Source organism: Anas platyrhynchos, chromosome 4 (genome assembly GCF_047663525.1).
Source record: "Anas platyrhynchos isolate ZD024472 breed Pekin duck chromosome 4, IASCAAS_PekinDuck_T2T, whole genome shotgun sequence".
Taxonomy (NCBI): domain Eukaryota; kingdom Metazoa; phylum Chordata; class Aves; order Anseriformes; family Anatidae; genus Anas; species Anas platyrhynchos.
This window is the reverse complement of record NC_092590.1, coordinates 34,759,337-34,970,609: the sequence shown is the minus strand read 5'-3', so window position 1 is coordinate 34,970,609 and position 211,273 is coordinate 34,759,337. Positions and strand designations below refer to the sequence as shown.

Genomic DNA, 211,273 nt, shown 5'->3' with positions numbered 1-211,273 from the left:
CATTTTGGAACGCAGATATTTTAGAGCTGTAGTTGAGCTAAATCTTGTTCTTACGAGCGATGCCGACTTTTATTAGTTTGTCTGCAAAACAGCTGCTTCTGTTTTCCACAAACATGTAACGTTAGTTTAAAGTCTGTCTCTTTCTGCAGACGGAGCCTCGTTGCTCTGCTCTCGAGGCCAAAGCCCACAATATCACAGGGGAATGCCGCTACGTGCGCGATGACTCTTAACTCCAGCCATCTCACTGAAATACGGCCTTTCAGGACATGGGCTTCTGTTTGCCTGGTTTGTACATTGTGTGCGCGCTTGTTTGTTTATAAGGAGGCTAACCTTGTAGTTGGCTTGACTGAAATGCACATCTTTGGCAGTAGTTACATATACAGAGCATGGTTATGAAATCCCTGGACCTGCTGCTGGTGGTACCCTTCCTCTGCATTACCCCTTCTAAGGATGCTCAGGATACTTCAATGCTGCTGGTGCCAGCCAACCCTGCCTGTGCCCTGTGGTTAAGCTTTCCCTTGTATCCATCTTCTCTACCCATCTTTTCTGCAAGGCTTACTCCAGTTCCCAGATCATGCCTTTTTGCCCTTCAGTAAACAGTCACAAGATGGGAAAGACTTTGGTGCTCTGAAGTTGCTCTCTTTCATGCCAAGAGTTGCAGGGAAAAGCCAGGATTGGAGGAGAAGGAAATCCCCAGGGATTTGGAAATCCCCGTGGGGTGGCTGGGCATCCCAGCGCTGCTGCAGGTCTCCGAGGAGGCCCTGCTCTGCTCCGCTCCAGATGGTGTGTGCTGGCCTGGGTAAGGCTGGTTCCTGGAAGGACAAAGAAAGATCTATTACTAGTTTTGATTCCTTTTTTTTTTTTCTCCTTAAAAAAAAATAAATTATTTCCTGGTTTTGGTGTTTCGCGATGTTTACCAAAGACGTTTAGCCAAAGCAAACCACCCGAATGAAAAATTGTGAGCAGAGAGGTCAGCCGCCCAGAAAGCTGGCACCTTGCCCTCAGGCGCTTTAGTCACGTCAGATTAGGTGCTCGCTTGCCTCTTTCCTACAGATAGGCTCTGACTCAAGCCTGCCTCTGTGTGCAGCCACCAGAAGAAAGCTCAGGCAGGTCTGGAAAGGCTCTCTAGCAAGAGGCGGGATTGCCATGCCTGCTTGTTAATTTTGGCAGCGCTCATGTTCATTCTTGTGCCAGCAGCGTCACGGAAAGCAAACGGAGAGGGATTATTTTATGATCAGTTGCCTTTCTGGGGGATGGGGGTTTCTTCTGGGGACTTCCTGTGGGAAAGAGAAGGCAGAGCAGGGCACAAAGCGTTTTCTTCTCCACCGGGAGGCTTTTTCTGCAGGAGGAGGTGCACAGAGCCAGGACGGGTGAAAGCGCTCCCTCCTCCCTTAATCCTTGCAGCAGTTGCAGACCTGACCTACCCACAGTGAGTCACTGGTATCAAAGTTGTCCTGTTACTTGATGAGACGTTACGAGCTCACAGCTTTTTGCCTAGTCGGCCAGCTCTCCAGCTCCTTGCAGAGTTCCCCGTGAAAGAGAAGGGGCTGCCTGGCCCAGGGACAGGATTTCCAAAGCCTCAGCCTGCAGAAAGTGAACAAAAGTCATTCAAAGGCTGTGCTTTGTGCTGGTAAGTGTAAGGAAAACTGATTTTACAGGAAAGTTGAGAACTGTGAACAGTAGGGGAGAAGAGCCCAGCCAGCCTTTGCACTATCCATCCCATCTTCCACTGTTTTTTTTTTTGTTGTTAGTGACTGTTAGAAGACAGCATTCAGCTGGCAGGCCGTGCAGACAGCAGAGAAGGCACTATCACAGATGGAGACGTGGAGGCACCAGAGAGAGGACCGAGAGGGAATCCTCTCAGCAGAGGGTCACGCACCTCAATACACTTTGCTTGGCCTTTTTGTCCTAGAAGTGAGCCAGGAACAAAGAGCTCAAGAAACCAACCCCAGAGAAATAAGGTGCTCTGAAGGACTGATTCCAGAGGCAATTTGCTGAGACTATTAATCACGGAACAGACAGGAAATTAATTTAAAATGATGTCATAATAACAGCACATGAAAGAAACACAAATGTAGCATAACCTCTGTAAATAGAAAAAGAATCTGTACGCTGACACTTGGGTAAGTGCTAAGCTGAAAGCCAACCAGGTGGCCGGCCTGCTGGGTGAGAGTTGTTAAGTGCTGGATGCTGGGACCCAGAGAAACAAAGCCCTTCTTGTGCCTGCAGGTGCAAACCTCATCACGGGTTCAGGGTCGGAGGAGTATCCCCTGCGTTGAGACAAGGTGAGAGAGATGCTCTTTCCCACAGCTGAGTGGATTTAAGATTTTGTTATCCTATGGTTACCTGTGAACCAACTTAGCCTTGCCCCATAATTCTAGCTGTTGTCATGAAGGTTGATATTTTTACCGCGTCTTTGCCTATAGTTCCTGCGATCCCTCTTCCTTTGATATCTCTTCCATCCAAAAGCTGCAAATTAGGGATAAGATTGCCCAAAAGAATGTGCTACCATGTGTCCTACATGTCCTTATTAAAGACCTGCAAAAGTCTTCAGCATCACTACAGCCCCTGTTGCCTACTTGATTTTAGGTTAAGAGCAGGGTTGTTGGTTTTGTTTTCTTTTACTCTGTGCTTGTAACCATCTACCACACCAGGGCTTTGGTCTCTGCCAGAGGTCTGACATCCTGCTAAAAGGCCTGAAGGGCAGCAGTGCTTCTGGGGAAATGGGACATCGCTGAGATAGGACCACTCCTTCACAAGCCCATGCCGCCGCTGCCCAGCCTATGGAAGTGGTCCGGGTAACTGGCTGTTAGAGCTGAATTCGACAAAATTTGTTCAGGTGGGTAATTCACAGTATTAGACAGCACTTTATTTTGGGATTTCTCTTCTAGCACAGGGCATTTTTTGCTTTGTGGAAACTGGGATAAAGGCAAAGAGGCGCAATGGGTACAGGAACTACAGCTACAGGGTGAGTTGTGACTGCAGTATTACCAGGCTGGTATTGCTACGCTCACACTTAGGGTACTGCAAGAAATGCAATCTGAGGATAATTTAGGAGGAATGATTAAAATAGCTGAGTGCGTACTTGAAAATCAGCTTGGGATGTCTGTTTTCAATCATATTCAAGTCTGGAAAGTCAGGGAATAGTCAGATAGTGGAAATATCTAATTATTTGAAGATGTTCTGGTGGCTCTATCAGATTCGACACACACTTTTCAAGTAATTATTAACATCATCTTATGATCGAGCTTTTCAGTTTAAGTAAAGTTATTTTTTTGTGGCTGATTAAAACTTTGCTCTATTTAAGCTCCTAAAAAAGTTGGTTAAAAAATATAGAAATGCAAAAGAACACAATAGAATTAATCCTTGCAAGAGGAAAGATGTCATTTTTTCCAGTACACACAAACTTGGGAAGAGCTATTTAGATTTTGCCTAATTTTTAAAAATATGGTGTTTTGACTGCAGATAAGGCAAGAAAAGTGCCTGCACCAAAGGTAGAACTTCTGAGGTTTTAAAAGCTGAAAACAAGGATTTGGGATGGGCTGGCTTTCTCTTTCTGAAACGCACTGTCACATCTGAAATACTTCATAGCATCGGAGACAGAGGGAGGCAGCAACTGAATGCAAAGCCTGAGCTACCTGTGCAAAATATATCCAGGCATTGTCTCTTTTGGAAAAAAATACAAAAATCTCGATATTTTTATGGTATATGATAATGACCTGATTCATTTCCTGCTCAGGTTGTTGCCCGACTGTTAAGCAGAATTTTATTTTATTTTATTTTTGTGTAACAAGCAGTTAAAAATGTATCTCTGCATCCCAGCACCGCGTTTTCCATCTCCATGCAGGAAACAAACTCTGGCTGCTTATGTGGCGACTTGGTCCCATTCCCAAGTATGTTTCTCTTCCACGTAAAATAAATAAATAAATAAATAAATAAATAAATAAATAAGGGAGGGGGGGAAGGGGGCACTTTTCTTCTGTGTATCAGGGCAGGGCCAGGCGGAAAACACGTGTCCATGCCCCCATCTCCTCTCAGCAAGGCAGGTCACAGTTTGTTGGACATTTCCCAAAGTGACATTTCCCGGCATACGTGTCCCTTTGCCCAGCATGTTTGCAAAAGCTTTTCCTCGGAGTGGAGGGAAGCCTTTTTTCCCCTTCACGGGAAATTCCAACGCTGGGATGTTAAACCCTCGCTTCCTAACGACAGCCTGCTGGTGATGGCTCGCACCCGGCGGACTGTGAGAGCGTATTTTCCCTCCTGGTGAGCTGAAACGAAGCAGAAGCTGCCCAACAGCAAGCGTAAGAGATGCGATTCCTCTCCCTTCGTGTCCCCCGTGTTACAGCTTGTTGCTTGCAGGGTACCTAAGGGGGAGCCCAGCCCTCAGGCTGTGTTCCCACAGGCTGTTTAGGCTCCCTGTGGAGCACATGTGGGGATCTTGGGTTATGGATATGGGAAATATAAGTAAGGGTTGATGCAGCCAAGCTAGCCTGTAGGAAAAGCTGTCGTCTTGGCTCTCGGGCACCTGCCTGTGCATGCAGTCCCTATCCCTGCATCTTCCCTGGGCACCAGGCCCCTTTCTCAGGGGTGTAGGGTGTCCCAGGCAGTGCTCAGAGGCAGTGGTATGTAACCTGATGTACCTGCACACACACCGAGGGAGCCTCCTGGCTGGTGGCACCTGCTTTATACCTTGCCTGGCTCCCTGCAGCATGCCAGGTGAGCTGTCTCGTTTTGGGGTAACAAATTTGTGTGACACTGGTAACAGGGTTTTATGCATTTGTCAAGGTGTTCTGCAAGGGAAGGGCGTCTAAATTTGCTGTGGTATTTACTGCTTTAAAGCTGTGTATCAACTGCAAATCCTAACATCCGTGTCAGAAAAAAAAATATGTTTTCATCCTACATATTAAAATGCAAAGCAAGAAAGGAGCTGAGTCGTTTAGTGGTGCCTCACATGCAGCTGCTTTGTGTTGGTGCATGTTCCTTGGGAGTCAAAAAATCAACAGGACTATTTTCAGAGAAATTCAGATGTTTCCCCTGTTGAGTCACACTGTTGCAGCTATTCCGTAAAGGCAGAACTTTCTGTGTTATTAGCGTAAACCTTTGTGTCACAGCCTGCAATCCTCCCTGGTAGCTGCTCCTCTTCTAGGCAGCAAATCAGCTTCGTTTCTGACTGAGAGCTTTCAGAAAGGATATGAGCAAGAGGAGGAGAAAGGAAAACAAAACAAAACAAAACAAAAAAAAACAACACAAACTTGCTTCCTTGGCAAAGACAGTCCAAAAGGCTGGCTGTTGTATGTGCAGTCAGTTCCACAACACTGGCTCACACTCTGCCACAACAAGAAGATGAATGAGGATGTTGCAGAAGAAAAGTAAGGGGAATCTATTCTTCTACATTTAAGCTGCATCTGCAGATCTAACCAGGGGATTCTGCTGCTGTCAATGTAAGCCTGATAGGGAACATGGTGGAGTTAAAATTGCTTTTTCATAATTTTTCATTATAATGCTTTTTTTTATTATTATTTTTTAGTTTGAAGATGAATACCTGAAGTGCTGCAAGTCAGATTAAAGCATAGGCACCAGCAGTGCATGCCAAGGCTCTGTTTGCAGAACCGTGAAGCAATGCCAAGCCTCCTGCTTCCAATTACACAAGCCTCATACCTCCTGCTCCAGAGACTGCAGGCACAGATTTGACCACCTTTCCTCACCAGCCATTTCCGAGGGGGGGTCAGGAGAAGAGCGCTGCGGGTTCAGCCCAGCTTGTGCTGCTGCAGACAAGCTGGCGTGTCCTGGTCACCGGGGTGAGTATCAGGCAGGAGCTCTGCACTGCTTGTAAAAATTCGCTAGGCACTTCTGCTAATATTGCTGCTGGCCAGTGGATTCATGAACTCCCTCCCTGCACTGCTATTTCTGTGTTTTCTTTGAGGCAGAGGCTTGGGGAAGGAGTCGCCTGCCCTTGGTGAGGCCCCCCCGTGATACTCGCTGGTCATTTCTCAATCTCCCAAGCGGAAGAGCAAAACGAGAGCCATTGGGATCGTGGATGCAGGAGGACAGAGAGGAAGGGAGGGGACCAGCCACAGGATCCTCTCCCGTGGGACTGTGAAGAGGAAATGACTTAAAAAGAGAGAGATGTGCTTGTGGGGGGTGGCACCAGGGCTGGCAGGAGGAGAGGGCTGCAGGGCTCTGGCAGCCGGAGCCTGGTCCCGAGGCCAAGCTCCCCCGCCATCTGGCGTTGCTTGGTTCATGGTGTTTGACCAGCACACCTACTTCCGTAGGGTTCTGTTCAACAAAAATCATAAACATTTTCTTGTCTGTTTTGGTCCACACCCATCTAATACGTCCTCTCCTCCGTGTGTGGCTGCCCTGCCCAGCAGCAGCGATTTAATCCTGGAGGTGGGACAAGGCAGGAGCCTGTCCCTGCGGCAGGAGCAGCGATGCAGAGCCCAGGGCTGGGGCTGGGTGCCAGGGCATAGCCACCTGAGGGAAATGGGTGCTGCATCAGATACAGATCAGGTATCTGCTGCCGTCAGATACACAGTGACATTTAAAGCTTGAGAAAGGATCTGCACAGCTCTCCCTCAGCCCTACATACATTCTGGCAAGGGCCAGTGTGGGGTTCTGCTTGGAGCAGCCACAGCTACAAGAGCACAGGCTTCTTGTAGCTCTGCGCCGTTCTGCTGGGAAAATGTAGTGTGCTGGTCGGTGGAGGCACACACCCTTGTGAAGCACTGCAAAAGAGGAAGGAGAATCACAGCTTCAAGTTGGACACGGAGGAAGAGAGAAAGCACTCACCAGACACAGCTTTGTTCAATGCAGAACATGTGATTGCTCTGGAGAAAAAGCAGATGAGATGAATTTTATTCTTGCCTTAAAAAGCGGGACTTTTTTCCTACTTTGACTTTGAAAGAAGGTATTCTGAGCCCAGTCTCTAGTATTTCTGGCCACACTGTGAACTGTCAGACCTTCCTGACTCCAGGTAACCTGAGAAATCCCGAAAAATTGACCTGGAATGAGAGTGAGAGAAGTTGTGTAGATTATTTTTTTTCCCCCTACAGATGGAAACAAGCAGAACACCCATCCTGACTTCTCAGTTTTTTAAGCAGTTTGCTGATCCAAGCTGTTTTGGGAAAGGTCCCCAAGGCAGAGGGGCAGAGTCTCTCCAGTCTTCTCTTTCTGGAAGAAACCAGAAACCACATCCCTATGCATCATTTAAACTCTTGTGTGCAAGCTCAGGGTCTGTATTATCATCCTATGCTTTCTGAACAAGTGAAACACCCCCAAGATCTAGTTTAGAAGTGTGATAAGAGCAGGCTGAGCCTGAATGTTGGGAGACAAGGTGGTGCTTCAGAAAAAAAAGAAAAAAAAAAAGCTGACACCTACCTAAAATCTAAAGTCTCCATAAATGCATGATAGTGATTCCATAAGACATAAGGAAGAGTGCTTGTTAGGCAGTAAATGAAGCACATAGCCTCTTGTGTATCTTGAAAGCTCTTCGCAAATGTAACTTCTTTAACTTTCTTGAAGAGTTGCAATTTCGATGATGAAAACCCAGGAATGAGTCATGCCAAACTCAGAATTAACATTTTCAAAAGTTTTGAAAACCAAAAGTTTCCCTTGCTTAAAAACAAGAGCTATTCCAGCTGAGAGGCGCAAGAGGGAAGAGACAGCTTTAGGGAACTTTCGGCAATTTTTTAACCTTATGTGCAATGCTCATTTTAAGGTAGCAGGACTGAAGCATGCTCTCAGATGCACTTGAGCTTCTGCCTGGGCTTCGTCAGCCTTGAGCAGTCAGATGCTGCTGGGCCCCTGACGTGTGGCTGCGCAGGTGGCCGCAGTCACTGTGTCTGTCTGCTTTCAGGCAGGTACCTCTCGCAGCAAGTGGGCAGCAGACTGTGGCAATTTCTGTGCTCAGAAAAAAAAAAAAAAAAAGAAAAAAAAAAAAGAAAAAAAAAGATAGAAATTGTTGTCAGAAGGTTTGGAGTTCGAATTTAATGGATTTCCCTCTCAGTGCTGGTAAGAAGGCTTCCTACCCCTTCATGGGTGCAGCCTGCTTGGCCATTTGACCAGATGTGAGTTTCCATTCAGTCAGGCGAAAATAAATGTTATCAAGCCTTCCCTTTCAAAGTTGTCTTGAATTTTTACAGCAGGATACTTTCTTTCAAGCTGTCTTCTTTCTGAGACCAAGTATTGTTCCAATTTTATGCGTTTTGTAGTTGTTGATAACTTATGATCGCCGCATCCTAGGAAAGGAAATTATGCTGAGTGTTTCTCCATTCTTCTTTTTGACTAAACAGCTTGACTCCAAATTATTTATAAATATATATATATATTTAAACAATTTATGGAACCCACACAACAAAACATCTTGGCTGTGCTGAGATCTTCCATTGCTCAGGCCGGTTAACAGCCCCCAACACATACCAAGCAATACATACCAAAAGTAGAGAGGTAGGGAGCAGAATGTTGTTCTGCCTTGAAACTATTTCTGCACTTTTTTCCTCAGGAAGTGATTGGGAAAGAGTGACTTGCGCTAAATGGTTGCATCACCTTCTGAGCAATGGGAGCTGCCCGTCAGAAGGAGAGGGATCTGATGCTGAATTTCAGCTTGCGGAGTGGAGGGTACAAAAATGTATTATGCTGCTAGACTGTGAGTCTGAAGGTCATTGTCACGCGTGGTGGACCATCCTGAATTCTTCAGAAGCCGTGATTTCCTTCGGAGAGCAGCCACTAAAGAATAGCCATGCACAGCAATATGCTTCATTGGCTGAGTAGTTAGTGGAGATTAGGAAGATGTCAATAAGGTTTTGTCTGAGGAGCACAGGCTGAAATATTTTCTAGCTCCAGACCTGCCACAGGGTTTCAAGCTTTTGTTGCAATTACAGGTATGAGGTGACTACTTGGACTGTACAATATTGGCACACGAAGAGAGAAGTGTGATGTGCAGTACCCAAGGTAAGTATTGACTCTCTGTGTATTCAGCATTGGGCGATGCTGTTTGTCAGTACTGAAACCATTTAGAGCAGCTTGTGAGCTTTAATAAGTGACTTATTTGCTGGTGTAGCTAATGGTGAAATGTTCTTTGGCACCGATGGCAGGAAACACAGCCCTTCTGTAAATTAAAATCAGTATTGTTCTAATTACATTCACTGTTTATAGGGTGACGGTAATGTCTAATTCTCATCTATTCCCAGCACTGATTTACAGAAAAGGGTGATAGTTTTGTTGGGTTGGATATCAGCTTGTTCAGCCTTTCTGATAAAGAATGTAAATTGCTTGCAGAGTGTTTAAAAGGGCGTGCCAGAAGTGTACTCGGCTTTGCTTTTTAGAAGCCCTGAGGCTCCGCTGTGGGAGACCTCAGGGTCTCTTCTGCAGAGGTTTGCAGTGTAGGAAGACACAGCCTGTTCTTTGGGCCAAGAGGGCCAGTGTGTACCGCTCAGATGGTCATAAGCCTTTTCTGATTTTTGGCTTCTGACTTCCTGGTAGCTGTACTTGATGGACGGTTTAATGCTGCGAAGGGTGTGTTTCTAACAGCCTTCCCCTTCTTAGGTTGAAACATCCAGTCGTAGCTTCATCCCAAAGAGGAGGAATAATGCTGAAGACGTAGGAGACAGGAGCTGAAGCAGGTGGGTGTTTGAGAAGGCAGGATTTTAAGAGTCATCCTTTATGGCCGTTGAGACACTATATGGCTGTATCTCAGAGATAAGTATGCCGTGTTTCAAGGTTTCAGCAGCTCAAATAGGACTGATGTTGCATGATATCTCATATAAGATAAAATTTGAATATGGACTTGCTAATAAAACTGCACAGGATTCTAATTGTTGCCAGTTGCTGTCCAAACCCCAAATCAATACTGTCTTATCTCCTTTCTGTTTCCTACAGCAAAATGTTCAACCAACCAAAACAGAAATCAACAGCTACACATACCTGGCAAGTGTGGGCCATGTACGTGGTCTTGGCTGTCAGTCTCTCTGAGGAACAAGCCCTGAAGCAGGTCTGTCCTTCATGCGATGCCACTCAGTCTTGCAACTGCTCTTCCATGGGCTTGGACTTCATTCCCTCGGGGCTCACGGACAAAATCACGCTGTTAGACTTGGCCCGCAACAGGATAAAGCACATCCGAGCGCATGATCTGCAGCAGGCTGTGAACCTGAGGACCCTGCTGCTGCAGTCCAACAAAATCAGCTCCATAGACGAGGACTCGTTTGTCTCCCTGGGGAAGCTGGAGCTCTTGGACTTGTCAAATAACCGCCTGGCTCACTTGTCCCCAAGGTGGTTTGATCACCTTGTTTCGCTCCAGCACCTCCACATTCACGGCAATTGCTATAGCGACCTGGGGGAAAGTTCTCCCTTTTCTAGCCTGAGAAACTTGAGCTCTCTCCACCTGGGCAACCCGCGGTTCTCCACAATAAGGCAAGGAAACTTTGAGGGCATTACGCTTCTCGACCAGTTGTGGATCGAGGGCAGCAATCTCAGTGTGTATGAGCCTGGAAGTCTGAAGTCAATTAAGAAGATAAATCACATGATCATAAGCATAAGAAGGGTAGATCTGTTCTCAGCAATTGTTCGTGATCTTCTGCACTCTGCCATTTGGTTAGAAATTAGAGAAATTAAATTGGACATTGAAAATGAAAAACTGGTGCAGAACTCTACACTTCCTTTAACAATACAAAAAATGACTTTTACCAGAGCTTCATTCTCAGATAAATATGCTAGCCAAATAATGGTGTTATTGAAAGAAATTACATCTTTGCGAGAGTTAGAGTCAATAGATAGTGTGCTTGAGGGGAATGGAAATTGGAATACTGAATTAATTAAAGTAAGTGGACAAAGTTCTGTTGAAACAGTATCAGTAACTAATATGACTATTCTGCATTTTTATTTGTTTTTAGACTTGAAAGGTTTGGAGTCACAAATAAGTAAACTGAAAAGACTCAGCATTGCAAGCTCTAAAGTTTTCATGGTACCATGCAGTCTTGCAAGAAATTTTTTATCGCTTGTGTATCTTGACTTTCATGATAATTTGCTTGTAAATAATCGCTTAAGTGAGACAATCTGTAAAGATGCTTGGCCTTCATTGCAAACTTTAAATCTAAGTAAAAACTCTTTAAAATCTCTAAACCAGACTGCAAAATATGTAACTAATCTACCCAAACTGAATAATCTTGACATTAGCCAAAACAATTTTGGTGAGATTCCAGATGTGTGTGAGTGGCCAGCAAAGCTGAAATATTTGAATCTCTCCAGGACTCGTATTTCCAAATTAACAGCTTGCATTCCCTCAACTCTCGAAGTGTTGGACATCAGTGCAAACAACCTGAAGGAGTTTAATCTGCATCTGCCGTTTCTCAAAGAGCTGTACCTTGCAAAAAACCAGCTGAAGGCCTTGCCTGATGCGGCAAGCATTCCTAACTTGGTGGCCATGTCAATCGGAAGAAACAAGCTCAGCAGCTTCTCCAAGGAAGAGTTGGAGTCCTTCAAGAAAATGGAGCTGCTGGATGTCAGCGCCAATAACTTTATCTGTTCCTGTGAATTCCTCTCCTTCATTCAGCACCAGGCAGGGATAGGCCAGATGCTCGTGGGGTGGCCGGAAGGCTACATCTGCGACTCTCCCCTGGCAGTGAGAGGGGCACAGGTTGGAGCCATTCATCTCTCACTGATGGAGTGTCACCAGTCCCTGGTGGTGTCCTTGATCTGTGCTGTGTTTTTCCTGGTCATCCTCGTCCTGGTGGCCATCGGGTACAAGTACCACGCAGTCTGGTACATGAGAATGACGTGGGCATGGCTCCGAGCCAAGCGGAAGCCCAAGAGAGCCCCCCCCAAGGACATCTGCTACGATGCTTTTGTCTCCTACAGTGAGAACGACTCCAACTGGGTGGAAAACGTCATGGTGCAGGAGCTGGAGCAGGCGTGTCCCCCCTTTCGGCTGTGCCTCCATAAGCGGGACTTTGTGCCCGGGAAGTGGATTGTGGATAACATCATCGACTCCATTGAGAAGAGCCACAAAACGCTCTTCGTGCTGTCGGAGCACTTTGTGCAGAGCGAGTGGTGCAAGTACGAGCTGGACTTCTCGCACTTCCGCCTGTTTGACGAGAACAACGATGCGGCCATTCTCATCCTCCTGGAGCCCATCCAGAGCCAAGCTATTCCCAAGAGGTTCTGCAAACTGCGGAAGATAATGAACACAAAGACCTACCTGGAGTGGCCTCGTGAGGAAGAGCAGCAGGAGATGTTTTGGGAAAACTTGAAAGCAGCTTTGAAATCATAGGAGAAGTTAGTAGCTCTTGTTTCAGTGTATTTACTCAAAGGATATAGGTCAGTGTTTCTTCCTGCCAAGACATTGATTTGTCTTTATTTTCTGCCTAACAAAAACTGTCTTTCCTGTGGATGGTCATGTTAATAAATGAAAAAGAGCCACAAAAGGCTTTTCAGTGGTTTGATATTCTGATCTTCCCTGCTAGTAGTCGTGATATTTGGAAGTCTTGCGTGATTTTAGATATTTTCTAAATACATTTTAGCTGAATTTAGTGTTTTTCTGTACTCTTTCCTCCTATCACCATATCACTGATTAGTTCCTGACAATCCTTTTGTGGTTTACAATTAGAAATAAATAGAAGTGCTTCAATGCTCCTGTGTCAGTTGTTCTTTCTTTTTTTTTTTTCATCATCATCATTCATAGAATGCTCTTAAAATTTAATTCTGAGGAAAAAAAAAAAAAAAAAAGAGAATTTACATCAAAATATGCTTTCTGAAGCCCTACCATTGCCATGGAATGTGAAACAGACAGTACTGAATTTGAACGTCTCTGTTCATAAGACTGGTTTTCTTGCTACTCATGCCGGAATCCGTAACACCATGCACAGGTTGGGTTTTGCTCAATAGTAGTCAAGGACATATTCTGGCACCTTGTACAATAACTTGAAATTCAGAGGCATTAAATCAACATATGTTTGTTTTTAAATTTTCTTAGTCTTCTTTCTCCCTGGGGATTCATGTTTCCTCCTTTGTGGTTACCACGTGTCCTTACCTACCCATAGAAATAGTTGCTTTCTTTTTGTGGTGTGCAAGCTTGTGCTTCTAATGAGTGGGGTGGATGGTACTGCAGACTGGTTTCTGTTCTTCTATTTTGCACAGCACATTTAATTAAGCATTGGGCCAAGCACCCCTACATGCTTACCTCTGTAACCAGTGCAGAAAGCCTGCACTGGTAGGAGGGAATTCATCTTTTGTACTTCATTGTGAGATATGTCCTGGTTATACTGCATTGCTCTTCACCAGTTGTAAAGGGAATAGTGACAAGCAGGTAGATAGAGATGTTTATGTTTTGATAGCTAGTCTAACCCTGAGTACCTGCAGCTGGATTTATTGTGGGTTTCTTGTGTTTAGAGCTGCTTGTGGAAAGCTGAATTGTCTCTGGAGGGATAAATTTATATGTGGTTTGGATAACTCAGCATTTCCATGCTCCACTTTTCTTGTGTTGCTGGAGTGTAAGCACAGAAGAGCATAGATGAATCTTGATTAAACTTCATACATGCAATTATTTTGTGGTGAAATGCAAGTCTTGATGTATGGACTGAGAGTCCAAGTAAGTGGTTGAAAAATGAGGAAATTTGCTTATACGTGTGTCTCTGCAGGCATATGCATACACACACACACATATATATATATATCTGTGTATGTGTATGTTAATATGTATATACTTCTGTGTGCGTGTGTATGCATAGATACACAAGATTGCAGCTTTTGGGGGTTTGCATGCAAACTCCACTTTCGGTTCTACTTTCCTGTTACAATGACATCTCTAGTTAGTCCAAAGTCTACAATGGAACTTTTCTGGTCACCCTCTTGGATCAGAATAGCTCAAGGGCTAATCAAATCTGGGTTCCAGGTGAGTGATGGGTGAATCATCTGACAGCAAACACTGAGCACAGATAAGATTGATTAGGAGGCTGCATGCCTAGAGGTAAGGAGGGAAATGTTTCAGAGAAGGTCAGGCAGAGGTAAGAAAAGCCTTGACTTTTATGTGGTATGTTCTCACCATAGACACAGAATTTTATGGGCTCAGACATTTAAAGAAGACCGACGGCGTTACTGATCTTATGCCAATCAGATCGTCTAGGTGGGAATTCCCCTGCTTGCATAGCCCAAGCTGAGAAGTGAAGTGGGAAGGAGACAGCAGCACGAGAGGTAGCTGAGTGAAGAGTGATCACCAAGAGAGAGATGAAACGTGAAATAAGTTAACTGGCACGCAGGCACCAGAGCTGGAGCACCAGGAAATGTTTTCTACATGGAGGTAAGTCTGCAGGCAGGTGGAGGCTGGAGACGCAGGGAGAGAGTGAGGCTGCAATGCCGTAGGGAGAAGTGGGGATGGAGCACTCGGTCTATCTAATCTCTGCCACCATGTCGTCCTCCTCTGCATGGGAAATTTGGGATGCTTGGGGCTGCTGGGTATGGGCTGGCTCCTGTGGGAGAGCAGGATGGGGGGAGGATTTCTGATTCCTGTCAGGAGCAATCACAGGCATCTGGTGGGGCTGCATGGCAGGCAGTGAGAGGGAAGGCTCCCTGGGAGAGCTGGGACATGCTGATGGGAGTATCGTCCTTCAGGAAACGGCGACAGAAGAAAGCAGCACATGAAAAAAAGACAAGTTGGGTCAGGCTGTGTCATTTCATCTCAGTTTCCTCTTGGGAGGGTGCCTGTGTGTGTTTTGTCCTATTCATTGTTTTGCACCATTTGTACGTCACTACCACCTGCTCAGGGAAGGCTAGGTGTGAATATGGGCTGCTTTTGTTTTAGGAATACAACCAGGAAGGAACTCAGTAAGCACTGGTCTTGGGGCTGTGTGATCAGCTAGCTACTTATGTCACTCCACCCTGCTGCACCGCCATGTGTGAGTACATGTATGTATACGTGTATATACGCATATATACTTTTAAGGAAATGCTGATGGGCAGTACCCAGGACGTAAGCAATCCACACACAACCAAGTGGGAAGTAAAAACTTCCCCAGTCTACTTGTAGATTGATCCTTTCACAAACCAGTGACCCCTCAGACTACAGCTCTACTAGATGTTAGTAGCTCTCTTTTAGCTTGGTACTCTTTCCCAAATCAGAAACAATTTGTATGCTGCTGGCATGCAGTTAAATTCACCTTTATCAGTGTTTATAGAATCTTGCTCTGTTGATACTTGTTTTCTTTAAGAATGTGTACATATACTTCTACTGGCCTGCACCAGGAAAGATAACCCTGAGCACATCTGATGGCTTGGATGCTTTGTCCATAAACCAGAAACACTTTGAAAATTTAGTTCATCACTGTGCCTTACAGTACAACCATATCTGTGCAAGTTTCCGCATATTAGCTGTGTTTCAGTTTCTATGTGGCATTTTTTTTTTTCTTTTTTCTGTCCAGTGCAATGGGGAACAAGTGATTCTTTGATAGGGTGTGGAGAGGCCTGAAAGGACCCTGGAAGTCAGGAAACTGCATTATTAGACAGGAATGGGAAGGGGAAAAGAATGTCTGAAAATGAATGAGAGTAGGAATGGAATTTCCCCAGGGATCTGCCCCATGTGACAGACGAGCAAAACAACCTTAAACAGATGCTCAGGGAAGTGACAATAAAGAAAAATCTCTTCCTGTACCACCAAACTGGGGTCATTACTTCAGTTCCTGCTGGTAAGGGGGAGAGTTGTTGGGCTCAGCTGGTGTTTCCAATGTAGTTAGTACCTGCCCAGTTACTTTCTGCTCTACCAGTTTTCCATCTGTAAGTAACCTACCTATAGATAGATTTTGATGGACTGTGTTGCCTGGTGGTTTCTGTTTGTTTGCTTGTTTTTCTAACAGTGGGAGGTTTGATGGCAACTTGGGCTTGCTATTCATTTTAGAAATTCCACTTCAGTGTGTTGCTTGTGAAACCAATCTTAACCACGGCTTTTCTCCTATGGCTTACAGCACTGTGTTATCCAGGCAGCCTTGTGTGACCAAAGAAGCCCTGTAAAAGAACCTCAGCTGGATAGCAGGTGACTGTGACTACAGATCGTAATTCTTTGGGTGGGATTCACCTGCTTAAATATCTAGATACCTAAACCATTTTAAGATGATGGTGTAATTTCTCTTGGAGGCATCAGATCTTAATGTGGGTGTCTAAGAGACATGACGTGAATTGCCCCTAAAAGTTGTTATTTATCTTGATTGACTTCAGAGGACAGAGTGAATGACCACCTCAGCTGTGGGCATCTGAAGTCCGGGGAGATGAATGTGTCCTTCAGGACCCAAAGCTCCACATCAGAGAAAGAGAGAGATTAAAGGAAATAGCAGAAGAGGTCAAAATGCTTGTAGTCTTTTAGGTGGGAAAAGATGGAAGGACTGAAAAAAAATATCCAGATCCTTTTCTCCTCTCCCCATTTGCTCAAATTCTGCCCCTTTTGAAAGATTTTAAGCAACTCTGGCTAAAAATAATGCAACTAGAAATGGTAGGACTTGTCTGCCTAAATCTTCCTATTGTGGGTCAGCTACTCTAAAACAAACTAGGGTATGAATTCAAACTGAAGTAGATCTTCTGCACAGAGTTGCAGTGGGATGACTGAAGGAGAAAGTTCTCCTCAGTGAGTACATCTAACCCAGTTAACCTGATGTAGACCCCACGATGACCTTTGGGAACATGTTCTCTGGTCATTTTTGGAGTTAGTTCATTTTTTTCACCCTTGGTAAAATACCTACATCCCAGGGGTTTGGGACACACTGAGGAATGTTGTCTCATGCTTTGAAAGTGCTCTTTGATCCTTGCCAAGAAAGCATAAACAAAAAAGATTTATAACTCAATATGTAATAAGTGTTTTGAAAGGAAAACAGCCCTCCCAGGCTTTAAGAATCGTTTTTCCAACTCCTCAAAGGGAGAGAAGATCTAACGTCTCTGTTGGAAGGGAGGCCAGGCTAGATTTTATGGCAAGCTCTGTAACACAAAAAGTCATTTCAAATCAGTATTATAAAAGGCGTGAATGTGAGGGAAAAGAGAAGTGAGACAGTATTTACAACAATGTGGATTTTTTTTTTGAATCATTTTGGTCTAGAAGATGAGGAACAGGCTATGAGGATGGAGAAAAAAAATGATCTAGCCCAGCCAAGTGATCTGGCTGCAGGAAGCTCCAAGAGCCGCTGGATCTTCCTTCCATCTAGGCCTGACCAGCCAGATCTGCCACACAGACCTAAAGCAGAAAAAGCCTCTAGCAGAGGAGGAAGATGTAGCAGTAAAAAGGAAGAACTAAGAGTCAGTTGTTTACTGTGGTCAGTTTTCCCAGCTTAAGTTTCAGTGTCAAGTGTCAGACTGATCACAGCATGGTAATGATGGCCTACAGAGACATCTAGGCAAATATGTAGCTCCCAACTCCTAGCACAGGTACACCCAGAATAGCCTAAGGTAGAAGAAAGAGACAGAAACATACTCAATCAGCTTCTCCTTATTACCAGAAGTCAGATTAGACACATGCTGGTATGAATATTAAATGTGAAAGTTACTATTTCTGACAAGACACTGACTCTTATTGATGTGACCAGGATTTGAATCACATACTGGAAGCAGGACTTCAAATGAAGTTTGCAGATGATAGTAAGTTCATAGGAGCCATGGACTCTCTCAAGGGTAGAGAGGCCTTGCAGAGAGATCTTGACAGACTAGAGGGCTGGGCAATCACAAACCACATGAAGTGTAACAAGAGCAAGTGCTGGATTCTGCACTTGGGACAGGGCAACCTGGGCTCATGGCCCAGGTCATGGCCTGCTGGAGTTCAAAGCATTTGGACAATGCTCTCAGACACAGGGTCTGATTTTTGGGTGGTCCTGTGTGGAGCCAGGAGCTGGACTTGGTGATCCCTCTGGGTCCCTTCCAACTCAGGATACTCTGATTCTATTTCCCACAAGACACGGGCTCTTCTTAATGTGACCAGGATTTGAATCACATATGCAAGACTCTTCATAGTAAAAAATGAATATACAAAGTAATATTCACAGCTCCAGGGGAAAGCTACTTAAGACAGGATTTGGGGTGGGAGTGGGATGGGATATATGGGGACTATTTTCTAAACAGGCAAAGGATCATATTAGTAAGAATGTTGTGATTATTCAGATATTTAACTAAATCTTTCAAAAATATGTACAACTATTAATTAACTTGATAGTCCTAATTCCAAAACTAGAACCCTTAGGAGAAGAAAAAAAAAGAATTCAATATACTTAGCATTTAGCAAATGATTGTGGGATATGTATGTAGAGTCCCATTTTTGACTAAGCTATGTAATCTCTGAAATACATTAAAAACTGATATAGTCATAGTGTCTTTAAAAGGAACAGTAAGGGTTATGTTATAACTATTATCCAAAACGTAGCTACTTCAGAACTAAGTAATCATCTTGTAATTCTCTATTTCATATTTTAGGCAAAAAAATGTCGACACATACCTGGCAAGTGTGGGCCATGTACGTGGTCTTGGCTGTCAGTCTCTCTGAGGAACAAGCCCTGAAGCAGGTCTGTCCTTCATGCGATGCCACTCAGTCTTGCAACTGCTCTTCCATGGGCTTGGACTTCATTCCCTCGGGGCTCACGGACAAAATCACGCTGTTAGACTTGGCCCGCAACAGGATAAAGCACATCCGAGCGCATGATCTGCAGCAGGCTGTGAACCTGAGGACCCTGCTGCTGCAGTCCAACAAAATCAGCTCCATAGACGAGGACTCGTTTGTCTCCCTGGGGAAGCTGGAGCTCTTGGACTTGTCAAATAACCGCCTGGCTCACTTGTCCCCAAGGTGGTTTGATCACCTTGTTTCGCTCCAGCACCTCCACATTCACGGCAATTGCTATAGCGACCTGGGGGAAAGTTCTCCCTTTTCTAGCCTGAGAAACTTGAGCTCTCTCCACCTGGGCAACCCGCGGTTCTCCACAATAAGGCAAGGAAACTTTGAGGGCATTACGCTTCTCGACCAGTTGTGGATCGAGGGCAGCAATCTCAGTGTATATGAGCCTGGAAGTCTGAAGTCAATTAAGAAGATAAATCACATGATCATAAGCATAAGAAGGGTAGATCTGTTCTCAGCAATTGTTCGTGATCTTCTGCACTCTGCCATTTGGTTAGAAATTAGAGAAATAGCATTCAATATAGCTGAAGAAATGCAACTTTTGAGCGTTTTATCTTTGTCTTTTGCAAAGAAAATTTCTTTTAAACAGGTCTTACTCACAGATGCTACTGTGCCTGGGATTGTCACTATTTTAGAAAAGGTGCCAAGATTAGTTGAGGTGGAGATGAAAGACTGTAGACTCTTGGGCACTGGACGATGGGATTTAGAAATTCAAGCAAACCAATCACAGTCTCTGAGAGTTCTGACAATTGAGAAATTATCTATAGAGGAATTTTATTTGTTTACGGATCTTCAGGCTGTACTAGATCTAGTATCTCTCTTTACCAAAATCACAGTTGAAAATACCAAGGTCTTTTTGGTACCATGCAGGCTTTCAAAACAACTTCTGTCATTAGAATATCTTGACCTTAGTGCAAATTTGCTTGGAGATCAGAGTTTGGAACATTCAGCCTGTCCGGGTGGTTGGCCTTTACTAAAAACTTTAAATTTAAGTCAGAATTCACTGAGTGACTTTAAAATGACAGCTAAAAGCTTGTCTCATCTAAGAAACTTAATTCTTTTAGACATTAGCCAAAACAATTTTGGTGAGATTCCAGATGTGTGTGAGTGGCCAGCAAATTTGAAATATTTGAATCTCTCTAGGACTCAAATTCCCAAATTAACGGCTTGCATTCCCTCAACTCTCGAAGTGTTGGACATCAGTGCAAACAACCTGAAGGAGTTTAATCTGCATCTGCCGTTTCTCAAAGAGCTGTACCTTGCAAAAAACCAGCTGAAGGCCTTGCCTGATGCGGCAAGCATTCCTAACTTGGTGGCCCTGTCAATCAGAGGAAACAAGCTCAACAGCTTCTCCAAGGAAGAGTTGGAGTCCTTCAAGAAAATGGAGCTGCTGGATGCCAGTGCCAATAACTTTATCTGTTCCTGTGAATTCCTCTCCTTCATTCAGCACCAGGCAGGGATAGGCCAGATGCTCGTGGGGTGGCCAGAAGGCTACATCTGCGACTCTCCCCTGGCAGTGAGAGGGGCACAGGTTGGAGCCGTTCATCTCTCACTGATGGAGTGTCACCAGTCCCTGGTGGTGTCCTTGATCTGCGCTGTGTTTTTCGTAGTCATCCTCGTCCTGGTGGCCATCGGGTACAAGTACCACGCAGTCTGGTACATGAGAATGACGTGGGCATGGCTTCGAGCCAAGCGGAAGCCCAAGCGAGCCCCCCCCAAGGACATCTGCTACGATGCTTTTGTCTCCTACAGTGAGAACGACTCCAACTGGGTGGAAAACGTCATGGTGCAGGAGCTGGAGCAGGCGTGTCCCCCCTTTCGGCTGTGCCTCCATAAGCGGGACTTTGTGCCCGGGAAGTGGATTGTGGATAACATCATCGACTCCATTGAGAAGAGCCACAAAACGCTCTTCGTGCTGTCGGAGCACTTTGTGCAGAGCGAGTGGTGCAAGTACGAGCTGGACTTCTCGCACTTCCGCCTATTTGACGAGAACAACGATGCGGCCATTCTCATCCTCCTGGAGCCCATCCAGAGCCAAGCTATTCCCAAGAGGTTCTGCAAACTGCGGAAGATAATGAACACAAAGACCTACCTGGAGTGGCCTCGTGAGGAAGAGCAGCAGGAGATGTTTTGGGAAAACTTGAAAGTAGCTCTAAAATCCTAGTCAGAGACATGTAAGGCTGAGTATGTAGCAAATATCTGCTGGATTCATTTCCCTTGCCTCTTTGTCCATCATCTACCCGTGTCTGTATAACAAAGTTTTGAGCTACTGGAATTTCTTTTACTTGCTGTGAAATTGTTTTATTTTTGTCATTGTAGTCATGATTTTTCTACGTGTTTTAACCAGCATTATTAAAAAAAGCAGTTTCATTTAAATATTTAATGATGAAAAGTTATTTAGATACATGGCTATGTAGTTTATATACTTTAATCTTTGAATAGCTGTATGAAAGAGCCTGCCTAGACAAGGGTGTTTCCGTATTTTTTTGTATAAACTACTTCCAATCAAGTGCAATAAAGGTTCGTTTATGGAGTAGTTTATTACTGCATTTATTGCATGTAATTTTCATCCTAGCTCCCCTAGTTAAGACGACATATTCTCAATAGTATTTCACAATCACTGTACGTTAAATGTCCAAATCTTCTAAGAATCGTGGCTGTAAACTTTAACCTAAAAATGCGCCATCACACTGCAGTGCTGGCTGCTGTAATGTACATGTTCTATGGCAGACAATTTTCATGGCGATAGGCACTTGTGGATGTTTTCAGTTTCTTTGTACCATGCATGGGAACAGGTGCATCAGGGTAGGGTCCAAACACCCTTCTCAGTTGCTTAAATGTAGCTCTCTGAGTGCTCACTTAGAGTGTGGGAAACACTGATATATATATATAGTCTTTGAATTCAAGACCATACTCTTCTCTCTAATAAACAGCCTTGGCATCAGCATGAAAAGGGCATTTCCCACATTTCTGTTCTCTCTGTAAAGTAGCCTCACTAGCCTCATAGTAAAGAATTCTTTCCTAATGTCTAATCTAAATCTACCCTTTTTTAGTTTTAAGCCATCCACTATCACTATAAGCCCTGGTAAAGAGTCTCTTCCATCTTTCTTTTAGGCTCCCTTTAAGCATCGGAAGACCTTATAGATCATGTCCATGTTATGTTATTGTTGTGTTTTAGTCTCTGGCATCCTAAGTGTACAAAATCTCTGTTCAGCCACCTGAGTATTTGCATCTGACTTTAAACTCCAAAACTCTCATCTCATAGCTAGTTACCTTTTGTGTTACTTATAGGAGGTTCTCTGTGCAGACAGTATTTCAGTGAGAGCAGAAGTCCTCTTGTCCTTTTCTAGCCAGAAGACTGAGGACAAACATTCCTCCAATTCATCCACAACTAGGCAACTGTTATCAGTGTAACACAAAAAGAAATATTTATTTACATCCATTTTTGTATATATGAACACAGGCTTAAAGCATTACAAAAATTACTAACCTTGCTAGTTCATCTAAGCAAAAAGCCATCTGCCTTCTATATACTTAATATTTGCTCTCACTTTCATTTACCTAAGGTGTGTTTTTTTTCAGTTGTATCATTTCCTATTTTTAGCATCTAAACCTTACCTTCACTTAGATGGCTTCGTACAATCTCTGCTTTATTCTCACATATATCAAGATGTAAGTAAAGATAACCTGCATTTGTCACTTCTAATGACACTGTGAAGATTCTTAAAATACTGACCATATTTAATCTGAGTTCAAAAGCTACGTTAGCAAGGCTGGGGAAATTAGCTCCTAAGACTACCTTCTCAGACCCCTAAGCAGAACTGGCTATTGTTGCATAAACAAACTGTGTTTCAATTCCTTATGGTGTGATCAGGGTATATTAGAAGTCAAACATTCAGCTGCTAAAGCAGGAAGACTTATGCATCCACTCCGCTCTGTTTATTTATTTATTTATTTATTTATTTATTTATTTATTTATTTATTTTTAAAGGGCAAAAACAACAGAACTAATAGGTGATTAGAGATTATAACTCCCTCCTCCTGTGTTTGAGAATCTGGTTCTTGGAAGTTGGGCCTTTTGGGCATGATGACAGTAAGTCAAACAGGATTTAATCCCTTCCAAGTAAAACAGCTCCTCTCTGTTGGAGAGTAAGTAGGAGGAAGTTACTTGTGATGTATTATCTGCGGCAGTTCAGAAATCGAGCGAGGAAAACACTTTGTCAGTAAGGTCAATAAATGGCACCTGTGCTATGTCTGAACACACATTAATTTAAAAAGATGTGTGTGGGGCGGCTCAATTTTCAGAAGTTAAGCCAGTTTGTAACTGACTAACTGAAAACTTGAACAATTGTGGGCATAAAAAAGCAAAAGAGAAAAATCATCTGCATTCTTTGCTACCTTCACAGCACGAGCAATTGGAGCATCTCCCCTGCCACCACGTATCCCCAGCTAACTCTGCAGCACAAAATATTTGCCAAAATCTCAGATGTTAGGAAGGTCAATCTGGCTACCATGCACACCGTAAACATTGCTGCTGTTCGAGCTTTCTACAGATGGCCACTGGAAGATGTAGGAATTATGATACAGCAGTTCTTGAAAGAGGTTGGGGAAAAAATATGAAAAAAACGAATGGTAATCTTATATTACCTTACATTAACTGAGTGATGAAACTGTTTGGGTGCCGTGTTTCAGAATCTGCTGTATACAAAGCCAATATCAGACCTAAAATTCTCCTTGTCTGCTACACTACTTTCTGTAGTCAGAATTTCAACTAGAAGCCATTACCAATATATTTAATAATGAAACAAGCTTTAAATATTGACACTGTTTTCCTTTTTTTTTTTTTTTTAAGGGATATACATAAGTAATTTTTTTTTCTAGCATAATCTTCTCACTTCTTTTAATTCTATGAGGAAATAAACAATGCTTTAATAGCATGCTGTGTAATGTAAAAAGAGGCACTATTTTGTAGAAGTGTGCATAGCACATCAGAGTTCAACCAACTACTCTCTCTAGTCTTTTAAAACTAAGAACATACTATGCATATTTCTGTACACAGGTAAATATTCAATAGTGTGTGTTCTTACTAATAATCTTAGTCCTGTTCTAGACCCAGAGAGCAATTAATGTCTTGATTTTACCTACAGCTACTGGTTACCAAGCCATCAGGTAGCAGAGCCAGTCCAAAAGTGTCCCATACAATAGGTGCATTCCCATCTAACTTGTTAAGAAAACTGGAAATTAAATTTATCAATAGATAAATCTTGGTGCTTTTCTAGGCCAGAATCAAAGCAAAAGTATTATTTTTTTTTCGAGTTTACATTAACTCTTCTAGTTTACTTCATATATTTTTTAAACTTTATTTGTATATGTATTTTTTAGGGGTAAGGCTAAATTTGAATTTCCTCCTCACACGTATTTAAAATAGGCTTCGAAGAAGTAAGCCAAACTTTGCTTCAACTCAGGCAGGTTTCTACTGATGCAGCAGCAGATCTCCAACTGTTATTTCATTTGCTAGAGAAAAAAGGAAGTTTGCTAACTACTAAGAGGAGGGAAAACAAAAAGATCACTTGTTCTGAAAGTGGATTATATCAATCTTGTTACTACTTTAAAGAGCAAATACCACTGCATGGTCTTTCTAAAACTATGATTTACATTCTTTAAAATGTTCCTCTCATTATATAAATGATTTCCGAATGTCTTAAAACCAAGGAGGAAAATATATATGCACTTTTCTTTTTTTAACTTGCTTGGAGTCTCAGATAAGATAAAGCCAAACAGAACTATCATCTTCCCTAAATATAATTGCTCCTTAATAATAATTGTTTTTCCATTTATTTAATGTGGGCATCTCATCCCTCCACTGCAGATCAAAACAAGAATTAGCAAGTAATCAGGGTACAGTTTAGAAAATCCAAATCAAAAGCACACTTGTGAGGGAAAGGATATGGGTTACTTAACATCCTCTTCAAATCAACTTTCTCACTGCGGTATGGGGAAGCCTCTTTCTTGCCAGCAGTACACCAACCACGGATGCAGGATTCATGAAACCTGGTATCAGGTGTATTGTTAACAAATCTTTCGGATGTAAACAAGACTCAGTATATTCATCTGCAAACCCAGTCAAACCATCCACAGATAATTTTAATGACTGATTATGGATACTGCCTTGTTTTATAACCCAGCAGTTTCAAATGACTTAAAATATTTAGAATACTTAGAAATATTTTAAAGTTGAAGCCAATGGCCTGAACATCCAGACCAGTATTCATATTTTCCAGCACAGAAGAAGCCAAGATGCTTATGAACTGCAGAAGGGGGTGATTAGTAACAGCGTTCCAGCACGTATGCGGTACCTTCCTTTTTAGTTTCTGGAATACGAATTGCTGAGCTGTTTGGTACCCCTGAGTATCAGACACGGTCTCTTCAGCCAGGCTGTCGCCTATGGATGTGCCATCTTTGGAGAAGGGCTCCACAGCTGCTTTACAGGAACTCTTCAAACACAGCCCAGGCACAGCCAGAGGAAGTCGGCTGCAGTATACGGGATCCTGAGTTCGCAGACCTGGCTGATGGGCCAGCACGTCTGGGGTGGTCAAATGTACTGCCAGGTACAACCAAACAGCCTGTGCACAAAGTACCTGGAAGGCAGATTTTGGCATAAAACTGTAGGGTTATGGCAATTCTTGCATGGGTTTGTCTATCAGAAAGCTGCAGGAACTCAATTTGTGTTACAGAACCAAAATATATTTCAAAGAACCTATTTTTACTCCTGTGCTGTTTCTGAACGTGCTTTTTCCTTTTTTTTTTTTTTCTTTTTTTTCTTTACCTTGTTTTTTATTACTGTTATTGCTAATTTTAATGCAGCAGAAAAGAGGAGAAAACAATAGTTCCAAAATTACACGGAAAGGATATAGTAGGTATTTTCAGTGATTCTTTCTTCATTTATAGCTGCAAATATTTTCTGCCTGCAGACCCCACAGATGTTGTTGGACACATTTCTGGTTGGTATGCCACTAATCTTGGAAAAATGCCAAGATCAGGTTTACAGAGAGAAAAAAAAAGCTAAACAACAACAAAATCTGCTTGATTTCAAGAAATTGAGACATAAGAGCATAAGAGTACTGTGTTAAGATAGTCTCCTTATTTAGAAAGGGAAAATAGACTGTAAGAACTATATGAGAAAAACTATACAAGAAGAAACTATAAAAAGGAAAGAACGTGTCTTTCACAGACTTTGGGGAAGAAGCTTGTCTTTCCATGGCCATTAAGGAAATTTTGTAGTCTCTTGTACATAGGGACCAGCCTGTTCAAAATCCCAGATCAGATACTGGCATATTTCACTGGCTACTACTTCATGAAGTCTAATCTTCTAACGATAAGATCAACAAGGGAGTTCAACAGTTTGTCTGTAGCACAAAAGCTGCTCCCCTTACAGGAAAGTGAGATTAGTTTATTGCAAGAGTATTTGGTAGACCTTTTTCTCATGAGCCCAGGTGCATAAGAGATTCCTCCTCCTTTCCTCAAACTGCAGGTTTGTTTATTTTATTTTATTTTATTTTATTTTATTTTATTTTATTTTATTTTATTTTATTTTATTTTATTTTATTTTATTTTATTTTATTTTATTTTATTTTATTTTATTTCAGCAACAAACACCCTCATACTTGAAGCATCAGTATGCTTGAATGCTTGATAAGCAATGTTGAAAGTAGGTGAAGGTAAAGACCACTTTTAAAGCCACAAATACTAGATGTTGCTACAGGAAGGTCAAGCCAAAACATTTTCTTAGTAAGCAAGTTTGCTGAGAGTCTTATCATACACATCAATTAAGTATATTTAATTGTTTTGCAGAAGCAACAAGACCAGCCAAATCTCAACATAGTGTAGGATGCCATTCAAAGAAATGCCAAGTTTCTTCAGCTGAAAACGACAATGACCTCCTGAATAAAATCTTTGCTAAATTGAGAAGGATATTTTTAACGACCCTCCTCCCCACCCACCCCACTCCCCTCAAATAATAGTCACAGTCTGCAAAAATGCTCTCATCTATTCCCATTTATCTGAGATTTTATGTGTCATTGCAGTCTAAAACAGGGCTACTCATAAAAGCAGATCTTCTCAATGAACATTAAAAAGGACTTGTCTTTCCTGCTGTAGTAGGACACAAGGTAAGAACCTTTAAAACAGACCTGGCAAATGTTGCAGTTGCATTTTTCAAATATGTGGGGGAATTTAAAATAGGTGGGGGAAGCTAGGTGGTTACACAAATTACCTCAGTGGAACAAAGCCTGCAGCATTGGTAACACGAGGCTGTTACCTCTCTGCTGGGAAAATGTTCCAACAGAACTATGTGCTTTTGGGTGAATCAACTGTACAACGTATGGGCAATAAATCTGGCACTTAAAAGAACAGGTGATTTATGTATGTGCAGAAAGTATCTCCAATACTTCCAAGAAGTGTGGGTCTTCGAGCAGATGCATTGTGTAGTCCATCTCCATGCTCTTGAGGAATGCCTGGAATTTCTGGTCAGGCAGCACCTCAAACAGAGCCCCGCACGGTAGCTCTGACAGGGCTGCTGCAAGGCAGGCAGAAAGGCTTGACAAACACACACACACAAATATCAAATTCTACCCAGACAAAAAATTTTGCTGGATCAAGAGGTTGGATCTAGAACCATCTGCACATATAGTATTGTCTTGGAAAATAGTCAAAATAAAAAGAGGAGATGCCCCGGCAACATTATTGCCTGGTAGAATGGGAAAGCACAATTATCAGGAAGAACTATAATGTGTTTCTGATATGAGTGTGCTGAACTATTTTTATCCTGTATGTTTTCTTTTTATGTCTCATCTTTTCCAGGTATGTAAATGAAGGACTGAGGATTTACTCAGCAGTTAAATTAAGGTGTTCAGTCAGTGAACGCAGTGGCTGTGTGAACTTTCAGGTTTTTCCCCTCCTCTCTTCACACCACAGACACAAATTGTAAACTGACTAAATATCAAACCTCAGACCAATTAAGTGACAATAAAATTCAAGGAGTAAGACAACCTGCATACAATGTAAAAAAGGATTTAATATATTCAGATAGGTGGTGAGAAGACCAGTTTAGAGCCATCGCAATAAAAATAAAATAATAATAAAAATCTATCCAAGAGGAATTCATAACAGATGCCAATCCCAATTTTACCTGAAGATGCTTACCCAAAGAATAAATTAAATCCAAACATGGTAAGCATCATGGCTGAATAGCCCACAACTCCGATTGCATAACTCAGTTTATAGATTAGGATGAACCCTGTGTAGAGCAACCTATGGATAAGAGAAAGGAAATACAGTTTACTAAGACCTTGTGTGTGTAGCAGAGTGGCACAAAACGCCAAGTGTTATATTGAATACGTGACTCATACTGAAGTGTTTGTGTAAATCCACTGCAGTTTTAAACTTCTATATTTCTCTCTTAGCTAAATGTGAATAAAAATGTATAATAGAGAAAAAAAGTTTTGGGGAAAGAAAAAATGAACTAAAAAGCAAACAAACAAAAACCAGAAACTATTTGTTTTGCTTCAGTTTTCACAAGAAATGGTAACGGTGAACAGATTGATAATGTAATTAAAACTAACAGCCAGGAGCTGTGAAGGAGGGAGACATAAGCCAGAACAGGTGAAAAATAGTAGAGTTAAGCTAGATACAACTCCAGAAGACTGAAGAAAGAAGAATAGACCTTTCTTTAGGGAGTCAGATGAAGTTTTAAGAAATAAATTCAGACTATTTGATGTGCATTCCTCTCCAGGCTCAATAAGACCTGAGATGACTGCTGTTGGTAAAAGACTGCAGAATGAAAAAAACATGATGGGATGGAATTAATTTGAACTCTTCTTTAATATATATTCATTTGCATGGCCTGTTTGATAAGCACTAGGTTAGGAGAACTTATTCATGCTCCAGTTGTAAGAAGCCTTCAAATTCAACTGCTAATGGCCCCATTTGTTATCTGTGAAGACTTGGTGCAGGGGAATTCTAATTTGATCTTCTCCATCTACTGGTTTTCTTCAACTAACAAAACTGAGATAAAATTATATAAATAAATAAATACAAATACCTCTCCCCCCCCCCCAAAAAAAAAAAAAAAAGATAAATAGAGCACAAAAACCTACACAAAGACAAACCACCAAAAAGGAACAGGCCGTAGAGTTTTTCCTGACAGAGGCCTGTGGTTTGCTCTGAAAATGATGTAACTGGTAAGAACTGAGAACTCCCCACGTGGGCAGAAATCTCCACCAGCAAAACCCGAGGAACAACCCCCATCTGCAGCGGTGTGACAAGCTGTGGGCAAAACTGAGACAGTTGTTTCAAAGTAATGACATCCTACAGCTCTGTTTTGCATGATTAGGTTTGACTAAAAGATTGCCAAATGGCAAAACTTACACGAAAATGTGATTCGCACAGCATCTGACACAATAGGGCCTTTGGCTCTAGAACAACAATGTTAGTCTGTCTTGCACCCCATAAATAATTAGTAATCCCAGTCTAGCAAACGATTATAACACTGAGATACAACTTGCCAGACCCACACATTCTGCCCTCAAAAGCCAAAGTGTCTTTTGGACACAACCAATGCTACTGAAACAACCATCAAAGTTTATTTTCTAACTCAAGTTACATATGGTGGTAACTGCAGGGCTAAAGCTTTGGGAGCAACTTCTAAAAGCAGTGCAGACAGTTTGGCCTCTGAGCCTGGGAGATGCTCTTATGTGCTGTCAGAGAAAGGCATGCTCAGCTGCATTAATTTGGGATGCAGCTCAACTACGTGACCACACTACTGATTTTTTATTTTTTTTTTTAATCTAGGTGATATCAAACTTAATAAAGCATATTTGCTCAAATTGCCTGCCATGAGGAAATATTCTAATTATTTTTCATAAGCAGGATTTGAAACCTCCTAAATAGTTAAAAGCCCCATAAATGTCAGTTTTCCCCATGACTTTTGCCCAAGCTTGATGATGAGAAAGATAAAACAAGAATGTGTTTGTAGCATTAGCTCCTGCATTTTAGCATTTTAAATAAAAATAAAATATCTGAGGGGTGATAGTTTTAAATGTCGTTTGGTGTGGGGCAGTGGGATTTTTTTTTTTTAAAGCAAACAAAAAGCATGATCTATCTAGATCATGATTTCTATGTTATTTCTGTGGAAGATAAATCTCATTTCTTAACCTGAAAAGTAGCATGCTGAAGGAATGTGTGTTTCTCCTTGTGAAACCTAAAAGAATTTTGCCAGATTCTTTTTTTTTTTTTTTTTTTTTTAATCCTATGGAAAATAAGTAACTCCCCCCAACAAGATCCTCCCCCAAGCCATAAAGCTTGCAACTATTGAGCAGACTGGTATTCCGCAATGTAAGCTTAAATAAATGAACAGAAACACCTGCAGAAGATGACTGCATAGCATCACTGGCCCCCACTTCTTGACCCTGCAGCACTGGTGTTACAGGACCATATTCCGCTGCTTGTGTCCAGAAAAATGTCTGAACTCTTTATGTGTCACGCAGCCCTCCTGGCCTGCCACTGGCCACCAGTCCCTACAGCTGACCTGAGCTCTCCTGGCCTGCACCAAGGCCACCAAAGGCTCCCTGTTGCCCACCTGCCTTGCCACTGTCCAGCACAATCCATCTCTGGTGTGCTTTCATACTGTGGTTTGGGTTCTTTTCCCTGCGGGCTGGCAGTGGAGCCTGAATTTCAGTGGCAGAGCCAAAACAGAATGGACATGCATCTTCTGTAAATCTGCTACTTTCTAATACAAATCTATAACAGAGCATTATTACAGCGTCACCTCCAAAAAGGAGCCCTCGTTACTGTAAAGATGGTGTCACAACCTCAGGTGACGCTAGAAGCAGATCACTTGGTATGTATTATTTGCAATTCGTAACTGTTTCAAAATTTCTTATTGAATTTTATCTTCGTCATGTTGTTAATTTTAATACTGTTATCCTTCACTTGAAATGCAGCAATATTTTGTCATGTAGATGAGGACAAAGATGTGGATCTAGTCCTACAGATGAAAACCCCAAGTATTGATTTATTGTTAATACTTGAAGGTCACCATCTGGACAATTCCATAAAATAATACATATGCATTGCTGCTAAATGGAAGCTTTAACATCTGGATCATATTATTCCAAATTTTCCTCATCCACCCATCATAGCAAGAGGAATTTCCTGACAAATCAGATTGCTGCCCAAAGGTAAAATGTTTTTCTCATTACCGTACTTTAAATGAGCTCAAAAAGACCTAGAAGTGAAGTCAGCATCAGCGTCATAGACAACTTTCCCATTTTCTAATTATGCAGATTAAACAGGTCACACAAGCACCAACTGCAAAATGTCCATCTGTACTCTGCCTCCCTCGCAACATACCCCCACCCTGAGCAAGGAAGGACGCGTATCACAAGCAAACTCAGCAGAAGAGCACTACCCTACTGTCCTTCCCATCCTATAGCACATGGGGAAAACTGCATGCATAAAGAAAATAACTGTGTAATAATTAGATTTATTGTGACAGACTGACCTCACCAGAACTCGTTAACTTGGCAACACAAGCTAACTGGCTTTCTAAAAATCTAGTTTCTTTTGATGTAGACATATTCAAATACTCAAAAACATATGCATGAGAGAAGTAATAAATCAGATGCTTGGGTTTTCCTTAGGTTTAAATTAATATGCTTATACTTGATAGCACACTCGAAATTGCCAGAGACTTCCATATCAAGCAAATCACACAACCTTGTTTTCAAGTTTAGCCTCGTTGCTTAGGCATAGAAATCAATGCTGTCAGAAGTACGCTGCTTCTTTTTGGATCTGTGTTCCAAGTAAGCTCTCACGACATGATCGCCACACGATAGAAGATGTATAATCAGTAAAATGGGCAATCACCTACAGGACCAGAAGTATGTCTTTTTTTGTGTTTGAAACTGTTCTGAGACCATGACAAATCTGCCTTTCTACCTCAGATATTTTAAGATTTCTGTTATGCCAGGGGAGAACAATTTTGTTCGCATATATCACATTTATTTAATTTTAATCAATGGACAGCTTCCAGCAGCATGCAAATTGCATTATAAGAATCAGCTGAGTACCTGATAGTCAAAATTTTCCTTTGGGAAAAGACGGAGTCAGAACACTAATAAGCCTTTTCCTTCCTTCCCCATTTGATATGTTAGACTCCTGCCCTTATGCTGAGCAAAATGGATAGGAGAAGCTAGGATAGGGTAGGAACGGTTTTCCAAGGATTGTAATTCTCTGAGTAGCATTTGTGGTTGCCACCCCATGTCCCAGAGCACATAATACAGCTGCAAGCACATAATTGCCTCCACCTCAGCGTATTATAGGAACGCAAAATTTGTGAGCGAAATGGGGAAATTGGGGAAATGAAAGTGTTATCTCAGCACAGATGCAAATTATTGAAAATCGTGTTTTTACAATGTGAATTAGCAGACTGCAGGCTCCATAGTTATTTTCAAAAATCTCAAACAACAATGATGAAATTCTGAAAAATAATAGAGGAATGATGATTTAACTTGTTTCCCCATCTTAGGGAAGTTAACCCCAAAATGTCACCTATCCTTTAGAAGGAAAAAAAAAGGGGGGGGGGGCACAGTTGTCAGAGTGGTCCACAAACATTTTATTCCAGGCCAAGTCTTACTAGCAAAAGCTCTTGCTTATTTCCCTCCCCCTGCTTTGTGCTAGGATTACACCCATGTTACTTTATACCTAGCCATCTGGTGAGGGGCAATCTCTTCCCTCTTGCCAAAATTATCCACAGCTGAGCCTTGGTTGCTTTGCTGCAACTTTTTGCTCTTGCCTCTTTGAAATAGGAGCCTTCCCCAGCATGCCTTTTTTCATCAGGAGACATTTTACATTCTCGATAAGCCTGGATAAGGCTCTTTTGGAAGCTACAGGCTGTTGCTGTTTCTCTTGCATCTAGTAAGTAGTTGCTGCTTTTTATTTTTTTTGTTCTTTTTGAGCAAGCTAATGAATGCCCTTTCCTTTTAGGGCTGTTTTTATGCTCCCCTTGGCCTTCATTTCCTTTTTCCTTTAAAAAGAAACCAAACTTTTATTTTTTTCATGTTTTCAAAGCACTTTGAAGGGGAGGGAGGGAGTCAATCACTGCAATCCCTTGCTTTATTTCTACTACTACCAAGACTGTGCAATTCTGTCTGAGCTCTATGTCTGTGAACAGCATGGGTATCTGGAGCAGGGACCAAGCACCCATCCGTAACTCAAAGAATTTGTCAGAAAGGTTTGCTAGCTGTTGTTGCCTTTCAAGCCTTGATGTGGAATGGAAGGCTGGCTGCTCGTTTTGTTGATGTCCTTGGGCAGCAAATCAAAATGAAAGCACTTTTTTTGCTCAGAGAAAAGGAGTCTTATTTTACCACCAACAACACTCCCAATCAAAAATAACATGTTTTATGTCTTTTTGTCCAATTTCCCTTCTTTTTTGCTCCTAAAGATGCAAGCATGTTGTTACAAACACAGGAAAATGTTTGGTTATGCTGTGCATAACCCGTGTGTGAACTATATAAGCATAAACTGAGTGGCCAAAAGCTGGATGGCAAGTAAGAGAAGCTCATAAGCAAGCAAAAGTCGAGGGCTGTTTTCTCTTTAGCAAGCATGTGGTTGTTTTTCAAATTTTAACTAATTTAAATGTTTCCCACCAAATCAAACAAAAATGATATGCACATGAACGTAAGCATAATAACTGCCACCTGGAGGAACTGTGCTGCAGAAATCTAGACCTGCCTGTACTTAGCGAGGCAGTAGATTTTTGTTATTGTTGTTTATTTTAATGTCAAATGGACAATTTCCTGTCTGCATTAACCAAGTTGTTTAAATACTAAATGTGACCACCTTTCCAGCTTCCCCTCCTAAGTCAGATGGTTTCATTATCAGTAACTATATTTTCATGTAACAGTGCGTACTATTTCTTTTTGCACCTACCTTGACTTTGTATCTTAATGTTTGTTCTATTCTTCAAAATACAGTAGATAAGACTTTAACAGTAACAGCACTGGTAAAAATCCATAATTTTAACACTGCTGACTAACATGCTTTTAGAGAAAGCAAACTAATGTAATGAGATCGATGGTGTGTTCAAAAATGACACACAAATATCCAGATATAAAACATGAGGGCAGCTATAACTGAACACATTAGCCTGCAAGTTGCTTAGGTGAAAAACACTCTTTGGGTAACTTAAGTGGTGTAAATTCAATGAACTGTCTACTGGCAGAGACATGATCAGCAGCATTCTCTTACAAAATAAATTCATAGATAGATGGGTAAGGTAGTAGACGTGAGAATATATTAGTTTCACAACATAGCGTGAAGCAGAACTGCCAAAATTCAGTCCAAAATTAACTTCAGCTTCTGGTGCCACTATTTTTTACTGCAAGAGGCTCTGCTTCACTTCCTCTTTTACTGAAGGAGGCCTCACTGCTGTCACACTTAAATCTCAAGTCCCAATGTGTTTCTGTTGCAGATGTTCAGCTTTGTTTATTTTAAAACTCACTGCAAAAACACAAAAACCATCACAAGTCTTACTGAAGCTTTGCAACACTTGTGGTTGTTCTGGAGCATTCCTAAATTAGATTAACTGCACTTAAAAGTATAGTTTTTTATTTTTATTTTCTCCTGTAAGAGTTATGTCACTTTTTAGTTCTGACTGCTCCTGTGAGGTAGTGGTTGGGAATGAAGCTTCAGTTGCTGAAGAGTAAGTTAGGCAAGTAATAGGACAGGCAAGCACAGGCTGCTGATGTTTTTGTAGGATGCTGGTGTATCCTGCTTAGACTCCCACTGGCAGCCAGAGACCTTCCTGGCTGCTCATCACTGCATGCACATCTAGACTGCAGTCGTGTTGTGGCACTGACGTGGTGCCAGTCTCATGGAAGACCATGACATGGACTGTCTGCGTGACTGCAGTCACTTTGGTATTCTGCTCCTTATTCTAGATGCCTGCTAAAATCAATAAGGCAAAAGGAAGGAAAGAAGCAGATGAGAAGCTCTAAACTCATTTGTCTGAGATGCTAGCATGAACATAAAATGGTTGAATGACACAGCAAAGCTGGTCTAGAAGAGAAACTAAAGAGCACATCAAAGTGAAGTCATATTGCACGTGCTTGTACTGTATGTGCTCAGGGTTAGGAGTGTGTGTGCCCCTGTAAAGGCAGAGTTAGTGACATGAACCTAAAATGAGTAACATTTCACCCCTGTTCCTAACTTTGTGAAGTGCAGCTGAAGAGTCTGTTTCACAACTTCTCTGCTAGAATTTTATGCCACTGTGAAACTCCACTAACCGTAAAACTGTCATATACCAGGCTGTTTTTATATCCCTTCCTCAAGCTGTTTCTGTAAATTGTATCAAGGCTTCATTCTTCTGTGTTTAACAGACCTGTCAGAAGTATGTGGGTTTGAACCTCCCAATCTTAAAAATCCTGCAGCGTCTGAGAAGCAATTGCCAGGGCATCAAGAACTGATTGAGACAGTTATCGATGTCACTGCAACTGAAGCTCTTAACAGGAAAAAAGAAATATCAACCTACAGATGGCTTAGGGTGCTCATCAGTTTATGAAGGGGGAAATGCTGAGAAACTGCTTGCGTGCTTAAAATTCTGCCTGTCTCAAATATCTGTGCATTCCCCATTTATGCAGTAGTTTTATTCTTTTAATGCTTACTTAAAACCCACATTGCTTTCCAAGGATTGGCCCTTTCTGAGGTGTCTAACTTGTTCCAGCTATTGATTAGGGAGCTCGGGGTGGAAATCATGTCACTCTGGCTTTCTCAGGTTTGCATAGAAATTGTGGCAGGGAAAGGAAGTGAGCTGAAGCATCATAAGCCCCAGTTTTAGCACCTCAACCACGAGACTAACTTTCTAATTTATGTTATGTGTATGAATAACTTGGTGACTAGGGGCCTCAGATTCTCACGGTAAAACTTCTGTGGCATTACTATCAGCTAGATAAGGGTAGTGACTTTGTTTTTCTACCTGGTCCATTATTAGACAGCTGTTTGAAAACTGAAAGCTTTTTCTTTAAAAGCTGTAACCTCCTGAAGACTGACCATAGCATCAGTATGCACATACAGACAGTAAAATACAAGTTGTTTTTGACAACTGTATAGAAGCTATTCTCCACCTGACTGGGAATCATGGCTTACTGCTTCCCATAGAGGCTCAGTTGTTTTGCTAGATGCAGACCCTTAAGAGTAAGTCATGCCTCCAAACTGAGGAAAAAATAGATGCCATAAAGCAATGCAGCTGCAAAACAGCTGTCTTTCTGACAAGCTAATTGCATTGTACAATTGACAGTGTCTTTGCTTCCACTGAACAAGTAAAATCTGGGCCACAACCAAGGTTGCAACGAGAACAAGAACTATCTCCCTATGCATTGATTTGTGGCCATGGTACTTTGCATGCATCTTCTGATGTTGCAAACGGAAAAGAAAATATGCATGCTACTATTTAAAAAGTAATCATAATTTTAAAAAGTTTAAATTGTTTTGAAAGGCTTTGTATGAGGGATAGTGTAGGAAATGTGTTCTTATGCATGAAGAGGTAAGGTAACAAGCTAGATGAGAACAGTTGGTCTCTGTAACTGAAGCAGTTATGCTGAAAAGGAAATATAGATTGATTTTATGTCCACCCATTAATTTAATGGGCAAGAGCTGTCTCTTGTCTTTTTTTTTTTTCCTGTTAACTCAGAATATGAATATAGCCAGAAAACAAAACAAAACAAAAAAAAACAACAACCAACCAACCAAAAAAAACAAACAACAAAACAACAACATAGTTCCTATGAAGTTTAAGATGACATTTTATAATTTCAGATCTGAAATGTTCCAGCCCAAGCTAAATGCAAACTCAGAAGAGGGCTTAAACCCCTGTGTTTCAGCTTCCTTCCCTGTAAAGTGAGAATTGTAACTGGTATTTATCTTCCTTCTAGGGTTAATGAGAGTTTCCCTGAAGCCATAAAGAAGGAGGGGACTGCCTTAGAGCTACAAATCAACCTCTTTCATAACTAAAGCTGAGTGAGGCTGCATCCCTGAGCCTTGCATCCCTATAGCGAGGATACTGATCTCCATCTGAGCTTGACTCAAATCCACCTGGACGTTAGTTTTCCTCTGACCTGGGGCTTTCTAGGCCTCCTTTCCAGGACTCAACAGCACCTCCTGGCTTCTAGATCTATGCGTACACAGCGCTTGTGTGTGGTGGCTCTTACTCATTTATTTCTTTATTTTTAAGCCACACGCGCACAGCACGTCTCTGTAGCTCACAAAACAGAAGCACCACATCTTTGCCCAAGGGCTGCTCACGTTAAGCATCCCGAAGCAGCTCGTCCGTGCCCTGCACCCGGTCCTCCCTCCCTCCTTCTCTGCATCCCTCCCTCGGCCGCTCTTGGGGTGCCCCCTGACGGGCACGGCGCCGGGCACAGCCCTGCGAGCTCCGCACCGCTCCCGAGCCGGAGGGACGTGTGTCCTAAAGGGAAGGAATCAGGGGAAGGGGATATAATGTGCTCCCCCTGCTCCTTCACCCCCCCGAGCAGGCATTAAGACGGTGGTTAAGGCAGCGTTTCTTGATATGGGACCTGCAAGGGGATGAAGCGGTACGTTTGTTGTACCTACAGGGAAACGTTGCGCTGCGACGGCTATAAAGCTGTTCTGTATCATTCTGCTGAGGAACTGGTTAAACTGACAGAATGAGTAGTTCCCGTAAATTCTTTTCCAAAATAAAATTCTTTATTAACTATAATTCTGTGAACACAAAGGCTTCTGGTGTTGCTATAAATGTGCAATTCATCTAATAGAGCATTTGCAAGTGGTAACTAAATCACGTTATTTCCATTGTTCTTCTGTTGATAATAAATCATTTTCCTGAAAGACATTCAAAACAAATATTATAACTTCACGGTGAACAACAGCCAGATGGGTTTCCTCATTTTAACCCTCACCACCCCTTCTGTCCTGGCAGCTGCTGCGCTTGGATGCACAGGCCAGGGGTCTTCAAGTTCCCCCATCCCTCTCCCTGAAGCTGCTCTGAAACCTGCTGCTGTGCAGAGGGTGATGGTTACACTATTTCAGTTGCTGTAATGTAAGATGGGTACTGCTAGTTAATCTCTTCAGGGTGACAGACCGACGGGGATGAGGATGTGCTGCGTGGACCTACGTTTATTCCATAACTTCAGTCAAAAGGGACCTGGACAGTTACCTGGTCTGACCTCCAGTGCCAAATGCAGGGAGTGACACCAGGTTGCTCAGGGCCACGTACGGCTCAGTTAGGATTATCCCCATGGATGGAGACTTGACCGCCACCTCCAGGCCTACTGTGGCTGTTAATTCTCTTTCTTACCACATGGCCAAAATCACTGCAACAGAATTAGCAGGGGATATAAAATTTTTCCATTTATAAAAATGTTTGCTTTTCCTGGACAAATTGTCTGTTGTTGTTAATATAACTTCAAATATTGAGATGCCACTCTATGCCTTTTTTTTTTTTTTTTCTTTTTTTTTTCCTCCATGTACATCTTACCACTATGGGAAATGTGTATTTGCATGATGCTCTGAGTACTGTGGGATATGCTAAATATTTGCAGTCTGCCTTATATAAGTAAATGGCACTTTCCACTAGTCAGAGGAAGAGCCTGGGAATCCAACTCACCATTCACATGGAGATGAGAAAAGTAAAATTTCAGAACTACTTAAGTGCCAAAGGATGTAGCTGAACCTAGAAGAAACTTCAAGCATATCTAGATGCCTTGCTACTACTCTGCTTCCTCAGATCCTGCTCTTTCTGTAAGTTTTCTTACAGAAGAGGCAAGTGACTCCTCTCTCTTACCTTTGAAGGGCATGAGGATCACATTGAGGGAATAAAGCAGATTGGAGGGGAGCAAAAAAAGTCTTTGTTATACTTTTTGTAGAGTCAAGTAAAGGCTCTGACATTCTAGTCTTAATCAGCAGATACTGTGAAACTGGGACTTGTTGGTGGAGTTCATATGTATGCTAATGCACCTTTATAAATGTTGTGGACCATGTATCTGCAAACTCTGATCTCATTATAGGTGAATTAAACTTCAACGGTTACATCACATAGCTCAGACTAGAAATGAATTGCAATTTACACTGCATTATTTATTTGTTTACCAGTTAACAAGTAGCTGAGAGTCTGAAAAAGTATTCATATCTTGATAATCAAATCTGATTTCTGCTGTCACTCTGTAATAAAACTGGAGATATACTTAGGATGCTTCATATCTCACTTTTCCCAACATTGCTCACAGTAACACTTAGTAGTGAGCTGTGGTGCACTTAAGAGGAAGGATAGTGGGACTTAAAATTAGTTTTATTTATTTATTTCAAAGATGGCAGACCATTTGCCAGTATTTCATCATACTGTATTAGCATACTTCTTTCCAACTTCTTGAAGTGGAAGAACATCCACAAAATACCAGCACCCACACCATGGCCATGGCGGCGGCTGTGCCCTCAGCTATGGCTGTGATGGTTGCTGTGGCCCCTCAGCAGCCGTGCTGGTGAGTGGCCACTTTCTGGTGGCACAGCAGGGGCTGTGCAGAGCCCCAAGGTGGAGGCGCTGGGGGTTGGTCTTGGATGGCTGGCAAAGCTGCTGGTCAGCAGAGGCTGCTTCCCTGGCCAAGGTCTGGGCAGGACAAGGATTTGCCTCCTTCCTGCCCTCTCACCCAGGGAGTTGATGGCCCTGGAGACAAGGGGGCACCTTGCTCTGTCCACCCTCACCCTCGGCTGTGTGTGTGCAGCCTAGGCCACTGCTGTGGGTCATCTCCCATGAGATGACCTTTAAATATAAGGACATGTGTCTTTTATTGTCCTTCCTATCAGACCTCCCCAAGTGGCAAGCTGCATGAAGCCTTCCTGTGGCAGACTGAGCAGGGAATGGGAGCTGCTTAGGATAAATGCAGTGGGAGAGGGATAGATGCAATAAAGTATGTGTAGACATCTATTTTTCTCCCCTACACTTGCCCCACCAAAAGTCCAAGAACCAGAATTTTGGCAAGGTTTTTTAATAGCACCTAGGTTGGTACCTCCTCAGTGGCAGCTACCAGACCTTGGTGGTGGTCACAGCCATGGCTGGTGTGTGTTTGGCAGTGAGGACTGAAAAAGACTTCTCTCTCTCATCTAAACCTTGTTGTACCAGGTGTATTTTTAAAACACATTTTTTAAAGTTTATAATAAAGTCTTTGAGCTGTTGATGTAATTGTATAGCTGTTTGGTGGTACTAGATTATTTTCTGCGACAAGAGACTCCAAAATGGAGGTCATCTGTGGTCTCCTGGCCCTTCCTGAGTCTGGTATCAAGGATCCTATAGAGATGGATCCGTGCAAGTGCCGAAATGGCTGTGAAGTGTTGTTGTGTATCTCTGTGATTCTGTGTGATTCTTAGCCAGAAAATTACAGGGGGCTTGCACGTGGTCCTTCCATGTTTGTGTGATGGGGGAGGAGGCTTTTTAGGATGGCTATGTTGTATGGGGAGAGAAATATGAGTAGCTATTTTGTACGTGCAGTTGACATCAGCTTTGATTTGAAGGGAAGCAGCAGGCTGAGTCTGGTCATGGGACATCCCCTGAAGACACCCAACATTGGCCCAATTATGTATTTGTACAAAGCAGTTTTTGGGTTTGAGCTTTCAGCTGAGCATTGTTCTGGCATGGCAGCTTAGCAGATTGGTCCCTGATAGCTGGCTGCCACCCCAGCTGGAGGGTAGAGCATAACGAAAAAATTGTGTGTTTGTCTCCTTGTGTTGTGATATTGGATGGGCTAAGTGTCAATATACTGGTGACTCTGACCTTATGTAGTCACTTTACTCTGTTTAAAACTCATGTTTCAAGTGTGCCCTCATTGTTTTCACTTCATTCCTTCTTTAGGTTTTTGACCCCAGGGGCAAGTGCTGATTGATACCCAAACTAAATCCTGCTAGTAAGACTTGTGCAATATTTGCCACAAACTTCTCAGTACATTGCAGAGCTGTGCACCCCCTAGTATATAAAAGCTACAATAATAAAAGTAATATCAGCTGCTGGTGGGAGGGAAAAGCCTTATCTGGGAAAGGTGGTGGTATCTGATTTCCGTATAAGTATATATGTGTATATATATAATTTTTATATATGTAAATACAGTGAGTTATATATCGCAATAGTATGTAATTTCCTTGTATAGTTTCCATGCTGGCCATTTAACCCAGAATATGCATTGAAACCCTCACGGTCAACCTAAGTCACTAAAAATTGTTCCCTTATAATAGTAGTAGCTTTGCATTTCTAAGTGCTCTTTAAAATGCAACAGTGGCATCTCTTTTTGCAAAAGTTGGAAGCCTAGTCAGCATTTATCTCTGACAAAGCAGAAATATTCAAATGAAAATGTGTATATATTTTCATCCTACTTTTTCCCTTTCTTTGTTTTAACAAGTGGGGCTAAGCAGCCAGAAATAAGAGTAGGTAACAGAAGAATGTTTCTGCAGGAACTAATAGTGCCCGTGTTCGATATTCACATACTATTCCTTTATAACATTTATCAGCAAAGAGGCTCAGAGTGCTTGACAGGAATCTAATGAAAGCCAAGCAGCTGTGTAAGATAACATAAACTGAATCATAGCAATTTACGTGACATGTCCAATTAACATTTGGGGCCCTGACTTTCAATCTCAGTCTCCTGATGACCGGACAGCACTGTTGGTTGTTAGTTTTATCATACCATTCAACAGAACACAACGAACTCTTTAAATTTTATTCTTTGAGTTCCCCCCTAAAGACTGCTTTACTGGATTCGGCTGTGTTTTCATAAACTTGATATGCTTAAAAGACTTGCTTTGGCCTTAGAAAGAAACAACTCTTTCTGGCTGACTAGGCTGGATTCTGGGACTCCCGGGAACCAAAAAATAATGGATTTTTTTTTTTTTCTTTTAACTTTTGTGGGAATGTCAGAACTGTTGAAGCTCCAGAGCAGGTCTGTCAGATAACTTTGGCAAATTCTCAATGTGATAACTACAATACAATGCTGTACTGGAAAGGAAAAACCATTAGGAAAATAATAGTAACTAGCATACTTTTTTATATCTGATGATGCACGCAATTTACCAAGAAAGTAAAATAACATAAAAATATTGGAAACATTTATGATCAAAGAATAAAGCAAGATGGACATCAGCTGGTTTCACTAGAAGCTTGAATCACTGAAAATTGTTCCCCTATACAGGCAGTAAAATTTTGTATTTCTAAATACCCTGTAAAATGCAATGATGTGAACAATTCTTCAACTTCTTGCAGAAGTTGAAAGGCTATTGCTTTTAATTGTCATTTGCACTGAATGAAATTAAAAGTGCAAATTTCTATGCACTGAAATATGCATGCACATGCTGTGCTCTGTAGAGTGTCTATTTTATGTCCAGCCTCTGGATACTGTCATATAAAAGAGGAAAATTTTTATTTTGTGAAGGAGGTGCTCTTAAAAATCAGCAAAGCACAGCAGACAAGGGAGAAGTAGTAAGTTAATCTGCTGTAAAGCGAGATATGAAAATGTGTTTCTCCTCATATCTGCAAAAGTTAGTGCAGTAAACATCTTTACTTCAAATAATGGAAATTCAAGAGCTGATCCCCTACTTCTCTTAGTGATGTGACTCATTTATGAAAAGGAAATTTCAACAGTAACATTACATTTTTTCTTAGTCTCTTAATTTTTTAGCAATTAGCTTTCTCTTTTTCATTTTTTTTTCTCAAAAAAAAAAAAAGTTTAAAAATATGCATTTTACAAAATGAAAGCAGGGAGACCTTTGTAATCCCAGGACTCCAGAATCTGGGGACCAATAAAAAGTTTTGAAAGACTTGCATTGGAATTGTTGTAAAGGCAACACATGGAACTGTCACAGCAGTGATACACAGCAGTGGTATCTAGCATTGGTTCTACTGTGGAAGTGGGAAATAATTATTACAGAGAAAACAGCATTACTTTTTCCTCTGGTGGTGTTTATCTTGTCTAAGGTATCGCTGCTTCAGAGGATAGAACAGAGTGGGAAGGCTCTAGGAAAGCTGATGGGCACCATGTCTGGTGAGAGCAGAGTGCCATATATTTACAAATTTAAAATCTGGCAACCTAAGTGGCACGGAGGTGCCTTTCGGAGAAGCTCAGAAAGAGGTAGGGTAGCTGAGAGATAGAGATGAAGCTGAAGCTGAGAGACAAGGTGCTGCGCTAAGAAAAGATGATAATGTGGCAGGGGGATAACTGCTGTATTCCAGTAAGAGTGCAGCAAGGTATGAGTGATGTTCATATTTCCTTGGTGGAGTTCCTGTACGGGGTAGGAAGTCTGTCTGTAAATGGAGCAGAGTTCACTGAAGCCAAGCCCTTTATGCCTGCTCAGCTTGCAGTTCTACGTATTGTGCTTTTCACTTTGTCATCTAAAGCCTTGGTCTTGCTAAAGCTCTCTGAAATGCAGAGTGCTGCTTCCACTGAAGTCAGTGGGATGGATCACCAGAGCAAAGTGGTGAGACTGCAAAAGCCCTTGCAGCACCGGCAGGGAGCAGGCGGGCCCATGGCGTATGGAGAGGCAGCTGCTGCCAGCATGGTGCGTATGCAAAGCAGCTTCTGGAGCTAAAACCTGACAACTGAATTCACTGCAGGCCCTGCAGACCGCTGCCATACATCTTACATCCTGGATCACACGCTGACATCCATACCCCAGAGCAGTTGCGCGTGTGCTTGAGCCTTGCTGGCCAAAAGGAATTAAACGAGTCTTCAAAGTTCTTCTTGTGCTCCGGTGTTTTACTGGGCACGGGTGAGCCACTGGGCTGGTGCCGGTGTCTGGGAGGCACACGGTCTTTGTGCTGTCCAGCTGCAGGGAGGTGAATTTCTGTCTCAAAAAATAGCTTTGAGACAGAACCAATTGAGTCAAATGCTCTCAACACTTGCTTTTGCATTTCAGCTATATTCAAAAGAGAGCACATTCCAACTTGGTGCTTGCTCGGTTCTGCACCTCTGAGCAGACTGCCCCAAAGCTCCCAAATTTTCAAAGAGTTACATGGGGATTTATCCAGCCAAATCCCATTATAATCAATGGGAGCCGGGTGAATAATTACACTGTGGTTCTTTGTAAGTGACAGGGAAGGTTGCCGGTTGTTGCTGATTATGGTGCTGGCTTTTTGTAGATATAGATACACGTGTCTCTTGGGAACCGAACTTAGACCACCAGGTTACTTCACGTATCGGTGTAGTTTCCATGTTTACTGTGCGTATCACTTCAAAGAACCGAGGGCGATGACTTCTGGTCTACTGTGTTAGCGGTCCGTCTCCTCTCCATCTCCTGTTGTTTCCTTTCACAATCCGAGTAACAAAAAATGGTGGTGTAAATAGAGCTCCAACAAAGAGGTCTGTTGAGCCTGTAATGCTCCCCTGAAAGGAGGCTGTCTAGGGGATGAATGGGGCAGCCTCAGCCAAGCAGTAGCGGGGAAATAGATGACTTGGCATTGGACAGTAGCAGCCAGCAGGGTGCATATGCCTAGTGTAGGGACAAATAATGGTTAAGCTAGTCAGTTGAAGGACTAAATGAGAGTACATTGTCTAACCCTGTAACCGTAACTAAATTGTAACCTGAAAAGAGTTTATAAACATCTGGCTGCTGGCCCATCTCTAAAGCTTAATAGCTAAATCTGAGGTGCAGATTTTTTTTTTTTTTTTTAAGGCTGCAATTTAAATTATTACTTGGAAGCATTACAGTCTTAAGCAGATTAATTGCGTTTCAGAGTTAGAGTGTATTAAATTGTGGTTTGAGCACCTCTGCTGACTTTTCCTGTTAAATTAGTTTTCCTAAGATCAACATTTATGACTGACACTATTTCCATTTGGAAACAGACACTCATTTGGAAACTCGTTTTGGTTTCACAGCATCTTGCTGCTGATCTGATAGATCTGTTCATTATTTCACACAGAATTCTAGTTCAGTGATATTCCTTAACTTCACTAATTATTATATTCATGTCTTTATTCAGATGCTCACCTGTTTAAGCTCAAATGGACTGACACATCTGTACATTTTGATTTCTCACAAATTTAGCTGTGGAAGCACGCATCTGCCTGCTTGCTCGTATTTTATTTTAATCTTGTAGTTCAGTGACAATGAAAAGGATATATCAGATTAATAAGCATGTGACCTCCTCTGCGGACTAGCTTTTCAATCTTTTTATAGCTCCCATTATTAATAGGACAGCATCTATGTACTCCGCATTTGTTTTGCAAATACTTACAATAGTTGGAATCATTTTCTAATTACTTAAACAATGCACTGTAGCAGCACCAATTGAAATTCCTGTAGGCTACAGGCTTGCTAATTGTTTCCTTTAGTAAACCTAATTTATAGGGCTGTGCAAATAGTTGCGGGGTTTAAAGTATTTTGGCAGCTGAACTGAAAAAAATTGTTATGGACTGAATGGAAACTTCATTTCTTTAGAATTGTCAGCACATCACCGAGGATTGGTTTGGGGTTATAGAAACATTTTTTAACACCTGGCAAACTGTTTCATTTGGTTTTCAGGTACGTTTAATAAAAGCAAAGGATTAGATCATAAACATGAGAGGGAAGTAGTCCCAGCTCTCCTGTTTTATCCACTAGTTGAGTGACTAAGGCAATTTACCTGGGATGTTAATAACTTAAATTTAAGACTCTGAAGCACTTCAAGATTTTAGTTAGTTTCACCTAACACTCACGTGAAGGCCTTACCACTGGAAAGGAAGTGTGCTGGAACAGAGCTCTGTTTCTTTCATAGGATGCCTAGATTAAAAAATATCCCCAACAGATCAACCAAGCAAAATCAGAACACATGGATCAAGTTTCTTATGCTGAATTTCCCCTGATTATGAGTCTGACATGGGGCCGTGGCACATGTCTACAGGGTCGAGAGAGGCTGAGGTGGTCTCTAACCCCCTACTTCACGCTCTCTCACTGCTGGGTGAGTTGAGTAACCTAGTCATTAGGCCATAGGCTTATTCTTTCTCTATCTGATTTCTTCTATAATTTCATACAATTTGGAAAAGCTTCAGTAGCAAAGGTCAAGAATAAAACACCCAGCATACTCCCCATTAAAGTGTGTAGCTGGCAATTCCTCTGGTTATTGGTTGAGCTCTTGATTTAAACTGGGACGCAGAGCACAAAAGGGAGGAGAGGACAGGTCTAAACCCAGTCCTCCCACAGCCTGGACAACTGTCTGCCATCTTATCCCCCGTATCTCTTTGAGCATGTATGAGTATAGGTAATGCCAGCGATTATTGTGCAAATCTGCTACCAAAATGGGAATTTTTAATTTCAGAAATGTCAACCCACAGCCTTGGATGTGGAAAGAAATTCGTGACATGAATTTCTCGAATTTATTTGTGTCATCCAAACCAATAAACGATTTCATGAAAAGAAGTTCAGCAAGCTGTGCTTGGTTAAAGGAACTTTTCATAGTGTGAAGAATGACCAAGACAGACCTTGGGTTTTCAATTTACCTGAAACCCCTATCAATGCTATAACTCTTATAACTTTTTTTTTTTTTCCAAGAGATTCTTGCTCTGGGAAATCTCTGAGCAATATTGTACATTTGGGGAAACTTGTTCAGAAATAGAAAGTAGTCTTTTACAAGTTATTTTATTTTATTTTATTTAGAATTTTTACTGGCTCTGGAGTAAAAGCAGCTGCTAACAAGGTCTCATTTTTAACTTTTTTCTGAAGACTATGCATTTTTTATAGCCCCCAGGTTTTCCTCCTGCATTTTAGTAATCTCAGCCAATAACTTCTAGTTTTCCCCCTCTATTTTTTCCAGGACCAGATAGGACTGATGTAAAGACATATCTGCTGTCTTTGTTGTAGTACTCAGAATGCTTTGAGAGGCAAGTAGGATAAAAGAAGAGGACACTTTGCATACGCTTAGGTCTGCACCTGACAAACTTTTTGGTCATTCAGGTTCTCAAGCTCAAGTCCAGCAAATCTGACTCTTCCCAAAGGTATTTTCTTCTCCCCCATCTGCAACCTCCCTGTTAGCTGTAATGTTTATACTATAACACAGAGAATGAACATGAAACATCAAACTAATGATTCCATTCTGGGGTTAAGGTGGCAGCAGATGACTTAAGGACTGTGCAAGCCCCTGCCTCAAACTGGGGGTTCAGCGTGACCTGTTGTATCCCTATCTCTAAAGATAAACGTGAAGAACCAGCCCTCCTCTGCAGTCCCAGAGATCTGCACTCTTATCTCTAGTCGTTGCTCACCAACACTTTTATCTGTCAAAACCCTCTCCGCTGCCCTAGCAACAAGCATCCAGGCTCTTTTCCAGCTGACATAAGCTTCCTGCCACCTCCTGATGACAAGTGCTTCCAACATTTCCAGCTGTCAGACTTTCAGCATCTGCTCCACATGTCACCAGGCTGACTTTGCCGAACCTCAGGCAGCGCTGCTCTCAGACATTGCCTGATGCTATATGGTGACAGTGACCGCATCCTGACCACAGCCTCTTGTCTACCTCTGTGTGCTGAAGCAGTGACAGTCAGGGTTGCTCTTTTTTCTTCCCCATAGCTTCTTTTGTTTTATTTATGTACAGGTACATGTTTTATTCAGACATAGTCAGCTATTGCATCAACACTGTTTTAGAACAGTGGCTTCAGTAGTGATCTATTCAAAATGTTTCTCTTCTCATTGGATTTTGAGCAGGAGTGCCTCTTGTAATTTGTTAATGTTCTTAATTTGTGTATAACATGACATTTGGAAATTAAATACTGTTCCTCTTGAAGAGTCAGACTCTTCAATAGTCAATACTGGACTCACCCTACTTCTATTAAAACATGTAGGATTTTACCGCTGATTTCCAGCTCTAGGCCATCATTTCACACTTCATAAAGTCTACCTAGAAAGTGTGTTGGTACCAAATTCCCTGGCAAATCTTGTTCTCTTTCTTTTTTTCTTTGTTCTTTAAGCTTTGTTTCTGCACTGTCCTTTCAGTCGTGTGTCAGAAATGGAATACATCAGCCAGCTGAGAATCTCCCATTGAAGTAGATTATGCCATTATGGTATTCACCAACACCTTCTTCTTATCTCTTTTTCGAGTGCTGCTGTATGTAAAGTTTTCCACAAGCTCTCCTAGATCCTTTTTCTCCTTGAGAGGATCAAAGATAGAATGAGTGTGGGAGACAGGCAAGCAGGAGGAGCCCAGTTTGCAAATGCAGCAGGCCTGGGCCTCAGCGCTCAGCCTTATCAAGATTACCATAAAGCCAAAAGGTGTATTCTTCATGTCCAAGATACAAGCATGCTGAGCCCTGCCCACAGATAGTCTGATAGTAAAATGGCATCAGAAGGCCTCCTGTTGAGTCCAGCTGTTAGGATGCTCTTGGTGCGACCTACCCGCATCTCATGGTACAACCATGGGACTGCGTGGTGGCAGCTGCTGGACTGGCCACTCACCATATTTAGTTGCATTTATTCAGGGCTGACTTGGGGTTGGGTAAAAGAGCTGAGCTGATGCACAATCTGCATTGTGTGATCGCTGCATCTGCCCTGAGGAAGGTAGATGGAGCACATTTCTCATGTGTTAGTTTTGGAATTCTGATCTTATGAATATCTGAAGCCTGCTTCCGTGGAGCAGCCAGGGCATCCTATTTCAGCTCTCCCAGGGTGTCATACATTCTAGTGAAATGATGGAGCAGAAGGATTGAGGTAATTTTAACCTTCCACACTTGTGGATCAGATTATGATACTTCTATATGCTCACATCTCCAACAGTCTAGATCCTGTTTCCAAAAACCCTGGTTGACATATACACTAAACTCTTTGGGGACATATGTGATGTAGCCAAGTTTTTAAATATATGTGTATATGTCTAGCAGTGGATAAACATCTGTAAACACCTAATGGCGTTTTACATAACATTTCTTATACTGCTTCCAGCAAAATTGATTTTTGGTCCTTTCATTGTCTAACTTACTTTAAAATCAAACCTAGGAATACTTTGGAAATGGAGCTTATGCTTCAGTTTTGTAAACTCTATTTCAAAAATCCCCATTGTGCTAAAAAGCACAGTGAACACCACTGCGATGATTGCAGTGTCACAGATCACAGAATGTGAGGGTATTGAAAATCTTTCTCTATTGAAGAGTCCAGCACCTGAAGGAAACAAAGAGGCTGTGTGAGGCTATAAGATTCTCTCCAAAATCATTTGCTTCTCTTGTTCAAAGCAAATTAATACCGCTGCCACCCCCTTCTTAAATTACAGTGTGTTTTCTTCTCTTGCTGATTTTTTTGGTTGCTCTAGTTCCTGAAACTCTGCCTCTCAAAAGTCTTTTGCTTTACCTATTACAATTAAGCTATTGTTTTGCTTAGTAAAGTGGCCTAACTTAATTCAGGTTTATGCCTCAGAGTAAACTGAAATGATTAATAGCTCAGTGTGTGCCTAATGATGTGAGCTCTACAGCCACTAAAGCACCTGTCTCAGTGTGTAACCAGCCAGGGTTCACTATTGTGCATGGCTGGAGATTCACATAACAAAAAAAGGCAATTAGACAGCGCTAGGGATTTGAAGCAAGCTAACAATGCAGGGAAACTGTCAGGGACGGATTAGTTATCTCTTGCCTAATAAAAGCAGGTATCAATGGAAAACTCTAAATTGTCCTTCCACAGTGGCTCCATATGGAAAGTTTAATGTCTAATGAAGACTGCCAGGGGTTAACCTCTGGAAACAAAGACCTGGAAAGTTGAAAGCGTTTGTGCTTAAATGAGCATTTCTGCTACCTTTTCAGATCTTTCCCAAGAGTTGTTGCAAGTTTTGGTTGTGACTCTAATGGAACCCTAAAAAATGTGTCCAAACAGAAAATACGCTATGGTTTTAGCATCACCTTTGTGGATTGAAAATTATTCCAAAATGATGATCTGAATCATTTAGGTTTTGAAAGAGCTGCATTGATATCATTGTCCTATCATGGTTTTTTAATAAGCACATGTGCTCTTCCTTGAGTCTGGTCTGCAAGACACAGAGCACGCCTCCTAACCTGTGCTGGTCTTTCTTACGGGACAGCTTTTCTGTGCGTGCGGTAATCGAAGTTTGCTCCATCAGCTGCGTTGCTGTGCAGCTTTCCGTGTAGGTTGGTTATTTTGATCGGCCGTGAGAACGATGGGCTGGCTGGCTGATTGCTGAGGTGTTCCTCCTGGCTGGGTGACAGCCTTGCTGGCTGACCTCCGCCAACCACCTCTTACTCGGGGGGGAGGAGAGCTGCTAATATTTTCCAAGGCATCTAGGTGATTTAGGAGCCCACAGCTCACCCTGAAGGGGGTTGATGCATTTGGAAAATGTTACCCTATTAAACTTACCCCGGAGGGATACAGCGTGGTCTAATTTATGTTTGTGAGGCAGCTTGAGGTCTTGGATTCCTATGATGTGAATGTCTTGCACTCTTCTCTTCATCCGGAGGCAAACAAGATCCATTCCTGTGGTTGTTTCATCAGACAGTCAGGCAGTACTGAATCTACATTTGCTGATAAGAAGGCAACTCGTAGATAAATCATAGAGGCATATCTCTGAAGCCTAGAAATGAGAGCTTCTGGCTCCAAAACCAAAAGCCTGGGCTGCCCAACCTGAAGGAGGCCGCCTACTGCTCTGGTAGCAATCAATCCATCGCTCTTCTCTGGTGTTGCCAGCAGTGGACACGTCGCAGGGATTAACAGGGCTGGTAGTGTGGTGAGGGTGGCAGCAGAAGGAGCAACCAAAGGGCTGCCCTGCCACTTTTAAGGAGGTATCTCCTGATCTAGCAGGCACTGGAGGATGATGTGGTGGGGTCATGGTGGCTCTGCTCTTGGCCGGTGCCTTGTACGACCACAGAGAGGTAGCGAGACATCAGGAAGAGGGCTGGGATAGGTGCATCATGGTCCCGGTGGGACAACAAGAGTTATAACAGCAGGGCTGAGGTGTGGGAGACCTGGCTGTGCAAGGGAAGGTGTACTTTATCTGTATGTTCTTTATGCAGTCTATACTCTTTAAAAACCTGTTGCAGAATAAGGCTAGTGGCTGTGCCTGCGGTGAGTGGTACGTGTCTGTGGCGGTCCTTGTGGCATCTAACCGCCCTCCTGTCCTCGCAGAGAATCATTAATTAAATGTAAATGTCTCTTGCTGGATTTCCCACGTGGGTCTTCTCATGGCTTAAGCTGGTCATTAGGATTTTTGTGGCTTGCGCATAGTTATGCCGCATGAGTCCTTTAATAAAACGTACTGGGGGAGAAAGTGTCTGCATGAGAGGGGGTGAGAGAGAGAGGCTGAGTGGCTTCTCTGTGGGTATCTGAAGTGAACGAGAACTGGGGGAGAAAGGAAAGGATTAAGAAGTAATTAAAGGATAGAGAGGATGATAAATAAGGAAGAAAGGGAAAGACTGCAAGCAACATTGCTCATGGGTTTTAAATTTGGATTTAGGCAGTCATTTTCTTATACACTTGGGGGGAAGGAAGAAGTTGGAGGGAGCCTTGAATACTATTATGACTTCAAATTATGATCTTAGTGCAGCCTTGATTATATACCATTCTGATTGCTGTGGTCTAGTGATTAGAGCGTAAAACTTGGAATCAAAAAATACACTTCTTTTCATGACTGCGAAGGACTTGCTGGGTGGTTTTGAGTGAGTTGCTTCACCTCGGTGTGCCTCATTTTCCTGATCTGCAAAATTGGGATATTAATGCCTATTTTTGTGAAGGCAGTCTGAGAAACTTAAATGGAAACTTCTGTATAAATGTCAAGTATCATTATTATTGTTCTTAAACTAATTCATTGTAGTCAACTGCTTTTATAGTTTTTATGAAAGCAAATACAATGGAGCTACATAATTGGCTGCCTAACAATGTTTTTTTAATTAGAGGAAGACAAAAAGTGTCTGAAAAATGCAACAGTGTGTTGCCTGTTTTCATCAATTGCAAACAAATTTCTGCTGAACCATACTGAACCATAGCATACCAGGTAATGAAGCAACTCCAAAATAAGTGCCAAGCTCTGATCAGAAGTAACAGGTCCAGATAATTTTTTGTTTTGTGTTTTGTTCACTCTTTGCCTGACACAAAGATTTTCAGTTATTGTTGGGTGAATATGAGTAAGGGGAAAAATATGAAAAATGTCTGTTTGTTTCTTTACCAGTAGATGTGAGATGAAGCTTCCTCAGGCTGTGACTTTGAATTTCTGATTTTCGGTTGAATAGTTTGCAGTGTCTGGTTTGTACAACTTTGGAAATGGATTGTATAACACCACCCCTGATACTCCCTCTCCTTGGCAGGGGGAGTGTTACCCGTCTTTTACCACGATGCTGTTAGAACAGCGTAATGCAACTTAACTGGGAAAACGTGACTCCATTACTCCTGACATTTGCCTAAATCCTGCTTATCTGAAAGGTAATCCCACCACTGCCAGTTCACCCTGGGGGCGGATAGTCCCAGTGAGTCAGTCCAGGGCCTCCGTGGAAGGCTTTATCAGCTGGGGTATGCTGCATGGCAGAATGCTCCTAATCCTGGACACTGATTGTGCTTGCGAAATTGAACGTTCGCTGGTCTAGCGTATTCTTGTTCTCCTGAATTTGTCCTGACAGGAACAGGATTTTGCTGGTGTAGCGGTGTTTATTTTGTGGTGTAGGAAAGGGAATGTTTTTCTAAGATGGAGCGATGTTGGTCATAGATAATGTCTTTTCATACATCCAAGCCATTTGGCAAAATTCTGTTATGTAGACTTGGCCTCAGTATGACCCCAGAGTGAGTAACTTGTGACCTGTCTGTCCTCATCAGCGTCAGTACTGCTGCCTTCTAGGACAGCCCAATTAAGATAATTTTATGGTTGCTGCAGGAGGACTTAGTGCAGGGCAGGCTGAGTGGAGCAGTCCTGGTTGTTCGTTTTTGGTCCCCAAAGTGTGCGTTGCAACTGCTGCCTCTTCAAAGTGCTTTCCTCTACCAGGCAGCACAATCTTATTTTCTGCAGGCTCGTCCTCAGACAGCTCCCCTTTCTCTGTGAGCTTGTTCCCTCTGAAATACCCAGGACCCATTCAGTGACAGATATTATGTGCCAAGTGAGGTGGGTAGAGCTATGTGACATCTGGATGACGATGAACATGGTACTGATATTAAAATTGTTACTCCCTAGTGTGAAAAGATTCAAATCTGTTTCCCAAGAGGCCAGGTCCATTCAGAAGAAAAGTTGTAAAGACATTTCAGCAACACATTGGCCTTTAAATAGAGATAGTGTTTCACAAAAGAATGAAGAACCACTTTGGAATGGGGCTTTTTATTATTATTATTGTTGTTACTTTATTTCTGAGGACATTTGTCAGGGCTGATCTTGTCTTGCTTGTTCACAGAGCCCTACCATTGTTTGTGTTGGGTGTAGTGACTGTATGAAGACATTGTAAAAGGGAAAATGAGACTTTTTTTCTAAAACAGATTTAACATGGTGTATCTTTAGATTTTGTCTTCTTGTTCTAAAAAGTGAAAAACAAAACAAAAAAAAACAACAACACACCAAATATATGAAATTAGTATGACATTTTACTTTTAAAAAATCTAGGGTTGGATTTGCATTCAGTCTTTAGTTAGCATAAGACATTGTTCTTGGAAATACCGAGCTTCTCATTCTCTCGGTGAGGGTAAAAGGAATTTTACATGTGTGACAGCACTGGGAAGCAAGACTTTTCCAGGGTAAATACAATAATGTTCTAGCACATAATGCTCTTCCACAGACAACATGCTGAAAGACATTGCTCTGGTTACGCTATTAGGTAGTGCAAATGATGTTTTATTTTCTAAGAATAGTGAGTGTACATACACACAAAACATGCCTTGTTCCTACCATTTAAATTATTGTGAATTGTTAGTAGCAAATGAGATTTTTCACTCTACTCCTGAACTCCTCAATATGACTATTTCAAGTGTAAGGAACAGATAAATGGATTTGATTTGTAAGCAACTGGTCTCATTGTCATTCCTCTTCAGCAAAGAGCAGGGTCTTCTGAGAAGATGGGATGAAACTGCAGGCAGTCAAACAAAGAAACCACAGAAAACTCTTAGTGTTGAAGAGCTCAACAGAAATATATTAAGATGAGGTAACTGAACCTCAAGTCCCATGTCTCAGGGGTTGGTCTTCAGGGAAATGAGGTCCAATTTTATTTATTTATTTATTTATTTTTGATTGCAGCACTAGATGTTTCACCGTGCTTCTCTGTTGGTGATTTGGGGTGGAAGGGCAAATAGTGCTTTGCCATGACAAAGCCCAGTTGGTCAGCTTTCTCCCAAAATATATTGAAGTGAACTCATTCCAAAACAGACCAAGACAATGGGTAAACTATGATGTAAAGTTTATATACAAGAATATAACATTTATCTGGAATATTTACAAGGTTAATTAAAGCAATATTTTACAACTCTTTCAGGTTAACCACTAGGTATATTACAGTTAGGCTACAGATGGTTTAATTTGCAAAATAATAAGAAAAAAAGTTGCATTCAGATGAACCAGCTCCAGAACCTGTTCATTTTTTTTTTTACCTCTGAGAGAAGGGCTCAGACTTGTGGAAAATAAAACATGAGAATGATTAATATACTCTTATTGATGCCTATGTATCACATGCAAGAGTCGTAACATGACCTTTATAGTGTTAATATAGATGGCAAGCCATTTCACCTCAGTGAAAGAGTCATACCCCCTGTGACACGCCAGTTGCACACATGGCTGTCTTCTCTGCGTCTCCTACTTCTGCACAACAGATATGCATGTATACAGAGAAGCAGCAATATAAACGAACCAGCATTACCAAAATGAAGAGGGAAAACCTCAGACCAAAGTCACATTTGCAACCATTAAAAAAAAAAAAAGCGTTAAGTGAGATACTTTAATACTTCCCAAAAATAGTCATGATATTATTATTTTTTTTTTTATTATTACACTTTAACCTATGTACAGAAACAGAGGGCTCCCTCCCCTCTCGGAGAATGGTCGCTGCATCTCCTGCCCAGGGCATCTCGAGGCTCAGAGGAGCCGAAGCAAGAAGGTGCGGGAGGCCCGGAGAGCTCGGGACAGAGGAGGCTGCTGGAGGCGGCCAGAGCCGAAGCCACTAACACTGCAGTTTGCGGATGCTGCGGGAGAACCGCTTAAAAGCCCGCTGCCCTTTCTGCCACCGCTTCAGCGAGGTGATCACCAGTTCCCCAGCTTGCTTTTGCCCCATCACCAAGTAGGGGACGTTGATGTCGTTCATCTCGTCGCAGGTACACTGGAGGCCACCTTTGAGCCAGAGCACGATCTTCCTCAGATCCCTTTCCGTCAGCCCATTCAGCTTGTAGATGGTCTTGCTCTTTGTTTCGGGGGTGATCTTGGTATCCCCATTGATGTAGGCAATCTCCTTCACTTTTATCTTCAAGGCTAATGGAGTGAGGGGAGGGGGGAGTGGGATGAGGGAGAGAGGGAGAGAGATTGAGAGTTTTTTTCCCATTAGTGCACATAAAGAGGACCTGGGGAGGGAGGTGCTCTATTGCTAATTAAACTGTCAGGGCTGACAGAAGAGGCAGCAGGTGGCTCCATTTCTAAAGCCACAAAGGGCATGCAAGTCATTTCAGTTTGAATCAACCTTAGGACTGAGGGGTTTTTGGGCTTCTTTTCTCCTCTTCCCCCTCCCCCTCTTTTTCCTTCCTTTCTAAATTAATATTTTCTCCAGCTTTTCTCCTGTTTGCAAACAGAGAGAGGGCAGCTTTGTTACGTTGAGCAGCACTCTGTTTTTTTTTTTTTTTTTTTTTGCTGGGACGGGACCGTCTTCCTGAAACCCTAGAATATGAAGGGGAGGTGGGGAGGCGAGTACCTAAACCTAATCTGAAACCTGATCTCTGCTGTGGCTGAAAACTTCTAAACTTAATTTATTAGGTTGGAGAGGATTTTAGGCAAACCTGCAAGGAAATGATATTTCACATGCATTGTTTTTTTGAAAGAATAGATCCAGCGGAGGGCAAATTGGTCCAACAGCTGCATTCGATTTGGTGAAATAACTAGGAGGGGGATACAAGGTTCTTTAAGAATCTGTGGGGCATGTTTAGCTTTAGGAGGATTTATCTGAGTGCAATTTGCCAGGTCAAAGCTATTGGTTGTTTTAGCAATTATGTCCCACAAGCAGGGTTCCAGTTTTTTTTTTTTTTTTTTTTAATATTTAAGAAAATCTTTTTTATATTGCAGATATTTATAGTACAAGTCTGTCTCCAGGTATAAACACTGACCTCTTATAAAAGGATTCCCCTCCCTATTCCCCTTTTCTCTTGAAATGCTAATGTGTGGATAATGTGCTGTTCAGTTGTCTGCGTTGATGGGGCTTTCTTGTCCTCTTCTAACCCCAGATCTTCACATTAAGTTTATATCCCCAATTGTCTGTGCATTACCTTCTCTGTCAAATGATATATAGAGCTTCATTCTTAATCTGTGGATAAACTTTCTTTCTCGCTACACGGTGAGATTGGTCATGCAGCTCTTTCTCATGTGTCTAAGGGAAGCTTTGCTGTACCTCTCCCCAGGCAATAGTCTAGATGAAAGATTCCTTTTTTTCATTTCACTTTCTATTCGTCTTGCCTGCAACATCCACATAAAAGAGCACTGCTTCGAAGCAGCGCACAGAAAAGGACTCTGACGGGGCCACTTTTTATTTGGAGACGCAATTTTGCGTTTCATGACCGGAACGGTCGGACGCAACGGGACGGACGGGTCCATCTGCAGACGAGACAAAGCCCTGCCTTTATTCAGGCACTTCTCTCTGATTCAGCCGGGAGTTTTACCTGCTCCTAATCCCTCAACTTTTAACCGAGGGGCTCTGCTTCCACTTACCAAAGTCATTTTTGCAGAGGTTTTCCACGATGTCGTTATCGTCCTCGTTTTTGTTCTTGCAGGCGTCGCAGACCTTGGGTGCTGGAAACGCAAGGGACAGTGCTCGTCAGGCTCGGGGAGAAAGGAACAGCAGGTGGCGTCGGGGACCCTTGGGGGAAACCTTGGCGGTTTTTCCATCCCTCGATGGACGGACAGGCAGACAGGCTGCGCGCCTTCTCCCACCCTGCGCTGCCTTTCCACTTGGCCGCCCCTCACCTCGGCAAGCCGCTGGAGGGGGGCGCACGGGCTGCTTTTGGGGTCACACCTAACCCTAAACTTCTGTTGTTGTTTAAATGGGGAAAGACCCCAGCAGGGCGCTTGAAGCGCCGATCTTTGCGGGAAGAGGACGCCCCCGTTACCGGCTTGGGGAGCTCGAGTGCTGGTTTGGGGCCAGGCTGGGGGCTGCGGAGCGGTGCCAGCCTCAGCCCCACAGCCCCAGCTCGGGGGCTGGGGGCTCGGGCACCGCGGCGGGGCTCGGCGGGGCTCCCCCGGACCCCCGAGCGTGGGGCAGCGCGGGGAGGGCAGCAGGGGGCTCTTACCTTCCCTGGTGACCGGCAGGATGTGGTCGCTGCTGGCCAGCGGGATGCAGAGGTCGTTGTCCTTGGGGAAGCGGCTGCAGTCCAGCATGTCGGGCCAGGGGAAGCCGAAGGCGGACATGACCGGGGCGCAGCTCTCCTTCACCTCCTCGCAGAGCGAGTGGCACGGCTGGATGATCTCGTCCAGGTCGTCGATGCAGACGGGGGCGAAGAGGGAGCAGAGGAACTTCCTGGTGTCGGGGTGGCACTGCTTCTGCACCAGCGGGATCCAGGTGGAGGCCTGCTCCAGCACCTCCTGCACCGTTTCGTGCCCCAGCAGGTTGGGCAGCCGCATGCTCTGGTACTCGATGCCCCGGCACAGCAGCATCGGGGCGGGGATGGGCTTGCAGTTGGAGCGCTTGTAGGAGAAGTCGGGCTCCCCGAAGGGGAAGAGCCCGGCGGCCGAGCCCAGGCAGTGGGAGGCCAGCAGGAGCAGGGCGCAGAGGCGGCGCTGCATCGCGGGGCGCTGCCGGGGCTGCTCGGGGTGCCGGGGTGGCGAGGGGTCGGGGTGCCCGGGTATCGGGGTGCCGAGCGGGCCCCGGCCGGGGCTGCTGCCTGGCAGACGGGGACGGAGGCTCTGAGCGAGATGCGGGGGCAAACGGGAGTTTGCTGGATTTTTTGTATGCAAATGGCAGGGGGAGCGGGGGCTGGGAGGAGCCTGGTGACAGCCATCCAGAAAGGATTGGTCACTACTTTCTTGCTCTGCTTTTGCTCAGGGGGATTGTCTTTTGGCAGGAAATCCTTGCGAGAAACGGTGCCGGGCGCGCACGGGGAAAGGGGGGAGAGAGCCCCGCGAACAAAGAGCCACCAAAGCCCTCGGAGCCCCTCGGCCGGGCAGGGGGGCTGCTTTCGGGTGCCGGGTGCTTGGAGGTGAGCTTTGCAGTTAACCAGCCTGCCCTGCAGCCGCAGGACACTCCTCTGCCCCCCGGCCCGCCGTGCCCACACTTGGTCCCTTCTCCTCCGGCGGTGATGCCGCCGGGGCCGCTTCCCCAAACCTGGGGCCGAGCCAGCAGCTCCCCGAGCCCCAAGGGGTGCTCGCAGGGCGGGCAGAGGCTGCGGGATGCCCGCTCTCTCGGCACCCCCCCGCCGTGGCAGCGCCCCTCTCCGCAAGCTGAACCGAGCCCCGGCTCCCCCCTGCAAGGAGCGGAGGGGTGCTGCTGGCAGAGCCGGGCAATCCCCGGCGAGCTGCAGCCCCTGGGTGGCCTCCACCACAAAAGGAGGTTTCCCCTGAGTGTGTGTCCAAGGGCTTTTGACATCCCATCACCTGGCACGTTCTTCTGGGGCCAAGAGCGTGGGACTGGCCCCGCGCCCGCAGGCACGTCCCTGCCCCTTCGCTCCTGTCTTCACCTAGAAACTCCCTCCAAGAGTTATGTTGGTGTTGATTTGCCTAAAAGGGAGAAACAACAGGCTAGGCGCTGGGATCACAACACAGCTCCAGCGCAGTTTGGGTATTTCTGGGATTTTTAGTAAAATTATTTATGGGATTATTATTGAAGAGAGTAGGCCTGTGTAGTATCATTTTGTGGTAAGCCACATTCATTAATCAGCTACTGAATAGATCTTCTTATAGAGATGTTTTATGGGAAGCCAGCCTTCCTGCTGTGACTTCTGTAAATTGCACAATCCCTGTACATCCAGTGTCCAGCCTGGTTTGGTCACTGCTGGCAGCACAGGAAAGGGATGGGACCCACGGCATCCCCAGGGGAGGCAAGGGGCAGCTGTGCTGAGTGGCCACAGCATTGCCCCAGGCTGGCTGTTGGCACACGCCAAGGCCAGTGCACGCTGTTTCGGGGAATATTTCAGCATGCTTTCCTGCAGGGCGTGCTTACGGGTGTGATCTCCCTGCAGGCCAGCCTCTCTGTTACTTGAAGTTGTTCCAAACCTGGAAAATAAATACCCTGAGTATCTAACATCCCTTGTGGAAGTGCTTCAAAGTAGTCCGTTTCCTACAGCTCCACATATTTTTGCCATTTATTGTCTGCATTCAGTTTGTTCCTTTAAACAACATACCTGTAACTCTCAGCCTCAGTTGGCTTCCATGGCACTGAGCCCTACAGATGACTTAGGGTGCCCAATTTAAGCCCATTTTGCCAAGTCCTGAGTGCTGCCAGAGCTTGTATCTGTTGCCACTTGCAGCAGATGTCACCTCCAGCTTAGGAGATGGTCCCCAAACTCTTCTTCAGTGAAAGGAGACCTACCAGCACATTTACTTTTACCCTGAGTCGGGTCTCTGTAAATGGACTTTTTTTTTTTTTTTTTTCTCCTCTCCTCTCTCACCCTCTCACCTTTTTTTCACTGCTTCTGTCATATTCTGGCATCCTTGACAGCTCATCAACTGGAGCTCAGCATGATCAGAAGACAGCTTCAGCCCTGCACACAGCTTTGCACAGACCCAGCTGGCTGTGCAGTGTGCAAGCAAGAGCCTAAGATCTGAAGAAACTGTTTAGGCTACAATAATAATAACAACTGTTTTCTATGCTGGAGGATGAGACATTTCTGACAGAAATCTGCTCACTTTATTTTCACCAGAAATGTTTGCTTGCTTGTTTGTTTTCCCTCCACAGGAAGTAAAGAGGAAAAAACACATTGCTTTTCCTGGATTAAGCTTTGATTTGAGATAAGGCTTTACGAGACCTTGCTATTTCCATTTTTAATCACCCTTGGCGAACTCATTGGCTATAAATCTGAAACGACCTGAGATCGTGTAAACACCACCAGCCCAAGCCTGCAGACCCAAGCCATCATTATTGCCCTCGCAGGGGAAAGCACGGGAGCAGGAGGCTGGGCTCTCCCCGCCCGAGAAACAGCCACAGCTTGATGCTTAATTGGGAAGGAACACAAGCAGCTGCTCCACCCCAGGTGCCGCACCTCGGGGTGGGATGAGGTTCCCCTGGGACCCCCGCCCAGTGCCTGCTGAGCCCAGTTCTGCCCTGTCCCTGCCAGCAGGAGCAGGTAAGGGCATGGTGTGGTCCTGGCATCCTCCTGGGTGAAGCCCTGCAGCCCCCTGGCTTGACCCAGGAGTGGGGAACAGGGGCCAGCAAAAGAGGCATCGCTCCTGAAGCACAGCGGTATGGTAAAGCTGCCTTTTTATTGTTTTAAGTGTAAGCTTTTAAGCTCCTGCAAGTTCATCAGGTGGCATAGGTGGTTAAGCTGTGTTAAACCCTGAAAGCAGTGTAAGTGTTTAAGCCACCTTAGCTGCTTAAAGGAATGTAAGCCTTTAATCCTGAAGTGTTTAAATCACCTTAAATCTTGGGAGTGAGCTGAGAGAATAAGCTGCCCAGAAAAAGGAGATCAGGGGCCCCTGAAACTAGGTAGGGATGCTGAAGTGAGCCCTAGTGAGCTGGCTGTTGTCTCCTGAGATCCCACAGGACAGGATAGAGGATGGGACTGGTGGAGGCTGCGTGTAATGACTGGGTAGCCTGGGGCCAGCAGAAGGTTTCCCCCAGCCCCCTCAAAAAATCCGTAAAAATTATCTGATGGGCAATGGTGAAAATGAATCAGGTCTTTGGTGCTCGTGAGGTGTCACTGCTGCCTAAGGAGCGTGCATGGTCTGTGCTATCTACATTGAAGCCATGGTGCTGCTTTCTTTTCGTCTGAAGCCTTGGTGTGAGCTCAGATCTGCTACACCTCTTCTGGCCTGTCCTGGAAGCTGAGCAGTTGGCAGGGGGAGATGCATTGGTGCTTGCCTGCGTGGTAAAGAATGGCCAAGAAAGACTTGATTCAACACAGGCAGTAGTAAATACTATCAGTTTGTTAATCTGTCCTTTGCATATTTTTCTGAATCTGCTGCCTTACCTGGCTGCATATGGTATGTGGGGGCCTTTGTATCTCTGGGTGCCCTATAGTTTGGCTTCCCACCAAGATGGGAGAGCAGGGTGGATGTGCATCCACAGAGGGCAGCCAAGCCCTCACTAGCAAGAAGCACCTGTGTTTGCCAAGCACCTGGGTGCTGCCTTCCCCTCCAAGGGGTGTCTGGAGCCACCATGAGCCACTGCAGCTTGCTGCTGGGGTAGCCCATTCAGGCACCTTGGCGAGATCCTGACCTCAGGGGCTCTGCAAGCACAAGGCTGGGGCTAGAGCAATTACTCTTTGGTTAGCAGTGTTGTAGAGGAGTGGAAAAACTGTGGCTTTTTAGCTTGTTCTCATCAACCCATGGAAGGGCAGTGGTGAGGACAAAACTGGCTTTCACTCCATGATGAAAAGAAATCTGATGAAAATGTCTGCTTACCTTTAAAAATGGTCTCTAGTGTCCCGCTATCAGATTATTATTATTACTTGAATCTCACAATTGTGTTGGGGATGGGCAGGGAAATAGGATTGAACAGGTTTTGATGGGAGGCAGGTCGGCAGCAGATCCCTGCTGCCTGTTTAGGTGGCTGATAAGGTGGGATTTAACATTTTCCAGATTCAGGACTGGGCAGCGGCCTTGTTTTCTTGTACTGCAACATTTCAAAGCTCCGTTGTCAAAACCTGCTTGTGTTGTAGATACATCTTCCCCTTCACACCCTGTTCTGAGAGGAACCTTTAAAAAATAAAAATAATAATCTAGCTTGTTTTGCTTCCCGTGTGCAGTGCTCCCTGAAGAGGCAGCAGCCAATGCTTGGTGTAAGTGAGCAGCTTGCCCGCAGGGTGCTGGGCGTGTGCCCAAGGGGCACAGGTTGCTGTGCAGAGGGTTGCAGGGGGAAATAATATTTTGGAATATGAAAGAAGAACCTCGTGGTGGCGCTTGTGCACACCACGTAGTTTTTTCTTTGCCCGGTGACACCAGGCATCGATCTTCAGCACGCCGTGTTTCTGCCCGCCGCTCCTCTCCAGCACCGCCGTGCTCGGGGACTGAAACTCTAGACCGCGTTTAATCAGGGTTTGATGTCACGAAGGGTAAGGATCAGGCTGAGGCTGATTGCTTTCAAATGGAAACAAAACCAAGTCACGGCAAGTTTCCTAGCGTTTCTATCTTTATTTTAGTGGTCATTCCCTCAATAGTTTCCTCGCGTTTATCTTAAAATCTTTGGGCAAGTTTTTCCAATTTGGAATGTTTTCCATAGGAACATTAAAAAAACAAAGGATTTGAATAATATTTGATAATGTTGCATGCTACTTTCTTCATCTTATATTAAATGGTAAATAAAGATACTTGGATGCTGTACTACACACACACGTATATAAATCTAGGTTTATTTGTATGCTAGTGCTGTAGCAAGTTATGATCCTTCAGATTTATCTGACATACATCTATATCTGGCTACAGTTTTTGTCATGGTGAGCATTTTTGCTCATGCAGAAGGTCTGTTTGTGATTACCGTTCCCTTTATTATCTACCTAATCTAAGTGCTGGATGACAATTAAAGATAGCGGAGACCATGCCCTAGAGGACAACAGTTGCGTGGTACCTGGTGTTCCTAGCGTATTACATTTAAAAAGCTATAATGTAATATCTTTCCTTTCATCCTCCCGTTGTTTTTCCACCCCCGTCCTCCTGCAGCCTGGCAGTAGCTAGCACCTTTGGCAGAGAGTGGGGCCCCGCTGCGTGAGCCATACAGAGAGAGAGACAGAGTGTGTGCCAAAGGGCTTGGGCTCCAGGTAGGGGGTGGGTGCTGCAGGGGGGAAGAAGCATCATTGATTCCCCATGGGAAGGGTGTCGCAGGGCAGGAATACTGCCCCTATTGTCCGCAGCAGGGTTTTGCTGTCGTTGCAAGTCAAGAGGGATCTAGCTCCAAATTGTACTCCCCAAATCAGGACTTAGGCAGCCTTCAGTCATCTGCACCCTAGGTCGAGCAGCTCCCCACTAGGCAGGTGTTTCTCTCCATCCCCTGCTCGGGGAGCACCCACGTGTGCTGGTGTGCGGGCATTTTAACACCAGACTCATCTCCAAACTCAGTGGTGTGTGCCAGGTGCAAGTTGACTTTTGCTGATCTCTGCCTGCCCCATGGACACATACCGAGCACTGGCATTAGTCTGTGTGCTGGGGGCTCTCATAGTGCTGCAGGAGCATGGGGGAGAAAGCCATCACTATGCCAGAGAAAGCAGCTACAAATGAGTTTTGGAGTGAGGCAGGCATAGAAACTCATTTTCAGAACCAGTCCCATTTAGGGAAATGGTCAGGTTTGCAGTTAGTTTAATGGCCTCAAGGTTTGGGCATGTATTGGTTGTCCAGAGAAATAATTTTTAAATAATAACTTGCAATAAAACATTCTTAAACGAGTAAAATCAAGAGAGGCTGTTGCCCAAAGGTGTGCTGTTTAAGAATATTATTAAACCCAATTTAAAATAAAGCAATTAGATCAGTTGGACACCATGATGAAAACAACAAATTAGTCTGTGTTGAATTGTAGTTAAATTATGAGGCGATTTAAATCATCAATCCAGTAGGCACATACATTGGTTATTAAAGTATATTTGCAGACTATAAAGTTGGTGTTTCCATATATTAAAAAAAATTAAAAAAAAATCCAAGTGTTCGAGGCCAGTTCTGGAGAAGCTGACACAGGACCTGTTTGGGTGAAATGGCTCAAGATATCAGTAGTTTTCAGGAACTTCAGAAGTGATTGAAAACTCAACAATAGTCACTTGGCAGGTAGTCACCAGCAAGGAATACATTCAGACTTTTGGTCATCATCTCCGATTTCTTCTTTCCTCTACTATTCTCCTTGCAAAGTACAAATCTACTTTCACCTTTCTGAACTTAATAAAGAAAAGTAAACCTGAAGAAGCTTGTAGGAGAAGCCATCTGAAATGCATTTTAAACACACTCTTCCCCTTTTCTTTCTCAGTACATGCAGAGTACAGGTAACTTAGGTAGAAGTAAGTTTTAGAACCACCTGGTACATTCATTTATTATTATTTACATGTATTTATTAAATATATTTTACCTATTATTTTGTTTCTGTTGTGCTTATTTTCAATACTCTCAGCTCTAAGTTACCCATGTGATTGTTCTATATCTCATCTTTCCTCTGCCCAAATGCAGACTTACAGCCAGTAGAGTGCTGAGCCCTGATGACTGCCCAAATAGTTCATAAGCTAAAACACAAACCACAGTGCCTGGGACCATGGCTTGGCTTTTCTGCCTGCAGAAGAGACCGCTGTCCCACCCCAAAGCTTGTCCTGGCCTTGCAGAGATAGAAATCCTGCTCCTGGCCAAAGGGGCACATCTGCATGAGGTAGTGGGGCTGTTCACACGCAGCAATTGTGCAGCAAGGGTGGTATGAGGTAGATGTTGGGGGAAAAAGTAAAACCTTCCAAGCACTGTGCTTCCTTTCACTAAAACTAATGAGAGAATGCCCCAGGAGAGTGTTGTGCCTCTATCAGGGAGATATGGGAGAGGCTGTGTGCCCACCCTTTGCTATTCTGCAAACTGTTCCCAGCTGAGGGTTGCTTACTCATTTGGAGGTGCTGGGCTGCTCAGTGTAAGTTTTCTTTGATGATCTGTGTGTTTCCTAAGTGCTTCTCATAAACAAACATGGTGCAAGTGTTGTGCTTTTCTCTGACCTCATTACCTTAATTTCCTTCTTGAGAAATTGCAGTATGCTAGAACAGCAGCTTTGCTAGACAGAAATCTCACTTGCCAGTTTTTTTTTTTTTTTTCAAACCTTTATTCAGATATTCATGTTTTTATGTGATGTAAAAATGCTGCAGGCTGAAATTTGACAGTGAATTAAAGCTAGCCAGAGGATCTGACCTTGGGATTCAAGTTGATTCTTGGTTTTCCGGTCTGGTTGAAACCGTGCTAGTTTTGAGGGAAACTGTGACTTGCAGCCCATGTGCCCAAAAAGTGTGTAGCTGGTTTGATTGAATGCCCCCAGGGAAAACTAAGTTTTGTGTTTGGGGAAAAAAGTGAGAATGTAATTCTCTGGTTTACTTGTTTAATACATTTTTTCCCCCATAAGGTTTCAGAGCAAACACGGTTTGTGTATTCCCTGTGAGTTGAGTTGCAGCAGAGAGCATATTAGGGTCAGGTTAGAATTAATGTTTACATCTGTGAGCAAATGCTGAAATTGCCTTGTTTAGAGCAATGCTATAAACACTGAAAATACAGGTACCTTGGTTTACACACACATATCCTTAGCTACTTAATAGTTATACTTCTGGAGCTTGAAAATGTCCTCACTGGAAAAAGGTGAATGAAGCTGAAACAAATCTACATTAATTTGGTTTGGCACAAGTTGTGTTTAAAAAGATGCTTCAAATATCGGAATAAAACCATAAGAATGGTAATACTAGGTCAGGTCAGAGCTCCTCTTTACCCTGGATTTCTGCTATCTATATTTTGTTCTTTCTTTCTCTAAGGGCAATATGCCTCTGTGGTTGTGTGGGTTTCACCTGGCACTGTATTGTGTGGCCATCCATGGTATCTGGTTAATAAAAGCAGCTGATTCTGGGGTTGGGTCACTAGCCAAGCTGATTTAGGGTATCCTCTGTGGTGCAGACAGCTGCTGATCCTTCCTCCCAGCCCAGAGCACCAGCGCACACCGAGACCCTCCCTGCCCAGCACCCCCAGAGCATTTTCTGACACAAGTCCCTTTTGCTGTCCGGGATGGCCCCAGACCCGAGGAGAGCTGTCCTTGGGTTATCAGCCTTCTCCACTGCAGGGAAGGGCCGGCAGTGCCCCCAGAGCCTCCCCCCAGGGTGGTGGAGATGTCACACACGGGATGCAGACCCTGTTAGCCACGCTCCAGGCCCACATCCCATCCTAATCATTCCCGGCGGCGGGGTCAGCGGCCTTGCCCTGCTGTTACATCATCCCGCTGCCTGGCTTAATAGGGACGTTTCTCTTCTGCCTCCATCAGAAAGGACCCACTGACAGTTCCCAGGAAACCTTTGTCCCTTCCTCAGCGGCTCTTGCCCGCCGGGGGCCTCAGCTCGGCAATTCCTCCCTCTGCTTTGTGTCACTGGCCAGGCCACGGGCGCTTTACAGCACCATTAACCTCCCCCGGCCCCTGAGCATGGGCAGGAAGGTTCAAGGCAGTTTGCTTTGCTTTTTGCATTATTTTATTTTATTTTATTTTATTTTATTTTATTTTATTTTATTTTATTTTATTTTATTTTATTTTATTTTATTTTTCTTTCCCCCCTTCCCCCTCCTTTTACTATAGAAATATCATCTTCCAGCCTTGGCTACTAAAAACTGGCGTGCTCCAGCCCACATGGAAAAAGTGAGGAAGGGAATCTTAGGATGAGGCGTGGTATCGGGTAATGTTAGCCTTGGCTCGGCTGCTGCACAGCGTGTGCTTCGGCCCCGAAGATTATCTCGTTGTGGTTCGCCTGAGGTGTAATTAACCCGCTAAGTGATCTGGGAGACTCCAGGAATGTGTGAGATGTGCGTATCTGCATCTGGAGCTGCAGTTCCCATGTCTGGACTGCCCAGGTTTGGGGATTGAAACGCACTTCTATGTGGAGATCGGGGAAGAGCCTAATTCAAACAGAAAATTGCTTTTGTTCTTTGGCCACATGCTATGTATGGAGAACATTTGACCGGTATTTGGTTGTGTGTTCCTCAGAATGGCTTTTGCACCGGAGCCGTGACACCCGGTGCACTTGTGCTGGTTATTTTAATATCCTTACTCATGCTCCGGGTGGGACGGGCAAGACCGAAAGGAATCCATTTAGCTCTTCAGACTGCGAAGCCAAAATAGTTGGGCTTTAAAAAGTAATCTCATTGGACGTACTCCTCTGTGCTCTTGAACTGTTTTGACAACAGATTTCCACCCTTTGCTATCTCCCAGGGTTCCAGCCACAACTGAACTCAGTTCGGCTCGCCTGAAACCAGAGCGGGGCTGCGCTACATATTTCACTGGGGGGAAGGCAGGGATTAGGTAAAAAAAAAAAAAAAAAAAAAAAAAAAAACTAGGAGAAATAAATATGCATTTTGGTGTTCAAAGCATTTTTTTTTTATTATTATTTTTTCCCCTTGAAGTATTCCTTAGACCAATTATGTGAGAAATTCATTATATGTGAGGATTTTGTAATAGCAAAGTGAATTAGCTGTTTGCAGACCTGCTCCCCTCTGTAAATGGGAACATGCCATATGACAGTGGGCCAGATTTTACTGTTCTAGGCATCACTGATATAGCTGTTTATTCTCTGGGCCTGGAAGAGATCCAGCAGGATTTAGTTTTATGAGGTTTAATGTAAAGGTGTTGTATTTCATGAGATGAAATCATAACACAGTGGGTTTGCAAGAATTCTGAAAGATTATTTTTTCAGAGTGTTGGCAAGCACGATTCTCCTGTGAATTACGTGTCTAAAAGAGAAATATAGATCTTCTTTCATTGGGTTGAAATGATAACTAATCCTTAATCCTTCCTAGATGGCCTGTGTCATTAATGGCTGTGCACTTAAATGTGTGCAGGTAACAGCTTTAATTCTGTAATGCTGTGCAACGTGCAGCTGTGCCTATAGCCATAGGAGCTATCCACATATTTGAAACGCCTGCTGTTATTTTTGGGATGTGTCTCTGAAATCAGATTTTTGCTAGACCCCTTGAGTTTGTGAAGAAGGGAGAAAAGCATCTGACATCTCTGACCTATTTATAGTTATAGAAGACTTATTAATATTATTAACTGTATCTGCAATATGCCCATGAATACTTACATTGTGATCAATCAGAAGATTTTCCTTTGACGATGTGATTGTGGAGAATGACTATTGAACAGTTAATTGAGGTTTCCCTTCTTATGTTGCCTCATATATTAAGCAGATGAGATCTCACTGATTTAATGGTGGCAAATCCCAGCTACTTTTCTCTGCTTTATAGCAGGGTATGCACATGCTCCCTCTAAAACTTGCTTTGTTCTGGGAAAGTTGAAGGGTGGCTCCATGGGAGACGCATGGCTGGAAAAAATCTGGATTCTGTCTTCAACTCTGCTTAATTCAGTGTGATTTTGAAGAAATCATTGCATCTCTCTGTTTTGTTTTCTGTTAAAGGGGCTTATGAAAATCTGCTTGCCCCAGAGGGGCATTGTTAGAGTCAATTCACTAATACCCATCCTCAAGGCCCTTTGATTCTCCTGCAGTACTGAGCTCTGGAACTTACCTTATTATTTAGCCCAGCATGGGGACACATTCAGCACTGTTATCAGTCTAGGCAAAGCTCTGTTTTGGCTGGACAAATGTTCACAGGTAAAACAAAAACCCTGAGCCGTGGTATTTTAGTACACTGTATATTCTGCCCATGAGGGAAGTTTTCACCCTGCTGCTTACAAATCACTAGTTTTAATCATACTTTAGCTTTTGTATGGAGTACATATTTCATAAGGAAGGAGTGGATGCATCTCTCTACACAGGTCTGATTTTAGGAACTACTTCAGGAACATTAACACCATAACATATGTTTGATTCTGGGTCACTTACTGCAATATCATGCTGTTGGTATCACAGATGGTGAGAAGAGGCAGTGCATCAGTTATTTCCTTGATACTCATCAGTTATGTTGCCCTTTTGTTCAGACTTGACTTGGAGGTGATATAAACATGTAGCTGTGTGTTCCTTTTTGGTTTAGATGTGCATAAATGAAAAAGGAGACAGACTTCTTGTGATAGAATGGCTGGGGCATTAACAAGAAACAGCTTTTTCCCATCTGTGGGCACCAGCTCCGGACTGACTTTGCAAGAGTTATTCTCTTCTGTAGGTTGGTAGTTCATGGTGGGTGATACCGTTATGTCATATATTATGATGATAATATAAAACCTGATGGAGGAATTAGTGAGAGGAGATGCTCCGCTGGGCCTCATTCTTGCAAACATGAAGAGTTTTTTAGCGATGTGAAGGTCAGGGGCAGCTTTGGCTGCAATGACTCAGAGGTGGAGGAATTCAGTATCCTGAGGAGGTAACAAAGCAAATAGCAAGAACATAATCCTGGGCTTCAGGAAAGAAGACTTTGGCCTGTTTAGGGCCTTACTTGGAAGAACCCCGTGGGAGACAGTCCTAGAAAGAAGAGGGGTCCAGGAGAGCTGGTAATTTTTCCCAAGGATCACCTTCTCCAAGTTCAAGAATGGCTCATCCTGTTGAGTGGGATATCAAGCAAATGCTCAGTTCAGAAGCTGTCTGGACGTGGTCCTGGACAACTGGCTCTAGGTGATCCCACTTGATCGGGGGTTGGACCAGGGGTCCCTCCCTCCCCACCTCAGCCATTCTGTGATTCTGTGCGTTTTTAAGGCCACAAGGAGGATGGCTGAACGGGGCAGTTCCAGCCAGCAGTACCTTACGAGAAACTGGTTCTCAGAAATCTAGAGTCACCATTCTTGAGCTTTATAATTGACTGTGGTTTTTGAGGTTTTGGAGCACCATGAATACACAGACTTGTATTCTGAGAGCACATAAAGCATAGCACTGAGCATCCCCTGGTAAAAATAAAACAATCAAACACAAAAAAAGCCTGCCTGTCTCATAACAACAACATGACGAAACATGAAATGTTCTTTTTCCTTGAAATTCCAATTTTCTATGATTTATTTTGCCAGTCTGTAATCAGAAATAGCTGCTCCATCAGAGTAGGGAATGCAAATAGAGATGAGGTCAGAGTTCGACACAGAAGTGATGTATGAGCTGGAGTCAAGGAGGAATTCTGAGCTCCCAGAATAGAAAACATGCTGTAAATATTATATTTGCTTCAAGACAAGAGGAGTTGCAAATACTTCAAATTATGGGTTCTAGGAGAAAGTGAAAAGATGAATTCCAGAAGGTAGCCAGTGTCAGAGCCATCATTTATCCCTCATGGGCATCTAGAATAGCACGTTGAAGTGGTGTCTGATTAGGTTTTTCAATTTTCCTTTTCCAGTACAGGAACAGAATTAGTAATGAAAATAAATTCAAATGAAAGGTGTTTTTTTTTTTTTTTGTTTGTTTTTTTTTCTTCTCCAGTGGGCCTAAGAGGATAATTTGACTCTCAAAATACTGGGAGGACACAAATGTTTTCAGAAATTGGATTCCTCTCAAAAAAAAAATAAAAAAATAAAAAATAAAAAACCATGGAAAAACGCTGCAGTTTCGTCTACTCTGGGGATGAAATACATAGGGTTTCAGAGGAGATGAAGCCCCCTGACTGTGCTGAATCCAGCCCTTCCCCTAACAAATCTTCAGGCCATTTGTTCATACTGCATGCTCCAGCCAAATCCCCCGGCTCCCTGGGGTAATGGCACCCTTTGGACACAGTCTGCCATTGGTTAAGTGCTTTGCTGTGAGGAGCCCTTTTTTATTACACTGAATTGCTCAAGCTTTGCTGGAAAGCCAAGGTTTTGTCTGTGTGCATGTGCATGGATCTACTTGCAATAATTCCTATGTTTAACTGTTCCCCTGTGTGTGTGTGTGAACGTATCGGTGTATGTGTGTGCATATATGTATCCTGATTGTGTGCATGCACACACAGAGGACAGGTTGAATGCAGAAAGTGTTTTCTTCCCATTTTATGCAGCCAGAGAAACAGAGAAAAAGCATCTTGATCACAGTGTATCTCCACAATAGTTTCCCTTTTATTTGTGGGGGGGAGGGGGGGAGAAATATGTTTTTGTGCAAAAGTGCAGAGACATCTGCCTGTAAGCAGTGTAACCAACTTTCCTACCAAGCACTCTCTGTCTCCTGCAGCAATCCCAGGCCCTGGAATTGCTTGGTGAGGCAGGAAAGTGTGCTGGTGTAGAACGAAGCTCTACAGCTTGCATGAAATACAGAGAACAGAGCTGTGTTGCTGTTTACATTTTTTTCCCTTTTTTCCTTTTTTATTTTTTTATTTTAAGACTTGTGTGTTTGTCCTTGCAATGATTCAAAGAAAATCAGGAGGTTAAATAAGTGGCATGTGTTCTTCTCCTGTAATTCATTAGTGTTTCCATTGCAAGAACATCCCATATTTTTGGAATCTATCTGTTTGGTTACTGTGAACCTGGGTTTCTCCATAACAATTCTCCCTGCGTGAGCAATACGCGTTGGAGTGATTGATGAGATCTCATCTTAACCATTCTCGTTCGGCCCAGGAAGAGCACAGTGCTGGGATAATTGGCCCATCATTTCAGAGCAGTGTGTAGAATGTCCGGCAGATAAAAAAAAGATATTTGCATCTGATTATAATCTCTTACAGCAATTTTTCTGCACTGACTGGAAGCTAGGTTTGTATGGGAATGTCTGTGAATTCAAAATCAGGCTCCTTTATTTTAGCTGACACAGAAGGAAGGGGGAAGTTGCTATAGACAGTCGACTTCTCAGTTTGGTAATGTTATCTTGAATAGTTGCTGTGGAATAAGGGAAGAGTGATAGATAATTAGATACTGAGCAGGAACCTTTATGCCCAAGGTTTAATACAGAAATCTTGTTGACTGTAGTTGTGTTAGGCAAATTGGAGCAGGTGCACTCAATAAAATGCTTAATTCCTAGTGTAATAGTCACATCAGAGAGACAGTGGCCAAAATGTGGTGTTCTGGTTATACTCTGTGTAAAAGAAGATGATGAAGAGCCAGCCCTTTGTCATCACCTACATTTTCCTGGCTGTATTATGCGAAATGTATTATCTACAGCGTTATATAAAGAAGAGCTCCCAGTCTGCTGTGATCTCAGGCCTTCATTAGGACTATCAGCTAGTCTGTTCCTGGTCATTCCTCCACAAACACCAGCTAAGAAAGCCCTGTTACTGAAAGAAAGTGTTAACACTCTGTGTAGAAGTTTGAGAAGTCTGCTTGTCTAATGTCCCAAAATTTGCATGGTGCCACAGGGGCTGCAGGTCTGCTATGTAGCCTAGGCAGTATCTGTCACGATAGAGTGTTGGGTCCTGAATTCCAATATGTGGTTTGAAGTATTATACAAATAACCAGCTGGTGTGTGAAAATGCAATGGGAAACAAAACATTTGTTTCCCCCCCCCTCCCAATTTAATCTCCAATAGGATGTCACCAGCTACTGTATCTTAGCTAGCTCTGGCGTACCCTAGATGACGACTCATTTCTAAGGATTTCAGGATGGGGCTGGCCATCATCTCCATCAGTTCTGTCTCCCACTTCCCAGGAGAAGTAGCCCTTCTGCTTGTCCAGCCCTACTGGCCATCCAAACCCATTTTAGAGCCTCTGAAGGTTCATATTAGCTCTCCAAATCTGCTTGGTGAGGATCACATACCTCTGCAGACCTGCGGTAGCAGCCAGAGGGGCTGCCTGTATTGATTTACTTGCAGGGCTGGGAGAGGGCTGCGGGAGCCGGTGAGAACCTCCGTGCAGTAATTTCTTGGACTCTGCAGGGGAATGTGAGCAAGTATCTGCCTGGAGGGAGAGGGAAAACCAGGGTTTTAAGGAAGATCACAATCTGACTTCTCTTCGATCTGTGAAACTAATACACTTCTTATGCAGAGCACCTCTAGCTGCGGGGTTTTTGCTTTCCGATTGCTTCCAGTGAAGAGATGTCTGGAGTGTTTTCTTTATGGTACAGTCTGTACAAGGTTCTGTTGATGGATTAGGTAATGTTCGAATTTTATATGAAAATTTGTGCAATTATCTCTAAGAGCTAAGGGGAAGGCCAACACGTCCATCTTTGATCAAATGCACATGGTTTAATTTTCCACTCCTCTGTACATGCAAGCTTTAGTACTTTTTAAGTTGTGCTCATGTAGAGGCTGTTGTATGTGCCATGTGAGCTTTTCAGTAAATGAAACTACGTGATCCGGTGTTAATGCGCCACTTAAAACTGCAGTTCCTGATATGGAGTCCAAGTGCAGCGCCTTTGGAAGCCTGGTACGGCTGCGTGATTTTAGATTATAATTTCCAGAATGTGCTAATGGAAGAAACTGGTTCTAAATATCGGAGAAAACATATTTGGCTAGCAGAAATTGTTGAAACTGATTTCCCTTTGCAAACCACACACTAGTGATTCAGACTGAAGAATGCTTTAAGTCTTTTGTCTGTAAGGTACACGTCTTATGTAGGCTTCTGTTTTAATTTACTGCACTTGTATGCAGGTTTTTCAAACTAGTCACAGTGGTCTCTTATAAATCACAAGAAATAGTCCACCCTCAATACCCTTTCCAGCCCTACACAATGAGTCAAGGCTTGTCAAAGACCATTTTAGAAATCTTGAATAAATCTGACATTATGTTGAGACAGCTGTTAAATATATTTCTTTTTTCCCCCCAGGTTTCCTTTCCCTCACTATGAACAATGCAATTGGTTTAGTGCTATTTTTAGCCTGACTTTTCATTTCAGTCATATGTATTCCTACCTTCCATGCACACTTAAGTTAATTTATTCTAACATGAAAAATACTGGGAAAATCTCTACCCCCCACAACAAGATTTTACAAGCTGAACTGAAGGCTGGCTGTTGCGCATACACACTCCAGATGCCCAAGCCCACCATTAAAGGAGTAAAATCGGATTTCAGGGTGCAGTCTGACTTTTGCTCACCTCTTCCCTCAAAACAAATGTCTCTTCTAAACAAAAATGTCAGCAGATGTGGGTAAACTAGCCCGTGTGTCTGACAGTTTGCTCCAGTGTGCGGAAGGGATGGTGAAAGTCTGTTGATTTTCCTGCTTGTTTAATAGGCTTTCATCTAGCATGAGAGGGTAGTGATGTTTTTTGTTGTTGTTTCATTTTGAGCTTGCTTTTAAAAGAAAGATAGTGAAAATCAGAGGTGTCCTTCTGTCTCTCATTGATAACCCAGGCATATCTCTGACGTCAGTGGCAGCTTCGGTGTTCCTCAGTGAGAGCATGGCTGGACCATGCTTAGGTTGGCAATGAGTTTTACCTTTCCTTTTAGACGTGCTCCTTTCTTCTCCTGGTTTTCACCCGTAGGCTGGCTGTGAGGTGAGAATTTCGTGTTGGCTTGGCTCAGGCTCTTCATGGGAGATCAGATCACTTCTGCTTGAGGGCAAGGATCCAGGTATTGAGCTCAGATATTTGGGCAAAACACCCAGTTCTCAAGTGATGCTCTGGGTAATGGTGGCCACTCGTGAGTCAGGAAAGGGACAAATGCGGTGGGTCAACGTAACCCGTCTGTGCTAGTAGCTAAATGTATGGTACGCTCTGCTTTGTGCTTCTGAGTAAAGGAATAACATCACTAGCTTGGAAAAAAAAAAAAAAAAAAAAAAAGAAAAAAAGAGAGAGAACTATAACTAAAACCTCTATTGTTGCTTTTCCAAAGGGGATTAAATGAGACAATAACTAATAAATAATATACAGAGCTTATGGGTCTGTCTTCAATTGGAGTTTAAACAAAGAGGTCTGGGCTTTTTAAGTGCCTCCTCAAATGTGCAGCTCTCTGGAAATGTTCTTTGCCAGAACTTCCCTGGCATCGCAACAGAGGGTGCTTCCTCCTGGGGCAGCGGCGGCCAGGGCGAGCGAGGCACCCTGCGGGGTGGTGGTGACCAACTGCGCCATCCCCGCTGCGGCTCCGCGTGTGGCCAGCCCCGCCAGCGGGCTGCAGGTCCGCGTGCCAAATTGCTGGGGCACCTGCGTGCCTTACCATCCTGCTGTGCCTGGGTGCGATAGGATGGGGGCTCAGTCTTTGTTTTTGGACACTGGAGTGGGGAGCTCACGTGCTCTGTGTTGGCCGTCACCCTGCTCTACACGCTGCGGTGCGTGCCTTCTGCAAGACAGAAGTGAGCGTGGGGTGGGAGATGCAGACATCAGTCGTGTTGTGTCTGTGGCCCTCCTGATTATAAACGTCATGAGATCAGAGGGAATGAACCCTTGCCAATTATGAGACCTTTTAATGTCAAGTGGTGACTAATAAACATATGAACCGCAGATGTGGTGGTGGTGCAGTTGTACCTGTTGCCTTAAACCTTTTTTAGTATTAATTACTCTGAGAATTGCTGGTTGTGGTTGTGTGTCTTAACTATTTATGATGATAAAATAATGCATCTTCTCTTTGTTCCTTGTCCATTAACGGAGCGCAGAGATGTCAGCCCAGTTTAAAAAAAAAAAAAAAAGGCAAACTTTTGCCCTATTTTAAGCCGTATGTTTACAACTGCAGACCAATGCCATTTGCCTACTGTATGCTTTTAGAGGTGTGTTTCTGCAGCCAGGAATACCAGAACCTAACATTTTGACCAAGAAAAACCTTAACGTCTGGGGAAAATGGAAAATAGAGCCCTAACAATGCACAAAACATAGCTTATACAGAACTCAGATGTTTTTGGATGCCAGTAGGTATCAAGATCAAGCATCGGTGCTCCTATAATAAAGTTCAAATTCATTATTTCTACTTCTAGAAACAGCTTTGGACACAAATAGAAACTCTGCAATCTGAGACTATCTGGCATCAGCTCAAACTTTAATGACTTGACATGTCTTTGTTCACACCAATGTCCCAGGGCAAAGCAGCCCCATATGAAGCACTTTTCACTCCAAATTCATATCTTAGTTTCATGCCTATGGTAATGACTGAAGTAGCTGATTAGTAATGGCCATCCCCTTTCTGTTTCCCCTGACCTTCATTCTCTCTTGACTATAGTTCATACATTTTTCCCCCCCCTCTCTCTCCTCTGTTTGGCTTTAGAGTAGTACTGCATCAAATGTAACTCATAATCTTTTGTCCTAAGCATTTCAAATGCCTTTCACGGAGCCAGGACCTCCATGCTGTGAAACTCTGACCCCACTATGGTCTCATCTGCAATGTGGTTTGAGCTCCAGCAGCCTCTTGCTCACATTTCCCCACTGCCCAGGTTTCTGGGGAGAGGTAGGGTGGGAGGGGTGAATAGGGATAACAAGAATTGCTTGAAACCTGGCCTTTTCTCACTCTCTCTCTCTTTTCTCCTCATCACCCCCAAGCCCTGTTCATGCTGACTCCTTATCTGCAAAATTACCCAAAGGAATCCAGCACAGTATAACACCGCTTGTGAATTAAAAACCTCTTTATTAACATTAAGTCTTTCTCTTACTATGCTAATATCTGGAAAGTATTCTGTAGATAGGCCACAAATTGCTTTAGAATATTTTTCTTTGTGCTATTTTGCTCCCTTCCCCTGGATCAGCAAGAATATGGTTCAAATATTAATTTTATGGTGTGTCTCTCAAGAGTGGAATATAATGTTCAATTATGCATTCCATCTGCAAGGCTCTGGATGCACAATCCTGCATTAAATAAAGAAAACAATGTGTTTTAAAGAAGAAACAGAAAGAAAGGATATGGCACATAAAAGCAATGGAAGAAGAGCCTTCCATTATGCTTTGTGTAAAATCAGAGGGTGTTGTGTAAACCAGACAGAAGTCAACTGTCTTAAAAATGGAGTCAATACATGTCTTAGATTATGTCATGCTATTAAAACCTTCCCGCGAGATGCAAGTTTAGAAGTAGAGCGATGCCTCAGATAGCTATAGCTGAGACCTTAATAAGCACACTTTTCATACACCCATTCCACACACCCGCATGTATATGTATGGCTGTTTGTCCTGCTTTGCTCCATAACTCCTTTAAAATCCTGCCTCCGGAGGGCATCCTTCATCACGGGCCATGAGAAGAGCTCCAGTGGCTGTAAGCTGTAAAGCTCCAGCTTTCTCCTGGTGCTTTTCCTCGTGGGCTGTAAGAGCCTGGTGTCTGTGGCTCTCCTTGCTGTGGGAGCACCTGGGGCCAGGACTGGGGCTTTATCTTGGGTAAAGAGGAGACCTGGTGAAAGCCCTGTGCTGAGCACTGGGGCTCTGAACTGCTGCTAATTGAGGCAAGGCAAACACAGGGCATTAATTAGCTTTAAATTCAGAGTGTGAAAATGTCTTCAAAGTGGGCCTGAGCACAAAGAGAGATGGCTGTTCTTCAAGGCAGATGCCTTGAACATTACTGAGAATGGGTGGGCAAGCTCTGGAGCGGGAGAAGCCAGGAGGAGCCAGTTCCCTGTTCTCCCTTGGGAGACACCCAAGGTATCAGCAACCCTAGGTGTTTTCCTGGAGGGGTGCTTTGCCATCCAGGTTTACTAGAAGGAGCATTTCGAGTATTCCTCCTCGGCGTGTTTGCTGCTTTCAGGAAAGTGCAGTGATTCTTTCTTTGGCACCTCACCAAGTGCTCTTGGCAAAGCTGTCAAATGTGTCATTGCAATGGGAGGCCTCCTCGCCGCAGCTTCGGCAGTGGGAACTGGCTGGGAAGCGCGGGGCCAGGCCTCGGAGGACCAGTTGCAGAGTGCTCTCAGCGGAAATCCTTTGACTCTGGAGCTTGTTTGCTCTGGCAAACTCCCTGTGCCTGTCTGGACACAATGAGGGTTCAAGACACATGGCTTTTGTTTGGTTTTCCTGGAGGGAAGGCTTTGCTTTTCATTTGGCTGAATTTCTGGGTGGTAGAAAGAGCAAGAGAGCACTTCAGGCTGTGTCGGTGTTTGCCTCGTGTGAGGGTGCTTTTTGGTGACCTTTTGCTTTCTGGGTTGGATGTTGGTACCACAGAGACAGGCTCATCATCCTCCTTTGTAACAGGCAAATAGGGGCTTGGGCACTTAAGGAAAATGCAGATTTTCCTCTCTCTGTGGTTGCAGATGGGGATCAGATATTCTCACTCCTTATCTCCCGGTAGCCTCTAGCGTTTTTTCCACTACTGCTAAATATACCTCCATTTTGTGGAGGGTGGCTTTGACCTCCTTCTAGAAAGCTTGATTATTTATTGGTGAAACATTCCCACATGAGGTGGTGCTTGTGGTTGTAGAATAGTCCCAGGAAGACAAGACACAACACTTCTTCATCCGTGGATCTATGAGAGATCCTATTTAAAAAAAAAAAACAAAAAACAAAAAAAAACAAGCCTTGAAACAACACTGTGTGAAGAATGAGAAGGTGAACAAGCCAGAATGCAGTTTAGCATCAGGTATGATCATTTTGTCCCCTCGAATCAGGTCTGCCAGATCCCAGATCATTTCAGTATGCCTTAAAAAACACAATGCGAGGAAGATATTTAGTCATTGTAGAGGGCACAATAAAGTGATCTAACAAGTCATCACAACCTCTACCAGCCTGGGATGTTGCAGAACATATATCACAAAGTGTGATTTCAGGAGCACCACATGAAAATTGGCTGAAGGTTTTCTATTCCAAGAAGGCTGCAAATGCACAGCACTTCAACACTGAGGAGAAGCAGGAGGAGTCCTAGAATTTGAGATTTATTTCCCCCCCAAACCACTTTTATTCTCTGGAAAATAACTTACAGGGAACATCAACCCTGAACACTGGTGGACCTCTGAAATCGGCAGGGGATCTTTCACTGATTTTGTTCTGCTTCTAGCAGCACTCCTCCAAATTCTCAAAAGTCAGATAACAGCGTGCAGTAATTATAACTTCCTCCATGTGATAGCTGGAGTGATTTCTAGCAAATTGCACAAGCTGCTTTAAGCACGCTTCTGTTTCTCTGAGCCACGGTATGGTTTTATTGGAAATTTGGATGTGATATTACAGTCCCATCTGAACCAAGTGGGTGCTACCAGTATGTTAGCTCTTCAACAGAAAACACAGAAATAACAGAAAAGGAGGAAGAGATTAAATGACACCAGAGAAAGATGCAAAGGTGCACCATGCACCCTGTAAAAATCGACCCAGGAAAAAGATAACAGCCACAGTAGTGTTAATGGAAGTCAAGTCATTAAAAGGGATTGCAAGTTGGGTGGTATAATGCCTGTAATCAGGCTTTGAAAGTGTGCTGAACACAACCCTCTTGACAGAAAGGAAACTATGGGAACTACGGGCATGTTTTCAAATAGGCTGTGGTTTGCTTAACTGTCTTCCCACGAATATGTGTCTGGGAAGTGCATTAGGTGTCTCCCTGCTGCTGTAATTAACTCTTTTCTCCTCTTGCTGTGCTACTTTGCTCAGGTCTTCTTGGGCCAATGCCTCTTGGAAGGGCTGAAGTTCCCAGTTTGGGCACACTCAATCACTGGGTGAGCTGTAGGTGCTGCAGACTGGCTTGCCCCTGGTAAGCAGTGGGAGGTTGTCTTGCCTGCTTGAAGTTTACCTCCCAGAGACATTTTTAATTGCTACAATTAATTGTGATCTCCTCTGGACCTATGACATACTCCAGCATCCTGGCTCAGTTCAAACTCAGGTAATTGCACTCGCTTTTTTGCAAGTTCATCCTGCAGAAGCATATTCCTCTTTGGGAGCATATTATTTATTTCAAACCTTAAATTGATGCCTCATGTATTAGAGCAGCTGCAGCATTTCAGATCATTGGAAGGAGAATGATTTTTGCACATAAAACCCACCACAACGATCCAAATTTGCAAGGCAAATGAGCGTTACTCATTCCAACAGCAGCATCTTTGTGCAGCAAGCATCTTATATCCAGGAACCTCATGAAGTTCAGCAAGAAGTGCAAAGTCCTGCACTTGGGGAGGTACAACCCCATGCAATAGCACAGGCTAGGGGCCAACCAGCTGGAAAGCAGCTTGCCAGGAAAGGACCTGGGGTCCTGGTGGACACCACGTTGAACAAATGCCGTGGGTGCGCCTTTGTAGGAAAGAAGGCTAACAGTGTTCTGGGCTGCATCAGGAAGAGTGCTGCCAGCAGGTCGAGGGAGGTGATCCTTCCCTTCTACTCAGCACTGGTGAGGTCACAGCTGGAGTGCTGGGTCCAGTTCTGGGCTTTCCAGCATAAGAGAGGCATGGAGCTACTGGAAGGAGTCCAGCGAAGGTGGAAACAAAGATGAGGGAGGGACTGGAGCATTTCTTCTGTAAGGAGAGGCTGAGAGAGCTGGGAGAAGAGAAGGCTCAGGAGATAATATCATCAATGCGTAAAAATACCTGAAGGGAAGGTGCAAAGAAGTTGGATCCAGGCTGTTTTCATTGGCTCATTTTTATTCTGAGCATCACAGAGCACTGGCGCAGACTGCCCAGAGAGGCTGTGGGGTCTCCTCCTTGGAGATCTCCAGAAGCCCCCTGGACGTGGTACTGGGGACCTTGCTCTGGGTGGTCCTGCAGGGGTTTGGACCAGATGTCCTCCAGAGGTCCCTTCCCACCTCAGCCATTCTGTGGTTTAGGATAAATCCTGGTTTTTAATATTTTCCTGATGTGCTTTGAAACAAAGCCATGTGAAAAATGTATGTGAACCCAACGAGGAGAGTGGTTTGGCATCAGATCTTTTTGTCTTCCATGTTTTGCCTCCCCAGGTGAGATTTGCCAAATACACTGTTCAGTCTTGACTTTAAGATCTTCCATAGCATCAGAGCAACAAGGAAACGGGTGCCAAATAACTAAGTGTGTGAGTTTGGCTGGCCTCTCCCTGGCATACTGCATAGCGGAGGCTGCAATGGTCTGTTCAGCCTTTGATAGAAAGCTGGTGAGCCCTGCAGTCTGCCGGCTCTCTTCACATTCATCTCCTCTGCCCGAGGCTGCCTGAATGTGCTCGATGGCATGTTCAGTCACCTGAGTGTTGATTAGTACTATTTAATGCTGTTGGGTGTGTTGGATGTGTGGTGGCCTTCTTACTATTGACAGTCCCTGTTGGCTGTGCCCAGGTCTTCATTGTTGTCTATATGGACACCAGATCTGATCCGGCTGTGCCCTCAGAGCTTCTGTGAGGACGTTAAGGATAGAGCCAGTGCATCTTGCAGTCTGTCATTTGCAGGGAGTAAATAAGGAGGCAGCCGAACAACAGACCCCACTTCAGGGACCACTAGGGCTATTCCAGCTTTCTTTTGGTGTAGGGCACCTAAGCAAGGAAAATAACTTCCTTCCTAACTTGGAAGCAGTGAAGGCAAAAGCTTTCTGGTGACATGATTCTTTCCCGAAGCAAAGTGCTTTCAGAGCTGCACTGGACATATGGAGCTCTGCGCACGCAGCTTTCCATGAATATTGCATTAATCCATATTCCAAGTTATGAATTGCAATCAATCCATTCTTGTGCTAACCGAGCTGCAGCTGCTCCCAGCTGAAAAGTCTTTTGAACTCTGCCAGACGAAATATTCCAAGCCTCGTTCCAAGGTGCAGTAATTGTCATTGTGGTTCTCAGACTCTCATACATATTTAATTTAGGATACATATCGAAATGTGCATTCTGCTGATGCTGAGGCTGGTGCCAATGCTTGCAGTGATGTTGTCTGAAGACTAGGAAAAAGCCAAAATTGTTTCAATACATGGTAATACGTTGATTTCAGCTTCAGTACAGTTAATCTGTATTTGTAGTAAATCATTCGAAACCCAAAGAGAATTCACTGCATGATAAATTAAAAGAAAAGCATCAGCTGCAAAGTTTCAGGGTGAATCTGGGCTTCCTCTGGCTTTGTGGTCTCAAGAGCTAGGAGACAGCTTTCCTCTATTGTAAAGACAGGAATCATTTGGAAGTGTGGGCACAAGAACTGGGATCCAAGTTTTTTTCTGATTCCAGTGTAGTCCAGTGGTGTCTTGGCTTGTTACAAAGAGAGAACATCCTTGCACTTTAGGTGTAGGCTCCAGTGATCTCACAGACTGGAGGGAGCTTAAAACACTTATTTTAGTATGAGATCTGACTTTTTTTTTTTTCTTTCCCTATCTTTAATATTAGTGGATTATATTCCAACTCTTTAAATTAATAATAAAAAAAATAAGCCTATTGATGACATAATGTGGGAATTCATTTCAATGCATGCGCACAGTGTTATGTTATTCATATTGAATCCTCTTTTATGTTGTCTGGGACAGAAGGACATGATTTGTTCACTTTGTGAGCTAAGGACCTTCATGTTTAGTGCTAAAGGCTGAGTACCCGACCTTTCCATTTTTAGGTCACTTCCTGGCATTGTCTGAGTGCTAGTTTTTTAAAATTATTTTGAAAAGAAATTATTAATGCCTTATGGTTGGTTACTAGTGAAGTTGTTCAGATTGTATCAGGTTTGAATGCTATTAAGCCTCAGTCATGTTTTGCCAGTAGCTCTCATTTCTCAGAAAATGGGACTGCAAAACAGTTTTCTTCTTTTTAACAGAACACAATTATTTAAAAAGGAGCAAATGGGGAATTTTATAGGGATTCAAAATGGGATATTTTCTCTCTGGTTCCTTCTTGTGTTTACATCCCTGTGTAGGTAGAATTTGGGGGATGTGTACATAAAAACATAAAATCAAATGGATTTCATCCCCAAATTTACAAACTGAAAAAGGCCTGACCAAGAATTTAGACGGTGTTTTTTCTGCGAGGTGTTGTTGTCCATCACTGGGGGACAGATGCTGAGCAGCTCCTGTGGCCATGCCATGGCCCTCCTCCTCGTTGTGTGCAGAGGAGATGGGAGATGAAGGATGGGCACTGAGGTAGGGCAGAGGTGTGGTTGGGCCCCTGCCCTCTTTGCTGGCCCTGTGCTTTTGTTGCTGGTGGATTAGATGCTTTGAGGTTTGGATGCTCAGAAGGAGCTGATGGAGAGGGCTACAAAGGGACTGACCAGCCAAGGGATGGGTGACGGAGGAGGCTTACGGTTTATCAAAAAAAATAAGAGATGGGGTCATTGCTGCCGTGTTTGTGTGCCTTGAATTCCTGTGGCTGCTCCCAGGAAGGACAGTCCATTTGATCTGAAAGGCCGAGACAACAAGTATTTTATATTTGCACATAAAATGACATTTCTAACCATATATTTGCAATTAAACCATTGTTTTTATTAGTCACAAGGGATAATTGCATCCAGAAATTCCCGAAGAAAATGTTATATTGGGCAAACAACATTACACTGACGTTTCAATTATATGAGTAATTTTCTAGCATAGATCAGCAATAAACTTCCCTGAAGGGCCTATTAAACAGGAAGCAAGAAAACAGAGATGGGGCAGTTGCCAAGTGTCTAGCACTTGTGTGTCTGGTCGTGCCCTCGCTTCTTTTGTCTTTACGCATGTCAAGCAGTCGGTGAAATCCAGCAATGCCTGCAGACAGCAGGCATGTATGGGAGGGCTTTCTTTTGGAGATATGGGCTTCTTGAGGCTGGGGGCTGGGGGCTGGAAGGGAAGGGTTGATGCACACCAGGCAAAACTGCTGAGGTCTCCTTGGCGTGGAAGGAAAGACATCCTGGCTTTGAAAGGGTTTTGGTCAGTGTTTGGAGGAAGACCCAAAATATCTGATTAAAATGCCATGCTGGTGGCAGACTCTGGGTGATAACGGGCAAAAGGGAAGGGATCAGATCAGCCCCACTGAACAGGGCACCCATGCTCCTGCAGACCCAAACCCTCTGACATGCTATCAGAGTAAGCAGACAGGAGCCAAGAGCTGCCTCACATACTTGTCAGGTGTAGCAAATGTGTTTTTTCCATTGTAGTTCTACTCTCAGCCACATTGCCAAACAAGCAAAAGCCCTAGCATAAATTTCCCTTATCCTGCCATAAAAGTGCTTTTATTGGTAATAGCTTATTTCACACGCTGAGCTGTTATATGGTGTTCTGGCAAAAAGAAACACCAAAAACACCAACCCACTAGGAGGATTTTCTGAGGAGGTCATGCTGGAAAAAAATATGTCTCCAAACAGTCCCTAATGCAGAAACCATCTGGAAAAAGGTCCCCAGTTGCCCATTCCCCATGAGGTCCTTGCTGATGTTTTCATGTTTAAGTGTGCAGTGTCCCATCTTTGCTCTTTAGTAAAGATCAGTAGCAAACTTTTCTAAAGGGCTGTGCAAGAAATCCAGGATTGATTTATACAGACACACTCTGATGAACTTCTAGCTCCCCTTCCACTTTCTCTTTGGTTCCTCTCAAATTAGCTTCTAATTATCTCAGTTGTAATCACCCGGTGTGATAAAGTTGAAGTAATAATGATTCTTTTTGATAGCACAATGTTTTCTCTATGACTGTTGTAGCTAATAAAGACAGAATGCCAAGCTGCTTATAGGAAACACATTTTTACAGTTCCTAAACAAATGCCCTGAATAGTTCATGTACAGATAATAAAAGAACAAAGCAACCGTTCTAAGGAAAATTTGTATCTTGATTAAAAAAAAATCAAAAACATAGAAGAAAACAACAAAAACCCCTATCTGTATATTTATTTTCCAAATTATTAATTTGAAAGGCCCAGGACCTAATGTCAGTACTCCACATCCAAATTCCAGGGGGCTGGAGATGGCTGCTCAGTGCTGTCGATCTGCTCAGGTTTCTGCACCTCTTGATGCCATGTCCCTGTGATGCCCGGGTAAGGTAATTTTTTTTCCCTGTGCCATGGAGTCCAGCAGGTTTTAGGCATGCCTCCCACGTCACATCTTCCCAGGAGCATGGTGTTCTCAGGAGGGATAGCGATGCTCCTGTTCATGTTGGAGCCCAGCTCTGTGACCACAGGGAAAAGGGCTGCCAGGGCATAGAGTGGGGAGAATTTCTGCACCCCAGGTACACTCGGATAACATCAGCAATGTGATTTAAAAGAAAGGCTTGGGATGTCGAGCAATCAAATCTAGCGTGTAGACTCTTTTCTTGGCTTAGAAGACTGCTTTCTATGCATGAAGCATTTCATCCCTGCTGTTTTTTCATAACCCTATGTAAAGAGAGGCTGGTGAAATCTACATTAATATTTGTCAAGTGTTGCATGACCTGCTTGCTGTAACAGCGCCAGCATATTACTGGAAGTCTTTGGACAAATTCATTGTTAGCATCAATGGCTGCGATTAGTAACTGTGACTGTGTGGAAGCTTTGGGCTAGGCATGTGCTATGTATGGGTTATTTTACCTCTGCTCTACGTGGCTGCGGGGAGTTTTGAGGGCCGCAGTGAAAGGTCCACCACAGATGGGCATTTTCCTATCAGCAGAAAATATTCATATATAACAATTTGAAAGAGCAAGCAAGGAGTGGAGGATGTGTGTATATATATATATATATATATATATATATATATATATATATATATATATATATATATATATATATATATATATATATAGTTACAGCCTCAGTGGAATAAATACCGCACCAAGAAAAATATGGAAGAGTGGACTTGGAACGTTGGGGTCCATGCTATGTAATTACTCATATCATCTTAGTGTTATTGTCTGGGGTTTCTCCTTCTAGACCTTTGAATTTCTTTAAACCAATGGGTACAATTTTATCTCATTTAGAGCTCCCAGTTTTACAAATAACTATGTGATCTCTAACTGAAGTACAATCACTGCTACTCTAATGTTACAACATCAGTGATTAGAATGGATTTGTTCCTGACCACCTTCACAAATAGAATAATAAGCACGTCTGGTATCTTTTATTCTAACTGAATAACAGCTAACAGCTTAGCATCTAGGCAGAAAAATGAACCTAAACAGACCAAGTTTTATCAAGAGCAGAGAAGAGGAAAAGAATATTCTCTCTTTTTTTTTTTTTTTTTTTTTTTATCTTTTTTAAGCATACAGTAATATCAAACTTGTGAGTTTTACGTAAAGCGTTTAGGAAAGAAACAGCCATTATAACAAATGTGCTATTAGTTCTGCACTAATGTAACTAATTAGGCCCTCAGTTCCATGTGAGAAAAATGAATAAAGCACTGCAGTGTGCAGCTTTGTATTAGGCAGTCTTTTTCTCCTCTTGAGCAAACTTGTTCTGCGCGCCAAAGGCAAGAGCATTAATTGAATACAGAACCTGTTTATAAATCTAGCACAGCTTGCAGCTTGACGGGTGCCACTGCTGTTCATTCTCACCTTTCTGCTGTCTGTAATTAACCTTGCATAGCTTGAAATTCTCCATGAAGTGAAGGATGGGCTCTGGTTTTGGCTGGGTTGCTGTGACCTGAATTAAAGCTGCCAAACTCCTGCTGTTTCTTGTTGGCCTTACCTGGCCATAAAGGCCAGTGGGGTGTGAGCCAAATGGCCCTTCTAGTGATGTTGAAGGCAAGTGGAAGATAAGAGGCTTGTTGGGACTCTCAGTAGTTATTAAGTGATGCTTTTTCTTACAACAAATGTAGTGTAAGCCTTATTTCTCCCTAACCAAGGCATACAATGCACCACAAGAGAGGTGGCTGGCTGCCAGAAAGAGTTATGCACGTAGATGTGTGCCTACAAACATAGAACAAAGATGGGCAAAGATGAATGTGTTCCTCCCTTTCAATATGGGACTATTCAAGTACCCATTTTAGTCATTGGGACCATCTCTGTTTAGCCAAATTGAATCCAGTGTCAAGCTAGGGAGCAGGAGCAGGGACCCTTTCACCAGCACCTCCTTTATGCCACTTGTACTTGGTGCTGCCTCTGGTACTCTCTGCCACTCACCAAAATTGCTAAACATAGGTAAAAGAGAAAAACAACCCCAAAGCCGCTATCTTGCATTGGTTTCTGCCTTCTAGTGAGTGGTGGTGGTGGAGGCAAGGAGCAGCAGGGCAAGGCTGGGTCTGGAGTAGCCGCAGAGAAATTGGGGGAAGGAGAGCAGCAGCCCTGCTGTGGTCAGTGAGCTTCTAGACAGCCTCAGCTGCATGGGAAACCACAGCCGAATTCCTCATGTCAATGTCTTCATTTTGGTTATTGTTTGAAGGAATCTCCTTATATCCAGTTTCCAATCAAAACATCATGTACTCCCTAAAATCCGAGCTTGACTATGAACATGTTGCACTACAGGGACTGAAGCCTACCAGTCGTGTAATGTGGATGAATGCCTTTGAAAAACAGATCCTTAATCGAAGTTACACTTCATTTGTTTTTTAAATTTCCATTTTCCATTTAAGTGGCTGTTTCATTGCTATGAGAAGCATTAAGAGCTATTCATGTTTTTCTTCTTGTGGCTCTTTTAAAACTGAACTTCCCTTGTTGTTCATGTCCTGGCAGTGGATATTCTCTCTTATCTGCTCTGTACTCATAGGTTAGGTCCAAGATTACCTGTGAAGGGTTTTAGTTTCTTCATGCAGAAATGTGTGTGTTGTTATTTTAACTATTCGAATGTTTTCATTGTAAAGCACCGTTTCTTTCTCATTATGTTGTTGTAATTGTATATTAAGTTAACTTTAGGCAGAAAAATTCTTTTTCTTCTGTTATGTCTTCTTGTCAACCTGAAGTTAATTCAATATTAGCATGTAAAAATAACACGGATGTTAAAGGAAGCAATAGATGCAACTGTGCTGTAACTGTTTTTTACCCAGCCACTGAAAGAAAGCAAAACAAAGGTGCAAAATATAGGCGGATCTAAATGGCCAATTTCAACATGAGATAGGAGAAAGAAATGCTTGTTCTAAGATACAGTGTGGATATTAATGAGCCATCAGTTTCTACACAGGTATGGTCTTCGGTCAAAAAGACTGAAGAGGGGACTTTCCTGCTCTGACTTTTTCCTTTTGAACTTTTAACCAAGGGCTCTTGGTAGGAAAACCACTGCTGCAAATTACCTCTTTATTATTATTATTAGATAGCTCTTCTGATGGAATACATCTTTCTTGCACTAAAGAATCACTATCTCAAATAAGAATGAACCCCCAGAATTATCAGATGACTGTCTTAAAACTTTGTAAGAAAAATGTTTTCATTCCAGGATAGGCTTCTTCCAAAACAACAAAAAAAATAATACTTGTGGAAAATCTAGGCTTCTCCAACACTTAAACTCCTGAAAATGTCAGTGATAGTTTGTTCTGAAATGATTATTGAAACATATTCAAAGCATGTTATCAAAATGTTTTGTCTAAAGAAAAAATCCACAGCCACTTCAGATAAAAGATTATTTCAAAGCAGGACTTCTCAAACACACAAACCTCAGACTTCAGAAAACAGGAAAAAAGTTAACATTCCATTTTTTCCCAGTAAAGCCTTTTAAAGAAATTTATCATCACCACCTATCAGCTCATTAATCTGGCCAATGAGGCAGGAAAAGGGCTATCTGTGGAAAGAAGTCCACCTCAACTATGTCTCTGGATTTGCTGATTACCTCTTGATATCATAAGTTTGAGGGCAACTCTGCCCATTTCTGCTCTTCTGCAGCATTCACAGCTCCACTGCACTCTCTGGTATAACTTGGTTTCAGTGTCTCCAGCATTCAGGTGTGGATGTGACAAGTTCCTTGTCATCTTCATACTTCATTCAGCAAGCCAAATATCAATCACCCAAAGTCATTTTATACACTCCTAGTCAAGTTTCTTACACAAGATTATGCTAAGTTCCCAAGACAAATCACTGTGGAAGCACGTTGAGTTATTTTGTCTTTTCCATTTTTTAAATTTTCCTTCTACACAAGCAAGAATTCACTGGTAGTCTAGTCTGTTTTTTAGAAGTTTAAAAAACAGAACTTAAAAGAAATAACGTTTCACAGTGTTCAGTCCATCCTCCCCAGAACCTGCTGGCTGCATGGCTGTGTGCAGGACAGTATCGATGCGTCTTCTCAGACAGGCATTAAAGCCTGTGTGGCATGTGAAGTAATACAGAGTGTTAATGTCTTCTGAAAAGGCCTGAAGAAAGTAAGCAGACATTCATATGTCAGGATAGCATGAAGTCATGTTGTCGGTGTTTTTTTTCCTGTTTTTTTTTTTTTTTTTTTTTTTTCAAAGAAAATGCTAATGTCTGTTTAAGCACTTCCAAGGCATCGCACAGGTCACTATTACATCATGTATGATTTCCATTTTCTGCTCTGCATCATTTTGTTTTCCTGGTGTAGGAAAGCAAGCTAGTGCTAGATGAATGCTGTGTGTAAGTGGAGGGTGTACAGCCAGGCCCTAATAGCTTTGTGCCTGCTTTCTTGTCCATCGTTTATCATCGTTATTATGTGTCTGCTAACAAGGAACTGTTTAGCAGAGTCACACAAGGGGCTGCCTAATGTTTTACTAGCAGATTTGTGAAGAACGAAAAGGATGGAAGAGAGGAATAGTTACAAGAAATGGGGAATAAACAGAGGCTTTTAAATGTAATTCCTGGCTGTCATCATCCTAATTAGCAATGGGTCTACTTGATGTCTCCGTTCAGAGGGTGTGAATAGTACTGCTTCATGTCTGTCACGGTGATTAATGTCTTTTTTAGTAATAAACCAGTAAAACATACAGTCGTATCATAAATCTATATAGTACCCTGCCCAAGAACAAATATGTGACATTACCCAATTACATCAATGGTGATGTCCTCTGTTTGGACTGCTGAAAAGTCAGACTGATGACATGTTGGGGGTGTCTGCTGAGCCAGAATATTCAAGGGACCAGATAGAAACAATAGCCTTATAAATATACATTGAATTTAATAACAGTTGTTTCGCTCTTATTCTCTACTCATTTTGAATTGTTCTCCTCATCATGGAAACCAGCTTTTGCTGCATGATCCACTACAGAAATGGAGAGACAATAGAATTGCAGCTAAGTGAAGTGCATTCATCACGCAGTATCCTTGATGCTCCCCTGGAACTAGTGAGAGAAATGGGTATATCCCACTGAATCCAAAATGTTGTTGTGCTCATATTACACATACAATGGCTATCAAAGGCAGCTCTTAAAGCAAACCAGTAAATTCATATTAATTTTAGTGGGCTTTCAAACAGCCCCAAGCTGAAGCCTGTGGCTTTGAGGAATTTGATAGCTACATTTTTATTTCACTTTTAAGCAATTCCAAGACTCCCAGTGTTCATTTCTTATATTGCAGCAGCCTTTCTCAAAAGCACTTTCTCATGCCATGTAAGCTAGAAGGTGACTGGAATTGCAGAAGGAGATGAAAGAGAGCATTATCTGCTGTCCTTCTTTCTAAAGAAGGTATTTCTTCAGCTGACCTAGTCTTAAGGAAACATTTGGCTCTGGATTGCAGTGTTTGTGGAGCAGAGCAATACTAATTTACGTGACAGCTGATGCTAAGATACTATGCAACATTTTAGTTTTTGCTTATTCACTAAATACTTTAATGTCAAGTTAAATAAATAATCAACGCATGTTGCAAGGTCTAATAGCTAGTTCTCTGTCACACAAAATAGGATACCTTGCACTAATGAGCTGCACCTCACCAGACTTTTATGATGTAACTTCATTTTGAGAAATGTGGTGCTCTGAAATGACTGGCAAGCAATGCTGAATATTAGTTGCAGTAAGAAGAAATGAAGAATTATCATTTATAAGAGATTCTTCTTCTTCTTCCAACAAATTCTTCTCTTTTGGCACAGCCTATAAGTTACAGAAACGTATGGTTCTTATGGGACTTTCACACCCAGACACTGACTGTAATTCCATGCCGTGCTAATGAAAGTCAGCGCTCGCAGGGAAGTGTGGTTACAGCCATGGCAATCAGTGATTAAGGTTTGTGTTCTGCAGACAAACAGCTGTAACGCTCAGCTCCTATGCATCTCAGTGTGTAGTTGGCATCCATGCCCTCCATTTTCAGAACCTGCAGAGAAACTGGGTACTCAAGATCACACAATCTATCTGCAGAAAAGTCAAATACAGGTTTTGAGTCAGCTGAGTCCTTGTGTGGTAACCACTGCAGAGCACTGTTTCTCATTGGGTTTAAGGAATGCATATGAACCTTATGGTTTTGCTCACTCAGGGATAATTGCTGAACTTTCTCTGCTTGGGTGAAGATGATATACATAAGAGGGAGCAGGACTGGACTCACAACGAGGATCTGTACTGTTTTCATTTACATGTACAGGAGGCATGCATAGATTTTTGTGTCCATGCCACAGTGGTACTACTAATCCTCAGAAAAGATGCGGTATGGCTTTCTGCACAATCATTCTTAAACTCTGGTATGTGTAGTTTCACAAACTTGTGCCTAGGTGGTAGGGGAGGGTCATGATCTTTATCTGCTTTTGGCAATGGACATTCTGGAAGCGGGAGATGATGGCACTGGTGTAACAGCACTTGTTTGGGAGCAGAGTTATGTCAGTTGTTAATGTTTTCCTGTGAGCCACAGGGGTGCTAGCTGGGAGATGTGTATCTCTGGTTGAAGGAGAAGAAAAGCCCCGTAATTGTCCTTTTTGTTTTTTGTTTGGAAATAGGGGTGCTGTGTACAGCTGTGGGTATCTTCACTGAAATGCTCTCCAGTGTATGTACAGAAAGGTACATTAGAGCAGTACTTAACTCCAGAAGTTAGTAGCTGCTTATTTGAAGTCCCTGTTTTATCAGTTACTGTTCAGCAAAGCTGAGTTGGCAGACTGACCTCACATTTTTTAAGACCAATAATATATGGTCTATCTTTTTGAATTATTTTAAAGCCCCCTCCCCCATTACACTCCAACACTGCAAGATATTTTCTTCTTGATTTTACTTGGATTTTTGCTGAATTCAGTCACCATGGCTCAGTCTCACTGTCTCTTTTCACGTGGCTGGGGCAAAGAGTCATTTGTCTGTATATCCCACACAGAGTCAAAGGAGCTAATGTGTTTTTGCATATTGTTTCAACAGTCCTATTAAGTAAATTAACTGTGATTGAAAATTCAGCAATGTGCACACAGAAAGTCTTCTCTATGAAGTAATATAGCAAATTTGTTACTTGACATCTCACCTGATGTTATGTTGTCCTCTTTTATCAACCAGTATTTTTTGAATATAAAGTAAATGCTGTAGACTAGGAAACCTATTTCATGTGTGCCACAGCAGCACTCTGTTTCAGATGGAGGGAATATAAAGTTCAGAAAGCTTTCCATGTTCGACATGAAGGGCAGGAAGTAGCCAACATGAGTCATGAGCTGCACTACCTCAAGAATACTAGTTTTCACTTCTAAAAGTTTAACAAGAATATTAGTTTTCTGTGAATTCAGTGAATGATACAGCTTCCAGTCAGCATTCTCGACTTTTATCATGCATCTTTCTGACCTTCTTTTTGTGTATGCTAAGTTTTTATGCTAAACTCACCTGAAACTCTTGGGCTCTTTAACTCTTGGGCTCTGAACAACAATAATAATTTAACAAATCTTAGCATGTAATAAAACGAGCATATTTATTTGAAATACCTCAGTATCAACATGTTTTACAAGGAATACTTACACGAAGTATTACCTAAATAAGAAGTAGGGGAAATGTATAAAGATGGAAATTCTGGTGTCTTTTAAGACAGGGTAGAAAGCAGAATGTTTTCAAGAGCTTTACTGGGACTCTCATTTCATGGGTTGTGTTTTCTCTGTGAGCCAGAGGGTGATCACTTGGTTTAAGGACAAAACAGAGTATAACCTCTGTTTTTGTTGGTGCTGTTTCATGGACTCATTCCTGGATATTAATGTTCTTCCCTCATTCTGCTGGGTGCTTTTCCTAACAAATATTTATGGAACAAAACCAACAAACTGAATCTTCTTCTTGACTGCTGGTAGCCCTAAAAAGGAAGATATATTAACAAGCTGATGATATCGCTGCCTTTGTGCTGATGAGTATAGCTAGCCACAGATTTTTATAGCTTGGTCGGGAGCAGTTTAAAAACTGTTTTGGCAGATCTGTGGGTGCCATTATGAACTAACTTAACTCCTTTTCCCATTTCCAGACCATTTAGTTTTAAGTCTCTCATGTGATGTTTGCTAATCAGGTTATATATAGAATCAGAAGCAAATGAAATTTAGAATAACATTGCACAAAATGAGAATAGCATACACAAATCTACAATTTTCTCTTCATACAATTTCATTTTTATTATGGTAATGAAATGCTTAATTATGTACTCTTCAGCTAGTAAAATATATCTTGGGATAATAGTATTAGCACATATTTTGTAAAACTCCAATGACAATAAAAGGATACATAGTTTTATGACTAGGTAGCAAATTGGCAATATCACCTGCAAGCTAAGTGAAGCTAAAATAACTCAACTAATGAGATAATAACACGTGGGACTAAAAAAAAAATGGTGTTGTGTAGGTGAAGAAATGCTTTACATTAAATCCAAAATATGGGTATAGTTCAAATAACATTAAGGTTCTGACTCAGGCAAATGAAAGTATGGAAAGTGAGAGTTAAGGCTGCCTCTCTATACTTAATATGCCCTGGTGCCTTTCCAACAAATATTTTATTATGTGAGCTCTCCCAGTGATTTTGGAACATGAACAGCATTTTGGACCTCCATAGGGGTTTGACAGTGATTTTTTAATTTTAATTTTAATTTTTTTTTTTTTTTTTTCTGAAGCCATTGCGCAAAAACAAAAGTGCAGAGAAGTGGAAGAGAGAAAATCTTCAGTTCCATTTTCAGTCTGTTAAAGGTAAATCTAAACCTTTCTGTGCAGTCTTCCCCTCCTGTCTCATGTTAAGGTACAGCTAAAATATTTTCTTAAATGATGTAGACTGTGGTTAGAACTTGGTCAGAATATCTTCATTTTATGCCCCCTGCAAATGTTTCAGTTGCAGAGAAAGCTGCTTCCACCCCTTTTGTACAGGTAGTTATGCAAACCTGCAGTCAGAGCTCTGCTCTTCTCGACTCAAATCAAAAGCTTCCTCTACTGCTGGTAAAACTGGAACATGGACTAAAGTCTTCTATGCTGTACCCTGATGCTGAGCAATTTTGGCATGATGCCATGCCAAACTTTGTTTTCCTCTCCTGTGGGACAAAACCATCATTCCAAGCCTTGAGAGCTGGCACAAAATAAAATGGCTGGTAGGTGCTTTAGGTGGTGATGGGAACAGAAGATGAGGATTTAAGTCTAGGTATCTACATGCTCCTCCATAGAGCAGTATCTGAATTTCCCGCACACCTCACTAACTTATATTGTAGCTGCCTGTGTTACAACTAGGAATATGAAAGGAAGGAAATGTGTTGCAGAGCTGGGAGTTGATTCCTCTCCATGCAAGTACCTCATCCAGTGCAATACTTCCAGGATCTTTCTTCTGATGGCTACAGATTTTCTGCATGCAGCCAAAATGGTTACTGATTCATCTGGCATTTCCTTAGGTTGTCATTTGTCCCTGCACACTTTGTGTCCAGTATTCCCATTGATATGGATGGGAGTAAGATTAAAAATCCAATTCATTGAGCTGAATGCTGAGTAAATTATATACAATAATCTCCCTGCTATTGCTGGCCGTTCTGTGGAGATCAGTCGATACCTCTTTATTTCAGCTATTAGTTGTTCTCTGAAAACAAACCCTTTTGTTTTTAATTTTCTTTTTCTTCTTCACTTGAAACAAAATAGCTTTATAGTTACCACCAATAGCTCCCAAGACTTATGGAAAATTAGCAAGGTTATAAAACCTACAGTGTGTGTGTGGTTTGCTGTTTCAGCTGCACTTTAAAAGAAAAGTAATATACTCACTTGTCCTCCTTAGAAAAGCATCTATAAATTAACACTCTTTGAAAAGTTCCTGATGCCTAGCACAGTTTTTATACATTGCAACCAAGACGTGGCTCCTCCATTTTTAACACTTTGGTCCATTTAAGCTGTCGTGCTGAGATCCGAGGGGTCTCTGTTCTGGTCCTTTTCTTTACAACATTATCTGGCCTCATCTCTTCCTTCTAAGAGGTGTGGTGTGGGGCCTACACAGCAGCTCAGCACCTGGCTGCCGTGTTCTGCTTCCACCCAAGCTGAGGAGCATCCCAACCACCTTGTCTGGTGGGAAAGGGGAAGAGCCAAAGCCACCACTCTGGGGATGAAACCTGGAGGAGGGCTCAGGCAACCCTGTCTCCTAAGGTCTTACGGGCTGCCTTGCACCTTCTGCTGTCAGAGCCCTTCCTCTTCTTCCTCACACCCTTTTGTTCCTCTCTGCTGTAGACCTGGGACTGGGGTCTCCTCTGTGTGGCAAGTGGACACACAGAGCTGCTTTCAAAAGGAGTCACCACAAGGCCTCAGTCTGGCTCGCCTCCACAAAGGTCATGCCTGAGAAGAACCATGAGGCCACCTCTCCACGTGGAAACCGTGAGTGTGACCATGGCTGGTATAGTGTCCTCCCAGCTCCCCATGGGCTGTGGGGCTGGAGACCAGTGTGCTTTCAGCAACAGCAGGGTTGTCTCCTTCTGAGCACACTGGGAGGGCTCATGCCCACGTTGTGAGGGCCTGCTGACATCTGTGTTCCCATCCACTCAGCACTGGGGTAGCTGTTTATCTACCACCCTTCAGCAATGAGGTTGAGGGGCGTACCTCAGAAAGGCAGCACATGGTGCTTTCTGCAGCACTGAGTGAAGGGGAGAAACTTAAAGCCAATGGGAAGGATTTGCATTAGCTCTGCTGCCAAGAAGTCTTCCCTAAACTCTCTCCTTCCATAATATCTGGGTCAAAATAATACCGACTCTACTAAATCTTCAATTTTCTTGCTTTTTGTGTATCAACACTAGGACAAAGCAATTACAGCCCCCAGAGACACACACGAGTGAAGCGAGTGAGGCAGAGATATTAGTGTTGCAGTTGTCCTTCCCTGCCCTGTCCTCTGCCTTTGTTAATCTGCATGTGCAAATTAAACTGAAATTAAACTCTTAATTTATCATCTTGTTGTGGTGACAGCAGGCAGGACCAGAATGCTTTACAAACACGTAGCACCACATTAACATCAGAAACAGATTCTTCCCCTGAGAGAGGGGAAGATTTCAAAGAATGCGGAAAGATACCACAGGGCTGTAATCCCTCTTGCTGTACAGAAAACAACCAGTTGTTGTTGAAACCCTTGGAGGGGGGAGGTGGGCCCAGGGATCTGCACAACACATGTAGGCTACGGCTTTTCCACCATCGACAGTGGAGATGGGAAATTTGAAATAAACAACCTTGGGGGGTGGAAGGAAAAAAAAAAACACACACACACACACACACACAAAATACATGGCAAAAGGGAAAAGATACCGCACGGTAATAACTCAATGTGACTGCCCACAGAAGTGAACTGCTCTGAGGACCAGCCCTCTGGATGCAGACCATCTCTGCTACAGCAGGCTGTGGGCTCTGCTCACATCCCCACGCTGTCTTCACCTGCCGCCACCCGTCGCTGTAGGGCACCGAGCTGCCCCTCTTGCCCTCGTGGGGTGGTAGCAGATAGCCCGAGATAGCCAGGGCCATCCGTGTGGACACCCTGCGGTCCTGATTTAGCAAAGCACTTAAACACATGCTTAAGGGATTTGCTGAGTTGGATGCTGCTTTCTCCTCTGGCTCCCTCCACGTCTCCTGGCTCCCTGACCACTTGGCTCCACCACTGCTTTCTTTACCCTTTAGGATGCTCTCACCATCCAAAGCTGGACCCTTCTCCTTCTCCACGGTGCCAGAGGTGCCTCACAAGGTAGGTCCTTTTTGGTTTATTTTGCAGCAGAAGTTGCACTTGCTCTGCCCATGCAGTTAGGAGCATATCCCGTCAGGCTGATAGCCCCATGGAGTGTGGTCCCCAGCACCACCGGTGTGTCTGGGAGCTGCCCCTCCTGCCATTTGGACTGTAGGGATTTAAGGAATTTAAGACTGTACATCTGAGGGCTTTGGTAGGAATAAGCTTCAGAGCTCCTAAGCCACTTCTCCGATAAATAAAGCTCCTCCATTGGACATCTAGGATCTCTTCAAAATGTTACCATTGCTCCTGTATTCAGCTTACAAAATCTTCAGAAGTGTTTTGATTCCCACAGAGGCGAGTTTATTTATTCAGTCCTGCTCTGCTCCATCAAAGAGATCCCAGCCGGGAGAAGTCATCATTCATCAGCTTGGGAGGGACTCCCGCCTGCAGTAGCAATACTCTGCGGGGAAATGCAAACCTGCCAAGCTTTACTTACCTTAGCCCAGCATGAGATGAGGCACGCTGATAGATGCACAGCTCTGACACGCTTTGGAGATTGGCATGGGGGAATGCATTGCCTGGCAGGTGCAGGGCTCATGTGCCCCCACCACTGCATGTTTTTTCATGAGTCCCAAGCCCCGTGGGATGACACAAGAGTGGGAGCAAAGAAAGTGTGCAAAGCAGCCCTGGGTGAAGTATGCACAGCTGGAGGCGTCTCGCGGTGTTCTCACAGGGGAAGAGGAACAGGGGAGAGCTGTGAGCGATGATTAACTATAGCCATTAAATGCAGAAAGCAGTGACATAATTTTGGGAACATGAATGTACCATTTGAACTATCCTAGAAGAATGTCAAGTGCCGTGAAAATAACACCATATGTTTAGAGAGCCTGTTCTGGAGGTTTCCAGACCACAAAGCTGGATTTTGCTGGGCTGGAGCGCCCCGGCGGGCTCCTTTGCAGACGCGGCTCCTGGGGTGGCAGACCCTGGGAACTTGTCCTTTGCGTGGGGCAGCCGTGCCAAAGCCTCTCCAGAGCCACCTAGACTGACAGGCAGGTGCCAGCGTGGAACTGTGTGTTCTCCATACGAGGCCATGCGGCTTGTGAATCAATGGCTGGACTGTTTTGCTGTGCTGCCACGGGTTTGGATGGGATCCCAAGGCTTCCCCCAGGAGAACCTGGATTCAGGTTCTGGAGAAGGTGAGCCAGCAGGCTGATGCTGTGCCCCCCTCCCTGTAAACCAAAAATAATAATAAGTAAAAACAAAAACAATAAAACAACACAACAATACCTCTTTAAAAATTGTATTTCAGGTCTCCATAAAGAAGCCTATGAGGAAGTCTGAATTAGCAGGATTGTTTTGTTTGGAGGTTTTCCGCTACGACTGAGGCACTATGTATAAGGCAGACTCAGGACTTTGGCATCTCTGTCAAAATCAGCTTGCAGTTTGGGATTTTTGATCAAGCAGTGCTGGGGAGCAGACGTGCGGAGCTGGGTGCCACAGCTGGGCACCAGTTCCCTGCTCGGTACTGCCATTTGGAAGTGGGGGAGCAGAGGGAAAACCATGCCTGCCACCGCTGTTAAAATCGACATTTCTGCAAATTCACCTGCAAGAAGCAAACCCCTTCAAGTGCTGCATTTGAGAAGTAAGTATTTTTCCCATAAGAGGCTGTAAAAGAAAGGGCCCTGTTGAAAGAAAAGAAAAGAAGTTCTGGTGATTCAGCTGAGCAGAGCGCAATGTACTCAGCAAAAAATAAGAAAGAAAGGAATGAAAGTGTTAGCAGAGACTTGGTTATTGGCAACAGAGGGGTATTAGCCAAGTTATAATGGATTGTCAAACTAGGTTCTTGTTTGTATAACCTCCCAAGTTCCTTGCACTGAGTCAACATCTAGCCATCTGGGATGGGGGGGAGGGAATAACTTTTTGTTAAAAAAAAAAAAATAAAATCATGTAAAAATCAGTTAAATTTATGTTTCTATTCTAACGGAAGACATGTTTGAAAGGAAAACATACCTTTTGGAGTGAAGCATTTGTTTTTATTCTTTACAAGTGCTTGTTTGAGTTCATGTTTGTTAAATGGCTTGTAGTTATTAAATCACAGCAGTTTCCCCTGCTAACATAAAAATAGGTGTGATTGAAAAATTCATAGCAGGAAAATAAAACTGCCTTTCACCCACTTGGACTTCACTTGACTTGGTGAGATATTTGTAAACCCTGACTGACTTAGAAGCGTATTTCTTTTAGAAAGGAGTGCAATTCAGACAGAAATTTGTCAAGAAGACCTGCAGAGGCTGCAGAAATAACATCACAAATCATGAGCCTACCCAAGGGCATGTCCGTTCCCAAGGTCTGGTGCTTCCTGACAAGGGAAACACAAAACACTTAAATAAGAAAGCAAGAAAAACTTGGTTAGCAAAGATGGATTTTCAATAGCAAATATAATTTCGTTTTCCAACTGGTTTCCCTCCAAATTCAGTCCTATCTTATGGTTAAGACCCCTTGGTTTTGGTAGACACAGCAAGAGTGTCTTTAAAAGAGTTGTGACCTCTTGTAGGTGTACTGGTGTGTGAAAAGTAATGGTGCTGTGTTTTGTGCTACTCTGTCTTCAGTCCCACTCAAAAGCCCAGGGAACTGAGTGGATGGATATCAGTTGGCTTGTGATGACTTTGGGTTAGGTCCTGCTTATGTCTTGTGCTAATGAAAAACAAGGATGATATGTCTGAGAGCAACTTTCCTGACTTTGTCCTGCTCTGTTCCATAAGGGAGCATACAAAGACAATTATTTTCATACACAATTATACTGATGAGTACAGAGGTGAGAGGAGGTGGCAGCCCTCTGGTCTCACCATGGTTTTCTGAGAGCCGAGGGTGACAGTGGAGTCCTCTGCAGCATGCCTGGCAGAAATCTTCCGCTGAAGGAGCATCTGGTGGTGTCTACAAATAATTGATTTATATGCTGTTGGTGTCATCCAGTTAGCCACCAAAAAATTTCCCTAGGAATCACTCTGCCATGGGATCTAAGTAATTTTGCACAAAAATCCTGTTGGTAGCAGTCCTAACACTTTGTTTTGTGGTCGTGCATGTGGGCAGATTTACAAACTTGCAAAATTCAGTACATCATAATCAGTTTCTGGGTCATTAAAGAGACTTGGCAAACTTTTACTGTACTTCGTAACAAGTTTATTATTATTATTTATTTATTTGTTTGTTTCAAGTCAAACCAGAGAGAGAGCCTTGAATTTAAGTGTTCTGAAATATTATTTATCTCTTCTGTTTTTAGAATTTATCTTTGGTTTTGCTACCCAGAAGAAAAAGAAGACCCTGGTGGCACTGTGTGCTCATAAAACAAAAGAGAAGAAATAAATTATGAAAAAGAAACTTTCAGAGACATGGTATGTCAGTCATTTATTTTCATTCATATGAAACTGCACTCAAAGAACTATATCCTATCTAATTCTGCCCTACTGATAAAAAATGTTTCCTCAGCAAGAGTTAACTTTCTCTTGTGCACAAGGATTTAATTCATTTAAATCCCTGATGAGCTTTTAGCACACAAATGAAGTGTTATACAGTTTTGCTGGAGCTCTTGGCATTGGGTGAACTTTTCCCATCATAATGTTGACTTATTAGACACGTGCAAAGTCCGTCCACCTCGTGGTGGCTGTGCCTGTGAGGCAGAAGGAAGCACTGTGAGGAGTCCCAGTGTGGACAGGGCAGCTCGAGTCCTGCTCCAGTGGGCCTCCTGCAAGAGGTTGTGTTGGGAGGGGATAATCCCATCCCATTGGGAGGGTAGTGCACATTGCTAGGTAGTTGTCCTGCTTCAGGGCACTCTGTGCTTTCTGGACTTCACAACGGGTCTGCAGATCTTGCAGAAAACGCCTATGAAATTTAAACTAATGTGAGCCTCTTTGCACCCTCTCGGTGGGGTCTTTGGTATGTTGGTAGCTGTGGGGATGTTACGCAGTGAAGTGGTTTAGAGTGGTGACCTTGAGACGCGGCTTGCAGTTCTGGTGTAGTAATTGTGGAGATCCAGAGAGTAATACTGAGCCCAGGCCAGTTTTTAAACATACATCCCTGTAATTGAGGATGTGAGGATGATGTTTGCATGTGAGATGTTGACTCTTACCCCTGTATATGTCATAATAATAGAAATGCAAACAACTATGTAGAGACAGGCATGCACGTGGGCTTTGTGTTATAAAAATGTGTCTTGCGGTATTATTTAGAAGCTTCATCCTGTTGACAAGAAAAAAGGAGATAGACTTCATATATAAATGCTGGGCTACTTTTCATTTACCTGGTCTTCTTTGTACTCTTCTGGCAAAGTAAAGTGGTCTTTGTATGGATGGAAATATAATTTGCACATCAGATTTTTAAATTCTTTGTTTTTTTTGTACAATACTAAATTACAATAAAAAAGACTTGATATAGATGAGGGTGAAACATACTGTTTGCCTTTCCTCAGCCCTTTTAGTGCTAAATCTGGTTGTTCTGAAACTTCATCTGGACTGGAATTATAATTTGTTCTGAGATATTCTTTATAGGAAGGAAATATTAATGTTTCCAGAACAGAGAAATTTTCATGGGGTGATGGAGCAACACAATACTTGTCTTGTGTGAAGTTCTTTGTAAATATAGAACTGCATATTTATAATGGCTGTGTTTATCAAGTATCTGTGGGCAGGGAATTTTTTTTTTTTTTACTGACAAGGGCTGATTACAGGCATGGCAAGTCTTCAGAGATGATGTTAAAGTTAAAGTGTCTCCTGATTTATGAAATCAATAGAAACATTTCTTTCAGACAGGTTTTAATTTCCGAAAAGCACTCATAAGAAAATGATTGCTATAAGTTACTTAATTAAGATTAAATGGACTTTTTTTTTTTTCCTGAGAGTTTTAGTGTAGGTAGGTCCCACGTTCATTACATATCATGCATTTGAATATCCAAAAAAGGTGAATTTAGTCTGAAAACCCTTCCACAAGCTTATCTAGAATTTAAGTCTCAGCAGTATTATTATTTGCAGAGAGAAAGGTAAATGCAAGGGAGTAATTTATTTTTATTTATTTTTTTTAGTAAGAGTTGCATGAGGTTTTGGCCAGACAGTCATAGGTTTACATCTAATTACCTGTCAAAACTTTGTTTTCAATTGTTTTGTCTTCAGTGTTAACTTGAAAGAGTATGAATCAGCAGAGGCCAACAAGTCAGGCTCTTGTCCTGACATGGAATATTTTACTGGAGGACTTGTGAATCACTTCAGCAGTATAAAAATCTTCTCATTGCCCTTAGGTTGTTGTCTTGCCTTGTGCTGTGAATGTCTGCAATGCAACATATGCCTCCTGCTTCCTGATTTCTCTTTGCATTGGGCCATCTAAAATAACTTTCCAAAAAGTCCTTGAAAATTTAGAATTTTCTTCTTTTATTGTCAGACTACTTTAGAGTCTGTCATCTGCCTCCCTAGTAAATCTGTGTTCCTCCTCCTTTATTGACAAATTGTCAGTGTTTGGCATAAAAGGACAGCTTAACTCTTACCTTTAATATTAGGCTATGGGAAAGAAAAGAAGCAATGCTGTGGAGACAAAGTAAAAACTAAGGAATAGAAAATGGTTCAACTTTAGACATTATCTATGTTATATGGCAATATTCATGTATTTCAGCTGCTGGCTACACAATGAGACCAAAGTTTCTGTTAACTTAATCAGACAAATGTTCTTGAGTTATATAAAGTTAAAACCTTTTAGAAACAGAACTGGCAGCAAGCAGACTGACAGTAAATTATATTGTTGATGATGAGGAGGATGCATCTAGCTTTCCTCCTCTTGAAAACTAACTGATGCAAACTGATATTCTATTTTAGCCACCAAAGGTTTGCCTAGTCAAAGAGTTATCCGAGAATAATTTTGGTTCAAGCTCTACCTTCTTCTGAAATAACTTTTATGTATAGATGAGTCTCATTGACCAGAAGCACATATGTCCAGGTCCACCAGAGTCCTTCAAAGCTCAGCATCTCTGCTCCCGACTTGTATGCTCCTAGCTCTGGGAACAGGATAAAAAAGTCCATCTTAGAGCCATAAGTTCATTACCCAGTGAATAGGCAGAACTCAGTGTAAGAGAATGGGCTAAATTATTGCAAAATCATGTCCATAAAAACAAGTAATGAATATTGCAAAGAACTACAAAGAACTATAAATACAAAATATGTAGTAGATGTAAAACAGAGATACTGTGTAGACATATCCAGAAGGCTTAGATTTTGGAACAGGCTTTGTTGGGAAGTAGCCGAATTGCTGTCACTGAGGTCTTTCAAGAAGAGATTAGACAGAATCTATGAAGGACATGCTGGGCACATTGGAGCTTGATTCAGAACAAGGCAGCACATACTTGGTGGGATGAAATCATAGAAATGCAGTGCTGGAAAAGATTTCAGATGATTAACTGCTTTAGGCCTGTTATGGACATATTGACAATGCAAGTATAGTACAGATTGGACTGAGCCATTTTTTGAACATGATATTAGAAATGTTAGATTGATTCATAATAATTATCATGTGCATAAAGCCAGGCTTTTGCCTTTGTCTTTATTCTGAGCTAAAAGACTCATACACTATGTGTCATCTACACAGGGTAGATACTTTACTATACCCAGCAGTGTGGCTTCTGCTGTCTCTAAACTGGGGAAGAGAATGCTGTCTCACTGAACAAATATGTAAACAAGAAATATTAATATGCATTAAAAATTTCCCAAACTTATGTCTACAAAAAATATAATTGCAGGCTAGACTGTCCTCTGCAAGTTGCTTATGGGCCAAATGTCACATTGCATCACTTTTGAAATTAGTGTATTTATTTTGGGGCTCTAGGCTTCAGATGAGTTCCACATGTACTCCAGATTTAACAAATTCATCATTGGTGTCTTATTATCACTTGAAATTACTTCACAACTAGGTCAGATCCAGGGTTCTCATTTGTTTTTCATAGCATGAATCACATTTTAATACAGAGTGTCTTGTGTATATCTCCTCTTCCCATTTTGCAATTGTGAAACACACTTGTGGTGTGGATAGTTATTATATACACGGAAAAGTAAAGTTAGGAAAATATTTCATGCAATTTTAGCTTCAAAACAGCTCAATAGTTGGGACTAAGGAGAGCCAGCTCTGTACGACTAGCCAGTTCCCCACCATGGGCTATTTCTGAGGACATCTGTCAGTATCATTTTATAGTAATTCATTTCTAAGTTGCCTGTGTGGATTCATTATTTGTTTTTTCTTTTTAAAGGGTTCTATTTTTCTGTCTACTCTCTCTCTTTGCATATCTCTGTTCCTCTCTGCTGACAAGACCAAAGCTAGAAAGCAGTGTGAGAGGTGGCTCCAAGTCACAAGTCTCTGGCATATGTGAGTCCAGGGGCAATGAGAGAGAGACAGGCTTTATGAGCAGGAACTTGGAAGAAGGTTTGGTCAAATGTTCTTCACTAAAACCCACTTTTTGAAAAAAGATTGTGTTTTTGACCAAAAAAAACCTGTCTGCTTGCCCTGCAAATCACCAGTTTTTCACAAAATATAGACTGCCATGCCAGAAGGGGAAAAAAATAAAAAAGGTTTTGTTTTGGGTATTCTCTTGTAGTTGCCTGGTGGCAGTTGTAGTTAGGTTGCCTCACCACAGGGTTGGTGTGTCTGACTGCCATCTGGGTCTGTCCCTCTAGCTGTACTGAAGCCCTGCCTGTACCCTCAGACGGGTGTTGGCGAGGGGAGGTGGGGAGCACCGTGGGAGGAGAAGCCCACTGGCATCCCTTTTCCAGGACGCCTGAGGCCACTGGGGGATGGCTGTGCTTGATAATGCATGTTAGCCAGGCTTACCACATTTTAATAAGACAGTTTAGCCTATGGCTTCTGTATGCTCATTTATGACTCCTCTGTCTTTTTCGTAGTGAAGAGGTGCTGCCCTACTTATTTTTTGTAATCAGGAAGCCTGTCTGAGAAGAGCTCAAGGGATTAAACTGACCCAGTTTGGTTTGTTTGGTCATTAGGATTGTACAGCTCATGATCAGAAGGTATACCTTACCAATCCAAAAAAACATGCTCTGTTGCAGTGGTTGCAACAACAGGAGAGAAGCAAGCTCTGACAAATGTATTAGCGCATTCACATTCGCACATGCTTATTTACAACTACTTTACTTCACAAAGCTGTTAAGTCAGCTCCCTTTTTCACTCTGACCAAATTCCCACTTGATGCTGCATCTCAAGTAGGCTGTGTAGCTCTCGTCAAAAGTACATCGTGAAATTAGAAAAGATGCAGAGAGAGGCAATCAAAATCATTAGAGGGATGGAGCACTTGGAGGTGATTGTGCCAAGAAGGTCCTGACACAAAAGCCTGCTGCCAGCTCTGCTGTAGCATGTAGCACCTGGGAACACTGTCATGTAGCTGCCAAATTAGGCATCTGTCACGGGAATATGGCTCACAGACATAGTGATTAGTTTAAACATAAAATGTGCTGGGCACTGGCTAAAAATATGCCATTTTGACCAGTGTTACAGAGGTTGTCATGGGGACGTCTTGCTCTCTCAGTCTTTCATAAAATCCTTATGGAAGCTAAAAGCAATGGTTTCCTCGGAGGGGTGATGTGAGGAAAAAAGCATCCTGCATTTCAGCTGTTTTAAAATGAAATTTAATATATGGAAATTAGGAGCGGAGATGGTATCATAGGGCAGATGGTTCTTCGAGGGCCAAACCCACTGTGAAAATCTCTTTCAGTACTAATGCGGAGAAGTGAATCTGGTCTCTCAGTGGTTACTCACGAGTTCTACAAAAAATAAAAATAATAAAAAAAATATATAAGAAATTGTTTCCAGGTTCTAATTAGTCAAAACAATGTGCACTCTGTGACACACTGGACCTCAATTTAATGGCAAGAACCTCCAGTTTCTTTGGCAGTTCGGAGCTCTGCATTGCACTGAAAGCTATGTGGCAGCTTCACAAGCATTCCCAAACTTTGGAATATACTGAGTAGTGAGCTATTTGGTTACACATATTAAGTGGATTGAAATTGCTCCTTGTATATTGCTTAAATGCAGCTTGATCTGGGGTTTTGGCATGGTGAAGATGGAAGGAGAATGAGACAGAGAAGGGAGGATCTTCCTTACATGTTCAAACAGAAAAATTTGGAAGACAGTTTTGGGGATTTAATGAATAGCTGTCTGTGGCCCTTCCCATGAGAAACATAAAATGATCATTAAATTGTCTCTACGTTTCATATATTTGCTGTGTGTACTTTTCCTGTCTGCTAGGTGATGGGTGGGTTTGGGCTATACCGCTTGCACAGTGCTGTCTGCGTAGGCTCCAGGTGAACTGGAAGAGGAAGAAGTGCTCTGCAGAAATACCAGGTTTGGCCCCAGGCATGTCAGCAAGCCAGGCTTTTCTACTCAGACGGAGCTCTTCTGGGAATGCTACAGCAGGTTAGGTAGATAGTCACTGAAATGGTTTCTGGTCAGTCTATCGACATAAAAAGTCAAAATGACAGATATATTGGTAGCTGAAATCAATGTTGGAATGGTTCTAATTTCTCTGTTGGACCAAATGTTTTTCGATTATCATTCTGGGGCAATTCTAGGGGAAAAAAAAGCTTCAGATTGGAGCATATGTATGTAGGGCCTTCCTGCCACATAACGCAATGTAGGGTATGGTCTTTGCCATCAGTGGCCAATCTGAACCCTTTGAAGACATGCATGACCATTTGTCAAGACCATTTACAACATGAGTGTATTTCTTGAGTCTGTTTAGAAGCTGGGGCAAAAGAAATCCCCTCTTCCCTCAGTTAAAGAAATGAGGATCAATGTAGTCCAAAGTATGACCTCAAACTAAAGAATAATTTTATGATGAGGTTATATATTATAAGGTAGACTATGGAGACAAACATAGACAGGAGTAGCTATAGAAGTACAAATGAGCATGTTTGTGGTGGAAGAGCAGCTGGCTAACGTCCATGTCATAACAGTCTGAGATCTGTCACAGGAAATTGCAGGTCTGGTAGAAAGGATTTTCAATATTCAATTAATTCAAAGGTAGCAATTTATGACTTGGGGATAGTGCCTGTAACACACTCCACTGAAGTAAGGAAAAAATCATCTGGGCAGTTTATTAGTGTGACCTCAGTAGTATGCAAGGATTTGAAAAAAAAAATAATAGAAAACAGAGATAGAAAGGCAAGTAGAAAATAGACTTAAAAGAACCCAACACACACACAAAAAAACAGGAGTTTATCAAAGATGAATTTTCCAAGGTTAACTGATACTTCTTGACAAGACAATTCCTTTTTAGAGGAAGTAAAATGTAGAGATTTAATCTAGCAGGGCTTCAGTACCACTGAGCTGTGTAGGAGACAGAAATAATCTGAGGGAGATGGGTATTTCTATGCAAACTGTGAAGTGGTAAGGAACAGGTTAAAGAAGAAGCAGCAGATCTGCCTCCGGAAAGGGCAAGGGTTGAGCAGGAGGAAGAGAGCTGTGGCATTCCTTCTGCACCATCTGGAAAGCGTTCCTGTTTAGCTGTCCCATTGATAACTTTGTCATCAGAAGTCACAGCACGCTAAAAGCATGGGATGATGAAATGAGTTTGGAGGCATTGTCTGCAGACAGAAGGACTGAAATATTTTTTCCTGGGGAAAATAGGTGGACCTTCTAGGTGGACCAGCAGAAAGGGGACCAAATATAGCAACAAAAAGATCAAGGTGAAGGAAGTAGGCTCGGTAAGACAAATGGTTTTGATAAGTCATCCTAGTATAACCTCCTGTGCTGAGTGAAGGTTGCTTGCATGATTATACAGTATTTAATTAGGTGATCACAAGCTATTTTTTCCATAGCATGTCAACCAGGTTCCACGTATAGATCATATGTCAGATAGAGCAACTCCAGAGATGCTTCAGGCAATTTGTTCTGAGGGACACCTGCTTTTTCCACTGCAGAAGTTAAACATATGGACTGAATGAAAGGCAATGAAGAAAGAAAATGGTTAATGTGTACGAGGACTGTTGAATATCTCCCTCAGGAGCAGGACTTTCTCTGTCTGTAATGGCAGTGTTGTTTAAACCAAACTTTTCTATTTGGGGAAAAAAAGAAAGAAAGATCATGAGGATTTTTCAAAAATATTTATGAAATTTTGGAAAAAATAGAATCAGTATTTGAGAATGTTTTGATTGGCAAGAAAGCTTTGGCTCTTCTACCGCTTGCTAAAAAGACTGTGTTGTGTTTTTTTTTTTTAAAGAAAATTTCCAGATGTTTGGAGGGCAATTTAAAAATGATAAAAATATTTAAATAGAATAAAAATTTACAGTATTCTAATCTATGTCCATACATGCTGGATCTATATTGTATTCTTAATATTTTAAATTCTGAAGAGAGTGATAAAGTATCACTCTGGTATGTTTTCATATTCTCTGTATTCTCAGCTCTAGCGCAAAGGGCTTTTAGAAGGTACTCGATACAAATGGTTGCTCAGGAAATATCTTTAAATCTGCTTCTTTCTCCATTATTCTGCACTATTTTTGATATAGGAGTATCACAAATATTGAGAGCTACTTTGCAGTGACTGCCACAAGTTAGCGAAGGGGGCTGGGGAATGTGTTTTCAGAACTGCAACAGTTTGCTGGGGCTTCAGAGTAGGTTTTGTGTTTGGGTGTTGTTTTGTTCAGAAAATAGGAACAGGGAGATTGAAGAAATAGAACTCTTTTCCTTTTTTTTTTTTTTTTTTTTCCCTCTTTTTTCTTCCCCTGTAATCACTGGTGAATTGTTTAGTGAAAGTTTTTTAACTTGGGTCACTCAAATTAAATTCATGACTCTAAATTAATGTGTCAGACTATGTGGCATACATTTCAGAGGCCCCAAGCAGCCAGTTTATTCTGGCACCAGGAGCATACACACAAGTTTCAAAAAACATATTTAGGTGCTTAACATCAGGCATCTTGACTCTGAAAAAAAAAAATCATTTTTAATCTGTCTTGCTTTAGTTTCTTGTTCATGTGAGATCCCAAGATGCAAACGAAGATTATCTTGACGTTTTCCTTTGCCTTTATTAAGGAAAAATGCTTGCTGGCTTCTACTCAGTGGAGATTTGGATGGAACAAGTCCTGAGAATAGAATGATTAAGCCTTTGTCGAAACCCCTCTTGCTTCCTCATGACTTCCAGAGCTCTTCTAAGTCACTCAGATGCACCTCCAGCACCAGGAATTAATCATCTGCTGACAGAGAGAGAGTGAAAAGCTATTAGTTTTATAGGAGCTTTTCCCCCGTGAAATTCCATTGCTGGTTGACTCTTTCTGAGAGATGATGTTGAAACTGAGAATAAATTCAGTTTCAACATTTTCATATTCTTCGCTGTCACTGCCAGGAAAACGCTTGACTCTTATGCAATAACGGTCTGGACTCCTTTCAGTGCTCGCCACGGTAGGAATGACACTGTAATGATCTCAGCTCCATACGTCCTGGGTTCTGGACACAATCTGCTCACTTGGGCTCCCCATAGGTCTGAAACTTCAAAAGCAGCCTCCAGGTTGTGTTCTCGGAAAATTCCTCACTGTGGCACTAGACCAGATGGATGAGGTGCTCACACATACCCTTCAGTACAGCTCTCCCTGCACTGGCTAGGCTGGGTACCAGAGACAGCCTCATGGGTTGTGAAACCTAACCAGAAAGCAGACTCAATCTTGATCGGCCAGAAAAAGCTTGTTCACGTGCCTACGCAGTTTCTCTGTAGTCGCGGTGATTGTGCTTCAAACACAGGCTCTTCAGGCCAGCTGAGCCCCTTCATGCGTCCTTTTAGAACAAGTTCTAAACACCTTATTGTTTTCATTTTAATGTAGAAATACGTAGCATGTGACTCATAAGGTGAATTTCCCAATTCACTTTTTATTTCCCCGTTAGGGAAGAAGGCTATGTCACAACTGTTTTCAAGGAGTTGCAGTGATTTTATTTTATTTTTTCCCTGCATTGGACAACCATGTTGCTGACTTTCCTTTCCAGAAGGAGGTGGTGTTGTCTAGTGGCTGGAATGCTGCAGCCGTATCAGCTTCTTTGGGGTCCCTCTCTGTTGCTGCCTGTATGACCTACAGCACGGTGGCTAAGCTGTTTCTGCATTTCTTACTGAAGGTTAAAAATACCAACCGCGTGAGACATTTTAAAGCTTTCGTGGCTCAGAAGTACTTGGAAATGATTAGGTGAATGATAGCAAATAGGCAGTTATCAGGGCTTGCTAATTCCCCTCTGACGCAAGATGGCCAGTCGGTCTGAATAGTCCCATCTACCTTTCTGTGAGTAGCCAAAGTGTGCTAGTGTGGAGAAACAGGAATGGTGCATGCAGACACAAAAAACCTTGGAAATGGAAAGAAACAGTACTTACATGACACGGGAATGGAATGACTCAGTAATTAGTTCTTGGAAGGGAACGTTTTACAGGGAAAGTGGATAAATTTAAAGGGCAGTCTCAGTTACAAAATAATCCCTGAATTACTTAATGTATTACCAATTTCACTGTTATTTCAGATCTCTGAGGCAAAATGCTCCAAATTACTCAGACAGCAGAATCTTCTTTTAAGAAATCATAGCAGTCTAAAACAAAATCACTCCTTCACCATTGAAGGCTTACCTCCTTAGACTCTCACCTCTCTCCCTGACCTCAGGGTTACTACGCAGAGATTATAATGAGGACGAGAATGAAACCTGATCTCCTCTTTGTCTTCAGACCTGTAGAATTGTGGTACCCAAAGGATCCAGTACTTTGTGATTTATGACTTCTCTACTTTATTATGAAGAAATGTTAAACATCTTTATTTAATATGTTACATATCATGTTATCCAAGTTTGGCTGCTGATTGCAATACGCTCACCCTTTATTCCCTAGACGAGCAATACCTATCTGTAACTTCCTACATTGTTATCAGCTTTTCAGTGTTATGCCTTATTTGTGCAAATGCAAGTTTTTCCAGTTGTCTGGGTAATTGTACCATCTGAAGGACATTACCCTGCTTTGTAGACTGCAAATTCTTCTGAATCATTTCCTAAGTTAATAAAATATTTTATTTTTTGTTTAAAAAACCACCCAAACCCTAATTCAGACTAACCCCTCTGTACTTCTCTTCTCAGAGGGGTCCTGTGCAGCCCTTGACTGCACTTCTATTAACACCAAGAGAAATTCCTCTTCTGGTTGAAAGGGAGTAAGTGATAAAGTGCTAAAGTGCTGTTGGGGTGTGGGTGATAGCATCAAGCTGCACAATACTTTGAACAGATAATACTGAAAAATGAGGCAGAATTACATACCCTCTCCCTCCAAAATCCAACAACATCAAAAAAAAAAAAAAAAATTAAACCAAAGCTTTTTTTTAAGCCAATAACAGAACACCAAGCCAGGAATCAAGTAGGTCTGTGTTCTGTTCTGCCTTTTGCCTGGAAATCATGTTCCACTCTGAGTCAACAGTGTAGCCAAGAAGCAAAGTGACATATTTCTTAGGAGACGGTCAATGAAGCTGTAAGTCTGATTGAGTGCGAGGACTCAGACTTCCTTGATTGCCTCAAGGTGCAAAATTCTTAAGTGTTATCCTTACTTTATCAGCTTTAATTAATAAAGCAAAGCTCATTCCTGAAAAGATTTGCTTGTCACTTCTTTTCCATTTCTTTTCAATTTGCGTTTGGCTATTAGAACAAATATGACTGTTTTTGAAGCTTGGGGTGAAAACAAGAAGTCACCAGGACAGTACCATGGTACTGAATCACAACTTCTTTCTTTCAGGATAGTTGATTTGACTCTTGCAATGAGGAGGGGACAAATTACTGCAGGGAGCAGTGACTGAGAGCATGGAAATGACGATCAACCACTCTGGGGCATGTGTGGTCTCTCTCTGCTTCTTCATCTCATGGAAACATGTTTCTATGTGCATGGTAGGTGTCATTTTCTACAACAGAGTAAAAAGTCACCTGACTACAGAAAAAAAGTAAAGCCTGGTCTGGGAGCATATTGTCTCTGGGCATTTTCTGCATCCATACAAAGCCTTACAAACGTGTAAGTTTGAGCCTTCACAGCTGATCCTTCACAAATGCAAATCCTATCAGTCTAGAAAGTCAGCTTAATTTTGCTTACTGTGTATAAAGAGTCTCTTGCTTTGCAAGAGCATGATAGCCTGTTATGCCAATATGGTAAAACATGTGGTTACTTCTCTCTAGGGGATGTAAAAAGCTCAGTGATCTTAAAGGTCAGAGAGTAACAAGTACCATGAAATGAAAGGATAAAAGCAAATGAGTATTACAAAATCACCTTTTGTCTAATTAAGAAAAACTGTTTAGGAGCCAGAAGGTGCTGCTGTAGGACTGGAGGATTAGATTTCAGGAATAGACAGTTTTACAAATTTACAGTAAATTTCAGCATGTGCCTTTGTCCCATTGGAGCAGCAGTTGATATATGTGTGCTGTTGAACAGGGATAGGATTATACACATTCTTTAAATTAAGCACATCCTTAACTGCTTAGCTAAATCAGAGTCTTAGTGGTCTGGATACAATGAGAAGAAGTACCTCAAATCCAAGGGTGTGAAAACAAGCTGGGGATTTCTAATAAGAAATGAGAATTTAGGGTGCAACAGATTAAAATTCCTCTGAGAAAAAAAAAATATGCAAAGAACATGAAAAAAACCAATGTGGCTTCACAAGGGACTGCTCAAAAATCTGAGGTTAACAAATGAACTGTTCTGGAAATGGAAAACAGAGGTGGCAGCTACACAAGAACATTCTCTAAGTTACTGCTAGCAGGAAAATATGAGAGTTAAAAGCCATGATGAGTTAAAGCTAAGCAAGGCAAAACAATCTGGGGATGTGGAGCGGCATTTACAAGAAGATTAGTGGAATTGTGGGCAAACGTGGAATAGCCTGTTAATCACTGAGAGGATAGTAAGTTATAACCATAACCCCAAACTCTAGATATTCAGTTGCTTTTCAAACTATGTTAACATGCACATAAGGGTTTCCGGTCATAATTATATCCAGCAAAGTATCTACTGATTAAGGCAGAAAAGATGTCTCAAATCCAAGAGGGCTTAAAAATGTATATGTGGCTGTGTCCAGGGAGCGAACAAACAGGCAATGCAGAAAATTCAAGGTTTAAAAAAAAAAAAGAATGGTGGTACCCTCTTTAAGCTAGGGAATCCTGGCAATCTCATCCAAAAAAAAGTCACTCCTGCTACACAGTGGTCCTTACTCTATGAGATATGTAACCCCTCGCTGATGCTGCCTGAAATGCCTGAAATGGAGCTGGGGGACAACTCCCATGGCTGAGAGCCTCTCTGAATGACATTCAGGCCAGTTCTTTGTTCTTACAATCACTGTTATTAATGGCTGGAGAAAAAGTGGAGTCTATAGGAGACATTAATAGGAAAGGTGACACTCACCAACCCAGAAGGCAGTGAGACTTTACGTGGAATGTAGCTTATAGGTGCGGAGTAAAGTGAGACTTAGCAGCTCAGATGTTCAGAAGACACTCAGTAATTGTTATTAGAGCTTCAAAGGCAAAAAAAAAAAACAGCTCAGGGAGATGATGGAAATCTAGCTATATGTGTTGTCATACTCAGCATATATTCTTAAAGCACCAGATTTTAAAGACCTGAAGTCAAAGGTAACACTGAGGAAAGTATTGTATTTGGGGTGTTTGTCAAAGTGTTTCTGGCTTAGTCAGTTATTTGACAGTCTGTGGTTAAAATGATCATACCCTCAAAAATGTGACCAGTCCAATGTTATTTTCATCCTTTCCTTTTATTCATCACTTTCTCTCTCCCTTCTGGTCCTTCCATGCCATTTCTCTGGGCATGGTCTATCTTATCCCTGGTAATGGCCTCTCTGCTCTCCAGCCATCCTCTCTGCACTGTGTGAGCCTTCTTGCAACATGAAAGTAGACCCTCTGAAGAGACCTCTACATTTTACTGGCATTTTTACCATTACCACTAGGACAAGAAAAAAAAGAGGATGTTTATACTATGGACAAGGGCCGAAGTTATTTAATTCCTAAAGTATGTTTTGTTCTGAAGCAGTTTCACTCCCCTGCATTGCCGCAGTCCCAGGGGGCTTGTAGAGCCTTGCAAGAATGCTCTTCTGTCTACCATGGCTACAGCTAGGTAGTGAGTCACGAGCCACAGTGGGGAAATCCTTTTTTGTTTCTACTTTGAATATGTTCTGGTGGACCACTTGTATTAACATTTATGGCTTTCATGACTCTGAACTCACAAAGTCTTCCAGAGTGTCCTTGAGATCCCACACTCAATTTCTATTGTGTTATATGCCTTTTTTCATGAGATGGTGCCTTCCAGATGAAAAATAATATATATATATATGGGAGAGTAAAACGTGGAATGTATATCCTACAGCCACCAAAGCAACAGAAAAACATAGTTTCTTTATCTCTATCAAAGTGATGAGTATAAGAGGCATATATCTCCTAATATTTCTTCTCCATTCTACAAGAAGTATTCAGCCACGGCCACACACAGACAGAGAGCTAGGTTCCACTGGCCTAGGTGGGAGCTGGAAACTCTTGTGCAAGGAGGTGGATCAGAGGCAGGAGAGAACAGGAGTACATGGGCAGGGAAACTGAGAGGAAGAGTAGACTGGACAGGGGGAGAAGAGTGGAGGGTGGGTTGGGTGTCCAGCTCAGGCTGGGTTGGGAGCCAGGCCCCACCTGAAGGATGGCATGAGGGGCATGGCCATGGAGATGGAAGAGGCAGACTGGGATGAAAATGAGCTGAAGATCAGTGGGTAGAGTCAGGACTAGGAGGAAAACCCCATAACTGCCCTGAGGATCTGCAAAACAGTGAGATTTGAGTTCAGCATTTATCCGTTGCCAGCAGATGCCTGGGGAAATGACTGTCAGTCAGCCTGTCCCTGTCCCTGAGAGCTTGTGCCCGGGAGGGTGACAGCTCACATCACTTTCAGCTCAGGAGTTGGAGGGCCAAGAGCTAATGAGTGTGGGGGCTGTCACCTGCACAGACCTCTGCTCGTGTCTCCTCGTGCAGGAGCTCGGCAGTGCTGCCAACAGAAGAGATCAGGACATTTTGCTGTCGCTGCTCGTTAAGTAGAGCCAGCCACTCTGCTTGTGGAGTCAGAGAAAAATGTGCTGTGCAGCAGTGGCATTCAGGACCATCCCTCCCTGCAAGATTTACCTGCAAGGGCTGAGTTTAAAAAGCGTGGGTAATTTTTAATTTGACTTTCCCAGCAACATGCCTGGGGAAAACTGAGCAGCATTTTCCGAACAGAAATTTCTGTGATGCCACCTTCTTCCCACAGGCTACTCGTCCAGAAATACCCCATCGTGGATCCCCACCATCTGTGCCCTTTGCCATCAGACCAGTGGCTGCCTCCTCCTGCCACCCCAGCCCAGCAGCACCAGCAGCACGGCAGGGACACAGCTTTGAGCCCAGGGACCACTGCAGGCATTGCTGGACCAGCACAAGGTGAGCCTGGGGCAGAGGCACCGGCTGGACAGGTGCACGTTCTGGCTTTATATTTATTTAATGAAGGAAACAGTAGCATCCATCTATAGCAACACTGGGAAATTTCTGAACTGATGAGTAAGCAAGTTGCTAGCTTCAGCTATGCACTTCTCTCTCTATTAAAACAGAAGAATCTCTTATACAAGTGAAATATTAGCAAAAACCTCAGGTCCACACTTCCCAGCCCCATGCCGCAGCATATGTCTTGCGGCCCTGTTTGCAATAATGTGTTGACATGTGGAAAGCTCTCCCTCCATCCCTTCCTCCCTCTCTCTCACATATATATGTTTTTTATTTATTTTTTTTTTTTTTCCAATTTAGAGTGATGTCTCACAGCATGAGATTAATTTTGATGTGCAAACGCAGTGCATTCCAGGTATTGTTAAATAATCAAGGCCTTTCCAAAGCAGACAGAGGACAGAGTGCTTATTGTGCCTGATTCGCAAGGGCAAAAGTGAAGTACCATATGGTAGCCATATTTATTTATACTTTGCCTTCTGCTATGCTTTTACGAATCGAAGCACTGGGGATGATAGCTTGTTTACAGATAGGTCCAAAATGTTGTGAAGCTGGAAAAGATTGATAATCGTTTAGCATTGTATAGCTTGCCTGTCTCTTAAGATATGAGTCAACAGTTGTGGATACATCGACTGAAGCAAACAGGCTTCCCTTGAGATGTGCCAGTAAACGAGTATATGTCATGTCAAGCCTGATGTTTGCAGTGCATAGGTTAATAATGGAGAAGGGAGGCATATAAATAGCTATACACCACTAAGTATATAAATTTGGGCTCTTCTGCTCAGTGTGCTTGAAGTGTGCAGCTTCTCTGAGCTGTGGTTTCAGCATCACCCCTGGGTCCTTGTAGGTGAGGAAATACCGATGGAGTCGCTTGCTGTTGCTCTTCACTTCAGTCTCACCCTATGTCACGCACAGGAGATGGGGCATTCAGCTCATGTCCCATAACCTTGTGGTGAATGGCCTCTGCTCCTCTGCTGCAGCACTCGGTCATGTGTGTGAAATGTGCTCCCTGGAACACTTCAAATACAACCTTAGCTTTTATACATCGCTGAGAGGTTTATGGGGCCATCTGTCTTGAGCCAGTGAGCTGGTACAAAATGTTTTCTCCAAAAATTAGTATTTCCATATATATAACTTCTGGTATGGATTGCTGAGTTTTGCTATTTATCTGTTCCAGTGTACGATGGAAATGATTTGATAATGCCATAAATGGCACTAAGGAAAATTTCAGCATAATGAATTAAGAATAACTTTGAGCCTGGTTCAGTGTGCACACTGTTAGCTGAGTTTTACAGATTATGGATTGTAATTTGGGACTTTTAATAGTGTGTTTACATTTTATCTATCTGCCTGGCTATCTGTCTATCTATATCCAGGAGCCAAAGCAAAGCTCATCTTGCAATTGGCAATCTCTGTCACTTAATTCCTCATTTCACTTTGGTCTGTCCAGGATATCTCTGTGCTCTCTCCTTGCCATCATATCTAAAAGATTTCAGAAGTCTTATTTTAAAACTCCATCAAACAATTCCTGAGAGGCAGAGAAGTACAGTTTTCCAAATTATGATTGAGGAACTGAGACATTTATGTGGAAATAAATGGGATTCAGGTGCTAAGTAGTTTGCAGAGTTGGTCTGAGGCTCTGGCCTATTGGGACTGGCTGCTAGGCGTTTTGAAAAGCACTGCAGGAAACCTGTATGAGTCTGAAGGCGCCAATGTGTTTTGAAATCTGATAGCAACAAACTCATCCAAAAGCCAAGGTTCAACACTGCAAACATTATTCCATTCTTATTTTAACATTTCAGCAGACGTTGTGATTGTATTTGGATTTTTATTTGTTTGGCTTTTTTGTTGTTTTTATCTTGCTTTGTCTTAAAAACTATCAGCTTAGTGAGTAATTAATTCACTCAGCATGAGTGGATTTTATGGTGATATAAGTATCAGCAAGGACTTTTCTGCCAAGATTGTGCTGGTGCTGGTGGCTATGTTACTCTCAGGGTAAATGTTTGCGCTGCATCAAGCTTAAAAACTGGGGTCAAGAGGTAAGCTTTTAGGTTTGTAAGGAGTCATCTAGAAAGTCAATTTTTTTTCAGACTTGCTGGGTGTTTGTCAAGTATACGTCACACAGAAAGAAATATTTATCCTTTGAGAGCCATGCACATGTTTCTGAGTTTACCAGCTTACGTGGTCATGCGCTTATGAGAAGAGGTTGATCTATGGGTTAATTATTCGCAGTTTCTATACGTTCGTTGTTAGCCCCACCAAGGTGCACAGCTCTTCCTAAAAGATCAGGAGAAAGGCAAAGTCTTGTGCCCTAGGACAAGAGCACAAAGTGTGCATAAGAGTATCTAGAAGAAGCAGCAGCTTAGAAATAAAAGTGATGATGATGATAATAATAATAAATCAATGCAGTAACACCTTGTGGGCAATATTAAGAAACGATTTAAAATGAGAAAAATATATTTTTTTCCATACAAGGCAATGCACATCATGAAGTTTTTCTCCTGTAATCCATTTTTACTGAGCAATTGAATTTGTCAAAGAAGAGCATTCAGAGATTTTGACATCATTATGGCCAATTTATTTCATCGATTCAGTTGCAAGCGCAGTGTAAAGCCAAGGTAAAAATCCATGGCTGAAGTGAATCCCAGCCACCCTTTCAGGCATTTTGCTGTTTCCTAGAGAGACAGCACAAGGTACAAGTCCAAGTCTACTTCCCCAGCTGTTTGCAAAGGCTGAGGGAAACGCTGGACCAAATTCCCAAATCTCTATGGGCATCATGTTGAGATTCCCCACACCTCTCCCTGCCTGAGGGCACCCTGACGCATGGTGCTTTTCAGATGTGTACCACCCATCCCACGCACGGAGTGTCCCTGGGAGCTTGGCAGCAGCCTGCTGGGGCTCCACATATGGTGGCTGCTTCTGGGTTTAGTGCTGCTTTTTGTCCAGGGGCTGGCTCATGGAAAATGCATGACTAGTCCCTCGAAAGGCTGCTTCTTCCCAGGCAGGACCCATGCGGCTCATAGGGATGTAAATGTGCGGCACAGAAATGTCAAAAGGTTATGGGATTCTTGACAGCAGCCCAGCTTTCAGCAATCTGGATATTTAAACAAGTAATCCAAAACTCTTGGGCTTGCAAAAGCTACTTTTTAAATTAGTCTCATTAAGTCTTTTTATTTGCATGCCTCAACAAATAGTTGTTCTACGTGAAGAAGATGTTAACAGAGGTTCTCTGCTTTGCTGATTACAGATTTATGATTTTGAATATCTGTTACAATATTTTGTGGTTTTCTATTTCTATTTATGGCTTTTTTGGCTTAACCCAGGCCAGTCAAACTCAGCCTCTTGAGTTAGTGGAGGAACTACAGAATATCGCTTAACAGCAAACAAAAGCAGCCCTGTAGAATAGCATTACGGGTGATTTTTGCAAGTCCTGATCTCTGAGTCCATCAGACTTCTTGGACGGAAAGCAATTTTTTCCTGAAAATAAAAGATATGTGCCCACCAAGGGCATCAAACCTTCCTAATATGGACATTTCCATTTCATTTTTATATTTTTTAATAAATGTTCACAGGGTAATAGAGAGTGAGTTCTTGGACACTCTGGCCTATAAACTTCTCAGTCAGTCATTCCCTGGCGGTGTTACAGAAGGGTTTATGTTAATTTAAAGCCATGCTGGGAAGCGTGGAGTGTTTATATGCTCTGTTCAGATGTCCTGCCCGCGAGGAGCTGCTGTATCCTCAGCGTAACCTTTTGCCTCCCTGTGGCTTCCCCTCCTTAGCCCTGTGTACAGCTGCTTCTGCTGCACCCAGGTTGGTTTTGCCCTCTTGGTCCACCAATGCCATGAGCGTGGGCAAAACCCAACTGTCCCATCCCTTAAGGACAGTGTCAATCCCTTGCATTTGTCATCTCCTTTGTCCCTGTGGCAGCATGGGGAGGGGTGGGTCAGGATGGGCTCAGCATGTCTCCTGAGGGGATTCCCTTGCCTAGAAAGCTCCCGGGTTGGAAAAAAAAAATCAAAGTATAGGAAGGCAAACCATGGGGGAGCAATCCTGGGGGCTTTAGGTGTGAGCAGGAGGCTGCTGAGCACTGCTGCACTGCTGAGCACTGAGCACTGGTCCTGGGTAACACCAGCCAAAGGAAGGAAGTGGGTCTCAGATGTTCATGCCCAGGTGGAAGCCCTCAGTAGGGTGTGCCACCTTGAAAGCTTGCCTGGGTTCAGGTTTTCAGCAGCAGGGAGGTTTTATAAGCATTTTGCTCTTACCTCCAGTGGCACTGTTTGCACGGTACTGTTAAGAAACAACCTACAGTGGTTACAGAGATGAAAGTTAGCATGTACAGTCAGGAAACCCAACACACCATGCAGTGAGACAGAGGTGGTGATGACCAACCTGAGCTGTAATTCAAGCTGAATTTCTGTTTCACAAAGGATTTTTAAGTTATGTAATGATTTGCCAAAGTGAGCAGCAAAAAGCTACACGTATCTTCTCAAGGGAAAATAGACAAATTTATGGAAAATGAGGAAACATGAAAGAGAGCCACTGGCTGGATTTATGTGGTCGGGAATAGATGCTGAGATATCAAATTGTCTGTATGACTTGCAGTCGCAAATGTAGGTTTAGATGGACCATTGCTTCTGGCTGTGACATACCTAGGCTTTGGTAAAAAAAAAAAAAAACACAATTGCTTCCATAATACAGGAAGAAACAAGAATGATAAAATCTAACTGTGTTGGAAACAAGCTTTCTGTATGAAACTTGTGGTTTGCTGTCCGTTTTGTTAGACTTGATCTTCTCTCCACAGAGGGGCTTTTTTGGCAGCTCTGGTGATTCCACATTATGTTTGTGTATGTTTTGCCGTAGGGTATAACCTCATTTTGTTCCTAGTTTCGACACAAAGGACGGAATAAGTAAATATGAGTGTACGTAAAGTACACACACACGCACATAGACATCCCTAGCAGTAGGTATTTGCGAGATCAGGCAATAACAGATGCTTTTGAGGCGCTGTGAGCATCCTCTGGACTACCAACAGCAATTTCCCAGTGTAAATAAGTTTAAAGATTTTTAAAGGGCACTTTTTGAGACTGTAGCATGCTGTTTTCTGTTATATTAATTTTCTCGTGGGATTTCTGTGGCTTTTTGTTTGTTTTTCATGCAACCTGCCTAATTCTTTTTGTGTCAAGCTTTGCTCATGGGTGGGTATTAAGCAAGCAAGTAGGGGCTTGATTGGTCTGTACCCTCTTTCTTAGGGAAGTTCAAAGCCCTGACTTGGTTGCCCTTCAGACAAGGTCCTTCTGGTGCCAGGAGGACACGGGTTATGTGGCCACTGGCCAGCAGCAAGCACCATGTGTACAATAGTCCCCCAGCAGCACATCTAGATGTTATGCTCCAACACAGATTGCAGGGTCCATGTGGGACATCATTGTTGCGTCTTGAGAATGGAGGGGATTTGTGTTAGCAGGTCTTACTTCAGATAAAGCTGTACGCATACAAGATAGCCTGGAGCTCCTTGTGGAGAATCAAATACACCCACGTGTGCTCTGAATTGTCATGCAAAATATTATGGAAATAATGGGAATTTTCTTAGGGTGATTGTGTATTAGAGTTGAAGAGTTGTCCCCAAGATATTAAATTTTTCCTGCCATAGTACCCCTTAGAGGGATGCTTACATCTACTCATCAGAATACATACACATTCAACACAGACATTAATTTTGATTCTTTTCTGTTAACCTTTTATTTTTCTGCTAAGATAAAGATTATGAAATCACATCAACCGATTTCTGAAGATTGCGATACATGTCTTTTTTCCATCCAAGACAATAAAATGTATTACAAGTGCCTTTTTAATGAAAGAGAAAGCAAGGCCTTCACGTCCTGCAACATCTGCTGGGAACATAATCTAAATTGAAAACGTATGCTGTTCTTGTGGGGAGGGAGAGGTCTTCCAGTGACAGGAAGTATCCAGAAAAGTTAATGCTGAAATCAGTAAAAAAATCATGCGTGACAGGAGGAGAATGAACGCATAACCTTTCTTTTTCTTTCCTTTTTTTTTTTCTTCATTTTTTTAGGGAGTGGAGATGGCCAAAGACAAGAGAAGAAAGGGGGAAGCTGGGAAGCAGATTATCTGCGTATTGACAGAACTGTTTATTTGCTCCTGGCAAAAATAAACCCCAGCGTATATTCCCTCTAGCATTTTCATATTTATAAAAATGGAAAGCCTAATCTGTCGCCAAGACCCATTATCCCCTGACTTCAGTCAGACAGTATATCTTATGGAATCAGGGAATGTAGTATTTTTTATGAGGACAGAAGGGAAAAGAGATGTTTACTATTGTACCCTTCCTCTATTTATTAGCATCTGTAACTACCACCAACATCCAAATGAGCTATCTTGTGTTTTAGCCCTAGCGGGACTAGGCAAATAAATAGCTCAATAACATCTATTGGAAAATAATGAGATTGCCTCCCCCTCACAGGTGGTGGTGAACAGGGCATAGCTCTGTGATGCGGTGCACAGTGTTTCCAAAACACTTCTGGTTTTGATGTGTCATGCCGTTTATCTTCATGTTCCTAGGTGGGAAGCATGCCTATTAGCTTGGTTGTACCTGCGCTAAGTTTTGGAAACATTTCTAATGTGTGCTTTATGCCTTGCCCGAGCTCAAGCATCCTTAAGTACTTCCAGTCTCCTCATAAATACACCTTTGTATTCTGCCTAATATATAAACATCACGACCCATGTCTGAGAATGTTGGGAATTTTATTAGGTTCATAAAGTTTTAGTTGCGGTCTAGCCCAATGGGTCCAAAATAAATAAACACAGAGAGCAAAATGAGTAACAATTTCGTACCTATTTCTTCCCCTCCCCCTGGAGAGTTTCCCCAGGACCTGTGAAGTACTTGCTGCTGCGGTTTCTGTGGCTTGCTATCAAAGTATCTGCGAGGCAGCAAGCAGGAGGCAGTTGCCGAGGCAGAGATGAAAGTTGGGAAAAGCAACTGAAAGGCAGCTACTCGGACCTTTCCACTGATTCTCTTGGTCTCCTTCTTCCTTAAGGATGAAGGAAAAATTGTAAATAATTGTGAATGATTTGTGGCAGCTCCATTCCCTTATAGTGCTGCTCTTAACAAAGCTACTTCCTGGGGAAAGCACCCCGAGCCCTCCAGATGGAACGAGTAAACAACCAGCACTGCAGATGGAGACATCTCTCTTAGAGTATTGTGAAACCTAGCTCTTGGACTGAGGTCTTCAGCCTGGAGTTGCCCTTTCCCTGGCTCTGGACACAGGGCCACTGATGCTTCTCCCTGCAGCACAGTGCTTGCTTTGCCTACAGGACTCATCACTGGCAGCTGTGCTGGAAGCAATGGTCCAGAAAAGAAGCCTTCAATGACACCAACAGTTTCAAGGAAGCAATGTGTGAGTGTGGTCTTTTCTTCAGAAGATTATGCTCCCTAGGCATTCTAGAAACTTCTCTCAGCAGAGCCACCATGCTCAGGATGTAAGCAGTACATAGGACAGAAGCTGCTGCTCTTGATCTCCTTGTGGAAAGATGTTGTATTATCATGAGGCAATGCCAAGTACCATGAAGCCACCATGCCCTTTAAAACAATTCTGCTGTAAGCCTCAAACCTGTCAGAAAAATACAACTGAGCAGACTTTTTAAACCAAGGGATCAGCCAGCCAAAGCTCACACGGGAATCAAAACAATGACTTACAGCAGTTACAAAGTTAAATGTGAGCTGTTTTCAAATCTGTTGCAGGAGTGCCAGTGCCAGAGGTACCAATTTTGCAGGACGAACAGTGAGGTAAAGCTTTAAAGATCAAGCCCCGAAGAGCTTTCTGTTTGTTTATGTGTGCTGCACTCATTCTGCTTCAAGGCTATAGCAAATTATTTCTGGAATGTGGCAAATGGCATAATACATGTTACAGATCCCATTCTTAGTCAGCTGCAAAGCTTGTGCTGCCTTTGGGGAAGAGGGATTAGAGACAACTTTTTATTGTTCAAGAACTTTTAGGACAGATAAAAAACTCAGCTGCAATTACAAACCAAGCAAGACTGTACTAATTTTTCTATCACCTTCTTGACTCACAGCTGTGCATCTGCCAATTAGAGGTTGCTGGAAAATTTCCATCAAATCAAAATATTTTTGGAAACCTCTCCACAGCTTGTAGGGTCCAAGATGCTAGGGTTCCTGAAATGTCTTGGATTTGACAGACTTCAGCAAGTTCAAAGGTGAATTCCTGGGAGCAAAGAAGGAGCTGTGCAGCCCTTAACCCCTGGGCAGATGCATCTGCAGGGATCCACAGGCATGTTTCCATTTTGGCTGAGGAATGAGGAGCCCACTCAGGGATAAACTCTTCTGGAAAAAAATGGGTTGTATGAGTCCAGTGTATGGACCAGCTTCAAGAGGGGAATGGATGGACACAGATCCCAGATGGAGGTAGGTGTTTTCTTTCATTATAGTGTAGATGTTTGTTGGACCTTAAGCATGCATCTGGTTGATTTCTGCTGTATCCTGCTCCTTCTGCTGGTTCCTGGGATGCTCGTGCTTGGGCATTTGGCTCCTCACAGGCATTAAAGAGGGAAGGCAAACTCTAAGTTCAGAGATGTGCAAACAGCACCCAAAGTGCTTCTGGTCATGTTGTCTTTGGATTTGGAGACTGTGCTGCTTGCAGCCTGGCTGGCTCCTGCCTGGCACCCAGGTTTCCACAGGAGGAAAACTGCCAGCCCCTCTTGGTGAGCCTCTGGCTGTGGATCCCCACCTCTCACATAGACATTGCTAAAACCTTCTGTATCTCCCACACTTTTTTTCCTCTTTTTTTTTTTTTTTTTTTCAATGCAAGTGCAAAAGCCCAAAATGACTAACGTTCCTTCCAAGGCAATGACCACAAAACAGAGAATCAAAGCCACAGAAATGCTTTCTTTTAAAAATTACTCACATTTCATCAAACTTTGCTTATACCAAGGTGACAAGGCCAAACCCACTGATGGTTCAGCTATGCGGCCTGAGAAATGCAACGGCATTAACAAAGTCTACATCTACAGATGTAGAGCGACACTTTTCATCTTTGCTAAAATACCACATTGCTACTCCATTCCTAGGCTGTCAGCATCCCTTCTCACTGGCCCTTCTGCCTGTCCCACTGTAAATTAGGCACATGTTGCTGAGCTCCACACAGCTATATGAGCTAAATATTCACCCCAGAATGTCTCTGAGATGTGGGGAGAAATGCTTCTTTGCTCTTCCTTTACCAGAAGGCTAGCTGAATTTCTCTATTGTGCAAGTCACTTTTTTCTTTCATTAATAACACCATATTTCATTTCATCTCAGTGAGCGACAGTTGTAGGCAGCTTCCCAACACTTGTACTCTTAAAAAGGGAAAACAATCCAAAGAGAGGATGTCCCTGGAGGCAGACCATGCCCTGTCCCAGCTGCTCACACATGGAAGACAGATTTTTTGAGCACAACAGTCAGCCAGGATGTAGACTGCTCCTCTTTGCCTTGCAAGCATTTGGAAACTGAGCTTCCACTGCTGCAAAGGTGTTACTGGTTTTGAGCACTGGCATTTATGGACTGGGTTTTTGCCTGGATGAGTATACCAACAGTCAGTGGTGTGACACACCCAGAGGTGTGATGCATGTCCATGCCTTCGTGGGGTAACATGGTTTGAGGAGAGAGGATGGTTTCTTTTGTCCTGTCCTGACTGGAGTTGGACAGTCTCTGGCTCACGGAGGGGGACTAGTGCAGAGGGTGAGCAAGGTCTGGCCAGCAGTTTGTTGCTCTGATATTGGCAGTTTAGAAAACAAACAAACAAACAAACAAAAAACCAACTCAGTAGACCAGTAGAAAGCTAAGCAGTTAGGTACTTGCTCAACATCTGTGTCTTCAGAGTATCCTCTGTCTGAAATGGATGACATTTCAGAACATATAGCTTGCACAACAGCTGGCAAAGGCAGCACTCAGGCTATTAGCAATGGCTGCAAGACACGAACAAAAATAATGACAGCCACAAAAAAAAAACAAAACAAAACAAAAAAAAACAAACAAAAAAAACCCAGAAAGACATTAAATTCTGCAGAGAAGTGCAGGTCACCAGGGTGTGTGTGGTGCAGGATGTGCCCCATGGGAGGCAGAAACCAAGCAGGGAGAAGCAGGAAAGGCGTGAGATGCTTGGCACAGCAGTTCAGCTCTGCCCTGGGGATGTGCCAGTGCTGAGCATCCAGAAGCACAGCGGTTGCACAGGGGGTCCTTTGGCTCTGGCATGAGCATATGTCTGATGCTGTCTGCGTTTTCAGTGTCATCCTTCTCACTAACAGGCAGGAAATCTTGGTGATATTGGCTCTTCCAGAGGCTTGTAATGAAGGAGATCTTTCTCCTTCATGTACGAAGTCTTTAAAAAGCAACAACCAGAGTAAATGCCTACAGTTGTAAGCATTTCAAAAACATACTGCAAAAAATATGAATTACACTGTGAATATGGAGCAGTTTGGATGAAAGTATGTCTTTGCCATTGAATACTTTATATCAGCCATTATATCTACAAGAGGAAGCTCTAACATACTGAAAGATGTTGCCCATAGGGTATATAGAATGACCGAAGGGTGGATTTGTGTTTAAAGCCACAGACAAGGATTCAGGAGGAAAGGTTCAGCTGCTGACCTCTCTGCAGGCTTCCTTTATGCCTCTTTCTCTACCTATGCAATAAGGAAAGCAGTACCCAGGGGGATGTAGGGGTAGGTGTAGCTTTACAACTTATTGTAAGATTTAATTTGAAGTTCTGGTCAAACAAGCATTTATCAGAATCACAGTGATAAAACCTGTTCAAATAGCACACAGATGATAAAATGATGGGAACAGCATTTTTACAGAGTAGAAATCATGTTCTGTAAGCAAAACAGAATTGATCAATAGCTGTGATGTCATTATCTCAATGTAGTGAAAACAGAGGTGCTGCTTATCACAGAAGTATGTCAGAACACTTTCATTTATGGAATGATTATTCTTTTATTTAGTGATTAAATTATTAAAGTAAAGAAAAAAAACAAAAAAACAAAAACAAAAACAAAAACAAAAAACCAGATTGGAACGGATTTCTGGATGTCATCTGGTCCAAACCCAGGCTGAAAGCCAAGCTGACTTCAGAATGAGATGAGGCTGCCCAAGGCTTTGTTTTGTCCAGCTTTGAGCATCTCTAAGCATGGGGATTCTGTAGCCTCTCTGGATGACCTCTTCTGGTGCTCAGCTACACCCATGAGAAGAATCCTTAGCCTTCCTTCTTTCAAGACACAGGTAAGACAAGACCTATTTCCTGATTTCTGGCAAAGCCCAGGTGTAAGTTGGACGCTTCACTCTTTAGGCTTTTTAAAATTCAGGTTGGTGTGCACGTGCCTCAAGACAGACTTTTACTTTCTAGAGCTTGGCATGCTCTCATGTTGAGCAATTCCTGGAAAAGGCTGGGAGCAGTCTTTCTGCTCATTTTTCAAAAATGTGATGATTTTTTTCTTTCTGATTGTGTTGGTGGTTTTTTGTCTGTTTGCTGTTGTTGTTTTCCCAATAAAAATTCAATTGCAGTTAGCCGCTTGGTTTGATTTGTTTGTTTGTTTGTTGATTGGTTTGTTTTTACTGTGATATTTGATCAGAAAATTTACCTGATTTTGCTTAAATATTGGCAATAGGAAAAAATCATTTTCACTGTAACATAAGACAAATTGTAGAGCTGTTGCTCTGACAGTGGTAGGCCTGTGGATAAATTCTTCAAGTAGGAAGAACTATTAAGTGTAAGACAGTATGGGAGATCATATATAACAACCATTACAGAGTGGGTAGGGTAAGAGTAGAAGTAATACTAGTTTACTAGTTTTGAGCTGTTACTGGCATTTTGGGTCAACCTAGCTTTAGCAGGCTGAAGAGAAATTACAGGATCAGAAAATAATCAGGGATAAAAGACGCAAATGAAATGAGACCATTTATGAGCAAAACTTTAGCAGAATGGGTGTGATTGGTAAGTATCCAATAAGGATTTTTTATCTTCTTTCAAGTAAGTGCAGATGGGTATGATCGTATCCAAATTCCTTCCTGTAATTAAGATATTTCATATTATCATATTATTGGTGAATATGGTAAAAGAGCATTCCGGTCCTTTGATCATGCTCCTTTGTACTGGAATCACACTTCTTTTATCTGTCCTGTAATTTTTATCAGTCTTTCAAGGAGAGCTTTTGTGATGTGGTAAAGGGATGGTCATAATCTGAGATGTAGTGATTTGTTTGTTTGTTTGTTTGTGTTGTGCCCTCCCTCTCCCCCCCATTCAAAAGGGAACAGCGTACACTATCTCTTTAAGGTCTACAGATGTAAACTCACTTTATCTTAAATACTGAGTAATCCTAGTAACTTGTTGACAAACTGCATCAATTCCTATTTTTGAGGGCATCAGTCATTAGCAAGTTTCTGGATGCTAGTCAAGAGGCAACAGCATGGGGCAAAGTAAAGTTCCTTGTGTCATTTTCATTGGCCTTCAATCACAGGTTGTGAGTGCATTACTTCTGGTCATGAATTTTGTTATGTAAAAGGTTGTCAGATATTTTGGGACTTGATGATGATTTATGTTTTCTGAAAAGCATAGAGCTTTTAGACAGCTTGGTTGTTTGGAGCTAGAGGAGCTAATGGAGCAGAGAAGACACAGATTTGGGGAACAAGCTGAGAGAGATATGGTCTGCATATGAAGAGGACAACCTACTGGCACAAGAATTATAATATTATGGATAGCTATATAAAATACCAGATGTGGAGAAGTGGGATGCCAAAAAAGCCAACAAGATCTCGGTGGGAAGCTTTTGGCATGTCAACATTAATGATCGAGCAAGACACCATGAGAAAGGAGAATTTTTTCCAGGAATAAAAAAAAAACAGGGATGTGGTTGCTGAAAGCAAGAATTCCAGGAGAGGGAAGGGGGAGAGAATATGTCAGATAAAGATGTACAATGCAATTCTGGAAAGCTTAAGCCTTAAAACATTTGACTGAGGGTGTTCCAGTTTAGAAGTCATTGTGTTAAGGATAATACCCTAATCAAGAGAATTCTGAATAAATGGGAAGTAATTGTGTTGTCCCACGGCACACTCCAATACTATTGTCATAACGCAGCAGAGTACCTTTGGTCAAGAAACTGGGTCAGGAAGTTACTTGTGAGGACGTGTGTGCCAAACTTAGATGGGGATACATTTATCAGCCATTAGCAGGAAATTGTGATAGTTCTTGTATTTTACAGGCAGCTACATATAGGCATAGCTAGAATAAGCAGAATGTCTTCTACCAGTAGCAAACCACTAAAAGGATGTATTGGCTTATTTGTAATTTTCCCTAATGAAATACCATAGGGATATTTTTGCTGGGATAACATTGGCCCCATTGCACTCTGAAATGCTGCTTCTCTTTGGAATAAGAGTCCAGTTATTATTGGGTATGTTTCTAATGTATTTAAGCCAGTCACTCTTCCCACACTCAAGTATTGCAGCTCAACATTTTTGTTAGTAGTCAGTCAGATGTGTTATAATTATGAATCAGACATTGGTTTTAAGGCTTGCAGACCTTTCTCATAAAGCTTTAATTTCCCCAACCATTTGCAATATTCATACATCTATCACTTTCACAAGGTATCGAGACAGGGTACCACCAACTACCAGGGCTGTGCCAGTCACGATGCAGTGCTATGTCTGTGAGCTGTACCTTATTAAACCCTAAGTAGTACTTGACAAGTCACTGGCACATGATCCAAGTCTTTCCTATTTATCAGGGGTACAAGCGGTTTGTGGTCAGTCGAAAGTTTAAATGGCTCTCTGGAAGAGCATTTTTATACATTTTTTACATGCTTCTTTTACAGTGAGACACTTCTCAGTCTGCAAAGAGTGATTTATACCATCAGCAAATGTCCAGAGTATCAGCAGTATGTAGCAGTCCCGCCAGTCTGACCTGGTTGCAATAATTCAGTAATCTTCAGCACAGTTATACATGTGCTTATGAGTGGTTACGGGAAGGGAGCATGGGTGTGCTTCAGGTAGGGCTTCCTTTCTGTTGAAAACATATTCTTGTATTATGTTCAAATATCAGGTACTTTCATTTTCCAGGAGTTCATTCCAAGGATATATTATTGCCATCCATAACCCAGCATTGATTTCACTTTGACATAGATTCAGGAGTTTGCATTAATTTATTACTTTCTTATGCCAATTTACCTTTTCTCACTTTGTCCTTATGCTTAGTTTTTTATGCACGCTGTCTCGATAGTTCAACTTCTTTTGATGTAGCCTCATGTTTATTGCATTTTAGACCTGAATACCAAGTGTCTCTAGAAATCTAGACAGGCTTTTATCATTCTTCTCTTCTTAATGGCAATATCCCAGGACTTTGTCTATACAAGCAACTATCCCTTTCCAGGTGCTGCAGTAGCCTTGTCATTTCCTTTGGAATATATTGGGTGCAGTAGTGATGCCAAAAGGAAGTCTGCGGAAAGATCACCATCCAAAAGGCATAATAAAAGTAGTTAACTTGGCGCCATCTGGGTGTAGAAGAATATGCCAGAAACCATTTGCGGCATCTAAAAGGGGAAAAAAAACTCGGGCATTCATCTTGGAAAGATGTCGTCCACTGTGGATAGGACGGTGCTTCTCTCAAGCACTTTGTTTAGTTGATTTAGGTCAAAATATATGCTGACTCTTCCATTTTCACTAAGGCCTTATAACCACTGGTAAACACCATTCAGCAGGTTTGGCTATTTCTTCTGTAACACTGACAGCCTTGGACTGCCTGCTCCTGCTCTTTGCCTAGGAAGCGCTGAACTGAACTCATTGTGACTCTCTAGGCACTGTCAATAACTGCATAGCATTGTGTCTTTGGGAGATGAGCTTAATGGTCCTGTTTCCTCCAGCGCTTTTGTATTGTTTTCTTTTGGCTGATACAGAAATGCCATTGCTGTGTCTTATTGAACAATTAGTTTTTGAGCCCCTGGAAAGAAACACAGTGCTCTGAATGTCCTGTAACATTGGAAATTACTACAGCTCTTACTGGCACTTATATTCACCCATGAGTTCAAGTGACCCAGTCCCTCATTATTTGATTTTAACCAGTTCTTTCCCATGTTTCATTTCTAAATGCTATCACTGTGCTTTCCCTCAGGGACTTTCTTCTTGTTTCTCCATTGCCGTCAGACACTGAAGACTGCTTTCTACCTATTTATTGTCCTATTCCAATCTCTAAAAGTCTGAGAGGACATTAATCAGCTTTTACTGCCCTATCTACTTCCCTTCATTCCTGCTTTAGCAGGCACCACTGGTGCTGGTCTCAAGGTCTCTGTTGACCGAAGCTCTCCTGTATCCCCCTAGGATGTCCTTCTTCTAGAAGTCTGTCCCACCATAGCAGAAAATGGAGGCTCATGGGCCTTTCAGACAGAGGGACACAGTAGGTGTGATGTTGATTGTGTATTTTCAGCTCTGTCAGATGATAGCTAACCAGGGCACAAGGTCCTCAAATATGTGTACATTTTGTCATCATTTTCCCTGGTAAAGAATTAATTCATGTTGCAAAGAATTACTCTAAAATACCTCCCTTTCCCTCCTGTATTGCTGCTCCATCAACTCATCTGCAGTCTTTTTGAGGAGGGTACAGAGCAACCTCTGTAGCCAGGTGACTGTGCATGCACAAGCTCTTCATTCTTTGTCTCAGCTGAGCAGGTGAAAACATTTAAACAACTGCAACAAGAGAATGGCCATGACTGGGAAATTTACCCTGCACAGGAAGGTGAGCAAATTGTCAGTGTGAATGTTTTTGGCTGAAACTTCACAGCCAGTAGGACAGCCAAAAGCCAAGAGCTTTCACAGCCAAAATGTGGCGTTTTTCAAAAGTGAGAGTTGATACTGCTTGCCCAGAGCAAGGGGTTTGGTTTTAAGAAATCATCACGCTCCTTTAAAAACATCAGGCCTCACTCTCATTTACAGACATTTAGAATTGAAAATCATTCTTAAAAATGCTAACTTAAACTGCTGCTGTTATACAAAAGATGTAAGAAATTCATTTGACTTTTGGAACTGAAATTTTCTTAAATCTCCAAGTCACAGATTCACATTCTGCACACTTCATATACCTCTGTTAAGCACTTTGAGCTAGACATGTCAATGAGTAAGGAGAGTAAGTCTTGAACCTATTTATGCACATCTATTTCCTACCCATATCCACGATTAAGAATTACAGTATATACAAGTATATTATTGTTAATTCTGCCTGTGTGAGCCTGCAAACTAAGATGCTACTGTAGCCAAGTAGAAAATGTAACCACAAGAGATAAAGGAACTTCCTTCCAAGAGTAATACACATAGGAAACAAAGGAAAACTAGGAAATCTTAGCTAACAAACATTGAGATCTTTTCCTTCTCCTCCTTCCTTCTTTTGTTACTTAAATGTGAGAAAAAGAAACAAGAAAAAGGTTTTAGTGACCTGTTTCCATTCCCGAATCTCATGCCTCTCAGTAGATCATGGGGCTCTGTACACCACAATAAGCTACTCTGAGAGCAGTGTGCTGTAAGTAATTTAATATAAAAGCTGATTTAAAGGAAGTGCATGCTTTTCATGTTTTATACCTTTCCAAAAACATCAGTTGTTCATTTGTAATATTTGCCTGCTCTGCACAATTAAAATTGCAAATGAAATGAATGGAAAGGAATAAAGTGTCCTCTCCCTCTCCCTTTCCCTTTCCCTTTCCCTCCCTCTTTCATTCTTTCTCTCTCTTTCTTTCCTCCTCAGTTTCTCTTCCTCTCTTTCCTCCTTCTTCTGTCTTTTCTGTGAATTTAAGTCATGTCACTCTTACTATGCTATCAGCTGAATCTGTGCATGTGGACACAGAGCTCAATGTTCAGACAACATGCTTGATACACAATGAAATCTAACTGTCCAAATCCTATAAAACACATGGCTGTTAGACGCATAGCCAGAGGGTGACTTGGGCTGTCATTTGATTATATTGCCCAGGTACATCTACCTGGCCTGCCCTGATGCTTTTCATGGAAATTGTACACGCAAAGGGCTTCCCGTTGCTGGAAATCCTCTTGGTGCTCTCTCCTTCAGGACGTGGGGCTCTGAGTGCCTCTGAGACAAGGGATAGGCTAAAAAAAAAAAAAAAAAAAAAAGACCACAGGACACCATGGAATATGCTTTCATCTTGACTGAACTACTGAGTGTTAAAAATCTTTAAATGTGTGGTAGACCCTCTTGGTAGAATCTAGCTGTATAGTGAACCTTCACATCACCAAAATGCAGCATGTTGCTCTCAGAAACCCTCTGGGGATAGGAGATGGGATTAGTTTGCTCTCAGATCCCCTTTGATTGATATTTATGATTCAAATGAGGAGTGCTTTTAAAGGATGGCTCTCAGATGACGTTTGGTCACAGTGATGGTTAATCTTGGTATTGATAGTTGTCTAGGCATTTGTATTTGCCATCTGTTTCTCTCTTTAGCACTAATGTTAAAGTTTTGAGGGGTCACTGATTCTGGCACACATGCTTTTTCGCTTGATTATCTCTCTGACTTATGGGTTAATAAATGTTTCTAAATCCTAAAACATTTTAAAGAGGTACAGGTAGGTTCAGATAGTTATCTGGAAGTATTGGAACAATAAGAGAGCAACCAGTAAATCCTTTTTTTCTCACTATGGTTTTCCAGTTAGTGCCTGGCTTTGCAGGAGGCATCGCCTAGTCCTCACCCCTAGATAGGAGCAGCGGCGGTGTCGGTCCCGTGCAGTTTGAGGTTTTCACCAAGAGGTGGTGCTAACAATTACCACATTCAAACTGAAATGCTTGTAAAATCTCTATAATCTATTTGCGACCTAAATTAAAGGTTTTATGTGGGCATGTGCACTTATGTAGTAGTATGATGTCCTTGTATTTATGAGCTGTGTAATTGTACGTTTAGTCCTTTTTAAGCATAGGAAAGCCACACTATAATGTGTAATTATAACCTTGGTAAGTATAACACCATTAAAGTCAGAGTAAGTGGAGTGCGCAGCAGAGCGGTGATAGGGTGATGACAGAGTGACATGCTATAACCAGTACAGTATAATAAGAAGAATCTTGTTGTTCCTGCTATTAAACACACTGCTCTCTGTACCAGCTAGCTTTCAGTTCCCCAGGAGGAGGGAAAAGACACTAAGCCTCAGAGAAGCACTGGCCATGTCTGTATGGGCAGCATGTGCTGGACGTTCACCCAGGTGCTGGCATGAACCAGAGGCATCAGGGTGCTGGAGGGGGCAGAGCCTCAAGAGGTCCCTGCAGCCCTTAGGACAGCTGCAGTGACCAGGAGAACCACGGGGGGACCTTGTTGGGGTGCTTACCTCAGGGTGCTGCTCCAAAACGAGCCTTCCTCTGTGCACCAAGCACCCTGCCTTGCCTCGGTGGGCAGGAGGACGTGTCAGCAGGAGGGAGCAAAGCTTTACCCTAGGGAACCCAAACTTTGCCCGACTTCTTCAATATCGCCACCGGCAGCAGATCCCAGGCTCACCTCTGTCCTGTGGAGCTTCCACTTGTCTGGTACCAGTGGGAAGCTGGTTGCTGAGTGAGAAGTGAGTATCAATTAGCATCGCGGAGGAAAGTAATAATCTCGGTGTGGGTATGTGGCATAAACTGCACTGCAAATTGAAATAAACCCTCAAAAAAAAACAACAACAAAAACTGCCAGAGAGCTCTGGACAGCCTTTTACCAATTAAATCCCACCTTGCAAGTGCTTTTATGTAGGATCACAGAAGAAGCCTTTAAAAAGGTCCTTATGGCATTTCTGATGGAGACAAGTCCCAGGGCTGGTTTGGGGTAGCTGGTCCAGTGGTTCTGTTGTTGCTTTGGCAGGAGCACATTACTAATCTGAAAGCTGTTGACAGTTTTCTCAATGATGCTTTTTTTCCATGTTTGTGTTTTGTATTTTCTGGCTGAGTTAGCCCATATCCTGTAAACTTTCTTATTGTGCTTCGTACTCATTGCAATGACATCTACTGTGGAAGGGAGAGAGAAAGCTTATTAACCACAGGCTCGCCTCCTGCTGACTGCAGTCAGAGATGGCCTGTGACAGCACTTCCAGCAGATGTTTCTGCTTTATAGATCAATGGAAACTTTACACAGATATTTCCCTCTTCGGTCCAAAAGCAAATGCCAGCAAGTCTGAGATCCAGTAACTTTGTGCTGGACACCAAGAATTTTATTTGCTTTATTATATTTTTTATACACACACAAACTAGCTACCAGAAAGTTGTCTTTAACCTTGTTTTTAATGGCATCTCTGGCAGGAATGAAGCTGCTGTCCACTTCTGGAGAGCAGCCTGGCTGCCTTTGCCCGCACATGGAGCGTCAGTGGAGACTGGAGCCTGGCAGAGATGGGCACACGCAAGTTGCAAACCATCAGCCCTCATCCCAGGGTGGTATTTTCTGGTTCTGAGTCTCCACAGACTCTGTGGCACAGATTTGTATTTCAATGGGTAAAAGAGAAATGTGCTATTATATCCAAACAAAGGGGGAAAATGCATCTTTCTTTCTCCACATTATCTTCTGGCTTTGTCTAGAGGGGGCTGGCTGGAGAAGAAGAGAGATGGGGACGAAGGGAAAGGGAAGGGCTAACATCTGTGCCCTTCACTGTGCATGCAGGCAGGAGCACGCAACCCCTGTCTCAGCACAGCACTGTTTTTTGGTGACGCTTTTTGATGTAGCAAATGTCTGTAGGAAACTGGAAGTTCAGAGAGAGATCCTTCAGTGATAGAAACCTTCACATCAACTGTCCTGTCAAACAAAAGCTAAGTTAGTAGGAGTTTGTTTTTTTGTAGCAGCAAACAACAACAAAAAAGTTTCCATGGGCTGACTCCCATAAAGAAGCTGGACTTTTTCTTCCACTTGGTCGGGCCAGATAGGCCAGATCTGGAGACACAGGTCCTTTATTGTTTAGAGATCTGCATGTTTGGTGGGATATCTGCATGAGGAAATGGCTGTGCTCTCTCTGGGCATCATCTATTCTCAAAGGGTGTCTCTCTTTTGAATGTATTGCTACCTTCCACCTTTGGGAGAATGATGAGAAGCAAGTGGACCCTGGAAGTACAAGTCCTGGCTGGGCAGTAAGCCAGGTTTTGTATAATTCAGTTGGCATTCCTGTGCTGGTCAGAAAGCCTGTGAGGCCATGGAGTTCAGGAGACGCTGATTTCTTTCAGTGCTGGGCTTTTAAATGCCTGCTATTGTGTCAAGCAGCAGTCAGTCCAACTAGGTCATGCCAGAGACTTGTAAATGAACAGTTCTCTACCTTGTCCTTTCCCAGCTAAGCTTCGTTAAAGTAATGACTTTGAGGTTAGCACTGAGATTAGAAAGGATATGAAATGCTTATAAATTGCTTGTTAATCAAAGTAACCACAATCATCCAAGTTACTTCTGAGGTGCCTTGTCCTTAGCTGGCCACTGCTGTCTTCAGCGAGCAGCCCCATGGCACTGGGCAGTAGCAAAACCATTCATTTCTGGCTGGTTTGTGTTGCGGGGAGCTCTGATTCAGGCTGCTGTGGATGTCTTTGCTGGTCAGAAATACTGTGGGCACACTAATTTTCCCTTGTGCCTGGGTTTGGATGAGATGCTGGTTCTTCTGGATTCATGTCCAGACAGAATGATGGTTTCACATGCTTGCTGACCCACCTCTGTTTTCCTGCATGGACAGGTATACACAGCATTGCTTCCAGGACATGGGAGCAGCTCTCAGGATGCCCTACTGTGTTTTATACTTGACTTCTCCCTAAATATTTCTTCATGCACCAGCAAGTCCCTGATGCCTCTGAGATCACTTTCTAATAGCAGAGGCATTCTCAGTTTCTCATTTCTTTTCAATAAGATGTCTGCAGCTGACAACACATATGCTCCTCTTGCTATTCTGTAACGCAGAAGTACTAAATGCAGATCTGATTATCCCTCTGCCTCCTTTTTCAATAGGTGCTTTATTGTGTTGACAGCATCACTCACTGCCCATTGCGTTGGTGTAAAGGGGGCCTGCAGCTGTGTGTCTGGGGCATCACCGCAACGTGTTTAAAACTCCAGATCATCTGTGCTCTTACACTAAGTGTGCCACACTTGGTGCACCTAGAGCTCAGATGAGTCCCTTGTTTAGTGGTGCTGTCCCCTGCTAAGGCTCTCTTAAGAATAAAAAAATGTCACCTGTTCCCAGGGCAAGTCTGCCGAGCTCTGTTAGCAGAAGCAGTAGGTGGCAAAATGTCCTTTCCAGCTGTGACGAGCCACCAGTAGGTGAAGACATGAAACCTTTGACACTCAAATACCATAGGCAAAACCTCATTCACTATTGCGACACACTTTTGTTAGCATCTGTGAGACATAATCTAGTGCTCTTGGAATGACCTCACCATCAAGGAAAAGTTCAAGGGCTTCTCATTTTTTTTTTACTCATTGTCTTGGTACCTCTGGGCTGAACTTCTCCAATCCATTGATTAACTACCTCTGACCCCTTAGTGAGACCAGCACGCTATGGTCCTATCTGCACAGACACACTTTCAAGTCTAGTAGGTGGATTAAGCATGAGTGTACTTCCCCTGTTCTAGATTTTGAGAGATATTTGTCCTTTCATACCCATCTGTGCTGGAGTAACCAGAGTGACATTAGGCTCTAGTCCTGGTATCTCTCTACTCATTTTGCTGTGTTCACTTTAATCCTAGTCATGTTATTTCTATTAGACAGAATGTGCATTTTTATTTGTTCAGCTTTAGGCCAGCACTGTTTTGTTGTTGTTGTTTGTTTGTTTTTCAGTCTTGTGCAGAGCCATACTGTTTTTCTTCTGGCCAACACTTCAATTACACCATCAAAAATGTAATGCATTGATTCAAATCACCAATGCCATCAGACTTCCAATCCCCACGAGTAAGAGGTGTCTTCTCCTTTGTCAAATGAGCGCATATGTGCACTCCTTTTGTGCAGTAGTGCCTGCCAAAGCCTTGTATCAAGCACAGGAAAGCATTTGGCATCCACCACCTCCCCAGAGGCTTCTCCCCTCAGAGGGGAAAATTCCACTTTCCCATATTACGTTCTTTCAATAATGTACGTAAATGAGGCTATTTAAGGTTTCACTGTTTTTTTGTTCTTTTTTATTTTTATTTTTCCCTTCTGCAAAGCCTATGCACTCACAGCTTCTTCATCTTTCTCTCTGTTTCCTTGCTTCTCCTTCCTTCATTTGGTAAGACCTGCCTTTTAGCCATTAACACCCTGTTTCCTGTGGTTTTCCTTGTAATGTTAGCGTTACTCTTTCTGGCACTCGTCTAGTGCTTGAACAGTCCAAGGCGAGCTTATGATGGATGTGGCTGCTTTTTCCAAATGCCAGCTGTCTGCTTGGTTTATGTTAAATGCCACAGCAGGGGTATGTGCATATGTAGTTTCTCCTGGATTCAGGCTCAGAGAAACAGTCTGAGCTGAACCTCTTCAGATGAGGTCTGGGAATTTCTGGGTGGCCAGAGCATCATCAGCTTCAGTCCTGGTATCTGCTGAGATCCCCAGGCGTCCTCCTCCAGGACTCCAGTCCCAACCCCACAGCTCAGCAGCAGCTCAGCCCCCTGAAAATGTAAGGGGCGTTTGCCAAAGGGTCAGAGCTAGCCTCAGAGTTTCAGTGGGACAGGTTGCCCTAACGTGGGCCGATGCCTGAGTGCTCTGTTCATCTCCCACGAGTGCTGTGGGTGCCTGCCTGTGAGACTGGCCTTGGGATTGAATCTGGGGTTGAAAAAATGAGTTAGTTTCTGCATCTGTTCTTGGGCTAACTCTGCAGTGGATCAAATGTTTAGTGCTGTTATAAAAAGGTCCTGCTATCACTCAGCCACTGTTGATACCCTTTAGAAGTAGTCCTGACTAAATTTTTGGCTAAATGACAGTAATAGCTGGCATCTCATCCCATGCTGTTCTCATTGTGGCACTGATCTTGGGGCTCCAGTGGACATTAGAGAGGAGACCTTGGTCTGCCATGCTGCTTGGTGGCTCTCCTGGTAGCTATGCCCTGAAATAGGCTAGCCCCAGCCTCTCATTGTTCAGCAGTTCATCGGAGATGTTCAGCAATGTGAGGAAGGCAGGCACTGGGGAACCTGGAGAGGTGAGAGATACCAGAAAATGGACAGAGAGGCGAGACTGACTTTGAGAGAGGATACTGGGGCTCTCTGCTGCTAAATTGGCTGTATCTAGAAGGGAAAGAGTGGGACAGTCAAATTCACATCTTAAATAAAACTATGGATTTCAGTACAGGACAAAACACTTCTGACCCGAATTGTGCTCCTGCCTGTGTCACTGGCCACTGTTTGTCTCTGGATAGGAGGCCCCCTTTTGCCATGCCTCTGCTGCCTGATCTGTAAAATGAAGATATCAATCCTAATCCTCCTTATAAAGCACTCTGAGACTCACTGGCAAAGGAGCTGCGGAACTGCAGAGCTAAGTGGACTGAAATGGCTGTGTTATTTTTGCTGAAGTTTAGAGCTTCTTAAAAGCCGGAGCTAACTGAAGCAGTAGTTAGACAACAGGAGAAATAACTGGGTCAGGAGCTATATTTATGAACAACGGCAGGGTCATATTACTCACTGTGAATAATTTATCTGACAAAGACATATAGTTTGCATAATTTTCTTAAAACAATGTACTGTAAATATTGCAGTCTGCTGAATAATTTGGGAGATGAGTCAATGGGATTTGGTTAAGGTCCAACAACTTTTTGAGTTATGGAATTCCTTATTCCCAGATACTTTAACAGCACCAGCTGCAATGAGAGTAGGTTCTCACTCACTCCAACTGGAAGTTCCCTTCATGAACTGAATTTAAGAACTGACTCAATAGGATTGGCCCTTCAGGGATCATGGGCTACTTGGCTGCTGTTGCAGACAGTGCCCCACCAGGTCTTGCTTGCCACAGTAAAGCTTGTTTTGAAGAATGGAGGCTTGTGGTAAAACCTTGCCTTTTGCTCTAGATAGCTAAGTGGCTCTTGGACTGGCCTTTTTTGTGACACTGAAGCTCAAACATTGCACAGTAGCATTTGCTTACATGAAAATTTCTGCTCACAATGGACTTTTGTGAACAGCACAACAATTAGCATTCTTGGGGCATTATTCTGAGTTTAACTTAGTACCCTTGAAAACAATCAAATTCTGTGTTTGTTAGCTCTTGGACCCCTCACTGTCTTCTAGCTAAATAAACCGTTGTGGCAGAAGTAGTGCTCAATGGTATCTGTTTGAATGAAGAGCCTTGCTTGTTTCTGAATGCTTTTCTTTCATTCAGAGTCAGAAAAAAAGCTCCTGTATCTCATGGGGCTGATGACATCCACTCCCTTCTGTCAGCTCCTCTCTTTCACCGTCTGGGTTCACAAGACGAAATGGGTCAGTGCACTGAACGGCCATCTGGTTTCTGTGGGACCTGCTGGAAGTGGCTCAGCAGAGCACAACCATGCTGAGCCAGCTCTCCTGCATCACCCCTGCAGGTGTAACCTTGCTGAGTGCTGCTGCAAGACACGGCTCTGCATCCTATCTTGCTGCTTTGGGAAGGTCACGTTCCCATGAGAGTTACTATATCTTCGCCACCAAAATAGGGCTGGTCTTTCATCATGATCTGATTGGACCCATGCTCTCCTCTGGCACAACAGATTAGAGCTGCTCTTTTGCCTCCATGCTCCAGCTGCATGACATGACTTAGAGACAGCCCACCAAGTCTTTTTCCTTCACATCCATCTTGCTATTATTATCTTATTTGCTCTTCTTCCCCAGGCAGCAGGAGAGGCAGAGAGGCCTTGGCTGGGGAAATGAGGCAGAGGAGATACTGCAGAAGGAGAAAGGGCTCAGGAGCATGGGGTGAGGAGGAGACTGAACCTCCAAGGGCAAAACAAAGCAGTCAGCTGAGAAAGACAGAGAGACTGAAAAAAAAATAAATAAATAAAAATGTACAAGTTAAACTTAGGACAAAGAGAGAGGGGAAAAGCAATTTCTATTTTGCAGAAACAGCTTCTTAAATGTAAGTAGAAAAACTAAAGTTTGGTTCCTTCCCCCATCCCAAATGTCCCACCGGCTATGTGTATGCCCTGGAAAAATTTGCTTCATGGCCCTCGGCTTCAGTTTTGCTGATCCAGATTTAGTTTTTTCTACTGGTTTTTCCATTTCCAAGGTAAATAATGGGACACGGTGTATTATCAGGCATTTAGAAGTAGAGAGGACAGCACCCATGGGGTATTGTAGGTTGCATGCACATTTAATGAGCTGCCCCCTCACTTACTCACAGACTCACAGTGAAAATATTGATGCTCAGCCCTGCCCTGGGCATGAAATATGGGGTTTTAATTCAGCACTGAACTGTCTGCCCTTTAGTGAATGCTAACCGTGTGCCCAGACAAGAGGAATGCATTTGCTTGGACAGTAAACATCTTTTTATGGACCTTAAAATAATTTGGTTTCCATTTTCTCCTCGCCAGGCAAATCTTATTTTGTCAGGACGGAGCTGTCACAGGCAGCACCATTTCATTCTTCACCATGCCCAGCACTCTGTGGTACTGAACCAAAGCTCTGCTGCTTGAGGACAAACCCGGACAGAGGGCATGAAGAAAGCTCAGCTGTGCACGGCTGCTGCCTTCCTGGCACTGGAGCACCCTCAGCAATCTGCTCAGAAAGCTCAGAGCTGACTTTGCATCTTTTGGCCTTGATCTCTGGCTCTAAAGTTAATTGGGATAATTCAGAGTTCACACCCCTATCCCTGAGGGGTTGGTTTAAAAATACATGTAATGTGAGTTTGAAAATTATTTCTTTTGATTGGAAGTATTTGGAAATGTTCCTCTCCACTGGTTTTAAAAGGTGTCATTTTTTTATGAATGCTGAGACGTTGATTAATAAAATTCCGAAAGCATTAACTCAATTGAGCCAACTCCAACTTTTTTTTTCTTATTATGATTCGTGAAAATAAATGCAATAAAAAAAAATCCCAGCAGCTCTGTTAAACTGTATCCTCAGCAGTCTCCCTCCTGATAGCCCTACCAGATGTTTTACAACGCTAGAGGCAGCGCAGTTTGCACTTTCCTCCAGGGATGGCCAAGTGAAGCCTTGGCTCAGCACCACGAGCCCTCAGTGTGTGACCCCACATCTCAGACATGCCGTAAGTTAGCTGTACCCCGGGAAGGGGCATGGGGGATTTGGTCTCCCCAGCTGTAAGACACCTTGGGGAGGAGTAGGTTTTTGCCCGACTGCTGCATCCCCTCTTCCAGACTACCAATGCGGTCAGGGGATGACGTAGGAGAGGTGATGCTCAGGTCCTTTTTCCCCATGGTTCAGGGTTGTTGGGTGCAGGCTCTGGCTCTCCCCATGTGGGAAGGATAATGTCCATCAGACACCAGAGCCCACCCGCCCAGAGCCTCTCCCTGGAGGCCGCTCAGCCACTTCTGGTTACGCTCTTCCCAGGGTCGCAATGAAATATGCCCATGGAGCAGAGCAGGAGACACTGCAGCCCTTTGTGCTGCTGAGGGGCCAAGAAGCGGGGGAGGCGGAGGTGGGGACCGCTCTGGGTCCCAGAGCACCGTCCGGGGAAGGATTTATTGCCCTGGCTGTGTTTGGGACACAGACTGCTTGGGATAATCATCCATCCTCCACGTCTGAGTAAGCTGCCACAGGAGATTCATTTGTAAGCTGGCCTACCTTCTTCCTGAGGTTTCTTTCTCCTTTATGCTGCGAAGGCTAATATATTGTTCAAATTAAAGCGGGCCTGGGGACTGAAGACAGAGCTGGTTATTGAGTGGAATGGACTGATGAGGAGTGGGTAATATATTTAAAGACTGTGTAGGAGCCGCTAGGGACAATATAGTCTGATTTATTTGATTTAGTATAATTTATAGTACACTAGACTATGTTGTGATTCTTCAGGATTTTATCAGGAAATTTGCATTCAATATTTAAGGATCTCTGGGCAGAAACACTCTCCTTCTTTTATTATTTTGGCCTTAAAAATAGTATGTACCACAGAAGAATTTATAAGTGTATAAAAGGTTTTAATAAGTTCAGATGGTAAAAAAAAAAGAGCTTGAAAACCAAGATCGACGAGGGAGGAGGATTTCTGCTTCACCCTTTCCCAAGAGCATAGGTGGACTTCTTTTAAGAGGGTATGCTGCCTTTGCATTTATTTTCCTCTTTTTGTCCTGGGGACAGAGTAAGCCTCAGTAGACCCTCCTGTATCTGGAGGCCAGTGGCTCAACTGATGTAAACCAGCAGTCAGTCTTTCTCCTTGTGTGTACTAAAAACTGCAGATGTTGAACATCTCCTGAGATGGTCCCTAATTTTAAGGCTAGAAATTTGTTTAGTAGAATAGATGGCAGTCCATTGTTTGATGCTCAAAGCATAACTTCTACATCATAAAAATCTTCTGTTTCATAAGTTAGTCCTCTAATAATTTCATCCTCCCCAGAAACCCTCCCTAAAGGGAGAGACCTCAGGTGAAACTGGGCTTTCATGAGAGCAGAAGCAGCTTGAGCACAAGATTGGGTCTCTCAGCACAGTATCAGGGAGACTAAATTTTTTTGTCCTATAAGATGAATCCTTTTCCATACACAAAGCAGAAGAGGCGGAGTTGTCCTTTGCCTATGCCATATCAAAGTAGCTCTTGATGCACTGGAGAACTCAGCAAGATGCCATGTCCAAACCATGTTAACTGTTTGTAGAGGGTTCTCCATCTTAAATCTGTGAAATGTCATAGATTTGTCCTCTCTCTGGACCTTCCCATTATGTGATTGATTTGTAGGTACATTCCATCCTGTTGAGGTTTGCATCCTGTTACAGCACAGTGGGCTGCAGCCCTCAAGTCCTCAGCCTAATGGTGTTCAGTTGGGAAAGTCTGAATCCCTGGTGATCTGCAAACTGCAACACACTATTTAAAACCTTTGTTGACAGTCAAGCACATAGAGTGTTTAAAGTTTTAATAGGCTTAGAGTTAATTCTGGAGTCCACCAACATCTGCGTACATCCGTAATTTACGAGCACCTCTTACTTGGTTGGTTTAGTAAATTGTACCTAAGAGTGTTTTTGAAACTTTGGCAGCTCCACCTAGAGTTTCATGATTCATCTGTGCTTTTGCCAACTGCTTCGGTTCTTTTTCTTTCTTTCTTTCTTTCTTTTTTTCTTCACCCCTTTTCCCTGTTGGAAGATGTTCTTAAATACTTAATTCAGGGTTTTGGTTTGGAATGCACTTTGTCACACACGTTTTCTGTGCCAAAACCCTTTACACACTCTATCAAGGACAACTTTCCACATGCTAATATATTTATTTGTAAAATGGCTTTTAAAGCCAGTGCAGATTCTGAAGTGTGATGGGCTGAGTCTGCTTGTGGAGGAGCCCTGCCCATCGCTCACGGCTTGCACCCTGGCTGCGCAGAGCCTGCTGTGTGCAAATAGGCGTCACTCTCCTGCGACCTCTCTTTCCTTTCTTTCCTCACCTTTTGCTCTCCCAGGCCCCACTTGTTGAAGTTGTGTACTGAAAGATGAGTACAGATGTTTCGTAGTGATTTCTGCAGCTGTTTCTCTGTATTTTTGAGGGAGTCTAGTGAAACAGGGCCCAGTCACGTGGAAGTTCCCAACCTTGCACCCCCAGCTACAATCCTGCGTGTGCGAGTCCATTTCACCACACTCCTCATCTTCTGACCACCTGTCTTCCTGCTGCCCTGACGAGCAGAAGGGACAGTGTCCCCCAGGAGAGGGCTTGGCTGTAAGCACAGGCAGTGAAGCTGCAGGCCATTTTGAGAAAAAAAGCAATGGGCTGGGAGCTGCAGGTGGAGCTGTGAAGGGGAAGGCATGGATGGGCCTACACCTTCAGCAGAGGGTCCCCGAGGTACCACCGGATGCCTGACTTCTGGCCAAGGACATTTGCTTCAGCTGTGAGGGTCCTATCAAGAAAATATAGGACAGCTGCCTGAAGGCAGACGGAGAACATGGAGTCTTCCAAAAAACCTCTTTGTGCCTTTGCCCTGGACAGCCCTTAGGAGCTGGGCTGGGAAACACTAGGCCCGTTTATTGTAAATAGAGGAGTCAGTGTTCCTCGCGTGTATAAACCTTTTAGTTTCTGGCAGCCCATGTCAAAATAATCCTGTTTTCCTCAAAACATGTGAGTGTTTCTGGGCTCTCAAGAAAGCTTAGTGCCTGACAAACTCAGCGCTTGTCTCTTCAGGCAGCTGGAGGTGGCGGGGGCACAACTGTGACGTTGGCTGCATTAGCAGCTCTCATAACTTTCCTTGTTATTTTTATTGTCTCAGCCTCCAGAGTGCTTTGATTAGGCTGGAATCCTAGCTTTCATATTTATTTATTTTTTTAGAGCAAGTTTTGAGCCCTTGTGACTGTGGAAAAAAGTAGCTTGAAAACATGCAATGTGCTTTGGATGTGCTAAAATCAGAAAGTGAACAAAGAGCCCAGCTGGGACTGCAGGAATGGTGGGATGCTTTATTTATTTATTTATTTTTCTTAAAAAGAAAAAAGAAGGAAAAAAAAAAAAAAGAGCTCTGAATTTCTCCTTGCCTTGCAATACCTCAACTCTTGTTCTCACCCTTTTATTAGCAGCATGAGGCAGTGGCACAGCTTGCCTGGGGTGGCACAGCAGGGCAGCAAGCCAAGAATATGCTCTAGGTGTCTTCACCACACACCGTAAGGGCATTTCCCAAGAGCTAGGCTGGGGCAGGCAGTACTCGTGCCGGTACCAATTGGCAGCATAAGACCAAAAAGTTGGGAAGGGAGTTGTTCACATCTCACAGCAAGCCAGCTTGCTGTCATGCCGTGTTTCTTGGTGTACTGCCCCAGACCTCATAACACTGCATTTCCAGCATCAGGCCATACCAGCTGCGATACCTCAAGCCTTGCTGTCAGAATCACACACTTACAAGACTGGGTGCCCCACCAATCTTTTACTACTATTTTATTAATGGGAAAAGACTACATCAGGCAGTTAACATGAACCAAGACATTCCTGCCTATGACAAATTAAGGTCTAAGATGTACGCTGCGAAAAAATGTCAGATGTGAGCTATAGAGCCATTAATTGTCAACAGCTTGGGCTCTGTTGACACGTGGGTTTGTTTTACATTATTCCTATAGGGAAATAGAGTGGCTGATGCTCTCGTGCTTAGGCCAGCTGATTTGTCTCGGGCAGACAGCTCTTCTGCAAAGAAGAGGGGTCTGAAAAAAGAGGGTTTGGACTGAAAGAAGACAGGGTAGAAAAAGAATGAAATAGAGCTAGTCCTATCTTTAAAAAAACTCACAAAGAGCTACTTTAATCAAGTTTATATTTATGCCTGACACGTGGATGATAGGAAGAACTGGCATCAACTCTGTCAGTAAAAATATCTTATTGTTATTAATAACTTTGTTAACTCTGGCATCCATTGTATGCCAGGCACTGTGCAAAACCCAAGGAAAGCATGCCGTCTCCCTAAAGAGCTTGTACTAATCCAGACTATTGAAACAATATTTTTTTAATACTGTGTATAAATCATTCTTCTAGCAGTATTTAGTATAGAGGTTTATGCTTCCCCATGCATGTTTTCAAGACAAACAAATTTGCTACAGTGAAAACACTACACAGTTCAATCCAGCTACCTTTAATGGCGTTTCTTCCAGGCAAACCCTTGGAAACTGCAGAAAAGCCCTTAACATAAAGTTAACTTTGAAATCTGCCTAAGCATCATTAACTTTAGCGGTCTCAAATACATGCTTTGCATCAAGCATGTGCTGAAGTGCTCCTCCCACTGTGTACGGAATTGGACCCATGCAAAGGGTTTTGGTGATATATAGTGTAATATCAGAGAGATTAAAATCCCCAGGGATTCACTATGGAGGAGGGAATTATATCATCTCTCACTAGGGCAGTGCTCTGAGTTCTCATCAGGCAATGTGAGCTCTCTGAGATGTGAGACCAACAGATCATCCCATTTTACCATGTGTCCAGAGCATCTGCAACAGCAGCATCCCTATCTTGCCATCTAATTTTTTGTCATTTTCTACTGCAATAGGAAACAACGATAACATTAACAGCTGTAGGGCAGGGTTTCCTCTTAAGCATCTTGATGCTTAAGTTTAGGTCTTCTATTTTCCCTATTCATTCATCAAAGCATCCTCTTTCACAGTCAAAAATATGGTTTGTTTATTTATTTATTGACAAAATGAAGGAAAGACCTTAGGTCAATGATCATGTAGGAGAAGTAGCTATTAAGAAAGCAGATGAAATCATGAGGGGCCAATAGTATAAGACAAAGATTAAAAAAAAAGACCTTAATTAAGCCTGGGTAGAACCAAACCTGTTAAATAAATAGTGATATAGTGAAATAAAAACAGCAACAACAGCAAAAAGGAAAATAATAAAAAAAGTTTAAAAAATGAATTTATATGAACTAAACAACATTATCATGTAGTCTCCAGGGGAGGATAACTGAAAAAAAAAAAAAAAAAGATAATATTGGAATAACTGAAAAAAGATAATAATGCCTAATGAGGTCCTGAGGGGACTATTTAACTAGACTACACAGACAGCTGGATTCAAAAGGGAGCTTTGCCCACATAAAATCTTCAGACTTGTGTCCAATTTAGTCTTATATGTTTAAGGCCTGCAGCCAGCTCGTGCCCGCTGATGCTGGCAGTGCCTGTTGCTGCACTCCTGCCTGATCAGCAGGGGCCAAAGCAGCAGATCCGTGATCACACGAGGGATGGCAAAGACCTGTTGTTTCCCCTATGGTTTGCTGCCCCAGAATTAATTCCTAGATCTGGACCTTTTCTAAGCCTATAGAGATCAGAGGCAGAAATGCTTCATAATGCACCGAGACACCTGAGTTAATGGTTTTCACCACTTTTTAAGGGAAGCATCACTGGTTTGGAGGTAGGATGTGAGCAGAAAATCCCTCCCTGCCTCTCCTCCCACCTTTTCCCCTCTATCCCACCCCTCATTGCAGTGCTTTTTCTATTCCAGTAAAGTTCCAGGCCTCATGCCTTTACTTTTCAGACTAAGTTTGAATGGGCTTTGACGGTTCAATATAGGGAGAACAGGCAGAAACGCACTGATTCTTAGGAAACGAGCTGTGCTGTGCTGGAAGTTACTGAGAAACAACATACAAAAGCCAAGCCACAGCAGAGACTCTCTTTAGAGTTTTTGAATGACTATTATTTTTCTGGCTGATGCTTGTGAAATAAGTCAGGTTGGCACAAGCAGTTCAGTGAAGACTTCTCTGGACATGTGAAAGCCCTGAGAGCAGAAAGGCTGTTGCAAGGCTGTGGGTACTGCATGTGGGTAAATAAACATTTTTTTCCCCCTCAAATCTGATTGTTTTTATGTAAGTATGCTCAGCCTTATAATTATAGGTAAGACCACTTGGAGGGAATAGATACACAAGGGCAACCGCATTCATTTCTTGTGAGTCTCTCTAGAGGCAGCAGACTTCAACACTTGAAGGTCTAGAATCCCAGACTGGTTACACTATGAGCACTCTGTTTTTATTGTTGTTTCTAAGAAATCCCAGTGAAAGTCAACTCATTTTTTCTTTTTATAATACATTAAAAATACAAAATATATTATCAAATCTAGTATAAAAAGGAAATCTTAACAAACATTTGTCAACCATAGCTCGAAGAGACTCTTTAAACTATTTTAACTTGTGTGACCTGAAGAGGAGGATTGTGATACATGTCCTCAAACAGTTCTTTTTGTAAAATTATTTAGCAAACAAGAAAGAAGACTGGTTTATTTAGAAGTACAAAATGAAAAGATTGAGAACTGGAAACCAATAAGAAAGAAATAAGAAATAAGGAGCAAATATTAGGCAGCCAAATGACTGTGGCTTGATATATCTTGTCTCAGCTTTTCTTTCATTTTCCCCAAAAGAAGTTGGCAATGACAATAGAAAGACTGTGAACTATGTAACAATATGATGTACTTGTGCCAAAATGTAAATACAAAAGAAATGTTCTAAAACACCATGTATCAAATTATCTGCAAGAAGCAGAAAAAGTGAATTATATGTTCATTTTTATGGAAACAGAGAAAGATTATATGCAGAGCTAAGGGGTTTATCTTCAGATAGGTACAAATTCCTCATTAAAAATTTGATCCAGATTAGAGAGGACCAAATGAATACCTTGATGATGATGTGGTGGATGTGGTGAGTTATGCATTTCATCATGATCCTAGTAAACAGAATAAAAGCAGAGCAAAACAAAAATTAAAGAACAAAATCAGGAAAAAGCAACAACAAAACAGACTCAGAATGGGCCTCACACATCTCTTTTTTTTATCAACTAACAATATGAATGAGGATGTATTGACCTTTTCATTAATTTCAAATTCCATAAATGGGAATCTTTGGGGATCAATATAGTAGGTTACATGCAATGTAACATTTTTGTAAGGCTCTCAGGTACGGGTCTTAATTCGATGGATTCCAGCCCCCTCAGGATAATAGCTCTTTGTTAGCCCTGGATTAACATAGGCACTAAAGACAATTTGTAGGGAGGAGAAAATAATTTCAAGCCAAAGGCCTTCCCTGTGTGCCTACATGTAAAGCACAAGAGACAGAAAGAGAAAAGGCAAATGCTCTGCTTTCTGCTCAGTGTGTACTACATCTGAGATCATTAGGCCTTTGCTTTTAGGAGTTGTATTTTTTTTCTAAGGTAACTCAGTGGCCTTCAGTGTGTCAATGAAATACAGACAAAATAATGTAAGAAGAATACTGTGACAGCACTCTTTACAATCTCTAGCCCTTATTTTTTTCAGCCTGACCTTAGCTGTCTAGTGGCTGCAGTTGTAACAGCAATATGCACAGATCAGTTCATAAGATGATTAAAACATTGCACATAAAACCTTTACCTGAGTTATTTTTATTAGTTTTTCAGCTCGACAGAAACAATTAGATTTTGTGCAGTGTACTCCCACAGCAAAAGGATATCACAGTATGCTCTGACAGGCAAGTGTAGGAGGCTGTAAACTAAATGAACTGCAGTTATTGGGATCATCCAGTTTTACTTTATGAGAAGGCTGGTTGTCTCAAAATAAACCTTGACACCCTTTCTTTTCTTAAGGTCATATAGACAGGACACCTGGCAGAGGCTCACTCCCACTGAAGCCAATAACATCAACCCTGACCAGCACAAACCAAGACTGGGTCAGCTTGTTCTCCGTAAGAACAGAAATCAAGCACATTTTCCTTGTTGCCAATATTCCAAGAAGTACATGAATAAAAACACTATTTTTGGTAAATGTCACAGCCAGGTTGATTGTGAGGTCTTCACTCCTTTGTGCTATGAGAGCACATTATTTTTGTAACGTTAGTCACTGTTTCACTGTGAACAAGGGCATGGCAATCTGCCCCTACATTAAAAATTGAAGACAAATCCCATTTGTTCTGCATTCCCCCCTGGGGATTATTGCTATAATCCTTAATTGACAATGATTGCATTTTATGACACATATTAATTTCATTTACAGCATGTCCAGTTTTGTTAAACATCAATGATGCTAATTTATGAATGACATCAGCAATAACTCTGCCTTCATTCAGGGCCATTCCTGCTGCCAATCCAGGCTCGGGCTCAGCGCTGCAGCAGCAGCAGCAGCAGCAGGCACCGAGTGACACCCACGTGTCTGTCTTTCAGCAAAAGGGATGTTTCTTGTTTCTGAGGAAGGGGCACCTCCCTGCCCACACACCTGGGAGGAAGGCTCCCTTCTCCCCGAGAGGGGCAGCCTCGGAGGCATCCACCCGATGCCAGCTTGACCAATGTGGTCATCCTGAAGGAGAAATTTCTCGGGGACCAGGGGAGAATGAGTACAACGGGATAGTAGTTTTAAATCAGTGTATCACAACTGAGATTTCAAAAACGTAAGTCTTTTGCTGAGGCTCTACAACACTTCTAAAACCAAAGGCAGATGTGGATCTCCTTGAAATCTCATGTCATAGCCCCTTGCTCCGTTGTTGCCAGGCTCCTTACTGACAGCCTTTTCTGCGAGTCACAACTGCTCCCACTACTGCTTGAGTTTTGTTTTTCATTTCCACTTCTTCTCCAATAAAAAAAAAAAAAAAAAAAAAAAAAAAACAAAACAAAACAATGCCATAGAGGAGCACATTTCATCTCGGCATCTGTCAGAAAAAACTTTCTTTTATTTCCTCCCACACGCTTCACACAGGGACAGAACAAGATGGCACTCAGCATTACTGGGAGAAGTGTGGGAATGAAACAGCCCTGTATGGTATCGAGGTAGGAGGCAAGGGGAGCCTTGACAGCAAGTTCTGCCCCACAATAATGTCATGGTCATGTGCAGGTGCCAACAGAGACACGTCTTGCTGTCAACTTTTGTGTCACATCGCATCAGCATGTATCCACACCCCTAATGCTGCCTACACCCAGTGAGAACTGGCTCTGTAAATGTCCCTCACTACACCCAGAGGCTCCAAGTGCAGGAAACACACTGTCAAAATATAATGGTCCGGCTTATGGCTTGGTTGGATATTTTATCGTCTTGGAAAGACGTTACAGCTGGTGTGAACTTTTGTATCAGATATCAGTGTTCCCTGGTCCAAATTCTTTCATGTGACTGGCTTTGGTTAAAGAAGGCACTCTTGCTGAATTTAATTAGATAGAAACACAATTTAAGAGCAGATACCACCCCTTCCCATTACCAAGGAAGATGGCCTGGAGCATTGCTCAGTGCCCAAGGGTCTCCCTAGCGTGGTTTTTTGGCTGAGAAAACAATGTGCTATATCCAGGAAAAATATGAAGCTTATATCCGTGCCTAGAAACTGTCAAACTGGTATCATTATAAATTGTACTGATATAAAAACAAAAAGTGCCTTAATTTAATTATGGGTGTTTTACTTGGTTGGTGTAAGACAGGTTCTCTGGGACCTTTTTCCTATCAGACCGTCTTGAAAGAGAGGCCTCAAAGCAGGCCTTGTGTGTGCCACAGACATGATACAGGCCCCACCGCAGGGCCACGGGCTCACCCTCCTCTTTGCAGGACAGGGCTAGCTTTTCTCTCACACACCATACCCACAGCTTCACCAGTGATATTTCGGTTACAGCAGTAAATTCTGCGTGGGAGAAGGTTATGGCTGGGGCTGGGAGAACCATCTGAGTGGAAGGCTTTATCTAGCACTTTCCTTTCTTTCCCTTCTTTCCTTGTGAGCTTCCCAAGTCGAATTTCCTTCACTCCCTGAGGAAGCAGATGAGGCTTTAATGCAAGCAAAACAGTGGTTTCTAACCCTCCTGCGATCACAAGGAGGAGGAAGGGTCTTTGCAGCCGTACATCTTAGCAGAAGGTGCACCCAGTGCAGAACTGCGTTTTGAAGGAAAACAAGTGCTTTCATTTGGCATTTCCAAAAAATGCGTGCGCTTCATATTACCAACTGACAATCCACCCCCGCTCACTGTCTGCAAGCAGTTTGTGGTCTGCGGAAAGCTGGTGAACAGCTTGCTAAGAGCCTGCTGGTCAAACCTGCTTGGCTGTGATCAGCCACGTGGCATATTCTGTGGCCTTGGGGAACAAACCCTGTGCTCTCCTCAAACAGCCTGCAACGTCCCCTCCCAGCTTGCAGCTTTAGCAAACGCCCTTGCCAGCAAACATGTCCACTATAGTCATTATGGAAGGGGAACAAAAAAAGGACATGGACAAAAACGAGGTCTAAGAATGGGAGGAAGGGCTGCAGGACTGGCCCTGCTCTCCACCACAAGCTCTGCTTTTACACCAGCTTTCCCCCAGAAATCAGCAACCTGTTAGGGAGGTGGTTCAGTGCTCCCTTCGTTCTTCCTTCCCTGGAAGCCGGAGGGCTCATTTTTGTGTTGATCCACTCTGAGCAGGAGACATAGCTTGGATTGCTCTCCTTACCATTTTCACATGCCAGCAAAGCTTCAAGCTGCCATTGGGAAGTAGGGACGGCTCTGTACAGACTCCTCTCCCAGCCCCTCGGTGAAAGCTCCTGGTTCTTCTTCCTTCTCCCAGTGATTCGTTGTTTCAGCACAGAAAAAAAATGTACATATGTATCTGGATAAGGCAGGCTGGGAATTCAAGCCACGTTTTCTGAGGAAAATAATCTGTTGTCTCTTTTTTAGAGAAAACCAAAGAGCTTGTGCAGTTTGGGAGAGGTAATGCTGCTGGTGCTCCTGATTGGGACACATGTGCAGTGAAGGTAGGTATATGAAGCTTATAACCATCCCAAAATGCCTCTGGTAAGATTCTGGCCTGACTACGTTGAAAAAGAGGTGGGAGAGATCACTATTATCATACTGAGCATCCTGTGCAATTGGAGTTGCACCTAAGAACACGCACCCAAAGCAGCAATATTTGTGCAGAGTGACAGACACCAAACTCCCAGACAGAACTGAGACAAATGGCTGGAGACTACCGGACAAGAAAACACACAGCTGGAAAGACAGATAGCCATCAAATTCTTCTTACTCCCTTCTCTGGCACTTTGTTCTCTCTGCAAAATGTTGTCTAAGTTTCTAACACAGACAGAGACTAGAAATGGAAAAAGTAAGTGGCCAGGCTGTGGTTATGCCCTATTTTCTTTCCCCAATAGGGGAGTATTGTATAACAGAATTCTGTTCAAGTATCAGTTTTATTCCTAAAATAGTTATTATTCTTCATACTGCATATGAAACAAGAGACATGTTTTGGTCTAGCACACTTCTTGATAGCAGTTTTGAGTGAGCTTTTTAAAAAAGTAATAAATAGAAAAATAAAATTAAATTATTCTAATTAAATTAATTTTAAATGAATTTAAACTAAATTATAAATAAATAAAATGTAAAAGGAGATATGAACAATTCCTTTTTCATGTGTATTTGGGCAAAATAGACATCTTTGGACACACTGATCCTTGAGCATAAAATCTTCCATCTATTCTCTGATAAATGAACCACAAAACTAGAAACAAAGACAGGTCTATTTTGAAGACAGTGAGCAGATTCTAATATCTAGGGTAACGTAACGCTGTTGGAGTGCCAGGTTATCCAGAGTCTGAATGAAATCCACTGGGAAACTGAGGATCTCTGTAAATGACATGTCTATGAGCTGATATAAGATCAGTAGCAGAAATATATATGTGTTTGAGTGCTCCTGTATCAGAACAAGGCCAGTTTCAAGAAATCTGAAAGTCCTGATTCAAGAGAAATCTTGTTTGGTTGTAGTTCAGGAAATTATAAGAACTCCATGTGTAAAGCTGAAAACTAAGCAGTAAAATTCCCAGATTAATCTTACTCAATTTCTTTCCCACTTTTTTTTTTTTTTTTTCCTCCCTGTATAGGAACAGAAATGTTATCAAAAAACCATCCCTCACAGTGATTTCAATACTTTATGCAGTCCTGGGAAAAGATATATAAACCTGAAAAAAAAAAATGCTGGAGGCAAGAAACAAAGCAGCTTTGGAAGACAGTTGTTATTCATGGGCAGGTTGTGTCGCAGCGGCAATGCGCTTCATTCTCTGCAAGACAAAAGGTTTAAATAGTCCTTTCTCAAAATATATCACCAGTATAAAAGTCAAGATGTTGGATCTAATTCAGTTTTCATTCATTCTAGCCCAGTTTAAACAACTTTTGGAAATTTAGTGTGAGAACAGTTTCCAAAAATAGGTATGAAGTTAAAGGATTGATGATGGAGAAGACAGCATCCATGGGAAAAAGGTCGGGTGGCCACAGTGTTCTCCCGTCTCTTCTATGCTTCAGAAAAGTTTGTCTGGTTTTCGCAGAGTTTTGAGTGAAAATGGAATTCTCTTGAATTATTCATTATGTTTTCTTTGGGTCACCTTTCCCTATATATTATGCCAGCAAAATAAACAAGTACAAGGAACCATAGCTTTGATTTTAGTATGGATATGTGTGAAATACACTGAGTCAGGAGTGCTATGATAACCATATGTACTGCTGTGTGTATGTCACACAGACAGATGACCATGAACAGAAAAACGCAATCAATCATGCTGGTGCTTTCTTCCTAGCCCTACGCCTCTCATGTGCCTACACCAGAAAACCATTGATGTGCACACATGTGTAAACAAAAGATGGCATACTTCTATTGCTTTTTTTTTTTTTTTTTTTCGCTTTCTTCCAGCCATTCTGTAACACAAGGGATAATGCTTGTTCTCATTGTTTTAAGTGGCAATAATCCACTTGCTAAGTGGAAAAATTACAAGGCAAAAGGTTTTAATTTAAAATCCCAACACAAAAAAGTGATTACTGATGAAAAAAAAAAGACCTCTGATATCTTATTATAAGAAAAAGCACTTTTCAAAGAAATAATTTGCCTGACAAAATAAGAGGCTAATAACAGTGGTCTTAACTCAGGTATAATTTAGGCACAGCTTGTGTAAAGTTCCCTGAAGAACTTTGCCAGGGTGCCCACCTGTGTCAGTCCTTGCTAACTCAGGTGGCTACACCACCTGTCTTGTGATGTGGAGCTCCAGGTAAAGTCACCAACTCACCCTCTGTAGTGGTTTAGCATAAGATCCTGAAAAAAAATAATAAAATTTTACCTGCCTAAGGAAACACATAAACTCTAACAAACAGGACTAATCATGTATCTTAATGCTTCCAAGGCAGGGATCTGCTTCAGCTGTCTCAAACTTACTTCCTGATGCATCCATCACCCACATGATGGTCCAAGTAAGCTGCATTAAACAAAAGCCATTGACGTATACCCTACAACCACTGCTAGAATACAATGGTCTTGAACCTAGTTTACTTGGCAAGCTACAGAAATTACTTGTTTTTCAGGCATTGTGAACACACAGCTTTTGGATCTGAGAGGCCATTCAGTTTGTTGGCACAGCAGGATGGGAACTGTGGAGATCTGGGAGCACCACTGGAGTGCTGGTTACACAGATGTCCTAAGCAGGGCTGCTAAGTGGTTTAAATGAAACCAACACTGTGCCACGTGAGAGATCAAACCAGTACTTGTGACAATTCTCTTCCATCAGGAAAATAAGTGAAATTCTTCCCAGAGACCTCGAAGGAAAAGGAAACAGTGGGCCCCCTTGTAAGGCCTCCCTCCTTAACTTCGTTACTGGTTTCTGCGGTGACTGGGCCTAGCTCTCTGGAGCAGTGCTTTGTTTCCCACATGCTAAGTTGCAATGGCACAGGACAGGACAGAGGGACCTTTGAGCAGCTCCCCTGTTATTAAATGACAGTGAAATTCCTTTACTGGCCATGGGGTCAGCATTCAGTCAAAGTTAGGCCCTTTCTTGCTCAGGAGGGATCATCCAGCTGCAGCAAGCAACCTGTGGGCTGAGGCATACAGCCATGGCATCATTAGCAAGGTCAGTGCAGAAATGCATTTACCTGCGGGTTGTGCACAGTTCTGGGGGGTGTGTGTGTATGGGGTTATCTCACTGCGAACTCTGTCCACCTCTGGCCCATCCCTGTGTATGGCAAGCAGCACAAGGCCACAGCAGGAATGTCTTGACTGATGGATTCACATGAGTACAAGGCAAGTGCCTTTCTCAAATACACAATTGCTTAGGAAATGAGTGGGGTTTGGGTTTACACCCAAAGCTAGAGTGCTGACTCTTTACCATCTGGTGACTTCTTAACTACAACCATACAGCACAGCTCAAGTCCTCTGAGCAAAGAAGTGACTAATACGCTGCAGAGAGATCCCGAGTTGGTAGGAAGTAATATTAGCCTTCTGCTGTCTTCACTAGTTAACGTGATACGTAAATGAGTAACACATGATACGATTTGAAACCCTTGCTGTCTGTAGGAAACATAACCCAGGGTTAGTGCTTCGGAGGAGATGGTTTTCCTAATGAATATGTTCTTTGTTTGAGAATGGCAGCGAAATCCCAGTTTTCTTCTAGCATCTTGTGCAACATGTCCAAAACAACACTTGTTCCAGGGGATGGCAAATACTTGAAGTTTGAATGGAATCGGCTCTGTTAGCCTGAGTTTGTACTGCCACACCCTGACATCCACACTGCAAGGAGCCCTAACCCCTTCCTCGGCTGCTGGAAATGAGCTTTGCAGTGTGTCTCAAGCCTGTAAGAAAGCCCTGAGTCTGTTCATTTGTACTAAAGCTAGAATTAGCATCGCAGATGATTGAAAGCAAATTTAAAGCAGAAATTTCAAACAGAGCCATAATGAGTTAGGTTTCCCTATTAGATGGAGGTACCTAGTCAAGGGTGCTTTTTATCCCTGCTCGGTGTCTTTCAGCTCCTGTGGATTTCTGTGAAGACTGCAAAACTGTCAGCATCTTTGCAAATCAGACCAGCAGTAAAGTACTGAGCAGAGGATGATACTTCATAGACATCAAGTTATCAGACTGCTTTATTTATGCTTTCTGTTGCGTGTCATCTCAGTGGAGTAAAAGCTACTTAAACATTGAAGTAGCAAAGCTAGGAGGTTCTAAAGACATGTTCCTGCTGAATCCCTGTTTCAATTTTTCATATAGTACATGTCCATGTGCACAGTCTTCCTGTGCTTCTTTTCTGTGAGGCCTTTGAGGAGTAGCTTTTCTTGTCAAACCTGGCAGAAGGAAAAGAGAAACGCCAAAAGACATAACACAGCTTCCTGTAGTGTCTACCTTAAAGAGATCCACTCAGGATCCTGAATGAGCAAACTTTAAACAAATTTTGAATTTTCTGGTAATTTTCTCCAACAACTTAATCCTTAAAGTCATACTCAGGTAGTAAAGAGACAGAAACATACCACATATCCTGGGGGTCCAGTCAAAACAGCAGATTTCTAATGATAAAATATTTCAACAAACTATTTCTATGAGAGCTTCAGAGCACAAATTCTTTGTAAAGATATTTTTGTAACTCAAAAATAAATAAAATAAAATTGTAGACTGTGGAAAAATTGTTGTTTGTATTTTATATATGAAAATTTCATTTCAAATTCATTTCAATCAGGTGTACTCCTGGGAAGTATAATAACGATAATAGCACACGCACACACACACACATATATATGTGCAATAGTAATAATAGCACATCCATGGATTCTCACGTGTTTTTCAGTGTGCTGTGAAAACATCTGCTAGTACTCATCAAACTCCTTTGTGGTTGGTTGTCCCCATTTTACAGGTTGAAGAAATTAGACAAGCAGGTTAAAGGACTTGCCCAAGACCACACAGGGAATCAGATGACAGAGTACATATTAGAATCATAATTTCCTGGCTCTACTTCCAATTACTTTGTGCCAAGGAAAAGGCTACTTTTTCTAATGTAACACCTTGCTTATTTGACTTTCTTCTTTCTCTCTCTCTCACCCTGCACCATCTCACCTAAAATATAGCCGAACAAAATTTTTCTCCTTTAATGCACACTTTTGTATTTAATCTGTGGTGCCAAAGAGATCAAATAAATGCAGTCACCACTCCAGAAAGAGCAAGGAGAGTTTATTTAGCTGATGTGATGGCATAGGTAGATTATAAAAACTTTCCAGATTTTTGGCAGGGAGGCGACCTCCTAAGCCCTGAATAAACTTGCCTGTGTGGATCAGGCAAGTCTGCACAGCCTCCCAGGTAGGACAGGTGCAAAGCTGACAAAACCAGCACACTGAAACTACAGTACCCCACGGTGGATGTCATCCAAAACACACACCTTGATTCCTCATTTTTCTTTTCCTGCAGCTCTCCAGCTGAGCATGTCTCCATATCTCCATATCTGATTTTGGTGAAAGTAAAACGTTGTGATGGAAGAGGAAAAAATTCTCAATGCTCTCCTCAGATAAATCTCCAGAGATTTCTTTAGAGTATTTCTTTACAGTTCCCCTTTGTGCTGAGGAATTATTTCCCCCATATTTTAAAGGCTGTGTTACATCATTTGCTTTAAGGGTTGGAGGGATTTGATGCTAATGAATCTTCAAAATCACTGTTATCTTTTTTTTTTTTTTTTTTTTTTAATTAGTTTTACCACAGGGAATTCAACTCATGTGACCATAAACAGGTGTAGATTCATTCCTGATTGTAATGGTGCAATCCATTTACCCTAATGAAAACAGCTCAAGTGATTACAGGAACACCTCTGAGGAGGCTGCAGAGATGACGTCTCTTGCACTGGATTAACCATGTTGTACAATTACAGCAGGATCTGGGAAGCTTTGATTGAGTTATCTGTAGGTTAAACACATTAGTCTATTCTTAAGCTGCCTTAAACTCTCGTAACTGCTTTTCATCCAAATCATGAGCAACCTTGACACAGCTTAGTGGTGAACATGGCACTCCTCATCTGCCTCTGTGGTTGTTCTCACATGAAAATAGGTTTCTGATAATGCAGAACTCCTTATTACTATGTTATTTTTGACCATGAAGGAAAACTGTATCCCTTCTATCAAATATAGAAATATAATATTGGTGGTGTTGTGTTTATTTTTTTTTCTCTTTTCTTTTCATTTTGTGTTGTTTTAAACTAAACTTCCCAGCAATTTCTTACTTAAAAATAGCTTACTGTCTCTTTGAAGTGTCACAAATACAGTGTAATGATCAGATCACCAACACTACAGGAATTTTTGTGTTGTTCTGTGTTACTGAATAAAAATGGTGATTGAAAGTTACCACATAAGCTTAAGACAATTTTTCTGTGACCCAATGTGATGTTCCTGTGATGACAGTGTGGTGTCCTTTATCTGTGCTTGGTCCTGTGAGGCACTGCTCGGTGTGGCTGCATGTGCTAGGACTTTCTCTTCCCCACGTACCCAAAATCATCTGGGCACTTGGTCTGTGCCCACAAATGCACATAAAAACCAACAGCTGCTGCTCCCTCGAGTTAACTGGAGTTAAACTCACAAACAGCTGTAGCAGGAGCAGAGTACACTGAAATTGAAGAGAGTATTTCCAACAGCCAACTCTCTAGGCTCTCTCTGTGGTCAACAGAGAGATGGATAGGGAGAAAGAGAGCCACATCACCTTTCAGAGGATGCAGCTGGGTGAGGGCTGGACAAGCAGCCTCTGCAGACTGGTTTCTGAGCCAGAGATCACCCTGGAGTGAAGGTGATCCGCCTGAGGGCATGGGCTCCATGGACTGAGGTTGGTCACTGCTGCATCCAGATGAGCAAAGAAACTGCACATAAGTAATACACTGTGAAAAAAAATGTGTAAAACGGAGTAGCTTGGCAAAACAGCTTGGTAATACATGTTCAGCAGTGGAAAAAAACAGGTTTTTATCTAAGTAAACAAATGGTTACTTATCTTCTGTGTTACCAGGTGGTAAGATGTCTCTTGCTCTTCTGCTGCCATATCATAATCCCCTATACAAATACCAAACGAATGCAGATCAAGCTGTTTTGGTTTCTAATCATGTTTTTTAAGAGAAGTTGCTGGGCATAATGGTCTGTTTACAGAATACTTTCACATTTTATACTTGCCAGAGGTGTACGCAGGCAGCAGCAGGGGTATAGTTTGTCTAGATGCCAACTTTTCACAAAAGAAAAGCTTCATAAATCACTTCCCTGAACTGTCAGTGCTGTTAGCAACTCCCTCTGGCTTTGTACAGCCGAGGGGGTTATGTTGAGCACAGTACTCCTCTGCAGCCAGAGGAGCCCTGCGTTCGTTTATTTTTCTTTCCTAATTACCTATAGTGAGGGAAAGCTGGTCTGAGCTGAGGAACCTTTTCAAAGCACATCAGATGATCAAAAAGCTGCAATGGGCCTCTTCAATGCCTAACAACTAATTGTGCACAGTAGTCTGCATCTCTGCTAGAGCTGGCTTGGCATCACTTGCTCCTTTCTTAGCATCTCAGTAATGAGCATGCCTTGCTGATTTGCTGATTAAAAAAAAAAAAAAAAAAAAAAAAAGGGGGTTTGAAAAAGAAACAGGGTGGGTGTCTGGACCCAAAGCCATATAGCTAATGCAGACGTATAGACAATGCACACAAAAGCTTCCCGGTGTCGGATGGGAAGAACATGGGCCATAAATTCTCTGTCCTAAACGTGTAGCCACACAGATGGTTTTGATTACAGCAGATGTTGTGTGAAAATTAGCTTCAGCTTGTGGCTAAGTGGAGGAACATTTGTAGAAAAAGGTTCAGGAGGTGAAGGCTATTTTTAAGACTCCTGTACTTAAAACAAAATCTTTGTCTGTGGCATAGCTGACTCAAGGTGCAGATTGCACTCACGGAGAGGTAAGGAAAATATTTAGCTTTGCACAGCTGCCTTGTGGTGGGTTACTTGTAGATGTGGCATTTCCCAGAGCTTCTGCTTAGTGTTTTCATCTGCTTCAGCCCGTGGTTGTGCCACTCGTCACATGGCATGAAGAGTAAATGCTGCTGAATATATTAGGGCAAGGAAATGAACTGGAACAAGAATGCTTGCCTTATCTTACATGCTGCTGTTTGTTCCTGCACTGATGTGCAAATGAAAGATGGTGTTGACTGGTCCTGTCTCCCAACACTTCTGGAGAAAGCCAGGAGAGGCCCCTCCTGCAGGCACAGACAGGGGTGGCATCTGCACCCAGCCGATGATGGCATTCTAGATCTCTCCGGACCTATAAGGCCATATTTAGGTGCATAAAGGTACTTGCATGCTCCAGGTGGTATCTGAGGGATCTGGAAACACCAGGAGCTCCAAACACAGTTCTCAGAGGAGAAAGGGCAGGCACAGCTGTCCCCTCTCAGCAAAACATCTTTTGGAAGCTTTCTGTGTTCCCATATAGACTGATGCTCAGCATACATCTCTAGCTCTTGGAAGGAAGCCTTGCATAAAACCAGATATGTTGAGGAGAGAGAAAAGCATTTCACAAGAGCTTTATCCATGCAGCATAGCCAGAATTCCATAAAAAAGCCCCCAAAAAAGAAGTGGGGAGTTTCATTTTTCAAAGAGCATCTTTTTGCAGACATCAAAGTTTAATTCTGCTTTTTTTTTAAAAAAAAAAAAAAACTTATTTCTATTTTCCCCAGGATCTTCTCCAGGATATGCAGACGGAGCTATCTTCCATTTAAGATTTGGTATATATATGCAGATTTATACGGATTTATTTTCTGCTTTTTGAAACTCCCCAGTTAGCCGGTTCAAATTCACTGCACTTGAACATTTGCTTTCAATAAGAAAAAATGTTGATTAAATCAATGTCCTGGCCAAATCTAGTAAGTTTTTTCTGGCAATACCTTTAATGAGTCCCATTTATTAATTTTTTCCCCCTACCTTACTTGTGTAACAAATTTCCAGATATTAATGTCAAGAAAGGCAATATTTGGCCTGTCATATGAGAAAAGTAAAAACAAACCAGCACACTTCCTTTTGTAGTTCTGGAGCTCATGCTCTCTTAATACCTATGAAAGGATCATTTTGTAAAGTATAAATTTGGAGCTAAGTGTTAAAGCATGCTGGTTTATATACGATTAGGTACAAGCATGTATGTGCTTATATATACACACGCATATTGTAATGTGTACATTGTAATCAAGAGACCACTGACCCATGCAGTCTTTTTATTTTTGGCAAATCCTTTCTTGCTCTCTCTCTCTTTTTCTTTCTTTTTTTTTTTTTTTTCTCTCTCAGGGGATTGTTCTTTAATGCAATTATGCTAAATTGACATTCTCCTTGTGGTGTTTAAAAAAAGTCATCATTTTTTGAGCTTTCATATAGTACGAGTCTGTATTTTTTGGCTTCAAATTAAAATGACATTTGATTGTGTTTCTAAAATATTATGGCTAGATAAATTAATTACACCAGAAAATCCAGAAGAAGCAAACAAGTAAAATAATAATAAACATCAGCTGCCAGCTCAGTCCAGGCTCACGCATTACACTTCACAATTTTATTACTTCAAGTGGACGTGTAATTAAAGGAAGGCGAGCGAAGAGGACACTGCTTGTGCAAATAGCCTTGAAGGTCGGTCAGGCACAGGTGTTGTTGGGATGCATGCAATTGCTTGGGCAGGCCAGGGCAGAGGAGATGTCCTTGCCCTGCCGGGAGGAGGTCGCTTGTTTCAGCATCTCTGCTGGGCTCCTGCAGGACATGGGATGCCTTGGCACTGTGACAGCACAAAGAGTGGCTCGTGTTTTGCCACCTGAGCTCCGCCAGGACCACCCGCTGCGCCGAGAGCCGGAGGTCCGGTTTCCACCGCGGCTCTGTCCTCAGCTTCCCAGGTAGAGCCAACAGTGGTGTCAATTAGTTCCACTTCTGGTTTTCTTTCTGTGATATTTGCCTCCGTTAATGGAAACCGGCTATCAATTTATTTCTCGTTCTGTGGGCCACCAGCTGGTAACGATAGGATTCTTGTTTACTGCTGACCTTGGCTGGATGTGAAGGAGTGACTTAGACGTAAACGGTTCCATCTCCCATTCCCAGACCCTTGAGCCATTATTTCCTTCTGCCCTACCAAGCAATGCACTGTTTTTAATAAAATATATTGCCATTGCTTTGAGTATGCTCGAGCCATTTAAAAAATCTATTCGCAGTAGTCTGGTTAGGCAAAAATAGCCCAAAGACAGCACCCACTGCCAACATTTTCTTTGGTAACTGCTACCGAAATTCCCCGTTTCATTCTATGGCTGCACTGCAAGATAGTTCTTCCTTATTAATTGTAAGCATGGTGCCATTAAGACTGCCAAGTAGCAGTATAGCCAATATAACTCCTACTCATTTTATAAAGACAAACATTAAAGTCATCACTCACTTTGTGGCAAAAAAGGGAAAAATGCAGGAGCATACCAGATGAACCTCAGACGTCGTGCCCTCCAACACTTGCCCCAAAATGCAGCTTCGTCGTAAATGTGGTCAGCTGCCACATCTACCCGCTCACTGTGGATCCTGCAACGGAGGCAGTGGCCACACATGCTTCTGAAGATACACGTAAAGCCATATCAGGGCCATCTTCTCTTGTGGATCAGACTGTAACAGTGTCATCGGTCACTCTGACCATTTTTTAATCATGTTTTTCTTGAAATTTCCCCACTCTGTGGGAAATGGACATTTAGAGAACTTGTTGCAATTGCAGATGAAACCAAATGTTGCACTGGAATTTCCTGCGGGACACAAAGTCCAGTTTTCAGGAGGCTCCAGGCAGTATGCAACACTACATGGTACTTAAAGGGGAACGGGCATGTTTCCTCAGGAACTCTTTTCCAGGGGATGGTAGTTGGGCTACAGGGCCCTGGCAGATGGTAGCTCATCATTATGATGCTGGTTTGCAAACACAGAGTAAGCTGGAATATTTCCCCCACCCCACCCACAGATTTCCTGGAGAAGGATGGGGACTCTGTAGTGATTTACTAGGGTTAGTTTTGAATTTAATAGGCTGGGAGACCAATTCAGATGTTTCAGGTGCTCTTCTGCTCAGCACAACCTTTCTAGCAGGATGGTTAACAGATTGTTTAGCAGAACACAGTGGAGAAGCATATTCCACTGCTTGCTCTGCCCTGGAAAAATGATTCTGCCTAGAAACATGGCCTCAGGTTGGGGCATCGAGACAAGCCATTCCTTTAACTGCATGCATTTTCACACATTCAACATACTCAGCCAAAAAAATTTTCTGCTCTATACCATATTAATTAAAGGAAACTTTTTTTTCCCTCATTTATCGCATTATAAACTTTCACAAAATGACCGCCAGTGAATTACAAATCATACGTTGTTTGTTCTTTGGCACATACTTCCTCTAAGTTTCAGCAAAACCTCTCTATGTACACTACCAGTATACCCACAGGCATGAATCACTACTAACCCTTGCTCAGGGGAAGGAGTTTATGGAGTCCCAGTTGTACAGGGATTGATGTGAAGACACAAGGTCTTGTTTTTGTGGAGCCACCTGTGAGTTTCCTGACCCAAAGGACCACCTTTGCTCATCAAGGCAATAAAATACACTCTTGTTCTCACTGATGTGAGGAGTTTTGAGAATTGCAGTCCCAATGACCTAGTGGGTTGTGGCAGAGAGAGAACGACACTATCATTAGCATCCCCTGCAGTGAGCATGGTCAAAATGTGTCTGCTGACTCCATGTGAGCCAGGCATTGGAACAAGCCCCTGGGATAGGATATCTTCCTCATGCAAAAGATCTTCATTTCTGTACAGAAAGGGTGGTTAGGCATTGGAACGGGCTGCCCAGATAAGTGGTGGAGTCACCATTCCTGGTGTTACTTAAGAGATGTGTCGACTTGGCACTTAGGGACATGGTGTAGAGGTGGACTTGGTAGTGCTAGATTGAAGGTTGGGCTAATCTTAAGGGTCTTTTCCGACCTATATTATTCTGCAAGTCTACAATTCAAATATATAAAGCTCAATATTTTACCTGACAGTGCTTGAGCTGAAAATGAATTCAGAGCATCTACCCCTAAAACATGTAGATGTGGGGTTGGAGATGTGTGGTTGAAGTGGTGCAGCTGCTTCCTCCAACTCCCCTAGGAGGAGGCATGGAGAGCTGGAAGCAGTCACTTCCATGCTTCTACTCTTCTTTTCCCTCAGCACTGAGCTGCCCCTTAATGCTTCTCTGGTAGCACAAAAGGCTGTAAAATAGTCTCTAAAAAGGGCAACTGAGAAATTCCCTGGACTTGGGGTACACTGATGTCTAAATGCCAGCATTAGCCCAACAGGAATCCTGTGCACATAAATGTCTCCTCAGTAGACTGGTGCAGTGGGCTGCTTTGCTTGGACAGGCAAGGATCTAAGGATCTATGTTATACCACTGGTAAAATGGGATCCACAGTTGGTTTTTAAAACACATTTAATAACATGCTACATGATGAGAAAGTAACAGTTATGTGAAATATTCAGCTTGCCAGTACTAAATGAATACTTCCACTAGGCTTTAATAACGTTCTATGGGACAATAATACCACAGCTGCCTTTTCAAAGTGTTGATAGAAAAAATAAAAAAAAATAAAAGGCAAGCAAAGGTCATAAATTGGCACTGACCCGCATTAAGTGTTGCTGCTCTAGAAGCAGCCCATGGGCTTGCTCCTCTTTTTCTGCAACCCACTGATGGGCTGAAATTCAGAAATTGCCTTCCAACTACCTACAAGCCCCAAAACAAGGGAAGCACTGGTGCAGCCAAGCACTGGCTCCACAAGCTCCCCATGTACATGCCAAAGGAGCCTCAGAGGGAAAATAAGTGGCTCGCACAGAAAAAGGTCCAGTTGCAATTATTCTGCTGCACTGGATGAAGAAATCTGGGAGGCTTTGTAGCAGACAGTCCCTCTGGGGCAGGGCTGCTCCTCCTGGGGACAAGCTGACAAAGCCCCCTTGTGCCCTAAGTGATTGAGCAGGGACAAAGCTGAGTGTCTGCTGACACAGGCCACCTCTCCGGAGGGATCGACTTCACTTAGTTTTAAAAGGTTCTTCAGCACAAGCATAAGGATTTTTAAAATATGGGCCATGTATAAATATCTGTATGGAGCTGTGTAACGGGTACAATAAAGGCCTTTTTTTTTCCCAGTGGGTATCTGAAAATGAACCTGCAGTTCATGTAATTTGCAAGCCCTATCCATGTTAAATGTTTTGGGCCTTTTTTGTGTGTACAGAGACTCCTAAGATGGACTATTAAAAATAAGAGAGATTAGTGACACAAACATGCTATTTTAAAAGACAAATCCTGATTAAATAAGTGAAAGAAAATTCTGAATCCAGCTCCCTAGGCTGGAAAATGGAAAATGGAGATGTACTCACGGTATAGTTGGTGCTGCTATTTCCATATCCAAAATAGAAGGTTCCTCTTCATCAAATCCATTAAAACCAGGTCCATTTGCTTAATGAATCTTGTCTGCTGCCTGGGTAAAAAAAAAAAAAAAAAGCAGATGGGAAGAACTCTTGAGGAAGCACTCAGTGGAGCTCAGCAGAGGCTAATAAAATTTCTACAGAGGTGGCAGTGTTTGTGGGGAGACACAAAACTAAATTTTAAAGAAATGCTTCCTTTCAAATTTTGTCTCAGCTGTATCCTTAGGTCATCAGGGCCAAAGCAATCTCAGGGGGTTTAGCTGTAAAGTGTTACATACACTAAGGAAGTATACAAGTAGAAAATTACATAAAATTACTTCAAACACCCACGCTAAATTTGTTCTCCGTTTTGGAATAATGTATATAAAACATTAGCACTTCAGTCTTTATCCCATCCTGTGGCTCTCTTCCAGATACGGAGAGAGGAGGGAGAGGAAAGATGAAGTGGACATCACTGGAGGATGTTTTCTTGTAGTCAGCCTCATCCTTAAAGGAGAGAGGTACCTTCAAGGACTCCAGTGGAGAAATGTGGTTTATGAACCTCCATGAGGATTTGGTTTGTTTAATGTGCTAGCATGATGTTGAAATAATGAGAGGATTCTGCAAGAATTTTCCTGGTGTGAGATGTCACCAAAATTGATCTTATTTTGAGCATTCCACTGTTATCATTTTCCACTGTGGGTGATGAGAAATGCTTGTGAAACTATCTGCTGCTCAAGAGAGCTTCTCTTTCACAATCCTTTCATCAAACAAAACAAAATATTTGGACTCTGATTTTTTTTTTCTTTTTTTCTTTTCTTTTTCTTTTTCTTTTTCCACAAGGCATCTCTGGTGTACAAAAGCATGCTCGTTGTGACACCAGCCCCATTGCTCCCCAAAGGACTCAGCCTTCTAACTCCAGACCATGGCACACACCTCTGAATGGCATTACCGTTCTGAGAAGTGCAGTGAGACCACTCTTCACCCCTACTGTGAGGTGGTAATTATACTTCAAAAGCACTTTGGTGCGCCTCTCCCTCACAAGGAAAGCATAACTCAGAAGTGACAGAAGGGATGTTGCAGAGAAGTTGTTCATCGCTCATTAACGTCTCAGCTGTGGTGGGTGCAATGATAGTGAGAAATGCCAGCTGTCGTGGGGTTTAATAGTAGTTCTTCCATGGACAGTTAATTGTACTAAATCATATCATAAGCGTTTTCTGACAAGCAACTCTTTATCACAAAGCTAAGACTTTTAAGTGAATGTTTAAGTCACTTCATAACTGTTTCAGGATGATATCAGAAAGTGGAATATGCATCTGGGAAAGTTGCTCTTGCACATTAAAACTCTACAGAGTGTGTGGTTAATGTACAAACCCCAACAAAGATGCGTTCAGGTTAAGGACTCGTCCAAGAGTCACTGAAGTCAAATATGCAGTGCTTGGGGATATGCTGGGAAATTATATTTACATTCACTGACTGCCATTAATTTCTGAAATGTGTTGTCCTGTTTTTTCCCTTGTGGTCACAACATTTCAGAAGCAAGTGTGAAACGACAGACAATTACATTTTGCCACTAAAAATCTAAGACTTCTGTCTTAGCAATCATGGCTAATCAGAATTCTGGCCTGGAAGGCTGGAAAGGAAGGGAGATAAACACTTGCAGAGGCATTCATTTCTGACCACGAGAAGGGACAGACCCTGAGGCTAGTAGAAATGCTTGGGGTCACACAGGGAATGTTATTTAGACCCCAGCACACACCTTACTTACTCTGCAGTGGGAGTACAGGTGACAGCAGTGATTGGTGTGGGTTGGAGGCTTGTGGAAGTCTCCCACCTTTACCTGCATTGCCACGTAGGGGGGAGGATGTTCACACCTGGATGGCATACACAAATTGAGGGTGCAGCAGCAGAGCTGTAGATGGAGGCTTGCTTGCAAACTGCTGTGGCTGGAGAAGATGCAGGGTCTGTCTATGCTGATGGTGGCCCCACAAAGGTATCCTTGCACCTTCACTCATGATGCATCTGTCATTGTGACCTGAGACAGCAACTGAAGTCCCGGTCTGTGGAATCAGGGGTTGCTTTCTCTTTGCTGGTCCATCTGGAGACCTCTCGGGCTGCCTAGAGGCAGGCTGGTGTTTGGAGTAGCAAGAAGAAGAGAAGAATAAGTCACATCTGTCAATCAGTAATAATGGACAAAGTGCTTTTATCCATGATTTTTTGAAGAATCACAGTAAAAGTATAGACAAATAGCTGACTTCTAATAACTAAGTGCTACAAGCTAAAATGAAATACAAATTTGAAGGGATGATTTGCACTTAATTTCCTTGTAAGTATCATGCTATATAACATTGCTTGAAGGCCTTATATATGACTGAATTTCATTCTAACTGCAATATGTAAGGCACGATTTAGTGTCTGGCTTACAAGAACTAATAAGCATCTAAAGAAAGCTATCTTAAAACGTCAATATGAGCCTGGCTGAACAGAAATTACTTGTCTGTAGCCATCTGTTATGCACTAGAGTTAAACAGACACAAGTGCTTTTTCCTGGAAGCCATCTGCACAAATATTGATTGAGTAATTTCATAAAATTTCGATTTAGTAATTTACCAGTTGACGAGGTGATAGTGCATAGCATAGGTCTGAGTTCCCTGGCATTTCTACTGCAGCTAAAACAACATTGATGTGCATTTCTTTTGCCATTAGCATTATTGCAAAAGGAGACACTGGAATGAAATCCAACATAACCTATTGAGAGAGTCTGTAAAATATTTTCCTATTAACATCAGAATAAAAAAATAATGTGGTATTCCAGAAAATTGAATGGCACTTACATTCCATAATCTTCATCAGATCAGCCTGCATGGGGTTTTGTTTTTCCTTTGCCTGGTTTGAGGCTATATTTATATTAATTCCATCCAGTTCTATTTTAATTAGCTTAAAATCCTAGGGACTCGAGATCATCACTGTGTTTAAAAGACTGGGTTTCAGCACTCTTCATCAGTGGCTTTTTCATCCCCAAACTATTTAAGAGTGGCAAGCTTCTTTTCATTTTCCCTCCCTCCAGACACTGACCCTGCCACAGTGATGAATGCCTTGGTGACCCCCAGTGATCAGAGGGCTGCCCACAGCAAACCACTGCTGGGGTTTCCTGCCGGAGCAGCTGCAGAGCTTGCACCCACAACATTTTCCAGTTTCACCCCTCACAGCCTCAGAGGAGCATCAGCTCTCCAGGGGAGTATTGGAGATATTTTTTGTTCCACCCTCTTGTTACTGGTTCTTGTCTGAATCCCATGAGACTGGAGTGATTAGAAAATGGATTCATCAAGAAGTAGAAGCCATTTAGGACTCCATAACATCACACCCCATTAGACACCAAGATAGAGGCTGAGGCAGGCAGAGAGGCAGCATTCCCCCCTCCACCAAGAGCCAGAGTTCAACAGAAGTGGTCCCATCCATGCTGCTGCTCCTGCACTTCAGCATCTCCCCATCCTCTCACTACATTTTGGAAAGATGTAGTTCTCACCCATCGCTGCATGGTGTATTTGAAACCCAGCTAGACACCTGCAAACCTTCCCTAGGTATTGGCACCCCGAGACTCCTTTGGCTCAGTCTGTAGTGTTAGGAGATGGGGATATGTCAGCCTCACAGCTGCAGTGGGAAAGCAGGGGTTTGCTTTGCAGCACTGCTTTCCTGGTCAGAGGGCTTGGGGTCTGCAGTCCTAAAGACTGAACACCCCCCCAAAATGAAATCTTCAGGAACAAAATTTCAGAGAAGTATGAGACCCCAAGCAGAAAAGGCAGAGGGGAGGCCTGTAAAAGCTCACTGCCCAGAGGGGTGGGATCAACTCCCTTCTCTGTGGGACACAAAAGAGCAGGCTGTCACTTCAGCAGCAGCGACTTAGGCTATTCACTAAGGAAAGTATTTTAACAGAAAGGGTAGAGAGTCATGCAATAAATTGCTCAGGAAACTTTTTCAGGCCCCAGTGCCAGAGAGTTTAGAGGAAAGCCAGGTGAACAAAAAAAACACATCAGTTACAGGTGATCCTGCCTGGGATGGGGAAAGGGCCCGCAGAGGCCTTTTCCAGCCCTCCTCCCAGAGGGTTTTTGTTGCTGTATGTAACCCCACTGTGTCTGAGCCTGCAACCCGTTTTGCACAGCAATAGAAACACGTGTTATTTTGTCACCATTAGACCTCTGCATGAGCGACATGCTCTCTACCAAGCTGTCAGAGATAGACACGGCCTCTGGCTTGTGAAATATCCATGAACACATATGTGTACATGTATCTATGTAGGTTGGTTGTAAGGCAGTCTTCCAGCTTAAAGCTCCCAAACGGTTCACAAAGGTTCACAAAGGAAACCTCTTAAAGCATAACGTGGGGGAAAAAAAAAAAAAAGGTTCCTTTCACATGCTATGACTGCTATGACTCTTAGACTCTCAGCTGGAATAGCACTGATTTTTTAGATTGTAAGTTATAAGGTTTATTATGCTTATGTCACACTGTGACTTTGTTTAATAGGAAATAAAATGATGTGAGGAATAAAGTGGGGGGAAAAAATACTAAAAGATAAATTCAAGTGAAGGCTTGGGAAAACACTGTCATTTTGTGAATTACTCCAGTGGCACACTCAGAGCAGAATCCTAGCTGACTGTGAGAAACAGAATCCGCTCTTTATACACACACCAGAGGAAGCTGAAATCTGACCTCTGCTCAGACCTATTTCACTATTCGCCTTCTTTTGGAATTTCAGATTAGCCAAATGTTATCTGTTGAACAATGCTCCTGTGTCAGCCCCCAGACCTGGGGACCTGAATGGAGCTTCTCAGAATAGGGAAGAATGAGGAGCTTATTTTGAGGAGAAGTGAGCTGCTCTGAGGACAAACATCCACCCAAATTGAATTAGGTCTTAACCTAGAAATAGGACCGCACAGTTCGTAGCTGAAATGCAATCCTGGAGTCATTAATGATCACATTCATTTCCTGCAAACCCTTCCTGATGCTGCAGAACATTTTCTCAGAATGAACTTGGAGCTCCAGGGGTTCAGCAGCAGCACAAGGAATAGGAGGTTTGGGAGGGAACCTGAACTCCTGGGGTCTGAGTCCCAGGGAGCACATGAGGACGTGGTATAATTAACCATAATATGAAGCAGAAACCCAGCTGCCCAGAGAGAAACCTTCTGGGTCCTCCTTATCCCAAGAACCCTATGCAGGGCCCAAAGGCAGCTTTTCCAAACTTGCAGAGCCCTTCTAGGACCAGAATCCCATTTCCACTTACAATTAGAGCATCACACTGTTCTTCAGGAGAACTATTTTAATCCGTGTGTCTTGGTTCAGTGATGCTCTAAATTCATATCACTAACAACTGTATTTCTATACACTGAAAAATGAAATGATAAACATCTGAGGTCCACCACACCATGAGAAGGTAAATGCTCAGCTACACTGCTTGACTGTAAAATATTTTGCATAATGCATCTTCACTAAAATATTTGTAAATGGAAACATATGACTGCTATTTTTGGGGGTTAGTAGGTGTAGTGAAATGTTCCGTTAACCTATCTTTGCAGGTTTCTTTTCAGGAAATCTCTCTAGATGATTGCATTAGGAAGGCTTTCTCTTTAGTTAAAGTTACGAGAGGAAAAAAAAACAAAACAAAACAAAACAAAACACAATTACCTGTGTCATCATAAAAAAAATAAAAAATAAAAAATTAATAAATATCAAAACCAGCCCATTTTGTGGTAATAACCTCAAAATGTGATCCAAATGACACTAATCAAGCAACTCTGAGTCTTGATTAAATTATGTATTCAGTCCATATCATATGCCTAATATTAGCCAAGAGCAAACACAGAGAAGGGACAGTGTCTTATTTCCAAGAAGACAAATAAAAAAACATAGAGACAAGGATACTAATTTTGTTCTCATTACCTCAGCTTTCATCTTCTGTGCCACTGCACCCCTGAAACACACAGAGTTACCACCAGAAGAGCCAGACCATCAGGATTTCCAGACAAACACTTGGGAGTACGTAACATCAGAGGGTAGTGCAAAATTCGTGCAGTTATCCTGAAGACAGACCTCTGCCAAGATCAGGAAGGCAACCAGGGCCCTCAACAGCCTTTGGTCAATTGTAACCAGCACTGAGGGTACAACCTGAGAGGTGGTCTGCTGGCAGTGGAATTGGAACTGAGACACCTTCTCATTTCACCCAAACGGTTCAATGCCGGCAGTCGCTTACCTAGCTGTTACAGAATCACAGGCTGTTTACAGTTGATATGGACCTCTGGGTCCATCTGGTCCAACCCCTGCTCCAGCAGGGCCATCCAGAGCAGGGTGCCCAAGACATGTCCCGGTGGCTTCTGAAGATCTCCAAGGAGGACACTCCATAGCCTCTCTGGGCAACCTGTGCCAGGGCTGCAGTTACTGAATGAGCAGCTTAAGGTGCATTTTCCAGCAATCCAGGGTGAACCTGATTTCACAAGAAATAGTCTTTTGGAAAAGCATGTAAACAGTAGGACTCAGAATCTGTGGCATTTTGCTGATGGCTTGTCCTGTTTAGCATGTGGAAATGTCAGGTTTGGGACCATGTACTCAGCTGTGCATTTCCAAACCCTGGTAAATGTTCACAGTCCTCGAAGGATATGCAATAATAAACCATGGTGAGCACTGCTCCGAGATGTTGGTTTTCTCCAATCTCACCCTTCCCCGCTCCCTCTCCAGTGAGGATATTTTTGGGTGCCAGAGTGCTCAAGAGGAAGATCACTGACTTACACAACCACGCCAGCAGGGCTTTCCAAGCCTTACTCCCACTTGTACTAATGCAGCTGTGGTCCCTCCACATCAAAGCCTCCTTCAGCACCCTGTGATTTTCCTATGTCCCATGGAGACCCCCGCCAGTCACCCATGCTTCCAGTGCCCCTCCAGAAGAGCTCACCTGGTGCTCCAGGGACATGTCTGCTGGTCCGTGGTGCAGCTGTGTGTTCGTCCCTTTCATCCAGTAAGATGTACTTGCTTGTCACAGAGGAGTCCACCTCTGATCAGAGGGTTTTTTTTTGCATGCAAAGAACATTGAATCAACAAAGCAGTAGCTAAAGGCAACTCTCTAATAACTACCATAACTGCCTTTTAACAGGCCTCAAGTCACCAGGGAACGTGGGCTAATTTGCTGTAATTCATTTAATATGTTTAGTCTGAGCAACATAATTTCAGCCCAATAGATGTCTGAGAAATCCCTCATCAGTGTTAACTGGGAGTGGGACAGGGCAGCCCCGAGGTGCCCTGGCTGGGGGCTGTGATGTTTTGCTGGCTTCCCCTGCTGTGGGGCAGCCCTGGGGGACCCGTGGGTGGCTGCACCCCAGGCCCCTTCCCCACCTGCACTGAAAGTCAGTGGCAACTTCCAGGCAACCAGGCCAGATCGCTGGAGGTCTTACAAGCCCCTACAGGGGGTCCGTGCAAGCCACGCACTGATTTGCACATGAGTAGTTGCTGCTTGTCATCTTCCCGTGCACGTAGTGGATGCTGGCTTCACATGCTGCTGTTGCTGCTTCTGGGCAGCCAGAAGGATCTGGACCCCAGGAGTGGGGAATTTCCTTCTGCAGAGACAGATGAGTTAAGACAGATACAAGATACCGTATCCCTGTCTAATTTATTTTGAAGTATGTACATTCCTGAACAAGGATATTAGATGGCAAAAGCAATGAGTGCTTAATAGCTCACAGATGATGCACACACACACTTCTCGGACCTCAACAGACAGCTGTAGCCCAGTCCCCAGCTTATGCCCCTCACTCTTTCCTCTCCTCAAACATTGCTCCAAGTGTGTAAAGATGCTAAATCTTACAGCCATTCCCCTCTCCCCATGGCCTTGGCAACTTTGCAACATGAAGTATGAAGAAGCATCAGCAAACTTTTTTTTCCCTTTTTTTTTCCCCTACTAATTCTGAGGCTCAGATGTCTGTTGACAGCAGATGGTCAAGTTATAAGGCATCGGTTGTCTCTATCAGTTAAAGGAATATACTGCTGTGTGGGATCAAAAATAACCTATTACTACTTTTGTAGCTATTACTTTGGGTACATCACATAAAGCCAGACCTTATTCTTTGTGCCTCAGACATACAAAATTGTGAGCAAAGAGAGCCCAATCCCAGAGTTTTACCTGCACAGGATTTACAGAACCAGGGAGGTTTTGAAACACTTCTATTGTCTTATAAAGCAACCCAAGGCCTGATTTGATAAGTATTTATATTGGTTTGACATGTGCTTACCTCCACTGAATTCAGTGATGCCCTTTCTTTAATTCCAGCCTTGCTGGGAGAGCTCAGCACAGCCCATAGGTCTGCAGGCACACATGTAAATCTGACAGGCAGCATGTAAGCATGCCAAGGCTTTTCACAACAGCAATCACGAAGTCTACAAGCAATCATGACCCCATTCAAACACACAGTGTCGATGGTTAGCTCACTTACAGATGCCTGGTAACGTCGAACAGAGCACTACAGCTGCCTCCTCGAGAGCAGTCGCAATGCATGGCTATAATCCTTCCTTGGATGTCCACCCAGCATAGAGGAATCCAATCGCCACGTTCTCCAGAAAAGCCAGTAGTTTCCCACAGCTCCCAGGTGTGTGACGTTGGTGAGAAGGAACATGCACGAGCCTCTCCCCAGCTCTATTTGTGACTCCTGTGAGACCAACTCTGCTAATACAGAAACAATGAAGCAACCCCCTTTCCCTCTCAACATGCTGGGAGGGAAATCACTTCTAACGATCACTTGAATTATGCCTCATATAGCATGCAACTCTTATTCTTGGTCTGCAAAAGTGGTAGACCAATAACACCTCCAGGAAATAAAACCATCCAAAACCTCAAAACTAGGTCCTATTGACACTGATCAGGCTAATGGGGTTGAGCATTAAAAACAAACAAACCAAACAACCCACAACCACTGAAAGTTGCAGTGAGATACAAAGAGAATTGTAAAATAGCGTCTCCAGACAGCTGTACTTCATGTCACTCCCCACTACAGCAATTAACCTACTTTTTTTTTTTTTTAAAAAAAGAGCTGTGTCATATGAGGCGTAAACAGTGTTAAACCCCTCAGCAATGCCTCCAGAAGGGTCAGCTTACCCCCCTCTTCAGCACCTCTTTCAAGCTTTGGATTTGATTCTTGAAAAACATCTCCACTCCTGGCATCCTTTGCTGCCAGCAGAACTCCAAGAGAAGAACTCCGGGGGAAATCCAAATTTCAACCACAAGTATGCCCTATTTTTCCTCTCTTCTTTTGCTTCTTCTTCTTCTTTCAGAGTACCTTCTGAGAGGACACCTGGAATATTTTCACAGCAGACATTTCAAAAGTTTGAAAAATCAGCCTTTTTGCTCAGAGCGTTCAATAGTTAATGGGGAAAGGGTCTGTGCAGCAATGTTTTGTAGTAGCTGGTTTTATTCTGAGCCTGGATATAATTAGTTTTATAGGAAGAATATACATGGTTCACACGCTTTCAGCATCTTTGCAAGCCTCATTCATAGTCTATAAAGAAATACAAATCTCACAAGAAGTCTCTGTGCACTTTTCCATCAAGAACCAGAGATCAATACTTCCATTTCCATCCTGATTTCTACCAAAAAGTAGAAGTATGTTTTGAAAGGGTGAGATTTGCCATCCTTAGTGAGAAAAAATTAAGCTATTAAAAAGATATCTACAATTCCTTGCTTCAGAAACAGTAGACAAGGCATGAGATATTTTCCTGTGCTATTTCTTTTCATTCAGTATTCACTCTGGACACAACCTGTACGTGAGAGGTGCATGCCAATTAATACAGAGACTGCGGGCTGTGTTTTCAGCCAGTCTCTACCACTGCCACCTGAAAACTGCTTCTGGGTGCAAAGCTTGCTAACCCAAAATGCACAAGTCTGAGAAGGATGCTCCAGAAAGCCAGAGAGCGAGAAAATGGGGGTCCACAGGCAGAGGTTTTCTGGGTCAAGGCATAAAACAGTGTGGCTGGAAATTTGACCAGGAAAAAGTGGTATCATCACCAACCTTGAAATGCAATAGGAAGAGTCTGACACTGTTGTGCAGCACACTTTTACAAAATTCTTCATTTTGTGACTATCTGGTGGGCTGAAGAGAAACGTGGGGATTCTGACTGTGGTTTCTGTTCATTTAGTAAGTGCGTTTGCTCAGGTAATGTCTAGGGCTGGATCATTTCTTATATCCTCGAGAATGGATGGAACTTACTTGTTGCCAGTAATAATAAATGGGTAGGTTTGGTAGCTCATAAAAATACAGTCAAGCCTGAAGAGGAATGGTGAAGCAGCCTGACAAATCTTCTGAATAGCAAAACGAATATCAGCTCAAGTACTGGAGAGGTGGCTGCGCTGGATGCTAAAAATGCTGACTTTCTTTTTCATTTGACAGTGACATACGACCAAGATGTTTTCCTGAGACAGCAAAAAAATAAAGGTAATTTTAGGCAGAATATTAGGAAAAATGTCGTAACGGTGAGGTCTGTAAGTCTGTGGAATATCCACCCCAGGGAAATGGTAGTGGGAAGCCTAATTTCTTGAATCACTTAAAGCTGGATTGGACAATGCACTGGAAAATATGCTGTGAATGAAGAGCTATCTTCCACTGGCAGATCTCTGATTCCTGCAGTTCCTTGAAAAGCCACCACCAATGTCCTTTTGGAATTGATGGATTACTGTGGTTTGGGTGCCAAGACTCCACAATGCCAGACCAGTCGCATCCCAGGGTGACTGCAAATGCAGGCGGGCCACATTCAGTACAGGTCTAGAGCAGGTATGCGTGGCACTCACCCTGCTGAGATCAGCCCGGCACCCAGGAGCCTCATTAACAGACGGCGTAGAGAGTACATCAGCCTCAACAAACAGGGCCTACCCCCACCTCACCCAGGCAGCTACCAGGTACTGGCACGACAGCACGTGGTCAGAGCCTTTGGAGGATTGAGATGGCTTTTGCTCTTGAATTACAGAATTTTTGGCTGATTATTATTATTATTTTTAAATCTATCTGAAGCTGAAGGTCCTGTATAACTCTTCACCTAATGCACCAGATGAGGTCACCTTTCCCATGTTGGTAATTAAAACACGCTGAGATGATTCTTCAAGACTAGAGGACCTCCACTGAAAATGCCCTGCTAGAGCTGCCCTGAGGAGACTCTCATGGCCCCAGAGGAAGGAAGATTCCTGCCTAGCAGAGACAAAGCTCCCTGGGAACACCAGGAAAGAGCAAAGAGGTAATGTGCTTCCTGATGGAAAATGTAAGGCTGTGTGAAGACACTCAGAGTGAGAAGAAAGCAAACAGTCTGGATAAATCATGGGTACTGCCATGACTATCCTATACTAACCTGACAGTACAGGCAATGGTAATGCTGGGGGAAACACAAGGGAGGAAAGGGGGAAAAATTGAGGAAGTTAAGAAACTATACTACACTGTTCATTAAAAATAAAAATAAAATATAAAAAAAGCATGTTAAAAACTGTGACACCCAATCACACAATCACATTATTGCTTTTACAGACAACCTCCATAGCTCATGCAAACCTGGTCCTGTCTATTCCCCCGTGGAATAAAAATAAAGAATGAGAAAGACAGACACTTTTTGTTCTGAAGATTTCAAGACTGACAATCGGTTTGGGGACTCTGCTGGTTTCAAGTCTGCTAGTTAGTTCTCCGCACCATTTCTGTGACCCATCACTGTCACCCCAAATAACGGCGCCTTCAGCCTGCAGAAAGTGCCTTGGGGTTTTCACTGGCAAAAATGAAGGAAGCACAAAAATATTTTCAATCAGTACTGGAACAAACTTCACATTGCACAGCTGCAGTGAAAGTGCCGTCCCCCAGAGACCCTCCAGAATTTGATTAAGGTATATGGAAACTTGACTCATATTTTACGAACATTCATTTTTATGATACATTTTTAAAGGGACAGCATATATTTCCATCATGTGGAAGAAATGAAGGCAGTTCTTTTGACAGAAATAGCATGTTTCGATCATGAAGCCATTTTTGACAGCAGTTGAAGAAGTAGCGCAGGAGCGGTGGAGCTAGCTGTGGGGCTCTGTTGGGCAGGGGATCATTCAGAGAGTTAGAAGCACCATAAACCAAAGTGGAAATTGCAGTATCATTTATTTTCTTAAAGGAGGGTAATCAGGAGGAGCTGAAAAGTTTCAAATCCTGCACAATGAGCCTCATACGCAAGCTGAAGACCGTTCAGTGTCATTTGCATTGAAGTATCAGCACCTTGACTCTGTGTTAGCACACAGGCTACTCAGATGTATGTTCTTGTGTTAAATCCATGGCCAGCATGGTTTGTCCTAACTTATCTAGCCTTTTCAAATACCCATCAAATATATCTTAGTTACGTGGCGATCTGTTCTTTGATTTGATATACCTTCCAAACAGTTCCCGAAGTCAGCAGAAACAGGATTTCCATTATTACCTGGTTACCCATGAACCTTTTTTTTCTTACCAGGTTAAAACAGTGATAGGAAAAGGCAGCATGAAAAAAAAAAAAAAAAGAAGAAGAAGAAGAAATAAAAGAAAAGGGAACACAGGACATGCAAGTTTGCAAGCTGGTTAGCCTGTGCTGCATCTTGGCACAGATGGTGCCAAGGGCCCTTTGGCGGGTCAGGGAAGATTTGTCCCATTCGCCTGGTATTGGGAAGCTCCTGCCAAGGGGAGGAGGTGGCTTCCCAAACCACCATGGCATGAGGTCCCCAGGATGGTGGGAACAGCAGCAGGCAGGGAAAAAGGCAGGGGCAGAAAGTAACATCTAAGGGGTACATGGTCCTTCTGGTCTGCCCACAAAAGCCTTTGGTCTGGCAGGAGAGGGAAACAAAACAATAAATGGAAAAATGTATAAAAACACACTGGGCTAATTAATAGCAAAGCTGGGTGATGCTCAGCAGCATGCATGGTGCTGTGAAAACAGACAGCATGTGCTGCACCAGCCCCCAAAAGTGGGGAGCAGGCAAAACCTGTGTTTCTGTGCAGCCTGATGTTTCTGCAGGCTGTAACCACAAAACCGGCAGGATGCTCCAGCAGTGGGAGCAGGCGCTGCCCTGCCTTGTACCTGAGCCTCCACAGAAGTCAGGGAAGCTATGAGAGATTTACACCCCTGACGAAAGCAGAATAAATTCCATTGTTTGCAGAAAGTTGGTTGATCTGTGGAAGACATACTTTGCTAAAACATCATTATCGCAGTAGGAACTCTCTCCATCTGTTTTTATGTAAATAATTTCAAGTGTATGATTTATGTAATGGATTTTGTTTGAATTAGTTTTCACCAGTGAGATGAGGATAAAGATTTTCTTTTATATTACACAGCTGGTTTCACTTCTTCTTAGCATCCGATACTTTTATTATTTCTATACAAATTCCTTTTCTGCAGGAGATTTATTACTTATAGTAATGCTGCATGGTGTGAATTTCTTATAGCTCATTCATTTTGTCTTTCATGTGACTACTCAAGACTGGAGATACTATGAAAATGAGGAGATCTAAATCTGGTAAATATTATGGGGTGGTTCCTCAGGAGTCATGCCTGCTGCCTCTTTCACAGTATCCAATGTTTTACTCACATCACTCAAAGAATTAACTAACTAGCTAATTCAAAGGGAGTACCAGATCTGAATTATTTCATGCATTGAAATCCCTTGGAGATGTTGAAAATTATGCGGTTTCAGAGACAAAGACTGTATTTTTAGGATATCCCCAAACAGACCCCTAACCCCGCAGGTGCTAATGTAAATAATAAATAAGAATAAAAGTTGCAGAGGCAGTTTTGAAAAATGCATTGATGCTGAACACAAAGCTGTATGTGAAAAAGATGAGATATTTTTTTCAGAGTGCAGCAAAATTTTGTTAGGTGGTAGAACCAGTATCATATTTGGCTTGATTTCCTGAGTAATTTGTACCCAAATAAGAGAATATGGGAGGAAGGAAATTATGTACATTCAGATCATTTTCTTTTCAATCATTTCAGATTGAAACATTTTGATGGTTTTGTTTTGAAACATTACTTTTAGAAATATCATTTGATTTAAAGAATGAAAGTAGAAACAATCAGAAAAACAAATCAAATATTTTTGACAATTTATACAGTGTTTCATATAGCCCCAACCATGTGCATACAGAATGTGATGGCCATTTCATCCCTCGGCTGAGCATTTCTCTGCACGGTACCGATGTGGATAGAAAGTTTATGGGTAGAAGTTGCACAGATTCAGGTTGTGTACACTGATGCTTCTTTGTATTATGATAAATTACTGCCCCTCCATTTGGAGGCATACTCCACAAGATTTTATTGCCTGTTTCTACAGTCTATTCTGTATGGATAGAAATAATAGCACTGTAAATGTAGTGTGTGAGAGGCAAGGGGGAAAATGTTAAATAAGCATCACCAAGCTACAGCAGTAGGGCAGAACCATTCAAAAAACACCTTAGAGATTAAGGAGTATAAGCAATTTCTAGGTGTCACCTGCATTGATCTCTTTATAAATAAGCAAGAGCAGCAAGGGAGACAACGGAGGAGAGGAGCGTGTGATGTAGAATGAGTTCCTTTTCATTCAAATCCCAGCCCTAACAGCACAGGAGGTAGAATAAACCACTGGAAAGAGAGAGGCTGAAGGTGACAAGCTAATGCTCTCCTGCTGAAAGACAGAGCACACGCTGGAGTGAGAGCTTTACAGTGGGGCAGCCCCAGGAGATGTGGCTGGCACCCACACCTTCCTGGCCCTGCCTTGGCACGCTGCCCTGCTCCTCACCTCCTCCACGCCACTACCCACAGTGCCCATCGCACACCCAGTGGCCAGGGAGCAAGCTTCGCCACACTCCAGCCCTGCAAGCCTCCAGACTTCCTGCCATGTGTGATCTCCGCTACCACCCAAGGTAAGAATTTATCTCCAAAAGCCCTCACCCTGCTGCAGACTGAGGAGGAAGAGATCCCACCCCCGGAATCAAAGGAACACATCATAAGATGTGCAGCTTCATTTCAGCTTTTGGCTACCCTGGGACCAGTATCAGAGCTTTCTTACGTCCTAGCTTTGCGTGATGTGGAGAGGATGTAGAGTATGGACCTGACATAGCATCTCGAAAGACATGGGCTGAAATGCTCCAAGTCAGAAAGACAAAATTATCCAAGTCAAAAAGACCTTTTTCGCTCATTTTACTCTTCAGTTTTAACCAAGTGGATTAAGCAGTATGAACACAGTCTAGATGGAATAAAATGTATAAAGCAGAGTAGAATACAAGCAATGGCAGAGAGAGAAGGATCAGATGTGAAAATTGTTTCTGGGCAGTATCTGTCACCTTTATCCTGCTGAAAAGCCTTGTCGATTACACTGCATTGCTATTTAGATGCACTGGATGTGCCTTCAGTACTCAAAGCGTTTTTAAAAAAATATAAAGAAGCAAGGAATTACTGATATACTTTATCCTGTTAAAAATAGGATTGCTCCCTTCTTTAGTGAGAAATTGAATTAAACTTGCAGTTTCTTCCTGTTTCCTGTACCAACAGCCTCTAAAAATTGAGTTATTTGACTTTAAAGGAACCGCTGGTGAGCAGTGGATCAGTGCATAGGCAGATTTGCCTAGAGAATTACCACACTCTTTCCACAAAGCTAGCATCAAGCTATGTTGGACATAAAACAGGGGAAATAACATCACTCTGTTAACTTACATTATATGTTTCCTTATTGTACAACACTGTTGCTTGTGTGGAACATTTTTAATCTCAGCTTCTATCAGCTGTTACAGCATAATAGAGAAGAAAAAATACACAGGACTTCCTGAGATCTCCTTTGAGTTAGGAAAATAAATCAGAGCTTGTATATTTTTTTTTAAAGAATTGATTCTGTTCCTTTTCTGTCCTTAGTAATGCCACAAGAACACTGTGTTTTCCTCAAACTGTTTGTTTTTCCATCACATTTGTCACAGCCCTTATATGTCTGGTTTTATTGTACAGACTGCTCATTAGCCATTGGCTGCACATGTTCAAAAGCTGGTACCCAAACCTCAGCCTGTCCTCACTGATCGACTCCATCCCCTAAATCATGCAGCGTGACCTCTAGGCTCCAAACCGGGGGGCAGCAGGAAGCAAGGTGCTCTTCAAAACAAGACTATAACTTTTTTCATAACCTTTGTGAACCTAAAGAGCAAGGCAGCATGGGCTGGAGCACCATCTGCTGGCATCCTCTCCACTGACTGCTTGCACTGGGGCACTGCACATTTTGGTTGGCACCCACAGCTTTGTCACCCCAAGGGGACACAGTGCAACAGGCCCCTGCCTTGCCACAGGACATGGGACATGGTGGTGTCCCCAAGGGGAAGAGGAAGGAGAACACGCTTCCCTCCTACTCAAGAGCAGCATAAGCCTGGGGGGCTGCAAGAACTGTTTGCTACAGTGTGATCTCTTTCCAAAACTCAACATTTTTTGCTTTCTGGGTACCACTGACCTTGCCTGAGGCCTTCCCTGAGTGTAGGAGAACAGATTTTTGTAAGGTTGATTGGCTGCCAGGAGAATTAAATATGTTTATTTTTTCTCAGCACGTTACCATAAGTATTCTCCCTGTAAAGCATCCTTTCACTGTCTGTCTTGTTTAACTGTCAGAGGACATTCACATATGTTCCCTTTCCCCGCATTCGTCGTTGCTGCAAGCACAATTTGTGTACCAATTTCTCACCGCACGCATTCCACAGAGGACAGAAGGGCCCAGACAGCTGTGGAGAAATCCTGGCTCATGTGGATCTCCCCACAGCTTGGACCATCCACAGGCGCCAAAAGCAACTTTTTACGTCGCCACATTTTGTATTAATAGTCACCGGATAAAATACACAAACACTAGAGAGAGTCCAGAGGAGAGGCCAGCAGGAATGATCTCAGAAACATGACCTCAGAGGAAAGGCAAAGCAAACTGAGGCTGCCCAGGAATACTCTTGTGATGTAAACATCAAAGTAAATATCCCAAAATACGTAAAGCGCCCTCATGATGCAAGGATAAGTAATATGTTGTTCTGTGCATCACTGGGAATAGGACAAGGTATAGAGGGCTTGACTTACCATGAAGAAGGTTCAAAACAGATGTTCTGGAAACCTTCCAATAGGACAGGGAGTGCAGCACCCCATTGAGTAGTCTGTGGGGTCCCTCTGGCCAGGACCAAATAAGACTTTTGTCAAGAATGACATGGGTATAATGGATCTTGTTCTACTCTACAGGAATAGATCTCGAAATCCTTTTCCAGCTGTGTAAGTCTCGGTCTCCTGTGAGCAATCCTATGGATTCTTGGTGCTACCTTCCCTGGAGGTAAAACATCTGGCCTCTTAGAAACATGGCTTGCATACCTGAAGAATAGGAGAGAAATTATGGATGAAGGTATGGAGTGGGTGAAAGTGGCTGTTCAAGGTCACAGCTTTAAATTCAGAAATTATGCCCAAATTCCACTGTAGCCTCTTAATGTTTTTTCTCCTACTTCAGAACTAAAATGTAGTCCTCCCTACCACAGTCTCATGAATAATGTTAATGAAGATCAGGCCAATGTCTGAGTATGTTCAGCATCTCCTAGCATTTTTTGGCCAAGCTATATTATTATGCTTTTTTCTTGTACACATTCTTCTCAAACTTATAAGCTAAATCTTGTTACAAAAATGTAGGGGTCATTTTAGAATCCAACAGGCAGACAGAAAATTTGCCATGTTAGAGTAGACAATAAAGAGTCTTTGTCTGTGTAAAATTGAGAATTCCCATGGTCAATGACTAGATGTGGGAGGAAGTGGAAAGCACGGAAAATTTTGAGGAAAGATAGCAGACTGAATGCAAGACTAAGTTTTGAATGTTTCCAAATCTCTGTCACTAGCATCAGTGCACTTAATAGAAATCATGTTAATATGCAAATGTTTCCAATTCAGCTATTATCTTTTCATATTTTATTGGTTTATTTAGTCATGGTGTTAACAGTAAAAATATCTCTTCAGCACAGTGCCTTCGGGGATATTAAAGAAAGTTCCTTTATTATTTCATGCAGCTCCTGAGAATAGCCTATGTGTTTTGCATCGATGCAGCAGATCAGTAAAAGCCCATGGTGTGCATTGCCTCACAAGACATACAAACCCACCATTTTACATTTTGCACTCATGTGAAGGGATAACAGAAAAAAAAAATGAACGACACGGGCCAGCAAACTAGGAAAAGTCCTACTGTCAAACAAGACAAAGAGCAAAATACTCAAGCCTCTTTTAAATGTAATGTAATTCATGTCAATTTACACTCCCACCTGTTTGTGTATAAAGCTGGAAGAAAAATATTTACATCATTTCTGTATTTCACAGTGCACGTAGAACCTCACGTATTTCTCAAAAGTTGCAAACATGTCTTGACCAAGGGTTAAATTTTGATCTGAATTTTAAAGTACATTTAATGGTAAGTGAAACAAGTCTGGAAGAAAGGAAACCTCATTGTAACCACAGGATTTTTTAAATGTTGTGACTTTGAAAACTGCCCAGAATGCAGTAGAGGCAGATTAACCTAACTGGTGAGGTAAACGAATATGTTGCGTGTGGCTGATCTGCTCATACTGGTAGTTCATTACACACTGCTACTAGGAGGTAGCTGAAAGTGGTAGGAATTTTTTCCAAAATCTGTTATGTGTAGATGTATACAAACAAAATATAGATGACCTCAGTGATCTTCAAGAAGGCAGCATGTGAAAAGTTCTTTGTTATTACTCTACAAAATTTAGGGACATTTTATTTTTTTTCTGAATAAGAAAAGTCTTTGATGATGAATAATTCTTGGAAGCACACCAGGCTGCTTATTACATTCTTCACTACTATGGAAGTATACCAAGTCTTGTAAATAAATCACTCTGTATCTTACCATCGTATGTATCTTACCAATATATACGATGCACAGCTGACCCCTGAGTGGAGAAAAGCAGATAGAGTGTAAAATTTCTTACAGAAGCTTATGCCTTGAAGTAGTGTTAGTCTCCTATTTGTCTGGACTACATCAACATTGCAATGAAAACAAATCAAAGTCTTAAGAGGCCACAAATGCCACATTCTCTCTGTTGCATCGATGAAACTCTTAATTGCAAAATGAGTGAAGCTAGTTAAACTCCATAAAACTGTCAGTTGTTTGGCCTAACACAATTACAGTTGTTGCAGAAACATACCTTTCTGCTAGCTCTTTCCCCTTTGTCTTAGGAATATTGCTAAGATAAAAAAAAAAAAAAAAAAAAAAAAAAAAGTGGAAGAACAAAATTTTGAAACTCCACAAAATATAATTTGCATCACTGGTTTTGTGATGCCGTTGTTAACAGCCAAGGTCAATAAACTGTTGAAGTGTGTTGGTATGCTTTGCTGGCTCCATGTAGGTATGAAACAAACCCAGTTTCTGCTGTAGCATTGTGAACTGGAGAAACAAAGTGCATTGGAAGAGCTCCATATCCGCTCACTGGAAAAGAGGGGAATTGATCTCTGAAAGCAGGCTTACAAATTTGCTAGCTGTTGAATGAGATCAGCTTATAAAATGGATCACATTCATTTTTTCGGTGCGATTATGTCATCCTCAAAAATGGGTTGAACTCTGCATGTCCGAAATTCCAGATCTTACCCCTGGTTCTGTGGTCTTTCTACATGATTATGTAACAGGACTGTCATTCAGCAAACTCAGCCTCAAGTATACTAGAAGTGAGAGTCTTAAATTCATAATTATTGAAAAAAAATAACATTGCAAAAACATGAAATAAGTATCTGTGAATAAAAATATTCCCTAACAGTAACTGTGTGGATTTTAGGGGAATGACATTAAGAATGCTTCTGGCCAATTATTTGATACTAACAGTCACTAGATGCTAAGGAAAGCAACTCATGCAATACTTTTTACACAAGTTCTCATAGTCTTCTGTGATGTATCACCATACTACACAGTTGAACAAAGAGATTTGGCATGTAGCAGGGAGAGATACTGGCTGTACTGGGCATGCAGAAGGCAAAGCTGATCTTTGTGTTATCTAAATACTTGTTTCTGAAAATAAGACAGATGTTTCTGAAATAAAATAGCTGGGCAAATCCTAAGAAGGCCAGGCACCTGATAAAAAATGATGCTTGGTATCTAACCCAACATGAAAACAGCCAAATTTCTACAGGGGTAACACACAATTTTCTCACAGGCTATATATACAGTAGAAAAATAAACAAAGATGGGGCATGTTTCTGGAAGTTATCTGCCTGTGTTGTTGTAGCAGTCCCTACCTGTTCTCCCAGGCTTGCCAGAGAGACCATCCCAACAGGCAGCCCAAACATCACCACCCTCTTTTGGGAGCTAAGAGCACTCAGTAGTTTGGGAACAGGCCAGTCTTTGCCAAATGATGTCAATTGGGTGTGTTTTATTTATTGATATATCCATGCTGCTATTTGTAGCTCCATATTTACCAGTATGCATCTCTCAAAGAGTGTGTGTACCTCTTGCTTTAACTGCTCCTGTAATGCCTGTCTATGTCATTGTGGCAAATATCTTGATGAAGGACTTGAGATCTGAAGAAGAGGATCTCCTTAGGGTTTCATCCCACGTTAGCAACACTGTCATCTCATGGATGGTGGTAGGACTGGCCCTACATTTGGAAAAGCAAATTTCTTTAAAGGAGAGGGATTGCATTGCCTTCAGATCAATCAGGCAGGAGGTTGAGTTGGTTCACCCCTTTGCTAGGGTGCTGGAGGACAACAAATGAATGCTTGGCTGCCATCAGTGCAAGACTAAGTTAGGACTGCAGGACTAGGATGAAACCACATCTGCATATGATTGCTACATCTAATTCCCCTCTTGCTCTCACATACACTAAGTCACAAGTCACTCCAAGAAGTTAAAAGATAGCACAATAAACAGAGCCAAGAATTGGACCAAACAGAAGTGAGATCTCTAAAAGCTTTAGCCATGTGAGTAGTTCACAAGAGTTCCCCTCAGCTCCAACCTCATATCATTATTGTTTGCTTGTCACGTTCAGCATCATTTGTTTTGCTTTCACTTACACGTTTGCCATAAGTGGATTTTTGCTTTTAAAAATGATCAGCACAACATGAGGAATCTCAGGCCCTTGATGAAGACCAGATAACCATTTAAAATACATGGGAAGAAGGGATAGCTACCTCCATGTCCTAAGTTGAGTTGTTCTGTTCAGTTCCGACACCTTCCTAAGCATGGAAACACCAAACGCAGCTGAAAGGCCTTACTGAGCTAAAACCAACAAAATCACTCCCCAGTTCCTACCCACGCAGATTTGTCTCACCAGCCTCCACTGGTTTCTTCTTGTGTTTAATCTCAAACTATTGTTCTCAGTCTGGACCTACCTGGCTGCATGCAGTCCCATTCGCACCCTTGTTGTCCCAGGGGAGTAGCTGGATCTCATCAAGCTTTGGTGGAGACCACCTGTGGTAAGCCCTGGGGTGGGGGTAGTCAGAAGACACCTGAACCCATCCTCAGGGCATACTCTGCCTGAACATCACAGCTGTGCATTCAGCCTCTGCCAAACCTCATTGCATTGTCCCCAGCATGACTGCAAGTGAAGAAAAATCACTCACAGCACATAATATGCAGTAAAATCCTGCAGGAATTTAATGCCCTTTATTAATTACCCTTCAAAAGTATTTCAAAGTTAAGTTTACTAAGAATCCTTTTCTCAGTCAGACCTTTCCTAAAATCAGGTAGGTTTTTTTTGTGTGTTTTTTTTGGTTTGTTTGTTTGTTTGTTTTTTGTTTGTTTTGTTTTTGTTTTTGTTTTTTTTTTTTTAATTAGATATGTATGTACATATATGTATATCCACATATATAAAAACTATATTTCATATTTGCCAGATTGACAGCTGTATATAGTTGCATTTACTTCATGTGTTACTTCTAATCTGCTGGATCTTCACATCTTCACAAGCTTTACACTTATTATGTTTCAGGTAAATTTACAAACCCACAAACCTCAGTTGGGATTTTTCATGTCCTGATGCTTGCTTTCACACCTCTCTGGTCTCACTGGCAGTGGCTGCACATTGAGGTGCACAGGACTTTTCCTCTTGGGAACACAGGTGAGTGTTGTTTTTTTTTTTCAAGGTCCATGTTTCTGTGTCATCTGAAATTCCTAAGAGGTTTCATACTTAAAATACCGTTTTGAATGTGCAGTTTATTTCTGCTGAATCTGAGTTTGCTGCAGCTGAGGGGCCTTGAATCTCCTGTTAAATCACGGCTCACCTGCAGTTCTGGTTTTTCAGTGGTACTATGAAGAAAAGAACCAAGTATGGCAAAGTACCCACCCCAGCAGGCAGGCACATGAGACTTCCTATGGGATTTCAGACATGAATCTCGGAGCCAGCCTATCATCACATAAATCCGCACTCCTTTGTCGCTCTTGTTTTGTAGGAACCTAGTACCATTAGTGTCTCCCCAAATCAAACAAAACAGCTCATCAGTGGGGAACCCACCGGTCCTGCTTTGCAAGTGAAAGGCTCATCATGAAGTCTTTCAATATCAGCAGGCTATTTAAAAATGGAATTTGTGGCACTCTGCAAGAGACTTCTGTAATTTCAATTAGGCTTTCTTTGGAATAGGCTATCTGAGAAAAGAACAGTTTTGGAAAATAAAAGCTTTATCTACTTATTAGCAAGTCAATAAAAGCCATGAGGACTCCAAACTTCTGCTTTGGCTTTGTGTGTGTTAACAGGCCAAACAACCTAGCTTCATTTGAAACTGGTTTCAAATTACTTGCAGATGGCTGGATGTAGATGAAAGACTGCATAAAGGTGTTCCTTATTCTATTCTCTACTCCCTAGACTATTGGGCTATGTGCTGACACTTGGATGCTTGTTTTACAATATCATTTGACATGTGGGATTTATGTGTCAAAATTTCATTTAAAGCCAAGAAAATGTCAACTAGCAAGTACAGAGAAGCAGCAAAAGACTGTGCTTTTCAAGACAGAAGTCAGTGAGTTGGACACTGCCAAGTCTGAACCCTGTACCAAGCACACACAAAAATTTGACCCAACTGCCAGCAAACTAAGATTCCTTTGGTGTGTTCTGCTGAGATTCCATTACTGCCTTTATCATTAAGAAAATAATGTAATAAAATGAGACCTTTTCCCTGAATGCATTAATAAAGATAACTTGTTGGTCAAGCTCCAAAACCACTGGAGCCACATTTAATTTACTGCTTTTATGGATTTAGGATTTGGTTTGCTGCTATGTTCAGTCCACTGCAACAATATAATGGGAAATTGTAATGGCATGTTTAAAAGAAAGGGTTCATAATCTATCACTGAAGCTTTAAAATGTCTTGTGCAAACATCCACAATTAAATGCTACCAAAAATGGTCATTTCACATGGTTTCACCGCAGCTCACCAAAGGAGGAGGGGAGGAAAGACCCAAATAATCATCAATATAGCTTTTTGTGCTAGTCACCTTCTAACAGCCTGGGGAAGAGAACTGCTAAAAGAACTGTAAAGGTTTGCAACCCCACTGCTGCTTCTCATATTAAGAGCATCTGTGCATTACTTCATAAAATATCAGATGACATACTGCCTTATTTCCAATCAATAAAAATAACAATATGTTATGCAAAGGTCCTTCTGATGTCTTATAAATAGTTGTTCAGAAGGGCATTGGTCTTTTGTCAGTGCCTAGTTCAGGTGGTGGAGACCTTTCCACCAACCAACACATAAAACATGAGAAAACAAGAGCACCTGTGGAGTGCAGGTCCATAGGCCTGACACGTGGTGACAGGGATAAAGATGGCACCAAAGCCCTGTAGTCCATCAACCTCTGCACAAGAAAAGTCCAGTTTCTTAAGGGCCAGATTCTGCACTTCTCACACTGAGCAGGAACTACTCCAACAGCTGCCTTCATGTGGGCTTGCTGCTGCCTTGTGATGTGAGAATAATGAGGAAAGCTGCTGAGTTTTGGCTTATTTGAATCAAAAAGGCTCTGGTGCAGACAGAGCCACCTCTTCCTCCTGCTCTGGTTTGAGGAGAAGATGGCGACAGGACAAACTTGCTTTCCACACTGCTGAGCAGGCTGCTGCTGGTGTGGCTGTGATGTAATCCAGCCCCGGGTGAAGAAAAATAAAAGCTCCTGATGGAAAATGAACACCAAACCCACTCAGTTCCTTTGGATTTATTTTAAGATTGTGGGTTTCAGTAAAGAATGTCTGACAAATTCTTTCAAATTGTCCTAGGAAATGTGCCCGTCTCTTCACTTGGGGGCAAGAGAGGAAGGAATTTGCCATCTTCATTTTACCACTGTGATTGATTAAATGCCTCATAGGTAGTGCTGGACAAAGGCATTCTGAAATTCAGGTGGCAAAAGAAGTGCTTTGTTTAGAAAATGTGACTGGTACAGAGCCTTTCTCTAGCTGCAGATTTAAACAAATACATTGTTTTTTATTTGCGTTCGGCAGTTTCCATTTGTGCAGCTTTTGCCAGAAGACTGAAGAGGTCTGTGATGTGTAATTTACTGCTCAGTGATTTTAAAGATGAATGTTTGGACTCTCATTGATATTTGATTTTTATTGCTCATTTTGTTACCAGGGGAGGTTTCCACATGTAGCTTTATATAAACTCGGTCTGGTTTCTTGTTCTGTCCTCAGGATATAGCATGTCTTGCTTCTCTAGGAGCTTGGAAACAATGCTCTGGTTTTTGGTCCTTTTTTTTTTTTTTTTTTTTTTTCTTTTCCTCCTGCCATACAGCTCATGACTTATACTTTCAGTGAATTCCTTGCTGAAGGTAAATTCTTTATTGTCGGAATTTGTCATTGCTGTTGGGGCTCCCCATCCTTGCAGGAGCAGTACAAGGGTGCCCATAGCAGCTGGGCATGGGGACACTACTTGTTTCCATGCTTCTGGATGCCCTAAAACCTACATGAAGCCTACAGGCTCATGTCTCTGTCATGGGAACAAGAGGAAAATTGGCTGTGAGTGCAAGCCTGGGCCTCAGCTGAGATACAGTGAAAGCCCACTCTGGCCAGCAAGGCCTGGGTGAGACCCTGAAAGGCCCAGCCCCTTCAGGGCCCCTCCTGCCAGCTCAGATTTATCATCATATGGATGCCATGAAGCCCACCCCAACCAAAGTGGCTTTTGGGTGGCTCTGACCTACTCTGGAGCACCAGGACCTAGAAGCCCTGTCAGTAAGGGCTGAGCCTGGTCCTCCTACCTGCAGACACCTGCCTCAAGGCCTGGCAGCCCATTGTGTTTACACCAAGTCAAAGCCCACTGATAAAACCCCCTTAGAAAGACACTCCTGGCAATGCCCTATGGCAGGCCCAATATGTGTTGTCAGAAAAGGGCTTTTTACAAAATACAGCGGCAGCGCTGTTAAAACATCCCTTTGGACAGAGCTGAGGAGTTGTAACACTCTGCTAAGGAGCAAGCAAAGCCACTTCATTTCCTCCTCCCCTTGGAGGCGTTACAGCTCACCAGGTTTCCCGATTGTGTTTCACCTGGGCACCTAATCAAACAAACTCTTCATGAAATAAGAGCTGACTGAGCAATATGTCAAACTCTGAAACTCTACGTAAAATAGAAATTGTTTTAAAATTATTTGCCAAATTAGCTCAAGTGAGCCAGAAGCATTCGCTCCTAGCCAAAGCCCTCATGCAAGTTTGAAAGTTGAAATAAAACTTTTAGGGCTCTTGAAAGAACAGGAGATGAGGGAAATGGCATTCATGTTTATTACAGAAATGTAATTCATAATCCCAGCGGTGGGAATGTTAATGCCTTTTGATTGATTATAACGATTTCTTTCTGAAGAAAAAAAAGATCTTCAGATCTGAGGACACTGCAAAGAGCAAATGAAATATTCTATAATCACGGCTATGACTTGGGAAAGCAATCAGGTAGATGCTGTACCTGAAGTACCCGCATAAGTGCTTTTCTATGTAGGGTTGCACTTAAGTCAATGTGGTTTTTGTTTTGTTGTCTGAAATAACCTTTGTTTCACCTTGTTCTCTGCAAATGCATTCTATTTCTGCTTCATTTCTTTTAAGATAAATAGTTTTCTAGAAATGGCTAAGAACTTTTTCAAAGGGTTATCACTAATGTTTTCTTTCCTGCCACTTACTAAGCATATAAGAACGCTCTCTAAAAATTAACACTTACTTCAGCATCATCCCCCATGAAGAACACGTCCATCAACACAACACCTCAGAACACCTCTCTTGACAATGGGTATTTTCAGCCAATACTTACCTCTAGTTAATTTTTCTCCTCTTCCTGCACATCAGTCTGTGGTGTGGAAAGACCCCGTGGCAGGCAGAGAAGTACCTGTCTCATCCTGTGGACATCCCACCACAGCGTATGGACCACCTCCTGTTTGGTGCTCTGTATATAAAAAGTGAGGTTTATTTACAGTCACACACACAGGCACAAATAGCCCTGAGGGCCAAAAAGAAATCCAGAAGAGTCTGAGTTGCATCCTTGCTGATCCCTCTCATGAGGAGTTGGTGCAGCACATATGGTCCATTAGGCCTTCGTCCAGCAAAGCACTTAGGCAGTCCTGTAACTTTAAGCATATGATTAGTCCCATGGATGTCTATGACCAATAATGTGCTTACTCACTGCCTCTGTAGTAGATCCAGGAGAGGAGAGGTCAGATTTTATCAGATCCATGGATATTTGGAATAGTAGGTAAAACAGTATATTATGTCCACATGGTATGCAGCTTTCTGCCATTGATAACCTTTTCAGATCTTAGAAACAGCTAACTTAGCCATGAGCATATTCCTTTCTGAGCACTAGTCTGGAGGTTTTAAACCTACACCTTCCCTTAGTCAGTCTTGTACAAGAAATGCAGTGATTTTTATTTTAATGCCAAAATACTTAAGTGGACATTCCTGAAAATTTTGCGTATGAGATGAGAAGTATGTGTCATTGCTGCTTTGGAGGGAAGGACTTCTAAACACCTGCAACTAGTCTCTGAAAAGGAAGTGCCATGCAGAAGCATATACATTGTTTTTCAGGGTATTTCACTGGGCATCGGCAGCAAAGCAAATTGTGAACGTTCACATAACCAAAATGTTTGCATTAATGTATCATTACTCCTACAAATTTCTCCTATGACAAGCATGTTTTCAGAATTAGGACTGGTAATGCATCTTTACTGGCTGCCCCACTGTTCCAGCTACACCCATACCCTGGGGATCACAACAGGGGGTGATCACCGCATCTGACAGTCATCTGCCCCCCCCCCCCCCCTCCCCAAAATACAGAAAGGGGAGAAAAAGAGAGAAAGGAATATAATTGCTAAAACATGGGCTGTACTGAGAAATTGCTTTTTTTTTTTTTTTCCCCTAGTAATATACATTGGAATCTCAAGTAAATGGAGTGTATAATTCTTTGTGAAATGGACACAGAGTTAACACAGAAACAAATACCCAGAAACACAAAACGACACATGCACACATACGCATATGTGCCTGTGTCTGGGTTTGTTATACTCAGACACACAGAAATTGCGATTCCTTTTATCCAGTTAATTGTATGGCTTCCCCTTGCATCTTACTTTCTGTACTTTCAAAGCCTCATTTTTTAATTAAAAACACTTAATTTATTTATATATATATTTTTTGAATGACAAAGCCACAGCAGACTTGCGGTAGGCGGCTGGAGTGCAATTACCCAATTCCACAGCACCAGTCCCTTTTCTTTTTGGATGGCAGTCACAGACTCCAGATGCCAATGTACTGAGGCTAATTTTTTCCATCAGCAACATCCAGCTATTTGGCAGGCTGCATTAGCATTTTTGCTGGCTGCCTCAGAGCAGTTCAATGGCAGTGCTCTCCGTATATTGCCTAGGAAGCTGATTTACCTGGGTGGTATTTTAATCAATGTTTTGCCTTACCCATGCATTTTATGCAGTGGTTTCCTACCAATAAATATGCCTGTGAATTATCTTCTCATTAGCTCTCCACAAAGGTATGTTTTTATTTTTGTAGTTAGGAGTTGGACTCCTGTGCTTAAATGTTCTTTTGAGATTCACAGGCTCCTGTGGTCAAAAACCCAGGGTAGGAGGATTCCTGCATCCCTGGGCTGAAGGGCAACAGAAGCCATCCAATTAGTTCTCCTCAATTCACCAGCCAAACTGGGAGAGATGGAAGGGAAATGGTTTCAGACTGATCCCAATTTCAAATTGCATTTGCTTGTTTCATCAGCAGAATACTTCCCTTCTCAGCAGTACTTCAAGTTGACTAAAATATTCTGCGTCGTTCAAGACTTTTAGAACAAACTAATTTCAAGGTGAAAAGCTATTAAAAAAAAATGTATTTTATTCCTAATTTGCATAGAAGATGTTAAAATACACATTCTTCTTACTTTTTTCTTTTTTCCTGGCCAGAAGTGTTCATTGATTTTTATATGAATTTACAAGTAAATTTACTTACCTTGAAGCTTCATTTTTTTAAACATGTCATTAAATTCATACTATAGCATATAGCTGTTATAAAAAGATTATTACTAGCTTCATGTAAACATACACATGTGTATATGTACACGTGTGTGCATGTTTTTATATATACAAATATATATGCTATTAGTTTATATATATATATGCGCTATTAAGTGTCCAACAAAAACAGTTTACTTGAAAATATAACGTATGGTTAACATTTGCTTGACTGAATGGAAATTTGGTTTTCAGGAGCAGAGGGCATGGATCAGTGAGGATATGTGCAAGGCTGCAAAGAGAATGGAGTCTCTTGGTGTCCATGCGGCATCTTATAAAAGGGACGGACCTGTACCTAGGGGTGCATAAGTTAGATATGGGCAAAAATGCCATCATAAGGTAGGTAGCTAAAAACAGCCTGAGGAGGATGGAAATGCCTAAGACCAGACCTGAGAAATGTGGGTTGGAAAAGGTTTTGGTGTAGCTGATGTTGCAGGACGAGGGGGAGCATCTGGGTGGCACCTAAGACCCATCTCCACTCTGAGAGCCCAGCCTTGCTCTCCTGCATATCCTTAGCTGTTTTACCACAGCTTGCCTCCTTTATAAGGAGCACTCCACATGAGAGGTGGTAGGCCACTGCTTACATTTTCTACAATCCAAACATCTGATGTTTTCCAGGGAATGATGAAAAGTAGCTTCGCCTTGCAGGAAGCCAATGCTGTGCTCAGCTGAAAGGCTGGACTCCTTTCCCACAACCTGGGTCACAGTGACTAAGCCTTCTGCTGGTTTGCCTATTAAACCTGCACATTTTAATTAGGGGGTTGGGAGAAAGCCTGTTTTCCTTGGAAGGGGAAGATTGTCATTTTAATTTTTTCTCTTTGCCATTCCCTTCTTTTGGGAAAGTCCCCATGTGGAGCTGAAGGTAATTTGCTTCCACGTCAGGAAAAGCCTTGCTGTGGGAGCACAGCTCCTATGATGGGCTGTGTTGCCCTTCCTGCTGCTCCGAGCAGGCGAGAGATCTCCTGTCCACCCTGCAGAAGCAGGTATCTCTGTGCATCCACACTGTGAGGGTGCAGGAAATGACAGTCACCTGGTGCAGATGTACCCCCAGAACTCTCCACATGCCTCCATAGCAGTGGCACTGCTTGGTGCTCTGCTGTGAGCTTTCTCCACGTGACAAACAGATTCTTTATGTTGAACCTTTTCCTCCTGTGCATTTTTTTCTGCAATCCCAGCTAGTTTTGGTGCTGTCAGAGTCTTCAGAAGAGCCATGCCTACCTGTCCTGGAGCTGGTGACAAGCCACACCAATGACCACAGGAGTATTTTATTTCATCCCTCTGCCTGGAGCCTTTCTCCTCCCCTCCCCAGACCACAGCCAACCCTGACCTGGGGCTGGCGAATGGAGGCAAAGCATTAAAACACATTTTGCTTTAAAAAAAACAACACAATAGTTTAGAGTAGTTTAGCAATCTCTCCTTCACCCTCCCCTACCCTTCACCTTACGGAGTGAAAAAGGCATTATTTTCTTCCTTTATAGCAGAACTTAAGAAAACTCATCCCTGTGACAAATGTGCTATTACAAAATTCATTATCGCTTATGAGCAGTTATATATCATGTACAGCCTGACCTCATGGGTTACTTAGCAATCTCAATTTCCCCTTAACTCAGCTGGGGGAGGCTCAGTACTCTGGAACTATAAAAAATCAAATCAATAGCCTCATTCTCCCGTGCATTTCTCTCAGTCAGACTGTTTTACAAAAGAAATTGACAGATGGAGACCCAAGGGTTAAACTGCAGAGGATGTTAAGCCACGATAAGTCTATGGAGGCCTGAAGAAGTCATGGTTTGGTGTCAGCCAACACCTCGCACTGGCATGCTTGGGTCATTCAGAAATGAAGGCAAGTTGTATGTGCATGCTCTGTTGATACTGCCATTTGTTCCATGAAGTGTTTCTCCTTGGCTGGTGACAAGTCAGATTCTGGGACATACATCCCAGTGCTGTTTTATCACCAAGTGCTGCCACATGGCAGATAAAACTCCCTGCTCTCTCCATTTTGCTGTCAGCCCTTTCTCCCTCAGCAGCTTGTCACACGCCATTCAGAGATTTCACAGCTTTTGTCTATCCGGCGGCCAACGTCTCCCTTGTGTGATTTTGCATGCTTACAACTGCACGTCACGGGAAGACTCAACACCAGCAAGCTGTGACACTTGCAGCTTTCCTTCCCAAACTCCTGCCACTCACTGCCATGGCCACGTTTTGCTGGCAGTCCACCAGGAGCAGCGAGTTCCTGCGCTTGCAGCCAGTGGTAGCACCCAGGATGCAATGCTCTCATCTGATTTTCAGGTTTTAGGCTGCAGTTTCTTATGTTCTTACCCAGTAACAATTTGACAACTGTCTTCATACTGGTTGGGCTCCAGCACAGCTTCGCTTCACCTTCCCAAAAGCGGCAGTAGTGGAAAGGAAATACAGAGAGATCTGGGCCAGCAGTGTGATGGGTGGAGAGATTTGCTCGAGGATGGCACCTCCTCAACCTTTACTTTTACTGCATGATCTGTCACAGAGTCCATAGGCTACAGCTTCCCAGCCTTCTGTAAGATCAGACCCTGAGAAAAAGAGACCATATGAGGTTCTTTAAATGTGGGAAGTGAAGAAAAGAAAAACAGCCTGTGAGCTCTCTGACAGCACGCAGCCATCATCTGTCTGTGTAGCTCTGCTTCAGGAGGTGCATCCAGCCATGCGAACCACCAGTGACACCAGCCAAGTGCAGCTCCTGGAGCAGGTCTCACCTTGCCCCCTCCCACCCCAAGCTCAGGAGCATCTCCTGGCTGACTCACAGGCTGCTGAAAATACAACCTTGAAGACATCACACTGAATTTCTTCTGATTGTATGGCTTGACACTTAGGAAGTAGTCATCAATCAGACAGGAATGGCGGTAGCAAAGAAAAGATTTTTTTTTGCCCTTTGATAAATCTGCTGATTTCTAAAGAATTATTTTTATGAACAAAAGTGGGTAAAATTAAAAATATAATGGCATCAAGTGTAGCACTGCTTAGGTGCTCCATATGAGAAGCCTGTACAGTGCCAGGTCTTCAGAAACCTTCTCTGCCAAAAACCAATCCTTCCTAAAGTTATTTTGTGTAGGTGTCCAAGAAATTTGACCCATAAAATGGCTGTTTATATTTTAAAAATGTTTCTATAACCTGGGATTCTCTTAACTATAATAGACATAGAAGTAATTAATCCTGTTTTGCTGGATATTTGTACATACATTGATGAGATCGTTACTTTCTTACCTCTTGTTAAGCTAATGTTCATATTTGATTGCTTGAATAAAACAGACTTAATTCTTACTTTAGCTTTAAAATAGCTTTTTTTTTTTTTTTTTTTTTTCCCCTATTAAAACGTTCTGCTTATCTCCTGTAGTTTCTGTCTAATAGCAGATCTGAAACATGGAACTTTTTCAATATCAAGAAAAATACCACTTCTGAGGCTGTTTCTCAGTACTCAATAAGAAAAGAGGGCCCTGCCAGAAATGAATAGTGACCATGTGTTAGATGATGGAGTTTCAATGCACTCATTTAATTTGCAATCATACACAAACTTAACAGTAAACAACTTCAGCAAATAATGAGCAATTGATGTAGAGCATTTTTACTGGGGACAACGAGCATGAAAGTCAAGATGAATACATTGCTTCAATTTCACGGACAATGTGAATTAGAAACAGGCTGCATACATTCTGGTTTAACTTAGAGAATAAAATGTTTTCATTGTCTAAAAACTAGATTTATTTTCAATAACACTCAAACCCTATTTTCTTCCTGCAAGTGATTTTCCTGAAGTTTTCATGAGTAGGGAGTAGCTGTCTTAAATATGGCCAATTAATTTTGTTACTTACTTGGCTGTGAGACAGCAAACAATAACTTTCTTGCTATTAATTGATAACTATAGAAAAGATGCAATGGATCACCTCAGGCAGCTCAGATCAATCTTCTTGTGTTTAACATTTGTTTTGAAAACATAACATTGCAACTGATGGATGCGAGGAAAATTGGCTACAGTCTGTTTTCTGCAGCATTGGTCAAAAGTGTCCATCTTTTAATGCCCAGGAGACTAATTTCAATGTTTGTTGGCTTTCTCAGTTTAATTTCTCCTATGTATGTGTCCCAGACCATATCTAAGGGTGCCTAAAGGACACTGCAACGAGAGTGACAGATCAGAGTATTTTCAAAGGCAAGAAAAATGGGTAGAGGACCCACTTTATTCCTTCTTTCACAACTGACCTGATAAGCCACTTCTTGTCTCCCAGCCTTTGTGTCTCCCACAGAGTTTCTCAGCACCACACTTCTTGCTGGATGACTGCAAACTGCCATCCCAAAGAGCCTCTGTCAGTCGCTCTGCGCCCCCCTAGACTGCAGGAGAGCTCAAAAAGAAAGATGGAAAATCAGCTGAGACAAGCTAAATGAGCCCAAACCCACAAAGTAGCAACCACATTCTTACAATAAGAAAGAAATGTCTACAGAATTAGTACTGCCGTGGATATAAAATGTGCAGGGAAAGAAATACAACTCAGTAAAGTGAAGGGAGTAAAGGACACTGGGAAGAGCAAGGGAGAGGTGGGGAGGGAGCTGCCCTGAAAGATAAACAAGCAAGGGGATGGGAAGCAAACGCTGGAAAAACAGAAGACAGACAAAAAACAGATGGTGGTGAGTAAATAAAGTCAGAAACCTAGCAAGGATTATAAAGCATTTTTATTTAAACATCAGTAAAGGAAAGAACCCATAAGGCTGGTAAAATATTATTTATTAACTCACATTTCTTGCATTTTACGATGCTCCTCTCCTTTGCAGGTGTGTGAACCCAATTCCCTCAGAGAAAACTCACTCTACAGGTGTGAAAATATTCAGGTGGAAAATAGCCTTGGTCTGGATAAAAACAGAGGAAACAGTCCATCCTTGATAAGCCAAATACCTCTACAACAGAAATTATGTGCTAATAACTACTGTGTTATTTCTACTGAAGCAACAAAATGAAGACACATGGAAGGATGGTACATAATGATGCCTTCATGTAGGGACTTTGAGAAAGAACTCTAGCTCTGTTTTCTATTTAAAAAATATACACAGGAAGCAAGGTTTTGATGTTACTGTCCTGAAACATCTTTACAGATTAGGTAATGGCAGTGCAGTTTTCTTCAAGAGCCATTATTTCCTAACATTTCCCCCTATGCGTTGGGTTGTGCACAACAGAGATGAGTAGTTACCTATCCAAAACAGCACTTGGTGACTGGCTAAAATCATGCCTCCTGACTGAAATGTGATGCGTAAAGCATTGTATGAGTAGGATAAAACAAAACAGAATAAAAGGTTAAATATGAAGAGCATAATATTTAATGATAAAAAAAAGGGGGTTGTTGAGTCATGCCTGACTAAATTAGCTGCATCCTACGTCTGTTTAGCTCTAGTCTCCTCCAACAGTGGAACTGTATTTGGTGACTATTGCAGAAGACCAGTGATATCAATATAAAATGAGAATATATTTTTCAACGGTAAAGGTAAACTCACTGAGAGGAACTTCATTCATTTTTGTCCCATTTTCTTGGAGATTTTTGGCCACTGACATTAACTCTCTCTTGTACACATTCCCAGCACATATGATAAGGTTTATCATATAAACCGTTCCTTTAAGGAAAGAAATAAATTTTACACTTCTCAATTGACTTGAATATATATTTTCCTCCATGCCCAAGGAACTGCTTATCAGGCATCTAAGGAAGCCCTGCATAGGGCATCGAGAGGTGACAAGAGCTGTAGTCCTGGTTAGCCCTGCTAGCAGCTTCAGCATCTCAACCCATGACTGGCCACCACAGTCTGTATTTTCTCAGAGCCTGGACATTTTTGCAAGGTTTCTTACATCTAATTGATGTGTACAATTCCTAGTTCCTTTCCTCAAATGCTGAAAAAAAAAAAAAAAAAATTTTTACAAACACCAAATCTCTTCCAGGCTTGCATTCAATTTGCAGATGATGTACACATCTGTGTGTTTGCCATCTGGAGGTGAGGAGAACGCATTGAAAAGGCCCCTTCTGGCAATGTCAGGATGTTATTTGTGCCAGTTAACATGGGCTTCCCACAAATAAAGACACTAAACCTTTAGCACTATAGCCACAGCTGCCTTCTTTCTTTAAAGTTTTTGACTGTAGAACACTTTAAAGTGTTTGTTAGTGTCTACAGCGCATAAACTGCTGATCTAATGTTTTAGCTTTTAAATCAAGTTGACACTTGTATCAGTCTTAGTAATTCATTTGTGGTTACACAGAAATATTCCCAAACATACACATCACCCAAAACAATTCATTTTGAATGCCATGGAGAGAAAGGAAGGCCTTTTCCCACACAGTACGTAATTAAATGGTGAAATGCATGTCTGTTACCTTATGGAAAACAGAAGTATGAAGGGGTTCAAAAAGCGATTAGGACAGTTAACAGAAAACAGGTTAGCACAGTGGCTCATAAGCACAAGTTGCCCGTACATCTTGCATCTCACCACGTGTCACAGCAGATGCCAGACCCACAACGGATCATACCGTGCTGGTTTTGGTTCTCTTCTCCCAGGCATCTGCTGCTGGCCACAGCTGGGGCAGGACGTGGGATGGTTCCTATGCTCCTCTCCACCATCCTTGGGAGCTGTGGGTATGCTGAGCCTTCCTGCAGCTGTCTCTGGAATGAGCTGTTATGCTCTGGGAAGGGACCGCCGAGGCATTTGAGCTGTGCCCTTGGGAGCAGATGCCCTTTGCTCTTTCGTCTGGTGGTATATGTTCCTGCTCCAGTACTGTCACAGATCAAGTCTGGGCTAGATGTGCACATGGGTGCAAAGAACAGGACAGCCTCTGGAAAGCCAGATACTACCACAATCCCTCCACTCTGGGACTATTGATGAATGTTTATGCTCATAGCACTGACTGTTCATTAGCAGAAGCTGTCATTTTTTCATCTGAGATCACTTAGCTGAAGTGTTTTGCCAGTAAATTTCTGGCACCCCTCCTTGAGAGGAATGCCAGACACAGCAAACAGCTCACTGCTTGCTGCATCTACATTTTTAAATAATTGACAGTTCCATTTTGTTAATTTTTACAGAGACATTGATGTATCTGGCAGTTCCTTGAGAGATGCCTCTGTGCTCAAACTGCAGCCACATCTGAAGAAACAGCAGACTGGAGATGCAGTATTTTTATTTCTTTTTCTTCGTCAGGCTAAATACCATCAGTCTCAAATGCCAAATATTGGACTCTACCATCTCTTTTATCTCTATACATAATAAAAATGAAATATATTCCCAAATATGATGTTTTCATTGTGAAATAACCTGTTGCTTTTTAAAATATCATTTTAATTTCCTCTCTCCTTTCCCAAACTCTTCATAGACCACCAATCTAACTGGGATTTCTATTGCTGTCCATCACCAAAAAAATAATATCTAAGCACCCTTTAAGTTACTAAACCCATTGGGACCTTTCTACAAGCTCTGTCTTGTTTCTTTTTGAGGAAAACCTGATTGAGAAGAGCTGGAGCAAGAGAGCAACTGGAAAGGGAGTAGCAGCAATTGATGGGAAGTTCAGAGACAAGTTTTTTGAACAGCAGTTCTGAAGGCAAGAACAATGGAGTTTTTGGTTTTTCCCAAAGAGAGCCACTATTCCTGCTTGCCTTTTCTCTTCTGGGTTTTTGTGTCCTAGCCAGGCCCTTTCAACTGAGCTGTTACACAGTGCAGTTGTGCCTGAAAGTCAGCAGTGTCACAGCTGCTGTGGTGGCTCAGAGACTGAAATTCAACCTCCTAATGTAGCTGGGACTTGATTCTTCAATGTCAGGGAAGACCTGGCATCCAAAGCTAGGAGCCAGCTGAAGGACTTGAACACAGGCCCAACATGCTCGCCACATGGAGAAGGCACTTTTGGAAACTAGACCACTTGGATTAAACTGCCTAACTTCATTATTTTGGGGAAAGGGAGGGGAAATTTTAGCCTTATACTCTTTAGTTTATTATCATATCTAAGGCCTTTCTCAGATTTTTGATCAGATGGAATGGATTCCCTCAAGAGGGAATATCATTCTTTGGTGGGGTCTTTCTATAATTTTACATAACAGATTAATGATTTTACTTGGCTTGTTTATAGTGTTCTGTTGACTAGAGAATGGTGACATTTTTTTGGAACAAATGCTTTTCCTCTGAAAAATGCTTATTTAAGTCCACCAAAATTCTCTGTATTTTGGCTGATATTTTTTGGCCAAAAACCTTTAAGCATTTCAGAAGAGTTTAAATGTTTTGATTTTTCATTAAAATGAACTGCTTTGATTCCTGCAATACTCAGGGCTTTTTAAAAATAATAACAATAATAAAAAAGCTCTTATTCAGCTCTCAAATTCATTTTTGGTGGTGTTGATAATTTTACAAATAGTCAATTCACTGAACCTTCTCCACCCCTTCCTCTAATTTTGGGGAGTTGTCTATCAAAATCAAAAGCTTATTGTCTTAGCATCTCTGCCATTCAGGGAGTCGGGAAGAATTATTTGTCTTGTTTACTGCAATTTAGAAATGCCTTCTTAGTGGGACTTGCAGCTACAAGGCACCAACACATCCTAATCCAGTTGATTCACAAGAAGAGAGTTCAAAGACAAAGTGGTAATTCTCAAAACAGGGAGCTTATGGTCACTGCATGGACACTGTGCTCCAAACACGAGTGCACAAGTTCCTAGGTTTTCCTGGAGCTGTGTCTGTTTTTACCTGCAAGACACTGCTTGCATGTCTAGAGCTTCTTTTATCTCATTAAATATCTCACACCGAAAGTTCTTCGCAATGCCAGCTTGGCTATACTTATGCCAGCAGAGGCAGCCTCTCACTTGTGAAATGGGGTGATACTATTGCTTACTACTAGTGATTCCATATTTTAAATTCTGTAGTTCCCTTGGAGGTAAAGGCCCTGATCAGCAGTTTACAGAGTCAGGCTCACTCTCATGAAACTTTCCTTATCTGACCTTATCTTATTCCAGTGGCACAACTTCAACAAAAGGAAACGTGTAATGTTGCAATGCTTGAATGAGCATCATTTAACAATGCTATTATCACTTTCATGGCTCACCTCTAAGCTCAACCCATACTCAACATGATCTTGAACAATGAGTGCCAGAAAAGGACAGAATTTGTGCCAAGTACAGACACAAAAATGTCCCCACACCATATCCTATCTCTTTGATTACAGACGCAAGGCTGAAGGCTCAGGTCACCTTTTTAGCCAAAGCATTGTACAGGGAGCTTGAGTTCATCCATTAGCTACCATGATCAACTCTTTCTCTGCGTCACTCAGTGCTGTGACAAACGTGGCCACCATTGTGCCAAGACAGAATGCCATACTGGGGCAGAAAGTACCTCACTGAACCCCTTTCTCCAAAACATGTTCCTTGACTACTTGTATTTCCTTGGTCTTTGAGTTAACTGCAACTAAAGGATTCAAAAAATTAATAAAAGATAGGAAACTACTTTCATTCAAGACTGATCCTGTTTGTTTCACTGACTAGGTCACAAAGATTTTGCATTCTTATGTCAAAACTAAAGTATGGGGTGGTGGCAGGGGAGTATAATACCTTTCAGGGTCCAAGGAGCTCACATAAGTACAGCAAACATTAGCAGGTAAATTCACAGCCTCAAAGCTCTATCAGATTAAGCTGGTAAATTCTCTTTTCCCTCACCTTGACAAAATTCTGCATCAGCCTTTATGAACTGGCATTATGCAGCTTACTACTATTTAATTCCCTCTTGATTCACACCTCCGCCTTCCCAGTGTTTTGTTCAGTCAGGCCAATAAGCCCACAGTGATGATGCCAGCTGTCTCCGTTTCAACATTGACTTAATATTTACATTTATATGAGTCACCTAGGACACTTATTTGTCATTGAGGACAGAAAAACCACCCACATTTAAAGGGCAGCCCTTTCTCAGCGCTTTCAAAACTCTTGAAATCTAATTACTGAGACCTGTGGCTTAACTTACTTAACACGTTAGCGGCCAGCATTTTGCCATCAGCTAGGATAAAAGCATCACCTACTTGCCCCTTCTATCTGTCAGCTCCAGTATTTTCCTGACATTAACTTCAGTGCTAAGTCTTTCTGCTTAGCTTCATCCACCGCGGCTGACCCGGCAGGATTAACAGCTCAAAGTAATTCAATGCTGCAGCCAGACAGAAACCCAAAAAATAGCCCCCAGCTCCTCCTGTTCAAACAGCCACAGGAAGGCAAGACCTTTCTCCAACTGTCCTCTGCAGGAGCAACAAGCTCAGCACATCTACGTCCAGAGCACGGTGCTAAAAGCACCTGGGATATTTGCAATGAGAAGCAGGGAGAGCAAAGTCTGTGCATCCTCCATGAAACTCAGGACAAAGAAGTCAAAATTCAATCTTCTCACAAGAATTTTCTCCTCACCCTGCTTTTGTTTTGTTCACCCAAGTTTGAAGGTACTGGATAAAAGGTTCATCTAATCCAGCAATGCTAGTTTTTCCAGAACACGCTTCCAAGCTCCAGCCATTTGTGGCTAAAGGATTTCCTTAGCCAGAAGCAGTGTCTTCCTATTAAGAGTCCTGGGTGGACTCCTTGCACAAATATGCACAGGAAGTTTTTAAACTTTTAAAACACAAAACACAGGCATACATAGGTATGCTTTCCTTATTTTTCCCCCTCTTGTAGACAGACATTTGGTTAGAGGAAATTACCTATCATTGATAAGCAAAATGATCATTAGAGCAGCTGCTCAATAGGACCCAAATGGTTACATACACAAAATGAATCCAATTAAAAGCCTATTTTTCTCACAGCCACAGTTTTTGGAAACATTCATTGTTCAGGCTGGAGTTTTCCATGCCTACAGAGGTTTTTTATTCTTATCCCCCTAAAGTTGAAGCAAAATCTCTGCAACCATTTTCAGGTTATGGGAGAGTGATTCTGACCAAACTTTTTCCAGAAGAGCTACAGTAAAAACAGATGAAGTTTAAAACTTGGCCATAACTGAGTAATCAATGAAAATTAGTACTCTTGCATGCTTTGAAAGGAATTGGCTTTAGTTTAGCAAAGTTGTGGCTTTTCAGAAACGTTGTTCCATGTTCTCATGGCTAAGATGTTGTCTACAGGTAGATGTACTACAGGGGTCACTGAGTGCATGTACTGATTTCAAAAAAAGATCATTATCATACTGCAGAAACTGTTACTCAGTGAACTTAACACATGGAAGAATAATTCCCTTTTTTTGGGTATGACGTTTGAAATTTTACTTTTTTTTTTTTTTTTTGGTGTATTTCCTTTAATAGTGGCCACATCTGATCATTTTCAAAACTCAGTTGTGCTTGAAACGACATAAGAAATGGTGTAAGAATGTGCAGCAGCAAAGCAATAATCCAGACAAAAACCAGCCTCAGTTTCACCCTCTGACATTTCCTGAGAGTTCTCCTGAAATATTTCCTTATACCTTGGTACCACTCATTTGCACATCTTCATTTTCTTTACATGAATAAATGCTTCCTATGGTGTCTGAAAGGCTTTACTTCTGGCATTAATATTCAAGAAGGTCTTACAAAGCATATTCCACCGAGTCAATAGATAGCTCTTTAAAATAAGATTCCTCTTCTGGGAATCATTTCCTTGGACAGCTAATTATACCAGCAACTTTTTCTTTTTGTCAGGTTTTTATAAATGACTAAAGAAAGATAAAACCATTCTGACTCATCTGAAAATTGCTATGGTCATTTATTTCCTATTTTTAAAGTTTTTATAGCATTTGGGCAACACATGAAAGATTACTACCTTGAATTTCTGCACTGCATGGAAATTCTGTTATCCAGCCAGCAACACTAAAATTCCAGAAGTTATTTATATGATTAACAGTTATGGTACCTGCTTCCTCCTGGCCCCTCAAGCTCATCTGTTCTTCCAGTCTAATACACTTACCTATTCTGTCCTTCACCAAAGCTCATAATGCCATGTTTTGAGCCCTTTGAGGAAGTAAAGTGCATAAAAAAGGTTTGCCAGGTAACATCATACAGAAGATTATGCAAGAACATAATGCTAGAATTGCTTTTAATACTAAAAAAGCTATCATGGATGGCCTCAGGCAGGGTTGGGTACAAAGAAAAGAAACTTTCTTAAATTCTGTGAAATCTTAGGTTTCAACTGTTTTACAAGCTACAGTCCTTTGGCAAAGATGCAGCTACAATTGAATAAAACCTGATATTATAAATCTAGAAAGAGACAACCCATGACAATTCCTATTTCTTTCAGAATTCAGAACTACTTTCACTATTAATTTTAGCAGCATTCCAGACTGAACTACAATAAGCATCTGGTACAAAATGAGCAACTTGTATACTTTTCCAAACATCCCAAAGACATTTTGATGTTGGGTTCATCAACCTGTAATTACTAGTGTAGGAAGGACTGGAATACTCTGAAGCACCTCAGCATCGCCAAGCAAGAACCAAATCAGACCTGAGAGAAAAGCCAGCTTTGAAATCCTCTGGCAATGTAACATAGCTGGAATAGTGTTGGAAACCCGAAGTTACTTTTGCTTTTATGGACAACGAATCCCTCTCAATGAGTTATTAATTTTTGTCACTTGCCACAGAAAAATTTTAATCCCCTGTTAAATGGTTTTACAGTAACCAGGTAGGACTGTGAGTAGCAAGATACAGAATAAGGAATTTATCCTCAGAGACTGTCTCATTTCGAAGGGTTGCCTTTGATCCCACAAAGACCAAACTGCAGCTTTAAAGTCAGTCCTAGCAGTGGGTGGATCACTTCAGGAACTGACTGGAGAACAAAGAACATTCCAAACACAGAAGCTGTAGGAACTGGCTTCAACCTCCAAGCTACAATTCAGGGACTTCACCAAAAAAATAAACCTGACTCTTGTGCCAAGCCATATGACAACCACAGAATTTGGGATAGCATTCAGCTCACTTCCTTTTTTATCTGTTTGTCCAGCCTCCAGCTTTTCCCTTTCAGATCACCAGGTTTGTTCTTCGGCAGTCACTGTCAAACAAAGAGTTATTCCTTGAATCATATTCTGTTTTGCCTGTACCTTGTGAAAATGGCAGGAACTATTTAACATTTATGAGAAAAGATTCTGGCCCTTCTGCTCCTTAGGGCAGCTTAAATACTGGTGATGCTTTTACAATGTTGAAATACTTGAGGAATCGGAAGACAAAAAAGTGAGAAAAGCATTCAAAGTGCCTATAATAAAAGAAGGGGAAGGAAATAAAAGAAGTTAAAGATTTATTTTTCCTTTGGTGAAAGCCAGCAGGGAATTCTTGAAATTCTTCAATCTGCACTGAGCTACATCTTCTAGATCTAAATGTGAAACCGTACAGGATTTAAATGTTTGCTTCCAGATGCATTTCAACCACTGGCAATTTCTGCGCCCATGGAACATCTCCCTCGTGTTCCTTAGCATCTTCTACAGTGTCTTCATTAAAAGTTGTTTCTGACCCTTAAAATTAGCTTCTGATTAGTGGGGTTTGTGAAAATCATAAAGTTATAGATTTCTTGTAAAGGGAAGCATAAACTGAAGTAATTTTCACGTTGTGAGCAATCTTCTATGTATCTAAGAGAACAATCCTGAGAGAATTCTCACTGAAGCCCTGGGGAGAAATGGATTCAACTGAATTATTCCCAGATGGCTAAATTGCAGTTTCTTATTTGCAGATATTGAAGAAAGGAAAACTGTATAGGTGCTGCCAAGAAGCTGAAAAGATGTTAGAGATAAGGAAAAGAGTGGGACTTCTCTTTCCTGTGCCCCATCACAGAAACAGGCACCTGGATTGGAAGCCATTTGAGGAAAGGAACAGTTTGTGTTGTGTTTGTATTGCAGCACTGCCCAGGAGGAAAATCTGTAGGAAAAAACAGCTAATTAAATCACCAACAAACTATTCAAAACAACAAGTAAGCCACTAGGGAAAGTTCCCAGGGAGGAGATACTACTGTTATGTTTGGAGTGTTTCCGCCAAAATTTCCACAAATTTGCCATAGAAAACCATCCACATTTTATATTAAAAATGGATATAGAACGTCCGGAGACCTGACTCAGCCTTTGAGCAATAGATGACACTTTGCAAACTTCCAGCATGGAACTCGGGATCCAGATGGTACTTTCATTTGTGCAGGATTTACATAACTCAGATGCCAGTCAAGCAAGGTACCGTTTTCCCCAGAATACCAAGTTTCCAGTTTAAAATTCTCTGGACCAAAACATTAGGCTATTTCTTGAACCTTGTTTTCCTTTCACTTGTGTCTGTCTTTCTCCTTGAAGACTGCTTTCCCTGCCTTTTCCTTTTCATAAAGCCCAGTTCTAGCAGTTTTTCTCTGTCGGTATGGAAATAATGTAGCATGGAGGACTACCCGTTCGTAGAAAGTCAAGCCTCATTGAAGATGGCACTGGTTTTCTATAGAGCCTGGGTTGGCAGCAAGATTTCTTTGCTGGGCTAGTGCACTGACACACAACATGAAATGGTATTTTATCTTGTTCCGCTGGTTGCCTACCCTGCATTTCGCTCTGTTAATCCTTTCTCACTGCATTAATTTAAAAGTATCTTACCTCCTCAATGGTTTCTAACAGCCACCTTAAAAAATGTCCCAGACAAGGAAAGTCAGCTTTTCTCTCCACAAATAAACTGTGAATCTCCCCTTTGGAATTACTCTGCCCCAAATTAAAGATACCTGTAAGCTTAATGACCCTCCCAGGTTGCAAACAAGAGATTTAAATCTATTAAAAAGCCAGGAAGCTCTTACTACTTAACTCTCTAAGGATAAAACATCTCTCTGTGGCTGAGTATCATGAGACATTCCCCCTTTAAACACTGCGTCAAAAATTCTGCAGATCATTTGAGAGGCTTCTAAATACATTATTTATAAATTCCTCTCCTCTCCCAGAATTCTTTATAGTTGGAATTGTAGCATTAATGGAGTTTGGCTCTACAGACAGAGACAAAAATAGAAACAATAAAACTTTAAAACTTACTAAAATATTTTATGAATAAGCTGCTGTAAAATATCAGGCACCTACAGAGAAAACTGTGGTGTGAAATACTCTAAAGGTCTTAGAGTATTGTTGCTTGTTGATGACAACCTCTATAACCCACTCATAGCATCTTCACTCAGAAATAGTGCATCTTTCCAAATACACTCTGCTAAACATTTTCAGACCACATTCTGAAGTATTACATTGTTTATACATACCCCAAATACATACCTTACTTCTTTTGATATCTCTAAAATGGAGAAGATTTCAGTAATAAAATATTTAACAGAAAAGTATGTTCTCGGTCCTCTGACTACCACTCCCCAATCTGTGTTCAATTCCCAAAACAATTCTGTCAGGAAGAGATATGGGGTGGGCAAACAGAGGTGGTGGAAACAGATCTAGAGTCATGCAATTGGAAGCTTAATAAAATGCCTTTGAATTATCATGAATTATTTATTAAATGTGATAATCCCTATCACATTCCAAAATACCGGGATGAAAATTCAAGCAAAATATTTTAAAGTATTTGATTCTCTGGGCAAATTTTGAAACTTCTCTATTGACCCAAAATTCACATCAAGAAATGGCAGTTCTACACAGCCAGTAAACAGAGGTCTGAGTTATGGTGCCTTTAACAATACTTAAGTCTGTGCCAATACTCACCATCCAGGATGCTATTATCTCAGCACATTCCCTTTTATAACTGTATTCATGTTTTATGCAACTTTTTTTGAATGACAGTATTTTCTTTCTCTGTGCAAAGCAAGGTAAATTATTTCTTCAAATTCAATTATGTGAGACATTAGCTGTTTAAATATTAAACATATCTTTCTGGTTTGTACAACTGAAGATACATGAAGAACCTCTGACATTGTTTAGGGATAATAAACATTATCAAGTTCATTAATAAGTGAGAAGAATGCTAATACTACTGAGGTCAGAGAACATAAACAAAGATGAATATAGATGAATTAACAGCCAGGATATTTTATATTCAAGAAACAAATTGGGACTGCTTGCAAATACTTCAAGTCTATAAATTGTTGTTGTAATAATTTTTGGTATTATAAGAATGTTGTAATAACAACTACATTCACTTCAATATGCTGAAAAAGTAGGTTCAGATGATAGCCACAAAAATTACTAAGAGAGAAAATGACTCATGATGTGAAAGTAGAAAAAGTCAATATTTTTAGGAGGTTAAAAAAAGAGATTAAAATAGATTTTCTTCACAGTGAGCAATCATACCAGAAGTTCAGGTGTGCCTTAGTCTAGAGCGGAATCAAGTATTATAAGAAATAATAGCTGGAAGATGAAGTTTGACAAATTCAAATATGAAAATAATCCAAATTTCCTCAAATAAAATAATCAAGCTCTATTCCAGACAGTCTTGTTTCCACCATTACTTCTAATGGAAAACATTGAACAACCCAGAAAATCTATCTGCAAGGTTCTCCACTAGTCACCTCATTCCCATGCTGTTCTTCTGTGATATTCCACTTGAGCTAATATATTTCCAATAAGTTAGCTAGAGCAAAGCATGCAGTAGCACAGAGCATGCAAATGTATTTTTAGTTACAGACCAATTTCTTCCTTTTATCTGAATGTTTATTTTTAAATTACCTGTTTTAAATAAAACCTGTGATCATAGATGCAAGCTTGTTTTCTACAGTCAAGTCTTCCATAATTTTCTAATACCTTACCTGGATAAAAATTAATGTAGATAATATTTTGTCAGTGATGCTGTTAATTAACTATGTGAAGAAACGTGTTAACTATAAAACAAATGAACACCTCAGTCCAGGTATGTTTTGTAATATCTGTTCAACTGCTACGTATATGTTATTACAGAGAAACATACCACAATATTTATGGAAAATCCTGTATCTACAATATGCCTGTACCTAAACCAACCTTAGTATCTACAACAGACTCTATAGCCAACCAAATACAAGGGAAATAGTTCAACAAATTTCTTCCAATGTAACAGTAATCCAAAGCACCTTTATTTTTGGTGGCCTTCACACGTTACAGTCTACTACATTAGCAATCATTAGCGATGTACAGTAATATCTCATCACCTTTTGCCTTTAGTTCTGCTCTTCCTGATTAAAACACATTTTTGATACCTGTGTTGCAATTGTAATTATTAGATTTGATTTCATGTCCTGCAGGAGTAACTGAAGTTTCGCTGTGCTGCAAGACATCTCTAGAAAACATACAAGAACCTCAGCTGTAGCTTACTAACCTCATCCAATACCATACCCGACCTTTCATCACTCATTGTATCATCTACCTGATCACTACTGATGATGGCAATACTTCTTTCTTACTGTAAGAGTTACCAAATAATTTAGACTGGAAGGGACCTCTCGAGATCTGTAGTTCTACCTCATGCTCAGAGCAGCGCCACCTTCAAAGATTGATCTATCTGATCAGGGGCCTCATTCAGTTTTGTGAAGCTCCAAATCCCTGCCCACTCCCTTTGCTTTTGTGACTCCTTTCTCCCTTATCTCTTTTCCCCACTCACTTTCTTTCTGTGTAATAGAACCAGACCTGAGAAACTGTGTGTCTCCTCCCTTACCTTCTCTGCACTGTCTTCCCCTATCCTTATCCTCCTTCTGGATGGGCTGGCA

At 42.4% G+C, this 211,273-nt stretch overlaps 3 protein-coding genes and 3 long non-coding RNA genes across 29 annotated transcripts; 4 read left to right on the top strand and 2 right to left on the bottom strand.

The window, feature by feature from the left end:
- Window positions 1-1,266: 1,266 nt before the first annotated feature.
- On the top strand, window positions 1,267-12,619 carry LOC110351185 (toll-like receptor 2 type-1). 7 transcript variants are annotated; one of them, XM_038178104.2, is made up of 7 exons: window positions 1,267-1,630; window positions 1,752-2,285; window positions 2,655-2,839; window positions 5,528-5,798; window positions 8,880-8,949; window positions 9,544-9,620; window positions 9,877-12,619. In XM_038178104.2, exon 7 carries the CDS (start codon window positions 9,881-9,883, stop codon window positions 12,260-12,262), a length of 2,382 nt encoding a protein of 793 aa, XP_038034032.1. In that variant the 5' UTR covers window positions 1,267-1,630; window positions 1,752-2,285; window positions 2,655-2,839; window positions 5,528-5,798; window positions 8,880-8,949; window positions 9,544-9,620; window positions 9,877-9,880; the 3' UTR covers window positions 12,263-12,619. The 7 variants fall into 7 exon arrangements, with proteins under 7 accessions (XP_038034032.1, XP_071893477.1, XP_005021002.3 ...); XM_072037376.1 differs by lacking the exons at window positions 1,267-1,630; window positions 9,544-9,620 and having other exon boundaries at window positions 1,761-2,285; XM_005020945.6 differs by lacking the exons at window positions 1,267-1,630; window positions 1,752-2,285; window positions 2,655-2,839 and adding an exon at window positions 4,109-4,301.
- Window positions 12,620-13,180: 561 nt separating this feature from the next.
- On the top strand, window positions 13,181-21,166 carry TLR2 (toll like receptor 2). 9 transcript variants are annotated; one of them, XM_072036739.1, is made up of 5 exons: window positions 13,181-13,297; window positions 14,038-14,287; window positions 14,789-14,882; window positions 15,945-16,012; window positions 18,424-21,166. In XM_072036739.1, the coding sequence occupies exon 5, from the start codon at window positions 18,432-18,434 to the stop codon at window positions 20,781-20,783; it is 2,352 nt and encodes a 783-aa protein (XP_071892840.1). In that variant the 5' UTR covers window positions 13,181-13,297; window positions 14,038-14,287; window positions 14,789-14,882; window positions 15,945-16,012; window positions 18,424-18,431; the 3' UTR covers window positions 20,784-21,166.
- Window positions 21,167-32,358: 11,192 nt separating this feature from the next.
- LOC106017547 (uncharacterized) lies at window positions 32,359-154,879 on the top strand. Of its 10 annotated transcripts, none has more exons than XR_011809057.1 (12): window positions 32,359-32,593; window positions 92,954-93,026; window positions 94,530-94,673; window positions 95,955-96,018; window positions 96,353-97,196; window positions 97,310-97,642; window positions 99,278-99,389; window positions 110,768-110,916; window positions 114,300-114,466; window positions 120,594-122,960; window positions 151,636-151,712; window positions 152,832-154,879. It is a non-coding gene; the product is annotated as an uncharacterized lncRNA (long non-coding RNA). The 10 variants fall into 10 exon arrangements; XR_011809061.1 differs by lacking the exon at window positions 32,359-32,593 and adding an exon at window positions 57,866-57,988; XR_011809054.1 differs by lacking the exon at window positions 32,359-32,593 and adding an exon at window positions 57,873-60,070.
- SFRP2 (secreted frizzled related protein 2) lies at window positions 53,180-57,724 on the bottom strand. Its single transcript, XM_005020961.6, has 3 exons — window positions 57,083-57,724; window positions 56,505-56,585; window positions 53,180-55,064 (listed from the first exon to the last, which is right to left on the bottom strand). Exons 1-3 carry the CDS (start codon window positions 57,573-57,575, stop codon window positions 54,760-54,762), a joined length of 879 nt encoding a protein of 292 aa, XP_005021018.3. The 5' UTR covers window positions 57,576-57,724; the 3' UTR covers window positions 53,180-54,759.
- Window positions 154,880-155,826: 947 nt separating the features above from the next.
- Window positions 155,827-157,395, bottom strand: LOC106017550 (uncharacterized). Its single transcript, XR_001191067.5, has 2 exons — window positions 157,125-157,395; window positions 155,827-156,042 (listed from the first exon to the last, which is right to left on the bottom strand). It is a non-coding gene; the product is annotated as an uncharacterized lncRNA (long non-coding RNA).
- A 29,223-nt stretch (window positions 157,396-186,618) lies between these two features.
- Window positions 186,619-189,546, top strand: LOC119716837 (uncharacterized). Its single transcript, XR_005265547.2, has 3 exons — window positions 186,619-186,867; window positions 187,113-187,241; window positions 188,070-189,546. It is a non-coding gene; the product is annotated as an uncharacterized lncRNA (long non-coding RNA).
- Window positions 189,547-211,273: the final 21,727 nt, after the last annotated feature.

What these genes read in the sequence shown, in the direction of transcription:
- LOC110351185 (XM_038178104.2), top strand. Translation starts at nt 9,881, where the DNA reads ATGTTCAACCAACCAAAACAGAAATCAACAGCTACACATACCTGGCAA.
- TLR2 (XM_072036739.1), top strand. Translation starts at nt 18,432, where the DNA reads ATGTCGACACATACCTGGCAAGTGTGGGCCATGTACGTGGTCTTGGCT.
- SFRP2 (XM_005020961.6), bottom strand. Translation starts at nt 57,575, where the DNA reads ATGCAGCGCCGCCTCTGCGCCCTGCTCCTGCTGGCCTCCCACTGCCTG. An exon ending in CCTGCCGGTCACCAGGGAAG is followed by an intron (nt 56,586 to 57,082) that starts GTAAGAGCCCCC and finishes TTGCGTTTCCAG; the next exon opens with CACCCAAGGTCTGCGACGCC. An exon ending in CCTCTGCAAAAATGACTTTG is followed by an intron (nt 55,065 to 56,504) that starts GTAAGTGGAAGC and finishes TCACTCCATTAG; the next exon opens with CCTTGAAGATAAAAGTGAAG.